The sequence below is a fragment of the Toxorhynchites rutilus genome, chromosome 3 (assembly GCF_029784135.1).
Source record: "Toxorhynchites rutilus septentrionalis strain SRP chromosome 3, ASM2978413v1, whole genome shotgun sequence".
Taxonomy (NCBI): domain Eukaryota; kingdom Metazoa; phylum Arthropoda; class Insecta; order Diptera; family Culicidae; genus Toxorhynchites; species Toxorhynchites rutilus.
This window is the reverse complement of record NC_073746.1, coordinates 294031608-294286562: the sequence shown is the minus strand read 5'-3', so window position 1 is coordinate 294286562 and position 254955 is coordinate 294031608. Positions and strand designations below refer to the sequence as shown.

Here is a 254955-nt window from a genome sequence, read left to right as displayed (position 1 = left end):
TTTTTATTGATTTTCGAAACCTTATGCCGGATGTTTCCAGCATTTTCAATTTGTTATGGTCGAATAACCGGATTTGTTGATATAAAATAACTAACAATCCGAGAGAATATATTCTAACGAAAACCTTAATGAAGAAATTAGCAAAAACACATAATAAAATCACGGCGAAAGGTGGACTACCGTTTGGCCATCCCTGTTCTTGAGAATTTAAACTTAAAATGACGCAACGTGACGTGTGTGGAACCGTTCCCCCAACTTGCATGTATTTGCAATGCCGATTTCCCCAAGCACTTTGGTTTTGAAGTCTGTAGTTTCATAGAATATATTTTTTTTTAATTCATTTTTACTGTAATAAATTTTTGTGGAGTGCCTAAAATGATTGATGTAAAACTCTCGTAAATCTATCAGAAAATTACTGAGCAGTAATTGCCAGTACAAGAAGAAGCTTGTATCTTCGATTTCGACCAATCAGAAAGAGGCATTTCCGTTTGGATAACGGTAGAGATTTTTTCTTTGTTCGATAGTTAGTTTCATGACATATATTATTTTATTCAATGTAAAAAATTGTTTTGAAGTGACAAAATCGAAAAAAATTGGCAGGTTATCTCTATGATATAATCGCAAGGTTGACGTGGGACTACCGTTGGCTTAGTTATTATTTGTTTGTGTTGATTGAATGAAACAATTTTCGAGTTCAATTGAACTCAACATATTTGCTGTGTAAGAAAAGAATTTGTTCAAAGGCCATGTAATGTAAGGCCCCTTGGTTTGGATGGCTGTGTTAGGGAACACATGTCAGAGGAAATACAAGATCCCCCATCTTGCATGTATTTGCAAAGCCAATTTCCCTAGGTACCTTGTTTCTGATGACTGTGTTGGGAAAACCGTAAATCGGATCAATGACAAAGGGGCAGTTAGGGTGTTTAGATAGCACTTGACATTTTACAGTTATTCAATTGCTTATCTCAGGAAAAATAACATTTTATTAATTGTGATAGATGCGTAAAAATATTTCCTGTTATGCAAACATCTTTCCAATCTGTTAAGACATGTTCGAGTTATAAACATTCGAAATCTTTCTTTTTTTTTCCTGTATGTTCTGTGTTTAGGTTTTCATTTTACCGAACATTTTATCGAACTGCGTGTATATGAGTGTCATATCAGCAAAAGGAATGAATATTGCCTGCTCATTAGGTAGATTGAGACTGTGATTTCTAATGTGACTTATGTATTGGCTGCCCGTTATTGACGGTACGGGTAGATAAGCACACAAATAGACAGAACAAATGTATGGGAGAATGGAAATGCTTACAGTATTTAATAATTTGAACCGTTTACGGATTAGGGAATAGTAATGTATAGAGTATCGAACAAATGTTAGAGAATTTCCGATTCGATTGGTATGCAAATAATCAGAATTCGTTTGTAGCGAGAATAGTTATTAACGTTACCTTTATTTCATAAAAACGTGATCTGTTTTCTGATTTAGCACCCATACTGAAACACGTAGTCCTGCGTCAAAATAACGTATCACTATTACATAGAATACATATTTGTCATGCAAAGTTTTATATTCATTCAAAACCTCATTTTAAAATTTATTTTCCTTGAAAAAAAAACATCCACGCTGTATAAACATTCCTCGGGAGTGGACGACCACAACAATAAAGGGTGTGTCACATCAAATTGCATCACGGAAAAAACGCTGCAGAAATTTAATTTTTAGGAATTATATCTTCAGCTTATAATCAGATAATCAGATAAGAGTGTATAGATCACGTTGGCCATGCTTCACTGTCAATTTTTCGTAAATTTGGAAAAATGTCGTCGAACGGAAAAGAGCGTCGTGAATTAATCCTGTGCACTCATTTCGAGAATCCGGAGTTGTCACATCGGGACATCGGTAAGATGCTGGGAATCGTCCAATCCACGGTCAGCAGAGTACTGAAACGATACTTCGAGAACCTAACCATCGACCGGAAGGTGAAGAACGGCAAAAATGGATGCTCCGTCAGTGCAAAAGATCACAAGCGCGTAGTTAAGCAGTTTAGACGTGATCCGAGAAGTTCGGTCCGGGATGTCGCCAATAAGCTGAATTTGTCAAGTTCATTCGTCCAGCGGACCAAGCAGCGGGAGGGCCTGCGTACATACAAGGCTCAGAAGGCTCCTAACCGCGACGAAAGGCAAAACATGGTGGGGAAGACGCGAGCCCGGAAGCTGTACACCGAAATGCTGACGAAGCCGCATTGCCTGGTAATGGACGACGAAACCTACGTCAAAGCGGACTTTCGTCAGCTGCCGGGCCTGTTGTTCTTCTCCGCAGCTCCGTACGAAGCCAACGGGGTCACCTTCGTGCCAAAGGAAAGGAACCCGCCCAACGCGCCGGAGCTTCTCCCAATAGAGAAATATTGGGCGATTATGGAGCAGGCCCTCCGGAAGAACCCAAAAGTTGTCAAATCGGAGGCGGACTTCAAGAGAAAATGGATTTCTGTTCAAAAAAAAAACTACAACCTGACGTTGTACAGAACCTTATGGACGGGGTAAAGAGTAAGGTGCGAGCATACGGGCTTGGACTCGAAGTATGAATAAAAAGAAAATGGAAAGAAAATAGTTTTTATTTTACTGTCTAAAATTTTCAAAAGGATCGGTCTACTGGGCGAATTTCTACAGCGTTTTTTTCGTGATGCAATTTGATGTGACACACCCTTTAAAGAGACAGTTGAAATCGGACGCAAATAAAAAAATGGGCTTTTGATTTTGTATATATAAAGATTACTTTTTCACGATTTTTTTTATTTTAGGGAACAGAATGGTTTTCTTAAAAGAATGGTTGAAAATTGGTTTTCTTAAAAGATTTGCGAACTTACGAAAAAATTCAGGAAACAAAATTTAATATTTGCTCTTTGCTCCATTGTATTTTTACAACACAAGCACAAAACATACTGTCATTAAAAAGCGCGTAACTTTTTAACCTGTCAACCAATTTACATAAAGTTGGCTGCGTTTGAAAGGTGAGACCTTTACCTTTCTAATGTTATCAACGTCCAACAGATGGCGTTACGTGTTCCAGGGTTTAAATAAAAAAATCCCCTTATTTATTGAACATACTGTGTATATTGAGTGTATATGCATTCTGAGACGAAAAATTTTGCACAATATTTATAGTACATTTGCTGTTAACTGACGACATGCATCAACCGCTTACCAATTATGACTGAGATAAGTTTTCAAGCAGGTTCCCATATTCATAGATTTTGTGATTTTAAGAGTTTGATTTCAAAGCAATTTTGGAGCTATTGGAACAAGTTGTTGGGTCAATAAGTAACACTCGTAGACCTTTTATCTTTCAAATGAAATGATTGTCATACCACTTCGTTCAATCGACAGAAGCCATTGATGCTCAAAGCCTTGCACCCCCAACGTAACGCTCTCGTTCTCGAAACATCGAAGTTACACCCCCGTGGACAAATAAGAACCGTAGTTCTACGTCCAAAAATTATCTATCACTATAACAAAGCTCCCTTGCTCATATCAGCAGTGCTGTGAAGTTCGTCTTATAAAAGTAAAAAATGCATCCTATTCACCAGATCTCCTGATTTTCATCTGTTCCAAATATTTAAAAAAAAATCACGTGGAAAGCTTTTTTTATCACATGACGAGTTTAGTGCTGCAGGAAACTCAATTTTCTGATGATATAACATGAACTCACACAATTCCCTTAAATGTTAGAGCCAGTTCCATGTACTGATTTTTTTTTGTGTGCGCTATTGGTTCAATCGACGGATGCAACGTCCACTCCACTTCACTTCCACACAAATTGTCTCCAATCTTTTATTTTGGGCTCAATAAACCTATATCGCTATCCAGACGCCCATATCGACGGGACGGTGAATGCAATGCACCTCGAACACGTATACGTGCGGATAGTTTTTTTTATATTCTTCCTACCCATTGTAGATTACACGAATGGACATGCGTGACCGGTGTAGCCGTAGGTAAACTCACATACAATCACATAAAGGATATATTATATTACCGAGGAGGAGAGTAAGAACAATCTGTGGTTAATAGTACTCGAATACACACGCCGTGTCGCGTGGTTTCGAGTGTTGGATTGTCTCCCCACGAGGTGCTCAATGACCGGGCGATTAAAGGTGTCTGTCGGGGTGAACAATTTGTGGGTGGCAAACATTATACAGTGAATTGTGTCCATTTGGGAAATGCACTATTGGTGAGGGAAGAGGTTCCTGTACTCTCTTTTTCGCTCACTGAACTTGCAACACTAGGAATAGCGCATGTTCCAGGCTCTGGGGTGAATGCATGACGAAGGGCGGCTATGTACGCACTCCGATGTGTTTTTGCGTGATTTGTTGTGTTGAAGCGCGTGTAAGTTGGTAGTATCGGCGAAATATACGAGCAAACAATGCGATTCTGCGCCGGTCATTTCATGTGAGCATAGGATGTGTTCATTTTTTCATTTGCTCTACCAAACACGGCTGGTGTAAAGCTTCGAGATTGACGTCACTTCACAATACCCAGGGGCTAACCCGATTTTCGTTTTCTGTTCCCCCGTCTACATATGTTCAAGCGTGCCACGCTATTGGTTGTTGGTGAGGACTAATTGAGAATGTTGATTTTGGGAAATCCACTTGTCACAAATCTGTATCCGGTTTCCGATATGGGTTTATTTGATTGTTATTGTTTTGGATTTGTGCAGCACCTGTGTGGATAGAAATCCAGACTAGCGTGCACTAATACTGATAATAGGAGTTTCCTTGAAAAATATTGCACCTTCCACATATTTCGTAATATCCTATGTTCTAAAACTATATCCCACATTACCTAGAAGCATTCGTTGGCTTATTTGTTCGCCCAATCCCAGAGAATGCATCTGCTGTGTGGACTCCAAATGTTGTCACATGGAACTTTAGAATCGAACGAATGTAAAAGAGTTATGTACGGTTTACGCTCAAGAATGTACCGTGACGTTATCCATCGAACCTACCGGCATATCCTGACAGATGTCATTTGCTTGATCTTGAAACACTTGTTCGGAGGCGAAAGATTTAACAAGCGCTGTCAGTAGTCAAAGTGTTCTCAATGGTGGCGTCAACTGCTCTCATCTTCTGTCGACTTTGGACTTTAGGGCCTCATGTAGGATACTAAAACAGCGCTGTCTGATGTAGCCGGGTTTCATCGTACTTATCTTGTATGGATACAACCAGCCTGTTTGTGCAATGGACCGCATGGTTTAGTCTGTCGCATCAGTGTTTGAAATGTCCAACGTCATAATTTGTAAAAATAATAAGAAAATATAATAAATATTTCAGATCTTATTAACTCTGACAAATAAATCAACCAATTTTTAATAATAAAAATATCACCAGTCACCATCTGGTTCAAACATGGTTCGAAGTTCTCGCAATGCGCTTTTACATCAAGATTTTTTCTGTAGCCACTCCCATTCAAGTGCTTCCGAATGGCTTTCTGTGCGATGTTTAGCTGTTGGGCAATCGTAGAGTAGTTACGTATAATGGATGCCTCTATTTTATCGACACTTTCAACAATGGGTCGATAAGAGCATGTTGCTTCTTTGAAAACTAAATGCTTGAACGGAATCGACTGGTCTGAGAGCTTTGTTTGGCACGAAATGTCACCTCTTTAAGGTCATCTACCGTAAACCGACCGTACTTGTTCTACTTGAGGGATACAAATCACTAACGTCATCTATTGGGAAATAATAGATTTGTTTATTTAGAAAAAACCATTTCAATTCATTGAAGATGTGCTTTAATATTTTTTTCAATAATATCCCTGAATCCCTCCTATCCGATCTATAAACGTTTACTTAGTCGCGGCAACACATACACACACTCTTTACAGATACACGGGCCGAAGATTGTGCAGTCCACTCGTTTTACATTATTCAATAAGAGTCAAAGGTTGTACCGCTCATAACAACTCTACATGAGCTAATGATTGTGCCGGCTAGTGACCATTCATTCCTGCATAGTTGTGATGATTTCCTGGAACAAGAAAAGTAGAAGGTTCTGAGCCTAGAGGCACGGAAAGAAAATTGACGTAGGACTTTTAGGAGATTTTGTAAATGTTCAGAAATTCGTAAATATAGCTCATTCAATATTCCAAATGGTGGCTCTAGGAAAACCATTTGTTATATTAATTGAACTGAACTTTAAACGGATTGTAAGAGTTGTAGTGGCAGAAAGAATTATAAATTAATCCTGTCTATTTTCAATAGTAAACTGTTGAAAAAAATAGATGGGTTTGGGCCTAGGGGCACGGACGGGAACTTGACGTAGGACTGTCATTGTTTGTAGTAATTGCACTTGAATTGAGTTTTTTAATTGTTCAGAAGTCTGTAATTTTTATTCTTTTGATACAACAGATGGAGGTCCTGGAAAAACAGTGTCTTATAGAGCAATTCCAAATGAAATCGACAAATGATAAAACATGAGTATTTTTGATTCGTATGAAAGTTTGTATTTCGTTTGGGTTGGAGGAAATATGAGTTTTCCACAGCATTTGGGAATTTTTTGACTCAAGTGTAACTTTTGAAAAGAACGTATCGATTTTAGTAAGAGAAATCTTTGATAATTTATATTTCAAAAACTATGAGTCGTACCGAAATAGAAAGAAGTTATAGAGTAATGTTTTGCAAACGTGAAAAAATATACACTGAGAAAAAAGTTAGAACTTTTTCATCTACAAAAAAAACTTTAATTTGCAATATCTAAAATACACACAGGTTTTTTACACGGTTTTTTTACGAGGTTTTTTTACGCGGATTTTCCAATTAACGTGGTTTTTTTTACGCGGATTTTCCAATTAACGCGGTACCCGCGTAAAAAAAGACCAGTGCAATATCACATCTCCCCCTCAGCTCATATTTTTCGCTTATGTACCCTCAGAGCATATTACGGTAATTCGTTCTTGTAACGGAGCTTAGAGCTTATGAAGGAAATTAGTGCCGCACCTTATCACGATTCTTACGTGGATTTTAGGTGTTAGGGTAGTTCACCGGGCTGTACAACGGGGCGGGGTTTTTACGGGCAGTGATTCGTGAATGGATTCTCCTGTCTACTTAGCTCTGGACGGTCCAACAGTGGTACTGCACGTGCATCGGCAGTAGAGTGTACAAATCACAAGGGAATCTTCTAGCAACAGCAGATGTCCTCATTTGTGGGGAAAACCGATCTATAGCTATCAGTAACCAACGAAATCGCAGGAAAAAACTACGGGTTTTCGGAAACGAGTAACACTCAATTTTTCACTTCCGTTCTACGTAGAATAGTCATGTAGAAAATTTAAAAAATGAGCCCAAGATGGTAAAACTGTTTTTGACGAACGTTGTGGAACATCGATTTTTTATGAATTTTCTAAACTTCGAATTTTTATAAGTTAATTTTTAGCCACAAATTATGAATTCTGATGTGATTTAAAACAAAAAAGCTCTTTATCAATCTCCTTCTAAATGCAGCCATTCTCGAGATATTTACAAAAATATTTCTAATTTATTGTCTTTTTTATAGTAAATAGGCTCTTTTAATATGTTTGTCGTATTATAACGTCATGTTCATTAAATTTTATAAATTTGCTTATAGTTTTCAACAACTTTTCTCAATACATCATTATGGTAAAAGTATATTTAAAAAAATTAAAATTAAAAAGACAATAAATTGGGAATGTTTTTTTAAATATCTCGAGAATGGCTGCAGTTTCGAAAATTCATAAAAAATCGATGTTCCACAAAGTTCGTAAAAAATGGTTTTACCATATTGGACTTATTTTTTAAATTTTCTACATGACTTCTATTTTATATGAAAATTAAAAAAAATTATTAAAAAATATGTATTTTAGATTTTGCAAATTGAAGTTTTTTTTGTAAATTAAAAAATAGTACTATTTTTTTCTCAGTGTATATTTTTTAACGTTTCAACATCAATACTCTATAACTCTTTCTAAGATACTATTTCGGTACGACTCATAGTTTTTGAAATATAAATTATCAAAGATTTCTTTTACGAAAATCGATACGCCCTTTTCAAAAGTTAGTCAAAAAATTGACAATTGCTGTGGAAAACTCATATTTCCTCCAACCCAAACTTTCATTCGAATCAAAAATACTCATGTTTTGTCATTTGTCGATTTCATGTGGAATTGCTGAATAGTTACTAAGTGATTGATTTGAGTAATTTTGACGTTTTGGTTATATCACGATACTACGCCGTAAATACCTATTGTAGTATGTTTGTCACCAATTGTTTGTTGCAGGCTGAACGGGAAACCCTACAACATTTGCACCGCGTTTAAGTGTTTAGGTAAATACGAAAAAATCCAAATGCGTCGTGTGCTAACGTTTTATTCCATCGTTCGACTTTTTTCAAGCACAGAACTCCAGATAATTTGAATTATAGACAACCCTTGGTGTAGTCCTACGTCTTTCCGGTTGTGTCCCCAACATTACCCACCAGTCTTTTCTACTATATTGTTTGTTTTATGCAAAAAGGTTGCTGGATAAATTTCCTATCTAATGGTATACAACATAACATATATCACAATAACGATTTTGCGTAATATGCGTTTGAAATCTCTTAATGAATCGTTACATGCTCATTTTCAATTTCGTAGAGTGACGCCCCCTATATAGAAATTCAAGACGTAGTCCTACGCCAAAACATCGACTCACCTTGTTCTTCACGAAAAACATGTGAGAACGAATGGAGTATAGATGGGCATCGCAGTTCGCTTTCATGAGCAGCTCAGTCGCTAACCGTTCACTTAAGTGAACCAGTTCTTTAGAACCGTTTTTGAACATTGATTGTTAGCTGGAACGCATTCACTTCTTCTGTCCGTCCAACGGATTCACTTCTGTCCGTCCATGGTTGTACGAGTCATTGATATCTGTATCTTAAATGTGTTTTAAAGGAGTGTAAATTGTCCAATAAAATAACGATAAAGTATTACTCCGATAGTCAATAGTGTATGGTTTATGGTTACAAATAATTTATAAAAGTGCTACAGTGGAACAAGGAAAATAACATAAAATTGGTTGTTGGCTTGCCATATCACTATCAGTGAACGACGTTGAACGGCGTCGTACACATCTAAGTCGGTGGTTCGGTCTTGGTGTATGGGTGCTGAAGTAGTTCTTTACTAGTAACCCATTGTGTGGTTTCTGTAGACTCCTAGGGCGAATAAAATATATAATTAAACAGTGATTTCAGTTTCGGCAAGTTGGCGGTAGTAAACAACAACACAATATATATATATATGTACACTTTATATTTCTTGTTTTCTTGTTTACGTGATTTGTCGAGCAGTTATTGTATAGGTGTGAGTGTGTATCATTTGTTATTGTTTTTCTCTGTCTGTTATTGATTTACTTCGCTTTTTTTTGTGCTGATAAACATGAGTGATGAATGTGCAATCTGTGTTGAATGTAATAAACCGGAGCAAACCGGAGACCCCAGCAAGCTTTTGACATGTATGTATTGTTTTACTGAGGCACACTGCAAGTGCCGTAACTTTACTGCGAATGCTGCGCGACGCTTCAAGGATAGAATGTATTTTTGCTCTCATAACTGTTCAAGTATTTATCAACGGATCATTGAGATGCAGAATCATTAAGCTTCTATTGTGGAATCGCTTGCAGTTGAACTGAAGGGAGCGGTGGCGAATGCCGTATCCCAGGAAATGGAAAATGTTATGGGTGAAGTGAAACAAATCACAACTGCAATAGAAAAATCGCAAGATTTTCTATCCTCAAAATTCGATGGTATCGTATCAGATTTTCAAGAACTAAAGGAAGAAAACAAAAATTTGAAACATGAGGTTGACAAATTGAAAAATAATCAAAATACATTGTTTGATACGGTCCACAAGCTTGAATATCAAGTGGACAAGAATAATCGCGAGAAAAATTCTAAAAATGCTGTAGTTCTCGGTGTTCCATATTCCCCCGAAGAAAATACTCTCGAAGTTGTCCAAAAGGTTTTTGGTTGTTTTGGTGTAACTGCTAATCCTGATATGGTAAATTCGGCCACTAGGATGAATGCAAAAAATAAACCTAACAATTCATTGGTTCCTATTCGCGTGGTGTTTAGAAATGAAAATATAAAAGAGATGGTTTTTAACAAGAAACGGGAGATTGGGAAATTTTCCTCCACGCAAATCGATCTTAGTTACAATGCGCGATGAAATTACATCATTAGTATCAAACTGATACAAACAAATTTAATCGATTATTCACTCAGTTCATAAATGATTTTGTCTGTGTCGAAGATGTTAATGAATCCATTATAGCCATAACATCTGCTTATAATGACATACAGGGAATCTTCGATATAACGTACCCTCGTTATAACGTTCTCTCGATATAACGTCACTTGATATAACGTACATGTTACCTCGATATAACGTACACATTTTCGAAGTCCAAAGGAATAATTTTTTGAATATTGTTTTTCTGAAAGAACAATAAATTATCTGTATTTTGATACTAAAACTTGATTTGTACTTTTAGTCAATCCCGAAGTACAACTGTTTTGTGATTCCGGATTCTAAATAAATCAAATTTTAATCAACAGTACGAAGGGAAAGATCATGAGAAAGGTTAGCTTCGTGTTCTAGTTGAATTTATTCATTAACCTTACTCAAATAGCAACACGATAAAGTAATATAAGCTACGTTTCTGAGTTCTTTATTATGCTTCGATATAACGTACAATTCGATACAACGTACAATTTTGAAAGTAAACTGTACGTTATATCGAAGTTACCCTGTATTAAAACAATGCATCGCATTCAAAAGTGAACGAGTTAATATTAAGGTCAAACATTGTCCTTGGCTTGATTATTATACTTGGCAATGGATAAAACTCAAGAGCAAATATTTGATAAAAGTGAAGAAAAATCCCAATAACAACCACTTCAAAGAAATGTTGATACACGTCACTAAAAAGGCTGATTTTGCTAAGCGGAAATGTAAAAGTGAATATTTAAAAAATAAAATTGAGGAAGTTTCTAGTGCCAAAATATGGAAAAATCTGAATCAAATAACGGGTAGAAAGAAACAAGATTCCAATATTGAGCTCAAACATAATGATAATAAGACATCAAATAACTTAGAAATTTGTGAGATTTTTAATAAATACTTTTCTAGTATTGGAGAAAATCTAGCTAAAAGTATTCCTAGAAATAATTTCATCTCCGTGACCACTGCACATTATCTAGAACGAACTGTTTTCCTTAACCCTACTGCCGATTTAGAAGTTGCTTCCCTGATAAATAATTTAAATACCAGGAAGTGTAGTGGACCAGATAACCTTTCTGCAATTATTATCAAAAATAACCTAAACGCATTTTCAAAAATATTCACTGAACTTTTCAACCAAATACTGAGGCAAGGTAAATATCCTGACTGTCTGAAAGTAACAAAAGTAATTCCTGTTTTCAAAGCAGGCGATGCGTCTGATCCGTGCAATTATCGACCCATCTCCACACTGTCAATAGTTAATAAAATATTTGAGAAACTATTAGTAAATAGACTGGTCAGTTTTCTGACTAAATTCAATGTTTTGTACAAGTTCCAGTATGGCTTTAGAAAAGGATGTAGTACTTCTACTGCAATAACTGAGCTAGTGGAATTTTTGATAGACAAAATTGATAACAGAAGTATTGTTGGTGGCCTTTTTATTGACTTGAAAAAAGCATTCGATACCCTGAACCACAATATACTATTACACAAATTAGAGAGCTATGGAATACGGGGTTTAGCTAACGATATTATTCGCAGTTACTTGAGCAGAAGGCAACAGTTCGTGATGACCAAAGACGAAAGAAGCACTCTCCGGTCTATAAGTATAGTGCCACAAGGAAGCAATATTGGTCCCCTCTTGTTCCTTCTCTACATAAATGATATAGGGAACTTGCCACTTAAAGGAATACCAAAGTTATTTGCCGACGACACTGCACTTTTCTACCCAAATCATAGTATATCTTCTATCATTTCATGCATCAATGACGATTTGCAGATACTCACGAGATATTTTGACACAAATTTGCTTTCACTAAATCTATCGAAGACCAAATACATGTGTTCCATTCTCCGAGGAAGAAAATTCCTTTGCATGACAGCCCATCACTTGGGTCTGTAGTTATCGAAAAAGTACCCAGCTTGAAATATTTAGGATTGGTGTTGGATCCCACGCTTTCATGGGGAAATCAAATAGATTTTGTACGAAGGAAGGTTGCATCTTTATGTGGTATCATGTATCGTGTTAGTAAATTTGTGTCTCGAAATGCCCTTTTGACTTTCTATCATGGTTGTATTCATTCCCATTTGCAGTATTTAATAATCGTTTGGGGTCATGCTTGTAAATCCAAGCTTAAAAAATTACAAGTATTACAAAACAGATGCTTAAAAATAATTTTTAACTTGCCGCAGTTATATTCCTCCTTTCAACTGTATACAAACGCGTCGCACAGAATTCTCCCTTTACGTGGTCTGTGCAAGTTGCAGTCTTGCTTGTTTGTATACGACGTGATTAAAAATCAGAATATGCTTTGTAACCTCATTCTACCGACCACAACTCATGAGCACAATACTCGGTGTGCTCATAATCTAATGCGTTCGAGAACCTTCACAAATCTAGGGCAAATGCGAATTTCTTTCTACGGTCCATCTGTGTACAATGCCCTACCGGATCGTCTGAAAGGGTTGAATAATCTACTGTTATTTAAAACCAGTTTAAAACAGCATTTAAAATTAGAAGTTGGAAATCTTTTGACATAATGTCGTGCTAATTACCAGTGGTACATTGCATTCAAATCGTGTTTTAATATGTTGAACTGTAGATGCTAGGTTTTTACATTTAAGGGATCCCTTCAAAGGAACATAGTTCCACTGGATACATCCCTACAGAATATCAGTGAACAATGCTTATCACGCACACCTTAACATGAACTGAACTAAAACTGTGTTAATATCTGTGGTTTTGTTTTTTGTTTTGCAGCTACCAATTTGTATTTGCTTGTGTTTCTATTGTCCCAAAAAAACAAAAAAAATATATATATATATATATATATATATATATATATATATATATATATATATATATATATTGGGTGGCCTGAAAAGTAGTTGCCGATTTTCTTCATTGCAAATAAAATCCAATTTTTCGTACATAGAATAAACACGCATAAAGGTGGGATGCACCACAAACCATTGAATTACATTACATTGAAAATTTAAAGCTTTCCCGAGAATCAAATTTCATTGCAATGATGGAGGATGAAGCCAATCATATAATTTAAAATTTAAAATTAAGCATACATTAACAAAATAAGCCACGCATTACATGCATTTTGCTTGTGAATAACAATATCGTTATCTTTTTTAGTTTTCTCCGAGCGTTCTCGTTATATTCATCCTTTCCGTCGAACGCAATCTGCTTTCTAAGTGTATTGAGTTCAGCTGCACGAATGAATCATTCCCAAATAGAGTAATATGCATTTGAAATCTCTTAATTTGTCGTTGCTTTTTTCGTAGACTGAGCCCCCTATATAAAAATCAAAGACGTAATCCTATGTCAAAAAAGGGCGAAGTCCAAGACCCTGCCGCATTATCGACGTAGAACTACGTAATTATTTTATTTAATTCACTTGTTTATCATTTTGTATACAATCTTAGAATGAACCGAAATCTGTGAATCAACTCTTTAGTCGGAATTTTCAAGTTGTAGGTAATAGTGATAGGCCAATGCTTTAGATTAGCGCAAATGTCATACGTGGCGTCAATATTAACGTTAACACTAGTTCATATAAACGAGACATGCATTTCAGATTTAATACCCTTACTAAAGACGTAGACCTATGGCAGAAAAAATAACGACGAACGCATCAACACAACAAAAATAATCAAGGTTACGTCCAAGGACACCCACCTCATACATCGTAGAACTTGCCCGAAGTATCGATCCGAAAGCAGAAGCGAAAAGTGATCACAAGAATGGCAGCAAAAAAACCAAAGAATGCCGTTTGAAATTAGTTCGCCACATGACATGAGTATTCAGAAGACCAAAGTTCTTCGCTAAATAGATGATGATTGCGGCGATTTTTTTATTGACTCCGTTTCACCATCACACCACCTTCCAAGCATATTCGTATGCCTGGTTATGCTGCTGCTGCTGCTGCTACCGATTGTGTCGCTTTTTTTTGTAAACTGACTTTTTTTTCTTCATCGCGGCATCACTTTTGTTTCTTCATTCATTTATCGGCCTCCGATTGGCTGTGTGGCTCTTCTTTTTCCCTTTTTTCCTATTCCCCCTTTAGGTTATTATTATGGCTGGGATATTTATTTATAACCCGCAATCTGTTTTCTTGCGCTGCATTGCGAGAAATCTTTTTTTTTTGCGGATTGTCTGACACTTCATTCTTTTCCTTTTTTCAAGTTTGCGAAACATATTTCCGTGACTCATCACGACAAGTTGTGCGGCGACGGTGTTCTTCTTTTTTTTTGTTTGTACGACTTCCGGACGGCGTAGTTTTAGTCGTTTCCTTTGTTTGGTTACTCGCGGATAGAAAAAAAATACCGTGGAACCTCAACCGTGATAATTTTTACCGGCACTACCAGGGAGGGAACTAACGATTGACGAATGGCATTCCACACAGTTCCATTTTACGATAGAAAAGGTCATGACTGACTCTCAGAGGCACATAAACGACGACGAATAGATCATTCCTCGAAATACGTGATAGTCAGATGAAAACCCCCAAGCCTAATTTCTCACGGTGGTTAAAATCCCTTAGAATCTGATCCGTCACGGTCATTTGTCTTTTGGCGACCTTAGTTTCAAATCCGCAATATAACAAAAAAGCGCGAAACACACTCCGCGTCCTGTGTGTGTGACAAAAATCTCTCAAAGCCGAGCTTGGAATTTGAACTCGCCACGGTCTGTTGTGTTGTGTTTGATATTCTCTCCACATGCGAACATTCTCGGTTGCACCTCCCACTCCATTCCTGACCCTCCTTCGCATGTGGATCAGTTGGATGTAGACGAGAGAGCAAAAATAAAACATGAGAAACGTATACAATTTGCAACATTTGGAACAAGTTTGGTTCATTTTGCTCGGGTAGTTTTCTCCAGATTCTTGACATTGGTAAATGACTGCGACGTTCCGTGCTAACACACATATACACGCATAATTGGCTTCAGTTGCTGGTTGCTGGCTGCTTCATAACTGGAGATGAAGAGAAAAAATCTGCATATTTCCACCCACCAATTGGGGCCGGTAATTTGAAAACAGACGCACTTTTGTGGCGTGGGTTCGATACTTGCTGCATGTGTGTATAGTGCAATTCCAAATGAAATCGAACTAAAAATTTCAGATTTTGAAAACTTGTATTTTTGATTCGAACGAAAGTTTGTATTCCTCCAACCGAAACATGAGTTTTCCACAGCATTTGGAAATTTTCAGACTCAAATGTAACTTTTGAAAAGGACGTATCAAAAACTATGAGTCGTACCGGAATAATGTCTTAAAAAGAGTTATAGAGTATTGATGTTAAAACGTGAGAAAAATATACATTGAGAAAAAAAAATAGTACTCTTTTTTTATTTCCAAAAAAAAAGCTTTAATTTGCCATATCTAAAATACATATTTTTTAATTTTTTCAAATTTTTTTCATAAAAATAGAAGTCATGTAGAAAATTGAAAAAAAAGGCCAAAATGGTAAAACTATCTTTGATGAACTTTGTGGAACATCGAATTCTTATGAATTTTCGATACTTCGAATTTTTATATGTTAACAATCAATTTTAGCCACAAATTATAAACTTTGATGTGATTTAAAACAATAAATTAACATTTTTTTAAATTTTCTACATGACCTCTATTTTATATTTTATATTAAAAAAAAATAAAAAATATGTGTTTTTGAGTACACATATTTTTATATAGAGTACTATTTTTTTTTCTCAGGGTATATTTCTTCACGTTTTAACATCAATACTATATAACTCTTTTTAAGTCACTATTACGGTCCAATTCATAGTTTTTGAGATATAAATTATCAAAGATTTCTTTTACTTAAATCGATACGCCCTTTTCAAAAGTTACACTTTAGTCAAAAAAATCCAGATGCTGTGGAAAACTCATATTTCCTCCAACCCAAACGGAACACAAACTTTCATTTGAATCAAAAATACTCATGTTTTGTCAATTGTCAATTTCATTTGGAATTGCTCTATACGATAACATTTCCATATTTCCTTCTCTCGCTTTGCGTCTTTTTGTTTTTTCCCCATTCACGCGAAAACTGCGAAACGAGAGAAACTCCCGAAGATGTAAAATTTTCGTGTAGAGTCGCAGAAAGCCAATGTCGAACTCGCTCCGGACGCTCCTTGTGCAAGGTAGTTTGTTGAACTACGTACGGCAAGAAAGGGAAGAGAAAAATGCTGAGCTATGGGTAAGTCATGATCGATAGCCGAAGCCGGGAATATGGCAATTGATATGCTGCTGCTCGATCGTGGAATGTGTGACGTTGTGCTGAATGTGTAGCGGTTCAATAGGATTTCGCGCTCATGCTACAGGCTGCTTGCAATTTATTGTCCGCCTGGATTCGTATTCATTAAATTTCAACATGACGACACAGCTTGGTTCGAACTTCGATTTAGAATCTTCTATACCGTTCACAAAATCACCCCATGACTACTATACCGATTGCGAGGGTCTCTGATGGAATGCATTTTTAGAAAGGAATTCGCACGGTGGGATCTGATCGTGGGGTCTCACTTTTCAGCAGTCTACCACTACTACAAGGTTGGTTCAAGGACACTCCTTGGGGTCGTCGAAGAAGCGTGCATTCTTCCCGAGAATTTTATCGTCTCGCGGCTGCGAATTCGTCGATAGCTGCAATTTATCTCAATGAGGAAACGCTGAACCGCCGTTGCCTGACTTCTAGGCGGGAAGTGGTTAACAAAAACAAAAATTCGCAATGCAAATAAGAGCGCGGTGATAGCTGATTGAAGCTACAGTTCTCGTGCGCTTAATTTTTGCGCGTGTTAACCGACGATTTAATGGTTGTAGATATCCTGTTGTCTCCGTTTGTTCAAACATTTTTATCAGATGGCACAGTGGTAATTATCATGTTGGATTGTTTACGATGGCTATAATACGCGAAGAGAATAGAGGGCGATTGTTCGGAAATTGTTGTAGCGTTTTATTGTAGGCATGTCCAAGACCGTTTAGATATCAAGATCGAGAAAAAATCCGCTTATATGATTTCCTATATTAATGCTATTATTTTGTTTCGTTCTACTTACAGGTGAGACAACAACATGGGTCGATTTATGATGAAATAGTCGAATGACACAGAAACCGAAGGATAAAATGAGGGGCTCAGAATGCAAGGGGTGTAAGTGACTTGATCGATTTCTCTTCATCAACTTATTATTTAGTTAATAACTCAACTGCAAAAACGTTCCAATTTAAGTTTGCTATAGAATCCGATAGATGAGGTTCTGACCTATCTTCCACATTATCAAATACAGCTGGGAATGTATTTGCAGCTAAGTTATGACCAAACGAGAGAGTCGATGTAGAGAAATCGATCAAATCACTTACACCCCTTTCATTCTAAGCCCCTCAAATAACGCTTTGTAGACGCGAAGTGACAAGGTAAAACAGTAATCTTTCCGTTTTCCGAAACGTTTTAATTTTCCATTCTTGTACACATACGTGAAATTGCTCATTTTATTTGAAAATATCGTTTATTGAAAAAAAATTTCAAGAGAATCAAAGGACCATAATCAACAGAAAAATGAGAAATGTTCAAATCGATTTTCTCTAGTCGAAAAAAGGAACAAATAATAACTATGGAAGGGTTATACCTATGATATATCCGCAAGGTTGACGTAGGACTGCCGTTGACTTAGCAATCAATTGTATTTCTTCAATTAGCAATAATCCCACCTCGGATGTTTCTCATTGGGTACGATATCGCCGCTGCGCAGAGCTATCTTTTGTGTGTATTGATTACATTATTGATTAAACTAGTGAATGAATGAAATTATTTTAAACTATTTTAATTCAATTGCAACAAATCCCAATTTAAGTCAATTCATGCATTATGTTAGTAGTTATTTTTTTTTTCCCAAAATATATTTTTTATTAAGGCACATGTGGCGTTAGCCTGACGGGGCCGGGAGTCCAATATTTTGACAATTTTTGTCTTACAACTATGTTAGTAATATGTAACCGATTACTCGCGGTTGGCTCGAGGTTAGTATTACAAGTGTTCTCATAATTGGTATGTTGCAGTCTTCGATGCTTTGTACGTGTGCCCGACACGGGCTACTTCCTATTGGGATGCAGCTGACCATTAATCAGCAACGCTCCCTAGTCTGTACCCCATATCTAGCGTGGTGCGTCTTTCTCGACTCGAGGAATCCAGGATAGAATGGTCACTAGCCGGCGCAATCATCAGCTCGTGTAGAGTTGTCATGAGCGGTACAACCTTTGGCTCTTGTTGAATGATCAGTGGACTGCACAACCTTCGGCCCGTGCATCTGTAAAGAGTGTGTGTATGTATTGCCGCGACTAAGTAAAAGTTTATCGATCGAATGTTAGTAGTTATCGCAGCAAATAGTTATCAACATTTTGCCTAATCATCAAACGGTATGCGTAGAAGTTCAGAGAGCTGGCGACAAATATCTTCCAATGCAGTCTTGAATAACCGAGACAAAGCGTTGCATTTGAACCAGATTTTGTAGACCGTGTTATTAAAACGAATTCCGGTGTGTAAAAATGCATGGGGGTATAAAAGTATTGCCGACTTCAATGTATCTGCAATGTTAATTTTCCCAACTTCTTGGTTTCGGAATCTGTATTGGGAAAACATTCCGGTTTGCAAAAACGCAAGCGAGTACAAAAGTGCTCGCAGCTTGAATCTATTTTGTAATGCCGATTTCCCCAGGCTTCATGATTATGAAGTCTGTGTTAGGGAAACATTCCAATTTGCAGAAACGCAAACGAGTTCAAAAGTACTCGCTGCTTGCATCTAATTTGCTATACCAATTTCCCCTGGCTCCATGGTTTTGAAGTCTGTGGTAGGGGAACATCCATCCATGCCAGCGATCGTACCTCAATCGTTGCGCAATCATAACTGAGTGGATTTCCGAACGGCACTCGCTTATATATCGATTGATGTGATTTCAATACTCTGTTTTGAAAGCAATTTTAGGGCTATTGAAACAAGTTTTTGGATCAAAAAGTAACAAGCATATAACGCGTAGACATTTTATCTTTCGAATGAAGTTTTTATCATACCATTTAGTTCAGTTGTTTAGGAGCTATTAACGCTCAAAATTTCGTTCTTCGACGTAACGCTTTCGTTTTCGAAACTTTGAACTTACAACGCAGTATATAAATGAAAGACGTAGTCCTACGTCAAAAAGCAAATAAAGAACACATTACACAAGTATTTTATCTGAGACTTTTTCCAAAACTAGAAGACTCTTATTGGATAGGATTGTTTTAATTTTAATCTCGGAAAATTTCCTTTTTTACTTATATGCATTTCAAGTATTATTAAAATTGTTTTCGGTAGCCTACGATCACTAGTATTGATAGTGTATTTTTGAAGGTGATTATTCGTATTTCCTTATTCCGAGTTTGCAATTGATACTATGATACTATGATTGTAGGTATTCTTTTTTTCTCATTCCCAATCATTCTTGCTGTTTCTGCCGAATCGGTTAAAACAATTGCAAATCGATTCCGGATGAAGCGTCCGAGCTACTTCAAAGGTTTTTGTTCATACTCGGGCTAGTAGCTCCATACATAAAAATCGTGCGTCAAGTTTCGTTGTAATGGGCCTTCAGATTGGTTAAAGACGAACTGAAGACAGTCCCCTGTTGGATTTGAGTGACAGATTATGATTCTGTAAGCTCTGTTTGCGTTTGACATGAATCTTAAATCTTGATCGAGTAATATAATATCAAAGGCATTCGTATTATTCCTAGAAAGTATCTAAATTTGTCTCATTTCCTGAAGGAAGGTAGAAAATCGGAAAACTGGTTCTATTTTCAAGATTTTATTTAGCACGAAAAGAATATTCTGATTTCCTTCGAATGTGGACCATTTTTCTTCCATAATTTTAAATGCCATTTTTAAGGTAAATTCTGCCAAATATATTTCGGGAATTTGTTATTTTAAATTGTTCAAAAGTATTGTGTTAAATTAAGAATTTTGTCGAATCTGCTGTAAGGAAGTTACGAAGTAAACTGAGAAATTGTAATGAGGAAATTCGAAAAAGATGTTGAAGACTTCGCTGTGTTATTTTTAGAAATTAGTGTAGGCACAATTGACATGCTATCTTCATTCCTTTCCGTATTGCTCTTTAAGACCAAGAGATCATTCAGAAATGAGCATGGGTTATGAAATATTCCGAAAACTAAACAGGTGACTACCACATAATTTTTTTTAATGAAAATGTGAAAAGAATAGATAAGAAAAAATGGTATTTATGTATTTGCCGCCGCAGCGGCAAATTGTTGGAAAATTCAGAATATTTGGAATATGTGGAAGGCGATATAATAAATTTGGATGATAAATAAAGCATTATCTTTAACCCTCCTGTACTCGCGTGCAAAATCATAACACGTATACTCGCGCACGGTGTCACAAACCGAAAATTGAACTTCTCTGTAATGTTGCTATTGTGTATTTTTCAGGCTTCGTTGGCATTTATTTGAAGAAGAGGGTATGATTGAATGAAAAACTCCAAAAAATATGCTTTTGTCGTCTTTATTAAGTTTTAATAGTCATCTAAATCAGCCTCCTCAAGACAGAGTAATTTTTGACACTCCAACACAAATAACGAAATTCGAATTTTTCACTCTTATTAATAAAAAGTAAGCAACTGAATATAATTCATGGAAGTATAAGGAGCTATAAAATAACATAAAAGCGTATTAATAGATTGTGTTTTCATTGGAGTAAGAATCAGAACATTGCATAACTGCATGCTCGAAACAAACATATTTTTTACATTTCATGCAGTTGTTGCGTGTTTTTCGGGTCTTTTATCGAAGAGAAGAATGTATAACGACCTTTTAGATAATTATCAGATGATAAAGATTTTGGAATATAAAGTTTGCATATTTCTAATATTCTTATGTGCTGTATTCTTGGTAAATTAAGAATTAATGCTTTTTTTAGATGGGGCATAAAAAGATGATATAAAAGGATTTCTAGCAACTTCCTTTTCTTTTTCTTGTTTTCTTGTCGATATTGTTCAATATAAAAACAAAATCCCCGAAACTGTAACTGTTAAAAACTATTATAAGCCACCGATTAGTTTATAGTTTACTGTTTACAATTCTTCCACAAGTGAAATTCTTTCACAAGTGTGTATATGTATGACCATTATATTTAGCGAATAACTATACGAAAGTCAAACATTTATATTTTGCTTTTGAACATATGACTCTAACGACGAATAGTAAAATCCGTTCAATCCTGTTACAAAAGGGACTAAAGGGACTGAAATCAAATAAGAATAGTCCGATAATGACCTTATGCATTATATTCAATAAATATTCCACGCCACTAACATTAATTTTTACATTTCATTCAACAATATTCTAGAATATGAAAAAAAAGGCACTTGTCCAAAAAAGTTACTCCTATACTCGCGTCGGTGTGTCAGACCGAAAGTGTTAAAAAGTGGCACACGTTCCCTTTGTACCAACACATGCGATACGCTAAACGATGACGAACGACTAATAACAAAGCTAGATAGAATCGCAAAGTCGTAGTGCTGATATTTTCTGAGAAATGAACGAATTATTGATTTCTCGGTCTGTTAGACCAATGCGCGAGTATAGGAACGTTAAATACACAAATGTTCGGTATATATTTGACAAAATGAATGTCCATTATGCCTTTCTTACAGAAACTCCTTTTCTATCCACAAATAGGAACATGTGGTGATGACGTGGAAGTATAAATGGATTGGTATGAACCGAAGTTTCTCATCTAGCTGCTTTTGGGAAATTGTTTTTTTTTCAGGCGGCACAATTGTGTTCAGCACAGATCTGAATTTAGAGTTTGGCCGTAGGTAATAGCCTCTCATAATAGATGGTTCCCTGCCTCCCACCAATCCTGGCTGTCAATTCGGGCTTGATCATCGGGTGATTTTGCTAAACGTTGTCTTCTTCAATCTTTTTTCATCACCAGTGATCATCCACTTAAGGTCGATAATGTTGCGATTCAGCCGCGATTCGCAGATGGAAATTCGAATGACGGTTGTTAATATGTTATCGATCCGTTCGACAGTTGGTCGATCAAAGCCTGGTGCAACTTTGACTCCAAAATTACGGGACCGAAATTGATAAAATTAAATTTGCGAGTTGTTGGCTGTCACAGTATCAGAACCATACACTCTAGTCTCCTTTACAGCCGTCTGGATTGCCTTTCCGGCTCTATCGAAGTAAAACTGTAAATATGGCGTATTTTCATTTTTTGGTGTCCATCTGTGATTGTGTGTCTTGATTAAGGCCGAACGACAATGAAATTGTTAGTCAGCAGCCGTGTCACCAAACATATTAGAAGTGTCACACTGAGTAACACCATGCGTTTCAGAGCACTTCATCAATATTACGAAATGATAACCTCGTAATTCCAGCACTGTTAAATGAATCAAACGGCAAACCTTGACAATTCGCAACCGTAGACCCCGGACCTCACTATTCGATCGACTCACTTTGGTCAACAACCTATGACAAATCGCCAATTCCTATCCTTCGGAACAACCCTACCTTCGGTTTGGACAGCGAGGCGAGCGCGAGCGTCTATAGTTGGGAGAATGAGTGACCACAAAAACTTAAGTTATGTGCGCACGGGCAACGATCGCGTGCTATTGCCGCAGGTCAGAGAGCGTCAACCAGTATCCGAAGATCATCGCCATCATCATCCTCACCTGCTGGTGGAGTGTGTGTGACTGAGAGAGAACGATTGATCTCTCCCAGAGCGGAAGCATCACCGCACCGTCGCCATCATCAACTATCGATGTAACTTTGGCCCACGGGTTTTATTCATCATTTCGACCTATAGCCGGTTAGTGTTCCTCTATCGCGACGTTAGGACTCTGGCAGAGGTTCAAAGCAAAGGGGTATAGAAGAGAAGAAGGAAAATTAAAAAAAAAAAACACAACAAATGAACAGGTACGCTAAGAGTCCACGCAAGTCGCGAGTTTGAGAGAGAGAGCGAGAGTTTGGCATTTTAGTTTGGTTTTGTCGTTTCAAACCACCACGAATCGCTTTGTATGCACACAAAGCACGGTCAGTGTTGTTTTGGTGGTTGCAGAGTTCGAAAGCTCTATCGGGGGAAAAAAAAAGATACTACTAAGTGCGAACGTGCGTGCGTTCAGCAGCATCCGAATTTGTCGAGGGATCCGTGATTATCGCGAGCGATCTTCTTCGGAAGTTTCGCAAATAATAATGAAGAAATACTAGCGCCAAAAAAAAGAATTAGATTGAGTGTATGGTGTACAGATGCTAAGCTTTTTGTGTGCTTCTATTTAGCTGTGAGGCTTTGAGGAGATCTCGATCAGTCGTCTTATTTTGATCTTATTTTGCATAAGAAGAAATACCTCGTGCCGTTGTGTTATCATGAATAATTAAACGAAATTCCCATATCGAGTGTTGGTCGTCATAGTCGTCGCGGAGTCGTGAAACCGGATTTCTGTTGCATTTGTTCGGAGAGGAGTAAAAGTTCAACAACTTTCGAAACTGTGCTGTCAATGTGCAGTGAAAAGGATATTCCGGTTGGCGAAGCTCTGCGTTTATATTACGACACATCGTCGCAGTGGTTTGGTTTTGTTCGAAAATTACACACGATTGTGGAAGCAATATTAGTGAGTGATCGGTCAGTATCGAAGATGGAATAAAAATAGATGTGTTCAAACCAAAAAAATTAAAATCATTCATCGAAAATGTTTTCCGTTGGGATGGTGGTGTAGCCGAGGATGTGTTGTTGATCGGTTCATTTTTCGATTCACAATCCAGCAATATTTCCTTGCGCGAGAAATCATGTATTTTCTTCGATTCTGCCATAGGCATCAGCGGCAACGCGGTGGAAGTGGTGGCGGGAGCGGTGCCTGCTGCAGTGTCTATACGAAGATTTATGAAGGTTAGTTGTGGGTGGTTGTCGATCGCGGCAATCTGCGTCAGAGTCGATGTTGGTGTTGTTGTCGTCGTGTATATGTCTGTATGTCTAATAAAAGGTGAGTTTGACTCATTCCGCAAATAAGGAATCGTCATCTGAAACATGCCGTTGTTGTGATTTGTGGATTTGTGCTGTACGCGTTTAATGTTTGTTGTTTGTCTGCGGGGATTGTTTGTTGTCATTCTTCCCCATTCCCATGCGAATCGTTCTCAGAAGAATTATTATTATCATAGAAAAGAGCGGCAAAATGTTGTTTGCATACTATCTGCTACTCGTTAACATCCGGTTGTAGTGCACTGACTGACTCAGATATATGTAACTACAGATAGCATTTCTGAGCCTTGTTGTTCTAACTTTCATAGCTGACATTTGACGTGAGCTGTCTAGTTCGTTTGCCATAGTTTATCAGTTACATTTTTACATAGTTAACCAGTTGCTTCCAGTAATTAAAATGGAATTTTGTTTAATTGCTGAACACGGTTCAAAAAAACAAAATTCCATATGTTGTCTAACAAATTTGTTTTCGTTTCTGAATATATGCGTAAGATATTTGAAGTTTTGTTCTAGTTTGAAAATGTGCTAAGGGTTTTTCCGATGAAACGGGAATAATCTGAATTTGAGCAATTTGCGTCCTTTAGGTGGTTTATGTAGTTTGTCAAGGGATCATCAATCATCTACGGTTTGCGGGTACAAACCATGGTCTAAACACTGTCGGATATGTTGATAAATGTACATCTTTTGGTTTTATTCTCACTTCACCTTGACAGGCATGTGTGCAATATGTGGTCTGAAGTATACGATGAGTTTTGACATATTTGGATTCTTCTAACATGACAAGAATCGGCTCCAAAAAAGAATATTTATCAGGCTTTTTGTGTTAGCTCTCCGTGGCCAAGATTTAATTGTTCCATATTCCAAACTTATCAACTATGGTAGTAAATTTCCTAAACGGTACAAAATAACCGGACACTCGCGGTTAGTTTTACATGAATTATGATGCGGTTTACTATTCGTCATCCGTAATCTGATTTATAACTCATGCTCATGATAGATTGTAAGCTGCTCTGCGTTAGATTCGTTTGCAACCCTAACAAATATGCATTAATTAATCACCTTCAAATGAAATTACAAAGACTTTTATTCAACGAGTTTTTGAAACTGCGTGCATGAATTATTTAACTTTTCCTCTCCTCAATGTCTGACTTAGAAATCGCAAGCTTTTCAAAGTTATAGAACGAACATGTTCATTGTTCGCTCTGTCGCTGTATGGCAATGCTCTGTTTTAGGGGTACAGGGCGGACTTCATTATATACAGTCTCGGAATCTTTTTCACTGTATATAATCGAATCCTGTATATAATCAAGTCTAAAAAATATTTTTTATTCGTTTTTTATGCATATGTTTTTGTTTTTTTTAAATATATAAGAAGAATTTTTAATTTTTGATTCATCCCCTTAAAGTCAGAAAACATCTTTCTCATATGAAAAAAATATATTTATCCTGATTCTCTCAGGAGGTGATAGACGATCATATCTGATTAATCCTTCTACGCATATGTTCGAATTTAAACAATGACAGAGTTATAGAACTTTTTTTTTGTTTCGGACTCTGTTGCCTCAAACTGGCTCTACATTGAAAAGTACACTACGGAAGACGATTCGGATGCTTCCATTTGAAAGATGAGAAAATTCAATACAGGATATAGTAGTGGAACATCTAAATTAGTGGATTTCAATAAATTTCGAAAGTGAAAAACTTTAAAGTTAGTTATATTTAATGTATTATTAGCAGTTTTATCTCAAAAAATTCATTTTTAACTTGATTGGTAGTTTTGTTCTTTATCGCAAATTATGAGACCCGTTTTTTTAATTTTTTTGTTAGGGTGACCATTTCCATTTTAGGGTGGTACAAAAAACCATTTTTACGCATTTTTGCCAAAAATGGTTTATTTCAAAAATTCATAACTTTTGAACTACTAGACCGATTCAGATGATCGACATATCAAATTAAAGCCTATCACCTGGTCTTTTTTGAAAAAAAAATACTATACCTGCAGAAAATTTGAATTCTGCTCTCGTTATTATTGATTGTATTCGTTTTGTATTGTTTTCATAGTTTCGGGACCAAAGACGCTATAGTTTTTTATATTTTTTCTGGAAACTGAGGATTTTTCACACAACATATCTCGAAACCAGGGAACCGTTTTTTTTTCTTTTTGATTTATGATTTTTCAAAGTTAGCCGATGGTCCAAAAAATCATTTCTTTCCCCATTTTTTTCACTACAAAAAATCATAACTTTTGATCTACTGGACCGATTCAGATGATCGACATATCAAATTAAAGCCAATGAGCTAGTCTTGTTTGAAAAATATTACAATATGAATAAAAATGGATTTTGTTTTCGTAATTATTGATTATTTTTGTTTTTTATAGCTTACATCGTTCGAGGACCAAGAGCGCCATTTTTTTATATTTTTTCCTGAAAGCTGAGCACATAATATTAGGCTGTCAAAAAAGTCCTGCGGTATTTTTTTTGAATTTTTATTTGTTCATAAAATTAGTTACAATCATCTGTTTTAAGTCAAATATGCGCCGTTTTGTTCGATGACTTGTTCCCAACGAGATGCCAACTTCATAATACCCCTGTTATAGAAGCTCGCTTCCTTATTGGCAAAAAACTCGGATAGCCAAGGCCTCTTTTGTGGCAAACTTCTGACTACCTAGCTCGTTTGCCATGGGCAAAAACAGGTGGTAGTCACTTGGTGCAAGGTCCGGGCTATACGGCGGATGCAAAAGAAACTCCCATCCGAGCTCCCGTAGCTTCTGGCGCGTCACCAAAGAAGTGTGTGGCCTGGCGTTGTCCTGATGGCGGCCTCTGTTTATCAAAGATGGCCTCTTCTTCATGAGTGCTACCTTCAAGCGGTCCAGTTGTTGGCAGTACAGGTCCAAATTGAGCGTTTTTCCATAGGGAAGCAGCTCATAATAGATTATTCCTTGACAATCCCACCAAACACACAGCAGAACCTTCCTGGCCGTTAATGAGGGCTTGGCCACCGTCTGAGCCGCTTCAGCGGGCTTCGACCACGACCGTTTGCGCTTCACGTTGTCGTAAGTGACCCACTTTTCATCGCCAGTCACCATCCGCTTCAGAAATGGGTCGATTCTGTTGCGATTCAGCAGCGATTCACATGTGTCGATACGGTCAAAGATGTTTTTTTTGCGTCAACGTGTGTGGCACCCATACATCGAGCTTCTTTGTGAATCCAAGCTTCTTCAAATGGTTAATAAAGGGTGTGTCACATCAAATTGCATCACGGAAAAAAACGCTGTAGAAATTTAATTTTTAGGAATTATATCTTCAGCTTTCGCTTATAATCAGACAAGAGTGTATAGATCACGTTGGCCATGGTTCACTGTCAATTTTTCGTAAATTTGGAAAAATGTCCTCGAACGAAAAAGAGCGTCGTGAATTAATCCTGTGCACTCATTTCGAGAATCCGGAGTTGTCACATCGGGACATCGGTAAGATGCTGGGAATCGTCCAATCCACGGTCAGCAGAGTACTAAAACGATACTTCGAGAACCTAACCATCGACCGGAAGGTGAAGAACGGCAAAAATGGATGCTCCGTCAGTGAAAAAGATCACAAGCGCGTAGTTAAGCAGTTTAGACGTGATTCGAGAAGTTCGGTCCGGGATGTCGCCAATAAGCTGAATTTGTCAAGTTCATTCGTCCAGCGGACCAAGCAGCGGGAGGGCCTGCGTACATACAAGGTTCAGAAGGCTCCTAACCGCGACGAAAGGCAAAACATGGTGGGGAAGACGCGAGCCCGGAAGCTGTACACCGAAGTGCTGACGAAGCCGCATTGCCTGGTAATGGACGACGAAACCTACGTCAAAGCGGACTTTCGTCAGCTGCCGGGCCTGTTGTTCTTCTCCGCAGAGGACAAATTCAGCGTTCCGGAGGAGATTCGCAAGCAGAAACTATCCAAGTTTGCCAAAAAGTATATGGTGTGGCAAGCGATCTGCTCTTGCGGAAAGCGGAGCGCCCCCTTCGTGATGACCGGCACGGTAAACGGGCAGGTTTACCTTAAGGAGTGCCTACAGAAGCGCTTACTACCACTATTGAAGCAGCACGAGGGCCCGACCATCTTCTGGCCGGATCTCGCTTCGTGCCACTATTCAAAGGAAGTGTTGGAGTGGTACGAAGCCAACGGGGTCACCTTCGTGCCAAAGGAAATGTACCCGCCCAACGCGCCGGAGCTTCGCCCAATAGAGAAATATTGGGCGATTATGAAGCAGGCCCTCCGGAAGAACCCAAAAGTTGTCAAATCGGAGGCGGACTTCAAGAGAAAATGGATTTCTGTTCAAAAAAAAAAACTACAACCTGACGTTGTACAGAACCTTATGGGCGGGGTAAAGAGGAAGGTGCGAGCATACGGGCTTGGGCTCGAAGTATGAATAAAAAGAAAATGTCAAAAGTTGTTTAATAGTTTTTATTTTACTGTCTAAAATTTTCAAAAGGATCGGTCTACTGGGCGAATTTCTACAGCGTTTTTTCCGTGATGCAATTTGATGTGACACACCCTTTAACGGTTTGATGACTTATTCCCAGCTCTTGGCCGATGCTACGGCTGCTACTATGCCGGTCTTTCTCGGCTAATTCAGCGATTTTGTCGCAATTTTCGACGACATGCCTTCCGGAGCGTGGCGCATCTTCGACGACCTCTACACCAGAACGAAAACGTTGAAACCATCGTTGTGCGGTGGAAATGGAAACTGTATCGGGTCCATAAACTGCACAAATTTTATTGGCAGCTTGAGATGCATTTTTGCCTTTGTCATAGTAGTACTGTAAAATATGTCGGATTTTCTCTTTATTTTGCTCCATATTTGCGACACTATAACTCACGAACGACTTAACCAAATAAAACACTGTCAAGGACTATATTATAGCGCGCAAAAAATACCTTTCCAACAAGGTCGTACCAAAATACCAACCAACATGACTCGATACAATGAATACAACTAGAACTACGCGCTTACAACGACACCTCGCGGAAATACCGCAGGACTTTGTTGACAGCCTAATATATCCGAATACCAGAGAGGTGTTATTTTTCGTTTTTAAGTTATGATTTTTCATAGTTAACATGTTTTCAGTTTTCGTTCAACATTTCTATGCGACTAGACTGGATGTATGTGATTATTATCCAATAAATTGGCAAATGTGTTATTTTTCCTAAAAAAACTAGCAAGTAGGCTAGCTAGTATGTTAATTTGATATGTCGATCATCTGAATCGGTCCAGTAGTTCAGAAGTAATAAATTTTTGAAGAAAGTCATTTCTGGGAAAAAAGAGGAAAATGATCGGGTAACGTTGAAAAATCATAACTCAAAAACGCAAAAAACGAGGCCTTGATTTCGAGATTTGTTATGTGAAGAATCCTTAGCTTTCCAGAAAAAATATAAAAAAACTATAGCGTCTTTGGTCCCAAGACTATGAAAACAATAAAAAACGAATACAATGAATAATAACGAGAGCAGAATTCAGATTTTGTGCAGGTATAGTATTTTTCCAGGTGATTGGCTTTAATTTTATATGTCGATCATCTGAATCGGTCTAGAAGTTCAAAAGTTATGAAGTCATTTTTGGCAAAAATGTGGAAAAATGGTTTTTTTTTGACCCCCCTAAAATGGAAATGGTCACCCTAACAAAAAAATTAAAAAACACGGGTCTCATAATTTGCGATAAAGAACAAAACTACCATGTTTGACGAAAATCTGAGAACCACTATATCGGTTTGGCATGGAATGGCTGTATGTATAAATTATCGCGATTTTCATGCTCTACTAACTTTTTTTATATTTAGAAACATGTCAAACGCGAGAATTTACACACAAAATTTTACAAGTAGAACATTATTTTTTTCAGAAGTCTCCACGCAAAAATGCCTTATATTTCAGAAACGATAAAAGATAGAAAGTTGACGTCTTCGACAGAAGTTAATATTTTAATAAGTTCTGAAACTATGTCAAATACATTATATCGCTATCTTGACTTTAAACAAAATTAGGATCAGTTGTAGTTTTTCCAAAGAAAACATGAAAAAGTTGTTGTTAGAAAAACTTCTTCCCTTAAAAGTGACCATTTTCCGATGTATGAACGACTTGTTGAAAATTGTAAGGGCTATTCATATAATTTTTCTCAAAATTAAAAAAAATACGTTTTTGAGGAAAATAAATTAAAATTTTAAAAATATTTTTTTTCGGTGATTTTTTTTTATAAATTGTAGTATAATTTTATGAAAATTGAAATCATTTATTTTTTTGAGTTATAATTTTTTGTAAAAAATCAAGATTTTTTTTTTCCATTTTCAAAGAGCATTCTCATTCTTTTTTTTTTTTTTTAATATGTGAAGTATGAAAAATTACTTGAAAGACCAATGTGTTGTCGAGTTGGCCTTAAATTCGTCTATACCTCTGTAAAATCACCCATTATTTGTTTCATCTGCTCACCCGATTTTTTTGAAACTTGGTACTTATGACAGAAACTACCTAAAATCACAATTTTCATTATCATATGATCAGTTTTAATTAGGGTAAATGATCTTGGTTTGTCCAATTTAGGGTGTTTTTACGCAACTAATAAATGCAATTCGATTTATCTTCATGAAATTACATATAATCAATATGAGTTTCTTCTTCTTCTTCTTTTTGGCTTTAAGAGGGTTTAAACTTTTCAGTTCATTCGCCTCTACTCAATATGAGTTTGGGTTTGTTGAAAAGCCCCAAGTCTCTAATTGCTAATACTACTACCATAAAGCGTTGGAATTATTCAAATTTTTATGTTTTTTAACGCTTTTTCTCAAAGAGAAATTATGATCAGGGTTTGACCACATCTGATCATAGTTTGTCCAAAAACTGATCATGGTTTGTCCGGTTTTAGAAATCACTATTTTTGAATGAAAAAATTCGAATTTTCAAGTAGATGGTTGCATTTAGTTTATTGTCATCAAATTGATCCATTCATAATTTAGGCTTTCTTCAGAATATTGCCTTTTATTGGGCATTTTAAAAGTGTTCACCTCAACACATTCAACATAGAGAAACTTTATTTCTGCCAGAGATCGAAATGCTCGCCGATTTGAGACGAAAAACATCCATCCACAGAGAAAAATAGCTGAGAATATAGGAGGCGAGAGAATGTTATACGCTCACTTCGATTCTCGCGAGAAACGCAAAGCCGATTTTTATTTTTCGGTGAGTTATGACTGCCGAAAAATGGTTTCATTTCAATGACTCCTTGATGCCGATAATGATTTTTCACTTCTTCAGTACGGCTGAAAACATGCGGCAATATTGGGTTTCATCGTGAAGTGAACATGAGATGGAGTATTATTTGTACAATTCAAACGCTGTCCAAATGCAGATCGTTTGGACGCTGCTCTAACAAACTAATGTTGGTAAAGTTAGCTTTGATTTTTCGCTCCATATTTTCAGTACCAAATGAGAGACGAAAAAGCATTCTCGTTGAACTTCCGAGATAGAGATTTTCCACATCTCTTTCTCCCTGAAAAAGAATTTTCGGTGAAAAGTAAGAGACGAAAATATCAACAATACACGGTTCATCGAAAACTAGATTGATTGTAGAGATGGGCAAATCAGCTCATCATGGTGAGCGGCTCAGAGCCGTTCAGCTCATACAAGTGAGCTACTCATTTGGAACAGCTCTTCAGCTCAGTTGAATTTTGCAGTTGTCCACACAATTGCATATGAAACGTAATCACCATGGGACATTGCATAGTGTGCATTTTTTAATAGACGGAAAGCAAAAAATAAACGAATTTAATTCGTAATTGTACAAAAACTAAAACTGATATGAATTCTAATAATATAATATACAACAAATACTGTATGCTGAAATCCAACATAGAAGATGCTTAGGATATGCTGAACTTAAACAACAGAAAAACCAGCAGTAGCCAAATAGAATGCCTCCAGGAATATTGGCCGAGACAACGTTTTTTGAAAAAAAAACCATCGAGATTTTGCTTTTGCATCCGAGGATATAAAAATAAATCCACTAATAGGTGCAACGAGAAATAATTATTCGCGATCACAAAGGTAACAAAAGGACCAGTATCAATCATCAACATTTATGCCGGGTGGTTTTCTGAATTGTTTTGATTCAGCACGCGGAAATAAATGTATGTGTTTCCACAGTAATGTTTAAATAACAATGTAATATATTAAATTTATTTACAAGCATATAATAATGTGTATTATTTTGTTTGGCCATATAAGAAAAATTTAATGAAGTAACGAACGATTGAATATCTTCAAAACAAAAACCTTTTTTCCTATCTGGCATCTCTGCTAAAGCTAAAGTACGAAGAGGGATACACGAAAACAAACTGACGTCATGCCATGAAGCGCGGGAGACGAAACATTCTTTCGCGTCTCGCAATTCACACTCTCTGCAGCTTTTTCGCTCCACAGCTATGCAGCTCAACAGCTCAACAGCTCAGCAGCTCAACAGCTCTTCAGCTCAACAGCTCATCAGCTCATCAGCTCAACAGCTCAACAGCTCATCAGCTCAACAGCTCAATGGCTCATCATCTCAACAGCTCAACAGCTCATCAGCTCCAGCTCCGTAATGAGCTGATGAGCTGCGTTTTTTTTATTGCGAGCCGATCCGAATCCGTTCACTATGATGAAGCGATTCGAATGAACAGCTCATGAGCGGATGGCACATCTCTAATTGATTGACTGAATATTTATCGCGCAGCCGAGCGAGAATTTCGATCTTTGATTTCTGCTATGTGCGAAGGACACAATAAACAAACTGCAGCGCGCCAAGCGGTTGCCATAGAAATCATGTGGACAAAACAACATTAATTAATTGGACAACTCATGATCAGAACTGAAGTCATCGAAATGCGTTAATTTAATGGTTCAGCTATGAAAATCTGATACAAATGGTGTGCAAGCATGATGTTCACAATATTTGTGAGTGTTATAATCCAGAAAAAGTCTGATGTGCTAAATTGAAGCATTCAAAACAGTGGACAAACCATGATCGTATTTTCGACTGGACAAACCAAAATCATTTACCTCACGACTGATTTTTTAAAAGGGCGCAATGAAAATCTTCAACCTTTTTTCAAAAAATCGTAGATCAAAATTCAGATGTCTGATTAAAATTTGATATGTGACAAAGAGATATAAAAGTTTTTCATAATAAATTTTATTTTTGAGAAAGATTTTTAAACAGTACATTTAAAGTGTTCTTTTTCCTACATGGTTTATTTATTTTCTCACTACTTTGTTAAACATCATATTTTAACCGGACATCTGGATCTTGAGTTACGATTTTTTTTAATAAAAGTTTAATGTTTCTGAATACGCCCTTATAAAAAATCAGTCGCAATCAAAATTGGTCATATGATGATGAAAATTGTGATTTTTGGTAGCTTCCATCATTTGTACCAAATTTTAATAAAATCGGAGAAGGTTGCGTCAAAATTTACCGATTTTCGGCTGATTTGGGGTGGAATTGCTCTATGTCTTCATGTTAGCGGTGCTTCTGATCAGCCAGACCATGTGCCGTTGAATTTGAGTGTTTCCAAGTATTTTTTCACGGGTTTGACAGCGTGATGCCGATCGTTGTCATACTTTAGAATCACTTTTTCGTGTCTCTGCACGTACTGTGGTCACTTGTCGGCAAGGGCTCGGCTCAATCTCATCAATTGAATTTGACACCGCATTATCGTTCTGGATATGTAGGAATCGACTAGCACTTACTGCTATAACTATTTGTTGACAAACAGCGGAAACTTAGTTGTGGAATATATAGAACGAATCTCGCAAATAATAAAATAAGCACAAAGCACTTCAACATACTATTGGAAAACTTCACACATAATTGTCGAAGATTTGAATTTTAGTAAACTATACAGTACCGGGTTGCAAAGTATTCATTATTAATCCGAAGACATTTTTCATGAAATAAAAATATCGAGCTCTAAAAGCGCTCAAACTTCGCGACATTGTAGGAATGTTGTTCATTAAGCGACGAGAGAAATCTCTTTGCAATCTTCGCCACCATTTTTTTAAAATTTTGGCATTCTGAAGTATTAGGTCATTTTAACAGAGCATCTCACTGATTCTTGAACTTGTAAGATTGTCAAAATTGTACTGCCTCGCACAGATACCACCACGACATGCTAAATCTAATCTTGGAAGAATTTCAAGCTGAATTGGAATACCCGTAATACCCATAGTAGTCTTCGTCGTCGTTTGTTCTAACGTTTGTGCTACATGATATGTCAGTTGCGAATGTCGCTTTGCTGACAGTACAACACCGTTCAGCAAATAGGAGGCAGCCCGTGTAAAATTTCGCTAGTGGAATTTAGGTTTTTCAGTCGGAATATTTTGGATAATTTAATACTCATGCATACATGATGATGTGACCCTCGGGTTTGATTTCCGTTCTGATCGGGAAGCCATTCATCAATGAAATCCTCCTATTTGTACCTTAATGTGCGTATATTTGAGCTTATCACAAAAAACACAATCAAAACCTTTTATTTGGCATAGAAATATCAACCAAAAGCTAGTAAATTGCATCAAACATAGCTCATGACATCGCCCGGCACAGGCTTCTCCACACTGTGCGGCTAAAATCCCACCATAAGTATTCTATCATGTGCTCATTACAAAGGGACAAAGCCAAGAACGGAAATCTCGTGCCACTTCCGGGCTGTGGATGGTGCTGAAAGCGAGCAGCTAAATGCTGCAGCAACAAAAAAGAAAAAAAGAAAAAAATCCAAATTAAAGCGAAAAAATCATTTGTGTGTACGAACAATAACTGGACCTCGTGAATATTTCCCGGACCACGAAACCAAATTTCTTGTCCTCTGCCGGCCCGTTTCGTTTCATTAGGATGGAAGATGTTTTTCCATGCTGTAATTGTTCGAATGGCGAATGAGTGCGAATGAAAATTTCATCAATTCTACAGATGGGCTGCTGGTTGCTTGATGTGCAAGAATGCAAGAAAAAATGAGTAAAAAAGGGCGTTTGTAAAGTATTCCGAAAGGAGCCAGTCAGCTGAGTAAGCGGAACTAAATTGTTGAACACAAAACGAGCATTTTCTTTTGTGGCATCGACCGCGATCCAGATGGTTTTATGAACGAAGCTCCTGTTCTTTGATGAATATTGTTGCTATTTTTCTAGGGAAAAAAACAATTCAGGCAACAATGTAGTTTGACTCAATAATGTCTCCAAAACTGAAGGAGTCCTTAAGGCTGGAGAGAACATTTAAATCTGCGATTAGATTGTTAGTGAAGTGTTTTTCAAATGTTTCCTCTCACAACAATTCCTAAATGCTTTTCGTTGTTCAAAACAACCGAAGAATGTTTGCGACTTCCGTACACATAAACCGAATGTAAACAGGAAGCACTTGTGGAGAATTAGTTTGATTGAACCTTCCACTGAATGAGTAGCCGGTCGGAGCATGGTTATTTTTACACCCTCGCATGCACGATTGGCACGCAATCCAATCGTTCCACCCCGCCGGAAAGCTATTGTGCCATTTAAGTTTGGTGCAAAAATAGCCTGACGCCATAGCAAACTGTCGCGAAAACTTGTTGCTTTGTTTTGTGAATCGTCTGCATTTTGATTCTAAACTTCAACTCAAATCTCGTTTATTTGAACCGACAAAAACCAACAAACTCAAACCGCGTTGATAAGTTACCCCGAATTGTGTTAAACTTGATCACAATCTGCGGCGACGACTGTCGTCTCTTTTTCACACGCCCTATGCTCACAACATCAAGAAATGTATATGCAGCGATATCAGGTTGGAAAAATCTCACCGTTGAAGAAGCAACCGCCTAACAACGGAGGATGAACCAACATGATGACGACAACAACAACGACGTCGATGGAAAGCGAAATCAGGTCAGGCTCCACATATTTATTTATGCTCCGTGTGTAGCAGCACCAGCGGCAGCAGTTTCCCTCCGCTGCATTACTAATTTCAGTCACACAAATCACAGTCTAACCAGTCAGTCAACTCAGCCAACCGCGAGCAGGTCTAAGAGTCAATAGGCCTACCGCAACAGTTTTGCCGTCGTCGCGCCGTCGCTTCCATTGGTTTTGTCATTGGCGGCAGCGGCTAGCGACCGACTCTCTTGGTTCGCCGTTTGATTGTGCCATACCCATCAGCTAACCTCGTTGTCATCACTGGAGCGCGGAAAGAATTGCGCATTGTTTCTTGAATCTGTTCAGCGCGCTGCACTCTGATGGGTTGATCTGTTTTTTTTTCGCTTTCTATCTGTTCGTCTGTCTTACTTGTTCTATTTTTGATTGCATCCAAAGCCCCACTTTGTGTTGGGTGTGCAATGTAATCTAATGTTGTTGAAGCACACCCCAGGCTTTCTTTTCGTTTGAGACATAAAACCTACTGTAACTTTATTCAACAAATGTTCCTTCGGAATCCATACCTTTGATTGATAAAAGTCTGGTTATTTTGAAGCGATACAGTTACTAAGCCAATGTTCGACTTCTTGATGAGATCGAACCCACTCTTCAGGAAGGGCTTGGAATGAATAGTAATATGAGGGAGCAACGTCTGTAGAACGTGTAGAAGGATAAGATAAGAACCTACCAGTTCACTCTTTATAGATAACTCCTGACAAATCCATGAACATGTGTTTTGGCGTTGTCGTACTGTAAAATTATCTTGTTGTGTCTATCCTCCTATTCATCTCGTTTTTACCTCAGACTTTCTTTCGCAATTTCCAGCGAATGGCGTGTTCAAATGAACTGTACTACATGGGCTGGAAAGTCCCGGGATTTTTCAATAGATGGCGACACTAAAAATGAACAAGATACATTTCGAGAGGTTCATCTGTCATTAGTTTATGTGTGAAGTTTCATGACATTTCGTTTATTCGTTCACAAACTACAGTTGTTTAAGTGTCATCACCTGAGCATTCGTATAGAAAATGGAAAAAGAGGAATACCGTGTTTTGATCACACATTGTTTCTTGATGAGAGAAACTCCTGAACAATCAACGCAGTGGTTGACGAAATGTTATTCCAATCCTGCTTCTTCGAGAACAACAGTTTATAGGTAATTTAGTGAATTTAAAATGGGGCGTACAAGTACCGCAGATGCTCCTCGCTTTGGAGCTTGAGCTTGAGCTTGGGTAGACAGTACGCAGATGCACCTCGCTCTGGAAGGCCAAAACAGGCTACGAATCCAGAAATCGTAAAACAAGTATATCGACTCGTTTTGGACGATTGTAAAGTGAAGTTACGCGTGTTAGCTGTGGCCGTTGGCATTTCGAAAGAGCGAGTGGGATACATTTTGCACGACATTCTGGACATGAAAAAGCCATCTGCACGATGGTTGCCGCGTTTGCTGACCGTCGACCAAAAACAGCGACGCATTGATGATTCGACAGTCGGTTTGGCGTTGCTGAGGCGTAATCGAGTGGACTTCTTTCGATTTTTTGTGACAATGAGTGAAACGTGGATCCATTACCACACTCCTGAGTCCGATAGGCAGTCTGCAGAGTGGTACTGAGGCATATTTCGAAGATTTAGACGTTTCGTGCTACAGAAACGGAGTCGAAATGTTGGAAACTCGCTATACCAAGTGTATTGCCCTCGAAGGAAACTATGTTGAATGCGGCTTTGCACAAAAAAACAATTATTATCATTAAAAATTCCGGGACTTTTCAGCCCATGTAGTACTACGTTCTGAAGCTGAAGTACACGTCTTCAAATACAATTTCAACATAATATTGTCAGTAAGACATTCGTCACATATTATAAATCCGTAAAATCGTACTTGTACATTTTGTCAAATATATATCGTAAACAAAGGTGTATGAATGGTAAAAGGAATTCAAAGACGACCGTGAAGAGATGAACGATTTCTACGTTAAGGACGACCATCCACTTCTTCAGCTGATGAAAACATCTACAAAACAGAAAGAATGGTGCTCGGAAACCGCAAGCTTGAGAGAGAAAATTTGAAATAGATCTCTAACGATCCTTTCGTCATATTTTTGGTGATGTTTGGGCATAAGAAAAGTCACAGCACAACTCGTATCAAAAGAGCTCATTTTTGTTCAAAAATTTCATCGCAATCAGGAGACTGAAGACATACTTGAACGATGAAATTCTGATCCCACGTTCATCCAACGCATAATTTCTGGCGACGAAACATGGGTGTGATTTTTTCCAGAACACAAAATGCCAATGCTAGGGTGCCAATGAGTGTATGGGAAAAACCATTTAAAAAAAAAATTCAATAAATTACCCTATACAAAATGTTCCCCATCTCGAAAAAACACCCTATGCAAAATTTCAACTCAATCGGGTTTAAAAAATAGTGGCGCAAAGCGGTCAAAGTTGGAGTTTTTTGAAAATCGAAAAATCACACAAGGAGGAAGTTTATGAAAATGGTGTATTAAATTGGCTGAAACGTCGAGATCTACTTTCATTTCGATTTTTTTTGTCGCAGATCGACACCCCTATTTTCATTGGCATCTGAGCAGCTCGCTTTTTGCTAATAAGGACGAGGGTTTGTAATAGAAAAACCTTCCTGATTGTCGATCTTTGCTTGATTACCGTTTGCACTGACTCGCAGCTGTGTATCCATGACCGTTTTCGCTTGACGTTGTCGTAAGTGACGTACCTTCCATTCGCTTCTGGAAAGGGTCACTTTCGTTGCGATTCAGCTTTTCAGGATGGAAACTCGGTGCATGAGATTTTTTGCGTTAACTTGAAGTGACTCGAAATGTTTTTTTTTGTAAAATGTTCAGGTCGTCGGCAAACAAGGATTATCATTATTTAATTGAAATTTTCGACAACCAACCAAACGAAGCGTGATGTATTTTTCAAAATCAACGAAATTCTCGGAACTGAATATACGAAGTCGAAATTGCGCATGAATGATTGTTACAGTATCTCGACCATAAACACTACACACATTTTCAGCTATCTGGCCTGGGGTTTCGCCTTCATCAAAGTAAAACAAACAGGAAAATATGTCGGATCCTTAACGCGTGTTCGAACAACACTTAGTCTAGTACTCACAAAACTGTCTGAGAGTGGTGTTCTTTACATGTTTTCATCTTAACCCGACGGCGCTTATATACCGCAATGAACAGATTGCTAACGCCATCTATTGAATAGAGGAACTCTTCTTTCTACTGCTTAGATTTGTACGTTAAATGTTTTTTTTTGTGTACCCTATTTATTCTCTAACAACTTCGAAACATTTTTTTCCACACATTTTTTAAAATGTGTAACCTTTGATATGCTCTATTGATTTTAGATCTTTTACAGCAAATGAGAGGTTTTCTAGAAAAAAGGTTAACTACATATATTATATGATTTTATGAAGACTGAGCTTTTTACATAAAATAAGAATATTGGAGAAGATATTTATTTCAGCGTATTTTGATGACCAGCATATTGTCGAGATCAGAAAAAATGCAAAAAGCTGAATATCTCAAAGAGGGTTTTTGTGATCAATATCTCACGTAATATCGATCATACAATTTCAAGTTTAGGCTCATTGTAAAGGTGATATTTCACACTAAAAAAATCTTTTGCTGGTTTTTGTTCGTTCCATTCAGTACATTTTACCCTTTTTCTTTTATAAAGGCGGAAATGCAAGCCAGGCCGCTGAAATTGTGAATGGTGTTTATGGGTCCCACAGAGTGAATATCCTTTCAGCGCTCAATGTGAAAATAGATAAACTGGTAATCCTTCATCTGGAAACTGGATTCTGCATTTGAAATTTGAAATATAGGATTTAGATTCAAGAATTTGAAACCCAGTAATTTGTCACATAGAATTTGAAACTTAACCCTTTGCGGTCGTATTAAATTTGGGTATGAGTGTCGTACTGGTCGGAAGTATTTTTCCTTGAAAAAGCAGTAATACATGCAAGATTATGAAAAATAAACATTTTTTGTGAACTATATATATATGTTTCAACTTAACAATGTTTTTAATGTGATGTTTTTATATAAAAATTATATTTTATAATTCGCCTTTGTGTGAAATCTTTCGAAACAGTCTCCAAGTCTCATATGAAGTATAATCAATTCATAATTTTATTTTTATTATCCGTTGAATATGAGACATTTTTGCGATTGATGCAATGAATGTGTAGTGTCAGCAATATGTGTGTGTCAGCAATATGTATCGGAAAAGATCAACATTTTTCATTTTTAACGAACATGGATTTTTTACATGAGATCATCATTTACATCAGGAGACATAATACACTTATGCAAACTATTACTCTACTCTTTAAAACAATTACTTCAACATAATTTAAACCAGTAGTTACTCGAATAATGATTTCTGTGTATCTGAATTGATCAAAAGTTTTCACTTTAGATGAATAAAGATTTTGTTGCTTGGGACCCTTTTGCGATTATTCAAATAACATGAGACATTTACGCTAACAGTAGTTCTGATACTTATGAACAATCTCTTCCGTCACACCAAAAAGTTACAATGGCTAAATTATGCTGTTTTGATTTTTGTCCCACATTCCTATGCATTCAACGCACTGTGCGTTGTCCTGTGTGGGTGACTACTTTTGTTGATACTGAGTACCGTTATCTATTACTCATAGGAGCACTGTATTCATTCGTGAACAGGTTCACTAGACATCAAGCTTCGTTTAGGAAAAGCATAAACTGATATTTGGTTGAGTAAATGAGATTAGCATGATTTCGTGCTATGGTGGCTGAGAACAGACAAACGACCACAATGAGTTAAATCAGGAATCTGAAGTAGTATTCTGAAATAATACTGAGTTCTGCTATGGCCAATGGCTGATTGACTGATTGATCGATAGATTGATTAATTATTCGATTGACAATGATTATAATAAGATGATATTGAAACCGTGCAATCCAATAATGGCGATTAGATAATTCAGTGAAAGTGAAAACACCGTAAGTCAAATTCCAAAAACCTACGGGTCAAAAAAAAGGAAGAAAAATTGGTTCGGGAACTGATGCCAATAGGTACTGAATCTATCCATAGATATCTGAAATAGAAAGAGAAAAAAAGCAAATATTGTGATACCTTAGAGAATATCAGATAATATTTTTGATAATTATGAATAATATGCGAAAAAATTGTTTTTTTTTTGACCACCCTTAAATGGAAATGGTCACCCTCACAAAAAAATAAAAAAAATACGAGTCTCATAATTTGCGATAAAGAACAAAACTACCACTTTTGACGAAAATCTGAGTAACACTATATCGGTTTGACATGGAATGGCTGTATTTATATCCCACAATAATGTGTCAGAGGTCATACCAGCAGATGACTGAAGCCAATGACACAAACGATTTCCCGGTTTACTGGTGAATCATTTTAGTCGTGAACAAACGTGTCGGTGTATAATTTATGTTCAATCGGACAAAAGCTATCCTTCCACGGATCACATCAACTGATTTCCAGGGTGTGGCTCGAACAGAGATTCGATAAGCAACAATTATGTCATAGGAGTGTTCACTGTTTTGCATCTAAACTAGTCATAGCTGATAATCTATCTGCCGTCAGATTGATTTCCTTTGAAAGCCATAAAACTTCGTGAAATTTAGTCATGGCGTATTTGGTCAACCTCCTAGGTTCAATGTCAACCCGTTGAGTGTTTCCGCGTTAATACCCATCACTGAATCGCTTCAACTGCATTTTGGTTGAATCTTCTATGCTCCTGTATTATTTTGCATCCTCTTGGGGAAGTTAAAAGTTAATGACATCACAAGTTCATTTCGGATGTTCGGAAGAAGTAATTATCACACAAAAAAGTGTTAATATAGTCTATCATCATCATCATCGTGTCTACTTCAAAACAATTAACGTATCGCTAAGTCGTGTACTTCGCTACCGCGATTAATAAATCTTCCACCAACCCAACAATCAATTCGATCCCCATATTTCACTGTACAGTGATGAATGTAGAAAAAGGAGAGAAAAAAATGACACGATCGAGCATTCGTGGTCAGAAGGCAATAGAGATGGGTTACCCCATCGCTAATCGATCGGCTTCATTGGTTTTATTGAATAATTACGCGGTCCCGGCTTGTGCTGGGTTGTTGAGTTGGTTGAGTTCAATACGCGTGCGTCCGATTGCCGGGAGGTCTGTAATTAAGAAATTAGTTTCAATTGGAGGTAAAACTAGCACGAGGGGTTCGATCATATGTTCAACCTGTATGTAGTAATATTTATCTTTAATGTCTGTTGGAATTACACTTCTAAGATACACAAAACATGGGTTGATAGAGCCATCTTTTTATTGTGAGTCATTGTAGTATTAAATCTTAAATCGTTTGGAAAGGGTAATGGCCAAAAGAACTGCACAAAATTGAGAGTCATGCCAATGACTTGCATATTGGTGCCGTTGCATTGTTTCGTTTGAACCGGATTTGAGATCGTCAAATGAGCAAATGTAAACAATATATGTGCATTTGGTGGAAGTGGGCAAATGTATACTCTGTGAATTTTGTGATACGCAGTTCAAACATTCATACATTGTATCTCGTAAACTTCTTTCGTGAAGTGAGAAAAAAAGATAGATCGTATTGTTCAACAACTGTTATATCATGGGTTGTTTCTGGAAAAGTTTCTGATATTTTGTTCAAATCCTAAATTACAAATACATTCCAGATTCAGATTCCTGATTTGAATTCCAGATTGATACTCAGATTGAGATTTCAGATTTGAATTCCAGATTGATACTCAGATTGAGATTGAGATTCAGATTCAGATTTCGATTCTGATTTCAGATTTCAGATTTCAGATTCAAATGAGTCAGATTATAATTCTAAATGGTCGGTGCTAAGTCAGACCGGATAAAACCAAATTGATATACAGATTCAGATTTGAATTCAGATCTAGATTTCGATTCCGATTCAAATCCTGAGTCGGATTATAATTCCAAATGGTCGGTGCTAATAAAATCGGTAATGAAATGATAAAAAAAGAGTTTATAGTAGCAAACAATAAGAATTTCTTCACCTAAATTCTACATTTATCAGATCACATTGATGTTGCAAACAGCTAGGTTTATAGCATAAATTTATTTTGAATGATCAGCAAAAACTGATAATAGTATGTAGTCAGAGTGAATTTTGAGAGTGATTAGAGAAATTAGACAGAATCAGAAAATGTATAGAGTTTCAAATGAAATATTGGATTTCTCCGCGATGATTTAGTGGTTTTCAAATGATGTGGTTTCAAATGAATCTTTTTTTTTATTTTGTAATTAAAATACTGTTTCAAGCCACAAAACCAGTTTGTTTTATTGTGCAGGTTTAAGGTAGTAAATTCTACAATTTAAATTCCATGTTGATTGCGTTCTAAATAAATGATATGCTTTCGTCATTAAATTGTGAAACAAGTCTCTGACAAATATTTTTCGGTTCACATATCCAGTTCTGAAACCCCTTTGATTGACTTGAAAGAGTTTTTTTTTTGTAATAATATGACTACATGACCTTGTTACAGAGTAACTTAGAGCTGTAAAACAACAATTAGGGAGAATGATTGAAGGCTACTGAAACTACACAACTTCAAACTTTGGGTTTGATTTACTCGAAATCATAACTATGTTACTTAGTCCGATCTGACTGAACACCGACCAAATGATAATCTCAGATTCGGATTTCGTTTGCAGGATCACATTCAGATATCAGATTGCGTATCTAACATTCCATATTTTAAATTCAAACTCATGTTTTCAAACAACGAGCATACGCTTCGTACAAATGGCAATCTTCCCCGATTTTGTGTTTTTTGGCTATTGTGAGCAGCAAGTCTTATTTTCAATATAATTTGGACCAAGAATCTTTTTACATATTTTGGAATCTCGATGAAGAAATATTTTGCCAACAAACACAATTTGTGGCTTATATTCAAGTTTTCTTTTGAGCTACAAAGGGGATGAAAACGTTCTACAGTTCTTTTCAATAAGTGCGTTAAGTTAATTACAGAATACGTTTCATACAACAATAGCAGATTTAGAAAATAAAGTTATGTGAACATATCATCTAGCAGTTAACATTACACCGAAAGTCATATTCCTCCGCCACATACTGGAGCATTGATAATGTTTCGTTCTCGATTTGTCTGACATGTATTCGCTTACTAACTGATCTGATATGAACTTCGTTCCGCCCAAAGTTGATTTTTTGATATGAAAACTTTCGATCATTCCTTACTATTCCCGGAACTATTCATTAATTGATTTCTAGTTAACTCTTTTCAAGGTTGGAGATGAATGACCTTTATTGTTAAATAGAAAAATATCAATCAATCAAAAAATTCGTGGTGGCATGAACAGTGTTGACATCTACGGCGGTGTGAAACAAAATTGTTTAAGAATTTAATAACTCTACCAGATTAGCAAGCCCGAAAGCAGTTTACCAAAAATGAAGTGAAGATATTACTTGATGTTATTTGAGTGCTAACCCTTACATAATCATTTTTGACTTGCAAAACCATGTTACTCCGTCACATGGAATACATTTTTTATACCAAGAGGTTAATTTACATTTCTAATTCATATTTTCAAAGTGCGTTATTTCACCCGATAATCCATTACCATTTTCGAAAGAAAGTCAATTCCGTTAGCGTGAATAACGATTGGATTAACAACGCATATTACGATATCATTGTCGAAAATATGGGAACTCAAATTTTCGAAGTTTCCTATTTATCTTCAAAATGTTCCGACTTTTCTCGTTGTACCATGTATCTATAGGCAAAGAGGAACACAACAAAATAAAGACGGAAATATGGTGTCGTTTTCTGGTGCTATGTCAATGCGAACCAAACAACGCGCTGTTATCGAACTTTTAAATGCTGAGAAAGAGAATCCTAGTGGGATTCATCGTCGTTTACAGGTTGTTTATTATGACGATACTGTTGATAGGTCTACTGTGAACCGATGCCAACCTGAAAAGCCTTAATTGTTGACAAACATGCAGTGGATGTCCAATCGTCGCAAACTAGTCGAAGACTTGATCCAGAATGACCGGCGAATCACTATGAAGTATCTCTGACGTCCAGTTTGTCGCGTAAGAGGTAACCTGACGTCAATAATCTTGCAACTAGTGATGCCCGATAATCGTTCGATTCATCGATTAATCGAATACTTCCTACAGAAATCGATTATTAATCGAACGAATACTGCGCAAGCAATAAACGAAGCGAACGAATAATTTACGTCGATTAATCGATACAAACCCAGAGGAAAAAAACGTAAGTCCGCTGCAGTTTTATCCTGAAATTCAATCATTATCTTTGACGCTCCCCTAAACTGGTAAATGAAGCCCAATGCCGTCAAAGCGAATTGAGTTTTGTTTACAAGTTTAGGTGAGCGTAAAAGATAATAATTGATTTTTAGGCGAAATGAACACTTTTTTGATTCCAGAATGCTTTCTAGCAAAAGAGAAATATTAGTCTAACTAATTATTTCTCTCAGTGTGACGATTATTCGTTTATTTTGGGGGATTAATCGTATCGAATAAAAAACTGATGAAAAGTATTCGATTAGCTGACGAACGATTGATTTCAAAAATCGGGGATCACTACTTGCAACACAGCAACGCTCGTCCACACACTTCGTGTGCAACTGAAGAGGCTCTGAAAAACCTGAAGATTGAATAAACACTACACACTCCGTTTTCTCGCGACCTTGAGCTTGCGATTTTTATTTTTTCCTCTACTCAAGAGAGACCTTTAGGGAAATCATTACAGCTCGGAAAATGAGATGAAGGAAGCTATCACTTCCTGGGTTTGGGAAAAGTTGGAAGAATTTTTGACGGTATGAAAAAAAAACTTTCAACACATTGGGAGAAATGTGTAAAATAAATACATTATTTTGAATTTGTACTTCAATCAGTTTTTTACCAATCTTGCTATTTGTTTTTTTAATGGAGTTTCAATCGAGCGATCGTCGAGTGCGGATGTGTCCTTCTGTTGCCCAACGCATAGTTTCTTTTGAGATTGAGATTGGTTTCTGTTTGATATGTTGATACTGTTTAAACAAATATGTTTTCATTACGGTCTTTAAACGTATTACAACGTTAAATGTTTCTTAAAATATAGTCGTGAATAGTGCATGAAACTGTAGAATTATTTTTTTTTTGGTTCCGGTCACGGTGTGGATCAAAAGCTTGAGCAGCGCACTGAACGAGATGTGCGCGTTTGGGCAGTGATAAAAGTATTTTGAGTGTACGAGGGGGTGTGCTCCCTGCTTTAGTGATTCCGAAGCCAGTGAAATTTTGTATAATTTTCATCTAAATCATCAAAATGATAGATTATAAATCTGTTCAGTGATGTATTAAACGAAGCCATTCTTGTGCTTCGTATGTGATGGTGTAAACGCTATCGTTGCGTTGTGTTCTCGGTCGTCGGATGCTCGGCTTATTGTTGTTATGGTCTCTTTCCGACGCGTGTATGCACTATTACGGCGAGCATCTTGCTTATCTTTTTTCTGATAGGGCATGAGAACGCATGAGTGTTTGTTTTTCCTGTACGAGTGGGCAGTTGTAATGTCGTTGTGACTATATCACACCGAAAGAATCGTCGACAGGGATGGACTGAGCGGGTAGCTGCATCGGTTGTGTTTTTTTTGCATCATACGAAGAAGCCGTCTATACGCAGCGAATGTGCGGTATTGTTGTGTGGGTATGCTATGTTTGCATCTACACAGAGAAACACAATCCGCGAGAAACTGTAGACAGAGGAGACAGAAAAGTGAAGAGAATCTAGAAACCAATAAGTGTTACCATGTGGAAAGCGTAAATAACTATTGACGAATTTACGTTGGATTTACAACCAAATGGCGCAGCGAGTAAAATGAGAATGTTTTGTTTTTTTTGGTATGAAATTCGTTCAAATTTTCTAGAAAAATCAGAATTTATCTTCAAATTTCCCGGATTCATGTATTTTTTCCACGCTGAAAAGGTTAGAAAATAATCATTTTACAATGTGCTATGTGTATTACGAGGAATGGCTTGTTATAAGTATTGTAACTTTAATTTTTTTCAACTAAGTAGACGATGAATAGGGTGTTTTGCGCTAAAAATACTGTAAATCCTTCTCGTATCGGCCCCTACACAATCAATGGTATCAGCCAATTTGATATGATATCGATTTCATCGCAACTATCCATAGTATCAATAACCGGTATGCATTATCAAACTTAAAATTTTCGAAGATTATCTATGACTTTGGTTAAATCGCGTGTTGAAGCCATCGTAAATATACAAAACTCCAACTTTCTTACCATATACTGACGACATTCAACGGCAGAAATGAATCTAAATTGAAATAAAATGAAAAATCACCACCGAATCTTGCTTTTCAGTGCATAAAATAAACAAACACCCTCACTTTTGGGGTTCTGAGCTCTAATGTAGATGTCGCATGAGCTGATTCAGCTTTGCGTAAATTCGTCAATAGGGAAAGGAATATTCCTCGAGCATGCAGTGGCGTCAGCTAAGTTTTATTTCTTTCATACACATATATTATATAAATTCCTTTGCTGTATAATTCTCGTGTAACTTTTGAGAAGGACCTGTCTGCATTGGTCGGTTCTCTTCATCGGCATTCTCACTCGTTAATAACTTTGCGATAAAAGCATTTCCCGATGTGTTCCAAGATCAGAAGTGTAGAAGGTATCCTCGCTTATCAAATGATGTAACAAAACTGGCGTCAAATATGTCTGCAAGCCGTGGTTATTGGGATAGAGAGAGTCAGTGAGGAGAATCGATCAGTGTGGATGGGTCCTTTTCGGGGGGTTATGCGAGAATTGTTTAATTTCCTAATTCTTCAATTCTTCTATTGTTTATTTCTTAATTCTATGAATATTTTTTTCTTGGATGCTTTTATTACTTCCTCATTGACCTTTAGCGAACGAATGATTGTGACTAGCGTTAGGCAATACTTTGAATATTAAATTTGTAACCATTTTTGCAAAATAGAAAATTAATTTTTGAAAAAAAGGAACTTACCGGTACTCCTATTAGATCGAGAGTTTTTAAAAGAGTTTTTTATGACCTTCTCAGGTCAGGAAAAATATTTATGTACTACGCACGAGGAATAACGAAATGCATTACCAGTCAGATAAGAATTTAAATTTTTTTCAAATCTCTTTTCGCCGAATAGTTGAGAGTTCGCATTTTTAGAATCATATCACTTACCGCAGTGAATCCTGATTTTTCTTAATCATTTCCATTAACAACTATCCCTTCCGCGACCCTTCTGGCCTTCGGGCGGCGAATATCATACTAACATTCCTTCCCATCCACTGGTGACTGTAAGGACGTGGCCGGCGTCGTTATTGACCTTTTAAAGCTCGAATCACCGAAAATTGCACAACGAGAATGATTTGCTAGTCCCAAGCGTCATTCTGTGTGTTCTTTGTGCAATTTGGTAGGTTCAGGTCAATCACGGAGAGCAACTACGAATTGTACAGTCTACCCAAGCTCAAGCTCAAGCTCAATCTTGCTATTTGTTTTTAAAATTTACTATTTTTTGGAAAATTAAATTTTACAATTTTTCTCACCGTAACATAAATCTGTTGGCAGAGTCGAACATAACAAAAAAAGACAGAACAAATCGAACTTAAAAACACATTTGGTGATTCATTTTTATTTACATAAATATTCTTGTTCATTCTCTACCTAACTTCGGACACCCCCATATTCTCATTTGATTTTTACTTTTTATTGTGCTATCATTATATATCATTTGTCAGATGTTTAGACATTTAGGTATTTTTATTTGGGATTCATTTGCCTTTCACAAACACGTTTGCGTAAATTGTTTATTCTGTGTCTTCTCTCAAAAATGCACATAACTTCCGCTGACAGCCAACATAACAACATTTCTCACTATCATGAATAACCTAATCGCAATTTTCCAACAAAGGAATGAAAAAAAAACTAAAACTCAACCAGCATCAACGCAAATGGTTTCGCTTGCGTAGGTGTAACTGGCGCTATAAGTGTGACGAGAATCAGCACCGCCATTCTCGAAGAAGAGGAGGAGGTGATTTCAAGAACAACGCTACGCCATTCTCCCCATTTCCCATACATTGTGGGAGAGGTGTCGTTACTTGCACATTCAAAAGCACTCGACTCAACTTGAGGCCCAAAATTGCGATCCATGTGTGTGCCTCTCGAATCTCTTACGCTAGAGCTGATCTTGCAGAAGACGACTCGACCCGGGGGCTTGACGACGGCACCCTCCGCCATAACGCGATTGAGAAAGAGCGACCTCAGAGCTGTGCATACGCGTGTGTGCGGGCGTTTGTTTTCGCATTTCCTCAAGCGGAAAATTAATGCCTCAAAGCTTAAAAGATGCAATTCAGCCATCACTCATGCTGGTAACGTTTTTATATCTTGTGTTCGCTTCCACTTTATATGTACGCCTAATATGACTGCGTCGGTTGTTTTTATCAAGCGCAATCGTCGGATGCACAAGGGGGAGATACTTTTTTGGAAGCGTTCCGACGGACCGATCCAGCTGTTGGCGTTTCTAATGGGGTTTCCACTGACACCATCGTGATGAACAAAGCGTCGTGCTTCGTTCTTGTATGAAGATAAGCACACTCATCACCTTGAATTAACCACGTACCCATAATGTGATCGAAACTAATGCACACTGTCTGAGAAGTGTACAGTCTTTGTCCCTCTACCATGACTTCAATCGCTAGTCTCGGCAGATTTTGTGAAGAATAAATTCATTAGGAAAATTAAACTTGGTGTTCCAGAAGCTTGTTGAATTATCATCGTGGTAACCGACCAAATTTCGCAGTTACATCAACCCCTTCACATACTACATCGAGTCTCACTCGTGGTTCATTTTGCATTTGCAGGTAGTCTTGACCATTCAGCTAGCATTCAACAACAAGAACATAAATGAAATTCTATACTAGGTTAAAATACAAGCAATCGAAAAACACAATCCTTGAAAATGCTCTGCAAAAATTCGGAATATTACACCCCAAAACTAGAAGGGGTTGGTTATAAAACTAGATGAATTTTCGCTTTAAATACAATCAATGGCATCTGAATAAGTCTATTTTCCAAAGACCGTTCTAATGAAATGTTGCTCGTTTGAAAAGATAATATTTCGTACTCAAAAAATATTTTGCTGTTCGTTGCTCAATCCATACAGTTGAGAGTTACCCTTTTAGAAGTTGGTGAGTTTCCCTTTAAGAAAACACAAACACAGGCCAGGTGGCTGAAATTGTGAACAGTGTTTATGGTCCCGATAGTGTAACGAACAATCTCGTGTAGATTTGATTTCATAGATTTCGTTCTGATATTTTCGATGTCGAAGTTGGATCACGCACATGTAGATGTGTCGTCGAAAATGTAGATAAAGTCACCGTAATGATCGAATCATGATCGACATGTTAACAGCTTAAGATTGACCATAAAACAGTTTTAATCGATTTACCTAAAGCTGGATTGAAAAAAAAAACTTGTTTGGGTGCCACATCAATTTACACAAAAACATGGCAGATCCAATGTCCAAATGAGATGAGAACGGCTGGGATGAGAAATGGGTCACATACGACAACATTGTGCGAAGATGATCGTGGTGAAAGTGCAGTGAAGCAGCTCTAATGGTGACCAATTTGTTGGGTGATTTCTAGTGTCAACAGCTGAATCGTTTGAAACTAACAATTGATTAGAATCGACCTGAACAGGAGAGGTGTTGTGCTTTATCAGGACAGCACCAGGCTACACAAGTTCACAGTGACTCACCAAAAATTCCGGGAACTTGAGTGGGAAGTTTTACTGTATCCATTACTCGGACCAGGTACCGAACCGAACCGAACCGAGCAGTAAAACATAAAATATAATAATAAGAAGAACCTATTCCTGATACATTTCCAAATGTTAGATTCTGAATACATAACAGTTCGACTGAGAAGTTTATAAGGTTGACGTCTAGATGGCGCCTCTTGCAAAAATCTACTTGACTATCACAAAGCACCATATTTCAATGGACACGTGTCAAAATTTGACAGCAATTGGTCCATTGGTTCGTGAGTTACAGCATTGAGAGTGAACCACTATGAAGAACTTTTGTAATTGTGAAAGGAATGGAAAAATCACAAATCAATGAAAACGATGGCAAAATTGCATGAATTGGGCTTCGAGTTGCTTTTGCATCCACCGTATTCTACAGATCCCCCATGGAACTATTTTCTGTTCGCAGACCTGAAGAGAATGCTCACTGGCAAGAAATTTAAGACCGATGATAAAGTGATTACCGAAACTGAGGCCTATTTTGAGGAAAAACCCGAAAAAGTACTATAAAAATGGTATCGAAAAGTTGCAAGATCGCTATAATCGCTGTATCGCCCTCGAAGGCAATCGAATTTTGCAAAAAAATAGTTTTACCGTGTTGCCTTATAAACTTTCCAGCCGAACTGTTACATATCTGAATCTGAATCAGAATCAGAATCGGAATCGGAATCGGAATCGGAACCGGAATCGGAATCGGATTTGGATTCAGAATCTGTATCGGAATTTGAATGAAATCTGAATTCCAAAATCAGAATTCTGAAATCTGAATTAGGATCTGTATCAGGATCAGAATCGGAATCGGATCTTGAATCGTTAGCTGAGTCTGAATATGAAACCGCAATTTGGAATAAAGAATCTGGAATCTGTCTTCGGAATATCAAGGTGGCAATTGAATTCAAAATATGAGTTAAGAATCTAAATTTTGAATCTGAATTTGAAATCTGAGGTAGGAATATGAATATGAAATCTGAATCTGGAATCGGGATACGAATTTGAATCTGAAGCTGGAGTCTGGAATAGAGGATCTGGAATCTGAAATCTGAATCTGGGTCAAAATCGGAATTTGAATCTGAATCGGAAACGGAATCTGAATCTGAATTTGGAACTGAATATGAATCAATATCAGAATCGGGATCGGAATCCTAATACGTGAACTGAATCTGAATCTGAATTTGAATTTACAATCTGAGTTACGAGTCGGCATAGTCCAGATATAAGGTGGTTGAACAAGAATGAGTATCGGTTGCATTGTAACTGCATTTCTGGTTCGGTTAATCTGTCAAGCCAACTAATCGCACAAAAATGGTAAATGGGAGTGAATTAATTCCTTTTCGTGGATTCCTAATTACTTCTGCAAATTCATAATTTGTGAATTTTTTTCTTATTGAAATTATAGATCTTAGAGTAATTAAAATTTGCAACTTCCAAAAATAATTCCAGCTAAAGCAGTTTTAAAATGCAGCTGATGCTCGATCAGTTGCACAAATACTATGTTTTCATTCGTCAGGAAGTTAAAATTTTTCATGGCGACCGTTCAACCGCTAAAATCCCTTTAAAGATTGAAAAATTAACGTTTTCTGTTATCGAACATTTTTTTACATTCTTGGGTTCAGACTTTCATACAATATCTTTCTTGATTTGACTTTCACATGAAGATCTTCCTTGCTTGTCATTCTTACCTTCTACATTCGTTTGCTACCATTCTTTCTGTCATGCTTCACGCCCAAATCTAACGTAGAAACATGAGAATAAAAACAAATCCATATCACAGCAACAGCCGTTTTGGAATCCACCGATCACAACATAATAACGGCATCAACACCGATTAAGATTCCGAAAAGAGGCCATCATCTAGAATACAGCAGCTCAACTAACTAACATCGCTAATCGCAAAAATTAAGCATCGTGCGTTTAGTGCCGCTCAGTTGGCTCTCTCACCCATAACCGCCGCTGCGGTTTGCGCTAATCAGCTCATTCAATTTAATCATCTACCCAATAACCCTCGGGCCCGGTGTGGTTCAGGCCGTGCAACCCAACCGGCCGAGGTTGCACGCATCCACCGCATGACACAGTCACTGCGCCATCATCACCAGCGGAATGCATTTTCGCGCCCCATTGTGGGATTAATTATTCCTCCATGTTACTAACTTGTTTTGTGCTATTTGCAGATTATTTCACGCGCTGGTAAACTACTAACTGTGAGTGTGGTTTTGTGGTTGTGTCGTTGTCGTTGTTAACGTGTACTGTGTGGAAAATGATCCTTCTCGGCTAGAGGAGATAAATCATGCAAACGTGATCGGGAACCAAGTCACGTGTGCGCAAGTGAAGAAGTAAAAATTTAAATCGTATAAATGATTTGATGATTCATTGTTTCCTCGGATGATGAGACCTGCTCAGTGAACGCGGGGGTCGTACACGTGTATGTTTGATAGTTGCGCAGTAATGGTTACAACAATCAAAATCACAGGCGACGGAGTGTTTATCCAGTCTAATTCGTATCTTAGCAGCGGTCACCATCACCATCATCATAGTCGGTCCCAGTCGTCACCTTCGTCGACGGAACATAACCCGCTCAGGGAGCGGAGCGGATCAGGAAGTGATCAGGCGAGCACCAGTAGCGGAGATCTTGAGGAACATCAGATGAGTAGATTTGGTGGCACCAGAAGAGTCGAACGGGACGACAATAATAACCGAGAGTTGGGTCCGAAACTGTTCTACGGTAGCGATAGTAATAACAATTTCCCAAAAGTTTCCCATCGACGATATCAATCGGAAGAGGTTCTAACTCGTCATCAGAAGACCAGCGGTAGCTCAGATGGTTCGGACGCGGTAGATGTTGTTGGTCCGATATATTACAACAGCGGTACCGAATCGGATGATCAGTTCACGATCTCCTTCTTGAACACCCGCGGGCGCAACGGCAAAAATTACCTCAACCAAAAGTTCATCGTTTACAACAGCAAGAAACCAAAGCCCTCCACCGGCCTTCAACAGAACGGGTACTATCCGAACCAGTACCATCAGTATCTGACCGGTCGATTGAAGCCGGCCTTCTCTACATCCGTTCTCACATCCCCTGCACTAATTAGCAGCACTCCGACCAGCTACGGCAGACCCGCAACTGCAACTCCGCCTCCGGCGTCCCACGGTCTCGCTAAATCAACATCCAGCCTGCAGCAGCAGCAACAGCCGCGGATAGCTTCTCCTGCTCTGTCCTTCTCCGTATCGTCACTTTCACCTCCCAATGGGTTCTCCTGGACACCACCACCACCGCTTGTTCCACTAGTCGCCATTGCTGCCACTTCATCATCTGAACTTGGTTAGTAGATATTTTTATTTTGTTTATTTCCTCTGTTTGTATGGTTGCTTGATTACCGTTTTCCTTTCAATTTTTTGTTTTCGAAATTGTTGTACAAAAACCGTCGATGATAACCACCTACTCTCCGTCATCATTTAAAAGTGACAGTGGGCTTGAAAGGAAAAGTATCTCCGTTCGTTCACTTTTGCTTTCGTCCCTTGCGAAACACGGTAAACAGTATGCCGATGATAGGCGCTTACGCGTGTAATGTGATGCAATAGGAGATGCAAAGAGCGTGAAGAGAAACATATGCATAATGTACTAATAGAGTGTAAATTGGACGAACACACCCTGTACTGTTAAATGATATCGTAGGAAAGACTTGGAGGGGAACGAAGTCATTTTTTTTCATTGTCGTAATTGACGAATGGGAAAACATTCAGCAAATATATCAGCGGAACAAAGTGTAACATTGATTTTATAGTAATTGTATCGTTTGGACATACAGTTACCGAGAGAAATTACAAACGAATTTCCTGACACCTGAAATAAGATTAGATTGGATCTTTCAACATATTTTCTACTCTTCACCCCTTCTGTCACTCGGGTCTTATTTTGAATCATCCATTTGCAGCAACTTCGTTCCGTTCGTAGTTATTTTTAACGTTTCTTTCCGCACGTCATTAGGAAAGAACCCAAAAATTATCTTGCCCCACTGGGGAAAAAAGAAAAAGAAGGAAAACATTGCTTATGTTTTTTCGCTTTGCCCCGGTCGCATGTGTGTGTAGATTAATTATAATGCGTTCTATGTGTGGCGTAGCCTTCCGAGCGATAATTTTTTTCAACAATCTCTCAATCCCTCTAACCCCGTATTGTGTGTTCCATTTTGTCGCTCCTGTAGCGTTTCCGTTTTGTTTTCTTTTTTTTTAAGGTCATATAACCTCACTCGCAGTGTTTGGAAATCTGTCAATATCGAATGAACCGCAATGTGTCATGCTACTAAGCATTCGCGAATATATAACCGAAATTGATTGGATGATCCAGATTTTTTTTTCTTTTATTATGATCCAGATAATTGTACGAATGATAGTATTCACTTTTGTTGCACTAAGTGAGTATACGAAGCGTAATGTAACTATACAAATCAACCACCGAACCATAGTAAACCCCATTGTCCGTATTACCCACAGTTCCCCTACCAGTTTTTTGAAAACCGAAAAAACACCCAAAAAATTCCATAAATGGTGCCAATGAAAATTGTCATATCGAATTTTCATACGGGACTCCCTGCGAAAAGTTGACTTGCACGATAAATTTTTTGTTGAGAAAAATCAATTTCAACTTTATATTCACATTTACTTACTACAAATATTAGATAGCGGAAAAGTAATCCATTATTTTGGATAAAATTCAAAACTATTCTTAATATGCTTCGGATTGTCCGATTTGGGTCAAATATACACAAAAACAAAAACAAAAACAAACAAAAAACAAAAAAACAACAAGAGATTTTTGTTAGTGTGAAGTGCCACCTTTACAACGAGCTTAAAGGATCGGTATTACGCGAGATATTGATCACTGAAGCAAGCCAACGAGAAAATAATAAATAACTTTTTCCTCAACCTAATAACTACATTAAATTTGTAATATCTTAAAGTTTTTAAGTATTAAAAAGTGTAAAATATAAATTTACATTCCCTTCTTTGATCTAAATTTTGTAGGACTTATAGTTTTTGAGTTATTTTTTCAAATTAAAAAAAAGTCTCTTTCAAAAAGTTCTTAAATTTTTTTTCTGGAGATTTCAAGTATGCAAAATTGCCAGGTCAATCACCGGTGACTGACACCGAGTTTTCGCTCAGGCTGCGTCAGTCACCGGTGGCTGACAGTATAATATATGATAATAAAGGTAACTATTATAAGCATATAAGCTTCTAAACATTTCCTTTCGAACAAAAATACCTACCACTACAATAAGATACGATGGCCCTAATACGTTTGAAAATTTCCATCGCTATAAAACCGTGGCATTCCACGTGTTAAATGAGCTATGTCCTTACACCCACAACGTTTCACAGCAATCCGAGATGGTACTGCCAACTCCTAAGAAGAGCCGGTCTGAAATTCGTCACCAGCGAAGTACAATTGAAATATATTGTTGCGAATACAATCGAAAACAACCATCGTGTATGATTTTATTCATGTGAAAACAGAAGAAGACCCCAACCCCAACCGACAAAAAAATTAGAGGAACAAATTGCAATGGTGTTGCAGTGAAATTAAGGAATATATAAGTTGGGTGTCAAAAAATAAATTGTAGAGCCGTTAGAGAGCTTCAATTTGGTTGAGAGAAACATAAAATCATTTCAAACGAAAGCAACTGAATTGTCTCACGTAGCGTACTTTTTAATGTAGAGCCGTGAAAATTTTGAAAATTTTGAAAAAAAATTGAAAATTTCGAGTTATTGATTACATTAGGTTAAGCATATTGTCAGCTATCTCATTTATCAGATTTTTAAAATCACGCGTGCAGCAGGAATAACGTATTGAAATTGTTTTGAATGTTCTACGAAAACCCCTTAAAGCACCAATCTTCAAGTTCATTTTTCTCGAAATCATAAAAATGTCACATGGTCCAGGCTGACTTAACACCGAGCAATTGGTTGTGTGTCCGCTACTAAGCGAACGATCATGAGCCTATCAAACACGCTCTGTTAGTTGTAGCAATAAATATCGGTAATTGGTGCTATGATGACACAACAATGGAAGCCTCATATCAAGAACCCTACTGTGTACGGTTCAATTGTGGAGATTCGAACAATAAGAATACTCTTACGTCGAAAAGGGCGGTTTTCGAAAATCATATGAAAAGCAAAGGTCTGGTCATTTACGATAATTATCCGACAAGTGCGACTCGATGCATCGACTTTACTGAAATGGACTCGACGAAACGTGATTGACTGTTACAGAAACGGGACCATAAACATTATTCACCTCTTTATCCGCCCGACTTGGGTTTTTACCGAAGTAAAAATGTAAAATATGGCGATCAAATACAATGCTGAGTCGAGCAATCACTTAAATGTTCGAGAGCTGTGTTTAGTACGAAATCATATATTTCCAACGCCATCTAGCGTAACATGATCGCGCTCATACAACGCGAGCTACTGATCAGTAACGCCATATATTGAAATATAATGGTTTTCTTCTTACTACATCTCACCTTATACCCTGGCTCTGATCAAAATTGAATGAATTATACTCTTGCACTAGCCACATAAATCCCATCTAATTTGTTACACATAAATCACGGAACTGTATCGTAGCATTGCTTCTCGTGGTGACAAAGTGGGGTCAAAAGTTTAACGAGACGACGCGACCTTCAAATTCCACACCCATAAACAACTGTCGTTGTACAGATTGCACAAAAGGGAAGCCAAACAGCAGGCGGAAGGAGTGAAGGGGAGCACACATGCTGAAACATTTGTGTCGTTTTTATGAATGCCATAAAAGCAGCAGCAGCATTGTTATTGGACGGTAGAGAGAGCCCCACAGAAGTGTCAAGCGCGATCAATTTCCAGTTATACTCGCGACGACGACAACGATTGCAACGAAAGGAAAATCAGCTCGAAACCTACGAAGAGGATGGCGAGAAGGCTACGACGAGTGATAAATTACAATCATTTCATCCGTCTGCGAACGGATGGATGGATGGGGTTCGGTGCATGCCAGACAGATTGGCCGAGATTGCGAAATAGTGGCAATTACGAATTGAAATGGCTCTAATAAAACTGTACACTTTTGTCTGTGATTTGCGAACACCGTTGTTCGTTCTCGATGTATATCATTGGTTATGTTTAGTACTGCCACCCGTACAGTATATCGAATCAATTTTGGACTCGTGATGATCGGTGATAAATCTATTTGCTGCATGTTTCAAGTGTGTTATACTATAATTGAATTCAACGAAAAATGAAGCTTTTAAATTAGCCACATACAAAACAAAACGCGTGCCACGCTCCATGCTATAACATGACTATCGCATGGTACGAAAATTTAACGCCAGCAAACATCCTGCGAATGCTTGTAAAACGGCTCCAACGGTCCACTACTTACGCCACACATTTTGCTCATTACCTGCGGTATAATTTTCCTCTGCATGGTAATAATCCAAATAATCGTATCGTAACCGCTCAATCACACTCCATAATTTCGTTCAGCTTAACATACGAAATTATGCATAGAGAGCAACATATTCGAACGCATAATAAGCCGCACAAGCGGAGCCAATAATCAACAGAACAAAAAAAACCGAAACGATCCTGAAGCCGAAACGTCAATAAACCGTCGGCAATGAACCACACACAAATCGAGAGGGGGGTGGTTGAACGGATGGCTTCATATGGATCTGCAAACAAACTTGGGGTAACATGAGCCAATTCTGGAATGTACAACTTGTATCACATATGTTTGAAAAGCAAGCCGAAAATAATATAACGAACAAGCATTTGAATAGAGAGGGCCGGCCGCAATTCCATTATTAGACAGACATACCCCTTCCTTCTACCCATAAGGATTGGTGGGCTGTCTCGGCGGCGGTGGCGATCTAATTTCAATTGTATCGATGCCGTAAAAGTGCAAGTGCATGGCAGCAAATAATGTGTGATTGACGGACAGGTTTTTCTATGTTCGTGTGAGGGGATGCCAGTTGTGTTGTGTTTCATTGTGTGATTTTGGAGGATTGCTAATTGACATCTGTTGGGTGAAACAATGGAAGTCTGACAAATGATCGAACGCGAGCAAATGGTCGATGTTTCTAGAAAGCCAAACTTCTGTTGACTGAAACGTGGAAATAAAAACGAAACGTGACAGTGAATATCTGATATATTTAAAAATATTTCATCACTGATAATCTTGAGTTCAAGATCAAGGTTATTGAATATTTTAATCTTTGAATATTAGAATCTTTGAAGCTTTGAATCTTTGAATCGTTCAGTCTTCGAATCTCTGCATCTTTCAATCTTTCAATCTTTATATCTTTATATCTTTGAATCTTTCAATCTTTGAATCTTCGAATTTTTGAATCTTTAAACTTTTGAACCTTGGAACCTTTGAATCTTTGAATCTTTAAATCTTTGGTTTTTTGATTCGATTATATACAGTAAAAATAAATTGGAGACTGTATACTAGAGTGCCAATGAATGTATGGGAAAAATCGACCCAAAAATTTCAAAAAGTTACCCTATACAAAATGTTCACCACCGCGAAAAAACACCCTATGCCGAATATCAGCTCAATCGGACTTAAGGGAGAGTGGCGCAAAGCGGTCAAAGTTTGAGTTTTTTGAAAATCGAAAGTATGGTTGTGGGTGCCAATGAAAATAGTTATCTCGATGTTTCCTTAGGAACTTGCTACGGAATGTTGATTTGCACGATAATATATCTTATGCAAAATGTTAGCTCATTCGGACTTCATTTATTGGTGTCACAAACGTTAAAATTTGAGTTTTTTTTAAATGAAACGACGTTTTATGTCGTTTTAAGACATTTGGCATCAAAATTTTTTTTTCCAAAACCCCGATTTCCTTTACTCCCCCCTTTGGATGTTTTTTCGATTCTCAAAAAACTCAAACTTTGACCGCTTTGCGCCTCTCTCTCTTAAATTCGATTGAGCTGATATTTTGCATAGGGTGTTTTTTCGAGGTGTTGAACATTTTTTATGGAGTAGCTTTTCGAAATTCGATATGACCATTTTCATTGGCTTCCCACTGTATACTCCATGATCAGAAAGTACCGGGAATTTTTAAGTAAAACCAAATAGAGTTAAATTTCAACTCAGTCTCTGTGCATCCCTGGTAGGCTGACGAACGGATGATCGATCGGCTGAAATCTTTTTCCACGAAGTTGCATCTTCAACTTGGGGAACATGAAAAAAATGGGATGGGGCCATGTCAGGTGTTCAAATAATTCAGTACAATTCGGGCTCGGTGTGATGGTGCGTTGTCATCATGCAAAATTCAAGAAATGTTGGCCCACATTTCCGGCCGTTTGCGACCTACAGGCAGACACTAATGATCGGATGGAACTAAAACCTGACAGATGTGCGTCTTAAAATTGTACCAACATAATAACGATTTCCGCATGCACGTTACGTTTAAATAAAAAAAATCCCTTTACTTTCTGAACATAGTGTATAATCGAGTGCGCCCTGTATTGAGAGTTCTATGTTGATAGAAATTTTATCAGATTGCTATCCATGTTGATTTTCAATTGTTCGACGCTCAATGCGCATCTTTATCGTGTAGGTCTTGCTAACATTTTATGCAATCGTAATCAAGGATATCCTGATATCGAACTCGTTGTTTTGTCATGTAGAGAATTTCACAATGGAAAAACTAAACTAATTGGCGATTCGGAGGTTTAAGAGGTACATTTATGCATATTAGCTCATGATATCTTAGTCACGATCTTACTCTTATGTTTCCCATATTTTTCCTTAGTTAAAGTTTGGGGAGTTGAAGCGGCTGACCTTCACTTCCTCAAATGCTCTTGTCAATTCTTTTTTGCATGATAGTTCCAGAATCTTTGTACTATTTAATTCACTTCAATAAAGGAACACAAAGCAAAACGCGTCAACGCGAATTTCAATTAGTCCAATAACACAACAAAATAGATAATTAAAATCGAACGGTCCCGTTGTCTAATGATGCTCGAACAAACATTTGTGGTAATTGATGTTAATATTTAAAAATTTAAGTAATTTATTTCGGCTTTGAAGCTATTTCCATCAAAAGTGTTAACAGATAGTGTTACTTTTACACTTATTCTAAACGATTAGTATGAGTGTGAAAGTAGCCATCTACATCGTCGTCATAATTCCAAGCAATAGTCGCTCCCATGGCAACCTAGCGTTTGTGGGCAACGTTTTCAAACTAACTCTCAGCATCAACATGCTCTGTAAGCGACAAGAAACACACGAAACCGGATTGGCACAGGCATTGATTAATCAGAACGGGGGATTTTCATTCAGAAAACACTTGACATTTTTAAATTGTTCGATAGTTGATTTCATCTATCTATATTAGGGTGACAATGGATGTATGGAAAAAAATTCATCATCGAATTTCAAAAACCGAGCATGTACAATTTGTTAATTGGCTCACAAAAAATGACCTATGCAAAGTTTCCGCTCAATCGGACATAATTTAGGGGTGCCTCAAAGTGCTCAAAGTTTTGATTTTTTTATCCTCGAAAATCTTTCAATTTTTTTTTGATGCCAAATGACTGGGGAAATTGCATGAAACGTTGAGATCTGGTGTCATCTCGAAAACAAATTTTTGGCCGAAAATCGACTTTTTGGGACTAAAGGCAATGAAGGTTTGGAAAAAAAAAATTATCCAATGTAAAGAATCGACCATGTACATTTTGTTTATTGGCTCAAAAAAAAAACCTGTGCAAAGTTTCAACTCAATCGGATATGATTTAGGGGTGCCTCAAAGCACTCAAAGTTTTGATTTTCCCAAAAAGTTGATTTTCGGCCAAAAATTGTGCCATGAGGCACCTCTAAAAATTATTTATTTTTAGTATTTTCTTCGTAATGACATGAAATGGAGAAAATATGGGTGTTTCTCAATTTTCTAAAAATAATATAAACTTTTTTTTTCTCTATTATAGTGACTTTTAACACATTTCGGCTGGTTCGTCACTTTTACTTCCATTTTTGGAAGAATGTCGGGAGTGAGAATTGAACTCATGAACTCTGCCTGAGAGGTATGGATGTTACCACTACGCCAGATCGCCTCCATAATAATATAAACTATGAACCACAAGTCAAATTTTTTTTGGAAGTTTTCACTTTAAAGGTGGCATTGGAGGCGCCATAATATATTGTTTTTCGAAAAGTTTATTAAGTTTATTAATATTTTCCATTTGCTCTTAAGATCGGTTGAGCGGTTCTAAAGTTACAGATATTCCCCAATGAGCGTGTTAGTAAAACAGCCGTCTCTAAAATACCTTGACTGATACCAAGGCGCTTATATAAATGTATTACAGGTGAAGCAACTTCTTCACTCCAATAAGAAGGGGTTTACGGTTTGTGGAGCGGGGGTTGTTTGATTTGTTATTGCTAGGATACGCCATTTTTGCATTTTCACATGCCAGAGTAGTGGATGAACTGGATGAGAATGAAATTCATCCCTTCTTTTTCACATAAATTCACGAAAGCCGAACATAGTAGGCATCATTCGATTAAGCGTCGTAGCAGTTTGTAGAGAGCCGCCGGCAGCGTTCTGATGATTTTCCTGTTCTTCCGACCGGGTAGAGATTTTCATCAAAGCTGTTTGTAAGTAATACCGACAACAATTTCAATATGGCTGGAAGTGCATTTAATATGATTGTTTCACCTGGTATATATATATTAGGGTGGCAGCGAAAATGGTCATGTAAAATCTCAAAAACCGATCATGTACATTTTTATGTCTGTGCAAAGTTTCAGCTCTATCGGACACGATTTAGGGGCGCCTCGAAGCGCTCAAAGTTTTGATTTTTTAATCCTCGAAAATCTTCCAAGTGAGGAGTAAAGAAAATTTGGAAAATAGATTTTTTTCGATGCCAAATGACTTAGAAATGCATGATCTGGTGTTATCTCGAAAAAAAAATTTTGGCCGGAAATCGACCTTTTGGGACATAGCCTGAGAGGCAATGAAGGTATGGAAAAAAATAATTATCGAATCTAAAGAACAGACCATGTACATTTTGTTTATTGGTCAAAAAAATGATCTGTGCAAAGTTTCAGCTCAATTTATGGGTGCCTCAAAGCACTCAAAGTTGTGGAAGATTTTCGAGGATCAAAAAATCGAAACTTTGAGCGCTTCGAGGCACCCCTAAATCGTGTCCGATAGAGCTGAAACTTTGCACAGACATAAAAATGTACATGATCGGTTTTTGAGATTTGCACCCCTAAATCATGTCCGATCGAGCTGGAACTTTGCAAAGATAATTTTTTTGGACCAATAAACAAAAAAAATGACACTTGCAAAAAATGGATTTTTATTTTGTTATCATAAATATTGATTGTATTTGTTTTTTTTTTATAGTTTAAATGATTTCGGGACCAATTGCGTCATATTTTTCATATTTTTTCTTGAAAGCTTGAAAGCTTTTTATACAACATATCCAAAAATCAGATAGATGTGTTTATTCGTTTTGGAGATATGATTTTTCAAAGTTTAGATGTTTTGATTGCAATAACTCAATGAACAGAAAATAGGAACATGGGAAATATATATATTTTTTTGCAAGTGTGATATTAAAAAAAAAGCTCATAGGCTTCAATTTGATATGTCGATCATCGGTTCAGTAGTTCAAAAACTATGAATTTTTCAATAAAAACATTTTTGGAAAAAGGGGAAAATTTGATTTTTTGAAAAATAATAACTTTTACCGAAAAAAACACCTCTCTGGTTTTTGGATATGTTATGAAAAAAAATATAAAAAATAGCGTTCTTGTGAAAAACTAATAAAATCAATAATCATGAAGACAAAATCCATTTTTTTGCAAGTGTAATTTTTTTCGAAAAAAGATTGGTTCAATGCATTTAATTTGTTATGTTTATCATCAAAATTGGTGTGGTAGTTCAAAAGTTATGAAAAAGTCATTTTTGGAAAAAAGGTAAAAGGGGGATTTTTGGGGCATCCTCAAATAGAAATGGACACCATAATAAAAAAATTTAAAAAAAAGGGGTCTAATGATTTGCGACAAAGAACAAAATTACTACTTTTCACGAAAATCTTAAAACCACTAATATTAGTAGTTATCAAACCCCTTCCTTCATTTATCTAGTGAGACTAATCAACTGTTTGAAAACAGATGATTTTTCAGACCGCCTTAATTTTGAATTATGGAAAAACGAAATAAAAAAAAATATCTGGAATTTTCCTAAAAGGAGGTTGTTTATGTGAAATCGGTGCATTTTTCATGGAGTTGCTGGACATTGGCCAAAATCTGTATTTTTTCCCTGTGGTTTAATGGAATGGTTTTGTGCACCGTCACAATATGTATTAATTTATCAAAGTATTATTGTAGAAAAGTTTGCATATTTTTGTATTCTATGAGGTTTGGTTTCTTTTAGGTTATGTTATCGAAATTCCTTCCGCACACATTAGTTTTAAACTGAATTTATAGCCCAATAAAGTTATATAAAATTGAATGACTTCGATTGTAAGTAGCCAATAAATTAAGCTATCATTTGGTGCAAAAACATTGTCATATGACTACTCTCCGTGGACATGGAAAAATATCAAAGTTGCTGAATGATTTTTCGAACGGCTGGTCGAGGTAAATTTCAAAATTTGAAGAATTTTTTAGCCTATATTTTGCCAAGGTGACTAACATTTGTTAACAATAGATTGACCTGACCGTATTTCTTTTTTTTCAATTCAGCGGTGTTCAAATCGATTCTCGGTCGTGATAAAAACCAACCTGCTGGCATTGATATTTAATGCTATCGTCACGAATCGATATCGATTGCAGTATGTCGTCGTCGCCGTAGCTGCCATAAGTCCTAAACATGATTACTCAGGCACATGTGCCACCCCTACACGGTTTAACATTGGGGGTGTACGGTTTGCACTTGTTTGGACTTTAGACACGCCTTATAAGAATGCGCTCCGATCATCAGCTTAATCAGTTGAGCGCTTGCGTGGTGAGAACAAAATCGTGAATTGAGCTGGGTTTTTCAATTTTGGCCACATCAATTCGGCTGATATGCACTTGTGTTTGTGTGCCTGTGACTGTGTGCACCAACGGCGATTCCTGCGGTTTACTACGGTTGTTGACTACTGGTGGTGCTACTGTTTGCACCGCAGATGATTACCCATATAACAGCGGAACGCCCAGTGCTGCGGAGTTGTGGTGAACTCATTCGCAAATGAAAAGATGCGGTTTTGCACGAACGTGTTTTATTGTTGACGATGGGTGGCTACCACCGACACGACGTGTGTTGCATGCTTATTGACAGGAAATATAATTCTGACGCCCGATGGGTTGTTTACCAAACCTGGGGTTATTTTGAAGCACGTTCGGTCTTCTCTTTGGATTTTGCACCCGTTAGTTAAATATCAACAAATTTAGATTATATCGTCTAATTGGATCAATCACTTTGATATGGTTACTTTCACGACGTATTACGGCATATGTCGAACATATGAGTGAAATGTTACAATCTCTCATCAAATATGATATTGCACGTAACGTAATGATGACTCCGCTCAAAATGTTGAGTCCATATCATTTGAAAACTGCTACTAATTGAGCAGTTTCTATTAATAGAGCTGAAAAGGAAAGTTTCTTGCCTATATCGCGCACGTGTGAGCTGCACTTTGCTGTGGACCAAAAAGTGCATGAGAAGCGGAACACAGTCACGATGAAAACGAAAGATAACGATGCGCTGTACAATCATATCTATAAAACCAGAGCACACCCCCATCGCTCCAAATGAGGGATTTTATCGCACCCGAAATGGGCCACTAAAAGTGCACCTTGAAACTTTTAATTACCCTCGTCGCTCTAGCGTGACTTGCATACACAATCACTGACACTAACTCGATCAACACCCATCCCATACCCAAAGTTTGTTCCCGGAGATGCATCATTCGTTTACCGAATATTTAGGTCAAGGTCTTTCCGACTCCGACCAACTTCGTCTGAGCGCAACCAGCTTCCAGGGTCGGATCTTCTTTTCACGTTGTTGATATTGCATATATAAAAAGTATGGCGTGTAGGGGGAGTTCGAGTGCTTGCCCTCCCGTCCACTGAACCCCGAGTGTTTGGGATGAAAAAATAAACGAAAAGCGAAACCACCTCGTACTGGGTTTTAACGACATGAACAGCATTTTCCCTTCCGGAAGTGATTGTTATTAGTCGCATTTTCTCCCCATCAGCAGTGTATTTATGCATTTATTTCTAGCGAGTGGCTGCTGCTGCTGCAGCAACTGGGGTTCCTGGATTGTTCTTGTTTGTTCTTGTTGTTCTTGTTCTTGTTCTTGTTCTGGAGTGTCATTCGAGTTTCGGAAGTGACTGAGCAGTTTTCGTTGGTGTTTTTTTTTTAACATGGCTTCACCCGAATGCGCTCCGCTTTGAGAAGTGGGAAAAAGGTATACTGCGAAATAGGAAAAAAAGGGATACTGAACGAATTGAATTGACGACAGACGGTATTGGGTTTTTAGTGTTGTCCCTCGCGAGGAAAAAATTCAATTGATGGGTTTTGTACCAACTCGTCTATGAGTCATTGAAATTAGACATCAAATCAAAAAAAAAACAATGAATTCAAAAACCATAGCATTTCCAATTTTTGTGATAACTGAATTGATTAAAGAACTCTAATAAATACAAAAGGTTAATGATGTAACATAACGAATTTGTACATAAATACATAAGAATTAAGTTTTATTAAATTATATCTCTGTTTTTAAGTTTATTAAATTATATCTCTGATAATCAACTCAGACTCAGTTGGTAATAGTTCCGTGCTGCTTAAATGGTCCGTTATGGCTCAAAATCTCTAATTAATGTGATAAATGTGAATAGAGTGGCAAAATAATGAGAAAATAAAAAGAAAAGAGAAAATAAAAATAAACAATAAAAACCCATGAAATAGAAAACTTGAGGAACAGAGAAATTCTGAAGAGGAGTGCGAATTAATAATAATTCGTTGTTTTATATTTCGAATATGAACAATTGAAAGAGATTCATTGACTTTGTAAAATGAGCATTTCAAAATAAATTATTAATGCCGAATTGGAAACGAAAACAAAGAAAAATAAATTACAGGTATTCCTGTAATTTAACCTGTATATTATAGGAATTCAAATTTATAAAAACGAGAAAAAATAGAAAATAATAACTACTTCCGGGAACAGTCAAGAAACTTGTTAATGGGAAACCGAATCGTTTAATAAAAAAAAAATTGTCACAAAAATTTTGATTTTTTTTCATGTTCATTGGAAGCATTTGAGGTCATAATAGTTTGTTTATGTGAATCATAAAGAGTAAACAACTCATTGTTTTGACATCTTTATAACATTAACACGTTGACTGCCTCGTCAGTCACCGGTGACTGACAGTATAACATATGATAATAAAGGTAACTAATATAAGTATATAAGCTTATAAGCATTCCCTTCCGAACAAAAATACCTTCCACCACGATAAGAAACGTTGGCCCTAATACGTTTAAAAATTTCCATAGAGTCGCTATAAAACCGTGGCACTCAACGTGTTAAATGAGCTTAGAAATAACAAAAAAATATTTAATTGAATGTGTATAATATATATGCCATAGCAATATAAGAGCAATATGAGAGAGCGAAGCGATTCCAAGCTGACGTTTAGTCTGAGAGAAAGAGAGGTCTGCTCCCATAATACAAACATTTTAAAGCTCTTCAAAAATGTGCTTTTATTTGTTCGTTTCACCCTTCAGCACACGAAAGCATTTTTCCTGTCGGAGTCCCTAGTTTGGGTTTAGGTTTTCGTCGGTTTATTTTGTCGATTTAATTAGACTATATACTACATTGGCTGATATCATTACTGCATTGATACATAGATAGCATTGAAGCGGGTAATCTGTGTTTAAAGAACGCAACATTTTCCATTTTTTTAAAATTTATTCTCAAAAGTAATCGCTTTTTAGTACGAATTTTCTAAGGGATTTTTCTTGCACATTGCTGTGAAATGATTCCACGTACCCGTTTTTGAAGTACCAAACAATTATTATTTTATACATTTTTCCCCCTTAAACACGAGCTATTGTTTCGCGTTTATTTTCTTCGTTCTAACAAACGTAAATATCTTAATTCAATAATTACAGAAAATTATACCTTCTTTGCCAAATAACCTTCTCTGTCGGGTGATGTGCAACTGATTTTAATTTGTTATCAGGATCATTAACAAAATTTAATTGTTTTTTAAATATTTCATTCTTTCTCATTCGCGATTATTTACCATTCGGGTAAACGTTTTGTCCAGATAAATGGTATTCGAGTGGCCTTGTTTCTCATAAATGCTCTAGAATTTTGCTGTACTTTTATTTCCTTTCAACGCATTATCCGACTTTTTACCGTTTTTAACAGATTTCAATATCTCATACTATGCATTTAAAGGCGACTTCTTGAAATTGGCAGCTATTTTCTACGTTTATGGATATTGTTTAAAAGTAGTGCATTCTCGTGAACGGCTACTGTCGAAATTTCAGGATTTTAGAAAAATGTGTATGTATTTCCGCGACTAAGAAAAAGTAAGTTCTTGTTCGACTATTTAAAAAAAACATGTATTTTTTCTGATTCAAGAACTCTTACTAAAAGGAGTAGTCCTACGTCAAAAATAAAATATTGAATTTTTCATTCCTTTGATGAACTTTATGTAATAATATTATTTCCATTATTGTCTGTAAGTTATTGAAACTTAATGAACCGTAACTTTTCAAACAATTCGCAGTCAAAACATTTCAGAACTGATCACTGAAAGAACCGCAGAGCCACATATTTCTAAATTCCCATTATTTACCTAGTTATAGGCATTTTGGTGACTTACACCAGTCTCAAAACTTTAAAGCATTTTCCTCGGAACTTGTTTTTTCAAGCCTGTGTACACAATATCTCAACTTCTACTGAACCGATTTATTTCAAACTTCATATGAATACGTATTTATACATCTCTTTATCGCGGCATTTGTACTAATTAAGAATGTATTGTTTTTTTTTGGGTAAACAGAACGGCTGAAATCATGCACGCCATGGCACTGTTTTTTTTGGTCATTCCTATTTACCAGCTTGTAACTTTTTCAATTTTGAATGAATTTTTGATGTAGGACTACGCCTTTCATTTATGTACCGTGGTGTAAGTTCAAAGTTTCGAAAACGAGAGCGTGACGCTTGGAGTGCAAGGTTTTGAACGTTAATACCTTTTTGCCGGTTGAACGAAGTGCACCCAAATTTGTTTATAAGCTGGCACTCGCTCGGAAATGCATTTTATTTTTATTGCGATGTGAGATGAGGAAGGTCACGCTCACACGCCAACGCATTATGCTGTTCTCTCCTAATTCTATTTCGTTTCTGCAGCCGAACTGAAAGGAGCATTTAGCGAAAATCGAGACGTTGATGATAATTCGATACCGATGGGGCCCATGGACTATGGATTTGACAATGAAGAATACGAAATATATGATATGATGTAGTGAATATTTCACCATATCAAAGGAATCATATTGATAAAAGCAGTGTTATAAAATAATTTGTATGCGAATGTCGCAATCGATTCGTCGTTTCCAATTGTTGGGAAAGGCATTATTTTTGCTGAGTAATTCCAAGGAGGAATCCATTCCTTCTTTAAGCGTTAATAATTCTGCTTCGGCATGTCTGTGGCGACAAATTATGTGACTTTGGAGTCTATTGGAAGTGTCATACAGCCACAGATCAATGTACGAATAGGAATATTTAAAAGTTATGTAATTCATAGCATACCTTTTTTTTCGCTGAACATTACTAGTTGTTTATGGAAGATGTTTAATCTACTCACAATCTGAATAATTACCCATACATGAACAACATATATTTTGTGTAGGACCCCGAACCGTTATTCTTCAGATTATTCAGCAATCTAGGTTCATTATACCATTGCATTTGCAGCTCAACATGAGGGCAAAACGCAAAACAACCACTCCTTGTTCACTTCTTGGAGATCCCACAGACCACGTTTCCTGAATGTCATGCCATAACCCCGCATCATCAACACAGAGCCGACGATGATGATGGTACACGAGATCAACACCACGATTTTGCGGTTCGGAGCAAATTAGTCCAAAAAGCGGCCCATACAAAGCCCAGTGGCAATGGCAAAGACAAAGTACCGCGCTGACCACTATCAAACACACACACACACACACACTTAACAACAACACGGTTCTTTGACCGTGACTTTTATGTTTAACTTCCCCACGACGGAAGCAACCACCCGCGCGCACGTCGTATCCGTCCGCCACGTTCGTTCGGGCATCCTCTGATTAGCCACGGCTGAAGTGTGGCAATGACACTTCGTCCCGGAAAAAAGAAGAAAAAGACAGAGAGCGTCGTGATGGCGGCGGGGTGCTGTTGTGTTTGGACAGCAGTGAGACTTAATTCAGGTAGCCTAAGCTTAAGCGATTAGTCTTGTTGCATTTACCACCGCCGTCGTCGCCGCCATTCTTTTCCAACCACTACCCGGAGAAGTGCCAGACAAGCTTCACTTCCGTGACATTTGCAGCCTAAAAGGGAGCACTGATGACATCGTGCAGAGAAAAGTTCATGAGTCATTAGCGCCGCAACAAGAGACCGAAAGAAGAAGAGTTCATGGCAATCGCGTGAGTCGAAGAGATTAAATGTCCTCTCTGGCAAGATGACATCTTGCTTGTTAAAGATCAAGTAAGACAAAGCCGAGGAGTCGCTAACTTTCTCGATCATCGTAAAAATTTATGACCGCGTTCATTGAGGCGCGCGCGGTGGTGATGTCGGCGGCGTAAGTAAGCTGTAAAGGCGGTAAGATATATCTGTATGAGGATGCCTTACAGCAGCTATTCGGGGGCGTTCTCAATAACGGACATGCTTATAAGTAGTGCAATCCTAATGTGGATGAGCCGGGGTCCGACAACGGCAGGATTTGAACCAAATAAAGATAACGACATCTCGAAGTAAAATTGGCGATAATTCACTGGCGTAAATTTGCTCTGATATAAGATTGTATGATGCAATGATTGATTGATAACAATGCGGCTGAGATAATGATCGAACTGGTTCAATGAGACATTCATCATTATTCAATCAAGCCGGAAGAAGCACCTGAAAAACCCATCGCCGCATACTCAACCACCACAATCGACAACAGAGAACATCCATCATTTCCACCCGCCGAGATATGCTAATTTGCCTCAGTCGAAAAATAATGCATTTCAAAATAAGCGCAACACGGTGAATATGTAGGTTGAAAGAGATGTGGTAATCGTCCGATGCCCCAGTCAGTGGAAGACTGGGTGTACATTGAGGTGTATTCTCGCAACACATCCTCAGTTTGCATATTTCTAAACAGTTCGAAAATGAACTTTCACATCGTAAGCGCGCACCACCGAATATCGCATTGAAGCTTGATGAAGTAATCGACCTGTTGGGAACCGCACCAAATGAAATGAGAGGATGCGATGAAGAAATATAAAATATGTAAATTTGTAAATTTGTACAATTCACTGTTCGAAAGTTCGTTGTACGCAAACTAGCCACTGGCCCCCTAATAGCCATGGCGGTGACAAACAATACCGCGTAAAATATGCAGATTCTCACTATTGCATATCATTGTAATTTTTCATTTTATCACTATTGACGAAGTATATATTAAATTTGTTAGGGTAAAATTAACTCATTTACCAAATAATTCAAATGTATATTATACGAATGAAACAAAAATTTGAGAGAGATATTCTTAGGAAATTCAGATTAAAAAGTGGTTGAGGCATATTTCCACTCCTCTCTGTAGATCTCAACCGGTATACCAACATGACACCGAGCATTGTCATGAGAAAATGTTACATAACTTTTTTTCATTATAAACCTGATCTCGGGTTAAATCGTGACGTACGGACACCAAATCATTATTATTTATATAGATAATCGTATCTGGAATCAGTAGTTCTGAATCTGGAATCAGAATATAAAATATGAATGTGTGTCTATAATCCGTAATATGGAATCAAAAAAATCTGATACGAATCTGTAATTTGGAGTATGAGTCTGATTATGCCTGATTTTTATAAAATGATCCTGATTTTTCCTGATTTTTGTACTTTTCGTTTAATCAAAAAAAAATATATCCATAATAAATTCACTAGGATCTCTACCAAAATTCTTCTGGTACAAATCTGTATCTAACTTTATTATCATAAATATTTCCAGTTGTAAATCGACTGAATAAGCATTTCCAGTGTGAAAATTCCGATATCCGGTTTCAGATCTTCACTACGCTACTGGATAATTTCATAAAACCAGAATATTTGACTAATTGAAGGGATTATAACCAGATTAAGTTTTAGGCACAACATTACCTTAGTGAGGATGATATGTATGTAGGAATCACCGCAAAGTTATTGATGAAGGAATTCGTTTCAGAGTGTGATTACCAAAGAGAAAATTTTCGAATTAAAATTCAATTTAAAATGATGTATATAATCGAACCAAATAACATCAAAATTTGAAAACAATCTTATATTCTTCCGCTGCTGATATGATTTCTTCATTCGGTGAGTAAATGTTCAGTCCAAAACATTCATGCAAAAATGCAGAGAAATTCTGAATATAAATTCTTCTGTAATTGACTGTAGTGCTGCAGCTTTTGGGGGAAAAATATTAACGATTAAAAGATCCGGCGACACATTGGCTTTCCCACTTCTGGGAGAGTTTATACCATGCTTATAAATTTTTCTGTATCTGTTAACATCGGTTGAACAACTTTTCTCTCAATTCAATCTTAGTAAAACGAGGATTAGAAGAATAGACTAGGAACGGAAACATTGAAGGAAGTGTCAGCCACTTACAAATATGAAGGCTAAATAAAAAAGACACAGGTTCCGTTGAATTTCGCAACGAATAACATCTACATATATCAAATACATCATTTAGGAATAAGAATGATGAATAAGCTATATTAAGTTGTTCGGAAAGCTCGTGCCGCCCGATGACCAAATCGAAACGTTGATCAAGAATAATCCTCGGGATACGACAAATGGATGAATAGATTCTTTACAGATACCTAAAACCACCATTCATGTGGATCTGGCGAAACTTTATTACGTAAATTGTTACGATGTGTGGGTCCTACACAATTTGACAAAAAAAAAACAAAAATGTAGTTTTCAGATCCCAGCAAAATTCTCTCGGGGGACACTCTCTATGGACAGCATAGTAAATACCGTGAAAAGTTTTCGATGTAAAAGTAAACATATAATGATTGTGGAAGAACATTGTATATTCATCTGTCTATAAAAATGATGCTTTTGTTTTCCCAAAAATCGTCACGAACTTTCCGGACAACTTAATATGACCTATCCTGATTTCTTGCTGATTTTTATTTTCAATTATCCTGATTTTTAGAAATTATAGTTGGCAACCCTGCAGGCAGCACACACAACTGCCATTAGTATTTTGTTCCGAATTCGGAGGATCACTGCCTCGAACTGGGCCAAAGTAGACACCTTTTGTTCGTTATTTCCGATAGCATGTGTAACCATACGGAATAGTCCATAGGGGCTTAGATCTGGTGAACTAGGAGACCATATATCTTTGTGCCCAAAAATCGGTTAAACTTTTCCGACGCCAGTTCTGAACCAGATTCGCAGTATGAGAAGGTGCTCCGTTCTGCCGAAACACGTAATCAAGATTCCCGTACAATCTTCCCATGCTTGGCTTTACGACACCCTGCAAAAAATCCGTTTTATAATATAAAGCGTTAATCCATCACCATCACGGATGCGGCGCTTTGGAACCGTTGAATGTTTCTGTCACTATCTGTGATATTCCTTGAACTGTAGGCCCATAATATTTAATTTTGAAAATTGTAAGACTGTTTGCAAAACAAATAATTTCTAATCCTAAAAAGAATCAAAAGTCCACCGTGCCGTGATAGTAGGATAACTGCCACCTACTTCTTCGAAGCTTTCGAAACTCCATGAACTCAAGGTTTCTGAGAAGTTTGGTATCCCAGGGTATCCCATTTTTTTAACACATTGTGCATTGTCGATTTCTAAACGTTGAGATCAGCGGCGATTTTACGTACGTTGTGATAGCGTAAAATTACACCTATACAAACATAGCGTATGCGCTGCTGCTTCACCACTACTGCAAGTTGAAAAGGCGATATTAGAGGATATTATTGGACAACGTGTATATTTCGGGCCTGACACTGAAACTTTTGTTTGATGTATTGGGTTGGGGAAAAAGAAATGTCGTATATTGTCATTATATGGCAACACTTAAACATATCTTGTGTTGTACTTATCGCATCGGGTCATACTATACGGCTATTTAAAGACGACAATCTGTGCTGAGGTTGCCTTCCAGATGGCAACAAGTTTGCGAACGAAACGGCGCATATTTGACTTAAATTGGATAATTTTAAGTATGTTAAATAAAGCGTCAAATTTCGATCAGAAATACGACATTTCTTTTTCCCCAACCCTATATAACGAAAAATGGAAATGTTATTCATTTATCGTTTTTTTTGTCGGTCTGGGTAAGGTTTAGATGCCAAGCAGTCTTCAGAAAACATACGCTGCGCTGTGCTTGAGTTCAGTTTTCATCAGCGCGCGTTCATAACAAACACGAATTCGCTCTTGGTAAGGAGTGTACCAAATTCATAAACAAGAGAGCGCCGAATGAATTCAGATCTTAAACATCGCTTCTCACTTGTGTGATGCGTGCCTCATTTTATACACACGCACATCAAATTCTAGCGCCCGCTTTGACTTCGTTCGTTCTAAACAAAGCATAAAGACAACGGCGCGTCTCCATACCAACCATATGCGCTTGTGTGAAGAAAAATAACTCAACATAGAAAGCAAACCAGATTCAAGCGCGGTGTAAAACAGGTATAAATAGATATACGGCGCAAAATACGTCGTAAAACATGGCGCAAAAAGGGTGCTGATAATAAAACATTTGCTTTTTGTTTCGGAGCGTGCTTATTCGCTAGAGCGCATGTGTATACAAGGAGTGAGAGCTCAACTGAGTACATAAACTTATTACACAACAGCACCGCGTTGGATTCTGAAGACTGATGCCAAGGCGCAACGTAAACGATCTCTCTCGAGAACGGATCAACAAATTTGAATGATATTGTTTTCGTTTGATGTGCTTTGATCTGTGCCAGGTTTATATGCCAAAAAAGTAATCATTAGAAAAATTAGAAAATCATGAAAAAATAAAGCGTGATATGTTTAGCAAATTCTATTAAAATTGAGTCTTTCGGCCTACTGATTCTCTGTTATTATCAGCTCAATGATCCAAATTGAAAAAAAATGCATTGGATCCACTGCATTCATGAACCTTCTGATTACATTTTATCTTCAAATTACATTTTGTTTCAACGTTTGAAGTTTATGGCCCTATCGATTTTAAGGGGCATGAAATTACAGTTGAATTTCAGATGATTTCCTGTCGGACGTTTATACAGAACAAAACAAAGATTGTAAATATTATTGGAACAAAAACAATCCAATATAAACGCTTCCACATATTTAAAGAGTCTTACTATACAATTCAATGATTAAGTCGCCAAAAACTGAATATTTTAAATAGTCAATGTCTTTTACAATTCTGGGAATTTGTGTAGCATTACGCTCCATGAGAAATCCTGATTTCTTCCTGATTTTATCTATTTTATTTCTGATTCTTGAGAATATATAAAATATACATTTGAATGAAATAGAAAAAAACACGTCGGCTTCAGTTGAAAAGCAAGGCAATGCTCAGGAGAAATGAGAAAATTAGGACTCAACAATCTTATTATTAATTAATATATTTAATACTATAGACAGATTAAAGATTTAATATCAAAGGTCAAACATTAGAAACTAAACATATAAGGTTATACAAATATAAAAAATGAGTGGGTTATATATATATATATATATATATATATATATATATATATAGGCGTTTATTATATATATATATATATATATATATATATATATATATATATATATATATATATATATATATATATATATATATATATATATATATATATATATATATATATATATATATATATATATATATATATATAAATGGAGTGATGTCTGTCTGTCTGTCTGATTCTTATAGATTCGGAAACGGATTCGGAAGCAAACGAAACCAAAGTTGGCATGTGAAAGTTTTAGGGTGCAATAAATGTTTCTATGATGGTTAGACAGTCCTTCCCCCACTCAAAGGGGGGGCTGCCATACAAATGAAACACAAATTTCTGCATTACTCGAGAATTAATCAAGTAAATGGGCGGGACGAAGTTTGCCGGGTTAGCTAGTATATGATATAATCGCAAGGTTGACGTGGGACTACTGTTGGCTCAGTTCAATTGAGTTCAACATATTTGATATGTAATAAAAGAATTTGAACAATCACCATGTAATGTAAGGTTCCTTGGTTTTGATCACTGTGTTAGGGAACACACGTCGGTGGGAGCAACAGTTCACCCAACTTGCATGTATTTGCAAAGCCAATTTCCGTAGGTATCTTGGTTTTGATGGCTGTGTTGGGGAAGCCTTATATCGGGCCAACCAAAACGAAGCAGTTACGGCGTTTAGATAGCACTTAACATTTTACAATTACTCAATTGCTTATCTCAAGAAAAATAACTTTTCATTAATTGTGATAGATGCGTAGAAATATTTCCTATCAATTGATGCAAACCTCTATTAAGAAATGTTCGAGTTATAAGCATTTTAATTTTTTCCTGCATGTTCTGTGTTTAGGTTTTCAGTTTACCCCTCATATATTCCGGTTAGACGTAGTCCCGCGTCAATTAAAGTAATTTTCTGTTTTTAATCCCAAAACCAAGTCCTTAATATCTCACTGATGGTTCAAAGTATAGTGTGTGTAATGTAATGGTGAAAGTGAATGAATGACATATGATTTTTTCATCCATCTCATCATAACAAATCTTATTGTTGGCGGATTTAACAGTTTATTCGTATTTTTTTGAATGAGAAATTTGAAATGAATCATCACCACCATTTACTTGCTTCATCAGATATTATTTGCGGGTCGCGCGCCCAATGAGGTCATTCTTTATTTGCGCTTCCAGTGAGAGGGAGAAGCCGCAAGGGGTGTGGTTGGGGTGTGCGGTGACTTCTGTTCCATCATCCATTATACCAGCCGCGAGCGATGATGATGATGATGGATGGTGGCCTCTGATGCTAGTGTTTATTTTTTCGGTGCCCCAGCGATGGGAAATGGATTTTCGAGAGTTTATTTTTACTTCTTAAATGGATGAACTTTCTTTAGTAAATTTATATTGTATGTCGTTGTATCAGGGGGTGAATTGTTAACCGTTCTGTTGAATATTCACCAACAATAAATTACGGAAGTGCAGTACTTGCCCTGCCACCGACAAAAACCCTTTCTTCCCAGCACGAAACACTGAGGAAAGCGATGCCAATGGTGCGTTTTTCCTTGTGTCGCATTGGCATGACACAAAGGTCACTGTTCGATACCGAAGGAAAACGCCGAAAATCAAACGAAGCGAATGGTGATTGAATAACACTATTATCGCTGACGATAAGAAGAGGGGAGGTTTTGTATTGCGTTTTGCATACGTATTTACGTAGTTGATTGATGGGTACCTTACCGATAGTGAGTGTGTGTAGCTGCCATCGAAATCGAAAGTGAAATCAGCTTTCGGTTGCACTTAATGCAGTTTGCCTCCGCCTCTGTCGCTATTGTTCATGCTGGGACACAGCTACTTTTACTACGAAGCGCAGACACACGAAGCTCACGAGCAGGAAGCGGAAACCGATCGTGATCACACTCTCCCAGGTGTCCGGGTCGCCGCCGTGGTGTATCAATTACGCACCGGCAGAGCCCCCTTCTGTTGTGCATATCTTTTTTTTTCTTTCAGGGTAATGAACCGGTCGTCGTTATGTAGTCGATATTGGATTTCCATAATACGAATGCGCGCGGTAGCCAAGAAGAGGAATTCGTTGAGCTGATATCAACCGTCTTCCATTCGATGGCGCGCGGTGAACCTAGGTCATGATGCGTTACTGTGAACCTATGTTTTTTATCCGATTCATTTTATCGTTTATCTTTCCTGGTTTGAATGATGGTGGTAATTTTCTCCTTTTCCCTTTCTCATTTCAGGTATGTGTATCCAGAAGATGAAAGCGAATTTTATCATCATCGATTGGTCTTTGGGACGTATACGTGCCACAATCAGCTGATGGGCGCTGTCTGGTTAGGATATGTAACTTATCTGCTCTGTAAATCGAATCTAGGCAGGAAAGTCGTATATGTTTGTCCGGTAGAGTACATGTGTACACAGTAGCTAATGCGTATATTTAGATTGGAAACACGTGAAACTGCTGGCGACAACAGTAATGATGATGATGATGATGATGATATGACATGACTTTTTCTCTATTGATGAATTTCGCACATAATTTTTATTTTTCAAGCATACATTTAGCTATTTGTTATGAATTAATCATGTTAGGGGTCTCAGTTCTTTAACACGTAGACTGCCAATTGCGAGATAACTCGTGGGTTGTGTATCGGCCCAGGTAACAAACTCAAGCCTGCTGTCTGTAGTAAAAAATCAATAGAGGTTTTCCATCGTCAGTATTAATTGCAGGTTTGAAGCTGGTCAAATTCAATAATTTGTTGAGATCATTTGCGTGTACATTGGCATTTGATGGTGAATGCTTAAGACGTCGAATATCTATATTGATTGCCCTTGAATAAGCTACAGGTTCGGTAATCCTAGACCTCAGTTTGTGCTTTGCATAGCTTGATCTGTTGGTAGTAAATGTATGAAAAATAAATGTACCTTCTTTGCTAACTAATTATCTTGTTCAAACTTATTGGGCAGTAGCTTCATGCTTTTTCCTACAGTTTTAGTGGAGAGGCTGCTGTAAATAGAGCTCAGTTCTGGAAATTCCGAAAACGCGTGCAGAGCATCCAACATTCTGTATGTTCTGATCATTTTGGTTCTACGTCTTTCAGCTGCGGCATTTTTCAGCGAACCTAATCAATTATTGCCTCCGAGGATCGTCCTTTGGTAAAAAAAGCCAATGAAGCACAATTGGAACGAAAATTAACCATTGAAGAAAAAAATGAACACAGTATTTTTTTCGAAGCAAACATCAGTTGTGTTCATCTTCTAGTATTACTATGTGATTTTTTTTATCATGTTTTTATTGAGATTTTTTCTTTGCCGAATAACACGTTTTGATTGCATTCTGAGTGGCAAGGAAGAACATACTGTTGAATCAATCGACATTATCGCATCAAATGGTTATCAAAAAATGGCATTTTGCCTAATCATCAAGCGTAGAAGTTCAGTGAACTGAAGATATGATGGCATATCTTCCAATGCTGGCTTGAATAATCGAGCCAAAACGCTGTGTTCGTACCTGTTTTTGACGTACGACTACGTCTTTCATAACGTGTAAGTTGAAAGTTTCGAAAACGAGAGGGTTGCACTTGGAGTGTAAGGCTTTAAACGTAAATACCTAAACGAAGTGTAATGATGATCACTTCATTCGAAAGATGTTCAAGAGTTATATGCTCGTTAATTATTAACCCGAAAACTTGTTTCAATAGCTTAAAATTTGTTTTGAAAACATGTTATTGAAATCAGATAAATCTGTATGTAAACAGACACCCGCTCGGAAATTCATTTAGTTGTAATTGCGAAGTGACTGGAGATTGGTCTCGTTCACTCGCCTAAGCACTATGCTCTTCTCTCTTAATCCCATTTCTTATCTGCCGCCGGACTGAACATAGACTTTGGCGAAAAACGAAGTATCGATGATAATCCGATACAGAAGGCATACAAAAAAGTGCCACTGGCTATGGATTCGTTTATTTTCCAGGCTCCTCGGTTTTGTAGTCTGTTATGGGGAAACACATTCCGATTTGCACAAATTCAAGCAAGTACAAAACTATCCGCAGCTTTCATGTATTTGTAATTACCGTTTCCCCAGATTTCTTGGTTTAGAATTCCGTTTTTTGGAAACACATTCCAGTCTGCATATATATGTGGGAAAAAAAGCGAACGGTATTTAGCACCCACTGAAGTCTTGAGAAATGTCCACATACAGCATTCATCCGGTTGTGAAGGCAAAAGCAGAAAAATCAACAATCCAACTCTTACGAGACGCAAAGGGGTAACCCCCTGGGATGGACAACAAAATATACGCATATTGACTGGCATGATAATCACCGAAGAGTGGAGCTTACGACGCAATATTTCGCTTGTATTCAAATTGTATTTCGCCATTACTTTGGTTCCTTCTTAGAGGCAAACATTTCATATTGTTCAATGGTTTATCCCAAGTAAAAGGGTCTTTCAGATTAAACGCTCACTCAACAAATTTTAATAACTTCTACAAAAGTGAACCGATTTTTATTTTAAAAAACGGAAATAAAGCTTATTTTAGGATATTTTTAATGTGACCCCTTTTTTCGATAACGCGTTTTCAACAGTGAACGAAATTCTTCATGCACAACTTTAACATTACGACTTCGATGCTGTTTAAAATCCGAGTTATTTCTTCTTTAAGTTCCTCCAAATTTTGTGGCTTATTAACATAGCAACGGTCCTTCACGTATCCCCAGAGGAAGTAATCGACGACGAGAATGTTGTAATTCTTACGATAATTATTCTTACCATAAGAGCGACAAACAATTTTCATAAGGAGCTTTTCGATTTTTTTTGCGTTTAATCTGAAAGACCCTGTAGAATAAAATTTTATTTATTGTGATACATGCGTAATAATGTTTGATTGCAAACATCTATGCGAGTTATATTGCATTCTTTCCCTCATTTTCAGTGTTTAGATTTAAATTTTACCCCACCATATATTCCTGTTAGACGTAGTCCTATGTCAAAAACTAAAGATGGGTTATATCTGTGATATAACTGCAAGGTAAACGTAGGACTACCGTTGGCTAAGAATTCGTTTGTTTGAAGTTTGAAGTTTGAATTCTTAATGAATGCAGTAATGGATATTTTGAATATTTGCTGAACGTTCTTCTTTAAAGTGTGAGAGCGGATGAGTATATGTATTGAATTATTATTCATACAAGAAAATACATGAAATTCAACTTTTTTGAACCCTAAAAAGGATCGAAGGGTCTGCGTGGCTTTGTGGAAGTAACTAAAGTTGGTTTATATATGATTCATTCTTGTTCTCGTGAGAACACTACACGAGATTTGTGTCCTTATTTCTATCATGCATCTCTACTACTTACTGTTACCACAGACGATTTTATATTTGTTCTACCACCACCGTTATGTATCTTTGACAACGTATCAAATCAACAATACTTACGTGCGATTGAATCGTACACAAACACTCTGCACCTTATGGTATAAAAAAACAACGAGCACAGAACCCATAAGAGCTTCCGAGTCAACCTCTCCAAAGCTCCCTTTAACGTTGGGCTAACTACTTAACATTAACTAAACCCGTACCCCTTGCCGTAGCTAACAATTCCATATGGAATCCTGTCGCTATCCAGCTGTCCAACAGAATTTCCGGTGCAGGAATCGATTCCTCATTGTAAAAATACCCAGCGCAAATTATATTTCCCACCACTAATTCGAATCGATTGCGACATTCGTGAACGTTCAATATTGGCACTGTTGTTTTCCCCAAACCAGACGGTTTCTTATACAGTGATAGACATTCGTTTAGCCGCACTTGAAAAAAACTTGAAACACTTGCAAAACAACTAGAAATGTTCTTTTTATCGGGATATTTATTTGCTATAAAGGTAGTATATTTAAGTCAATTTTATTGAAATGACGTGCGTCACAATCACACACACACAAGGCGGCATCGGTGGATTCAAACATTCAAACGTCGTTTTTTCCCGAGACATACGTTTAGCCGCAGGGCATAAAAGTTTTCGCATAATCACCAAGTCTGTGTTTTTTGAAAAAATACATGGGAATGTTCAATTTACAAGATAAATATTAGATATGCAACGTAAGAAGTTGGTCAGATTTGTGATTTACGTAGAATTTAAAGGAATGGCGAAAGGTATTTTATTGACGGAATAGGGGCTGAAAATAATAAAGATATTCAGTGAACAAAAGTTTTCTAATCGCTCGATCGTAACAAAATTGGTCGATCTGAGAAAGTGGTACCGAATCCCATAAGCAGAACCATCTCATTTTCGCCCGGCAATACATGGAACGGAAACTAGAATGGAGAAATGTTGTATTTTCCGGCGAAAAAAGTTCAATTTGGATGGTCCGGACTGTTACAGTTGCTATTGGTACAATTTAAGTCATCGGCATGCCGTGAGATCGAAGCGAAACTTTGGGGGCGGAAGTTTGACAGTGTGGGCAGCCGTTTCCTACAACAGCAAGCTTCTCATTTGTTTCATTTTCACCCGAATGAACTCCGAAAAGTATCTTCAATTACTGGAGGACGTTTTGATTGGCCCATAGAGAACCTATGGAGAATCTTGGCCGAGATGGTCTATGCAAACGGATGACAATTTGACAACATTTCCAGTCTCATGGCAGTAATTCAGGAGTGTTGGGCTATAATCAATATGGCAACACTTTAAAAGCTGCCTGACTCGATGCCATATCGAGTTTTCAAAGTGATCCGAAATGGAGGTGGGCATACTAAATATTAGCTACCGATTGGACTCGAAATTTGCCGCACAAATTTTCTTTTATTGAAATTTTAGGTTGCGGCTAAACGAATGCCCAACCTGATTCCACATATTTGAATTACTTAGAATACAAAAAGAGAATTTATACTTTTTTTAGAATGAATTCGATGAAAATAAACAATAATAGTCTTTTATGAACAAAACTGTACAAAGAATTGACTTATTTAAAAAAAAATTGAGTAAAAATAGGGTGCGGCTAAACGAATGTCTACCACTGTACACGAGGAAATATTCTCTACCCCAACTCGTGATGGAACATTTCGTATTGTCCGCTTTGTCCATCGCCAATGGCACAATTTGCAGTTTCGATAGGATAGCCGCTTTGTTCAAAATTATTATCGATACCTCTGTTTTTCACTAGAAGTTCCGTTCAGACCACTAGCAAAATAAAAAAGGGAGAGCATATTACTTTGGCTGCCAGCGAGAACATGCTCCAACCACTGCACAATTATAATTTTAATTTATCTATTTTCGAATCAATTTCAAAGCCATTGAAACGAGTTTTTTTGGGTAAATGAGTAACAAGTATCGTTCGTAGACGTTTTATCCTTCGAATGAAATGATTACCGTGCGACTTCTTTGAGCCGGCAAAGATTTATTAACACTAAAAGAAGGAATCGATTCCTCCTCGGAAATATCCAGCGCAAATAATAAACTCCCATCCTCAGCATTGGAATCGTCGATCGATTGGTGAAATATCCCCTACCCACATCAAACATTTCGTATTTTCCGCTATCGGTGATATAGCCAATTGCACCATTCGCACGTAATCGACACGTCGTTTTTCGCTAGAGGCTCCGTTCAGACCGGTAGCAAAATAGAAACGGGATTGGTCACGGAGAGCACAGTGCTTTTGCTGGCAGCGAGAACATGATTCAACCACTGCACAATCATAACTAAGTATATACAGATTTTTATGATCTCAATAGTCTGTTTTCAAAGCAACTTTTAAAGCTAAACAAAGCTTATCGGATCAATATGCAACAAGCATACAATTCTTAGACATTTTACCTTTCGAAAGAAGTGATTATAATACCACTTCGTTTAGCCGGCAAAGAGATATTAACGCTCAAAACCTTACAACGTAACGCTCTCTGCACTTTGAATTTACACCCCAGTACAGAAATGAAAGACGTTGTCTTACGTCAAAAAAATGAAATGAACATAAACAGAAAGAGGAATTCACGTTTGGATAAATATTGCATTCGGATAATTGTAGCGTTCGAATATGTGTTACATTCGGGTAAATTTCTTTCGGATAACTGTCCTTCTGGTGAAAGGAATTTGGGTAAATGTGACACAATTACAAAAAAGTATTATTCACGATATTGATTTAGTGCTGGATAGTTTTCTTTTTTATTGGTCGCGGCCGGGTTCCAAAGCGTTTGACAGCGTATCGCATGAAATTTCATGTCAGAAACTGATATCTAACCTCCGGTTATGGGAGGAATTTTTGAATCTCACAGATTTTGGATGCATAAAAAGTCAATCGCAATTAAATTTAGACATATGATGATGACAATTAAAATTTTGGTTAGTTGTCGCGGTCGGGTGACCTCTCTTTTGACCACTTTTACGAAAAGACAAACAACTTGATTCTCCCCTGGAATCCCCGAAGTGAAGTGAACCTAAAATAGAATTAAATTATGACAGCAACAGAAACAGGAGCGAACAATATCGCTTGCACTCTCTGTCGGTGGATTCGTTTCAACATGACCAGGGATGCGACGCGCTGCGCTGCATAATGTGATGAGATAACCATGTCTTCCAATGCGGCGATGAAATTGAGTGCAAAATGTGAATGAAAAATGTTCGCAGTGGCCGTATGAGAAAGCTCTATTTGCCGGGCTGCAATGATGATGCAGTATTGAAACTTGAGCGCCTTTCAACAGGGAACAAACAGTCACCATGCACAGTACTGTTGTCACTGTTGTTAATTATATACATCGGTGTTGTTTGTGCGCTTGTGTTATGAAAATACCATAACGGTTGAGCATTAACGTGGACAGAATCGTGTACGTTTAAGAATTTTTAAATTTTTAAGAGATCATTCGTCTCAAAAATTAAAATACCGCTTTCACGAATCTTTTCATAAATTATGAGACTAGAGAATCTGTCTAAGACTTTTGTAAACTTTGTTTTGTAAACATATCTGATCGCGATATATTATTTTTATTTGGTTTACTTTGGTTTGATTGATCCCATTTCCAGTTCCACACCTACATTGAATATTATTCGTAATCATTTCACGATGAAATCCTCCTTGAAATGATAGTGTCTGTGAAGGCCGTGCCAGATGATGGTTGGAGGGCGAGCGTTCCGCTTAGGTACTTGTGGAAGGACACTAGCAAACTTTCAGTGCCCTCTGAGAGAACGAAAAGGCGTTCCAATGATGGTCCCTAAAAGAGTTATGTATAAGAATTTCTTCATTCCAATTCTGATGTCCACCGTAAACCGTCATAGCTTGGCCCGGCGGCACATCCAGGGCTCGCCTATGCAAAACTTTTCACATTGCACTTAGCGCGAAACTCAGCCGCGCGTTTTTTTTTTTTCTAGACTCCTGCCTCCACGTTATCAAACCCACCTTACCCACAATGTGATGCAGGACCAGCCCGGAACTGGTTCCCCATCAACAACAAACGCGAAAGAGAGAAACATACCGTCTGGACCGTCCTTCTGCTCACTAAAAGGTGAAATTAGGGTCCGCAGCTGTGCACAACGCCGCACGGGGGTCGACCAAACAAAACCCGTTTTGCAAGATGCTACTTTCTGCACGCGAGCGTTTTCACTTGATTTTGCTCTCTAATAGCACCGGGATACTGCAATCATGATGAGTAATGGCCGAGAAAGAAAATCAGCCGCATCCCATCATGGATATGGATATGTTTGTGCCTACCGACTGGCGACTGCGGCTGAATATGCCGGAGATGGTGTGTATACTGATAGCTAGCCGTCCGTACTGTAAAGATAAAATGATGATTGGAAGATAGGGGGAAACTTTGAAGAAATTTTACTTCTGCACACAGTAGCGCACAGAAAATGTGTTTTGTTTCAGAGGCAGTCTTGATGAACTCATCCTGTACCAGTTTCGTCTACAAGTCGCATATAGCCCTAGAATTCCTTCAAGTTAGTTCGTTTGCAAACGTAGGATCGAACGAGCTTTGTGTGATGTGTAGTGCTTCTGTGATATTAGTTGCCGGAGATAGAATGACCTTCGAGCCTGTGAGATTCACTTGGAGGCCATGTCTGGATTACCTAGGCTTGGGTGAGTGGTTACAGTTCATCTTTTATCTGTTGTTTCAAGGACGTCGCGCAATCTATACAAGCTCACACCCAGAGAGGAACCGGTTGAAAAGACGGAGGGAAGCATTGCTGGTCTACATTCCAAAAAATACCAGTTCTTCGGCCGATACATGTAGTTTGTGCGCTGAAAAGTGAAATCAGTCCTTTCCATTTTTGTGTTCTGCTGTACTGGTTTGACTTACCGATCGATCTGTGCCGCCAACCTATCGGGTATAGGTGACTTGCAAAATATGGTGGGACCGCTTTAGAAACGGTATGATTGATGGTATCTAGAACGGGCTTTGAATCATGGCTGTTGAACGAGAGCACCGGATAGCATTTCGATTATGGTAGAAACTAGATAAATCTCTATCAAACTATGTACGGGAATACCATTGAAAAAGCGGAATTATTCCCTAAAAGCTATGTGCCTAAGTTTTTTTTCATGATAGCCTTTTCCGCTTCAAAGTTTGAAAACTGTTTGAAGTTATCTACGACTTTTATATTTCAGTCAGAATTTCATTTGGATTTCCTGTAAAACTCATTTGGAAGAAAGAATTTTGAACTTCGTTTTTAACTCAGTATCTGGCTCGAATCAAACCTTTATTTTTATTCATATTATTAATTTTCGTTGTCAAAAAATACCTCAAATCATATTTATTGAGCTACTGTTATAAAGTGTTGTCCTTCATCCTAAAATTAGGCCTTAATTTAGAATAATAAAACCCTGATGAATGTCCGAAACCATAGCATTCGTCTGTTCACATCGTTCCGAACACAGACTTTCGTCCATTGACAAAAATGTCCATTAGAATTTCTCCTCCTCGAGACCATGCTTGAAGCAGAGCAGCACCGGTACACTTTCGCCGTCGATATCGCGATACTCAAGCATGGCAATCAGTCCATCGCAGTCCATGGACTCACCGGTGAAGAACTGTAGATCCTTGAACCGGCCGAGCAAATCCTTCATCACATTGTTGATGTTGGTCTTGAACACCTCCACCTCACTGGGGTTTTTCTCCTCCAGCCGAGTGACAAGCTTCTTCATGTAGTCCTTCAGGTAGGTGGTGAACTGTTTCTTGTTGGCGAAACCCGTCTCGACGAGGCGGTGGTTCAGCACTACATCAACGCCGGATTCGGTGGCATTGTCGGTTCCCTCGTCGGTTTCCTCGGCGGATGGATTGGCCCCATCCAGCTGGATGTCACCTAGAGTACGGGACACGTGCTTTCCGTACACTTCGTACATCACGCTGTCGACCAGCTTCATCCTGTAGCTGTCCGAGAACATCTCGTCGCCAGTGAAAATGTCCTTCCAAATTTTCATTGTGAGCAGATAAAGAAATTTATGAAATCAAACCAATCTTGCAGATCTCGGTTGTATTCTTAAATAGGGGCAATATTTGAACGTTAGGTGGAATAAGACGTATTGACACGTTTTCTGAAACTGATCTATGAGACTAGAGATTGCTTATTTATACCATCCACAATAAATACCCTGGATGCAGGTATTTCTACAACCGGGTTGAGAAAAATGAACGATGGACAGTCGTCAAAAATTTTTGACAATTATTTTAATTGAAATCGGTTTACCTGATGTATAGGAAGATGAGAGGAGTTGGTAATTTCCGATCATAATGCATGGTACAAGGCTTGTTTGTGAACAAAATTGTCTAATTTTGTACGATAATTTATAGCATTAAATATAAACAGTCAAGAACAATGTTCTCTCATATTTTAACCCTTTGCGGTCGGAATTAATTTCCTTTGAAAGAGATCCTCTTATCTTTCCACGCTAACAATATTTTATTTATACCGAGTACCGTTACCTCTAATTCATAGGAGCTCAGTATACATTTGTGTAAAAGGTAGCTAGACATCAAAAATTCGTTTAGTGAAAATGTAAACTATTACATCGTTGATGATTATGTTTCCTTGCTTGCAGACAAACGACCGCAAAGGGTTAATTCTTCATAATCAAAATAGTGAAGAGGGCGTTCGAGCTTGAAACTATTTATGTGATGAATATGGGGAAAACAACGACAAAACGTCAGTGCCGAAATATAACGTTGATCTACGTTTTATCTAGTCTAGTTGAAGGTGTAAAATGCAAAACATGGGTATTGCTAAATACACATTATCGGATATCAAATCGCGTGATTGCTGAAAAATTTCATTTATCGAACACGACCGTTCCTAATTTTGGGTGTGGTTGGAGTGTTACCTGAAAATTGTCAATAACAGAATTTTTGTTCACCATTACCTGTTTTTGCATTTACTCATTGTTCCATAAATTCTAATCTAGGGTGAGGACAATTAAGCACGACTGATGGTACCTGTGGGGTTCAGCCCATATTCACGTTAACGATCGCTAGCTTTACTTCATTATCAATCGTTGTCTACCGTCGAATGTTATTATGTATTTATCATCTCGTTGAAATACCTGCATTGTCCTATTTTTTTATCCCATTTATTTATTTATTTAGGCTCATTAACATTTTAACTGTAGCAAACCGGGTTTAATCGTGTACATGTTAAATGTTTATCGTATCTATACACATGGTAAATTACACAGTACCCATTTAGGCGTAAGAATATTTCTTCTGTTCCATTGCACAATGGTCCAGGAGATGCATTTAAGTGGAAATTAGCCTTTAGGGCTTGACAGTTATTCTCTAGACAAAAACTGTCTTAGACAAAGTTGTTACTCATGATAGAACGCTCGTTTTCATGATGTCGAAAATAGGGTGACCAAAATTGTCGATATAGCGCCTTTTTTTCTAAGTTACTTTAGGGTCACCATGAAAAAAAAACTGTTTTTTTTATCTAACTTTTATGTTTCAAATTTTACATGCAAACTATCTTCGAAAGACTTTTAGAGCTTACTAATACCAACATTTTTCGAAGCAGAACTTGTCAATATCTCAACTTTACTCAAAGTTATTGATATTTCTTCCCAAAAAAGCATGCTCTTTTCATTTGTTTGTCATTCTTTCTGGGGCAAACGTATACAAAGTTTATTGGATGCATTTGAAAGAGCATATTTCACTCTACATGATGTGTGATTTTCAAAACTATGTTATTTTTTTGTGTTTGAGTAAACGAAAATTGAAATCATGAGTTTTGGGTAAAAAAACATCAATAACTTTGAGTAGGATTAAGATATAGACATGTTCTGCAAAATGTTGGTATTGATTAGCTCTAAAAGTCGTACGAAGACCATTTTGATGTAGAATTTGAAATATAAAAGTTAAAGCAGAAAAAACACGTTTTTTCATGGTCACCCTAATGCAACTTAGAAAAAAGCGTTAGGTTTGTTTTTGTCTAGAGAATAACTGTCAAGCTCTAAATGCTAATTTCCACTTAAATGCATCTCCTGGACCATTGTGCATTGTTAAGTTAGACCGGACAGCGGATACAGTTGATATGGTCATTGTTGTATTATTATTTGCACAACAGCCCAATGTTTCTTGTTGCAAATAGCAGAGATTGTATGAATGGAGAGAGGTCAGGACTTCGATCGATCTCCATCACTGATGATTGTTGCGTGGACATAGTTATTCTATAAGAACCCAAGGATGGTCAAATGAGAGCACTGAGTAAGTGGTTTTTTACAATAATTTAAACATGTACACCGAACAATGAACCATTTTTAATCTTCGTAATACTTTTTACCGACACTACTAAACTGATGAAACGCATTTAGGATGATGCGTGTTCATCTCGCGACAAATTGTATACGCGCTTCGAAGATGATCGATGAACGTTTGAGATAATCGAAGATAGCAACAAGATTGTGCGGGAGTCCAACCAAGAGCAACCACAATATTGAATGTTTTAATTTAATCTCACCAAACTTGGTTTTCAATAAATCGATTGTTTAATTCGCTGTGTGGCTTATGGCGCCGTCCTGTGGAAACCACATATTGTCCGAATCCAAATCATCCAATTCTGGCCAAAAATATTCGTTATGATTGAGCGGTAGCGATTCCCATTCACAGTAACGTGCCGGTCTCGATCATCACAGAAGAAGTACGGCCCAATGACGTCGCCGGACCATAAACCGCACCAAACTGTAATTTTTTTCGGGATGCAATGGGTGGCTCATGGAGTACGTGTGGATTGCTGCCTGACTAATAACGTATATTTTGCTTATTGACGAAGCCATTCAGCCAGTAATGAGCCTCATCGCTGAAGATGATTTTTCGATGAAAATCTGGATCATTTTCAAGTTGTTGCTCAGCCCAATTCCCAATTCACGACGCTTCTGGTGGTCAAGCGGTAAAGATCTTTTCGCAAACGTCACATAGATGCCCAACGCTTGAGAACGACGTGTGAGAGACTGATTTGGGTCTTCCTCAATTGATGCGCTAGCGGCAACAATATTCTCGACACCACGGGCACTTCTTTGTCTCACTGACACGGGGACATTTTGTACTGTGCCTGTGGTTTCAAATTTTTCCACTATACGCTCAATTGTTGATCTGACAGGATGATTATTGCGACCATAAATTGGACGTAGCGCTCTTAAAGTTGAGATCATTGACTCCGAATTTCGATGGTAAATTTTAATAATCTCGACTTGTTGGCTTGTTGTTGACTTGTTGGATCGTATATCTTTCCATTATAAAATGGCAAACCTTACGGTCTACTTTTGTAGAGTCCCTATTGAAATACCCGTTTTTTTATTTGATGGGCTCTACATTACCTTAGTCTGTAAATGGTTTCTATTGATTGAGATTGGAAGCATTCAAATATCCCCATACCATCAATAAGTAACAACTAATGCATCGGAAATCGGTCGCTCGAAATGCAAATGCAGAAAACAAACACTACATCGGGTGAACGAACTCTGTGGAGACACAAAATATTACAATCTAAACTCCACCCGATGGCAATTTATTCACACAGCCAGAGCTTAAAAACAAATCATTTGCGATTCATGTTGAGCGGTTTTGCTCCTGCCAGAGAGTGATCAATATAATTTCGTGAATGAAAAAGTGGTGCGATTTCCCGATAATCCCGATAAGTGTGTGATTTTGTCTTGCTTATTCAGTTATTTTTGAAGTTACTCCGAAATGGCAACGCAAATCGGTGGTGCAAGAGGAAATGCAAACAAAATATTTACTAAGGGTTAAGGATTGCATAGGCTTGGACACCGAGGATATAACTCAGGTTTTCACTTAAGCAACCAATCGAATCAAAGTGGATTTCCAGTTTTGAGACCGCTCTCTGCAAATCATGTTCTCGGGGAGTCCAAACGATTAACTCTAATCGCTTACTGGTCTCTGCAAAAATGCTCTGCGAATTTTCGCAATTCCTTTGCGCCCTCTTTACGTAATACCGTGGTCTTAACAGCAGTAGCGCTACTACATCAAATGCCAACTATCTCAACAACAGTTGCCAAGGTGAACTATTTAGCAGCAGATACCATAGCGCCTCTCGTCAGAATGCGTCCGATCGAGAGTGATCTCTGACAGTTGGTGGCAGTGCGTGACCATAGTTCGTCAAACCCTGCCGATGGTGCAGTTAATATGCTAATGCTAATGTTGAACAAATTACGTCTGATGTCTGTATACCGACCACCGACCAAGTTTTGTTCAGCAGAACAGTTGGGAGAGAGGAGGAATCCTGGTCCTCGAGACCTCGCGTCGACATGAACAAAAATAATACATGCAAATGGTTTATTTTGGTTCCTTTTTGTCGCACAGCGGTGCTAAATTAAATATTTACTACAAATGGCTCGTATGAATTCATGTTTGTGGAATGTCTGGAAGAACCGACATCCGGGATACTAAATAAAAAATATCCTCTCAATAGAGACTTTGTTGCTATTGCACGCAATATTGGCACACTCTCGACTTTCAGCATATTTTTCTACACTCATCACACGTTCCACACATCAAGCGCAGCGTAATTTGTGAAGCAATAAGAGAAAAGCGACTGGAATTTGTCACCTGGCTGGGCCAAAAAAAAACCGTTAGGGCACGTACCGTCGCTGTGGATTTCAGGCCAAAAATGCCGGTACGCAAACATAAATTCTCACGGTACTGACGACGGCTTGGTTCTTTCTTCTTTGCTTCTTCTGCTGCTCCAGCCTGTTGACGAGCAGGAGTTTGCGGTTCATTTATACCTTCGCACAATGAAACGTCACTTTAGTCGACGTCCCGTACGTAGGGTCGTAGAATTTCATCGTGTGCCATTTGGACGAAAATAAAAGCCTATTTCTGTTACCTCACTCTCTCATTCGCAAGTGATTTGTTCGTAATGGCACGAAACTTTCTGAAATGGGTTCTATTTCATCAACTGGATATTTTTGCAAGCGCTTTGGGGTATTTTAGCCAATGTTTGTCTGTCAGTTTACCTTAGTGTTCTGTATAACTCGAGAAGCACTGAATCGATTATCGTGAAAAAAATTGCATATATGGGTAATCATTAACGACTCAAACTTCAGTAAAATATAATCCTTAGGAAAAATGCTTATTTATCTTAAAAAAACTATCGAAACCAGTGTCTTAGAATATCAACAAATATTCACGAGTAACGAATATGATTTTGTTTCAGTGTAAATGACCTTTTTTCAGCTCGAAACACACTGCCCTCATTATATTGATGACAATAACAAACGAGTTGAGATAGGCTTGAGAATTGAGTATTCCTTCCTTTTCCTGAAAAAAATGTCACCCTTCTAAACTCGAGCAAACCGCGAGTAATCGGTTCTCTACTTCATTAACACTAGAATTAATGAAAAATGTTTATATAAAGGGTGTGTCACATCAAATTGCATCACGGAAAAAACGCTGTAGAAATTTAATTTTTAGGAATTATATCTTCAGCTTTCGCTTATAATCAGATAAGAGTGTATAGATCACGTTGGCCATGCTTCACTGTCAATTTTTCGTAAATTTGGAAAAATGTCGTCGAACGAAAAAGAGCGTCGTGAATTAATCCTGTGCACTCATTTCGAGAATCCGGAGTTGTCACATCGGGACATCGGTAAGATGCTGGGAATCGTCCAATCCACGATCAGCAGAGTACTAAAACAATACTTCGAGAACCTAACCATCGACCGGAAGGTGAAGAATGGCAAAAATGGATGCTCCGTCAGTGAAAAAGATCACAAGCGCATAGTTAAGCAGTTTAGACGTGATCCGAGAAGTTCGGTCCGGGATGTCGCCAATAAGCTGAATTTGTCAAGTTCATTCGTCCAGCGGACCAAGCAGCGGGAGGGCCTGCGTACATACAAGGTTCAGAAGGCTCCTAACCGCGACGAAAGGCAAAACATGGTGGGGAAGACGCGAGCCCGGAAGCTGTACACCGAAATGCTGACGAAGCCGCATTGCCTGGTAATGGACGACGAAACCTACGTCAAAGCGGACTTTCGTCAGCAGCCGGGTCGTCAGCACCCGGGCCGGAAGATTCGCAAGCAGAAACTATCCAAGTTTGCCAAAAAGTACATGGTGTGGCAAGCGATCTGCTCTTGCGGAAAGCGGAGCGCCCCCTTCGTGATGACCGGCACGGTAAACGGGCAGGTTTACCATAAGGAGTGCCTACAGAAGCGCTTACTACCATTATTGAAGCAGCACGAGGGCCCGACCATCTTCTGGCCGGATCTCGCTTCGTGCCACTATTCAAAGGACGTGTTGGAGTGGTACGAAGCCAACGGGGTCACCTTCGTGCCAAAGGAAATGAACCCGCCCAACGCGCCGGAGCTTCGCCCAATAGAGAAATATTGGGCGATTATGAAGCAGGCCCTCCGGAAGAACCCAAAAGTTGTCAAATCGGAGGCGGACTTCAAGAGAAAATGGATTTCTGTTCAAAAAAAACTACAACCTGACGTTGTACAGAACCTTATGGACGGGGTAAAGAGGAAGGTGCGAGCATACGGGCTTGGGCTCGTAGTATGAATAAAAAGAAAATGACAAAAGTTGTTTAATAGTTTTTATTTTACTGTCTAAAATTGTCAAAAGGATCGGTCTACTGGGCGAATTTCTACAGCGTTTTTTCCGTGATGCAATTTGATGTGACACACCCTTTATACTTGTAACAATACAGATAGGAGTTTGGCTCCTTTAAACTTATGTAACTGAGCCTGTAAAATAAACGATTTAATAAAAAAAAAATAACAAACGAGTTCATTTTGTTCATATCGCTGATGCATGAACAAATTTGCTATAATGAATGAATGCGGCATTGAGTAGGGTTCATAACTTCGCTGTTATTTATACTTTGAATATCAAAAGCAACAAATTGATCTTTGACCTTTTTGCACCTTTGGTTATGCAAAAATTAAAGCAATATTTTTAGTGCAGCGAAAAAAATATTTTTTTTTTAGTCTTACAAAGGGAAAATTGAAAATTTGAATTTTTCATCAAATACACAATTTATTCTATTGAAAAAACTTCATGATCTTACACAGTAGATCCTTAATAGAACGTTCCCAGCGACTTGTAGCATTTTCAACGAGTTTAAACTGGATTTTCTGTTGGTTCTCTAAAATCGCGATTTGTTTGCATAAAAATGACACCCAAATTTATATCGTACATTTTTAGCAGCGCAAAAAAATGGAATTGTATTGTATAGGGTAGGCGGAGGGGACGCGTGACCAAGTGAGCTACCTGTTGAATCAATAATGGGGTGTGTGTTCTCTATCGTTTCCATCGGCTTCGTTCAGCAAGAAACTTTGAACTTTGAATATCATTTTTACGCAAGACATTAGTAGTAGTGATCGAAAAGTGTTTGAGTGACGGTGGGTTCAGACGAATGGTTGGAACCCGATAATCACTACTACTTATTTCGTGGTGTTGTGTTGTGTTGCGTTCGGGTTGTGTGGTGTAGTGAAGTGAAATAATAATGAAAAAAAAATTTTTTCTGAGATTGTCAACCTGTCCTATTTGACAATCCTAGTTTGAACGGGCGGACGAGACGCCACTGAGGATAGGGCGAGGCTAGTTGGTCATTTTTGAATAAATTTGGTTATAACTTTGTAGTACGATGTTTTGCGTTAGAATGTTATGTACCACAAAAAAGCTTACCTTTTACCCTTCCAATGAAAAATAACCAGAGACTTTATATTTCAGAATAAATTGACTAACTAACCCCACACACGGGGTAAGTTGGTCAATATATAGGGCATGTTTTTATATAACAGGCATGTTCTTTTGGTCAAATAATAAGCGTTTTTTTTCCATTAGAGGTTTCCTTCATTATTGACTAATTCATTAGATCAAAACAAGAACAGTTAACAAATATCATGTTGTCAACTAAAAACAAAGGGGGGTCTCCGTAGCCACATTGGTTGCGCGTTCGCTTAGTAAGCGATCGATCGTGAGTTCAAAACTCAGGACCCTCATTGACCATCTTTGTGTTGTTACAGAATAGCTAGGTCCACGCAACAATCATCAGCGATGGAGATCGATCCACGGTCGAAATAAGATCGATTCATCTATACAACTGCTCTGCTCTGCAGGACACATCGGGCTGCTGTTCTATAAATAACTCAACAATGATCAATCAACTGTCTCCGCTGTCCGGTGGTCCAACTGGATAATGGAAGAACAGAAAAAATACTCTTACGCCTAAATGGCTACTGTGTGAATGTACCATATGTAATGGTAAAGTAGGAATACTGGCGAACGGCAACTGTGTAATGTACTAATTATAGATATGATAACCATGTGACATGTACACGATTAAAAAATTCGGCTCTGTTACAGCTGAAATGCCAATGAGCCTTAAATAAATAAATGGGTTAAAAAAAAAGTAAAAACAAAAAAAAATGAAAAAAAGATTCTCATCTTTTTTTTATCTGAGAACTACATAAAAGTTTTCAGAAGTCTGGCTCGGCTCAGAATACAGGGAAACTTCGATATAACGTACCCTCGTTATAACGTACCCTCGATATAACGTCACTCGATTCCAAAGTGTAAAGGAAAAAAATTTCAATATTTTTTTTCTGATAGAACAATGAATTATCTGTATTGTGATGCTAAAACAAGTTTTGTACCTTCAATCAATCCCGAAATACAGCTGGTTTTGTAATTCCGGATTCTAAATGAATCAAGCTATTATCAACAGTACGAAGGGAAACATCACGAGAAAGGCTGGTTTCGTCTTCTGATTGAAGTTATTCATTAACTTTACTAAAACAGCAACACAATAAAGTATTATAGACTACGTTTGTGAGTACTTTATTATGCTTCGATATAACGTGCAATTCGGTACAACGTACAATTTTGAAAGTGAAATGTTATATCGAAGTTTACCTGTAGTAGCTTCCGGCTTTTTAGTCGATAGCATGGATTCCGTTGTTGGAAATCAGGCAATCTTTTCCAGCCATGTATCTGGCATCAAAATCCGGAACTTTGCGGCACACAGCTAGAGATGTGTAAATTTTTCCGTTTATTCGATTATTCGATTAATCGAGCGAATATTTATTTCTTGTAAACAAAATGAACAGACATTTATAATAATAGATTATGGACATTTATAATATTATAGATTATGAAGTCATTAAAAGTTACATTAAATATAATTTCAAAACAAACATGGTGCAGAATAATGGTTTTTGAAAGAAATGGTATTTCAGTATATGGATAAATTTACCATCGCATGATTTTTAGCGGACGATTGAAAAAAGAGCACATCATGAAAATGATGTACAATATTTTATGGCACCAACATACAATTTTTTGTTTTCAAAATTACCTGTTCTTACATTCCGACATTACATTCGAATGTTGTTGAAATAGCAGAGTTGTTGGAAATTTCTGCTTGGCCCATATAACTACTAGTTCAAAAGAAGTATATTTATGGAATCATTGACTTCTAGTATGGTATCTTTTACCAGTACGGGACCATCTCCTTCGATTCCGATTTTTTTTAAAGGCGATCTGGCGTAGTGGTGACATCCATACCTCTCACGCAAAGGTCACGAGTTCAATTCTCACTTCCGGCATTCTTCCAAAAATGGAAGTAAAATTGACGAACCAGCTAAAAGTGTTGAAGGTCTCTTCAGAGGGACTTCGATATAACGTACATTTTAGATTGAAAATTGAACGTTGTATCGAATTTTACGTTATATCGAAGCATAATAATAACTTAGAAATGTAGCTTACATTAATTTATTGTGTTGCTGTTTGAGTAAGGTTAATGAATAAATTCAACTAAACGACAAAGCCAACCATTCTCATGATGTTTCCCATCGTACTGTTGATTAAAGTTTGATTCATTTAGAATCCGAAATAACAAAACATTTGTAATTCGGGATTGGTAAAGGTACAAAACAAGCTTTAGTATCAAAATACAGATAAATTATTGTTCTTTCAGAAAGTTCGATGAAAAAAGTACGTTGTATCGAGTGGCGTTACATCGAAGGTACGTTATAACGAGGGTACGTTATATCGAATAGAGAAAAATTCCGCCTTTTACTCCTGCAGACGCTGAATTCTTCCCAGTCTCCTCCACAACCAGGGAATTAGTTTTATGCTTCAACCGTAAATGGTTTAGTATATTTTCATATTTTGATTTTTCATTATTCGATGCAAAATTACTCGATTAAAATTGAAGATATTCGATTATTTGAATTATTCGAACGATTAACTGGCGTCTCTACGCACAGCCGGTTTCTTGCTTGCATTTGTTTTGACATTTGTACCGTACGCCCCAAAATATATTGAAATAACCTTCAGGTATGCTGCATCATTCAATACATTATTGTGAGTTGTTGATATTCAATGTTAGCATTTATGATATTTAATGGAATTTTCACAGCAAAAAATTCAAATATGACAATTATATTGCAAGTGGTTTGTGCGGTAGTTGCCTGAAAATTTTACATGCGTTGCTCTCAAACGGGCAATTTTTAGCAACGGTGCTATTCGTATGCCCAACTAAACCCGTTTTTTTATCCCATTTATTTATTTATTAGGCTCATTAGCATTTTAGCTTTAACAGAGCCGAGTTTTAATCGTGTACATATACATATGTTTATGTTTCTATAAATTGTATATTACACAGTAGCCATTTTTAGGCGTTAGGTTTTTCTGTTCCATTACATTATGGAAAATTACACAGTAGTAGCCATTTAGGCGTAAGGGTATTCTTTCTGTTCTTCCATTGTTCAGCAGACCGGACAGCGGAGACAGTTGATATTGATCATTGTTGGGTTATTTATAGAACAGCAGCCCGATGTTTCTTGCAGAGCAGAGCAGTTGTATGGATGAATCGATCTTATTTCGACCGTGGATCGATCTCCATCGCTGATGATGGTTGCTTGGACGTAGTTATTCTATAACAACACAAAGATGGTCAATTGAGGGTCCTGAGTTTGAACTCACGATCGATCGCTTAGTAAGCGAACGCGTAACCAAGTGGCTACGAAGACCCCCACTACTAACCCCGTTGTTGTGTGACCAAATAGCCCCTCTATATATGAAAAAGAATATTCATGAAAATTCAATAAAAATAATTTTAAAATCGTTTTCCATTAACATTTAAAACTAATACATAAAATAAACCTTTGTTTTACGTTAGAACCGTTTTTTTCATGGTTATTAACCAAATTTTATAATGCACAAACAGTGAATGATTTTTGGTAAAATCGGCACCATGTTCATATTTTTTAACCTACCTAATAAAAAGTTTATCTCATTTGCTTTTTTATTACATTAGCAATTCACTATTTTTCATCCATAGATTGTTAATTTTTTGGACGCTCAGATTTCATGATATCGTCACTGAACAACTTATCCTTATGACCAACTAGCCCCGCCCTACCCTACATCGATAAAAACGTATGTGCTCCCTAGTCGGAACATATCATTAGCATTCGTTAATAAAACAACAGTACTCGTTTGATGGAAACCCTGCCACCAGATGTTATAATTATTATCGAATCAAATGGTGGAAGAAACCTGAAGAGCGTCCCGGTGATCATATTGCGCTCGCAGCACGAACTGCAATGAAAACCACTCAACCGGACACGATTCTTCGAACGAACCGCGTCCCACTGAACCGATTAATTTCTGGGTAAATAAAGTAATTAAGAGCGCTTAGCACCAAACACCATCCACCCCCGTGCGCCTGTGTGCCATCGATTGTGTATTCATTTCTTCGATTTTTTTCTCACTTCTTTGAACTCCAGTTGCTGCAAATAGAAGATATTTATTATGCTGTGTGGCATGTGCAGGCTTTTAATCGTTGGTGGGAAACAATTATGCTTCGCACGGATTGATATTTGAGTGCAGTGTATGATTCATAGAATTTTTCACTTCTATCGCGTGCCGCATGAAGTCACTGTCGGTTCGTGTGTGCCAAATGTATATTTTACTTTGTGTTGCGCGTGGAACTTTTGAGCTGAAGGCTCAATTTATCGTAAATTTTAATAATGAGAAATACACATGTGAACTATCTGTTTAATCGCGAGACACATGATATGGACTCACAGCATAAACATTGTTTCATTTAGCTCTGAATTCAGCCCGTTGATGTCTAGGGTCCCTAAAATACTCATTTTCACATTCACTTTGCCAATCATCCTATCCTTCCGTTAAATTCAGCTTCGTTTCAAATATTGTGTTAAATATTTAGATTATACCACAACAATATAATTTATGTTTCAATTTATTATAAGATTTTAAATTCGAACCATAGGTTTCAATTAAGAATTCAGGAATGATTTTCAGATCCAACTCTCACATCAAGAGTCCCGCCCGTAAGAGAGCAAATGTTTAGATAAAAATCTGCAAGAAGTTTCTCTATTCGATGCACTGCATATAATTGAGTTGATTTTTGGTTTTCTCATCAATTGAAATGACTCTATATTTCGCTGGCGGGGTCAGAAGGACCACCCGAGGTAAGACGGATCAAGAGTAATTTCGAACTGTTTAGCGTAGTTAAAAATAACAGCAACAGTATTTTCTGAAGTAGTTCAGGATAACTCGATTATATATGGTTCGATTATATACAATTTTGGACTCGATTACACTATGATCAAAAAGTACCGGGATTTTTTTTAGAAATGTGGAAAAATGACCCCGTAAAAGCTTGAAAACGGAATGGCGTAAGCGCCATTTCCACTGTGATGTGGCGCAAGCGCCATTTCCCTTGTAATGTGACGTAATTTGAATCTGATGCGATGTGATTTTTAATCCGTTCCGATGGCATAGAATGAACGAGAAGGGACAACAAATTTCAAATAACAACATCAATCAAGGGACAAAGCATCTTGACGATGTTCACTTACCTCACTTGCTCAATGTCTTTTTCGGATGAATTGAAGCTGAGAGTTGATCGAAGGGTAAATGTCGGATTTGCTGAACAGCTGCACTCTTCTACATTCTCCATCGAAACGCATCTTATAACAAAATTCAGAACATCCTCGCGTAAACTGTATATGCTTTACATCGGATAATTTCGGACGGCATTATCTTATTCAACAAGGATGTTTTCAATTGCATTTTGGATTGGAAAAGAAGGTGCTGTCCATAGTTGTTACAATCGGGTTCTCAACTACGTTGGCCCGCTCGGCACACGCTACAAAGACGGAAATGTGCTCCACTCAACGGTGGCATGTTGTAGAAAATATTTGGAAACAGATTCTCCCATACTTTGATGGATGAACGCCAATCGGTTGTGGAAACAGCGATTAAAAGTTGCTGTTTCCACAACAAACTGTCGTTGGTAACATAGCCTAAATAAAACTGCATTTTTTCAAAAATCGAGCCGATGGCAATGTATTTCCATCAATTGTACATAATTTGTACAGATAAGATTTTCGTAATGTACGCGTATGCTGATTATACATGCAATTTTGCAAAAAGTCTCGTACTGAAAATTTCTCCCTCTGGCGCTTGCGTCACTTCGCGAGATTACGGCAGTAAAGACCATTCCTTCGTCGGTCTATCAGGGATGCAGGAGTAAAATTGATTTTCTAGTCAGGTTTTCAACTAAAACCGTAATAAAAAACGAGTTCCTGCAGTAACAGATCGGACTCGATTATGTACAATATTGAACTCTATTATATACAGTTTTAAAAAAAGATTTATAGTTCAAATATGACTTATGTCAAGAAAAACAGGTAATATTTGATCGTTAAGGTGAAAGTTAATTGGATATTATAAGTTCAATAGGGTAAAAATAATGATTTTTGAAGTTTCTAATTGAAGGCTCACCAGGAATTGTTTAAAATGATATTTCAGCGGAATTAGAAAATATAGGAGTTAGATGTCGAAGAACAAATCATAGAGCGTTTAGAAAATTCCGTCATTCCGTCATGTCTGATTAGAACTGCTATACAGCCATTCCATGCCAAACCTATATAGGTTTTCTCAGATTTTCGTGGAAATTGTTAGTTTTGTTCCTTTTTTTTTTTTTATCCAAAATATATATTTTTATTAAGGCTCATATGGCGTCAACCTGACGGGGCCGGGAGTTCAATATTTCGACAATGTTTGCCTTATAACTATGTTAGTAATATGTAACCGATTACTCGCGGTTGGCTCGAGGTTAGTATTACAAGTGTTTTCGTAATTGTGATGTTGCTGTCTTCAATGATATGTACCTGTGCCCGACACGGGATACTTCCTATTGGGATGCAGCTTTATCAGCAACGCCCCCCTAGTCTGTACCCCATATCTAGCGTGGTGCGTCTTCTCGAGGAATCCAGGATAGAATGGTCACTAGCCGGCGCAATCATCAGCTCGTGTAGAGTTGTCCTGAGCGGTACAACCTTTGGCTTTTGTTGAATCATCAGTGGACTGCACAACCTTTGGCCCGTGTATCTGTAAAGAGTGTGTGTATGTATTGCCGCGACTAAGTAAAAGTTTATAGATCGGATAGGAGGGATACGAAACAGGGACACAAAGAAGGAAACATCATTAAACGTTGACATCGGCGTTTCTGAGGAACAGGTATAGATGAAGCAGAAGATCAGGATCACGGCTACCTAAGATATCCCGGACGGGGATATCCGATTGTCTGCCTTTTGCTCTCAGTGCTCTAGAGAGCTGAGAGCGAGCAGCATGGAACCGGATACACGACCAGACAATATGCTCGATGTCGTGGTAGCCATCGCCACAATCACAAAGATTGTTTGCTGCGAGCCCAATTCGATAGAGATGCGCGTTTAGGTTGTAGTGATTGGACATAAGCCGAGATATCACGCGAATGAAATCACGACCGACATTCAATCCCTTAAACCAAGCTTTCGTCGAAACCTTAGGGATAATCGTGTGTAACCAACGACCGAACTCATCTTCACTCCACATGCGCTGCCAACTAACGAGTGTGTCCTGACGAGGAATGTGAAAAAAATCGTTATAAGTAATTTGCCTTTCAAAAAGTGTGCCTTCTGAAGCGCCCACCTTAGCTAGCGAGTCCGCTTTCTCATTCCCCGGAATCGAGCAATGAGAGGGAACCCATGCTAAGGTAATCTTGAATAATTTTTCGACCAAAACACCCAATAGATGTCTTATTCTTGTTAGGAAATAAGATGAGCGTTTATCAACTTTCATTGAGCGGATTGCCTCTATTGAGCTGAGACTGTCTGAAAAAATAAAATAGTGGTCGATGGGCAATGTTTCAATGATCCCTAATGCGTAATATATCGCACCCAGTTCAGCGACATACACGGAACAAGGATCTTTGAGTTTCAAAGAGGCACTGGAATTTTCATTGAAGATGCCGAAGCCAGTGGACCCGTTTATGCATGAACCGTCAGTAAAGAACATTTTATCAGATCTAACTTTCCCATATTCTGCCGAAAATATCTCCGGAATGTAATCGGAGCGTAGATGATCTGGGATTCCATGGATCTTTTGTCGCATGGACAGATCAAAATTGACAGAGGAATTGCAAAAGTATGGGAAGCAAACTTGGTTGGAGATGCCCGGTGAAGGGTGCACTTCATGGGTAAGGTACTCATGGTATAGAGACATAAAACTTGACTGAGGAGTCAGTTGGAGTAGATTTTCGAAGTTATCAATCACCAATGGATTCATGATCTTGCAACGGATGAGAAATCTGTAGGATAATTCTGTGAACCGAAGAGTAAGCGGGGGTGCTCCTGCCAAAACTTCGAGACTCATCGTATGTGTCGAATGCAAACACCCCATGGCTATACGCAAGCAACGATATTGTATTCTCTCCAGCTTGAGAATATGAATCCTGGCAGCTGATCGGAAGCAAAAACTGCCATATTCTAACACTGATAATATCGTTGTTTTGTATAACTGAATGAGGTCTCCTGGATGGGCACCCCACCATGTTCCGGTTATTGTTTGGAGAAAATTGATTCTTTGCTTGCATTTCTGTTTCAAATACGCAATGTGTATTCCCCAGGTACATTTAGAGTCAAAATATACTCCAAGGTATTTGAAAAACATCGAGTGCTTGATCGTTTTGCCGGATAGGTGAAGCTGGAATTGGGCGGGTTCGTGCTTCCTAGAAAAAAGGACCATTTCAGTTTTCTCCGTAGAGAATTCGATACCCAGCTTGAGAGCCCACGTGAACAGGTTGTTCAGGGTATCTTGCAAGGAATTTTGCAGAACGGCGGGATTAGTACCCGTGATGGAAATAACTCCATCGTCTGCAAGTTGTCTCAACGTGCAATCTCTAGTTAGACAATCATCTATATCATTGACGTAAAAACTGTACAAGAGGGGGCTTAGGCAGGAGCCTTGTGGCAGGCCCATAAAACTGTATCGAGAAGATTTCAAGCTGCCATGATTGAAAAACATGTGCTTTTCTGAGAGTAAATTGTACAGGAAATTATTCAGAATTGGTGAAAGTCCACGATTATGAAGTTTCTCTGAGAGAATTTCCATGGAAACTGAATCAAATGCCCCTTTGATATCGAGAAAAACGGAAGCCATTTGTTCTTTGCGAGCAAATGCGATTTGGATTTCAGAAGATAGCAGCGCGAGACAATCGTTCGTCCCTTTACCTCGGCGGAAGCCAAACTGCGTATTTGACAGCAAATTGTTCGTTTCAACCCACTTGTCCAAACGAAGTAGAATCATTTTCTCTAGCAATTTACGAATACAGGATAACATTGCAATCGGCCTATACGAATTGTGATCGCAAGCCGGCTTGTTGGGTTTTCGTATGGCTATCACTCTCACTTGTCTCCAGTCATGCGGGACTATATTCAGCTCCAGAAACTTGTTGAACAAGTTCAGCAAACGATGTTTTGCCAAGTGGGGAAGATTCTTCAATAAGTTGAATTTAATCTTGTCCGACCCCGGAGCTGAATTGTTACATGAGAGAAGTGCAATTGAGAATTCTACCATCGAAAAATTCTCATAATCGCCTTGGAGCGGAATGTCGCGTACGACGTTTTGTGCAGGAACGGAATCGGGACAAACCTTTCTTGCAAATTTGAAAATCCAACGGTCAGAGTATTCCTCACTTTCATTTGTATGGTTCCGGCCACGCATTCTCCTAGCCGTATTCCAAAGAGTGCTCATAGCTGTCTCCCTTGACAAACCATTGACGAACTTCCGCCAATATCCACGCTTTTTTGCTTTAATCAGACCTTTTAGTTTGGCTTCTAGAGCTTGGTACTTTCGAAACCATTCCACTAATCCAGTTTTCCTGAATTTTTTGAAAGCGGATGATTTTTCAAGGTAGACCTTTGAACACTCCTTGTCCCACCAAAGTGATGGAGGACGACGTCGGAAAGTGGTAGCCGGTACACGTTTCTTTTGAGCTTGAAGTGCGCTTTCGTAAATCAAACTCGATATAAAGTTATACTCTTCGAGTGGAGGAAGTTCATGCATTGAAACAAGTGCTTCAGATATTATTTCTGCAAATTTTCTCCAGTCAATATTTTTCGTGAGGTCATACGCAATATCGACTGACTCACGAGAACCTGATTCATTGGCGATCGATAAAATTATTGGCAGGTGATCACTACCGTGGGGATCTTGGATTACCTTCCACGTGCAATCCAGGGATAATGAAGAAGAGCAAAGTGATATGTCTAGCATACTTGCCCGTGCAGGAGGGTTGGCTATCCTAGTTGCTTCCCCTGTATTTAAAACTGTCATGTTGAAGTTGTCGCACAGATCATAAATCAACGTGGCACGGCTGTCATCATAGTGTGACCCCCATGCTGTTCCATGGGAGTTGAGGTCACCTAAGATTGGCCGCGGCTCCGGCAATGCCGCGATGATATCAAAAAACTGATGGCGGCCGACCATGGTTCTTGGAGGAATATATATCGAGGCAATGCAGAAGTCTTTGCCATTGATTTGTGTCTATCAAGCGACAACTTCAATGCCTATCATCGATGGGAGAGTGACTCTATAGAAGGAGTGACATTTTTTGATCCCCAATAGTACGCCACCAAACGAGTCATTTCGATCGAGGCGAATAATGTTGAAATCGTGGAAATTCAGCTCGTCGGCTGAAGAAAGCCATGTTTCACAGAGGGAAAATACATCACAGTTAGAACTATGAACTAAAAATTTAAATTGATCTAGTTTAGGGATGATGCTTCTGCAAATTTTGTTCCTTATCGCAATATATAATTTTGTTCCTTATCGCAATATATTAGAACCGTATTTTTTCATTTTTTCATGAAGGTGTCCATTTTTTTTAGAGTAGTCAGAAAAATAAAAATTTTCCCCTTTTTTCAGAAATTCAAAATATTCAAGTTTTTGGCCACTCAGGCTAAGTCCCAAAAAGTCGATTTTCGGCCAAAAATTTTTTTTTTGTGATAACACCAGATCTCGACGTTTTATGCATTTTTAAGTCATTTGGCATCAAAATAAAAATTTCGATTTTCTAAATTTCCTTTACTCCCCCCTTGGAAGATTTTCGAGGATCAAAAAATCAAAACTTTGAGTGCTTTGAGGCACCCCTAAATCATGTTTGTACCAATAAACAAAATGTACATGGTCGGTTCTTTAAATTCGATAATTATTTTTTTCCACACCTTCATTATTGCCTCTCAGGGTAAGTCCCAAAAGGTCGATTTTAGACCAAAAATTTTTTTTCGAGATGACACCAGATCTCGACGTTTCATGCAGTTTTAAGTCATTTGGCATCGAAAAAAAATCGATTTTCCAAATTTCCTTTACTTTCCTAGATTTTCGAGGATCAAAAAATCAAAACTTTGAGCACTTAGCTAATCTACATACACCCAGATAAAAATATGCTCATAACATATTCCAAAACAAGAAAGTTCAAGCTTCAAAATGATATGCATTCCATCTTCATGTGTTATTGTTCCAGGAATTTACAGAATTTCAAAAATTACTTTGCGCTTTGCACTCTGTCTCTAACTTTTTTTGTCAAATGTACAGGGTTTTCCAACTTTAAATTCCGAATGTAAATTGAAATAAAACACACTTGGAATTCGAATTTCGATGAAACTTTTATTTCAAATTGAAGTTTGGTTTATACCATTATATGTGAAATACAACATCATTCAAATGTCCACATAGGGCTTCCTCGCACACCTTGATCCGGAACAGGTAATTTTCGATGACTTTTCGGCACATATGGGGCGGTATCTCGGTCATAACTTCACGAATGTTGTCTTTCAAATGTTCAAGAGTTTGCGGAGAGTTGGCATAGACACGGTCTTTCGCATAACCCCACAAAAAAAAGTCTAGCGGGTTCAAATCGCATGATCTGGACGGCCAATTGGCATCACCAAAACGAGAAAATTATGCGTCCCTCAAATTTCGTTCGCAATATGGCCATGTTCGGTCGTGTTGTGTGGCACGTGGCGCCGTCCTGCTGAAACCACATGTCATCCGTATCCATTTCGTCAATTTGTGGCAAAAAAAAAATCGGTCAACATGCGGCCATAGCGCTCACCATTCACAGTTACCGTCTCTCCGTCCTCATTTTCAAAGAAATACTGCCCGATGACTCCACCAGACCATAATGCGCACCAAACAGTGCCTTTTGGCGGATGCAATGGCCTCTCAACAATCACGTGTGGATTTTCTGGCCCCATATACGGAAATTTTGAGTTCGAAATGTGCCTCATCGCCGAAGAAAATTTGATGCGAAAATTCAGCATTTTGCTGCTGTTGTTCGTTCACCCAATCGACGTATGCCCGACGCATTTCATGGTCACCACTGTCTAATTTTTGTACTAGTTGGACTTTATATGGATGAAGGTGCAAGTCCAAATGCAAAATTCGCCACAATGATGTGTTTGACAAGCCCAATTGCTGAGCACGCCGTGGAATCGAAACATTCGGGTCATCCTCCACACTGGCAGCAACAGCAGCAATATTTTCGGCCGAACGCACATTACGATGATGCACAGGTTTCACAATATCCGCTACGGATCCAGTTTGTTCGAATTTACGCACTACATTAGCGATTGTGTGCTCTGTAGGCCGTCCATGACGACCAAAATCCGTCCGTAATGCTCGAAAAACATTTGCCGGTTTTTCATCATTTTTATAGTATAATTTAACAAAATTAACACGTTGTGCGATGCTAAAACGATCCACATTGTAAAATGGCAGACATTCAACTAACGATATGACGCTTTGGTTGACAGCTATGTCAAACGGTTGTCAGCGCAGGGCTGTATACTTTCGGAAGCCCGAAATGGAAAACCCTATATATCTAAATAAAAATACAAATTAAAAAACTATATTTTATGCAAATAGATGTACTTATCATGTACTTGCAATATTAGAATAATATATGTTTTCTTCTCGTTAAAAATTGTTTCGAACTTTTATATTTTGGCAACTAAACATCACACCGGTCATAATTACCGGTTTGGTAGAACTAGATATATAATAACTGTCGGTAGTTCTAGTGTTAAGTCCAATTGAGCTGATATTTTGCATAAGGTGTTTTTTCGAGGTGGTGAACTTTTTTTTTTAGGTTTAGGTAGGGGTAGTGGGAGCAAATTGGTCATGGGGCGCAAAGTGGTCACCTACTTGTTTGGCAGTAAAACTATTTACTATAGATGCCGTATTGATAGTCACCTTATGTTTGAAGAATTTAATGACTTTTGAGCCACCCTGTACTTCAGTAGAGCTGTCGCATGTCGAAATATAAATAAAAACAGTAATTGCTCTTTCGATAGTCATTAGACCGTAGTTCTGTGCGCATCGTATCTAAGGAATTTCTCCTGAAATTTAATTTATTCAATCTGATATATTGAACAAATCATCAGTTTGGACGACTGTTCACATATTCTAGGAGAGCTGAATAGATGTTTTGTTTAATCTCAGCGATTAATTAGCTTAGAAATTATTTTGATGTTTGGAGGCAAAATGGCCATAGGTGAATAACAACTTACAATGTTCAATGTTCAATGTTCAATGGTTTAAGCTGATATACCTCATCACATCCTGCTCTTAAAGAGGATCCTTCTGTAGTTTTGGCCCTGGATTAACATGCCACTCCAACTAAACCAAGCCTCATTATGCGGAACGTTATGTGTTTCTTACTACGTTTTTGTATGCATGAGAAAATTTAAATTGAGACTCTAGGTGATTAGGCCATGCTTATTTCATACATGTGCCTACTATATCAAATATGATTCAAACAAATTTGGACGAAAAAAACGCATAAATCTATCCCATTTAGCTTGATATGTGCGAGTGCCCACTTTGCCCCCACTAGGTGACCACTTTACCTCCAAGCGAAAAAAAAGTTCGATTTTTCACCTTTTTTTCTAATGATGAAAAATGTACTATTTTGAATTTTTATAATAAAAGCCGTTTGCTATCTTGGTGGATTGAATCATACTCCCGGTGGTGGGTTTTGTGTTATTTTCGGTTCTGAAATGTATGAAAAATGCGTGGGGAGAAAAATCAAAAAAGTTCACGACACGAAAAATCATGAAATATATATTTTTTTTAATCAAACCATTCTCATTCTCTCATTCCTACTGATCTTTATTCATTTTTTTTAAAACAAATCCTGCACAATTACTAACTTGGCATGCAGTAGGAGGATCTTAAAATTGCCATGCGAATTGTCTCACACTATTATCTTAAGGGGGTATTCTAGTGCAGAGGCACGATTTTTTGAGTTTTCTCTGAACGAATAAAACAAAGAATATTTGTACTATTCATTGTTTTATTACTTATTAACCAAGTAATGAAACAATGAATAGTACAAATATATATCTCTTAAAAATGAAAAAAAATTAAAAGAAAAACAAATTTAAATTGAAAAAGTTGAGTCTAAAAAAGTGTTTTGACGTATGAGATTTCAACTCTTCTGGTTATCTGAAACAAAAAAAAACCAACGGATTCTTAATGAATAAAGATGTCGCTATGGTATGAATCTACGACAAGTAAAAGCAAACTGCTTAGACAAAAAAAAAACATTTTTAGCACGTTTTTATAACAATTCCATTATAATTCAATTATAAAACTATGGTTTTTATTATATTAGATAATTATCATATAATAAATGACGGGATTTTCGAAAAGTCCTTTCAGGCTAAGTCTCGAAAGGTCGATTTTCGGGCAAAATTGTTCTTTCGAGATGACACCAGACCTCGACGTTTCATGCATTTTTAAGTCATTTGGCATCGAAAAAAAATCTATTTTCCAAATTTCCTCTATTCCCCCCTTGGAAGATTTTCAAGGATAAAAAAAATCAAAACTTTGAGCGCTTTGAGGCACCCCTAAATCATGTCCGATTGAGCTGAAACTTTGCACAGATCAATAAACAAAATGTACATGGTCGGTTTTTGAAATTCGATTATGAAATTTTTCCCATACATCCATTTCCACCCTACTGTATATGGATGAATTTCATGCCAACTCGACTGATCGTTGGCAGCACCATCTCAGATAACAGTGAAACGTTTCATGTTTTTCTTTGAAAAACTACTATTAATGTTCAATTTGCTCTGCTAACTTTTTTCTATTAAGAAACATGTCAAACGGGAGAATTTACACATAAACGTGTAACGAGTAAAACATTATTTTTTCAGGGGTCTCCGTACAAAAATGACCTATATTCCAGAAACTATAAAAGATAGAAGGTTGACACCTTCGACGAAAGTTCATATTTTAATAAGATCTAAAACTTTGACGAATACACTATATCGCTATCTTAACTTTAAACAAAATTGAGATTGGCTGTATTTTTTTCCAATAAAAAAACATGGAAAAGTTGTTGTTAAAAAAAAAAATTCCTGTAAAAGTGCCCATCTTCCGATGTATGGACGACTGGTTGGAAATTGTAAGGGCTATTCATATAACTTTTTTGAGAATTTTTAAAAAATACGTTTTTGAGAAAAATGAATTTTAATTTTTAAAATATTTTTAAAAAAATTGAAATTCGATGCTATCAGAGACTTCTAAGACAAGTTGGCATGAAATTCGTCTATAATCGAGTCCGCCCTGTATTACAGGGTCTTTCAGATTAAACGCTCACGCAACAAATTTTAATAACTTCCACAAAAGTGAACCGATTTTTATTTTTAAAAAACGAAAATAAAACTTATTTTAGGACATTTTCGATGTGACCACCCTTTTTTTCAATAACGCGATTTAAACGGTGAACAAAATTAACTCTAACATAACGACTTCTCTCTCTAAATCTAACATTACGACTTCGATTCTGTTGAAAATCCGAGTTATTTCTTCTTTATGTTCCTCCAGATTTTGTGACTCATTAACATAGCAACGGTCCTTCGACGACGAGATATGTTGAAATTCTTGCCATAAGAGGACAAAGTTGAGGCTTCGGTTGTTCGAGTTATACGATTTCACTAAAAATACACGTTATTGTTAATTGTACATCTTGACACTAAAAACCATAAAAACGAGTAGCCGAATATTATCGTCCCGAAGTGGGCAATGCAGTGTTACCATTGACGGAGCGAAAAAAAATATTATAAGGAGCTATTAGATTTTTTGCGTGAGGGTTAAATCCTTAAGACCCTGTATAATGCTGAATATTTTTTTTACCGTTTCGTTCTTGTTGTTTTGTTAAAAAGATGAAGATACAAGTTATGGAATAATGGAAAAATATTCTTTGTTTTTTTTTGTTCAGAGCTCGAAAAAACTCTCGAAATTCGTGGCTCTACAGTAGAATACCCCGGACGAGAGGACGCCGAAAATTTCTAAAATAAAAAAATTGAAAAGCGGGAATGTGTGGCACTGTGAAATTTGGCTTGGGAATGATTTGAGGCTATTGTTATCCGTGTCGTTTGTGTTTTTCAGTCACTATTTCTTCGTTCGGTTTATTCTAACTTCTTTTGGACGCGTTGATAGACAATCAGAGCGAGGTGAATCTTCTACCACATATCACTCTGTTTTAAGTGCTCTATATGCACCCTTGCACACTTAATAAACTCATAGAGTAATTCCATGTCAAATCAGCCAGTCGATGCCCACGATTTTTTGAAACTTTTTACGTATGGTGTCAGCTATCAAAAATCACAACTGTTTTTTTTTTACAAGGGGTTATCCAGAATTATTGAACTTTTTCTGCAATAAATTATGAATCTAATTCCGGATGTCTGATTAAACCACCCGGCTTTTCTCATGTAATGGTATATCCTGTATTAAAGGCAACAGGCAGATTCAGTTTATATAACTTGTTTTGATGAGCAGATCATTAGCGATCAGAGGTGTTTGAATTTGATTTTTTTCGCAATCTAAAAGAACTCTTACCTTGAATTGTAATTGTAGGATATTTTTTGCTATTAGCCGTGTCCTTCGATAACGTTATTTTTCCTCAAATCTCTTGAAAGCCTTGCTCGAATCCAAATAATAATCAACGGAATTCAGGTAGAATGATTGTTCCTCGCACCTTTTATTTTATATTATTTTATTTTTTTTTATATTATTTAAGATATATGCAATCCATCCATCCCCAAACAAGCAGCAGGATTAGCTTTGCCATCTAAAAAAACAGGTTACAGGAATTCATTCATCCGCCGGGCTTATGGATGCAATCCTGTAACGATTGTTTTCGCTCCCTTTTCCCAGCAACCCATGAACTCAACTCTAATTAAATTCAGACCTTGTTCAGCACAGCAAAAAAACAACAGCACGCAATCACTCTCAAACCACACCGGTACTTTAGATTCGACCCGGTGGTGGGTGCATGTTTTTTTCTGTCTTCTCTTGTTCAGTTCACCTAGTTTTTATGCATGTGCCCATTTTGGTTGAAGCTTTTTGTTTTGATTTTGTGAAACAATATCTGACGCGTGTATGCTGAACACCACGGGGTGCCATGCCGGTCAGTTCGTTGTGCCCAAGCCGAGCGTCCCATTGTAAGCGCGCGAGACAGAAGAGGAAAAATGCTCGTAAAACAAGTGAGCATTGATCGCGTTTTGCAATTATCGTCGCCACCACCGCCACCCCTATTTGTTTACTACTACTACAAATGCAACAGCTGTTTAGCATTTCGATCTATTATTTAACGACGACGATATGTTGGCGTGTTTGCATATATGTATTGCTTTTCGCGCATGATGGTTACGTTTTGAACAGGTTTTCCATCATTTGGAGGCTGTTAATTCTTCCCATGCGAGAAATGTCACCTGCGGAGGTGTATCGTTTGTTTTCGTCTGACATTGCTTACGTCCAATTGAATCTGATTGGACGGACCCATGCTCAGTGTTTTGTGACACAGAGGGCGATTTCTGTCTCATGGTGTATATGTCATAAGCTGTCAGGATTTAATACGTCAACTAATTGCGTACTTTTTCTTTGTCTTTACAGGTATGTTACAATTTGGATTTATATTTGTTGATGGATTACATAACAACATGAAAGCAGGGTGAAGTATCAACAGATGTTGTATAATATTTGTAAAGCCATCATTTCTGTGAGATGTTATTTGTGTAAATATTACATTCAGAAGATTAGAGACACACCCCGGGTTACGCAATGAATTGAGTCATATGCATCACACTTTTCATTTCACGCTGCCAGTGAGCGACATAAATTACGTTTGTATGATAACATATAAAAACATGACACCACCCTTCAGTTTCGCCGAGTGGATCACTTTCACTTGGTGAGTGTGCATTTCATTAACGTTTTAACGCACTGAACGTCACTTGTGCGCCGCCAACCCACATGCAATCTCCCGCGTGCACATACTTTTACTTTGTTTTCATTCTTTTTTAATTTTCCACGCAGCATATTGTTTGTTGGTCACTGTAAGTGAGCGGTCATGAATTCGTGTTTTGTGGATAACATGATTGACTCCCAATTATTGCCTTGATTTCTCTCGAATTGATTGTTGTTTCATTTTGATTGCAAACATTTTGAGCTAGTTAGTGAATTGCAGTTCTCTTAATGATTGCACACAGCGCCATGAAATTACTGATTGTGAAAATAAAAAGTACATTTTATCGTCCACCATATTTTGTGCTTCTGAATTAAGTCGATCGAAAGTGGTTTACTGAAATAGAATTTGCAGCGGCGAAAAAGTAACGGGTCGAGACATGAGACACGTAGGCGCTCGATCAAATTAAATAATCGAAGGCTGAATGCTTGAAAATTCATCGTCCTTCGAGTTTATACATGTGTATTGAATGAAGGAAAAGGTGGATTTTCGAGTCCCATTAAAACTTTATAACACTAATCGTAAATGTTTTGATTCACGTTAAAAAATGTGCATATTTTTCGCGTATTGCCGGTAGCGTTTCTAATCCGTTCACAAAGTTCCTCTTCGATTCACTGTACACATGTTTCGATGATTGCTTTGAACTGTACCATATTCTTCTTCTGAAATGACACTAATATCCCTAGAAGATCTTCGTCTTCTCAACGTAGTGTAACTTGCGTCATTTTGATTTTGATTGACATGTAAACAAAAAAATACGATTTGAGTCTTCCCCTCCATAGACAAGCGTAGACTTTCCTCTCCCTACTGTCCAAGTGGATAAAATGGGATAAAATTAATGATTACACATTCAAAATAACTATTCTTTAAGTTTTTCACTTCCAAAATGTTATTTCAATCCACCAATTTATATGGTTTACAACTTTATCCTGTACTAAATTTTCTCATATTCAAACGGAAGCAAAAAAATCGTAGCGTACTTTCTGAAATAGAGCCAGTTTAAGGCAAAAAAAGCCCGGAACAAAAAAAAGAAGATTAATAACTCTGTCGTTGTTAAAATTCGAACACATGCGTGAAATGATTTTTTTTTTCATCAAGTTTGATCCTCTATTCCACCACTTCGAAGATTTCGAATATAAAAGATTGGACTCGATTATATACAGATTGGAATATATCAGTTTGGTGGAAAAGTAATCCAGTATTTTTGGGTGAAATTCAAAACTATTTTTAATATGCTTCCGATTGTCCGATTTGGGTCAAATATGCACCGTTTTGTTGTAAAATTTGCCATCCTAAAGAGATTCATAATGTCTCTATCCTTAATGGTCCTTATTGGTCCTTATTGAAAAAAAATTTAAAAATTAAAAATTTTAAAAGATAAATTAAATTGCACGTATTTCACTGTTGCAGTATCGGCATCATAAACACCATTCACAATTCCAGCAACCTGGCATACATTTTTGCATTTGTAAAAGAAAAATTGTAAAATTGTACCAAATATTCTCTTTGTTGGTCTTCATTGTTAACACCCTGTAACTGACAACTGAATGGAAAAAACAAAAAATAGCAAAAGAATTTTGTTTTAGTGTGAAACCTTTACAACGAGCCTAAACTTGAAATTGTATGATCGATATTGAGATATTTATCACTAATGTCACCTACCGAGAAAATAATGGATAACTTTTCCCCCAACCTAATATATGATTCGATTATATACAATCTTGGACTCGATTATATACAGTTCGTTTTTTTTATAATTCAAATATGTCTTGTTTCAAGAAAAAATGTAACCTTTCAACGTTAAAGTGGAATTTAAGTGGCTATTATAAATACATTGGGGTAAAACTCGCGGTTTCCGAAGATCTTGCTTGAATTTTCACGCAATTTTTTTTATATCGATATTGCAGCGAAATTAAGAAAGATTGACAAATTGTAGAGTGGTTAGAGAGCTTTAATTAGATTGATAGAAACAATCAAGTTTAGAATGAATTTTTGGGATAACATTAATAATTGCACACTAAAAATTACTAACTTTTAAATTTTTCTCTACCAAAATTTTATCTAAATTCACTAATTTAGATGCTCCACTACTATTTCCTGTACCAAATTTTCTCATATTTCAAATGAAAGCAACATAATCGGTTTACATAGCAAACTTTTAACCCTTTCACTACGATATTTTAGATGCTCCACTACTATTTCCTGTACTAAATTTTCTCATATTTCAAATGAAAGCAACATAATCGGTTTACATAGCAAACTTTTAACCCTTTCGCTACGAGTCAAAATTCGCAAGAAAATTCCACATTCTCTGGGATTTTCATGTCATAGAGACGCTGAATTCTACGGATCATGCGTATCTGCGTATTCGGTATTTAGCCCTGACCGAGGATTGAATCTAAGCGAACATAATTCTATCTACTAGCAATCATGTACATAAAGAATCGCGATGTGGTACAAAATTCTACTAACGATTAATCCTCTGCAATTGAAAACAAAATTGGTTTCACTTGGTAACTCTGAGTTGACCAATGCATCCTTCGACTAATGCTTAAACGGATATCTGAGTTACTATTTTCACTCGTTTTGTACAGCACAATATGCTCCACGAGGGTAAGTATCTCTATGATATACTCTATGGAACCACTCTCAGTATCTCCTGTAACCTTTGTATTTACAATCAGCTTGTCAAATTTGCGACGAAAATTATGTTTCCCTACGAAGGTAGTGACTCCAATTCGTTGCGATAAACAAAATAAGACAGCCAAAACACGATCCCGGAAGCCATAACATGAAAACTATAGAAGAGCGCTAAGAAATATCTGTTTTGGCAAGGTATATGTAGCTGTGGCTTAAAATGCAACATTTCCATTGCAACCGGGACCGTCAACCGAAAATTTACGAGAACAAGTGGGTGGAAAAACATCTTCTGCCTTTTGAGATTTTGGGCCATCGCCATACGGAGCCTGAAGAGGATCCAAAAAACTATTGGAAGCGAGAAGTAGTTTAAGGCAAACTGACATTCTGAAGGGGAATGAAGTAGATGAGTTATATGAAGGGCCCGGTAATTCGGATTCGGTCTATCGGATGCATAGCTGAACGTTTTTCTGTATCTTATATTAATTAAACTTCAAAAAGAAAAATAATTTGATTCAAAAAAAATAATCAATTTACACACATTTTTGTTTAACCAAAATTTGATCGTAACACCCTTCATCCACCGAGCGCTCAGCTCAGCTCAGGATATACGTCTGGAAGAAAGGTCGTACTGTGATACCGGATGATTCCTTGGTATTCTGGTTGTCCATCTTTTGCGAATGAGACTTGTTTCACTGCAGCGATCAACGGAATATCCTTGCTTTATTTCGTACTCGCGGTACGGGCTCGCGGAACAAAAATAAAGAAAGACCAATTCCGTTGAACTTTTAAAGGGATGTTGTTCTTGATAGGTGAACTCACTCATGGCTGTCGTGTTTGGGTGTTTTCCCGAGATGAACCATTTTACAAACAGGAACTGATGTGGGGATAAGGTGTCTCGGATCTTGTCTTGTGTGCAGGGTTGCCAACTATTATTTTCAAAAATCAGGGAGAATGAAAATAAAAATCAGGAGAAATCAGGATGCTTATATTGCGTTGTCCGGAAATTTTGAACCGATTTCTGGAAACACAAACGCATGATTTTCATAGGCAGACATACATTTATTAAAATTTATGTGCACAGTTTTGTTCTACGATCTTTCACCATATTTCACACTGCTAAAACAATGTATCCTCTCGGAATATGTTTACTTTCTCGCCGAAAACTCTTTTATATACAAAAGAAAGATATTTTCATTATAGACAGTAAATGTCGAAGTTCGTATACTTGTGAGAATTTCGCAGGGACCTTTACCTTTGACAATCTTAAGGTGCAATATCCGGTTAGTTTAGCTGGTGGGATAGCACGTTCCAACCAGACTCCAACATAAATTGTCTTGTTGACAAAAAGACATGAAGTTTGACGTTGTTCTAAATGTTTGATTAGTAGCAGCTCATACTTCGGAGCTTCGGAAATAATGAATAAGTTCAGTTTCGAGATCAGTTTCGTAAGATTATGCTAATGATGATGAGTTTTTGTGGAAATATTAAGAAATGTATTGACACAGTTGTAAAGTAAGAACTAGAACTAGGTGTTTTAATTATTCAAAAGCAACAAGTAATTACTTTCATTCAAAATATAACTAATCTGATAGAGTTTTTTTTTCAAGCCATCTTCAAGCTTCGATAAAGCAAAGCGCTTCGGAATATGTAGATAAAAAACAAAAAGAGATTAAACATTATGCAAGTGCGGACTGGAAAGCTTTTTTCATGTAGGCTATTATGACAATTCTCTTTTCCAACTAGAAAAACTTCGTATTATTATTACAGATAATTTTCATTCTAATAAAGTAAAAAGTACAAAATCAACAAAAATCTGGAAAAATCAGGATCATTTTAGAAAAATCAGGGCAAATTAATTGTTTGTCAGGATATCAGGGAACGTGTCAAAAAGTCTGGGAAATCCTGAAAAATCAGGAAGGTTGGCATATCTGCTTGTGTGTAAGATAATCTTGGGTTTTGTCTATAACCGCGAATTGCTTATCAAAACAGAAATTTTGGCAATCGAATCGAAAACAAAAATGAATTGAAACATTTCGTATGAACATTTTTCCGTCGTTCATGGGAATGAGTACTGGGTACTCCGTTGGAACAATGGAAACTGTAATTTGACTTCTATGTTCTGCTCCAACGTTTCGTTTGATATCCGTCACCAAAGCAGTGCAACAACTACTCTGCTGTTCTTCAAATATTCAAAACCAAAGTCCCATGTGATTTAGAGTACCATCAGTTGTATTTCAGTGATTGTCAAATGAGAGAACATTTCACTGTCGACGCAAAATTACAAGCGGTGCACTCGCGTGATGGAATCCAAGTCGACAACACCGCCGAACGCAGAACCACAAAGTGCCAACATGTAGGCTAATTCATACAGTGCGAATCGGGCAAACCGGAGGCGTATGACATCATTGCTGTACATTATACTGATATCAGCTGTCACAACTTTACGAAAATTGGCTTCAAATGAGTTTCCATTGAAAGAGAATACAGAGTGTAGTCACCTATCCCGGTTTGTTATGCAATTTCCTCTCGCCATTCGGAAAATAAACACGATGATGGGATGCATATGTTTACAAAAATGGCTACTTTAAACAAATGACAACAATAACAGCACAAGTATCATCACTGACGGACGATGCAGTCTGCACTAGAATCGATATCAAGTGGCGCACAATGATCTCGTCAACATTCTTGCTCCGATGCCCCACTCCTCCGTTTTTCAATGAATTGAAACTAGAAAATTAATTTTCCACAACTGCTACGGGCTGGAGCTAGAATGAGCGAGTAAAACTCGCCGGCTGTAGCATCCACTCAAAACTAATTCCGGTTAACATATGGTGGGTGGTTTGAATACTGAATGTTGAATGGCAGACAATCGGGATTCTGCTCTGCTCATCGGTATCTGTTTTGAATAAATTTGATTAGGCTAATTTTGATACCCACTGGCCGGCTTGTGCTGACGGAAGAACATTGTTACGTGGGATTGGCACGGTCTTAGCATAGTTTGTGCTTGCTTTGAGTGAATTCGGAGTGGGTCAGACCGTCATCTCAGAAGACGGCAGTGATTTATCTTATTTATTAATAATTTGCATGAATCACAGAAGAAGAGACGAGGGTATTTGTTTTGGTTTGACAGAGGATTCTAATGAAGAACATATTTCTCTCGTTTATAGATGTCGATGTGAGAGGGGAATCACGTGTGGAACGCAGCAGAGGCATCAAGAATCAGCAGCAGCAAAGCGAACTGCAAGAGGAGCAACACCACAGCAACTTATCGCGTCGTAACTCGACCGGAAGCAGTGTGCTGAACAACGGAATGAACAGTCATACGGCGGCCATCAATCTGCAGTCGTCGGGTCAAACAGCAGTAGTCGGTCACCATCGGGGGTTCTCGTCAACAGTAGTAGCAGCAGCCAATTCGGCCGCCTCGGGCGATTGTCCATGGTTCATGCCGCATCAAATGCCCCCGACGGCACCGGCGCGGCAGCACAAACGACCAGCGCCACAACCGGGTGGAGGCGTCCCGGGAGGGATATCCGGTGGCATTGGCGGTGTCGGATTAATGCAACCGCCACAGTTCATTAATCCACCGCCAGCTCCCCAGCAGCAGTCACAACATTCGCCACAGCAGCACCAACAGATGGCACCACCGCAATTACCTCCACATACTGTTACTGTAAGAAACTTCCTGTAACTTGCTGCTTTTTTTGCATTCTAACCATTCGTCATCATTTCCAGAGTAATCAAAATCTAAATTCCATCCATCTGGCCGCGCAGCAACAGCAGGCACAACACCACCAGCAGCCTCCACCATTACACTCCGGGATAGTTCCAGCAGCACATCACATACCAAAATCTCCCAACCAGCATAGCGTGCTTGCTGCCTCAAGTTTACAGCAAGCCCAACAGCTGCATCAGCAGCAGCAGCCAACACAGCACAATGCCATCAGTAGCCATCAACCGAATCTCATGTCCGCCTCGATGAACAGCGTTCAGCTGCAGAACCACATCCACGTTAATCAGCCATCGGCAGCAGTAATGGCAACTATTACACCTCAGCATCAACAGCAGCAGCAACAACAACAACAACAACAGCAGCTACCCCCGGCGCACGGAATGTCCAACTCGATGCACAGCCAAATCGGACTCCCTCAACCACAGGCCGGTGTATCTGGAGGGTTCGATAGTAATGGGGTTCCCAATAGTTGGACAGGTGCGACCGGAGCTGCATCGCTTTCTCCGTCTACCGCCTCGGCCCAGCGGAGAGCCGAAGTCAACGCCAAGCTTAATGCAATGCCGTAAGTGGTTCGCGTATTTCATAATCATCATCAGTGATTTCAAGATTGTTCATTTTTTTAAATGAAAAAAAATTGATACACAAAATAATAGATCGCAGTTTTGAATTTGAATGTAGTCTCTAAAACTATGATCTGAAATGTTAAATTGAAAAAAGGAAACTGAATCCGCCAAGTCTAAGTCATGATTTTTAATATAGAATTTGAAATTCTAACTGGATTTCGAATCTGGATCTTATGCTTTAACACGTTGATCCCCGCGTCGGTTCATGTGGACTGGACACTAAAATTTCTGTCTGATCCGCACCGGTCTCAATCGAATTGGCAGTGGACTTTTCGTTTGGAGAGCGTCGGCACTGGGAACAACAATAACTAGAATAGCTAAAAACTTTTGAAAATCCACTAATGATCCGCAGGGACCAGAGAGTCTGGACCTGATATTTTGATTTGAAATCTTCCTCAATATCTAGATCTAAACGGTGAAGTTAATCATGGAATATTAGTAGAAACTTGGAAGAAAAGCCCAAAATCTTAGCTTGTCTCTTGAATCTGGAATCTGTATATAATCTAGAATTCGAATTAGAATCTGGAATTTCATTCAAGAATTTAAATATGGAGTACGAATCTAGTAATTTCGAATTTTGCTTCGCAGTCTGAATCTGAATTCCAAAATGGAAAAATGAATTCTTAATCTGAAAATGGCATTCAAATCCAGATTACGAATCTAAAATCCGAAATCGATCATTATGATAATGATAAGGCTAATTGGATTTGCCACTGAATTAGTTGGCAAAAAATTGTGTTAGTCCACAAAATCTTTGGAAAACAAAGAGAAATCGATTTTTTTATTTATTCCCGATATTTCTGTCCACTACATCTACACACACCAAAATAAAAATTTGTTCGCAGGATATTCCAACTTGAGAACTTCAGCTATAAAATGTTGTACATCCCACCTTTATGCGCTCAAAAATCGGCACTTACTTTTCGGGCGACCTAATAGAATTTGAATCTAGAATCTCATTCTGAAATTTGTGATCTCAATTTGAAACTGGAACTCGAAAGCGTTTACTTGATTTAGGAGCTGATTCTGGAATCTTGAAAATTGAATTATGAATTTGGATTTTGAGTCTGGATGTTCAATCTGTAATCTGGAATCCGTAATGTGGAATTTCGATTTTTGACTTGGATTCTTGATCTGGAACTTGAATTTTTAACTTGGATTCTTGATCTGGGATTTGAATTTGTTTGCTAGATCAGGTTGTGGAATCTTACTTTGAAATCCTGATTCTGAATCTGTGATCTGTAATATTGGATCTGAAATGGGATGAAAAAAACATTAAAGGGAATAAGTATTTTTTACTAGTGAGGTGCAAAGTGTTCTTTGAAGTCTTGTTGATTCAGGTGAAATACAGGAGGCTAAATTCATTCAAACTGTGGAAAATTTTCACGATACTGTGTTGAAGTACATTATCAAATGGAAGACTAGTTTAAGAAAAAACACAACAGTCAGAGTTCATTCATTGGTCTCTATAATCTCTATATGTGATCGTCCGGGAAGAAAGGGGGCTTAGGGTAAAGAATAAGTTTCCGAGATAAACGCTTTTAAAGTTTACGCTACGAAAACATCTGTTTTCAAGGATTCGTGTTGGATGAAATCTCTTCTGTGGTATGTTTTCACACCAACGAACTAGTTTGAGCACAAAATACGTTTCAATCTTGCTTGTTTTTGTTACTTTGGGTGAATGTGGCGACATTCCTTGTGTAAAAAACCATCTCACGGGCTGAATTTTCAACTTAGGGACCTCGGATGGGTCTCAATCGATTCTTATAGGTTTTCTGGTCCCGAATCGCGAAAAAAACTCAAAATCGAAAAATTTATCCTTAGCCTCATTTTTTCCCTGAATGTCACATATGATAAAATTACTTATATTATTTAATATTTGATTTTTTTTGTTCTGGGGTTGGACTACGTCTAACCTTTCAATATAGGGACCCATTTCAATGTTTCGGATGGAAAAAAAGTATAGATTTTGAGCGTTGGTTCCAAATACACCAATGAGAAATATCCCCAGTATTTTTTTTTTTTTTTGCTTAAGACATATATAGTGGAAATAGTAACGTAAAATAAAGTAACGAATAAAATAAGTAGGCTTTCTTTCCTGGCGAGTAATCACTTATATTCCCACAATGTAACAAGTATCATTTTTGCATGCAATCAATGTTGAGACTTAATTTGGAAATATAGCTGCTGTGCCGATTACTCATTGTCGCTTCATGGAAGCATTCTGAGCGATGAAATATGTGTTTATTGATTAGAATAAGGTACTGGGCTAGTAAATCTATTTACTGTTTCTCTCTGCTGATTTAAGTGTCGATTTCTCAAATGTCACGTCGCGTCGAGACAGAAGTATAAATTGTTGTGCTTTTTGGTTTCAATTTCTTCAAGGTTTCAAGGCTGCGAATTTAGGTTAAATTTTTTAAATTGGCCTTTTTCAAGGCTAGAGGTTAATGAACTGAAAAAGTTTGAAATCTCTATAATTTAACACACTCGCTCTCTCTCTCTCTAACGCCCTCTGTCTCTCTTTCTTTCTTCAATTTTAGTTTCACTCTAGACAACGATCAGCCAAAATGTGTTGAAACTGAGAATTAATTTGGAATTTACTATTTATTGCCTTTGATATTTTTTGCTGGGATAGAGCTTATGTAAATTTTGCGCTTATTGAAGATTTTTCGATCGATCATTATTGGACAGAAGTTCGAGAAACAAGTGTCTATCGAACATAAATTTTCTGAAGATTTCTGAAATGATCTAGCACAATTGAATGTTGTTTTGAATGAAGCTAATAAAGATACTATTAAGAAAAATGTGCCAAAAACATTCAAATGGAGAAACAACCAATGGATTTCGGCATACTTCTCTACTGAACTTTGACAGCGAGATACAAGTTCGGATAATGAAGCGAAAATTAAAACAAATAAAACAATATTTTGGATGCCTAAAATGCTCCAATTTGAAACAAAAATATTTTCGATGCGGTTAATTCCATAAAACGTGGAATTGTCAAGTTAAATTTCAAATATAGGAAGACTTATCGCTTGTGATTTCCACTATGCCATTGATCTAATTGATTGCAGTTTCCTCTTGGCTGTGGTGCAAAATATGTAATCTAATCCCGGATTCAAAGCCTCTTGAAAAATAAAAACACGAATGTTGTAATAACATGTACTAATTAACGGAAAACTCACTTGTAACATCCCAATCTTTCGTTCGGTAGGAAAAAGTAATCCGCAAAAAAACCGCTCTCCGGTGCTGAGCATGCCTAACTCAGCTGTATTAAAGATATCGTCTCAAAATTCTGGAAATATTCGGGAACGAGGGAACTTAGAAAAGGTGGACTGAATCTGGTTCTTCTATTATACAAGTGCAGGTATAGAGATTTGGATAGCACTCGTTTCCCTAAATCCTTCCCAAATTATTTAGATGATCCTTCAAATATTCCGGTCATTTCATCATGTTATCAACACCCTACATGTACTCTGCAGATAAAAATGTATCAGCAGTTCGCCATGTCAAATTTACTCTCTGTAGACTTGAACCTAGAACACAAAGTTCAGTTTATGCTCAAATGACGTAGCTTAGAAGTTGAAAACAATGATTCTCTACTTTCAATGGAAACTTGATCGCTCACCGTTTATGTGAGTTTCATTTAGAATACATATTTGAGCGGAGAAGTTCGCTGATATAGAAAAATATTCGTAATAACCATTTTATGGAGAAATATGGAGTACTCAAAATGGGCGAAATTTTAAACATTCTTGAAACTGCACAACAGATTTCATTTATTTTTGAGAACAGATATGAATGTGCTTTTAAAAAACTTTTGTTTAACGTGCCCACATGGAGTGGACATTATCTGAACTCCCACCCCCCTCACCGTGGACAAACGTGGACATTTTTGTACCCCATACCCCCCCTAAAGTTGTCCACGTGGTATGTGGACAGCCCCCAATGTGTTGGCAACAATTTCGTGCAGTGGAACATGTGCACAAGATAAGAGAACGGTTGAGGGTTCAATCAGAACTCCTTATCAATAGTCTCTCTCGATTCTCTCGCAACCCGAACTTAGACGACTAAACACGCTCCAGATCCGCAATCGGCGCGCTTTACGTAAGGAACTTTTATATAGCGGCTCTCTGAAAGCTCGCTTGGTGGCGCAGATGATTTGTTACGTCATTGACATCAGTCTGTGCACTTTTCCTATGCACAGACTGTATATTAAAGTTTAGATAGAGTGGTGCGCACACGCTCTAGTAAATTGTCAATGGATTAGTGGCTGTTTCGTGCATATCTTTGCTTGCACGTGTAGGAGATTCTTGCTTCAGTTTCGCAATCGACGAATTTACGTTAGATTTACAACCAGATGGCGCAGCGAGTAAAAATATGATGTTTGTTTTTTATGGTTTAAAATTTGTTTGAATTTTTTAGAAAAATCCGAATTTTTCTCCAAATTTCGCGGTTTCAAACATTCTGGGCCTGATTCTCGAATACACTTCACGGTGGAAACGAAATAAACGGCACGCCATTGAACTACGTTTTACGAGTTAGTGAAGTGTCGAAGATAATAATGAGTTTTCAGGCAGAATGAGCACATTTCAAATAAAAAAATCATTAATGAAAATTAACTTCTTCGTATCAAACTGGTATTCAATGTGAGTGGAAAACTTTGTTTTCTTAATGTGATACAATAATCTTGTACAAAAATTTCATCTGAAAATAATTTGATATTATAATGATAAGTTTTAGTGGGAAACTAATTTCGTATCCAGATGTCGACACCGTACCGTTGTCATCGCGGATACATTTCATTCCGTTTCCACCGTGAAGTGTATTCGAGAATCAGGCCCTCTTCCTAGTCTGAAAAGGTTAGAAAATTGCCATTCTACATTGTTTCATTCATGACATATGACGAATGGCTTGGTATAAGTGTTGTATTTCAATATCTTTCAGCCTTTTTCAGGGTTTGAGGTTTGAGGGTTTTTTCGTGATATATCGTCATAGTTTAGAATAAAATATGGATATTGTTGGACAGTATATTGTTGGTGAACTTTTGGAAAGACCGTTTGCAAATAGGATTATGGAAGAGAAATAGGTTTTTGCGAAAATGGATATTCCACGACAAATGAACAAGATAAAAATGACCTGTGTTAGAAACGGTAAAATAGTTACACGGAACTATAATGGATATGTTAATTTGAATACATCTATCTTCCGCTATAAAAGCTCTTTAAGCTACCAAAGACCACATCAACAACAGCATGAAATATCGTACGTTTGGGAAAACTCGTATTGAAGATGCGTTAGATCATGCTAATGAAGCTGCTCGAACGACGGGAGTTGTAATGATAAAAAATAAGTTCAAAAACGCATAACCCTTCGACATTCGTCATGAATTGAACTTTTTTTTAAATTTTATACAAGTATTGCCGTCGAAAGATTTATGTCATTGTGAGATGAAGTCCGGCACAGCTTTAGCTAATCATGTCGTTTAGTGACATTTTGTATCATACACTAAAACAACGAGAAGTGGCCTACGTGGAATGTGATAAGAGTATCAGGAACACATGTGCGAGTATAAAAGCGTTGGAAGACGAACGAAAATTCAATGCGGTTTGCTTATTCCAATAAGTGAAGCATTTTATTTGAAATTTGAACTCTCCAACACGGAGTTTCCCAAACAGATCATACATGATCTTTTTTGTCGATTCTCTAATTTTCACAAAGTAAAATTAAAAAGTGTTTTATACGAAATCAGAATTTGTCGAGAAGAAAATATTGGAGATTATATAAACACTGACCGGTAGTAATCTTGACGATATTTTAAAAAAAATTATTTCACTCTTTTTTTTGGTCAGACCAACGGTTCCATCAACCACAGCATCGGTCGAACTTAGTATTTCTGTTATTCGTAGATTGAAGACATACTTAAGATCAACGATGGGAGAGGAGCGACTCTAAAAGCTTATACTATTGAAAATAAAATGCTCCTGAAGCTCCAACTTTAGAGTAATTTTTTGGAAAACATAATTGATCGATTTGCCCATCGCACAGAACAGAAGAAATTTAATTAAAACAATAATTTGTTCCCGAAAACAAGACTGTAATATTATATTTGAGAAATGTCATATCATACTCCATTGCGCATCGAGACAGTGTTATATTGAATTTATATACAACATATATCAACTACGCACGACTATGAAAAATAGCTCAAAATTAGAATAAGACTCAGAAATGCTTGAAATACGATGAAACACGAGATAATTTAGCCAATCCATTGAAATTCTTGAATAAAGAAAACAATATTCGAGCACTAATTACCCTCAATTTTGAAATTTTGTGTAAACATTTTGGGTCACCATATAGGTGCACAACTAGTCAATTTACTCACGACACGCCACTGTTGGAGATGTAATTTTGCTAAGTAATATTAAGATGCCAAGTAACTACTTGGATGTTCAATAATTTATTTCAATTGGCAGTTCGTGGTGTAGTGCTTCGTCTTTACGGTTATGTCATCACAATTATTTACCCGTCTTTCTATTCCCAGTTTTATCACTCAATCATATTCGTCATTAAAATATTTTGTTTTTTTTTTTTGCTTGCGTGTCCCGTTTTCATTCCTTAACTATTTGGTCAGACCAAGCTTCACGCAGATTAAAATGACTACTCCAGCATTCAGTTTCAATTGATTTTCAATTTCATTCATTCCATATTAATTTTTTTTAACTTTAGTTCTAGATTAATTTTCAGCCATTCGTTTTGCTTGTTGAAATTTTCGTATATGCTAAATGTTGAGAAACCTCCAGTGCAATTTCCTGAATTCTTAAAATTGTAGAATAATCGATTATTTAATACTTTATTATTCCTATCCAATATTTCATTTCCAAACATTTTTACGTGGCAGATAAAAAAACAATTATTACCTTGTGTATACACGTTATGTAACTTCCACCATCTCCATCTGCTCAAATTTACCAGCAAGACAATACACAAAACAGCGAATTAGCTGACGTCTTCTCTGTCCGCTCTCGCTGATAAGAGACCCACCATATGACGACGATACACACTTTCAGTCAGTCTATCATTCAAATGCGATCAGTTTGATACGACTGCAAATTGGATGGAAAGTGTAGAGCCACATCCGTACAGAATTATATCTTTCCTTTTGGCAATAAAAACATAGTTATTCGAAATGACAATTATCTCGAACTGCTGTTCGCTGGAAAAGTAACGTCCACGTTGAGCGAACTGAATAAATTGACCCCATCCGCCACTTCCGTTTCAGATGGTTCCACGGCCGGATAAAGCGTGAGGAGGCAGAGAATCTGCTGAAGCCCCGCGAGGATGGTCTGTTTCTGGTGCGAGAGTCGACAAATTTCCCGGGTGATTACACGTTGTGCGTGTGCTTCAACGAGAAGGTCGAACACTACCGAATTAAGTACGCCGAGAACAAGCTGACAATCGACGATGACGAGTACTTCGACAATCTTGGCCAGCTGGTGGAGGTAAGTAGCAGGATGAAGCGGAGTGCGAAATTATTACCAATTTAAAATGCATGCTATTATGTTTCATTGTTGGCAATTGTTTTCTTAACGATAACGTTTGTTTGTTTCCATTTTCTTTTGGATAGCACTACACTCTGGATTCCGATGGATTGTGCACGAAACTGATTAAAGCGTTACCCAAGGAGGAGTTCTGTGTAAAGGATTTCCAGGATAATGGCTGGGAGATCAAGATGGAGGACCTGCAGATGAAGGAAAACATCGGCAAGGGTGAGTTTGGCGACGTGATGCTAGGAATACTCAAGGGCGAAAAGGTGGCAGTGAAAGTACTGAAAGATGCTGGCCGAGCGTCCAACAAGTTCCTCGCAGAGGCAGGCGTTATGACGTGAGTTGTAGCAAATATTACTGCCAATAGCATTTATTTATGTCCGCTCTTGTTTGGCTTTACAGAACTCTCGAACACGAGAATCTAGTGAAATTCATTGGACTGGTATTCCATGATAAATACATTTATCTGGTGACAGAGTACATGAGCAAGGGATCGCTGGTGGACTACCTTCGGTCCAGAGGGAGACAGCACATTACGCGGAGGGATCAAATCAATTTTGCGTTGTAAGTAGTAACATTCTTATTTTTTCCCCATCGGCAGGAAAACACTTACGGAGTGGTTAAATTTTTTCAGCGACACATGCTCGGGAATGGAATATCTGGAAACGAAAAAAGTGATCCACAGGGATCTAGCCGCTCGAAACGTGCTTATATCGGAGGAGTGCGTCGCCAAAGTTTCCGATTTTGGGTTGGCACGAGACGAAAGGTACACGGCTGACATCAGCAAATTGCCCATTAAGTGGACCGCACCAGAAGCGTTGAAGGAGGGGGTGAGTACGACACTAAATTGAAGCTCAAAGCCCATCATATGGACAGAGAAATTTACGTTATAAACTTTTTGTAAGTCAAAAAATCTAGGGGTTGCATCCGAGACACGATCGCTTAGGACGTAGGATTACGCAATCTTTTTTATTATTTGCGAATTTGTCGAAAGTTCATACATATGTAACTTTTTAGTAGAAAGTTCCGGAGACCCCAAAAAGGTTTAATGGCTTGCGTGGTTTTATAGAATCATTTCGAGAAGCAATGATTCTTTTTTGCCTTTGCGAGAATTGGTCGTATGTCGCAATTTGTTTCTTTATATCAATGCACGCATTGCACTTTATTTAACGAGAGGCATCTTCCGTGCATCGCCATTCAACAAGCATCAAACACGCATCTAACAGATTCACACAGTTGCAGCGATAAATTTCAAGTGAAATATCCGCTAGCGTTCACAGCTCGAGGGGAAACATAGGGCCCTATTCCAGAAAACGAGACGAGCAATTCGTCTCGTCTCGTTTCGGCTTCAGTCACTGTCGAGACGAGCAAAATATCCCATTCCAGTACACGAGTTTCATTGAAATGTTTTATTAGGTAGACTGGAGAGACTTCAGTCAGTTTTTCTCGGTATGATCAGTGATGTCAGATGAGAAGACATGTTTTTGTTTTGAGAAAAACAACAAACAGTTTTAAAATTGATCAATCGATACTCTTTTCTCAGTGCCAAAATATTTTTAAAAAAACATAACAAAAAGGAATAAGTTTCATATATGTTTTGGTTTCATTGATATTTTTCCTCGATTTTTCCTTTCCATGAAACAAACTAGACGATTCGACTGATTCATCGACGAGCGCGGCCAAACGGTCGTCGAGCCAGACGAGCTACTCGTCTGTTTGTAGTCGAGCTCGGTTTCTGAAATATGAAAACAAACAAGAGGAGCGCTCGTCTGCTCGTCTCGTTTTCTGGAATAGGGCCCATAAAATACAAAACGAACAGAATAAGCGACCTATGTTGTTTCGGGCACAGAAAGATTCTGAAAATTTTCCTCAGAGGAGATGCAATATTTATACGCTAGCGACAGCTTACTTCGCAAGGAGTTCGGGTTGAACGACGGTGCGAACAAGACGTGCTTGTTTGTGCTCTGTCTTCGTCTTCAAGTTTTGTCGGTGTATTTGGTGTTTCGATTGGAAACTATGCTTTCAAGCTCCGAAAAGATGAATACAGTTGATTTTCCTTGAATAAGTTACGCACAATTGTGGTTTAAAAGAGTGTTTGGCTGAGAAAATTTGTTTTAAAATATAAAAGTGTGGCCGCGTCGATTGTGTTGCGATAAGCTTTTTTTCATCTGGTGTTTCTAGTGCAAGTGTGTATGATAATAACGTCTTGTGTTATATTACCCAGTGTTCTGACCGAACTACATTCCACTGAAATATGGATAAATTGTGAAATTGGAAATAAATCCATAAATCGAGCGAAGCCATTTTTTCTTCGCGTGTATAAACGAAATTTTCATTCAATCGATGTTTCGTGAATGGGTGTGAGTGTGTGTTTTTTTCTTCATATCGAGTTCGAAGTTTCTATGTCGTAGTGTGTGTATCACCATAGTAGGACCGTCGGCATGGCTGAGTGAAAAGCAGTGCAAGCTAAGTTCTCTCTTTCTTCTTTCTCATATATTATCTCTCTGGGGAGCAACTGAAGTTGTTTGAAATTGAAGACAGGTGTGCTAAATTTTTTTATAACGTATACAAAATCATTCACTCAATGGTTTCCATTCCGCGCGTTTCATGTTTGCTCCTGTTTCGGGACACTCGTAGATACATCAGTGTGTATGTGCTTGTTGCTGCACAGTTCTCTGAGTGAGTGACGGGCGTTATAAAGAAGAAAGAGAGCATGTCGTTTACGTTCCATCTTCGCGCCGCGTTATCTTGTTCACACTGCAACAAAACAAGACAATGTTCACTCGATTATGATCAGGTATTTTGTGTGTAGATATGTGACGTCATTGTAATGTACGTCGTGTTTCTTTAATTATTTAAATTTTTAATGCTTCCTTCTTTAATCCTTTGATAAATTAGTTCTTTAATTCTTGAATGCATTAATAACTTTAACTAATCCAATTGTGACAACGGGTGGTTGTCTTTGGGGGGCCTGGGGGGCCGCCGAGGGAACTCGTCTTCTATAGGTAGAGGCGATGGTTTTCTGTTGCTTAGTGCGTGCTCTTTGAATGTGTCTGGTCGAGGGAGAGGAGGACTGTCTTTGGGTGTTTTGGGAGGGACCGATGATATGTGGTGTTTAGGGGTTGAGTGGTTGAAGAGTTAATGGGTTGAAGAGTGGGGAGGGGTTGAGTGGGAGTTGGGGAGTTGGAGAGCCGACACTGCTCAGGTCTAGTTGAGGGCTTGATCTAGTACTAGTGTATACCCGCGCGGTTATTTTCTCAAGTGCAGCGGATGGTTGGGATGGTCATGGAGGTGGAGCGGTGTTTTTCGGGGCACGATTGTGAGGGATGTCGCTGTATGGCCGGAGGGATTGGTGGTTTTTCGGTCTTTTGGGGGTGCATACAGATGTACAGTGGGCCAACGGATGGTTTTTGGATTGCACTCGGTTTTCGTGTTGCGCGGATTGTGGAAATAAAGAACTTAACTGTTAAGTGTGTGCGGTGCGGGGGTTGGGTGTGGCCTGGAGACTGCCCGTTGGTTTGTTGTGTGTCTTTGTGCATTTCCGGGAGATCGGGGGGCTTTTGGTCCCTTTGGTTGTCTAGTGATGTCTTTCACTGTCGTGTTTTGGGGGGTGCGGTTCTGTTTCCGTGTTTGTCTTGGTTGTCTGTTGTATTTGGGAGGGTAGTTGAATTTGAGTGGCTTTGGTTCCTTGGTTCCTTAGTTCTTCAATTTTTGATTCTTCTGTTGTTGGGTCCTTTCATTCTTCAATTTGTCGATGCTTTGGATATTCAACTTTTAAATTTTGTGTGTCTGTCCTTCTTTGATTACCCAGGTCAAAGTCCATCTTCCCCACGATTGGATGTGTGCGGGGAGTGCGCGTTGAATGGCAGATGGGTCGCCGCTCCTGTTTTTTTGGGACGGGTTCTCTCGGTGACTTTTTCAGATTTCTCGGAGATGACTGTCTGTCGTCACAATTGTATTCATATAAGGAGTACGCGCGTTGAAATCCGACCAATTTTAGAAGAGTTCTCCCTGTGACCTTCTCAGGTTGGCTAAAGATAGACCTCTTTCGCCGTGATTGGAGTTATATAAGGGGTACACGCGTTGAATAAGATATCGTTGCTCCGATTAATTTTAGACAAGCCCTCTCGGACCTTCTCAGATTGCTCAAGGATAGCTCTCCTTTGTCGCGATTGGATTTATATAGTGAATGCACGCGTTGGATAACTCAAAACTAATGGATGATTTTCGGAATTCCAATTCGTCGAGTGATCAAGAGTTTGCGCTTAGATAATCACATCACTTACCGCAGTGAATCCTGATTTTTTTTAACCATTCCCACTAACAACTATCCCTTCCATGATAAGCGCTAGGGAACCACGCTATAGAGGCGACCCTTCTGGCCTCCGGGCGGCGAATATCATACTAACATTCCTTCCCTTCCCCTGGTGACTGTAAGGACGTGGCCGGCGTCGTTATTAACAATTTAAAGCTCGAATCACCGAAAATTGCACAACGAGAATGATTTGCTAGTCCCAAGCGTCATTCTGTGTGTTCTTTGTGCAATTTGGTTGGTTCAGGTCAATCACGGAGAGCAACTACGAATTGTACAGTCTACCCAAGCTCAAGCTCAAGCTCAAGCTAGCGACAGCTTACTTCGCAAATATTCTCTTTCAGCTATCCCCCTTCGTTGTTTCTATTATTCTTCTTCTTCTTTTCCTTTATTTACTGAGACTTTAAATCCAACTTATATGTTGTGATAAATAAAATTGAGGTTTTCGCATTTTATACGTTTTTAGATGGAGATTAGAGATACTTTGACCAACATTATATTAGGCTGTCAAAAAAGTTCTGCGGATTTCCGCGAGGTGTCGTAAGCGCGTAGTTCTAGTTGTATTCATTGTATCGAGTCATACTATAGCTTGTTGGAAAGGTATTTTTGCGCGCTATAATATAGTCCTTGAAAGTGTTTTGTTTTGGTTAAGTCGTTCGTGAGATATAGTGTCGCAAATATGGAGCAAAATAAAGAGAAAATTCGACATATTTTACAGTACTACTATGACAAAGGCAAAAATGCATCTCAAGCTGCCAATAAAATTTGTGCAGTTTGTGGACCCGATACAGTTTCCATTTCCACCGCACAACGATGGTTTCAACGTTTTCGTTCTGGTGTAGAGGTCGTCGAAGATGCGCCACGCTCCGGAAGGCCTGTCGTCGAAAATTGCGACAAAATCGCTGAATTAGCCGAGAAAGACCGGCATAGTAGCAGCCGTAGCATCGGCCAAGAGCTGGGGATAAGTCATCAAACCGTTATTAACCATTTGAAGAAGCTTGGATTCACAAAGAAGCTCGATGTATGGGTGCCACACACGTTGACGCAAAAAAACATCTTTGACCGTATCGACGCATGTGAATCGCTGCTGAATCGCAACAAAATCGACCCGTTTCTGAAGCGGATGGTGACTGGCGATGAAAAGTGGGTCACTTACGACAACGTGAAGCGCAAACGGTCGTGGTCGAAGCCCGCTGAAGTGGCTCAGACGGTGGCCAAGCCCTCATTAACGGCCAGGAAGGTTCTGCTGTGTGTTTGGTGGGATTGTCAAGGAATAATCTATTATGAGCTGCTTCCCTATGGCCAAACGCTCAATTAGGACCTGTACTGCCAACAACTGGACCGCTTAAAGGTAGCACTCATGAAGAAGAGGCCATCTTTGATAAACAGAGGCCGCATTGTCTTCCATCAGGACAACGCCAGGCCACAAACTTCTTTGGTGACGCGCCAGAAGCTCCGGGAGCTCGGATGCGAGGTTCTTTTGCATCCGCCGTATAGTCCGGACCTTGCACCAAGTTACTACCACCTGTTTTTGTTCATGGCAAACGAGCTAGGTAGTCAGAAGTTAGCCACAAAAGAGGCCTGTGAAAATTGGCTATCCGAGTTTTTTGCCAATAAGAAAGCGAGCTTCTATAACAGGGGTATTATGAAGTTGGCATCTCGTTGGGAACAAGTCATCGAACAGAACGGCGCATATTTGACTTAAAACAGATGATTGTAACTAATTTTATGAACAAATGAAAATTCAAAAAAAATACCGCAGGACTTTTTTGACAGCCTAATATATGATTTTGATTCGATCCCATTTTATATGCTACTTAGAATATGCCAAGTTATGTTCCCGCACAAACACCGATTACGATTGTTCAGATTTTGATTTTTTCTTCCAGAAATTCTCCAACAAAACAGACATGTGGAGCTTCGGAATACTGCTGTGGGAAATCTACTCGTTCGGACGTGTGCCATATCCCAGAATTGTAAGCGAAGTCGATCGCCCACCGTTGGGAAACTCCCAACGACATTGTCAAAAATATTTCTTTCAATTTCCACCTTTCCTTCCAGCCCTTGGCCGACGTGGTCAAGCACGTTGGTAGCGGCTACAAAATGGAGGCCCCCGAGGGCTGTCCGCCGGAGATCTACGAAATGATGCGCCAGGCCTGGGATCTCGTCCCCGAGAAGCGACCGACGTTCGCCGAGTTGAAGCGGCGGCTCGCCATCTGCAAGCGGGAAACGGCCAACACTTACGTGACGTAGAGCGACTGTGTGGCTCTGAACGGTGGGACGCCGAAGGATTGTGATTCGCTCGAGTGCGACCAGGCGACAGCCCAGCATGAAACGTAAAGCAAAACAAACAAAATCGCCATTACTACTTTTCGGAGCGCTTTCAACCAAAATCGAGCATACGACAAAAATGAAGGAAGAAAGGAAGGAGCTTCGATCGGGAATCAAAAAGGTAGCGTTACTTTTTAGTTTGATTTCTTATTGATGTTTGTTTGTTTTATCGTTGGTCTCTTTGACGAGAAAGTTTCTAGCGGGAAATAGTTTTAGATAACTTCATTTCGTCTTTTGTTCGGCCGCACTGCAATTTATGGTACGTCCAATGAGTTTCTTTTGTTAATTTTGATACTATGGTGTATATCTGTTATTCCCCTTTATCGATTAGATAACCTAGATAAGGAATACAAAGAGAGAAATTGTACATAGCTCGAATGGGAAATCCTATCTAATTAATTCGAATTAAGTTGAATGGGGAGAAAGTTTGTATTTAAAAATAATGAATTATACGATCTGTAAAACGTTACTCAAGTATAGAGGTAATTGATTGTTTAGTTACGAGGCGTAAACCTACGAAGCGAAACTATGCAACAGTAAAGAGAATAAAGATTCTTTCATGTACAGTGTCGATTGGAGTATTGAGAAAATCAGAAATGTAAAGTGTGTCATCAGAGTAAAGTCACACTCACGAAATAATGTGAGACTAAAACCTGTAAGGTTCTATGCTTGTTTTCTTTGAAGTATTATTATTTAATTGAGTTTATATTTATTTCACACAACTATTACACACTGGAAAGCACAACACGGATACAACATAATGTGTAGCACAAATAGTGTGGTTCTCAAAACGACTGGAAGACGGATCGAAGGTCAATAGTATGACAGTATCGGACAATCAAATTGCCATAATGTTTGATTGAGAATGTAACATCTGTTACAGTTTAGTGGAGTCGCTAGGCTTGGAGAGTCGGAGATCGAGCAACACTTTTCGCCATTAAACTCGTAATTTTCTGCGAACAAATGTAGAGGGAAATTTTTCTTCAAACCCGACAATATGGGACCACTTGTCAATCGTGCCCGATAATCACGGATGGTGGTCAAGTTTAAGCAAAAAATTTTGGCCGAATCTCGAGCATACCCTGTGATTTGGTTTAGTTGTTTCATTTGTTTTCCCAATCTCTGACTTACCGCGCGGCACAACAAAAAGCGTTAAGTTAAAAGTTGTGATCAATTGTCCATTTTAGGTCAGAGACTTGCGCTTATTGTTTCGATGCTTCATCGATTTATCGACATGTTCATGGCATTTATTTCAATTTTGAGTTTCGACACGATCGGCAACGAATTCCAGCACTAGCGATCGTCACTCACATGTTTGCATTTTTGTATGTTTATCCTTTCATGCGTTCCATTCTACAGTTCAATCAAGCTTGAATGTCGTTACTTTTTTATATTACGCTGAGTAAAACAAACCGTTAGGACAAACAGGAAATCGGCAAAGTAATCTAATTATGCGTGGAAATGGAAACTAACCGAAAAAGAATAAGAATGTAAACATGCATAATTAATTAACGATATGATATTCATATTTGTAATTTATTACTATTATTGAAACGAAAGGGAAACTGCTGCGACAACAACTGTAAAATATAAACCACGCGACCGGAAATGAAACAGAACCAGCAAAAAAATATGTTGTAGTGTTAGGGAAAGCGTTCACACACAACACAGCTACAATCGCAGCTATGGAGCTAGAAACAGTTGGAAATTAAACAGTAAGTTTAGGATTTATTTAAGCTCTTCGATCAGTCATTTTTATAAATATATATAAAACATATTATTAGGAACAGAATAACCACTGTATGCAATTGGTATCTTCGTGAATTGAATCAACTAGGACAACAAACAATATATATTCGATTGATCGACGCTAGGTGTGTTTGGGTGAAATATTTGAGTGTGTAAATTCGCGTGAGAGTATATGTGAAATGTTTGTTTGAGTGCACAGTTTTATAGAGGAATTTTTATTTGTTTTTAATTAGGGAAAACAGATGAAAGTTATTTGTTTTATAATGAGTAATTTTTTTGCTATCAATAATATTCTCCAACATTACCAGAAAGTAGCAATGAAGATAAAGTTTGCTCTTCAGAACGAAAGGTAAGCCTCTGATAAACTGCTTCTTTCGGTTAGACGTTCGATACCCTCCATACTTGTTGTTTTATATTATTTTGTTTAGAGATTATTATTGTTTTTTAATATATTTAATTCGACCAACAGGAAGGAAGGGCAAAAGAAAAGTGTCGCAAATTTGTACATAACTCTAATCGAAATCCTATCCCGGAAACAAATGAAACTAATAATGGAACGCTAACATTTTACTCGAATACACATATGAAACAAAAATCGCATAGAATTATAACAAAAAGTACTTAACTTTGGCTTAAAGAAGGAAAAATATACTGCAAAACAGCTGGAAAAAAAGCAAGTTTGATAAATGACCACAGCCTCTCGTTACCATTCCTCATATATTTCGACTACAGTTCGCTTCACCTTAGGATTGCGCAGTGCTTGAACAATTTGCGTTCCCATTCGATTTCTTTACATTCAGTGATGCCAAAACTATAGGAGAACAACCAACTAAAATATAGGAAAAAAATAACTATAGCCATGTTTTAGACGCAATTGGCCACTCTCATCAAAGATAGACAGAAGAAAAACCAATATCATTAGGAAATGAATCAGAGAAATATAGAATTGTTTGTTGACCTCAGAGTAATTGTCGGAAGTAATGTGATTCCCGTTTTAGCAGCAATTTACTTCGCATCAGAAATCAGAGAAAAACAACAACAAGGGCTAGCTGAGACCCACAACCTTACCGGCAAAAATATCAATGACGCATACGACAGTTCAAAACAAGAATCTTATATTAGACAGTCGATTATAGAGCAATGAATTAATATATAAAGTTATCTTAAATTACCATTCAAACATGGTGAAGATAAAAAACAAAATAATTTTGAGCTCAACAATATGAAACACAAAACTCATACACTAATAGATGAGAACGAAAGAGAAAAAAAAGCGAGCGAGCGAGCGAGCGAGAGAAGGGTTGCGCATAACATTTTTTTTATTTCAACCAATGCTACTCGAACACTTCTTACACACAAAAAGCACGTGGAAGAAAACACTTTTACGTTGAACAGTGAAGATGAAATAATAGGAGAAATAATTATCCAATGTTGAAGGGACAAAATGAAAGTTAAAAAAATATCTTAACGAAAGCTAGGCGAAAAGGAGTTAAAGAAAAAGAAAGTAGAATACAGCAAAAAAACATCTACTATTGAACTCATGATAAAAGTATCAAAAACAACAAAAGCAGCTGTAGTGTTTTTAAATATAATCACTGGTTTGATTTAGCGAGAAAAGAAAATACCCTATTGGGGGGGGGTATCCATTTTTTTTAACTATTCGTTCAATTCGTTCGAGCGTGATCGTGAAGGAAAATAACCTTTTGTCGTTCAATTTGTCGTTGTTTTTGAAATTGGCGTTTTCAGACATCTGCAGTAATAGTTTCATACCGTGTTTAAGTTTAGTTAAGTTTTCTGAATTGACCTCCTTCAAGGCTAGAAGTGAACGATCAACCAACAACGATCGTTAAAGCTGAGAGTTAATTTGGAATTTATTATTTATATTGATTTTCATTAAAAAAATGTCAAGAGAGAATCTTTATAAATCTAGGAATTAGGGGCTTATTGATGACTTTTTGCTATTATTCCATTTTCGCGAATTCGAGAATTGTTCAAGAATTCAAAGTGGCGTCAAAGCGCAGCACGTTAGTCGAATGTGGAGAAGGTATTTTACTACGGTGAGAGCTGTGTGCTTCGGTTGAAAACTGAAAACTTTTTTTTCGCATCAGTTGCTCTCGCTGCCGGTGTTTCTGTTCTGTGAAAGGTGCTACCCAGAATAATTTGGGGATTATTTCTTTGGGAATAATGTTTTTGGAAGCGTTGGAGATGTAATTTTGCTTAGATATACTGAAAAACTAGTTGGATATTCCATAAGTCATTTCAATTGACATCCCTTGGTGTGGTCCTACGTTTTTCGAGTTATGTCCCCAACATTACCCACTCGCCTTTTTTGCAGAAATTCTTATTCTATTCGATTCAATTTATAGAAATCAAATATTCGTGGGTTGCAACGCTCCTTGTTCGCTATTAAAAAAAAACTATACTTTTAAAGTTCTCTCAAGCGATATACCAGGAGATTAGGGTTTTTAAAGAAAATGCTTTATTTATCATCTAAATTTATATTATCGCCTTCGAAATTAGCCTCTATTAAAGCAATACACTTTTTTCAATGAAAATCTAGCCATCGAAACACTTTTTATAGTCTTCAGTTCACGCAACGAATTTGTTTTTATGTCTGTCGGCCGTATTTGAATGCCTTATACCATTCCTATAATCGGGTTTTCAACATAGTTCAGTCATCAAATGTTTTCTGCAACATTTTTCGGCACAACAAAATTTCACACAATATCATTGACCAATAGAATTATCCATATCAAAAATCGCCGAGCAAAAACAAAGTCATAGGAGGGTTGTGTCCGAGACATGACCGCATACTTGATGTAGGTTTCTGGATGGCTATCTGTTGCGAGCTCATTTTGGATTTGTTTGAAAAATTGCAGCTGGAAACTTCATGTGTGCACTCCAATGCAACGACATGTTTACATGCTAAAATACACAAAATATTTTTTTTTTCAATATCAAATATCAAAATATCAAAGAATCAAAAACATTGAAAAAATTGGTGGCAATATATTTGCCACTGCCCGGTTAACGTAAAATGTTGGTGGTAATATAATTGCCAAACTCCAATACTACGAAATGTTTACATGTTAAAATAAAAAAAAAATATTCCGCAAAACAAAAAAAAAGCGTAAAATGTTGTTGACAATATAGCTGTCACCTGCCCGTAAAAGGGCTAGTGTTAGCTGTTGGTGGCAATATAGTTGCCACCTGCTCGGATAGCGCAAAATGTTAGTGGCGATATGAATGCCAAGCTCCAATACAACGATATGTTTACATGTTAAAATACACAAAACAATTTTTTTCAATACGCAAAACAATCAAAAACATTGCAAAAGACGGGTGGGTAAAGTCGGGGACATAACTGGAGAGACGTAGGACTACCCCAAGGGGTGTCCATTATTCGAATACCATGGAGCACAGATCCCAGAATGACCAACTATTCATGTACAAAATTACAGAAAAAAATCAAAGGATAAAATAAAACCTCAGCACCCAAACGTTTAGATTCAAATACGAAAAAATCAAAATTTGTCGTGCAAATGTCGTGTGGTGCAAATGTTGTAAAAAAAAGACACTCAACAACGAATTTACTGTTTTTCAATGAATTTTCAGGGAATTTGCTCTTGCTGCTCTATACTGGGAGTTATTAACACGAAAATGGCTCCAAAATGAATAGCTTTTTTATTTTTTTCGCGCCCAAAAAAATTAGGCATGTTGTTAGATATTAGAACTAGTTATCACATAAGGCCAGAAGTGACACTTTCTTGTAAAACATTTGGCCGATTTCCCGAAAAACGGCATATCGAATAGTAAGAAACTGCATTCAAGTTTTGGGAAACATTGAGAAACGCGGTTTTCAGAGGAACAATTGAAGTTCTTCTTAACATGTCCGTGTTACCCAAACTTCCCCCAATTATATTTGAATTTAATTTCAATTGGACGCGTCGCGACGTTCGCACATATTTGGTTTATTATAAAACTCACTGTTTTCTTGCACTGCTTTACCGTTTCATGAAAAGGATCAGTTAATTTTTATTGAGCGTAAATATACGGGCGGAATGGTCATACCTGCTTGGGGTTGTATGACCATGTATTTTTTCAACATAACCTGTAAATACAGCTGTCAATATTTGTAAACATAGTTGGAAATAGCTAGATGTGGAATCATGCTGCGGAATTATACCAGAACATCCGATCGTAAAAAGTGGTCAAAGAACGGCTTGAACGCGGCAATCGAAGCGGTGAAAAGTGTTACGTCAGTGCGACATGCAGTCTTAGTGCATTGTGTCCCGCGAGAAACACTTGAACGTTATTTACATTGTGCAGATCCTTTGCAGCTCCAGCTGTTCGAATCGTTTGGTGATGTTTTACGACGGAGCAATATTATCGCTATGGAATAGCGGTTCTACGGTGTTACGACAAGAGAAATTCGGAAGCTGGCGTATGATTTGGCCGAAAGAAATGATATTCCTCGCCCTCCCAATAGCCAAATTAGCCGGAATAGATTGGTGGGCTGGTTTTCGAAAGCACCACCCACAACTCTCTCTTCGAACAAAAGAAGCAACCTCCGCCGCCAGGGCACAAAGATTCAATCGCATTGCATTCGGGAAATTCAACGATTTACTGGAGGACGTACAACAGAAATACAACATTCCACCAGTAATGCAATTCAACGTCGATGAGAATTCAGTGATTCCAGTCAATAGGAGAAGCAAGTAAACTAAAAATTATTATTTTCATTCAACAGGTGCAGACCAGAAATGCCAAAATTCAATGCGGGGAAAAAGGCAGAAGAGCGCTATAACTTCAGCTGAGCGCTAAGTGCTGAACACGGAATAACCATCATAGAATCTTCCACAGGACTCCCTATGTTGCTACTGCCGGTACAATTCAGTTCCTCTACGGGCGGCGATGGATGGGTACATAACGGCACAGATATTCTCTGTTCCTGCTTCGAGTAACGAAAAATTGCAGTCCAATCATTTTGATCACATTGTTATATTTTGTACATGCTAACTGAATAAAACCCAATGAAACATACGTGATAGTTGCAAAATAGTATAAACTTTCCTTTTATGAACTTGTTATGTTTTTTCCTAGCGAAAACATGCTCAAATGATTGAATCAACTAACATGATCATATTGCCCCGCATGGTGGCCCATTTTGCCCCGTAGTGCTTTCGATTGACGGAAATGGAACACATTTTTGAAAGTGTAAATTTTCCACATAATTTTTTTCTAAAGCATATTCATACAATTTACTTCGATCAATAAGGTTTCAAATCGTGATGTTTTAACATGTAGCATAATTTATAAATGTTTCTACGTGGTTTAGGACGTTTCGTTCTTAGGGGGACCATATTGCCCCTATCTACCATATCTCATATTCTGTCTCCCACTTTAATGATGTTTTTGTTCGTTCAGTTTCATTCACAACGACCAACGCTTTCCCTCAATGTGTGCGGGAGTGCCTCTTGAGTCCGCTACTATCGGCAAACTTAGCCGGACAAGTACCACATTTGTACGGTTTCTCTCCACTGTGTACCCTCCGATGGATGATTAGCTTTCCCGACGAATAGAATCCTTTCCCACAGTCCGAACACTGGAAGGGACGATCGTTTTTGTGCGAGCGCAAGTGAACCGTTCGCGAGTAATGTGTACGAAAACGCTTTGGGCACTCGGAGCAAGCATACGGCCGTTCGCCTGTGTGCAGACGAATATGGTTCTTCAGATTACCGCTCTCAGCAAAACCTGCAATTTGGAAATCATGATTTGCCTGCGAACTCTTTTGCTTTGACCGTCCAGCAAAGTTTACCTTTTCCGCAGTGTGGACAAAGAAATGGCTTTACGCCGGCGTGAGTTCTTTCGTGTGCCTTCAAGTTCCCTCTCTGATGGAACCGCATCTCACAATACTGACACTTGTACCTCTTGACCGAGGAATGAATTCGTACGTGGCTGCGAAGGCCGACTTTATCCTTAAACGTACCCTGACAGTAGGGACACTTGTATGGTTTCGATTCAGACATGTGCAACACTTCGTGCTCAAACTTCTCACTCATGATCGAAAATTCTTGGAAGCAATATTCGCACATTAAGGTGTGAATGGCTGGCAGAGTCGCCAGTGCCCCTGGGACAAGGGTCTCATTTTCATCCGACTGTTCCGTTTGATGAAAAGCTGTCATGTGTTTCTGCAACAAAGAACTTCTGCTGAAAGCTTCGTTACATTTTTTACAGCTTATCAACTCCACCTCCTTCACTATCCCAATATGGTCAGCATCGATAGTTTCAGTATTCTGCTGGTTCAATTCTAGATCGTCGTCTTCTGCAGGCATGGGCGGATCCTTTCCCGTGGAATGTAATCGTGAAACTTCCAATTTAATCTCCTCGATATCTTTATGATCTTGCAAATCATCATTTTCGGATAGCTCCGATCTATCTTCCAAAAGCTCGCCGAGGATGTCTGAGGTGGTGGTGATCTCCTCTTCCGGAATATGTTCCTCCTCGATTGATTGTTTCAAAGACTCAGATGCTGCACAGCCGTCTGAACATTTTGCGGCAGTTTTTGATCGACTTATTCGAAGAATGTTGTTTTGAATGCACTTTTGTTTGAAAATATGAGCCGCCTTCAAATCATCGTAACATGGAATACACAGATTATCCTCGTCCTCCACCTGTCGGAAGATGGAATGGAACGTTTTTCCTACATAGCTATCCTCATAGCAGCCTTTAGTCGACTCACCTCAATACCAGTAACGGAAGTAAACATCTGGTCTAGCCCATTTGGATGCTGGTAAATGGTAACCATGCCAGATGTGCATATCCGACATGCCAGGCAGGATGTATTCATCATTGGAAATACTTTTACATAGTTCACTAGAATTAAGGATGCGAACCACTCAACATATATCTATAATTAATCATTGTTTACAAACAACAGTATGACAATGATACACACATAAATCAAATGGTTGATATTCATCATAACACAATGACGGCGTTCCTGTTGTTTGGTTTCATAATAAAAAGTACATACATCTCAACTCTTCATAAATATAGTTTAACCAGAAATGAATTAACGATAGTTATTCGATACACCCACACCCCACACCTCGCTATACGGTCGCTCTTTTTACGGCATATCGCTATAACGGCCTTCTTCAATTCAGGCACGTTTTCGATTTACGGCCCAAAATGTTTCGTTATTAAAGTAAAAATATTTGAGGATTGGTTCAAAAATCTCTTCTGTACATAAGTGAAAAAATATTTACGAGACAATAACTTACGCAACAAAAAAATACATACGCATATTCCATGTAACATGAAGCATATTCCATGTAATACAATTTTTGTTTATAGATTATTGTTGGTTTTTATGTATGTATGTTGTACGTATTTTATGTTTTTTGTTTATGTTATGTATGTATTTTTGATTTAAATGAAATAAATTTAATTTTTGATTCGAATGAAATAAAAAGATAAAATGCATTTTGAGTGATAAACCATGTTATATATTTAACAAATTTGGAGCCGATCTGATTGAATTTGTATGAGTTTGTATTAGAATAATTGATTCTTTATACGGCTTTTCGCTTTGCGGCCTAATTTCGTGGAACGTATCTAGGCCGTAAAGCGAAGTATGGACGGTAGCGTAGTGTGCGGGCGGCAAACCCCGCATTTGCCGGGGGCGCTGACCCTTTTGGGGCGCCAAAATCCAAGAATTCTCATTTACAATTTTTTCCCTGTATTATATTCCATGTTTCAATTGAGTAAAAAAAATACATCATGGCTAGTTGTTTTTGTCCGTACATTATTATTGTTATTATTGATTTATTAATCCATCTGACTCATAGTCTTAATGAATTTAGCTTAACCTAATGATGTGGAGGATGTCTAGAGCGAAGGATTTTCTGTCTAAACACTGTCGAAGACATATCGAAATCAAGCAAATGTAACATGTGTGTTGAATGCTCTCGTTATAGTGGACATCGGCTCAAAGTAACCGAAATGCGAGCGGTGGAATGGAACAGCCATTCCCATGCCATTCCATTCAAAATCTTCGCTTCAAAGACTGCTTGTTGAACAGAGCGTCGTTGTTCAAGGGTGTCCATTCCCAGCAGGCGGCACCGATCGATATAAGGAAGGAGATTAATATGATCCCTCCAAGGAAGCAAGCGCAGGGCGAAACGAACAAATCGTCGTTGTATGCGTTCAATCCTGTTGATCCAAATAGCTTGATAGGGACTCCAAATCACTGACGAGGATTCAAGGAACCAATGAAACCAATAACCTCTCTTTGATTTTCGCAAAATTGAAACAACATCACATCAATTTACACCAATATGCTTTTAATTTTTCGCTACGCATGCCTGGGCGCCCCTCTATGCTATGCGTTGTTTAACAGTTATTGCTCAAGGGCGAGCCTCTGTATGGAAGGTCGAAAAATAAGGAATTTTCGCGATTTTTTTCGGATTTTTTCGGAACGAATTCAAATAAATATTTTGACACTTTAGGATAATACCTAAAGCGTCACAAAGGGAAAATTCGGAAAAATGCCAAAATGGTGGCCATCTTTGATGAAAATGAGATATTTTTCATGAAAAATTGGTGTTTGAATGCTCATAAAAAATCTAAAAAATAAGATATCAAAAAACGGCTATGTAACACTTTAGATAATGCAACATGGTTTCCAGAAAAACGCGTTTAAAAATTCGTACAACAATACTATATCCCATGAAGTGACCTCATACTTTTGACTGTAACTTTCCAACGAAATCAAATATCGCAAAATCCTATTAGTACAACATGTCTGAGGGGATAAGCTTCCCAAAAATGCAAACAAAAACGTTTTTTTCGACCTTCCAAACCGGGTTCCTCCCTTAAGCCAGATTTAGAGTTCCCGTGAACATGAACGTGAACAAACACTTTTTTTGTAAATAATTCATCAGTCCATATAAGAAACGAGAGGAAAACAACTTGAAACAACGATTCTAAATATCCACCGTGGAATCGAGATGATGGCGAACTCACCATAGTTCACCGACTTCGGTGAACGTGAACGTGAAAACAGTAGTGAATATGGACGTCAAAATATTTCCCCGTTCATGTTCACGTTCGAATGTCGCGAGGCATTCTGAAAATTATTCCACCGTGAACTGTAAAGGGATATGTTTAGCAATTCTCGAGTTTTCAATGAAAATTGCAATATGGATGCAATTTCATTCAATCGGATGTCTGTACGGGTTGAAACACTTCATTGCTTCGGGTTGCTTCGTGAACAACTGTATATTTTATACGAATTACTTTATTGAAGCTCGATGTTTATTTACTTCACGTTTACTGGCGAACTTTTATTATGAACTTGAACGTGAACAAAAACATTCTATTCACCAAGATTGTCTGATTCGTTTGTTCGCAATGTAGTCCACCATGAAATGGTCGTACTATTCCACCACCTGTTCATTTTCAAAAAATGGATGCTCCGTCAGTGAAAAAGATCACAAGCGCGTAGTTAAGCAGTTTAGACGTGATCCGAGAAGTTCGGTCCGGGATGTCGCCAATAAGCTGAATTTGTCAAGTTCATTCATCCAGCGGACCAAGCAGCGGGAGGGCCTGCGTACATACAAGGTTCAGAAGGCTCCTAACCGCGACGAAAGGCAAAACATGGTGGGGAAGACGCGAGCCCGGAAGCTGTACACCGAAATGCTGACGAAGCCGCATTGCCTGGTAATGGACGACGAAACCTACGTCAAAGCGGACTTTCGTCAGCTGCCGGGCCTGTTGTTCTTCTCCGCAGAGGACAAATTCAGCGTTCCGGAGGAGATTCGCAAGCAGAAACTATCCAAGTTTGCCAAAAAGTACATGGTGTGGCAAGCAATCTGCTCTTGCGGAAAGCGGAGCGCCCTCTTCGTGATGACCGGCACGGTAAACGGGCAGGTTTACCTTAAGGAGTGCCTACAGAAGCGCTTACTACCACTATTGAAGCAGCATGAGGGCCCGACCATCTTCTGGCCGGATCTCGCTTCGTGCCACTATTCAAAGGACGTGTTGGAGTGGTACGAAGCCAACGGGGTCACCTTCGTGCCAAAGGAAATGAACCCGCCCAACGCGCCGGAGCTTCGCCCAATAGAGAAATATTGGGCGATTATGAAGCAGGCCCTCCAGAAGAACCCAAAAGTTGTCAAATCGGAGGCGGACTTCAAGAGAAAATGGATTTCTGTTCAAAAAAACTACAACCTGACGTTGTACAGAACCTTATGGACGGGGTAAAGAGGAAGGTGCGAGCATACGGGCTTGGGCTCGAAGTATGAATAAAAAGAAAATGCCAAAAGTTGTTTAATAGTTTTTATTTTACTGTCTAAAATTTTCAAAAGGATCGGTCTACTGGGCGAATTTCTACAGCGTTTTTTCCGTGATGCAATTTGATGTGACACACCCTTTATTTACACGTTACTAAAATCCGTCATGTACAAAAGGAGTCGTTCAAAAAAAAAAAATAAATAAAAAGAACTATCGTTTTTTTTTATCCCTTTTTGTTTATTTTAGGCTCATTAGTATTTTAGCTGTAACAGAGCCGAATTTTAATCGTGTACATGTCACATGTTTATCATATCTATAATTAGCACATTACACAGTTGCCATTTTTCGGCGTTAGACTATTCCCTACTACACCATTGCATATGGTACACATTCACACAGTAGCCATTTAGGCGTAAGAGTTTTCTATCTGTTCTTCCATTATCCAGTTAGACCGGACAGCGGAGACAGTTGTTGATCATTGTTGAGTTATTTATAGAACAGCAGCCCGATGTATCTTGCAGAGCAGAGTAGTTGTATGGACGAATCGATCTTTATTCGACCGTGGATCGATCGCCATCGCTGATGATTGTTGCGTGGACCTAGCTATTCTGTAACAACACAAAGATGGTCAATGAGGGCCCTGAGTTTTGAACTCACGATCGATCGCTTACTAAGCGAACGCGCAACCAATGTGGCTACGGAGACCCCCAAAGAACTATCGTTGGCTCCAAATGAATGTTTTTCAGAGTTTTTTTTTCTCGAGATCGAATCTGAAATCGAAAAAAGCCACAATTGCATCATTTGAAGTAAATTAAATTTTATTAAATCATAAGAAGCCTTTTGGAGACGGTTGAAAGGAGATTTATTACATCAGAAGAATTATTGTTTGAAAATTTTAACAATGAATCTGAAATAATTGCTTTGATTAAAAAAAAGTTGCTGTCAAGAAACACTTTCATACGTATAACAGAAGCTAAAAGTAAAAATTTGGATGAGATGCTGATATTGATGAATTTCGGTTGCTATTCTTACAACTCGACGAATCAACTGATACCGCATAGTTATGTGTATCCATAAGGTTGTGTTTGCAGGATATGCCTAATAAAGAATTATTTTTAACAATTTTTTATCAATGAAGGAACACACTCGTTCTCGTTCAAGTCCTTCATCCCTAAAACATGATTTCCAATACAAAAATTGGTATCGACTACGACTGATAGAGCTTCTTGCACGATTGGATTTCATAATGGATTTATGAATCATTTCAAAATTGATGATAATATTCCAAATTTTATCAACTACCATTGTATCCATCAGCAAATACTGTGCGCAAAAATATTGAAATCCGATGATGTGAGGAATTTGTCACCCAAAATAGTCAATATAGTTAGTTGAAATAGTTAACTACGTATAGAAAGCAGTTTGCAGAAACCCAAATTCCGGGCAAGAGAATTATGAATCAAATATCGAATTATGAATCAAATAAAGAATTATTATTACACTCCGATGTGCCAGGTTTTGTTAACTTCCAAGAAATCATATTCTCAATAAATAATTATAACTCGTTTTTCATCGTGTCATCATAGCGAAGCAAAATTAATTAAATTTGAAACATCAAGGAAAAAACTGAAAACACTCTTAGAAGCACAATTTAGGAGAGGAGATTTAAAGCAATTCGAAAATATCGCGATTGAATCAGCAGATTAGAACACATGAATACGATCGTTATGCAGATTAAATTTGTCTGTTGAGATATTTAAAAAATAATATAATTCACAATATAATTTATGTCATTTCCATTCAATGGTGGTCAACATAGATGAAATATCAATGAAATTAAAAAGCATTAATTGAAAATGAAATCTTCAATTTTAATAGTGATATATATTTAAAATGACGAGAGACGGAGCTCTTGATTTCAAAAGTATTTCGATTTCAAAAATATATTTACTATACTTATTGGAATTGAAATAAATAAAAATATATTTATACCCGAAAACAATATTTTCTACTATAAATCGAAACAAAACATCGTTTTCCCTTGACAGATTACCATTTGGCAGCTTGTTTGCAAAAAAATTATTTACATTTGCATTTGAACAAAAATATGAAAAACATGTCGAAAATATACAACCTTATGTTTCCAGCGTTTCCAAACATTCAGGATAAAAAGTGTGTAAAATGAAATTGTTCGAAGTAAAAATAAAACTTAAAAAAGTCACAGGAGGGTTGTGTCCGAGACACGACCGCATAGTTGACGTAGGATTCCGTTAGACTATCTGTTGATTTTGGATATGTTTGAAGAATTACATCGTTAAACTCTTTGATAATGATATGGTGGCCCTGAAAAGGGCCGTTTTGTTTGGTTGTTGGGTATTGTATGTTAACTCCACCAGTGTTTATCGAGTGATGATGGCAGAAGGATGGTAAACAGTCGTTGGATGGTGCGTATCAGATAAAAGATACCGAAGTGGAACGATATATGACAAAAACCGACCTCTGTGATCCTAGACGAGATGCCTCCTGTGATATGTATGTATGAAATAAAGAAAAAAAAACTCACCAATGTAACATAAGACAGTTACCAATACCGAACACAATTATTATTTTTTCCTCATCAGTAAAAACATGTTGCTTTAATATAGAGAAAACATATTTGAAATGGAAAAGGTATTCTTTTTTTATAATTTTTACTTTCTGAGCGTTTATTCAACCCAATTCAATTTTAATTGGACTAACAACACCCAATACTATATATAGAGGATAAGGGAAATCACTTTTTCGAATATTTCTTCACTTTTCCAATTTTTCTTGCCGTATAAACTTCCCTCGGGTGAAAATGAACACAAAAAACAGTTCTCGAGCGGGAACACACCTTGGTTTTAAATTTTAGGAAATTAAAATAAATCGTTTCATATATCAAGTCATTCTTAGCACAACTGCTACCATATACAATTTTACACTTACACTTGTGCTAAATTTTTCACAATAAACGATCGGTCATTGATATGATATGATATATGATATGAAATTTCATGGAGCAACCCCCGACTTGCATATATTTGCAATGCAAATATTTGCAATGCCGTAATCCAACGTCAAAAAATAAATACATTTAAATTTTATCAATTCAAATCTGCCTTCGGGCCTGCTAGTTCGATGGGAGATTAATCTGCCTCCCTAAATGAATATTGCTCATGGCGTCGCTTGGTGCCGCCGAAAGCAGACTCGTTTGCTGAGGAGTGCTGAGCGACAATGAAAATGTGTTTCTAAAGGTAGGTCGAGAAAGAGTATGAACTAGTTTTCTTCGCAAGGGCCGAACGAACGTAAAGTTTAAAGTCTCTATAATTCAAAAGAAGAAAAATATTGTTACCAGATGTCACGAACTTCGACTTTTTTTTGCTACTATGGTGCTACTCGCCCGTGTAGCATTATTTTATAGAATTCCTTCATGCATTTGTCTGATACGGGCTGTGAATCGTTCGTTCTTGTTTTTGAAGGGACTTTAACCCAAAGCTCATTCCTCCCTAACGGGCTGTGTATGACTGGAGCGTTCCGTTATATACATGCATGCATATGTTCTTCGCTTCTTTTGCCAAATCCAGTAAAAGGTGGTTGATGAAACGTATGTTTTTGACGTGATACGTTCCATGTTAGTTGTTAGTAGAAAATGTAAAAATAAACAGTATTTTTGATCATAGTTTTACATAGTTTTTGTGGTAAGTGGAAAACAGTAAAATAAACTCTTTTGTTTCAAAACAAATTGATAGTCCTGAGAAGGACTGGAATGGTTTAATGGGTTGTACGGAATCTGCTGCGTTTCAGTCGGATGTAGCAGTTTAGTTTTGGGAGCGGTAGCTTTTACGGATTCGCTGATGCTTTCCTTAACTTTGGCGCCATCGGCTTCTGTGCGTCGATTTGCGAGGGTTTGATTGGCACCACCACGACGAGCTAAACGACGGATAGCGGGTGTGATACGATGCAATGCACTTCGCTCCTCTGCCTCCTTTGCCGCATTCAATTGTTGATGTGAAGAGGAGCGCACCAGCAATGCACACTAGATTTAATTCGATGCTCTCCGCTGCTTCCTCTACTTTGCTCCCTTTGTCGCACCGCATCCATCGTTGGTTGCCGATGGCTTCCTCTCCTTTGCCGCACCGTATGGTCTTGGTTGATTTGTAGAGCATTGCACACTAGAAGCCCAGATGTTTGCCGATCTGAGCGTTGAACGAGAATGAGAAATCCAAAAATGCTACCGTCCTTTTATATCAGTTGGTATGTGAGAAATAGGCGCCCCCCACTCGCTCGACATGCAAATATTTGACTTATCGGGGAACGAAAGAAGCGAAGCAGGCGAAAAAGAAATGACGTCAGCTTCGACCAATCAGTACCGTTTGGATAGGGTTTGAGATTTTTCAATTGTTCGATAGTTAATTACATGATATATATTATTTTATTCAAGGTGAAAAATTGTTATAGAGTGCCGCAATGTTTTGATGTAAAAATCTCATCAATCCGTCATGAAATGACTGAGCAATACGCGTTCGAAATTGGACATTTTTCACGATGCAATCGATATTCGTTTTTCAATTTGTACCCCAATATGTTCCCGTAAGACGTAATCCTACGTCAAAAAGTTGATCGGTCTGGGCCTAGAGGCACGGACCTCTTGTTGCGGTTTGCGTCCCTGATATTTTCCTTTGGGAAACGTTTCATTAACGCTTAAATATATGCAATTTGCAACACATGAAATTCAAGCTTGGTAAAAGATAATCTAAATTTACAAAATACGAAATTTTGCTTGGTGAGATAGTCACCCCTATTCTGTATTTCGAACGATCCGAAATATTTCGAACGACTTCATAAAATTGCATTCTGTATTCCGTTCGAGTTGTTCGTTGCATTTCGTTCGATCTGTTTCTCTTCGAACATTAAATGGGTAAAACGTTCGAAATAGGGAAAGCGAAATTATAACTCGAACGAAATAACGGTTTCGAACGAAATTGCAATCCGTCGGAAAACAGAATAGGGCTGAGTGATAGCGATTGTATTTACGTTTCGATTCGATTTATATAATAGGGACCTTTGTTGTACGATAATTCGCCCCACATAGAGCAGGAATTAAGTTTTAGGATGTTAGAACATCCTCCGGGCACGCCCAAGCGTAGCCAAACAGATGGCTGAAATACTCGGTTGAACTAGGTCTCGGCAGAGTGCTGTATGTTGTCCGCATGCGTGTGTGGTGTGTAGTCATGAAGTTGCTCCTTGTGAGCATACACAATGGATGTTAGGTATACCCGCGCATGTTGTGCATCCCTTTTGTGAGGAAAGCGTGAATGTGCTGATGAATGTTATATTCAACATGATAAGAAATACACTGGATTCTTTTTTTTTCGCGATTTTTTTTTTATTTGAAAGGCGATTTGACACTGCAGTATCGTCGCCTCGTTCGTTATACGAGTGCGGCTGTGACGAGAAAATCATTTTTCACATCATTTACTCGAAATTACCACGATTTTTGTACGAGACTTTTTTTGCGCGTATAGAATTCAGTGTATTTAGGGTGCAATTGGCCTCCCTTCGTTTTCCTGCTCTAATAGCGAATTCGTTTTTGTTCAGTTTCAACCCCAGTACCGCACTAACTGCTGTCAAAATGTTTTTTTATTCACTCAGTTTCAACCTAGTGTCGCACTAGGTTCGCCCGAAAGCTGTTAGTTTCGCACTGATATGTTTCACGGGTTGGCACTCAGGTTCACCAATACAACTATACTAAACTGTCAAGTTCCGAGTATTGTTTTGGAAAATCTAAAAATAAAGACTATGAAAATGGGAAATCTGCTGCTTTTGCTTTTGTATTATTGGAATCGTAATCCAATTCGGATTCTGATTTTGAAGAGTATATTCGCGTAGACGGCATTAAGCTACGTGTGCTTTCATTGGGAGCCGAAAATAATGAGGTGGAATAAACATGCATTCAAAATCAAAATTATGAATGAAAATTTACTTTAACGCATGAAGTATTTATTTTATGTGATGAAATAAGAGGTTTTTTTTCGATATCGCAGGAATATATTGAACAAAAACTGTGTCCAATGATGATTTTATATTATAATAGTAATTATTTGTGTTAGGTAACCTAACAATATGAAGTAAAAATTTTCATTCAAACTTTTATATTCTTACACTGCACTTGGCCCTTCTGATCTGATGGAGAATCTCAATCCCTATCCACTTCTAATTGGTCGAAATTGGCGATACATGCGGCGGTTCCCTAACAGAGACATCAAAACCAAGCTGCCTGGGAGCTATCGGCATTGCAAATACATCAAAGAAGGGGGAACTTTTGTTCCTACCGAAATGTGTTCCCTAACAGAGACATCAAAACCGAGGTGCCCGAGGGAAATCGGTATTGCAAATATATGCAAGTCGGGGCATTTTTATATATATATATATATATATGTTAATATATGAAACGATTTATTAAAATTTTCATAAATAAAAACCAAGGTGTGTTCCCACTCGAGAATACGGAATCCTACGCCAACTATGCGGTCGTGTCTCGGACACAAACCCTCCTGCGACTTTTTATTACAGAGTCAGTTTGGCACTGACTCAGTTTTAAAAACGAATTCGCTATAAGTTGCTGTACATTGCTGTACATATTGCGTACATACTGTCAGTTGTGAACGAACTAAAACTTACGCTTTGAAATAAACGTTATCGTCATGGTCCAGGATCGCGAGAGCGTGGAACGTAGATGTCAAATATTATAGGATTTAAACATTAAAATACACGTTCTATTTATTTTTTAATTATTTGTTTAATTTTAATAAGCGGCCTGCTCACTTGCGCAGAAAATAAAACCAACTCTTACTCCCCTTGATAACTTTCTTCTTACATGTTAAAAAACAACAACAAAACATGAGACTGGTAATTGACTGACACAAAACCTATGTAGTGCGATGAAATACATATCAAAGATAAGGTGGCCGTACACTGTTTGCCCGGAGGTCAAATATTTGATATTTTTTGACAGATAAGGTTTGATTTGATATTTGTACAAACACTATTTTGTTTGCCACTCTTCAATTTTCAACAGTAGTAAACAATATCAAACACCGAACATGGAAAAAATCAACTGAAATATTCAAGGTAACCTAACCATGTACCGACAGGTTCGAAGAACAGACTGAAAAAATATTTTAGGCATCCAATAATTGAATATTTGCTTGTCGTGTTTTGTGTAGAATATATTTGATCAGTACATGTTGACAAAATTTTATCTGTCAAAAAGAGTCAAATATTTGGCTTCGGTCAAACAGTGTATGAGCACCCATAGAAAGCAAAACTAAAGAGGTGATAACTTCAAAACTCATTCATATACGCACAAAAACGTCTCATAAAAAAATCACACAAAAACAGGTTTGCCTGTACACAAAAATTACACTGATTGTCACAGTTTTGCTTCGTTGAAATATTTTTGATCACCTCTAGTAATAACGATAATTTGGGCTTCAAATGTAAACACTGTGCTGAATTTTCAGGATCGAAACATCTTACTGTGGAATCAGAGAAGAGAAGTGGAACATGAGAGAAAAAAGTGGCAACGATTTGTGGCAAGAAAATGTAAACAGTGAAAAAATTGACAGATGGTTTACACTCTAAAAATTGAACATAATGTTAAGATGTTTCTAAAACGGTGGGAGACGTCATATATAAGGTGGGAGGTTCGTATATAATGTTATTAATGTTAGCATCATCATGATAAACACGGCGAATGGGATAGAAATTACGAACTGAAAATTGAATAAAATATATATATATAGACGCTGAAAGTCCTGTGGACAAATATTATAATGCATTTTTATCGGTTTATGTATAATGTCGTTAATATTTGCATTATCAAAATAAACCCATATGTATTGTAATCATAACTTGCTGTGCTATTCATAACAACCTTTATGGTCGTATTTCACCAATAATGACAAGCTTCGCCATAGAAACTGGACATTGAATAAAAAAAAATTAAAATGTGGCAAGAGCATCAGTTGAAATATTTTAAAATATTCTCATCGAAATAAATTGAATGATACAATAATTATACGACTAGGTGACGTATGTACGCTTAAAAAACAACATAAAAATATGATTTCTGAAAAAAAATATTTTTTTCCAATACCCTCTGTTGGTATTGTATCTAAAATTTACAAGGTAATAAAAAGTTAACATCAATTAATTTCTAATAATCAGCTTTTTAGTTGCCGGGGAAATTAACACCAAACTGTATTTTTTTAGTGTTATATATATTCCATTCTCAGATTTTCGTGTAAATTAGTAGTTTTGTTCCTTATCGCAAAATGTTAGATCCCATTCCATTCTAGGGTGGTTCGAAAAATCTAGTTTTTCCCCTTTTTTTTTCAAAAATAACTTTTTTCAAAAACTCATATCTTTTGAACTACTAAACCGATTCAGATGAACGACATATCAAATTGGCCAGTTAGCTATTCTTTAAAAAAAATACTATACTTGCAAGAAAAGATAATTTTGTTTCCTTAATTATTGGTCGTATTTGTTTTTTATGTAATTGTTTTTTCATTGTCCAAGGGCGCAATATTTTTTTATATTTTTTCTCTAAAGCTGAGGATTTTTTAACATCCAAAATGTGTTCAAATCATTTTTCTCCTTTTTTCCAAAAATTACGTTTTTCAAAAATTCATGACTTCTGATCTACTGAACTGATTCAGATAATCGACATAGTTAAATGAAGTCAATAATTTCACACTTGCAAAAAGGGGAATTCTATACGCATATAAATAGTCTTATCGCATAGGATGATCGAACGAATCTTAAAAACATGTTAACTTTGAAAAATCATAACTCAAAAACGAAAAAGAACATCCCTCTGATTTTTTACTGTGTTAAGTGAAGGTTTCACGAAAAAAATATAAAAAATATAGCACCCTTGGTCTCTAAACCACGTAAACTATAAAAAAAACGATACAATTATTAATCACAAAAACATAATTGATTTTTTTCGCAAGTGCATCATTTTTCCTAAAAATTCTAGCTCATTGGCTTTGATTTGATAAATCGATCATCTCGGTTAAAATTATAACTCAAAAAAGAAAAAAAGAACACATCTGATTCTGAGTAAAAAATGTAAATGTGTAAAAAATCCTCAGTTTAAAAAAAAAAAAATAGAAAATTATAGCGCCGTTGGTGCCGAAACCATGTGAACTATAAAAAATGGATACAATTAATAATTACGAAAACAAAATTCAAATTTCTTGTAAGTTTGATAAAAGACTAGCTAATTAACTTCAATTTGATGTGTCGATCATCTGAATCGGCTTAGTGGTTCGAATGTTATGACTTTTTGATATAAGTCATTTTTGGGGAAAGTGAAAAAAATCGAATCACAAAAAAAAATACAGGTTCAATGTTTTATCATAACGAAAACAAGCTACCAATTTTCACGAAAATACGAAAACCACTATATCAGTTTGGCATGGAATGGCTGAAGTAATACTGCAATAGTTCACAAATTTCAAAGTTTGCGTTTTTCTTGTTGTTTTTCTTGTTGTCTTTTAGTGCGGCCATAATAATAATTAGGATTACTGCATTTGGATTGATGCTAGAAAATAAAAGTATCATCAACTTTCTTGAATAGTGGATGTGATATAATTCACTTTATATTTGTATATTTATTTCTATATATTTTTAAACTAAAATATTTGTCAAACAAACTGCAAAACTAAAAACTTTTATACAGTGCCTTAATTTTTTGAGTTTAACACTCAAAGACTAGCAAAGAACCGCCAATTAAAAAGCGCCAATAAGTGAATGTGTACTGTAAAACTGTAAAAAATATATAAAAAATATACAATCGAAGACTCTTTTTGTCGTTTATGAGTTTGGTTTTTTTAAGTAACTACTAGGCATGTTTGCGGATTAATAGAAAGATATGATATGTTGATCCTTAAAAAAAGTTAGAAAGTTCCCAATTGGGAAAAAATATAAATTTCATGTGAATGGAGACGACTTTTGTGTACAGCACGTGCCACTGGAGTCTATTGATGATTAAGTAAGTAAGATTTCTTTCAAAACGTCATAACTTTTCAACCATTGAAACGATTTCAAAAATCGACATATCAAATGAAATCTTATTCTTCTATGGATCAACTTCAGTCGGTCATTCAAACAAACTCAGAGATTAAATACTAATTCAATAAATAATTTTAATAACCATCTCAGAAAAATATTGAAAAAAACATTCCTTTTTTAATTTCTCTATCAAATTTCGATAATATTGCACTGAATAATTAAAGAAGGGCAATTTTAATATTTGAATAAACTTATTTAATAATAAACATGTTTATATTAACCTTCCCATCTTATCATTCATCATTAAAGACCTTGCGTCAAGACAGCTACCCTTAAGGCCCATTTATACGTTGCTAGTAGCTGACTTGACAATGAGCAGCTACTGACCCGGTGGACTCGCTTGACAATTGGTTGACTCGCCTTGTCCGTTCACATAGTGTGAGCTGCTGGCGAGAAACTAGATACTACGGCACGGGTTTACCTGGGATGCCAGGCGATTTTTCAAATGTCCATCAAATAGTCAGAAACAGCAATCAGGTCCGAATTTGTCAAATGATTGGTCCGAAATCGACTTCTTTATTGGTAGTTTTCATCTTAGGTTTTCAGTTGAATGTATCATTACACAATTTTATAGAGATTACAGAGCAGTGTTGAGAATAACACCTGAACAAGTGGAAAAACTGTTGAATTTAATTGCTCCACAAATACAACGCCAAGATACACTCATGAAGGATGCTGTACCTGCAAGAGTGATAATATAAATGACATTGATATGCCTTTCTTCTGGAATATTGTTCAGATTGTTGTCGATATTTTTTAGAATCTCGAAAGCATCCATAGCTAAGATAATTCCGGAAGTATGTGATGCTTTAAATGATAGTCTAGAAGACTTTTTAAAATTTTATTCACACGCGTCAAAAATTAAAATAATGAATGAAAATGTACTTTTTTAAATCGAATATGTATTCTGTTTCTTAGAACCTTACTTTTTTTCGCAAGTTGTGAGTGAATTTTGAATGAAAATTGTGCCTGATAATGATTCTATATTAGACATTCTCCAGAAAACTATCTCAAAAAGAAAGCGTGCCCCGCCAGCGTGCAAAACAGAATAACAATGATTTCGTTAAGAAACTATGAGGGTTTTATTTGTTTTTCCAATAATTTTCAAGTCTATAAATATCTTCGCATATTTTCAAATATCTTAAAAATAGAGACATTTCTTTACATTTGGCATCCCTGATTCGAACGCTAAATTCTGTTTTTGACGTTTTGAAGCATGCGAGTGCGAGTAAATTCAAAAAACTTTGAAGTAGCTCGCACGCCGGATCACACATGACAATAACTGGCATGATGTGTTCACACGGTGTGAGTAGCTGCACTGCAGTAACTGACTAGACCGACTCGTATGCTTGCTCGCACCGTCTGAACCCGGCTTTAAGGCCCATTTATACGTTGCTAGTAGCTGACTTGAGAATTAGTAGCTACTGACCCGGTGAACTCGCTTGACAATTGGTTGACTCGCCTTGTCCGTTCACACAGTGTGAGATGCTGACGCGAAACTAGATACTGCAGCATTGGCTTACCAGGGATGCCAGATGATTTTTGAAATGTCCATCAAATAGTCAGAAACAGCAATCAGGTCCGAATTTGACAGATGATTGATCTGAATTCGACTTCTCTATAGGCAGTATTCGTCTCAGGTTTTCAGATGAATATATTTTATTTAGTTGCACAATTTTATAATAAAAATACTTTGTGCTGAATTTCTTCGAACTGAAGGTACTATCCGAAAAAGCAGAAAGGCGAAATGATTTGGGCCAGGAATTGAATGCAAGGAAAAGGAGCAATAAAAAAAATATGGAAGGAACTCTTTGATGATGATCCTCTGGAGTACAGAGCAGTGTTGAGAAAAACACCTGAATTAGAGGAAACACTGTTGGATTCCATTGGTCCAAAAATACAACGCCAAGATACACTCATGAGGGATGCTATACCTGCAAGAGTGAAATTAAAAAACGACATTGATGTGCCTTGCTTCTGGAATATCGTTCAGATTGTTGTCGATATTTTTTAGAATCTCGAAAGCATTCATAGCTAAGATAATTCCGGAAGTATGTGATGCTATAAATGACAACCTAAAAGATTTTTTTTAAATTTTATTTAGTTTGCCTTGCCAGCAGCTTCGTGTACCAATTTTTGAAATAAAAATGATGGTAGATTTGCAGGTGGAATAAATACGCGTCAAAATTGAAATAATGAATGAAAATGTACTTTTTAAAATCGGATGTGTATTATGTTTTTAGAACAATACTTTCTTTGCAAGTTGTGAGTAAATTTTGAATTAAAATTATGCCTGATAATGATTCTATATTAGAGATTCTCAAGAAAGCTATCTCAAAAAGAAAGCGTGCCCAGCCAGCGTGCATATCAAAATAACAACGATTTCGTTTAGAAACTATGAGGGTTTTATTTGTTTTTCCAATAATTTTCAAGTCTATAAATATCTTCGCATATTTTCAAATACCTTAAAAATAGAGACATGTCTTTACATTTGGCATCCCTGATTCGGAGGCTAAATTCTGTTTTTGACGTTTTGAGAGTTGCGAGTGCGAGTGAATTCAAAAAACTTTGAAGTAGCTCGCACGCCGGATTACACATGACACTAACTGGCATGATGTGTTCACACGGTGTGAGTAGCTGCACTGCAGTAACTGACTAGACCTACTCGTATGCTTACTCGCACCGTCTGAACCCGGCTTTAGAAAAATCCTCGGTCGAAAACTACTAAATACATTTGGTAATGCAAAATTAGTAGAATGTACAAATTTTTTGTACATATTGTCAACAAACCCGCATCCCTACCAGAGATTAGTATATTTTACTCGATAACATTAGTAAGCTTGGATATTGTCATATCTGAAAATTGGTGAGAAAAGCGCGTATTAACCATTTTCATTGTTCCTATAAGGCAATACGGAGGTATAATAAGGATATAATTCTGATACGTGCATTTTCGGCAAAAAAATGTAGCCGATATTGGGCTTCCGAATCATTGTTCTGCTTGACATATGTGTTTATTAGTACGGTCGAAAATGACTATAGATTGGTAGTATTTACCAAAAAATTCGTTATATTTACTAATTATTTCTCTCAGTGTAGAAATCCATACACACTCAAATCAAGTGTGCCTGAAAAAATTATATTCTTCACGTAAACAAGCGATAAAAATGTGGACACTTTTTAGTTAGTGAATTGTATGGAGTTCCACTGCTGTGGTGGAATATTCTACAACTAAGCAAAATGCAATCCGTTAAAAGAACCCGTGATGTTGAAGAACGCGATGCCGAGACCGAGGAATGCGATGAAATGTCAACGTGAGTACGAATGACAAAAACTCCAAAACGTTTATAGTATAAAATTCATTTGCAGTCCGCACACCGACCCATCGGTTTACTGCCGGCTATGTTTCTCAATAACGCATTTGGAGCCTGTTTTTCGGAGTTCCCTTGATAAAAACGTACGTTTGACGAGACTCGTCAAATCGACGACGGGAGTAAAACTTGACTCGAAATCAGACGCTGCTTGTTCCATCTGTCGCAAGTGTCTGGATAAAATTAACGACTTTCGACGATTCCGGAAGCTATGCCAGCTGCTGAATAATGTTGTACTGCGAGAGAGAACGGATGCACAACCAAGTTTGGAGGATAACATCGATCTTACAATATCGGATCACGAAGAGAATCAATTAAGGCAAGAGGATATTGATGTAGACCAAAATAGTGAAGAAGATGACAATGAGGATAGCGATGTTGAATGCACAGGAGTGATACAATTGCCGCAGGCCGATGAAGCAGGGGAAGAGACTAACGGGCTTCCGTTTGTTCAAATCGGAGACGAACTGTTCCGCTGCAACCAATGTTCCACCACGACGATTAGCTCTGAGCGAATGATAACGCATATTTACGCAGCTCATCCGGAGTCTACTGTTTGCGATCCAACACCCATACGAATAGGTCAAAAGGTTTTCTACAAATGCGGTTCATGTGACGCTCTGTTTACCCAGAAGAGGAATATAAGGAAGCATAGCTTGAAATATCACAATAAAAACAACGGTCCCACCGTTAAATTATTATGTTCGATTCCGGGGTGCCAAAGCACCTTCATAGAGCCACACGGTTTACATCGACACTTGAAAATGAATCATTATCAGAGTAAGTAGAAGGAACGGTCGACCGTCAGTTCACAAATATTGAAATATGGAATACTATATAATACAGATATTTGAAGCAAATGAAGTTATTTATTTCAAGGAAAGAACATTCTTCGGTGTTAATCCGTATATGTCATAGCATTTTCTACGAAACGTAGTCTCACTTCAGCTAGGCGTAGACTCCTCCATCTTTGCTCTATAACCTTAGCAAATAATGAAGCTGTCAAGCTGCTAAAATATTCCCTATGAAGCATGAAGCGGAACAAATGATAGTCTGTTACCAGCAGTTTCTTACGTTCGCTTCTCTCCAGTGTAACATTAGACAGTTCCAAACGCTACCCATCTACCCATCCTACCCATTCTGTTAACCCATCGTGCTAGATGTGAACCAAGGGAAGGGAGAGTTCTCGTTAGATTGGAAACTGAACTTGAATACTTTCTAGATATCTTGGCAATTTCATGGTTTTCTAAGATTTCTAAAAAACGCTGGTCACTTGAAATCCAAAAATTCCCATCTGTATACCCCTTCAACTCTTAGAAAACTGGTGGGAGAGTTGCATTGATTGTAGCAAGTTGAATGTAATTGCTGGTTATTTCAACATTGATTGGCTCAATGTTCCGGAATTCACTAAAATAACAAGAAACAGTAGAACTTTGATAGATCATTACAGTTTATTCTCTGGTAGAGTCCAAATTTGAAATAACGGACTATGAGACAATTTTTGTTTATATTGAGAAGATACTGAGAGAGCATGAAGAAAATAAAGGGGGCAGTTCCTCAGAAAAGTCAAGGGCACGATTGTCAGGTTTGACGATGTTAAAGGAATGAATCCTGTTCAGACTGAGGACCGGTCACTGCTCGGTCACACACGGATTCAATAGAGGACCCTTCCATCTACTCTGCGACCTTTGCCAAATCCACAACTCCGTCGACCACTTCTTCCACGATGAAGGGGAATAAGAACACTTCGGCATCTTCAACGACACGGCTTCCTCTCCACTGTCCTGGAACCATGGGTCGAGGACATCCTTGCCATCTGGTCCAACAAGCAAACAGCAAGTTCTTTGTTAAGTTATGTTTCGCAAAAGGATTTATATGTTGTTAAGGAATGAAATAGTTAAGTCAAGTTGGTCACCCTAACGTCCACTGACCAGACGTCCCGCATTTCGACAAAATGTCCTGCGTGGGGTTACGTCCCGCGAAACGTCCCGCATTTGACAAAAGGAACGAAAATGTCCCGCGATATCAATATATTTCAGTATTACAATTTGATCATGTTGATTTTCTTCAATGGATGAACCTTAAAATAAAACTTTTATTTGTCCGACTGTTCAAGAGCGCTTCCAATGCATTCAACGATTAATACATTGAGCTGGTTTCATCGCACCGACAGTGGACTTTTTGTTTAGAGAGTGTCAACAGGAAACGACAGCAGCAAAATCGGAAAATTGATTTTGATAAAGATTTGATTTTTATAAAGATTTATTTTTATGATTATTATAAAGATTTATAATGATTTTTAAAAAAGTCCCCTATTGATCCGCAGGGACCAACGTGAGTCGAACGAAAAGTTCATTTTTTGTCCTCTAGCTCGGTCAGGGCTTAACGTGTTAAATAAGCCGGAACTAGTGTATGCTGGACAGGAAGAGGCAAGGTTGTTTGATGAAGTATCGCAAATGAAGCAAATGTTGGCCGGAACCTCAATCATGGCTGATGAAAAGATGTATGTCGACATGTTCTTTTACCTTTCCGTGGCTTTGGTAGTTCACTATCTCTCCATTTTGGCCATTCGCTTAAAAGTTAAAAGTATAGGCCGCAGCTGGGGTATGTTGGGAAGGTTGGCGGTCTACGCGACAATGTTTATCTCCAGCCGATCCATTATTCATTCTCCAGTGATCTTTTGGCATAATGGGCTGATCCCCGTTTCGGCATAAAGACCACATCACCTTCGCAAGTTTCGGCGAGCACTTCGTACTCGTTTCCCGTTCACCATATGACTCGAAAGGAAAGCGGCTCGGACATTCCCTTCTCGTCTGTCAGAGAAGGACCTTCTTCGAGAACTTGATGTGGTTGATATATATTCAACGTCATCGCTTACTTGGGGAACGTAAAGTACCCGGTCCCCGGTCATTCGTTGAATTCTAGCATCAAGCACGTCTTCCATTATGAGCACGAGAAGAAGTTTTTTACCAGCACCTGAAGCTACTCCTTCTGAGTGATTGCCTGCTGCTCAGATACTGCCGGTCTCGTCTGACGCTTCCGCATAAAAATGTCTATTTTGGCCAGATTCTCCTTCACCGTTTGGCCGGTTGATTCGATCTCCCGGCTTAAGGAGCGACAGGGAGAGAATGTTGTAAATCTCAGATCGGCTATTTCTGGCGGACACAAAGTGTCTCAGGATGTCAAGCTGTGGGGTGAAGCTGATAGTATGAAAAAATCATGAAATTGCTTGACAGTGCTGCTGCTTATCAACAGCCTTGAATAATTTTTGTTGTAGGCCTAATAAACGTAATATTTAAGGAAAATTTGTTCCATTAAATTGTTTTTTGTAGTTTTTTTTTCATCGCCATCCGAAAATAGTCCATTTTTTTAATGCATACGTTAACACTAAATTCGATGAAAAATGGATTGGAATTTTCGAGCATTCCATTCGGTAATTTGAAAAAAATTGTTGAATTTGAATCGTGCTTGCCAGGCTTTACTGCTCTAACTGAGCGAGTGATTTTCATGCGTAAACAAAATCTAAACCATCGAAAAATCATAACTGAATGACGATACTTAGAAAGAAATAATACAGATCAGGTTTAATTGCAAGGACACATGTTAAGTGTTTCACGAATGAATGAGATTCGCTAAACTATGATTTATTTTCACATAACGTATATACATAACATTTTGCTTTTTGTGTCCCGCGTTAGACCTTTGACCATATCTGGCCACTTTACCCTAACGTGATCTGTTGTACTAAAGGCAACACAGACTTTCTCTATCGCAACAATGCTCGCTCGCTCTTCAATAGCCAATAGGAAACTTTTCTACATTCACCACTGGACATTGGTTGACTGCAGTGGCAGTCAACAAAGCGGCAATGCCGTCGATAAAGAGGCGAACCAGCCCGGGAGGCTGAAAATGTCTCAAATAAAGAATTGAAAAAAATAAGAAAATAACATTAAAATTAAGTGCTAAGACAAATATTCGAAAGAAGCAATATCTCATCTAGTCGCGAGAAACCTGGATTTTACTGCGATAAATGATAATTTAGATTTGAAAGCAACAGCTCTCACTGATGTATTGAACGTGTGTACGAATAGCTTGGTTTTTGAAAACCAAATCAATTTGAAGAATTCGCACTCTATCACTTTTGCGTCCCAAGCGTAAACGAGATAAACAGAACGTAAAGTTTCGGAGAAGTAATTTATAGAACGACATGAATAGGTACGCTGTTTTGCGGAACATGTATTCACAAGCCAAAAGACAAGATGTGAATATATTCAGAGGAAAGTTGATTAACATCAGAATAACAGTAAGGAGCTATGGAAAATATTGAAAAGCTTACTTAACACTAAGAGTAATTTATCGCAGTCCATAATTTTCAATGGTTCCGAAGAACATTCAGAACAAATAATAGCGGAAAAATTCAACGGTTATTTTGTGAACAGTGTTGAACTGATTAATCAAAGTATTGAATTGGTTAGGCCTTACGAAATAATACAGCCGATGAATAACAATTGTAGATTACAATGTTTTCTACCCATCATATTTGCAGATTTGAAAAATATTTGTTTTTCCTTGCAGAAATCGGTTGGCATCGACAATGTAAACGCAAAAGTGATACAAGATTGCTTCCATGTTATTGGACACGAATTGCGGAGAGTGATAAATGAATCATTGCAAACTGGGGCCCTAGAGGCGAATGAACTGAAAAGTTTAAACCCTCTTAAAGCCAAAAAGAAGAAGAAGAAGATTGCAAACTGGACACGTGCCTGAAGTTTGGAAGGAATCTTTTGTGATTTCTATCCCCAAAGTTAATGGGACGGATAAAGCCGAAGAGTCCCGTCCTATTAACAGGTTGCACACAACAGAAATTTTTTCGGAATTTGTAGTAAAAGGCCAGTTGATGAAATTTATTAACAACAATAACTAAGAAACTATTTTTGCGGTGTTCTTGCATTTGCCTTTGACACAATTTCTAGGTCCTTTTTGTTACAAACATTGAAATTGTAGGTACATCATACAAATGGTTTGAAAGCTGTTTATGTGATCGAACTCAAAGGACTCGTTTCAACGATTTATTTCTGCTCCTATCGGTAACACACTTGGTGTACCACAGGGGAGTATATTAGGGCACATTTTATTCATTTTATATATCAATGATATGCGGCGAGTTTGACGTTTTTGTGATGTTAATTTGTTCGCGGATGTAACTGTTCTGTTCATCGCATTCAAGAAGTTAGATGAAACCGCGGAACATTTAAACGAAGATCTTCATTCTCTCGCTCGGTGGTTGAAATTTAAACAATGTAAATTGAATGTTAGTAAGACTAAATACATGCTCATTTCTTCAGCAAACTCCAGACTCGAAAGTCATTTTGAAATTGATGGTGAGACAATTGAACGCGTTACAGAAATCAAATATCTTGGAGTATTTATTGATGACAAATTAGCCTCCATGTCTCGCATTGATAATGTCGGCTGGTATCGATCAAAAAGAGAGAGAGAGTGATCAAATAGAGTGATAAAAAGTATGGCATCATATGCCGATTGAAAAATGAGTTAACTACAACTAGTAAAATCAGGTTGTATAAATCACTCGTTTTACCTCAAATAGACTTCTGTTCATCCATTTTGTTCCTTGCAAATAGCACACAAGTATTGAGTACAGGCAAACCTGTTTTGTGCGGTCCCTTTCCGCGTGATTCCTCGTTTGTGCGACTCTTTTTGTGCAACTTTATTATGATATCAGGTCTTGAATCACACCAATTAATCGCACAAATAATAATATCGCACCTAAACAGTCACAAAAATTTCCTGTATTGGTTTCTTTAATTCAATGCCCAGAAAGATTAAGCAAGGGAAAGCAATGGCTGGGTTCAAAATGTGGTATATCGTACATGTGAAATCTGTGTTATGAATTATTTGCGTGTACATTAGCTACTATGTTCGTACTGATGATGATTTTTTCATTATTTTTGCTTTTGAATTAGACTTAAAAAGTCACAGGAGGGTTGTGTCCGAGACACGATCGCATAGTTGACGTAGGATTCCGTTAGGCTATCTGTTGATTTTGGATATGTTTCAAGAATTACATCGTTGAACTCTTTGATAATGATTTGGTGGCCCTGAGAAGGGCCGTTTTGTTTGGTTGTTGGGTATTGTTTGTTCACTCCACGAGATATGATGAAAACCACCCTCTGTGATCCTAGACGAGATGCCTCCTGTAATATGTATGGATGAAATAAAGAAAAAAAACTCACCAATGTAATATAAGATAATTACCAATACTGAACACAATTATATTTTTTTCTCATCAGCAAAAACATGTTACTTTAATATATAGAGAACATATTTGAAATGGTAAGGTAACTTTATTTTATAATTTTTACTTTCTGAGTGTTTATTCCACCCAATGCGAATTTTAATTGGACTAACAGCACCTAATACTATATGTAGAGCATATGGGAAATTACTTTTTTTTAAATATTTTTTCACTTTTCCAATTTTTCTCGCCATATAAACTTTGCTTGGGTGAAAATGAACACAACAAAACAGACAGCTTAAAACAAACAACCCAAACTCCCGAGCGGGAACACACCTTAATTTTTGTTTATGAAAATTGAAATAAATCGGTTCATATATCAAGTCATATAAACACAACTGCTACCATATACTATTTTACAATTATACTTGTGCTAAATTTTTCACAATACACGATCACACACGATGATATTTCACGAAGCAACCAACATTAAAGTTCCAAATTTAAATTTTATTTGCTAGAATTAATCGTATCACTCACCGTACTTGCATTACAAAAATGCCCTCAACATGTATATATTTGCAATGCCGATTTCCCCCAGGCAGCTTGGTTTCGATGTCTTTGTTAGGGAACACATTTCGGTGGGAGCAATAGCTCCCCTCCACTTTCATGTATTTGCAATGTCGATTTCCCCCAGGCATCTTGGTTTTGATGTCTCTGTTAGGGAACACATTCCGGTGGGAGCAAAAGCTCCCCCTACTTTTATGCATTTACAATGCCGGTTTCCGCCAGGTAGCTTGGTTTTGATGTCTCTGTTAGGGATCCGCCGCACGTGTCGTCAATTTCGACCAATCAAAAGTGGGTATTTCCGTTAGGATAGGGGTTGAGAATTGTCAAATGTTCGATAGTTAGTTTCATGACAAATATTATTTTCTTCAATATAAATAATTGTTATGAAGTGCCGAAATCGATTGACGCAAAAATTTCATCAATCCATCATGAAATAACTGAGCAATAAGCGTTTGAAATTGGACAATTTTCACGATGTACTCGATTTTTGATTTTCAATTTGTACCCCAATATGTTCCCGAAAGACGTAATCATACGTTAAAAAGACACAGAGTCTTTCAGATTGAACGCTTACGTAACCAATTTCAATAACTTATACAAAAGTAATCCGATTTTTATTTAAAAAAACAAAAAAAAATCTTATTTCAGGATATTTTTGATGTGACCATCCCTTTTTTCGATAACGCTTTTTGAACGGTGAACAAAATTCTTCATGCACAACTCCAATATTACGACTTCGATGCTGTTGAAAATCCGAGTTATTTCTCCTTTAAGCTCCTAAATTTTGTAATAAACTGCAGGAATATGAAGGAGACAAAAATTGTTTTTTTTTTAAATTTCTAGACTAGACTACTGCCTTAAGAGGAACATGGACTGATATAAATTGATGTTGATTAACACTACTCCTTAGTTCAATGCAACAGTTCCTGTTGTTACTTTTCACTACTTGCAAAAAGCCCTGGGATGTCCATACGTGACGAACAAACCACTCGGATTAATATAGTACTAATTTCGCTTCATCGATTTGAGGGAATATCCGTCGATCGCTAGATTATTCCACACTCCAGCTAACGATTCCCCTGCATACTTAAAATGATTCGTTTCCAGTTGAGATCCCTCGTGATCATGAGGAAGTATTGAACCTACTAACTTATTTATGATTACTGGCTTGATTACTCCTTGAAGCTGAATAGTCTCGAGTTCAAGCAGCTCGCTCACCCTTTCAATATCGAGCCCATGAGAAAATGCGTTCAAAGATCAGTTCCTTCCAGAACGAACTGCAACGTAGTAAAAATACATTGATTTATTGAGGTGCAATGGAAATTTATTCAGTTACCAGCGGTTGCCTGTTCACATTGGGCAACGTAAATACCTTCATTATAATATATTTCAGGTACACACAAAAATGTAATGGTAGTAATGAATTAAAAGGTAGCATAATAAGGCTATACTGGAGAATTGTCAATGCTTGAGAAGGGCACATTGAGTAACTACATAGCTAATGCTTAGGATATGGAAAAGACAGGGATTTTTCATTCTAAACAAATTAATCGGGTATGTTTTTATTTAAATTTCTATTTTTTATTCAAACTTTGGTCGACCGACCATTCGATGGTTCTGCAGATGGTCCTAAACGCTATTGTTTTGTTTTAGCCCAGTTCAGTAGCTTCTATTTCAACACCTACGTAAATATCTTCAAATAATTTTCTAAATTTCCAAAGTCTGGTTCTGGAACATCAGATTTGATGTATTATTCTTGGCATATATTACTGGTGTTCGAAGCAATCTGGATGTTGTTTCTGTTTGTTTTGTTCAATTCAACAATCAAAAGCAAAACGTAGTTCAAAAAACAGTAAATACGGATTTCGGTCGTAATTGAATCTCTCTAGGTTATGTTTAACGACGGATTCCATTTTTTCAGTAGGAAAAAAATAAACGATGTTAGGGCGTTAAGCCCCTCTTTGCGTCATGTAATTTGTGCACGACGCCTAACGAGATTTTTTCTGTGCTACGGCAGATCTCAGTATATCAGAAAACCGAAAAGTAGAACATTTTTTCGATGATTATCCGCATGGACATATAGTGGGAGGGGAATATGTATAGGTTTGTAATGCTTACGTATGTATATCTTCGAAATTTCATGAAAGTAAGGGAACAGGGTTGAGAACTTATGAAAACTAACGAAAACTTATGAAATTTCTCGATAATGTCAAGAACGGGCGGCGACAAGCCAAGTAATCCGAATTAGCGCTACCGGCGCCAAGCGAATTATTTTTATGAAACGTGCGGACGTCAGAATTTTGAAACCAGTAACTTCGGCATAATCTGTTGGGCTGAGGTCGGGCGAGTACGGAAGATTCTTTAACTACCTGGACGGATGTCAGACTTTTGACGTTGGTATTTTCATTACTTAAAGGAAGCTAAAGTATTATGAAAATTTTTCAAATGGATTGACTTTGTGTACAAATCATTTGAGCGTTACGTAACTTAAGGGGGAGTGGGTTTGTCTTGTGTTACTTGATGTTGTTGGTCCCAAAACCGCAATTTCAGCGTTACGTAATTTGTGTTCCACGGCTTCCAGAGCCCTTCATACGTTTTTTTTTCAATGATCACACTGGAATGTTTTACGTTGCTTAGATGCTTTCGGACAATGTGGCAAATATAGGTTTCGTGTTCCCTCTTTGCCATCCTGCCAAACGTTCGACCGAACCGACAACTTGCGACCGTTCTTCAATACTTTACTCGAGAGAATGCAGTTCCGTCGAACTAGTGCTATCCGAGTCTCTTTCAGACCAATGGTGCCAATGCTCCTAATTTTTCTAGTTTTTACTTTCTTTGCATCCTGATTATTGTAAAAGTCATTTGGCAACGCTGGTACGAACAGAGACAAATTGGAGAGTTTTTTCGTTTCGCTCTTATATTATTTCCCTCTCCGTGTTTATGAAGTATTGTTCCCACGTCTTGCTTGCGTATATGGGGAGTCCAAAAATTTACTTGCGCAAATGTCCAATGTGTACCATAGACCACAGATACATGGGGCAGATGAAACATAAGAGTTTTATAGTCGATTCTTTATTTTATTTTTTAAACAGATTATATTGTTTGCATATTTATTTCTTTTTTTATCATTCAATCATTTCCTGAATTGTCTTCGTCTCATCTCCCACAATAGGGACGTTCATCTGCATAGCAATGGCCATGCTGAATGATTTATTGTAGTAGTGATACAATTCTAGCAACCCGTATGCGTTACAATGTGGTGCCTGAGCGATTCAGATCTCTTAAACGCTTTCGGACAATGTGGACACGGATAAGGACGTTCGCCTGCAAAGGAATGACTTTGTTGAAAAGTTCATCGTGGCATAACATGTCCTACCCGTATGAGTTCGAATGTGGTTTTGAAGAATTGAAATACTTCCAAAAGCGCGCGGACAGCGTGAACACGAATAGGGACGTTCACCTGTAAAGAAATTGTCCTGTTGAATGGTTTATTGAAATCAATATATTTTTACAGACCCGTATGACTTCGAATGTGCTGTTTGAGCGTTGTATTTGCCCTGAATGCTCTCTGACAATGTGGACACAAAAAGGGACGTTCACCTGCAAAGAAGCGACTCTGGTGAATGCTTTATTGAATTGAATATTTATTTACATACCCGTATGAGTTCGAATGTGCACTTTTAGTCTGTGGTTTGTGGAAAATGTTTTTTCACACATTTCACATTTAAACGGTTTTTCTACTAAAATAGATTATCAGTCAAGGTTTACAGAAAATAACAGCACATATTCACCCGCTTGTAACTGTATGTGATCTTCCTCTTGCGGAGCATCCAAATCAGTTTCACTCCGTTTATACGTTTCCAACAAATCCGAATGGGTTCCAATGTGCTCTCGAAGCGTTCTACGATTCTTGAATACTTCAGGACAATGTGGACAAGAATAGGAACGATTATCTGCAAAGGAATGACCCTGCTGAATGACTCATTGTAGTTAAACATTTTTACCAACTCGCATGAGTTCGAACGTGGTGTCGGAGAGATAAAAATTGCTTAAGGGGCCCCCCGGTCTGGAAGATCGAAAAAATCGAATTTTTTATTTTTGTGTTTTCAAAAACGTCTATGTAACGCTTTAGGTATTGTCCCTAAAGTGCAAAGTATTCAATGGAATTCGTTCTGCGACACCCCGTTGCTTCAGAACCGATACTACCAGCTAGGTACCGATTTTCAGACAGTATCTACGCATCCAGCTGTCAACGGTGTAATAATACTCATTCGTGCACTAAAAAAATGGAAAATACATTTTCACATATACATTAAACAACAACTAAAAAAACCCGAACACTTCACTTTAGTCCTAACATCCGAAAAAAATCACGTAAATTCATTATTTTTCCACCTTCCAGACAGGGGTCCCTCTTGAACGTTTTCGGACAATGGGGACAAGCAAAATAATAATAATAATAATGATAGGAATGAATCTGCTGAATTCTTCATTTTAGTAAAATATATCCTACCGACCCGTATGAGTTTGATTGTGCTTTTGGAGCGTTGAAGCATCTCTAAATACATCTGCAAAGAAATGACTCTGCTGAATGGTTCATTGGATTGAATTTTTGAACAAACCCGAATGAATTCGAATGTGCATTTTTAGTGTTCTATTTAAGGTAAACGTTTTTTCACACACTTCGCATTTGAACGGTTTTTCTCCTAAAATAGATTATCAGTCAATGTTTACAGAAAATATCACCACATATTCCCAACAAACCCGAATGAGTTCCAATGTGCTCTTTGAGCGTTATATGTTTCTTAAACACTTTCGGACAATGTGGACAGTGAAGCGAACATGTATCTGCAAAGGAATAGCCTTACTGAATTGTTTATTGTGATGTTAATTTTTACCAACCTGTATTTGTATGAGATCGAATGTGATATCGAAGCCCTGAAGATTGCATGAATGCTTTCGGACAATGTGGACAAGCAAAAGGACGTTCGCCTGCAAAGAAAGGCTGTTGAATAGTTCATTGTAAGAAAACATATCTCACCAACCCGTATGAATTCGAATATGTTTTCGGAGCGTTGTTAAAATCCCAAATGCTTTCGGACAATGTGAACACGAATAGGGACGTTCACCTGCAAATAAAATACTCTGCTGACTGGTCAATTGAATTGAATATTATTTACCATACCCGTATGACTTCTAATGTGCACTCGGAGAGCTGTAGAATCCCTAAATGCCTTCTGACAATGTGGACACGGATACGGACGTTCACCTGCAAATGAATTACTCTTTTGAACGGTTTATTGAATTAAATATTTTTTTTTTCACAAACCTGTATGAGTTCGAATGTGCACCTTTAGCCTCACTTTTGAGTTAAATGTCATCCCACACTTTTCGCATCGAAACGGTTTCTCTCCTGAAATAGATTCATAGCTTTCAGATCAATACATACTGATCCGTGTGGAACAGTATGTGGTCATTTCCAATTCACCTATTCTTCGTGTATTTGTTCCAGCCGCTGGAATCAATAACATGTTGTCATCTTCATCCACTTTTGAGTTTCTCTCAAAAATCTGACCATTATCCGAGGGCTCATCTTGGTCATCAAACATTAACTCTGGTTCCATCTTAATGTCAATCGGTTTGGCATTAGGAAAAGTTTGGAAGCAGCTCTCGGGAATGTTGTGAACGGTGATGAACTCTTGGTGGCATTTGCCGCATGTAGGATAACTGGTCAACTGGGAAGTGGAACTGTTCAACTCCTGCAGGATAGTTTCTAGCTTCCGGTCTGGGTGAGAGGGGACCAACACGCGATGGAATTCTTCATTGCATATATTGGTGCAAAAGCTACATTGGTCACTGTTGAAATAAAAATGTGGTCGAACATTTATGTATATAAGTGTATGCATAGTGTATAAGGGTATATAAGAATTCCAACAGGCAAATTGCAAATATTTGATCAATTAATAAGAAATCTTTAGTTAAAATTTATCAAAGCATGCCTTGTTATTAAAGCAATCATAATTCTTCAACGTTGACTCAATGAGGTATAGTATTTTAATTTATAGTAAAAGGAATAGAATAAAAGTAAGCTACATCGCCGTAGCCATAGAAGGGAGCGAGTTTCGGCTTGCGGTGGTGTGGCATTCCAAACATTTTTCCAATATACTTACAAGTTGTTGCTAACAAACGCCATCTCACTTCATTAGTCTCCAGCGTCTCCAGCACTGAACTGTCCGGTAACAACACCGAAATACACCCAGCTGACCTGGGTTCAATCCTGGCTGGCGTCGTTGAGAAAACAACCTTGTTGCTACGGTTCAGTTTGATGAGTTTGATAGGTGAAGCAGGTGAAGTCGCCTCCCTGATTTTGGATTGATAGGCACTACTAAAAGTGGCCGTAATAGGCTGACGGAAATATAAGCGAAGGTCTCAGAAATGCTAGAACCGTTTGTATTTCTAGAGCAAACAAAACAAGCTTATTTGTTCAATCTGCGATGACAGATCATTACTAGAGTAATGGCGGGTTTACATTAGGGAGATCTATAGCTATAGATGGATTTATTCACGTGAAAATAGGTGTAAACGGGTGAGAATAAATATGATACACTTATTCGAGGTATATATAACTTGAATAAATTTAGCATATGTAAACGCTTGTGAATTTCTCACTGGTGAGAAATCACTAAAGTTGGATGCAGTTCTACTTTAGGTGAATAAATTCACCGAAAATATAAATATATTCATTATAGAAGTTCACGCTAGTGTAAACGGTTGATGCGATTTCTATAAATCTCATCATATTTCTTCACATGAATATATCACTGGTCTAAACCCACCCTAACAACTCAAAATGACCTATCTCGAAAATTTATCAATACACCCAGAAAAAAGCTTACTGAAAGAAGATACCAAATCTTGCAATGCAAACATTAGTAGAATATACATATTTTCTGCATATATTATCGACACACTCCTACTACGATTAATACAGTGTACTACACGGTATTGTCAACTTTGACGATTGTCATTAGTAATTAGGCGACTCTCATAAGAAATGGGCAAATCAGCATATCATGGTGAGCTGCTCAGAGCGGTTAGGTCTGGGTCATGCAGATAGATTAAAATTGGTTGACAAAAAGAATCCAATAGAAATGTCGAAAGAGATCCAATAATCAGGAGGGATAAAAGCGTTATTTTTCTTAACATAATCCACTACATAGAGAAAGTATTGTTATGAAAGGCAGAAATAATCGAATTAAATAAAATCAGAGATCGAAATTCTCAATCGGCTGCGCGATAAATATTCAGTCAATCAATCTAGTTTTCGATGAACCGTGTATTGTTGATATGTGCTCCCTTGGCCGAGTGGTTAGCGTCATAACTAACATGCCGGGTGTTCGGGTTCGATTCCCGTTCTGGTCGGGGTCGGGGGAATTTTTCGTCAAAGAAATTTCCTCCGACTTGCACTGTGATCACGCGTATTCTAGAGACTGCCACTCAGAATGCATTCAAGGCGTGTTATTTGGCATAGAAATCTCAACTAAGTACTAATAAAAATGACGCAAGTAATACTACGTTGAGACGGCGAAGTTCCTCTAGGAACGTTAGTGCCATTGAAGAAGAAGAAGTATTGTTGATATTTTCGTCTCTTCCTTTTCACCGAAAATTCTTTTTCAGAGAGAAAGAGATGTGGAAAATCTCTATCTCGGAAGTTCAACGAGAATCCTTTTTCGTCTCTCATTTGGTACTGAAAATATGGAGCGAAAAATCAAAGCTAACTTTACCAACATTAGTCTGTAAGAGCAGCGTCCAAACGATCTGCATTTGGGCAGCGTCTGAATTGTACAAATATTACTCCATCTCATGTTCACTTCACGATGAAACCCAATATTGCCGCATGTTTTCAGCTGTACTGAAGAAGTGAAAAACCATTATCGGCATCAAGGAGTCACTGAAAACGAAACCATTTTTCGGCAATCATAACTCACCGAAAAATAAAAATCGGCTTTGCGTTTCTCGCGAGAATCGAAGTGAGTGTATAACATTCTCTCGCCTCCTATATTCTCAGCTATTTTTCCCTCTGGGTGAAAATTGATGTTTTTCGTCTCAAATCGGCGAGCATTTTGATCTCTGAATAAAATGAATGAACTACATTTTTCATCAATTGATGCACAAAGCACAACTGATAATTTGGTAGATTCTGAAATTACAGTATTATTGATTTCTAAATTTCTTTAAACTTAATTGTAATTTAATTTTACTTCTCGCCAAAAGTTAGGTTTTTATTGTTCTGAACACTAGAATTATATCAATTGATCTTTTGACGTAGGATTACGTCTTTCGGGAACATATTGGGGATACAAATTGAAGAACGAAAATCGATCGCATCGTGTAAAATGTCCACTTTTAAATGATTATTGCTCAGTCATTTCATGATGGATTCATGAGATTTCGGCACTCCAAAAAATTTTTTGAATTGAATAAAATAATATATTTTGGAAAATTAACTATTGAACAATTGAAAAATCTCGACCCCTATCCTAACGGAAATACCCAGTTCTGATTGGTCGAAATCTACGGCACAAGCGGTCACAATTATTGCTCAGTTATTTCCTGATGGATTTACGAGATTTTTGCATCAATTGATCTGAGCACTCCATAACAATTCACCACAATGAATGAGATAATATTTTATATGAAACTAACTATCAAAAAATCTAAAAATCTCCGAACGAAAATACCTCGTTCTGATTGGTCGAAATTGAAGATACAAGCTTTCTCTTGTACTCACAATTATTGCTCAGTCATTTTCTGATAGATTTAAGAAAGTTCTGCATCATTCACTTTGGGCACTCCATAATAATTCATTACAGTGAAAATGAACAAAATTATTTATTTTATGAAACTACAGGCTGCCTGGTGCCTGAAAAAGTTGGCATTGCAAGAATATGAAAGTAGGGGCAGCTTTTGTTCCAGCTAGAGATGTGCCATCCGCTCATGAGCTGTTCATTCGAATCGCTTCATTATAGTGAGCGGATTCGGATCGGTTCGCAATCAAAACAACGCAGCTCATCAGCTCATTACGGAGCTGTTGAGCTGATGAGCTGCTGAGCTGTTGAGCTGATGAGCTGTTGAGCTGATGAGCTGTTGAGCTGATGAGCTGATGAGCTGCTGAGCTGTTGAGCTGATGAGCTGCTGAGCTGATGAGCAGCTGAGCGGATGAGCTGCTGAGCGGATGAGCTGCTGAGCTGTTGAGCTGCTGAGCTGCATAGCTGTGGAGCGCAAAAGCTGCAGAGAGTGTGAATTTTGAGACGCGAAAGAATTTTTCGTCTCCCGCGTTTTATGATATGACGTCAGTTTGTTTTCGTGTGTCCCTCTTCGTTCTTTAGCTTTAGCAGAGATGCCAGATAGGAAAAAAGGTTTTTGTTTTGAAGATATTAAATCGTTCGTTACCAAACAAAATAATAAACATTATTATATGCTTGTAAATGAAATTACTATTTTATATTGTTATATAAACATGACTGTTGAAACACATAAATTTATTTCCGCGTGCTGAATCAAAACAATTCAGAAACAACCCGGCATAAATGCTAATGATTGAAAATGGTCTTTTTGTTACCTTTGTCTTCGCGAATAATTATTTCTCGTTACGCCTATTAGTGAATTTATTTTTATATACTTGGATGCAAAAAATATCTCGGTAGTTTTATCAAAAGACGTTGTGTCGGCCAATATTTCTGGAGGCAATTTATTTGGCTACTGCTGGTTTTTCTGTTGTTTAAGTTCAGCATATCCTAAGCATCTTCTATGTTGGATTTCAGCATTCAATTTTTGTTTTATATCATATTATAAGAATTCATATTAGTTTTAGTTTGTGTACAATTATATATTTAATTCGTTTATTTTTTTGCTTTCCGTCCATTATGAAAATGCACACTATAAAAGGTCCCATGGTAGTTATGCAATTTTGTGGACAACCGCAAAATTCAACTGAGCTGAAGAGCTGTTCCAAATGAGCAGCTCTCTTGTATGAGCTGAACGGCTCTGAGCCGCTCACCATGATGAGCTGATTTGCCCATCTCTAGTTCCAGCCGATATGTGTTCCCTAACAGAGATTTCAAAACTAAGGTGGCTGGGGGGGAGGCGATCTGGCGTAGTGGTAACATCCATGCCTCTCACGCTAAAGGTCACGAGTTCAATTCTCACTCCCGACATTCTTCCAAAAATGGAAGTAAAAAGTGACGAACCAGCCAAATGAGTTGAAAATCACTATAATACAGATAAAAAAAAATCGGCACTGTAAATACATGAAAGAAGTGGGAGCTTTTGTTTCCTCCGATATATGTTCCCTAACAATGAAATGAATAGAATTTAAGTTTGATAGAATATAAAAAAAATATAAATTTGGAGCTTTAATGTTGGTTGTTTCGTGAAATTTCTTATCAAACCGATCATGCATTGTAAAACTTTTTGCAAAAGTGTAAGTGTAAAATTGCATATGGTAGCAGTTGTGTTGAAATGACTTGAAATATGAAATGATTTTTTTGGTTGAATAAATACTCAGAAAGTAAAAATTATAAGAGAAAATTACCTTTCCATTTCAAATATGTTTTCTGTATAATAAAGTAACAGGCTTTTCTGATGAGAAAAAATGATAATTGTGTTCGATATTGATGCATTTCTTATATTAGTTTGGTGAGTGAGTTTTTTTTTATTTTATCCATACAGAACGGAGGAGGCATCTCGTGGTTTTCATCATATCTCATTCCACTTCGGCATATTCTATCGTGATATTACCATCCAAAGACTAATTACCATCCTTCCGTCATCACCACTCGATTGTAAACACTGGTGGAGTGAACAAACAACACCCAACAACCAAACAAAACGGCCCTTTTCAGTACCACCAAATCATTATCAAAGAGTTTAACGATGTAATTCTTCAAACATATCCAAAATCAGTATGCAACAGATAGCCTAATGGAATCCTACGTCAACTATGTGGTCGTGTCTCGGACACAACCTTCCTGTGACTTTTTATTTAATTAAAACAACTAAAAAATACGAACTACCCAAATTACAACACCTGAGCCTTCACTACTGTCTCTCGCGTTTTATGCCAGGACGCATTATCGTGCAACAAAGGTGTTGGTTTCCTGACATCTGAGATATTGGATCTGACTGTCTGCTTGGCCACTATGCTTAGCTGATGCTGATACCGGTGGCGAACGACTGTCTCGTCTGTATTCAGTAACTTCAAGTAGATTACGCAATATCGCAATATTTTGAATAGCACATTCAAGATATATTGGTTCTCGCTTAAGGAGTGCGTATTACATATTTCTCCTGTATGCGAATGATAATTCATGTAATTCATAGGCAATGTCGTAACCGCTCGTTGCGACGCACCTTCTTCCAAACACCTTGGGGAAAAAAAATAACACGTTCCCACTTTCGGCACGCTACTGTGTTTCGAAGAGGATCAATAGGACAACACAACAATGAAAAAACCAAAACAAACAGTTCAGAAGTAAGAAGGTGCTTTTTGAAGAGCTCTGTTTTAGAAGTTTTATTGTCCTGATTATCCTTAATTGTTCATTTTAAATCAAGATTATCAATTGTAAGTAAGATAGTAACTCGATTGGTGCTATGCTTAATGCTAAACCTAAACTTACAGCTACAAATTCAACAGCAAACGAAGACTCTAAATAATATTCCCACCACCCAACGAACTAGACAAAAGACACTAAACGTAAGTTATTCTAAATCTAAATCTAGATGCAATACAGGAATCTTAATAGTAATGAAAGAGCTTGAGCTTGAGCTTGGGTAGACTGTACAATTCGTAGTTGTTCTCCGTGATTGACCTGAACCAACCAAATTGCACAAAGAACACACAGAATGACGCTTGGGACTAGCAAATCATTCTCGTTGTGCAATTTTCAGTGATTCGAGCTTAAAATGGTCAATAACGACGCCGGCCACGTCCTTACAGTCACCAGGGGAACGGAAGGAACGTTAGTATGATATTCGCCGCCCGAAGGCCAGAAGGGTCGCCTCTATAGCGTGGTTCCCTAGCGTTTATCATGGAAGGGATAATTGTTAGTGGGAATGGTTAAGAAGAATCAGGATTCACTGCGGTAAGTGATGTGATTCTAAAAACTACATCTAATACAAAAATACAAACTAATACAACTATACACAAAAAAATTGGAAAATACAACAGCAGTAAGTGATGTGATTCCATAATCGCAAACTCTCAATTACTCGACAGAACGATATTCCTAGAGCTTGAGCTTGGGTAGACTGCACAATTCGCAGCTACTCTCCGTGACTGACCCGAACCAGCGAAACCGCACAAAGAAAACACTGTAAAATCTGTAAAATTGATCAGACCGGCTATATATTCTACAATTCTAATATTTTTGTCGAAATCCAATCGCGAAAGCAGAGGGTTGGAAAACCTTAGAAGGGAATCGAGAGAACTTTTCTAAAATCAATCAACCGTGATATATTCCGTTGTTCATTGCACTTACGCTTTATAGAACTCCAATAACGGCGGTGAAGAGTTATCTTGAGCAAACCTGAGAAGGTAACCGAGAGAACTCCTCTGGAATCAATCGGCGATATGTTCCTTTATTCATTGTGCGTATTTATTAAAGAACTCAAATTGTGACGGCGAAGATTTATCTCTGGGAAACCTAAGAAGGTAACCGAGAGAACTTTTCCAATCGACCCGGTAAATGTGCCGTTATTCATCAAGCTTTTAAGAATTCTAATCTCGATGGCGGAAATTTATCTTGACGAAACCTGAGAAGGTGACCAAGATAACTTCCTAAAAATTCGTCAGACCGACGTTATATTCCGCTATTCGACTTGCTTGCGCTTCATCGAACTAAAATCGTTACGACGAAGGGTTATCTTGGGACGACCTGAGAAAACTTCTCTAAAATCAATCGGCATATTACTTATCTATTGTTTTTCGATCGCGGTTGAAGTTATAGTATATGTTTGAAATACCTATGATATTATACCAATACAGCATTTACACGAAACAACAGCAATATTTACAGAGACATACATGTAAACAAATTCTGTTGAAATTCAAGTGTGGAATATGAAGTCTGAAACATGAAAGCTGTAAAATGTAGTTTGAAATTAATCTACAATTTTAAGCATGAATGGGGAACAAAATATTGAATCGACTAATTAAACTTGAAATTAAAATAAAAGCAAAACGAAAAAATGCGTAGTGAATGCGTATAAAACTAAAGAAAAAGAACTGAGTAATATTTACTTGTATATGAGATGGGATGCGGTAAATTAATAGATTTTTGCGATCTGCATAACAAAACATAGTTGAACGTAGTAACGCATAGAAGCTGCTATAGCTATTATAACATTATAACATATAAACACAGAAAGCTATCTAAACCAAAATCACCATAGCAATTTAGTATATAATAAATTCAATCTACATGAAAATCTCATCTGAAAACATCTGAAAATATTCAAATCTGTTTAAAAAGAAAACAAACTATCTGGACAGCACAATAATAACTTCCGAACTGAGCATCTCTATTAATCTTTGCTTTGCCATGAGACCCATTCTAGAGAGAGCGGCGCTCTGCACATCCACAACACACCCATAAGGCCCATTTATACGTTGCTAGTAGCTGACTTGACAATGAGCAGCTACTGACCCGGTGGACTCGCTTGACAATTGGTTGACTCGCCTTGTCCGTTCACATAGTGTGAGCTGCTGGCGAGAAACTAGATACTACGGCACGGGTTTACCTGGGATGCCAGGCGATTTTTCAAATGTCCATCAAATAGTCAGAAACAGCAATCAGGTCCGAATTTGTCAAATGATTGGTCCGAAATCGACTTCTTTATTGGTAGTTTTTATCTTAGGTTTTCAGTTGAATGTATCATTACACAATTTTATAGAGATTACAGAGCAGTGTTGAGAATAACACCTGAACAAGTGGAAAAACTGTTGAATTTAATTGCTCCACAAATACAACGCCAAGATACACTCATGAAGGATGCTGTACCTGCAAGAGTGATAATATAAATGACATTGATATGCCTTTCTTCTGGAATATTGTTCAGATTGTTGTCGATATTTTTTAGAATCTCGAAAGCATCCATAGCTAAGATAATTCCGGAAGTATGTGATGCTTTAAATGATAGTCTAGAAGACTTTTTAAAATTTTATTCACACGCGTCAAAAATTAAAATAATGAATGAAAATGTACTTTTTTAAATCGAATATGTATTCTGTTTCTTAGAACCTTACTTTTTTTCGCAAGTTGTGAGTGAATTTTGAATGAAAATTGTGCCTGATAATGATTCTATATTAGACATTCTCCAGAAAACTATCTCAAAAAGAAAGCGTGCCCCGCCAGCGTGCAAAACAGAATAACAATGATTTCGTTAAGAAACTATGAGGGTTTTATTTGTTTTTCCAATAATTTTCAAGTCTATAAATATCTTCGCATATTTTCAAATATCTTAAAAATAGAGACATTTCTTTACATTTGGCATCCCTGATTCGAACGCTAAATTCTGTTTTTGACGTTTTGAAGCATGCGAGTGCGAGTAAATTCAAAAAACTTTGAAGTAGCTCGCACGCCGGATCACACATGACAATAACTGGCATGATGTGTTCACACGGTGTGAGTAGCTGCACTGCAGTAACTGACTAGACCGACTCGTATGCTTGCTCGCACCGTCTGAACCCGGCTATAGATAAAACCTATCACACAACTACCGCAGGAGACGTTTCATTCGCTCCACCGCGTCCATCTAAAACCATTCGCTCACTCCCACCAAAATGGCCATTGAAATATTTTCCAAATCATAGATGTAGCCCTCTCACTATCACACATAATGAACTTTCGAGTACAAATAGTACCTTATGAAATTATTATGAACCCAACATTTTAGAACACATCACCTAAAAAAGGTTGAAGTGATTGCGCTGTAAATAATGCCGTAATTATCAAATCATATATTATAAGGATTTATGTGATACATGTTACAGCGTAGCCTCGGCATTGACGACTAGTGATCCCCGATAATCGTTCGATTAATCGATTAATCGAATACTTCCTACAGAAATCGATTATTAATCGAACGAATACTGCATAACCAATAATCGAAGCGAACGAATAATTTACGTCGATTAATCGATCCAAACGCAGAGAGGAAAAAACGTACGGCTGCTGCAGTTTTGTCCTGAAAATCAATCATTATCTTTGACGCTCCCTTAAGTTCATAAACGTAGCTCAATGCCGTCAACGCGAATTGAGCTTCGTTTACGATTTTAGGGGAGCGTAAAGATAATAATTGATTTTCAGGCGGAATGAACATATTTTTGATTCCACATGGCTTTCTAGCAAATGAGGTTTAGGTATTAGTCTAACTAATTATTTCTCTCAGTGTTGCGATTAATCGATTAATCGATTATTTGGGCCGATTAATCGTATCGAATAACAAACTGCTGAAAACTATTCGATTAGCTGATGAACGATTAATTTCAAAAATCGGGGATCACTATTGACGACTGCTTATATTGATCGACACTTTCTCTTCCTCTCACAACATCAACGAACACGAACACACTGCAAGAGAAGTGCAGTTCGGACAGCTTTCGGATCGGTTATCGAAACACGCATAACATAGAACAGAGAAGCACACGACAATTAAAAATAACTTAGCTGAGGTATGATGTTTCATGCCACCGTCCTTGTGTGATTTCCTCCTCGGTGTTAATACCACCCAAGGCGCTTATATCAATGTATAACAGGTGAAGCAACATCATCACTTTAATAAGAAGGTGATTACGGTTTGTGGAGCGGGGGTTGTTTGTTTTGTTATTGCTAGGATACGCCATTTTGGCATTTTCACATGCGAGAGTAGTGGAAATGAAAAATGAAATTCTACAAAACATCCCTTCTTTTTCACATAAATTCGCGAAAGCCGAACATAGTAGGCATCGTTCGAATAAGCGTCGCAGCAGTTTGTAGAGAGCCGCCTGCAGCGTTCTGATGCTGTTTGTAAATAATACCGACAGCAATTCCAATATGGCTGAAAGTGCATTTCATATGATTGTTTCACCTGGTGTAAAACGTTTACTACCACACGCGCACAGAACCGAAGTACACAAGAGGGAAAAAAGAGCGTTGCGAGAGACAATATTTGCAACCATTAACATTTCCATTATACGGAAAACATTATATTTGCAATTGTTGCATAATCAAAAACATAAAACCAGTATTCCCGAACTTCACTCTTAATTTTCTTAATTTCGCGCAAACCGACGGCTTTCACCAATAAACTGTTTCCAAGAGCACAAACACGTCAAATCACGTCACACGACGAAAAAGCAAACGCGGAACGTCGGAAAAATACATCCGTACTCGACGACGGTCCGGTCGAGACTCCGAATCTTAATAGTAATGAAAGAGTCCTTAAAGTTTTTCTGTATAATTACAAAAATGTTTTGTTCAATTGCGTTTATATTTATGTCATCGGTAGGGATTTTTTAACGTCGTCGTCATAGCCAACATTATTGTGAGCATTAAATAAACGTTCAAAAAATTGGAAAACTGTTTCTTTTTCGTTGCGGTTGCAACAGGCAAGATATACAACCCAGCAAACATTAAATCGTATAACTTTGCATATGATAAGTTACATATAAATTCGTATCAAATCACAATCGCATAAAATATCAATCAAAATATCGATCATGTATATCTAAACTCGCATAAAATGCAAAAACACGATTTTCCATGTCATCGATGGATTGAGTGGTAACATTGTCGGATCAAATCGCATATCAGTCCAAAAAGCATCGCATATCGTTATATACGGCTTTATATGCGTACACAATATGGCATATACGTATATAGCCTCCACTTTTGCGTGTATATACTAGTTATATGCATCATATATCATACAAATGTGTCTTGGTTGTATGTATATCGCCTTCAATTATAGCTATTCATACGACTTAATGTTTGCTGGGAAGATAACGTAGAATCCCGATTATCCGCGGAATAGTCGGGCTAGCTCACCGCGGATAACGAAAATCTGTGAATGACTAAAAATGAGTTCCAAACACGAAAAAAAGGTATTTCGGCATGAAAACCAGGTCGAGTACACCAGTGATCAGATAATGTGAATGCCATGACCAAAACAAAAGTGTATGAGTCTATCATTCACCGACAAATTCGGGGAAGGCCTGTAGATTTACTATGGAGCTTGCTTTCGCGGATAATCGTGGTTCCACTGTATACACACAATCGAAAACATTCAGCCACGGTCACACATGATAAACCAATTTCTAGAAACGTCAATATATCTTGCTTTGGGCTCCCGGTCTCATGTTTGCTTCGGCTGCTAGCACTGCTTCTTGCGCTCACATTAATCAAACAGTTTTCCGATACAGCGAAAAGCGGTCGTTCGTTCCTGTGTGCTCTCCGGTCGGTGATTGTGCAAGATACACATTTTCCTCGTGTGTAGAATATTCCAGCATCGATTTAAAGATTGGATAATTCTAGCTGAGCTTCAAGCAGTAGATCTTGTTACGTAAATATGGTGAGTATTGCTTTATGCTGAATTAAAAAAATAAAATAAAGAGGGTGACGAAATAGATGTATGTATATATATACGCTTTTTTTGTCATTTTTATCTAGAATGATACACTTTAAACTTTGATAAAAAATAAGATTTGTTTAGTTTTGAAATATCTTAGAATATTCTAGTTGAGCAGAAAATCAACATGATTACGTAATAGTGCCGGTCCATGTTTCTCGCTTTTCTGGAAGGGCATTTGTGAGGTTATGTTTTCACTATAACTTTTTTTTTCTCTTAATGAAATTGCAGGCCACCAAACGTTTGATCCCATTGTTGGACCGTGTTCTCGTCCAGCGTGCAGAAGCGCTAACGAAGACGAAGGGAGGAATTGTGCTTCCGGAGAAGGCTCAATCGAAGGTTCTGGAAGGAACGATCGTTGCCGTCGGCCCGGGCGCTCGCAATGCACAAACCGGCCAGCATGTTCCACTGGGCGTGAAAAGTGGCGAGAAGGTTCTGCTGCCGGAGTACGGGGGCACTAAGGTAGACCTTGGCGATAGTAAAGAGTACCATCTGTTCCGTGAGTCAGATATTCTTGCCAAAATTGAATAGGACCGACTCGCTGGCGTTAGGTCAAAGTTCATCAGCGTCAGACATCCGACAAGAAGGGGAGAATTGGTAACAATACAACTATAACTAATATAATGAGACTTCAGGAAATGCCAGAGAGAAGAACATCATTCATTAGGGGATAAGGTTGGAGGTAATTTTGTTTCTTTCAGAGGTGTGAAAAGTATGCAAGCGATATTCGTTCCGTGTGAATGAGAAATTGGAAAATGTGAAATCCGAAAAACGTTGGATACGAATTGAAATCACTTTCGCAACGACGTGTTTTCGGATGTCATTTACATGTAGAGATCCAATCATGTGGACCACCAAATTTTGCACTGATACAGATAGATTTAGTTAAATTTTGCTGCTCCTGTCATGATTGGAGGCTTCCTGAGGAGATTTCGTTCTGTAGAAGTATTGAAAATAACTTGCTAGGTTACTGATACCGAGGCGGATCTAACGAGAGGAAGTATAGTTGTTGAGTGATAGAGATTCGAGAAGTATGAGTGCAGCTTTAGTGATAAGGAGTACGATTCTAAGTTTATTTTATGTTGAATAAAAGAATAACTAGGATTCCTCGTAGACTGTGTCATCCGAACTACCAGAAATATTTTCAATAACGGCAAGAATTGGGAGGCGATCTGGCGTAGTGGTAACATCCATACCTCTCACGCAGAGATCACGAGTTCAATTCTCACTCCCGACATTCTTCCAAAAATGGAAGTAAAAGTGACGAACCAGCCGAAATGTGCTGAAAATCACTATAATAGAGAAAAAAAAAAAAAAAAAAACGGCAAGAATTGATTTTCATTCAAGGTTTCACGTTGAATATTTGCAGGTCGAGATTTATTACGTAACGTAAATGCAAAATAAACTAAATAGCTCGTGTCCGTAACAGTTGATAGAGTGGCGTGGGCGGAAACTAATATAGTCGAACTTTAACATCCATATGTAGTGTTCACTTTATGTTGCACTCTTTAAGTGAACTGGTTATCTTATCGCCATTCATTGTTAGAAGGGAGAAATCCTTCCACAACGCATCTCCGTCCGAGTTGGTTTTTAGTTCTGCTTGGATTTTTTCCCAGACCTTGAAAAGATTTATATTAAGACAATCATTTTTAGAGAAAGTTATCAAAACAAACCTTCTTTTTTGGATTCAATTGAGCAACCTCGGCTTTAGCATTATTAAATCCTTCCGCGATAATCCGTTCACCAATCTTTGCACTCTCCGGAACGATCAGTGGTTCGTACTTGTCCTGGTTGAAGGCGCACAGCACAAGACCTTCACTTTCCACGCCCCTTATTTTGGATGATTTCATGTTGGTGAGTGTCACCACGGTGCGACCCCTCAGATCCTCCAACCCGTAGTAAGCCATTAAATTGCTAACGATCGATTTCTTCGTGTCGCTGCCTATATCCACACTCAAGATGCAAAGCGTATCGGCGTCGGGATGTTTATTCGCCTCCATGATTTTACCAACCTTAAGTTCCATCTTGTCCGGCGTATTATCACCGGTAGCTTGTGCAGCTGCCTTCTTATTTCCACCACCTCCGGTGGGGTAAGCTCGTTCGGTGAGCTTCCTATGAAAATCATCATCGAATGCCTTACGAATGGGTTCCAATAATCGATTGATGTAGATTTCAACAGCCGCTTTCAAATCACCCGGATGCAGCTCCTGGGATGCGAAGTAAGCCTCCAAATCTTCGTACTTCTCGAAACATTTGTCACCACCAAACTCGGCCTTTCGTTTGATTTCGAATCCTTCACCCTCTTTGAACATCGGATAAACGACATGCTTCAGAAACTTCAACAAACCGTTATCTTCAATATTTCCCGGTTCACAGAATGCTTTCTTGATCTTAGATTTCACCTTGGCGGCGCTGTCCAACAGGTCGATTTTAGAATCCTCTTCACTGGAGGACATTTTGCCTCCGGCCAAACCGGGGATCATCGGATTCATCAGGTGGATACGTTTAGCGTACCCAAGCTGTGGCAAATATTTCTCGGCGAAGGTGAAAATTTTTCGCTGATCGACACCTCCAAATTGTGCATCGACCTTCAAATATTCCTCATCCAGAGCTTGCAGACCGGGGTAAAGAATTCCCGACATGAGCGGATGTTCGACCTGTTTCACAACTTCCGCTCCGGCCTTCTTGGCATCGTGCTGTGTCACAACCGAAGACAGTTTGTAAACATCCAAAGTGTATTCCTTCGAGAGCTGATAGTCCGTTCCTCGCACGAACCGAAGCTTGTCCAGCGGCACTCCCAGCGAGGTGAGCATAGCTTTTATGACCGCCTCGTAGTATTTGGTGCGCTCCTGCAACAACGACCAGGGTGCCTTCATATTGTCCAGATAGGCGTGCAGATCGGCAAACAAAATCGTAACCTCACACCCCGCCTTCAGGAAGTCAGCAATCTTGGACATGGGTACGAAGTAAGCGATGTGCGGCTTACCAGTCGTGGCAGTACCCCAGTATATGTTCAGATCCCGTTCCTGCAGGATGGTTCGCATGGTTTCCTGACCGAGCACTTCCTGCAGATTGCGAGTGATAAGCTGTTCCTTTGCCTCCCAGCTTGGTGTCGTCATTTTGAGATAGATTTCGGAGATAAACAGGAGCTAATGAACTGATGAAATTTATCCACTTTGGTTGAAATCAAAGTGAACGGGATACGGTGCCAGCTCCTGCTGATGTTTGTGGGAGAGAGCTGGAGGGCCACGCAATTTGACAGGTAGAATTTTAAAGAGCACATGCGGGACGAAACATAACTTTGAACCAAGATGTTTATATTATATGAGGTGTAGCCGTTAGGTGGTTTTAGTGTGTGAACCGAGATGAAAAATGTAAGGTGCGAAGAATTTTAAATCTGTGGCGTTACAGATTTTTTTATAATAGTCAACTACATAGGAAAAGTATTTGTTAGCAGCCCTTGACTTCAATCGTAGTCTTGCTCAAGGCGCGTAGAAGTATATCCTAAGGTGGGTCAACTTGCTAAAACCACTCTTCAGCCATCTTGGAAGTCTACTGTGTTTTGTTTGTAAACAAAACACAATACGCTTGCGCCCAAGCTCACTCGTGATCAGTCTGTCTCTTTCACGCTTCAAGGAAATAATTCCCCTTCTGCTTTCTTCCGTACTGTTTTCATATACCGCTCCCCTAACCAACTTAGTGACGAAACGGCCTCACCTAGTACCATAGACCCGTCTTGGTCTTGCTAAGAGCCCCCGCAGACCAAAGTACGTAGAATAGAAGGTAGTCTCCTCCCTGCTTTGTTAAAGTAGTGGTAGGCAAAGAAAAAAAGCAAAAAATTGTAATAAACCATCGATTGAATTCATATAAATTCGAACATTTTTGAATTTTTTAAAATTGTAACAAAAGAACTGTCTCAAAATATGTTTCCAGGAGATGAAACAATAGTTTACTTACTGTAAAAAACATTAAAAACAGTGAAATTATCGCACCTGTATTATAGAAATAACGCAAAAAACGATGAACAAATGTGTGGAGAGGTTATATCGAAGTAGTGCCGTTCCCGCAATTTGATAATATGATGAAAGATGAACACTGCTGATTTTTTTGTCTTTCATTGAAGCATCCATCATGAATCATCGCGACGCTTTCATTGGTCTCAGTTTTAAGTGTTCAGCCGTAGTGGGGTCAATAAGGGACCAAATTGGCGTTTCTGGAAAACGAGAAAAACATTTCCTCCATCCCGGGTCATCTTCCGAAGTGATTGCAAATAAATATTTTGCACTTTCGCAAGATTTTTTTTTTTTTCCCCGAATTATATTTTTTATTAAGGCACATGTGGCGTTAGCCTGACGGGGCCGGGAGTCCAACATTTTGACAAATTTTGTCTTACAACTATGTTAGTAATATGTAACCGATTACTCGCGGTTGGCTCGAGGTTAGTATTACAAGTGTTCTCATAATTGGTATGTTGCAGTCTTCGATGCTCTATACGTGTGCACTTTCGCAAGATGTGAATGTATAAATTTGGAATTTCGTGTGAAACCATTGGAACGGAAAGTTTTGGAAGATCCAAGAAGCGAATGCATGGAACAGCTGAAAACATCTCCGATTAGTTTATCTCATCACAATTTATATAAAACACACTTACCTCCAGTACGAAGGCGTCTTCTTTGCTGATTATTGTGCGATTCACATAGCACGTTACGGAGAAGAACGTCTACGTTCCGTCAACGTCTCCACCAATTCACACATGCAGTCAATGCTTCCACCAGCACCGTCCCGTCAAATGCCAAACGAATGATTTATTTAATTTTATTCATGGTGTCGCCACCTACAACAATTTTAAATTGCAATGTCCTCTTTCAAATCAGCATGCCTAGAATCAGTTCTAAATTTTGAAAAATTCAATGAGAATCATTGAATTCAATTATTTAAATGCTTAAACCCCGTAGTCCGACCCTCATGCAACAATAATAATAAATAGAATAATTCTTTCAACTAGTCGCGAATGATTTTCACTCCGAAATTTGGAGCTAAGAGATATGTTGGCATGAAAAGTACAGTAAGTTGCATATAAAGCGATATGCTGAGGCACCACTCAGTGTCGCATTGGAGTCGGTTTTGACCAGTAATTGGACATTTGCGACTGGTGGCGACTTTCAATGTGGGGCCATAATTTGGGTCTCGAACAATGTTTACAAAAATGTCCAACTAGAGGTAAAAATGTCTTATTAAACGTGTTGCATCACAGATCTGTTCAATTAGCCTAATGTCGATGTAGATGTAAATTACTGTACAACCAAATCAAAACAAAAGCCGAGACACAAAGCCCAGACAAAAACCAAACGAGCCGTCCGTCTCCGTCAATTATTCTTTTCTACAAACCCTGCCGGTCGTTTTCGTTGAACGCTAGGTAGTGCGAGTTAGCAACGGAGGTACCCGGGCGGCGACAGCAACAATTTGCTGACAACAACATTGGCGGTCGTTGGCAATCGAGCCAGCAGAACGGGGTCATCGAAGTATGCTGACGACAACTTTGGATCAATAAACTTTGGCAGTTTTCGGCGTGGATAAGCAGAGGCACGAAACTGCAACTTTGCATTATGAACTGTAGAAAAATTTAAATAATCAAATAAAAGTTAGTTAGTGCTAGGCTATCGACAAGTGTGGTCGCGTTTTTTAAAAAGATTATCACGTCCGTGAAATCTTAACTGGAGGCTCCGGCGAGATCCTCTAAAGCGGGAATTGTATAAAGTGTTTAGTGTAGTGCAAAACTCTTAAGAAAAAATTAGTGCAACCAAAATCTTGATTAAAGTGTTTTTATTGGTTCAAAGAGCCAGGTTGTGTTCGAATATTACTGGTTCAAAGAGCCAGGTACTACACATCGCAAAAGCGAACTACAAGACACCGAGGACCTGATCCCGATCGGCACCGCTGGCCCGGAGTAGCGGAAGTAAAACGGATACCCAAACGTGCCTGCTTGTAGATCCCCCGTTTACAGAGGACAGCCACCGAAAAGTCCAACGTGTGATGTTGGCCATATCCAGGACTAGGTCCTTTATGTAAGTTATTCTTCTATTTTCTATTTTTAGAAACCTAAGTGTAGTGATTTTTCAAGAAAAAGTGAAATTTGTAATTCATTTCTCAACCAAAAATAGTGAACAGAGTGATTTAGTTCTTCAAGAGTGAAAACAAAAGAGCTAATTGCGTTTCCAAAAAATAGTCATTAAATCGTTTTGTAAAAATTAGTCGAAAAAAGAGTAGATTCAATTTTTATTTCGACAGAATAATGTCAAATCCAGGAGGTGTACCAATCCCTGCACCAGCTGCTGCACCTTTAACGATGCAACAGTTTATAGATTTAGGTAGGTTGCCAGATTTTATCCGTGATCTGCAACCATTCGACGGAAAGGCAACCGAGCTTTTAGCTTGGTTGATGGATGTCGAAGGCGTTTTTGGTATGTACCGAGACGCCGGGGCAACCGCAGGCCAAATAAATTTAATTGAACGTTCCGTGCGTAGAAAAATAAGAGGCGAAGCCGCCGATATTTTAAACGCAAATAATATTAAACACGATTGGGCTGACACTAAAAAGACCCTTCTGCTATATTATAGAGATAAACGTGATCTCAAAACGTTAGATTACGAACTGACCTCCATTAAGAAGTCAGGCAATGAAAGTTTGGGAAGTTATTATTCAAGAGTTAATGAACTCTTATCTTCGATTATAGCTCAAATTCAAACAGAAGAGAAATATTTTCTACACATTGATTCGCATATAGATTTTTTCAGAGAAAAATCTGTAGATGCATTTATTAGAGGGTTGGAGAAACCATTGTGCCAACTCCTCAAAACATTTAATCCACAAACCATGAACCAAGCATATCAATTCTGCTTGGATTATTATAATATGGATTCCCGATCAGCTCCATTTCGCAATGAACATCCCATACATATCCCCAAGCCGAGAGACTTTGATGTTTCAAAAATCCCTCCTAGACCACCTCTCAGGAAGTTTGCTCCAATTCCGACTCCCAGAAATTTTCAACCGTTCCAACACTTCCCATTTGACAGGCAAAATTTCCAAGGATTTAGACCTCAATTCCCAACTTCTCCTCAAAATTTTCAACCACCTCCTAGGCCCTGGTTTCCAAAACCACTACCTAGACCCGAACCAATGGAGGTTGATCACAGCATCCGATCTCGCAACATAAACTACGGTAACAGACCTCCTATAGACAACAAAAGACCGCACCCACATTCAAATCAGATACACAATTTCAAGCGTGTTGCACATCCGCTTGAATACACGGACGATCAACACTATTATGATTATGAACCTGAATATGACCATTATTACAATCATTATAAAATGGAAGAGGAACAAATTCTAACTGATGCTCATTGTTCTGGTGAGCCAAGTTCAGAGGAAACCGCAGCTGAGCAGGAAAGTGAACCTCAACCCTCTTCATCACAGACTAATTTTTTAGAATGGAAGCCGAGTTGGTAAAGCCAACTCTTCCGTATATTAATTTGAAAACTAACATTGGAGAATTCCCATTCTTGATAGATACTGGAGCGAACATTAATATAATTGAACCAAAATTAGCCTATTCGTATAAAATTTCTAAGCCATACAATTTTGAAGCAGATAACATTTCCAGTGCAAATGGTACGTTCAGAGCAACATCCGCAATTGATATAATATTCTTTTACCCGAAAATAAACCATTCCGCTCAATTTTTACTTCATAAATTTCACCCATTTTTTAAAGGTATTATTGGAACAGGTATTTTGAAATCTTTGAATGCAAAAATTGATCTTGGAAATAGTGTCATACATTTGAAAAAAGGTAACGAGACATTGGAAGCCCCACTTTTGCAGTACAGCTCAATAAATTCAACATCAAATCATTTATTCAGAACTGACCACTTGTCAGCAAATGAAAGCAGTAGACTTCTGAAAGTACTTGATGCACATAACGAAGTTTTTCATCAACCAAATTCCAAACTTACATGTGGAACAACCGTTGAATGTTTGATCAATACCACTGATAACATACCTGTTCATCAGAAGGTATACCCTTATCCTGCAGCCTATGCAGAAGAGGTTAAAAAACAAGTGGATAAATTATTAGCTGACGGTATAATTAGACCCTCCCGGTCAGCCTGGACATCTCCAGTATGGATCGTGCCGAAAAAGGCAGATGCTTCCGGTGAAAAAAAATTTAGAATGGTGATTGACTATCGGAAACTTAATGAAAAAACCGTTTCCGATCGTTATCCAATGCCTGAAATTGGTTATGTGATTGACCAATTGAAAGGACATAAATATTTCTCAACATTAGACTTGGCATCGGGTTTTCATCAAATAAGAATGAAAGAATCCGACATTGAAAAAACGGCATTTTCAATCAATAATGGCAAGTATGAATTTACTAGAATGCCATTTGGTTTAAAGAATGCGCCCGCAACCTTTCAAAGGGCAATCGATGATGTTTTAAGAGAACATATAGGAAAGATATGTTACGTCTACATCGATGATGTAATAGTTTTCGGTAGAGACTTAGAAGATCATCTTAAAAATCTTGATATTGTTTGCAAAACTCTGAATGAAGCAGGATTTAAAATCCAATTAGATAAATCTGAATTCCTCCATCAAGAGGTTGAATTTCTTGGCTACATAATAAGTTCTGAAGGAATTAAGCCGAATCAGAAAAAAATTGAAACTATCAATCTTTATCCAGAACCCAAAAACCTAAAAGAACTTCGTGGATTTTTAGGAATGATGGGTTATTACCGTAGATTTGTCAAAGATTTTGCAAAAATTGCAAAACCCTTGACAAACCTTCTAAGGGGGGAGAGTGTACCCTCATCTAACAAGAAAATTTCATTGAATGACAAGGAAAAGCAATGCTTTCACAAAATGAAAAGCTTACTTTCCTCTTCTGATATTCTCATTTACCCGGATTTCAATAAACCATTCATTCTCACGACTGACGCTTCTGATTTTGCAATCGGCGCAGTCTTGTCTCAAGGAGAGATGGGAAAGGATAAACCCATACATTTTGCTTCCAGGACCTTATCTAAAACAGAAGAGAATTGCTCAGTTCCAGAAAAAGAAATGTTAGCGATTTTCTGGGCACTTCAAACTTTTAGAAACTATCTTTACGGTGCAAAATTCAAGATTCTAACGGACCATCAGCCTCTCACTTTTGCTTTATCGCCTAAAAATACAAACGCAAAGCTTAAGAGATGGAAGGCTTATTTAGAAGAGCACGACTTCGAAATCATTTATAAACCGGGAAAAACAAACGTAGTCGCTGATGCTCTAAGCAGAATGGTATGTTCTATGACAGGAACTCAGCACTCTGCCGAGAATAGCGATGATTTTTACATTATTTCGACTGAAGCTCCGCTCAACTCCTTCAAGCATCAAGTAATACTGAAGAAAGGTCCAGATAAAACAACTGTCACGCATCCATTTCCAAACTATACTAGGGTAGATATATCATTATCCAATATTAATGAAGCTTCTATTTTACAGGTACTCAAAAATCACTTTAATATCTCCAAAGTAAACGGATTGTCAGCCGATGAACCCTTTATGGGACAAATACAGGAAGTTTACAAAAAACACTTTGGTAATAAGAGATCGTTAAAAATTCGTTTTTGTCAAAAAATACTTCAAGATGTTCAACAAGAAGACGACCAATGGGACGTTATCCGAAGCGAGCATTATCGTGCACATCGTGGTGCTGAAGAAAATAAGTTACAACTTTTGAGGAAGTTTTATTTTCCAAAAATTTTTCAAAAGTTAAAAGATTTTGTTACCAATTGTCAGATTTGTAACGAAAACAAATATGACCGAAAACCAATCAAATATCCACTTCAAGAAACCCCAATTCCAAATGCTCCTTTTAAAATCGCCCACATAGATATCCTATTCCTTGAAAACGGCCACTTCCTAACCTATGTCGACAAATTCTCTAAATTCGCCCAAATCAAACCCATAGATTCAAGAGCCGCAGTTGACATAGTTCCTGCAGTTAAAGAAATCCTTTTAAAATACAATCCTCCGGAAATATTAGTCATGGACGGTGAAAAATCCTTCATGACTGGAGATCTGGTAAACTTCTATAATACCCATCATATCGAACCGTATGTCACAGCTACAGGACGGAGCGAAATGAACGGAATTGTCGAACGTTTCCACTCCACTCTTTTAGAAATTTACAGAATAACCAAGCACGAGAATCCAGAAAAATCCGTTACTGACCTACTTTTCCTATCACTGAATAAATACAATTCCACCATCCATAGTTCCACTGAACATACCCCCTACGAAGTTATACTTCCTTCCTCAAGAACTCCAGAAATTATAGAAAAAGTTTACAAGAACATTTCAGAAAAACAAAAGAAAGATTTAAAATACCATAATAAGTTCAAGAAAGCCGTGGTGATAGAACCTAATCAAGAGATCTATGAAAATGCCAGACAGAGAATGAAACATAAAAAACGTTACAAGAAAAATAAAGTTAAACAAGTTAACAAAAGCACCGTAACTATGGACGATGGAAGAAGGATACATAAAGATGATGTTAAGATTAGGAAAATATAATCTTGTTTTATTATTTTTTCTCGTTACAGAATTCTAATGTTCTTAAAAATAGTAATAACTGAAAAGATAGACGTTAAGAGGATAGACCATCTTCCCATTATTGCTTTCAATTTAGGTACCGCTAGAATTCAACAAACATCTCACTATTATATGCACCATTTCAATGTCACCTCTCTGAAAACACATGTAGAAATTCTTAAGATACAATTCGAGCAATTGAAACCCAATCAGTTTACAAGCCTTACAAAACAAACATTCGAACAGATTCATCAAACTCTAGAAAATCTAGCCCCTTCTCGGCGGCAAAAACGTTGGAATAGTCTAGGAACAGCCTGGAAATTTATAGCCGGAAGTCCGGACGCAAACGACTTGAAAATTTTAAACTCCTCAATTAATGATCTTATCTCCAATAATAATCAACAAGTTAGAATAAATAGAGCACTTAATTTACAATTGAAAGAACTGGTATTCAAAACTAAAGACGCAATAGAACTGTCGAATTCAAAATCATTAGAAATATATTCAATGAACATTTTACTCAATTTGAAATATTTAGCAGAAAAACTAGAACAGATAGTTGATAGCATATCGTTAGCAAAAGCAGGAATCCTTAATGAGAAAATACTTAGTCAAGATGAAATTGAAATTTTATATCACGATGTATTCAAACAAAATATTACGGTTCATAATGCAGTGGAAGCCCTCAACTTTGCAGACACAACGATCGCAACGAACGGCAAGGAATTGACTCTCCTGATAAAAACCCCCATCTTAGATAAAAGGATATTCAATAAGATTCATGTTTTCCCTGTTACTAACAATCACAAGCAAATTCATCTGACAAACAGAAATTATTTAACTCACGAAACCGGCAACTATATGGTCAATACACTACAACCAACAATATACAAAACCTACGAAGTAGTATTCGACAACTCAAGATGCATACCAAATCTACTTTTTGGGAACCAAGCAACCTGTAACTACACCATGAATCCGCCAGAGGATCAAATCACCATAATCAATGACGAAAATATCATCTTAAACTCGGATAAAAACATTTCCTTCACTTCAACCTGCGGACTCAAAAATCGTACATTTACCGGAACATTTTTAATTACGTTCCACGATTGCGAAATCAACATCAACAACATATCCTATTCTAACGAAATACAGAACATGGTTGGAAGCCCAATCCAACTACCATTGGATGGAATTACAATACAAAAGCAACTTACAATAGCAAACCTAAGCTTGGAACATTTACACCACCTACACCTGGAGATGAGAAAGGAGATGGAATATATTCGATTGAACAACACAAGTATAGAATGGCCAGCTTGGTCCATTATGGGTGGAATCATTTCATTCCCCTGCATGATAATAGGTATCGTGATTCTTTTGAAAATCTTTTCCCACAGATCAGCTACAGTCAAAATAAAACAAATACCCAGTACTACACCAACACAGGAACCATTGAAGGACATTCAACCAAATCTCAGACCCATGACGATTAGAGATGTGATTCGGACGGAACCTCATCTCTAAAGGAGGGACGAGTTAGCAACGGAGGTACCCGGGCGGCGACAGCAACAATTTGCTGACAACAACATTGGCGGTCGTTGGCAATCGAGCCAGCAGAACGGGGTCATCGAAGTATGCTGACGACAACTTTGGATCAATAAACTTTGGCAGTTTTCGGCGTGGATAAGCAGAGGCACGAAACTGCAACTTTGCATTATGAACTGTAGAAAAATTTAAATAATCAAATAAAAGTTAGTTAGTGCTAGGCTATCGACAAGTGTGGTCGCGTTTTTTAAAAAGATTATCACGTCCGTGAAATCTTAACTTGCGGACTGAATCAAAACGGCTGTCAAAAAAGATCCAATTGAAATGTCAAAAGAGATCCAACGATCAGGAGTGTTATTTTTCTTATGATAATCAACACTATAAAAGAGGTATTGTTGTCAAGGGCAAAAATAAGTAAAATTATAAAATGAACGAACTACATTTTTCCGTCAATTGTTTAATTAACCATTGCATCTCTAAAAGACCATCTCAGCCTTTCACTGAGCAACGCATTTTTAATGTCCCCTCTCTTTGTCATAACGTTTTTCCGAACGTAATAAAAACAAACAAAGTCAGAGTCACGTAAATGTTTACTCCTGCGATTTGGAAATATTCGATAAAAAGTGGAAGGAAGAGCTGCCAGATGATTTTTAAAAAAAGTCTGTAAAAACATGTGAATGTCTGTTAAAAATGTGGAAAAGTCTGTAAAAGTGTGCAGATCTATAGAAATGTCTTTTAACGTTAATTTTCACTTATTCATTAATACTTTGTACATCACGATGCACGTAAGATTGTATTCTGTATATATATATATATATACATCCATTCCATGCCAAACTAATATAGTGGTTCTCAGCTCTTCGTCAAAAGTGGTAATTTTGTTCTTTATCGCAAAACATTAAACTCGTATTTTTTAAATTTGTCATTAGGGTGCCCATTTCCATTTTAGGGTGATCCCAAAAATCATTTTTTCCACTTTTTCCCAAAATGACTTTTTTCAAAAATTTATAACTTTCGAACCACTCAACCGATTTAGATGATCGACATATCAAATTTAAGCCAATGAGCTTTAATTGAGAAATATTTAACTTGCATATAATATGGATCCTATTTTTAATATGGATTGAAAGCTGAGAACTTTTGCATAAAATATCTCGATATCAGAGATGCTATTTTTTTCGTTTTTGAAATATGATTTTGCAAAACTAATCGATGGTTCGAAAAACAATTTTTCCCCATTTTTCCCACTACAAAAAGTCATAACTTTCGAACTATTGGACCGATTCATATCATCGACATATCAAATTGAAGCTTACGAGATATATTTTTTTTAAAAATATAACTTTTGCGAAAAAATTGAATTTTGTTTTTGTAATTATGGAATGAGTTAGTTTTTCATAGTTTTCTCGGTTAAAGATAGGAGCACTATATTTTTTTATATTTTTTATGGAAAGCTGAGGAGTATTTACTTAACATATCTCGATATCAGAGATGCTATAATTATCGTTTTTAAGTTAGAATTTTGTAAATTTAACATGTTTTAAGTCTTCGATCAATATTCATATGTGACTAAACTAGACCTATGCTACTAGAATCCAATCTTCCCGCAAGTGTGAGTTTTGCTTATTGGCTTCAATTTAATATATCGATCATCTAAATCGGTTCAGTAGTTCAAATGTTATGATTTTTTGCAGAAAGTTATTTTTGGACAAATGGGGAAAAATGATTTTTTTTAAATCATATCTAAAAAACGAAAAAATAGCAACCCTGATATCGAGATATGTTGTGTAAAAAATCCTCAGCTTTCAAGAAAAAATATAAAAATATATAGCGCCCTCTAGTCCAAAGTCATAAAAAAAATAAAAAAACGACTACAATCAATAATTACTAAAATATAATTATGTTTTTCGCAAGTTAAATATTTTTTTATAAAAGGCTAGGTCAATTTTATATGTCGATCATCTAAATCGATTCAGTGATTCAAAAGTTATTAATTTTCATTTGTCATTTTTGGGAAAAAGTGGAAAAAAATGATTTTTCGGACAACTTAATAACTTATGTGCTGTAAGTGTGTTTAAATGTTTCAACAATCTACATATACATACATACACATACATACACAAACATACGCGTTGTTAATTTTTATAAAAATCGGTATTTCTCCGTTTATATATTGGACATCCACCAAGGCTTGCGGTCTTGTCGTTTTTATTTATAAAAAAATGCAGTGTATATTTTCCATCCGCCATGCAAGGCTATACAAGTTTTAGACCACCACACGGCCATGAACCATGTCTGTCGTAAGAATATCGAACAGTAACCCATATTTCGTCATAAGCAGACCCGAAAGCAAATGTAAGTTGTTGAAAATAGAATGAAAATTTTTATTCGATGTTGTTTAAATACATAGGTTGCATAGTCCTGACCCTAACTTAACTATTTTTCAATAAATCTCCTTGCATTTCAGTAAAACAATCTTATCCAGAACAGAAAATAATTATCAGAGACGATTTTCGTTCAACATTTTTCCCTACCTGCAGAGAATGCAATTTTTCATTAATTGTGAATAACCGTATCCTCTCTTTCGTCTGCAATGATGTCAAGGCAAAAGTACTTATGTGTATGAGTTCCAAACATCATACACACCAGATGGGCCAACAAGAAGGACTGCCGGGCCGCAGGTTGAGTATCGCTGGTCTAACGTCATGTGTATTGATATATACTAAATATAATACCTTTTCTGTATTAAAACTATGGGAAAATGTCATATGGTGAGTCAAATATTTTTGATGTGATGAATAGATGTGATGAATGTTTTACAGATATGTCTGTAAATTTACAAACATATTTGTAAATCTGGCATCTCTGGTGGTCTGAGAATTTATTGCAAGAAATCGCTTGAAAACATGCATGAATTTGCTTGAGAATGAAGTGGATTGAGTCCGCACCACTTAGGTTGAACGTATGCTGACGGGTCGTTACGTTGCTGGTGTATGTGAATGTTTTCATGAGAATTGCATGGTAGAATCATTGACGTATCGTGACGTGACGGGACGTGAACGTGACGTGTATGTTGTATGTGAATCGCACTTATAGGTTAAAACAGTATCCCCAAAAGAATCCGGCGAAAAATGAAGCGAACAAACAAATATGTTTCGCGTATCGAACGAGCTTTTGTATTCGAAAAAGTTTAACCATTTCCGTCTCAACAATTTGAAAAAAAAAAGTTGAAGGCTGAAAAAAAGTCTGTATGTGCTGTGTCATTAATGCACATCATAACATTAACAGTCAAAGTACCGTCGAACTAAAAATCAGGGGTTAGACATCAATTGAATATGGGCTACCAAAAATCAAAATCAATATGGCGTCATTTGTTTACCAACATATCATTTGCGAGGATTGAAATCGTTGAAATCACGGGGATAGTATGCTTTATTTCTAACTGCATGAGCGATTTTCATATTTCGGTTTCACATGGAGGTGTTCACATTTAACATGGAGTTTAAGTTAGCCACTATTCGACTAAATAACCGGACCGAGTTGTAAACAACAGTAATTGACAGAACCAAAATGTCAGTGAACCGCAGCAATATTGGGTACACTGGCAATATGAGGGATTTGACGTTTTAGTCATACCCCTGCTAAAAATCAGGGGTACGACTAAAACGTCAAATCCGAATAGTGGCTATCTTTAAACTCCATGTTAAATGTGAACACCTCCATGTGAAACCGAAATATGAATATCGCTCATGCAGTTAGAATAAAGCAGCGCATTTTTCGATTTCAATCCTCGTAAATGATATGTTGATAAACAAATGACGCCATATTGATTTTAATTTTGGGTAGCCTATATTCAATTGATGTCTAACCCCTGCTAAAAAAAAAATAGGTGGGTTATATCTATGATATAACCGCAAGGTTGACGTGGGACTACCTTAGCTTAGTAATCAAATCATTTGTTTGTATTGATTAAATTTTTGATTGAATGAAACAATTTCCGAATTCAATATATTTGCGTTGTGAGACCGTGTTAGAGAAACGCACTCTAGTCTGCACAAAGGCAATCGAGTACAAAAGTACTCGCAGGTTGCATGTATTTGCGATGCCGATTTCCCCAGACACCTTGGTCTTTATAGGTAAACAGATTTCAATCGGAACAAAAATACTCCCGACCTGCATGAATTTGCAATCCCAATTTACCTAGACACCTTGGTTCTGAAGCCAGTGTTGAGGAAACATATTTTAGTCGGAACAAAAATGCCCCCGACTTGCATGAATTTGCAATGCGAATTTTCCCGAGCTCCTTGGATTTGAAGTCTGTGTTAAGGAAACAGATTTCAGTTGGAACGAAAATACCCCGACTCGCATGTATTTGCAATGCCAATTTCCCCACGCTTCTTGGATTTGAAGTCTGTGTTAGGAAAAAACATTTCGGTTAGAACAAAAGCTCTCTCTACTTTCATGTATTTGCAATTCCGTTTTCCCCAAGGCTGCTTGGTTTTGAAGTCTGTGTTGGGGAAACCGTAAAGCGGGCCAATCAAAACGAGGCAGTTTGGGCGTTTAGATAACCCTTAAGATTTTATAGTTATTCAATTATTTATCTAATGAAAAATAACATTTTATTAATCGCGATAGATGCGTAGAAATATTCCCTATCAATTGATGCAAACATCTTTCCGATCCAGTAGAAAATGTTTGAGTTATACGCATTTGAAATCTTGCATTTTTTCCTGCATGTTCAGTGTTTATGTTTTCATTTTACTCCCCCCATATATTCCGGTTAGACGTAGTCCCACGTCAAAATGTCATATGACATTTCGTTTTTTTCCGTCTTAAGTGCGATTCACATACAACATCCACGTCACGTTCACGTCCCGTTACGTCACGTTACATCAGTTATTCTACCATGCAATTCTTATGAAAACATTCACATACACCGGCAACGTAACGACCCGTCAGCTTACGTTCAACGAAAATGACCGGCAGGATTTGTAGAAAAGAATAATTGACGGAGAGGGACGGTTCGTTGGGTTTTTGTCTGGACTTTGTGTCTCGGCTTTTGTTTTGATTTCGGTTGTATTTTTTATGCCAACATATCTCTTGATTCCAAACTTCGGAGCCAAATCATTCGCGACTAGCCGAGAAAAATAGTCTATATAATATTATTGTTGAATAAGGGTCGGGACTACGGGGTTTAAGCATTCAAATAACATAATTCAATGATTTTCATTGATGTTCTCCATATTTAGAACTGATTCTAGGTATGCTGATTCGAAAGAGGTCATTGCAAGTTAAAACTGTTGTAGGTGGCGAAACCATGAATAACATTTAATAAATCATTCATTTGACATTTGACGTGACGGTGCTGGTGTGAGCATTGACTGCATGTGTGAATTGGTGAAGACGTTGACGGAACGTGGACGTTCTTTTCCGTTACGTTCTATGTGAATCGCACATTATTCATTAGCTATTTATCGTCCCGTAATTAAACAACAGTGTTCACGGGGAACGCTCACCGCTTAAAACGTTCATTCAATACATTCACACTCGATAGGGGAGACTTTATCGGTTGTTTTGATGTCTTAGGTTTTGATCTAAGCATAGCATATTTTCACCGCTCTTATTCGTACGTTCGACAGAAAGAGAGAGTATATAAACGTTCAATTGATGGTCGTGTTTGCGGCTGTGCGTTTATTTCTGAGGTGACAGTTGGAGCCGAGCAATGCCAATGCCGTCTTGGTCACATTCGCAATACATATTGAGCCGTGACTCTCGCGCAAGAACAGTCCCCTTTATTCCACGCGGCGAATGAAGTGAGATGGCTCAAGTCACTGCATTCCCGTAGGCGAATGGCGTGACTACAGTTTGTCACTAGGTGAGATTTGAGGTCGTGTCCTCATATGTTATCGACTCGGGTTTAAAAAAGAAGTTAAAGAGTAAGGTAGCTTCCACAATGAAGCGAGAAACTTTGCTATCTCACGTCACTCGCCGCGTGGAGTATGTGACAGTTGAGAGAAATGTCGACCGTTTACAACACTGTGCAAGCGCGCTTACGCCACATAGCAAGCCTAGGGTACGCATAGACAACAAAGAATTAGATAGAAAATGTTTTCGAAGTAACATATAAATAACTGAGAAATACATATTGTAAAACTATTTCGTTCTGAATAGATATCAGAATTGTTAGGAAAAAGGATTTGTAGTTAGCAATGACCAAGGAATAGCATATATTGCGTTCTTCGGCTACACATATGACACAGAAGGAATTGAAGGCAAACGAAAGGGACTAAACGTAAGTTCACATTGAAACTCTCTTAATTTAATTTTATACCCATACAAAAAATAGGAAAATTATTCTAAGTAGCGTATTTACTAATTTAGAGTCAGTTTAAGCCATAAAATTAGGCTTAAGAAAAATCCAATAACTCTGTCCTAGATGAGAATTCACCATATGCGTAGAAGAATGTTTTCATCAAATACAAGGTTTTCCAACTTTAAATTCCGAAAGTAAATTGAAATAAAACACACTTAGAATTCGAATTTCGATGAAACTTTTATTTCAAAGTTTGGTTTATGCCATTATGTGTGAAATACAACATCATTCAACTGTCCACCTAGGGCTTCCTCGCACACCTTGATCTGGAACAGGTAATTTTCGATGACTTTTCGGCACATATGGGGCGGTATCTCGGTCATAACTTCACGAATGTTGTCTTTCAAATCAAGAGTTTGCGGAGAGTTGGCATAGACACGGTCTTTCGCATAACCCCACAAAAAAAAGTCTAGCGGGTTCAAACCGCATGATCTGGAGGGCCAATTGGCATCACCAAAACGCGAAATTATGCGTCCCTCAAATTTCGTTCGCAATATGGCCATGTTCGGTCGTGTTGTGTGGCACGTGGCGCCGTCCTGCTGAAACCACATGTCATCCGTATCCATATCTTCAATTTGTGGCAAAAAAAATCGGTTAACATGCGGCCATAGCGCTCACCATTCACAGTTACCGTCTCGTCGTCCTCATTTTCAAAAAAAAGGCGGCCCGATGACTCCACCAGACCATAATGCGCACCAAACAGTGACTTGGCGGATGCAATGGTCTCTCAACAATCACGTGTGGATTTTCTGAGCCCCATATACGGAAATTTTGGGTGTTCAAATAGCCACCGAGCTCGAAATGTGCCTCATCGCTGAAGAAAATTTTATGCGAAAATTCAGCATTTTGCTGCTGTTGTTCGTTCACCCAATCGACGTATGCCCGACGCATTCCATGGTCACCACGCTCTAATTTTTGTACCAGTTGGACTTTATATGGATGTAGGTGCAAGTCCAAATGCAAAATTCGCCACAATGATGTGTTTGACGAGCCCAATTGCTAAGCACGCCGTGGAATCGAAACATTCGGGTCATCCTCCACACTGGCAGCAACAGCAGCAACATTTTCGGCCGAACGCACATTACGATGATGCACAGGTTTCACAATATCCGCTACGGATCCAGTTTATTCGAATTTACGCACTACATTAGCGATTGTGTGCTCTGTAGGCCGTCCATGACGACCAAAATCCGTCCGTAATGCTCGAAAAACATTTGCCGGTTTTTCATCATTTTTATAGTATAATTTAACAAAATTAACACGTTGTGCGATGCTAAAACGATCCATATTGTAAAATGGCAGACATTCAACTAACGATATGACGCTTTGGTTGACAGCTATGTCAAATGGTTGTCAGCGCAGGGCTGTATACTTTCGGAAGCCCGAAATGGAAAACCCTGTATTATCCTCTATCACCTCCTGAAATATTCCGAATCAGCTACCTAATTCCACGTATATTTTTATTACAATACTGACTCAATTGTTTTAAGTTTGACGACTAGAGGTGCATGAACAATCGCATGCAAATGTAAATACTCATTACCAGAAATTGTTGAAATTTAAATACTTTGGAAAAATGATTTCACAAGCAATTCTCTATGAAAAACTATACAGAGGTCAGGGGTTTTCAAATGGTGCTCCATGGGAAATTTGTACTCCGCGAATTTATAGCAAATGGTTCCCCTTGAAAACCCACCCTGAAAAACATTGTTGTACAGGAAAACCTGTTTTTGTGTGGTTTTTTGTGCGGTATATGAAAAGAAGCAGATTTGACGAAGTTGTCGGCCCCTATCTACCGCACAAAATTTGTTTTTCAAATTGTGTACCGAACACGATTTTTCAAAGATACTGGTGAAGTTTTTTATGCGATTTTTTTGTGCGTTCTCTATCTCCCGCACAAAAAAAAGGTTGCCTGTATTTAATTCCACTGGGCATATAGTGATTTATTTTGTTTACTGCGGATCAGATGTCGGGTAACGGCGCAACCGAGACAGCTGTTCCCAGTTGGGTAGTGTTAACGCAAATAGGATTTGTTTTTGGATTAAAAAATTATAGGAGGTTGTGTCTAAGATACGACCGCATTGTTGACGTTGAACTACGCTGTAATTTTATATAAGTCGCTTGTTTATACCTTCGGATATTATTCTATAATGCTGTGAAATTTTCGAAACAACTGCTTAGTAGAATAATCTTTGAAATGGTTTTTCATTGTAGAATCAGTTGACGATAATTGATTGAAGCTTCATTCTTGCCCTCGCAAAACAATACACTAGCTGATCGTATGTCGCAATTTATTTCATGTCAATGCATTGAAAATTTACCTCGAACGCTATTCCGGTGGCCTTTTTCGCAATTGACATAGACTCGGCTACAGTCGATTATATACATGTTACACCAGCACCATTATTCCACATCTCATAACTACATCAATATATCTTTGGCACCAAATGGAAACAACAACAATGACAACACTTGCAAGTATCAAATATCATACTACATGTTATTTAGTATTGCCTCAAAGCAATCGCACCTCTAGGCATCGTTCGTTCAACGTAAACCAAGCGCCAAACAAGCGTTCGCCATAGCATGCATACAGAATCATACATTGGTGGCTTGAAGCTACTAGGAATACAAATACTTCTCCTCATTTTGTGCTATTCTCAAAAGAAACGCTTTTGTTAATATTACTGGCCTCGAAAAAAGTTGCATTACTTTCTCATGCTCGAGAGAAGCGCAGCTGTCACTCTTAGTGGAGGAATTTTTGCTACTGATAAGCGAAACCTAATCACATACAAAACTCCAGAACGACATTTACTTTCTTGGTGACTAAATAAGCGAAATAAACACTTTTTGTTAATATCAACAACCTCGAAAACAGTAGCAATGCTTCAATATGATCAATATTAGCGCAAATGCAATCCTAGTTGAAGGCAGTTTTACGACTGGCACGCGAACCTAAATAACTTATAACATTCCAGTAAGACATTCAAGATACTTGTTATTCCCCAAATTTTTTTTTGGCGCATAACCTTAACGCCTGCTTCGCCATAACGTCAGTTTAATGCATTGATGCATTCTCAAAGGCACCAAAGAAGCCGTTTACATTTTCGACCGACGCGTCGAAATCGCCTATTTTGCTGTTGTTGTGCGGTGTCACACTCGCGAAGGCTCGGGTTCAGTGCGAGCGCTTTTCACTACATCAACATTGCGTGCCCCCCTCTTCTTCTTGCTCATCACACACTACGCGAAACGTCCAATTTACGACGCGGGAAGAAAAACACACGATACGAATAACGAATAACGAACAGAAAAAGCAAACGACGATATCCAAGTTGGATTACCACTGGTGGGGTCCAATCTTAGAACGAAGCGCAGCGAAAGCAAAGTGAACCGGATTGCTCAACAGTCCGATGCCGAATGAAAGTTTGCCTCAGCGAGATCCACTGTTTATACTCAAGGCAAATATTCCCCTTCATTCTTCTACTTTTCCTTTGTTCACGGCGATTTAAAATCCTACGATTTCCCCTTCGTTGGTCGTCGATAAGTTGCTCGTTATTGACAGCTCTGTTCGGGAAAGCACACAAATGGACAGAACAAATGTATGGAAAAATGGAAAGTTTGAATGAATTTTCACCATTTACAAACCAGGGGATTCTAATGTATAGCATATTAAACAAATCTTAGGGAATTTACGATTCGTTTAGTATGTAAATCGCTAAAATCCGTTCGCGGCAAAAATAGTTATTAACGTTAACTTTATTTCATAAAAACGTGACCTGTTTTCTGATTTGGCACCCTTAATGAAAGACGTAGTTCTACGTCAAAATGCAGGTGCTCCGTCAAATGTTTTTTTCTCTGCCATAAAAAAAAACCTAAAACCCCTGGTATAGGTGATTGTATCTGAAAAAAAAAGACGGGTGGGTAATGTCGGGGACATAACCGGAGTGACGTAGGACTATACAAAGTTATAAAAAAATCAATTTGTGTTTTATTATTATTTTGGATATTATTTTAGAATGCATTGAACTGTATTTCGTAAACTCTTTTTTGAAAGGTTTAATGGCCCTGATAAGCGCCGTGTTTTATGGAATGGTTTCAATTTAGAAAACTTAGTACTCGTGGTTTTGAAAAAAACCATTTCGAACGCCCTCGATGCCGCCTTGTTCTGGTTTTGCCAGTTTTGCCATTGTATAAAGAACAAACTTTTTTCTTCTGCTACCTGATGCCGTTTTGCGATTGCGTTTGCCACTCGCCACTCGCTGCAACTGCCTGTTGTCTTGATGTCCACCGAACCGAATGTGGTCTGTTCTGAATGCGGGTTTTCTTATCGTCGCGAGCAGCTTTTCCACTTCGGCGGCCGAAACTATATAACGCCGGCTAGGTGGACTGATTCACTGGTACTAACGCGCTCGGCCTAGCTACCCTTGCGTGGAACTCCAGACTAACACGGTTCGGTCGGGATTTTGCCTTTCCCTTCACTTTTCCTCCTTTGCCATATCCAACCATGGCTGCTTGTGTTGGTTTGTTGATGTGATGTCATGCGAAACGATGTGGTGTACGGTTCGGATCAAGACGGGTCTATGGTACTAGGTGAGGCCGTTTCGTCACTAAGTTGGTTAGGGGAGCGGTATATGAAAACAGTACGGAAGAAAGCAGAAAGGGAATTATTTTCTTGAAGCGTGAAAGAGACAGACTGATCAGGAGCGATCTTCGGCACTAGCGTATTGTATTTTGTTTACAAACAAAACACAGTAGACTTTCAAGATGACTGAAGAGTGGTTTTAGCAAGTTGGCCCACCTTAGGATATACTTCTACGCGCCTTGGTTCGGATGAGAATGATCGTTACGGTGGTGGTGGTTTTGTATTATAGAGACTTTAAACTTTTTAGTTCATTCGTCTCTAGCCTTGAGAAAGGCCCTTAAAACTCTACTTTAACTCCTTCATTACACCTCCGCCCCCATTGCCTTGAGAAAGGCACTCGATCCCTCGCCATCCAGCTCGTCCAGCAACGATGTTGTCCAGTCGGTGTCCACACAAAGAATGAGCGTTACGGCAGCGGAGCGGGGATTTTTAAGCTGACTGGCTGGCTCGAGAATTACGCATGTGTGAGACTGCGACCAATGTTTCGTTCATATTTTTTCTTTTTCCTTTCCAATCGTGCTTCATTGTATTTCGCTGCTGCTCTGGTTGACCGTTTTGGTCGGTACGATTTGAAGAGCACAAAATGGACCAATCAAAAATGGGCACATAGTGCATTTGGACAATGCTTGATATTTCACAATTATTCAATTATTTATCTCAAGAAAAATGAAATGTTATTCGTTATGATAGATGCGTAGATATATTTCCTATCAATTGATGCAAAAACCTTTGCGATCTATTGAGAAATGCTCGAGTTATAAGCGTTCCAAATCTTGCATTTTTTCCTACTTGTTCAGTGCCTAGATTTTCATTTCACCCCCTATATCTTCCGGTTAGACGTAGTCCTACGTCAAAAAAAATCTTCCTGTCCACATGGACTCGAGGACATTTTCTTACCCCCAACCCCCCCTAAAGTTGTCTACGTGGTATGGGGACAGCCCCTTAGTGTTATCTCTATTAGATTAGAAGACACGGAGCCAGTTTTAAAATGTTAAAATTAAAATGTTTAAAATGTCTAAAGAATAAAAATCCAGGGAACGAAGCAGAACTTGAAACGACGATTAATGAGATCTGGGAGAGCATTCCGTTCACAGTGACCAAAAATCTCGCCTCGGTGCTTGCAGACTGTGCTGGACGCCAAAGGGGGCCATACCAAATACTAGGAGATTGATTTTTGTTATCTGTTAACATTTCTGAACCGATTTCCATTTTCTTTTTAAGAAAAACTTGAACTGTACACTGTACTTGAAAACTCAAAAATAACAAACCAACACTGGGTGTATACTTCATTTTGCGATTGACTGTATATCACGACTAAATCACAAATCGAAATTGACTCGCTGATGATTTTATATTTGTTCCCAGTATCACCGAATAATTGGTTGCTCCACGTTTCAGTAAAACTTCAGCTTTTCTGGCTAACTAAAGAGTCTTTTAAATGCTATGCAACAGTCCTTGATATTGTAGACTATATTAAGGTGAAGGTGGAAGCTAGCCATTGTAGTAGTATAGGTAAACCCTCGTGTAAAAATGGGGTAATAGTGTTTGTGAGAGAAGAGCAAAGCACACGTAAATAGATCAATTCACTTATCAGACTGTGTGGCGCTTCATTGACACGAGTCTTTGAATACATTTGAAAAAAAAAACAAATAACAATTCAATACCTAAGTGGTGCGGACTCAATCCACTTCATTTTCAAGCAAATTCATGCATGTTTTCAAGCGATTTCTTGCAATAAATTCTCAGACCACCAGGGATGCCAGATTTACAAATATGTTTGTAAATTTACAGACATCTGTAAAACACTTTTCATTTTTGTTGTAGACTTTTTGGATACAAAAATATTTCACAGGTTTTTGAAAAATAAGAGGCTTTATTCATCACATCAAAGATATTCGACTCACCATATGACATTTTTCCATAGTTTTAATACAGAAAAGTTATTATATTTAGTTTATATCAATACACATGACGTTAGACCAGCACAATACTCAACCTGCGGCCCGGCAGTCTTTCTGGTTGGCCAATCTGGTGTGTATAAAGTTAGAAACTCGTACTTTTGCCATGACATCATTGCAGACGAAAGAGAGAATACGGTTATTCACAATTAATGAAAAATTGCATTCTCTGCAGGAAAGGAAAAATCTTGAATGAAAATTGTCTCTGATAATTATTTTCTGTTCTAGATAAGATTGTTTTGCTGAAATGCAAGGAGATTTATTGAAGAATAGTTAAGTTAGGGTCAGGACTATGTCTTCTAAGTATTTAAACAACATCGAATAAAAATTTTCATTCTATTTTCAACAACTTACATTCGCTTTCGGGTCTGCTTATGACGAAATATGGGTTACTGTTCGATATTGTTACCACAGACATGGTTCATGGCCGTGTGGTGATCTAAAACTTGTATAGCCTTGCATGGCGGATGGAAAATATTCACTGCATTTTCTTATAAATTTCATCAACGACAAGACCGCAAGCTTTGGTGGATGTCCAATATATCAACGAAGAAATACTGATTTTTATAAAAATTAACAACGCGTATATATGTGTATGTATGTATGTGTAGATTGTTGAAACATTTAAACACACTTACAACACATAAGTTATTAAGTGGCCCGAAAAATCAATTTTTTCCACTTATTCCCAAAAATGACAAATGAAAATTAATAACTTTTGAATCACTGATTTAGAAGATCGACATATAAAATTGAACTAATGACCTAGCCTTTTAGTGAAAAATATTTAACTTGCGAAAAAAATGATTATGTTTTAGTAATTATTGATTGTAATCGTATTTTTATTTTTTTATGACTTTGGACTAGAGGGCGCCATATTTTTTTATATTTTTTCTTGAAAGCTGAGAATTTTTTACATAACATATATCGATATCAGAGATGCTATTTTTTTCGTTTTTTAGATATGATTTTACAAAGTTAACCGGTGGTTCGAAAAATCATTTTTCCCCCTTTGTCCAAAAATAATATTCTGCAAAAAATCATAACATTTTAACTTCTGAACCGATTTAGATGATCGATATATTAAATGGAAGCCAATAAGCAAAATTTGAAAAAATATCACACTTGCGGGAAGTTTGGATTCTAGAAGCGGGAATATTGATCGAAGACTTAAAACATGTTAAATTTACAAAGGTTATAACTTAAAAATGAGAATTATAGCATCTCTGATATCGAGATATGTTAGGTAAATAATCCTCAGCTTTCCATGAAAAATATAAAAAATTATAGCGCTCCTATCTTTAACCGAGAAAACTATGAAAAACTAACTGAATCAATAATTACAAATATGAAAAATTCAATTTTTTCGCAAAAGTAAAATTTTTCCATAGAAAAATAACTCGTAAGCTTCAATTTGATATGTCGATGATAGGAATCGGTCCAATAGTTCAAAAGTTATGACTTTTTGTAGTGGGAAAAATGGGGAAAAATTGTTTTCGAACCATCGATTAGTTCTGAAAAATCATATTTCAAAAACGAAAAAAAAGCATCTTTGATATCGAGATATTTTATGTAAAAATTCTCAGCTTTCAATTAAAAATATAGAAAAAAAAGCGCCCCCTAGTCCAAAGCCATGAATACATTGAAAAACGACTACAATCAATAATTGCGAAAATAGGATCCATATTACCTGCAATTTCAATATTTCTCAATTAAAGCTCATTGGCTTGAATTTGATATGTCGATCATCTAAATCGGTTAAGTGGTTCGAAAGTTATAAATTTTTGAAAAAAGTCATTTTTGAAAAAGTGGAAAAAAATAATTTTTTGGATCACCCTAAAATGGAAATGGGCACCCTAATGAAAAAATAAAAAAATACGAGTTTAATGTTTTGCGATAAAGAACAAAATTACCACTTTTGACGAAGATCTGAGAATCACTATATTGGTTTGGCATGGAATGGCTGTATATATATACAAAATACAATCTTACGTGCATCGCGATGTACAAAGTATTAATGAATATGTGAAAATTAACGTTAAAAAACATTTCTATAGATCTGTACACTTTTACAGACTTTTCCACATTTTTAACAGACATTCACATGTTTTTACAGACTTTTTTCAAAAATCATCTGGCATCTCTTCCTTCCACTTTTTATCGAATATTTTCAAATCGCAGGAGTAAACATTTACGTGACTCTGACTTCGTTTGTTTTTATTTCGTTCGGAAAAAACGTTATGTCAAAGGGAGGGGAGATTAAAAATGCGTTGCTCAGTGAAAGGTTGAGATGCTCTTTCAGAGATGCAATGGTTAATTAAACAATTGACGGAAAAATGTAGCTCGTTCATTTTATAATTCTAATTATTTTTGCCCTTGACAACAATACCTCTTTTATAGTGTTGATTATCATAAGAAAAATAACACTCCTGATCGTTGGATCTCTTTTGACATTTCAATTGGATCTTTTTTGACAGCCGTTTTGATTCAGTCCGCACTACCTAGTTCAATACTAAAGTAAAATGTATGAACGATATGTTCCGATGAACAATTGCAAATATAAATATATATAAAAGGTGCATTTGCATATGATTCTGATTATACGCGAGCGTAACATGAGCAAATTTATAACACATGCGAATTGGGGCACTTTTGGTATTAACAAGTTCTTCCGCATAGTAACTCGATGTTGATAATTCCTTAATATTTTCCTTCGTTGATCGTATTGTTTTCACATATTCACGTTGGAAAGCCTAAACCCTTCTCTTCGTTGGCCGAGGCATTTAGATTGAATTTAATACTTTTCCGTTTACTGTTTTTGAAAGCATAGGCAGCCGTGGCAGTGTTCCGAGCTCTGCAATACAATTTTCTTACCCAATGTTAAAGTTGCTAAAACTTACATTATAGACCCATTAAACGTAAAAATAATAATTGTATTGATATCAACACAATTTTATTCTATTGATTTTCATGACATGGGACGCTATGACTCCGGAATAACATTTTAATGCGTGGTTTTTATAGCTGTTTCGATGATGTTGTTTGGCATCAGTGTCGAAAAAATAACGATGCTTCCAACAATACAAACAAAACCATTGCAGAAGATTGAAAAACGAAAATTTAACTTTCAGAGCACTTGCTCGAGTTTTCCGACGTTCTTCACTATACGGTGCGAAAGCAGATGAAAATTTAATATCTTGTGAGTAATCGATTAGAGTTTGGTTGATATTACTTGATGGGAAGTGTGCGAAAACGATCATTTTCTTCACACTGTTTCGCAAAATTATTGATTTTCGGGCGAGAGGTGAGGGAGGGAGATGAAAGAAATGAGCGCCATTGTGGCAGCCATTTGTGGCTAGCTTCCACCTTCACCTTAATCTCATTCAACGAGCTAACAAATATTTGCTAGTAATCAGATTATGTTTTAACTCTTTGTGGTCGTTTGTCTGCTCTCAGCCACAACAGCAAGAAACCGTGCTAATCTTAAATTTTACTCAACCAAGTATCAGTTTGTGCTATTCGTAAACGATGCTTTATGTCTAGTGAACCTGTTCACGAATCAATACGGCGGTCCTATGAGTAACAGATAACGGTACTCAATACCAAACAAAGTAGTCACCCACACAAGACAACGCACAGTGCGTAGAGTGCATAGGAATGTGGGACAAAAATCATAACAGTTGAATTTAGCCATTGTAACACTTTGGTGTGATGGAAACGATTGTCCATAAGTATCAGAACAACTGTTTGTATAAATGTCTCATGTTATTTGGATAATCGCATAAGTGCCTCAAGCGACAAAATCTTTGTTCGCCTAAAGTGAGAAGTTCAGATCATTTCGGATACGTAGAAATCATTATTTGAGTAACTGGTTCAAATTATGTTGAAGTTGTCTTTAAGAGCAGAATAATTGTTTGCATAAGTGTCTTACGTCATTTGAATAATTTCAAGTTTAAAAAGTCTTTGTTTTTTAAAAGTAAAAAGTTCTGATTTTTTAGGATACACATTGCTGACATTAATTACACATTAATTGCATCGCTGGCAAAAAAGTATCATATCCAACAGATAATAAAAATAAAATTATGTATTGATTATACTTCATATGATTTACTCTTGGAGACCGTTTCCAAAGATTTCACATGAAGGCGAATTAGGAAATATAAATTTTATATAAAAACTTCACATTAAAATACATTGTTAAATTATTATATTGTTTATATATAGTTCACAAAAAAATAAAAAATGTTTATATTTACATTATCTTGCGTGTATAACTGCATTTTCAAGAAAAAATAATTCCGACCAGTACGACACCCGTGCCCAAATTTGATACGAACGCAAAGGGTCAATGCAACGAAGTAAGTAAAAAGTAAATACACAAATGCATTCGTTTCGACACATTCAATCTTTGAATGATTACATTTTTAAGTATGCATGTGTCTGATGTAAGACGAAGCTATATAATGAGCTGCAGTCGAGTTGGCAGCTTCTCACTCACTCCGCCTCCCAACAGTTACAATGCCGGTAAAGGTAGAACAATTACCCAGTCCCATTTGTCAGTTGGGCGAAGGGCCTATCTGGGACGAGGAGTCTCAAAGTCTGTACTACGTGGATATTTTGGGAGCCTCAATTCATCGGTACGATTACGCTGCTAAGAGAACCTTTAGCGCCACCGTCGGTAGAGATTATACACGTGCACGAACGCACAAGTGGTCATTGCTTCGCTAACGTTTTGATTTCAGATGGCTTGTCACCAATTTCATTCATTTTTCTGGTAGAGGGACGCCCCGGCGAGTTCCTGCTGAGCACTGGCACAAAGTTATCGCTAATCAGTTGGGATGGAAAATCTACGCAGGGGAAATTTCTGAAGACCGTGGCTAGGCTGGAGACGGAAAATGAGGCATTGCAGTTCAACGATGGCAAGGTGGACAAGCAGGGTCGGCTGTACACTGGAACAATGCTGGCGATGGGTCAAGGCGATGTGTTCGACGCAAAGGTTGGTACACTGTATCGTTACGATGGGATTGTCGGAGGACGATTTCATGAGCAGAAAGATGGAATTGGTATCTCCAACGGAATCACTTGGGACGAAGAAACAAACAAGATGTTCTACATCGACTCGAGTACTTTTGATATAAAACAGTTCGATGTCGATGGGAAGGGAGATCTGCTGAACGAGAAGGTTCTGCTACGTTTCAGCGTGCATGGCCGAAATCCGGGTTTTGTTGGAGACGGAATGACGAACGATACGGAGGGAAATTTGTACGTTGCGACTTGGGGCGGAGCGATGATCTGCAAGATCAATGTGAAGACCAAAAAGATCGAACAGGAGATAAAGCTACCGGTCTCACAGGTGACCTCGGTGGCATTCGGGGGACCACAGCTGGATGAATTATATGTCACAACCGCTGGCACCGCCTTGTTTGACAACCCTCAACGCAAATGGCTTGAAAATGAGCGCCCTCCAAACTCGGGATCCCTCTTCAGAATCACAGGATTAGGGGCAAAGGGTAAAGGAATGTACAAGATAGTGTTGAAAGAAAAAGGCAAATAAATTTTACAATTGTTTCGGTGTGAATTCACAACTGTTTAGTTTTCTCACAGAGCGATGAAACGAAAACCATTCACTCAGTAATGATACAATCTCTAACGGCAAGGCCAAATCGACACCTGGTTGTGATCGCGTATTTAAAACATACAATCGTAAACATATTGATCTTAAAATTCAGTTTTGCTCGAGCTAGCAGGTCGACCGCATGTTGGATTGATTGAACAAGCGCGGTTAATTTGTCGCATCGATTATCTTTTCTACGCGGTTGGGTGTTGTGCAACGATAACGGATTGATACAACGAAGAGATGCTGCACCAAAGTGACAAAATGATGAAGCTCATATCAGTTGTGGTTTGGCTTTTAATGACGTTGGAAGGTGTAAGTGCTAGAATAGGTTTTATCGCTTGTTTTTATATTGAAGTCTGACTGTGCACTTATCTCTCCGACTGGTGGTAGAGGCCATATAATTAAATGATATGTCGCGATATGTTTTGTTCATTAAAAGTGCATCTGTGTTGTTTTTTTTGTGTTGTGTTGTTTCTGTCAGGGAGGTCACGATCGTTCGAAGTTCGATGCATTGCGCAATGTAAATCACTGATGTTAGGTTGTGTGTATGTATGATGCACACAAGATAAACGATCTTCTGTCAGAAGTCGTTTGATATTAGTGTGAGTATTTAAATTGTTCTCATCTTTTGGGAATGAATGAGTTTCCGGTTCGAATATGTTAGGTGCATAATGACTGAACAGGGGATCTGGAAACATTCGAAAATTTTATTTTCCATATCATTCCGTTTGTGGGAGGTCATTTATGACGACAAAGCTTTATCGTATGAGTATTGGCGATGGAATGGTGCAAACTGAATGTAAAATTAATCAGTTGATAGAAGCCTTAGATAACACTTATTGATAAAAAGTGTACAAAGCTATCGATTCGAGTAGATTGCATCTTATGCCACAAATTTCATGTTCATCGGCTGCATTTCTCAATTGTTCAAAGGATCAACTGTAAACTCATCTCGGACGCATAAATCACCTACGTTTCTAATCGCTTCATCGCATCAAAACAAATCCCCGGCTTGAACGGGAACTGTAACCGACGCCGCAGTGTGTGTATGATCAGCTTTTTCGCCGCTTACCACTTAGTCAGGGTATCCACAAAACACTCCCATTTTTTCCATCAATTCGCATGAGTGATTTCCAACTCCGTTGAATGTTCGTTGAATTACATCGTAGACCCAAAGTTAATTGCTAGCACATTTTCTGGCATCCCGATTTATTACATTTAATGAGCTGAAAGAAAACAGGAAGTGGGTTATATCTATGGTATAACCGCAAGGGTGACGTAGGACTATCGTTGATTTAGAGATCATTTGTATGAAGTTGAATCTGAATTCATTCTGAATGAATGAATATTTGGAGAACTTCGAAAACGAGAGCGTTACGTTGGAGGCACAAGGTTTTATGCATCCAATATTGGATACGGAAATATCCTACTGATGGGGAAGAATAATCTTCAGAAGCTATCCTGTTGATTGCGATTGATTGAAAAACCACAAAACCAAATGTATTTGGTCACAGTGTTACATGGATAGAAAACATTCAATTAAACTCTTTCACATGAATATATTTTGAAAATTCCCAGAGGAACTGGCAGATTATTTTCAGTAACGATTAGTTATTTCCACATTTTCCTCGATACTGGAAGCCCACCAGTGGTTAATACCAACTCGATAACCACCTGTTAATAGCACTTGATTGAAACATATTTGGTCACAGTATTACATGGATAGAAAACATTCAATTAAACTCTTTCACATGAATATATTTTGAAAATTCCCAAAGGAACTGGCAGATTATTTTCCAGCAATGATTAGATCTTTCCGGAACTTTCTCGATGCTGAATGGCATCCTAACGGAAAGAGTTCTGCGCGTGTATGTGTCGATCCTTCGCCGTCCACCTCCTCCAGCACGTTAGGCAACGATGTTGTCTTGTCGATGTCCTCACGAAAAATGAATGTGTCTCACCACCAGAATATCGCTTAAGTATGCTTTTTGTGTGTGATTGAATCGAGAGAAGGTGTGGTTTACAATGGCAATTTGGAAGGCAAACTAGAGGGGAATGAACTCTCTGAGCTCGGAGCTTTCGGCGAATGAGCAATAATCGATTGCGGGCGCATACAATATTGGATACGGAAATATCCTACTGATGGGGAAGAATAATCTTTTGAAGCTATCCTGTTAATTGCGATTGATTGAAAAACCACAAAACCAAATGTATTTGGTCACAGTGTTACATGGATAGAAAACATTCAATTAAACTCTTTCACATGAATATATTTTGAAAATTCCCAGAGGAACTGGCAGATTATTTTCAGTAACGATTAGATATTTCCACATTTTCCTCGATACTGGAAGCCCACCAGTGGTTAATGCCAACTCGATAACCACCTGTTAATAGCAGTTGATTGAAACATATTTGGTCACAGTGTTACATGGATAGAAAACATTCAATTAAGTTCTTTCACATGAATATATTTTGAAAATTCCCAAAGGAACTGGCAGATTATTTTCAGTAACGATTAGATATTTCCACATTTTCCTCGATACTGGAAGCCCACCAGTGGTTAATGCCAACTCGATAACCACCTGTTAATAGCCGCGCGTGTATGTGTGTGTAGCGATGTCTTCCCAGGGAACCGTTTGTGGCATCACTCTCCTCCTGATAGATTCCCTTCTGGCCTAGGGTGCACAAACAGCTCTTGGTGACACCGTTCATCCGCGCTTTCATGATAAATAAAGAGCTTCACCGCAACAGCGACAACATGCTCCAATCGCTGTTCAATTAGAACTGAGTGGATTTCCGAGCGCCGCTCGCTTATATACCGATTGGTGATTTCAATAGCCTGTTTTGAAAGCAATTTTAAGACTATTGAAACAAGTTTTTGGATCAAAAAGTAACAAGTATATGACGCGTAGACATTTTATCTTTCGAATGAAGTGTTTATCATACCATTTCGTTCAGTTGTTTAGGAGCTATTAACGCTCAAAATCTCGGTCTCCGGCGTAAAGCTTTCGTTTTCGAAACTTTGTTTTTACACCCCGGTATAGAAATGAAAGACGTAGTCCTACGTCAAAACATAAAATGTTCTACTCCTCAATACATGTATATCATTTGTATGATATATATCAGGGATGGCCAAACGGTAGTCCGCGGTCTACCGGTCGCCCGCCCGTGTCTCCTCCAAACGCCATGGATTAAATATCTCTCCACCTTTCGCCGTGATCATTTTATAACGTGTTGATGCTAACCTCAATAAAACTTATTTGTTGTTAGAGTAGATATGTCTGCATTAAAGTTTCCGTTTTAATATTTTCAGATTGTTAGTTAATCTAGATTAACCCATCCATTTGTTCGACCATAACTTGTAATAAAGCAAGAAATTGTCACTAGGAACAATGGGACTGATTCTCGAATACACTTCACAGTGGAAACGAAATAAACGGCACGCCATTGAACTACGTCTTACGAGTTAGTGAAGTGTCGAAGATAATAATGAGTTTTCAGGCAGAATGAGCACTTTTCAAATAAAAAAAAATCATTAATAAAAATTAACTTTTTCGTATCAAACTGGTATTCAATGTGAGTGGAAAACTTTGTTTTCTTCATGTGATATAATAATCTTATATAAAAATTTCATCTGAAGATAGTTTGATATTATAATGATAAGTTTAGTGGGAAACTAATCTTGTATCCAGATGTCGACACCGTACCGTTGTCATCACGAATACGTTTCATTCCGATTCCACCGTGAAGTGTATTCGAAGAGTATTCGAGAATCAGGCCCAATTCTAATAATGTTTTCTGCAGGCATATCATTTTTAAATGATTAACATCCGAAATACAGTTTAAAAAATCAATAAAAACTAAATTATTTGAAAAGTTTTCGCCTTTCAAGATTATGAGTGCGAGTTTTAATGAAGTATTGTTTTCTAAAACTATGATGAGTAATGTGAATTAATTGTGCTGATTTCATTCAAGAATTATAGTCAAGAGTAGATCAATAGTGATGACCGAGAAATTAGAAATTTAAAAATTAAAATATTGAATTAAAATAAAGAAAAAAATAAATACTGGGTCCTATTAGGTAATTCTAATTGAACAGAATATTGCTCGTTAGCTCTTTTTTACAGATACTGTCGGTGAAAGCTGTCAGCATAATTTTTCGAGCTGTTTGGTTTGCTTGTTGGATTCCTGATATTTTGCTTTGGTAAACATTTCAGCAACCTTTCAAAATGTGCAATTCGTGTTCGAAAAAGAACTCGATTCGATAAGATTCTATCGATTTACAAACCACTAAAATTTGTTCGGTGTGATAGTAGGCGTAGAATCGAATTGACCGTTTGATTCAATTTACATAATAAGGGCTATTGTGCTCCCGTTGCCGAATGGTTAGCGTCACACCTAACATGTCGGGGGTTGGGGTTCGATTCCCGTCTTGGTCGGGGGAATTTTCTGTCAAGGAAAAAATAAATAAATACCAATAATGCCCTAAAAATGCACAATAGCAAAATTACAGAGACGCACAATCTGTGAAACCGTGCGCGAGTATACGAGTTATGATTCTGCGCGCGAGTACAAGAGAGTTAACTTTTGTTTTAAGCGTCTAGTACTACATTCATTTTATAATGACTTTTGGATACAGTCAATCTTGGTAGACCGCATCCTAACATTTGAACAATAAGTCGCCCGCAATGCTCAAAAGTTTGGCCACCCCTGATATACATGCTAGAGCCAATATGAGGGAGCGAAACAGGAGACACATTTAAATGAAAGCTTTTCGTATATTTTGCCAAATACACGGCCCAGACAGAGAAAGATATATTCTCGTTTATGTTCTTCTTTATCGGCTTATCGGCTTATGAGGTGTAATATTATCACGCTCCTTTATAATAGCGCTGGCAGCTATATGGATAGCGTGGTCGTGTAAAGTAACTTCGCATCCCAGCCGGCCTTGGTTCGATCCCCATTGATGTCGTATGGACTTTTTTTTTGCGCAATCCCAAATGAAACGTGAAAAGAAAGCAGAGAGAGATGTCTGCACGCATACATACAAACCATTTTTAAGCTTCAAAATAGCTCATTTTTTTGCGCATTTGACTCTCATGACCATGAAATGGCATCTTTTCTGCCAAAGATGGCATGTTTTCTGCCAACGCTAGTTTGGGTGTAGGCGTGTTCCGGTCTCCGATTTGCTGTTCAGATAAAACGAGAGATATTCAAGAGAATAGTTTATCCTTCGTGTCAAATTTGCTGATTCATTATCATGTCAAAATTTTTAATTGCGACTAATAATAATATCCATATTAATTGGTCTTCAATAATCATAGTTCGAAAAACAGCTAATTAACTACAACATAATATTCGATAAAGTTGATGGAGTGTTATGGAACTTTTTATGACAAATTAAAAAAAAAAACCCAACAACATAAAAATACTCAAAATTTGATTTTAATGACGAAAACAATTCTATCTCAAAACACGAAACTCTATATCAGGGTTTCTCAAAGTGGTCAATATCGACCTCTTGGGGTCAATATTGGTTTCTCAACGGTCGACATGAATGAAAATTGAATAATTAACACAAGTTCTTGTTTGAAACGTTCAAGATACAGTATAAGTTGTGTTACGTAATCCAACTTGATTTCTAATAGAAAGAATTATTATAGTATTTTTCAAAAGCTGAACAAATAGATGAGCGCGGATAAGTTCGTTTGAGATGAGAAATTCGGCAAGCGCATTCCGCATTTGCGCTCTGAAATTTGTTGGAACTTGAATACACTCATTTACTAATTTAATTCAAGAGATTACATTAGTAGAAATAGAAAGCAAGTAACCAGGTTCATCTCAAACACTGATTTCTCAAATTTTATCGTATTTTATCGTTATCAACCTTTATCGTGCGATTTTTATATTCTTTTTTTCAAAAATCAATTTCCTACTCCAGTATTTGTGAGTAATTTGTATTAACATATTTACAACTAAATTAATATTTAAATAACTTTACAACTACTTATTTCGTTGAATTTTGGTGAGAAAATGATGTCGAGTTTACCCGCTCAACCCGCGGTTGCCAGATTTCCAGATTTGTCTGGAATCTTGCAGACTTTGGTAAAGCATCCAGATGTTCAGACCGTACTTTGTCTAGTCCACACTTTCCGCACTTTGTCCAATTTTTCCAAACTCAAAAAAAAATTGCAATCACATTTGACTATATTGAGTTGGTTTCGAAGTTAGTTTGCGCCTAAGTGGTGCGGACTCAATCCACTTCATTTTCAAGCAAATGTATGCATGTTTTCAAGCGATTTCTTGCAATAAATTCTCAGACCACCAGAGATGCCAGATTTACAAATATGTTTATAAATTTACAGACATATCTGTAAAACTTTTTATTTTTGTTGCAGGCTATTTGGATATAACAATATTTCACAGGTTTTTGAAAAATAAGAGGCTCTTTTCATCACATCAAAGGTATTTGACTCATTGCAGACGAAAGAGAGGATACGATTATTCACAATTAATGAAAAATTGCATTCTCTGCAGATAGGGAAAAAATCTTGAACGAAAATTGTCTCTGATAATTATTTTCTGTTCTGGATAAGATTATTTGCTGGAATAAAAGGAGATTTATAGAAAAATAGTTAAGTTAGGGTCAGGACTATGTCTTCTAAGTATTTAAACAACATCGAATAAAAATTTCCATTCTATTTTCAGCAACTTAAATTTGTTTTCGGGTCTGCTTATGACGAAATATGGGTTACTGTTTGATATTGTTACCACAGACATGGTTCATGGCCGATCACCACACGGCCACTTGTATAGCCTTGCATGGCGGATGGAAAATATACACTGCATTTTTTATAAATTTCACCAACGACAAGATCGCAAGCCTTGGTGGATGTTCAATATATCAACGAAGAAATACTGATTTCAATAAAAAATAACAACGCCTATGTATGTGTATGTATGTATGTGAAGATCGTTGAAACATTCAAACACACTTACAACACATAAGCTATTTTTTATTTTACAACTAACATATTCACTAGAAATATTTTTTATGGCAGAACAACGTTTCCCGGGTATATATACAGCTATTCCATGCAAAACCTATATAGTGGTTCTCAGATTTTCGTCAAAAGTGGTAATTTTGTTCTTTATCGCAAAACATTGGACCCGTATTTTTTTTATATTTTCATTAGGGTGCCCATTTCCATTTTAGGGTGGTCCGAAAAATCATTTTTTTCCACTTTTTCCCAAAAATGACAAATGAAAATAAATAACTTTTGAATCACTGAATCGACATATAAAATTGAAACTAATGACCTAGCCTTTTATTAAAAAATATTTAACTTGCGAAAAAAATAATTTTATTTTAGTAATTATTGATTGTAGTCGTTTTTTTTATTTTTTTATGACTTTGGACAAGAAGGCGCTATATTTTTTTATATTTTTTCTTGAAAGCTGAGGATTTTTTACATAACATATCTTGATATCAGAGATGCTATTTTTTTTTGTTTTTTAGATTTGATTTTTCAAAGTTAACCGGTGGTTCGAAAAATCATTTTTCCAAAAATTACTTTTCGCAAAAAAACCATAACATTTGAACTACTGAACCAATTTAGATGATCGATATAGCAAAAGCCAATAAGCAAAATTTGAAAAAAAAATATTCGCAAAAGTAATAATTTTTCAAAAAATTACTCGTAAGCTTCAATTTGATATGTCGATGATATGAATCGGTCCAATAGTTCAGAAGTTATGACTTTTTGTAGTGGGAAAAATTGTTTTTCGAACCATCGATTAGTTTTGAAAAATCATATCTCAAAAACGAAACAAATAGCATCTCTGATATCGAGATCTTTTATGTAAAAAATTATCAGCTTCCAAGAAAAAATATAAAAAAATATGGCGCCCCCTAGTCCAAAGCCATGAAAACGTTTAAAAAAGACTACAATCAATGGTTACGAAAATAGGATCCATATTCTCTGCAAGTTCAATATTTTTCAATTAAAGTTCATTGGCTTCAATTTGATATGTCGATCATCTAAATCGGTTATGTGGTTCGAAAGTTATGAATTTTTGAAAAAAAATCATTTTTGGGAAAAAGTGGAAAAAAATGATTTTTTGGACCACCCTAAAATGGAAATGGGCACCCTAATGAAAAAATTAAAAATACGGGTCTAATGTTTTGCGATATAGAACAAAATTACCACTTTTGACGAAAATCTGAGAACCACTATATCGGTTTGGCATGGAATGGTTGTATATATAAATACAAAATACAATCTCACGTGCATCGCGATGCACAAAGTATTGATGAATATGTGAAAATTAACGTTAAAAGACATTTCTATAGATCTGCACACATTTACAGACTTTTACACATTTTTAACAGACATTCACATGTTTTTACAGACTTTGTTTTTAAATCATCTGGCATCTCTTCGTTCCACTTTTGATCGAATATATTCAAATCGGTGGTGTAAACATTTACGTGACTCTGACTTCGTTTGTTTTTATTTCGTTCGGAAAAACGTTATGTCAAAGAAAGGGGGCATTCAAAATGCGTTGCTCAGTGAAAGGCTGAGATGCTCTTTCAGGGGACAACTATGCGTAGAACGGCAGCTTAGTAGCCAGAACTAGCTATTGGAAGGATGGTATACTGTTCGTAAATTAGGAATGGAACGGTAAATTACGAACCGAAACGGATTCTAGAACGTTGTACGACGAGATGGTTTCGTTGTTCAAGAGGGACAAAATCGCATACCAAATTTATTTGATTGGCTATGGGGCTGATGGAGCAAGGACCATGACTTCACCATGCAACTCACTTGACGCTCTGCTTCGTATGCGTGTAAGTTGAAATTGTTGAAAGTTGAAATTGAGTAAATCAATAGCTGTCTCAGCTGCAGTCCCTTGTGGACTAGTAAGTGTGATGAGACTCAGGAAATTCTTGAATTAAAACCCTTGAAATTTCTGCATCTATGCGCGACTAGATGGCTTTCACTAGAAGCAGTGGTGCGAAGAGTATTTGACAGATATAAGCCACTCCGAATCTATTCTGGAAGTGGTGGCCTAATATTTATTTAACATTTTTGTCATACATACTCAAAGTGATCAACTACATGGACAAGCTATTTCAAAGTGAGAGTCCTGCCGATTCTTCATTCGAGCATTTCACGACTTTCTACGGTATTAGATATTTTTCCACAAATGAGTTCATTCAAACGCTAAAAGATCTGAATAAAGTTGCGTTTGATCAACAAAATTACGAGAGCTTGGAAAATGTGTAGATTGGGACAACGGCTGAACTACTCATTAGGGAGTACGTGAACGATGGAAAAATATCCGTTGATCGGCTCAACGAATTTAATGCTATTGTAATGCATCAATGTCAACTTCAACGACTCGGTTATGATAAATCTGACTACTGGACCCGTCCAATGTCTTCAGAAGCAAAAAATCTAACCATTCTATCGTTCACTGATTTTCTTCTAATCTGGTTCCCAGAGAAATGTTTGAGAAATGATATATAGACTTACAAGGAAAAAAAAAATTTGATTTTTTCATCAGATACACCTTTTTATTGAAGAAATTGCATGAACTTACACAGCAGATCCTGAATAGAACGCCTACAGTGAAAAACTTATCAACTTGTTACATGTTCAACGAATTTAAACAGAATTTTCTACCGGCGCTCTGGAATTGCCATTTTTACATAAAAATGACTCCCAAATAATAAAAAATTTAATAGCCCTAAAAAAATGAAGTATTGTCATATACTTTTAGAAGTCTTTGATTAAGCAAAATATTGAAATAATATTCTAAGCGCGACGAAAAAAAATTTTTTTGTGGGTGACAATATAGTTGTCACGGCCTTATAACAGGTTAACCAACCGCAAAGTCGTTAAATTAGTAAGAATTTTGCAGGAATAAGACAAAAACCAGAAATTGATTTTTTTTAATTTGGCTATAGGAGTCTGAGGTATCACTTAATTCTGGAAAAGGGGTCTATTGCCCACAATAGTTTGAGAAGCCCTGCTCTATATTTTGGTTGTAGGATGATTTAAAAAGTATGGACGGTTATTTGTTAGTAGATGGTTTAAGTGCGTTATCCCTTCACCGTTCCGTCAACTATTCTCTTGGACTTATTTTTCCGACGTTGCCATTGATGGTGTGTGTGAATACAGGTAATATTATACTATCAGGCATGTAGCGTAACCGGCACAGCACGTTTCATGCAAGGCAAATATCGACAAATTATTGCGTGTGTTTCAAAATCCTCGGTCGAAAACTACTAAATACATTTGGTAATGCAAAATTAGTAGAATGTACAAATTTTTTGTACATATTGTCAACAAACCCGCATCCCTACCAGAGATTAGTATATTTTACTCGATAACATTAGTAAGCTTGGATATTGTCATATCTGAAAATTGGTGAGAAAAGCGCGTATTAACCATTATCATTGTTCCCATAAGGCAATACGGAGGTATAATAAGGATATAATTCTGATACGTGCATTTTCGGCGAGAAAATGTAGCCGATATTGGGCTTCCGAATCATGGTTCTGCTTGACATATGTGTTTATTAGTACGGTCGAAAATGACTATAGATTGGTAGTATTTACCAAAAAATTCGTTATATTTACTAATTATTTCTTTCAGTGAATAAAAAAGGCCATCTCGAATTTTCAAAGCGAACTTGATCAAAAATGGTAGTGGTAGGTAGGTAGTGGTCTGAATCGATATTAGTGCCACGATAGGTTCTGACGTCGATGATATCGGAGAAGTGCCGACCGTCGATAAAAACGTGGTCAATTTGTGTTTCCGTTTGCTGATGTGTTCTCTGATGAGGGGATTGGGCAGAACCAACAACCGAGTAACGCAACGGATACAGTCCCGACGAACAACAGAAGAATTAACTGTGGACTTTCGGATCGCGTGTACGCGGTAGTGAACAAGCTTAATACTTCTCACGTCTTGTATTTGCGAGCGATAAATATGTACTGAAACAAAGGATATTATACAAGATGTATTGAATAAAAAGGTATGCACATTTTTTCTTTCACTTCTCGCTTGCCGTACCACAGATATGTGGAAAGATGTCGTATTTTCTACAATCTCTAGGTGTAATGGTTTTGCAGGCTGTTCTTGAAGAAGTTGCTACATATTGTCATGTTCCTGGAGGCAGCGGAGTCGATATGCCTTAGGCCGTTTTCGTGGTTAGGCGCTGAAACTATCAATTACCGGCCTGAACTTCTCTTGGTCGACCTGAACGTTTAAACGACTGTTGACGATTTTCATGTCGTGTTTTCGTGTGAGAATGCTTCTCTATCGTCATCGGTGCTATCTAAATGGGGGCTGTGATAATGCTGATGTTGAAGAAGTAACCTCGTATCCTCAGTCTGTGCTGCGAATATACGAATATCGGGTGGATTATCATATTTATTGGGGTCCTGCAGGGGGTTTGTCAAGATGATGGACTCTTTTGCCTACTATTCAACATTGCGTTAAAGGGTATTATGAGTCGAGCGGCTATTCAGTCAATTCATCCGTTTCGCTGATGACGTGTACGTTGTCGGAAGAATATTTGAGACGATTGCTGAACATTACACCAGACCTAAGTACGAAGCAGAGAGAGTTGGACTGAAAATTAATGCGTCTAAAACCAACTATATGCTGACTTCAGGATCCGAGGACGACAGGGCCTGATTAGGCAGTGGTGTAGAGATTGTTGGCGACGAGTTCGAGGTATTGGACCAATTTGTCTACCTTGGCTCAATGGTAATATCCGACGGAGATATAAGGATACGGAGACGCATTGGGCCTGATCACGAACATCACTTCCACGTCCGCTTTCACTACACTTACACTTCACTTAATCTTTGTGCGATGTGCATCTTAATGATGATATTGTCACGGACAGTTGCATGTAGAAATAAACTCCGTGAAGTGATAATGCTCATTCCCGTTTAGAAGAGAAATGTCGGTTGTATAATTTCGGGCGTTTGAACGTTATGTAGGTGAAATTATTACAATGTAAGAAATAGTATTCAATTTGATTAAGCATATGTTTTAAAATGACAGATTTGCGCTCATATCTCAATGATCCGGTATTTCGATGCCAACCATCTGGGATCATGCCAGGACTCATTTGTTTGGTACGTTAGTTTGTTGAATCAAACGGTTCAAAGATGATTAGAAATACTTGGTTGTTCGACAATGAGGTACATATAGAGGTGGAGAAGTAGGCGAAGTATATCTGTATTCTTAAGCAAAATATCGTGTCGTAATTATTTGCATTCAGTATGGAATGTATATGAAAGAAACAAAACAATGTTGAAAGTACTCACGGTTGCATGATAATTTGGGCCAAATTCTCATGAAATCATTCAACTGGTTGTTTTTTAACAGATGACAATTATATCGTGGCTTATTTCGATTATTAATGTGGTAAAAAGGTCCAGGGAGCAGTCGTATACTTAGTTCTCGAAAACAGTGACATTTTCGGTTAAATTTTGATTAATTGGCGATTATTATCTCACAACATACACATCGACACTGAGAGCCTTCGAAAAATCAACTTCACAACGGTGAAATAATGAAACTTCGTTTGTTTCTATGAACGTGGGGGAGTGAAAATGCCGCATGAAAATATTACTTTTTTCCGTCTTTTTCGACGTGATTTCACTAATATTCACTCCACGCTATCACATAAGCCTCATTGATAAATTACTTCCAGAAAATATCATTTTCACATGGATGCGGTGGGCAATCAAAGATTAACACAACGACTGACGTTACTATTTGCGAAATAGTTATGGCAGCGCATGCTATGTCGCTCGAAACTCGACCATCTTCATTACCTTTTTTCCAGGACATTGGTTGTTCGAGAATAATGTATTATTGTACATATGGAAATGTAATTATTTTTTTTATAAATTACTTTAGAGATAGTCAAACAAGATTATGAATAAAAATCGACATCTGGCATGCTCTTGTTCTCAGCTCTGTTCTATTCATTTGAATAGTATATGTCAATGTTTAAATCATTTAGTAAGAATCCTTTCTACGATTCTGTTGAATCCTAATACCTTCTACAACTCATAACAAAACCGAATTCATCCACCTCAAGATCTGTATAATCTTTTACTTTTAATTTTTTTTAAATTTTTGATTCAAACAAATGTCTAATTACCACCATATAATGGGATTCAGAATTTTGTTCATTTTATTCTCCCAATATTCGTATTTTAATTATAATTATTTAGCAGCGTCAGCCAGAAAAATGTTGATCGTTCTTTGTTATGAGAGAAGTCAGATAATTGTTTCTCCCACACCATTGAAGCGTATTTGGGCCAAGGCCGCATTTTTTTTTTCATGGTGTTGCAACTATTTGTTAGTTTAAACCTAAAATAGATATCAGAGTGCCAATCGATGTATGGGAAAAAAGTGAATTTCGAATTTTTCAAACGGGACTTGCCTAACCTTGGTTTCCTTTACCCATCAATCCCCCCTTCCCCTCTTGGATGATTTTTCGGTTTTCGAAAAACTAAAATTTTGACATCTGCGACATCAGTAAATGAAGTCCGAATGAGCTAATATTTTGCATAGGGTATTTTATCGTGCAAATCAACATTTCGCAGAAAGTCCCATATGAAAAATCACTCGGTTGTTCTCTGCGAGCACCAAACGTGGACAATACTCGAAGAGTACCTGCGAGCACTCGGAGTATTTCAACATCGTTGGTTAAGAACTATCTTCGGCGGTGTGCAGGTGAACGGCTTATGGAAACGAAGGATTCCATCTCTGCAAAACTCTGTTAAAGGTCGACATAAGAGCAGGTATAGGCAAAATCGCATCGAAATTCGTCCAACAACACTCATCCACAGATAAAACTCACCCTTCTATTCTCCGTTTATGCCTCACTTTATTTGAGACAGAAAACATTCATCTATAATCTTCGCAAAGTTCATTCTCGATTTGAACGGAAAAATACTGTCTCGATTACGCTCATCTATTCTCAGAGAATTTTGCATTCCCTCATTTGCCTCTTGGAATGACGTTAGATGGTGATAGGATCAAATTGGAAACTTTTGCTTGAGCCAGCGAGTGTCTCTGTAAAATCGTTCGTTTTTCACTTAAGTAGCAATCATTGAGCCTCGATCGCGGCAGTAAAATATAGGTTGATAGTTGAAATCGAGTTGTTTCCTGTGCGCTATTGTAATGACATTTTTTTTGTTTCTAGTATGAAACGATCTAAGCCAACGCAAAAGGCCATATTAACGCAAGTTCTTGGTGAGCGGGAAGGTGGATTCATGTGCACTTGAATGCTGTTAACGAAAAGAGTACAAGGGAAAAAAAATACACGCAGATTCAGTCTATTTTGACTCACTCGTTCTTTTGTTTCGTGCGATCTTTCCAAATGAGTATTCATTAATTGAATTAATTTTATTATGTTCACTATCAGTCCCGAATGAAGATGGTCGGGGAGTGTAAAATGATTCATCGTGCAAACTCACGATTGTTTGCTGCATTCTTTTCGCGATTGACCGAATTTTAATAAGGGTATAGAACTTCGTTCGAAAAGTGCACAATATTTATTTATACGTTGATAGCCGATGTGTACAAAGGCTGTTTCTCCCACTGGAAGAAAAATCATAAATTTCCTTTTATTTATAGCTTAATTCACAGATGGCTGCCAAATATAAGGTCGAGCAGCTTCCGGGTCCACTGTGTCAGCTCGGAGAGGGTCCGGTATGGGATGCAGCCACGCGGAGTGTTTTCTACGTAGATATCAATGGAGCGGCCATTCTTCGCTATGATTATGCTGACAATAAAACCTACAGTGCCACGATTGGTAAATGATATCCTACATTTTCTTTGTCGCTCAAAAAAAATCTGATTCTCCTACTACAGATGGCATCTCGCCCATTTCCCCGATCATCCTCATCCAGGGCAAGTCGGACCAATACATCATTGGATCAGGCAATAAACTGATTCTGGTTAGCTGGGATGGGAAGGCCAACAAAGCTACGTTCGTCAAGACCGTAGGTGATTTGGGAGATTCGGAGAAGCATGTACGCTTCAACGATGGTAAAGTGGATCCCCGGGGACGTCTCTACGCGGGTACAATGCGACTCGAAACTCTGGGTGATATCTTCGACCAGAATGAGGGTAAACTCTACCGCTTCGAGGGCAAGGTGGGAGGAAAGTTTTACGAGCAGAAACGAGGCATCAATATCTCTAATGGGCTCACGTGGGATGAGCGGACGGGTAAGTTTTACTACATCGACTCGGGAGCACTGGACGTGAAGGAGTTTGACGTGCTGGAGAACGGCGATTTGCGCAATGAAACCATTTTGGTAGATTTGAGGGTTGACGGAAAGAGTCCCGGTTTCGTCGCGGATGGAATGACCAGCGATGTAGACGGGAATCTATTTGTAGCCACATGGGGAGGATCGAAACTTCTGAAGTTGAATGCAAAGTAAGTCACACATATTTCTGCGATCAATACAAATAAATATATGCATATATCATTTTCCGCCCTAGGACAAAGAACATCGAACAGGAAATTGTTATTCCCGCTAAACAAGTAACATCCGCGTCCTTTGGGGGGCCGAATCTGGATGAACTGTTTGTGACTACGGCACACACCAACAATCAGGAGCCGCCCGCTGGTGCGCTCTTCAAGGTCACCGGACTGGGGGTGACAGGAAAGGAGATGTACAAAATGGTACTGCAGGAGTGAATATTTCTTGCTCATGAAAATCCATCTGTATGCCATCTAGAAAAAGAGGAAACTAAAACGCTTAATTCACTTTGCAAATAGTCATTCTGATCACTTGAAAAATTTTGATATCTAATCGTTTGTGTAATAAAATTTTTATCGTCTTTGCGGGACTATAGTTCAACATTTTATTTTCCTATTACCGAAACTCAAATTACCTTTTCGTGGGCCCCGTTTTGACAGCAAAATATCCGTCCTTCACAATTATAAATCATTTATCAAGGCTGGATTTAATTAGAAGCTCGATGTTTGGGCTACATACCATTTAACACCAGAAACATGATGGAACGAATTTCCATCTGCGAAGCCTTGGCCAAACGGAATGAAATCGACCCATTTCTTAAACGGATGGTGACTGGGGATGAGAAGTTAGTCACATACGACAATATTGTGATAAGAAGGATCGTGATCAAAGCGCGGTGATCAGCTCTAACGGTGTTCAAGCCAGGACTAGCGGCCAGAAAGGATCTACTGTGTATTTGGTGGGATTTTAAAGGCTTCCGTTTTCGTATCGCCAAACACTAAATTCAGAAAACTCCGGGGGCATGGTTGGGAACTTTCAATGCCATATAGTACGGACCTGACACCAAGCGACTACCACCTCTTTCTCGCATTGAAAAACTCCGTGAATGATAAGAAATTGGAATTGTGAAAATCGATCGAGATTGTCAAGTTGACCAATTCAAACTACCAAGCATAGTTGCATGGTCACGGCAGCACTTGATGACGTGCGACGGTCGCAGAGAGCAAACATTGGAGTTCCACCGGAGCGGTTCGCCACATGCACGATTAGTCTGGCAGTGAACACGAACGCAGAGCCAAAAACGTACAACGAAGCGATTGTGAGTCCGAACAGCGAAAAGTGGAATGCGGCCATGGACGAGGAAATGGCCTCCCACCGGGACAACAAAACGTGAATCCTCACCAAGCTACCCCAACGGCGCAACGTGGTAGGCTGTTAGTGGGTGTTCAAGTGCAAGGAGAACAAGTCCGGGGAGAACGTGCGATACAAGGCCAGGTTGGTCGCATAGGGTTTCTCCCAAAAGTACGGAACTAATTAGGATCAGGTTTTCGCACCAGTGGTGAAGCAGATCACGTTCCGTACTGTGCTGACAGTAGCGAGCAAACGGCGACTGTTGGTCAAACAAATCGATATAAAGACAGCATACCTGTATGGCGCCCTGCGGGAGGAGATATTCATGAAGCAGCCTCCGGGGTACTCGAACAGTGATCCTGATACGATGTGCTCTTTGAAGCGAAGTCTCTACGGACTGAAGCAAGCGGCGCGGGTGTGGAACCAGCGAATCGATGCGGTACAGAAGGAAATTGGGTTCTACCCATCAGCAGCTGATCCGTGTCTCTACCTGCGGAATTCGACGGTGTGTTTACGTTTATCCTGATTTATGTGGACGATATCGTGGTTGTGTGCAAGACGGAGCAGGACTCTCGATTACTGGTCGGAGCGCTGAAGAGAAGTTTCAAGATAACGGAGCTGGGTGACCTCATGTTCTTTCTTGGAATCCACGTACGACAGCAAGCGGGTCGGTATGTCTTGAACCAGATGTTATACATGGCGAAGATTCTGAACATGGGGAACTGCAAAATCTCCCGGGTTCCGACGGTGACAGGATTCGTGCAACAAAGGGAGGGGGACAGTGACTCGTTGGTAGATGAACAACAGTACCATAGTCTAATTGGTGCTTTGTTGTACTTCTCTGTCAGTACGCGCCCGGACATAGCGATCTCCACATCCATTTCCGGGCGGCGGGTCACCGAACCAAACATGGCGGATTGAAACGAGGTCGAAACGAGGTTACCTCAAAGGTACGGCGGATCACGAGCTGCATCCACGAGCGGTAGCAACCTTCAATTGGAGTGCTTCGTAGACGCGGACTGGGCCGGTGAAGTCGACAACAGGAAGTCGAAAACTGGCCACATCTTCAAGTTCGGTGGCGGACTAGTTGGCTGAGGAAACAGGAAGCAGACGTGTGTGTCCCTATCCAGCACTGAAGCGAAGTACATCGCGCTAGGCGAATGTTTGCAAGAGCTGCAGTGGCTGCGTCGATTGGTTGACGACTTGGGTGAACATCTGGAGAGCTGTATCGCACTGGTGGTGGCGGACAGGGCATCGCGGAAATCTAAACACATCGACACCAAGTACAGTTTCATCAAAGATCTGGCAGCAAGTGGTATCGTGTCCATTCGGTACTGTCCCACCGAGCAGATGCAAGTGGATCTTTTTACACAAGCTGGGTACAGCTCTCATCGTGATGGGAGAGATGCAGAAACGGGTCATACGCTGGTGGCCAGTCAACGAAAGAATTTGCAGATTGGGGATGCGTGCCCACTTCTTCAACATCAGCATTATGAATGTCCACAACTCCCATCTAGCTAGTAGCGATGACGATAAAGAAGAAATCTACGCGCAGCCAGAGCGTGAATCCAATCGCTGCCCAAAACACGACAGCAAAATCGTCATCGGTGATTTGAACATTCAGGTCGGTCAAAAGGAGGAGTAATTGGGAGGTTCGGCACCCATCCGCGAACCAACGAAACGGCCTAAGACTTATCGACTTCGGTGCCTCCAAGAACATGGCAATACATAGCACCTTCTTCCAACACAGCCTCCAATACCGTTATACCTGGAGATCACCTCAGTAAATATGAACACAAATTGTCCACGTTTTGATCGGCGGTCGATACTTTTCGGATATCATTGAAGTCACTCTAAACTGTCAGTTGTCAATAACATAAGACATCAGCGCTCACCACGGTACCACCGACTACGACTGCAGGAGCCGAACGTTGCTGCAAGCAACCGCAGCGTCTTGAAGTTGTGTTACCGGGGGTAGAAAAACTGGCTGCTGCCCCCTCAATGAATGCTGGAACACCTTGAAAGCAGCAATTAGCAGCACAGTAGGGACCGTCATCGGGTATGAAAAACGTGGACAACGGAACGAATTGTTTGACGACGAGTGCCGAGCGCTCTTGAACGAGAGGGATGCAGCACGCGTAGCCATGTTGACAAAACTTGACAAAAGCGACTTGACAAAACGTGGACAATACAGACTGAAGCGAAGGCAACAAACACATCTCTTCCGGGAAAAAAGCGCCACCTGGAAGAGAAAAAGTGTGCTTTATCGTTCCCGAGGCAGCACTACGATGAACACCTTAACAGCGCGCAGACAGGAGACCAAGACGGCGTTGATGAGGACTACACCGATGTAGTTGCAGCTGGTAAGAATGGCCTTGTAGCGGAGCTCTTCAAGGGAGGTCCGGGAAAACTTGTAGAGTGTATGCACCGGTTGATAGTCAGGATCTGTGAAACAGAACAGTTCTCGGAGGAGTGAAGGACGGCATAATCCTCCCCATCTATAAAGAGGTAACAAGCTGGGAACTACCGTGCAATCACGATCCTGAATAGTGCTAAGGTTCACCATAATATAATACTTTTGGTCTGGATCACCCCTCGCGATGTTAACAGAGAGAATGGAAGAGGAATAATAAAAATAAGATGTGCGGACACAAGAATCAGACAGAAAACAGGATGAAAAACGACTGGACGAGATTGATCGGGTGGTAATCCACTACAGTGCCTATAAAATTCTGTCTTAGGTCCTCTTTCACCATCTATCGCCAATAGTAAGTAGATCTGTGAAAGTTATCAGGCCGGATTCATGCCCGGTTGCTCGACGACGGACCAGATTTTTACACTGCGGTAGATCCTTCAAATGTGCCGCGACTATCAGGTCCCAACGCACCACTTTTCGTCGATTTCGATGCCGCATATGATACAATCGGCCGACGACAGCGAACACGGCTTTCCCCGAAATCTGACAAGACTGATTCAGGCAATGACGAACGGTGTGCGGATCTCAGGCGATCTGTCGGAATCGTTTGAGACTTGCAAGGGACTTTGACAAGGCGATGGACTCTCCTGTCTTCAACGTCGTGCTGGAAGGTATTATGCGGGCTTTAATATGCGAGGCACGATTTTCAACATGTCTAGTCAGTTTATCTGCTTCGCCGACGACGTGGATATAATCGGAAGAACGATTTTATTTTAGTCCCATCACTGCCCTAAATAATGAAGGAAGGGATGTGATAACTACTAACTGCTACTTACCTAATTATTTTCTAGCTTTTAGTACATCAAACCGTTTAACTTAAAAGTTTTTTTTTCCTTTTTTTATTTTTATTTACAATGATGCTACATTCCATAAATAGATTGAATAAAATTGTTAATTTAATCACCTAAACATTTGCTAGTCACCACAATTATCCTTCGAATAAAACCTAATATTTACAACAACAAAAAATACTTTGAGGCAATTTACTTATTCTTGGAAAGCGTCCGCTGTTTCTCCGCGTGTTCGACTGTTTTCTTCTCCACAGCCAACCCCTTCCGTTCCCGTATCGAATCCATGTAGACTTTAGCGAGGTTCGTAAAATCTGCCTTTTCACCATACTGTTCGTATTCCTCCTCCGTCGTCGGAACCCAGTGGGGATCGATGTTGACAATCTGAGGGAAAGAATTTCTTAAAATTTCTGAAGATGTATATCAGTAAACAGTTAATTACCTCCCAATGGCTGAACACTAGCTGTGGCATTGCCAGCCCAGAAGTCTGCTTCCGAAGCTCCGTCGCAAAATTGAACGACTCGATAACCGGAATGACCGCACTTACGTCGAACTGGCCGCTTCCCTCGATCAGATCGGCGGACAGTATCCGACCATGGCGACGTCCAATGACAGCATACAACTTTCCCAACACATCGGAGCTCACCGTTATGTTGCAGCTATACATCGGATGTACCAAACGCTGGGGTTGATTTTGGAAGGCCTTCTTGCAGCCTTCCTTCACGATGGACATAATTTGACCCGAAAGTGGACCATGTGAAACAACCGCACTCAGTTCGCCTTCTTCCAACAGCTGGAAAACGTCCCACTGCAGGATAATGAAACAGACACCTTGCATCGGTTCGTCGCAGAGTGGACCCGCCAAGGTGGCCAGCTGGAAACCATTAACGAAGGATGATTCGAAATTGTGGCGAATGTCTTTGGTTGTCTCTTCCGGTCGTCGGGAACACCACACCGAATGGTGTTTGAACGAAGTGTAGTTTAGCAGTATATTAGTACCACACTTTTTCGGCCCAAAGCTCCATATTTTGTCAACTGAGGAAGAGTCGAGCTCTTCGCTTTCACTCTCCGAAAACATTCGGCTCAAATTACTTCGCAGTTCATCGAGCGATTCCTGTAGATTGTGAGATATTTCTTTCGCTTCCTGGGCCTTTGAAAGAGCCTTGAGAATCTGGTGGTTGCATTCCAACAGTTCAACAACCTCCGATGGTAATGGAAGAGCCAACAGTTTGATGCAACTCTGTCTGTTTGGTGTGTGAATCGTTACGGTTTTCTCGCGCTCCTTCTCTTTAGCGATTTCTTCCTCCGGATTCTCCTCAGATGTTGGAACAAATTTCACAATCGTTTCCTTGAACGGAACAATTGGTTTCGATACATTCAGCTCTATTTTAGCGTAGCTATCCTGAAGATCTTTTATGCATCGCTCCAGATGAACCTCCCCCAGGGTGAGCAGCACATGTTCTCCACTTTCCTGTATGCAAACTTGCACACATGCATCTGCCTGGTTGAGGAGCTTCAAGCCGCGGAGCAGTTCGGGCATCTTTTGGATGTCTTTTGGTTCCACGGCAACCCTCAAGATAGGTGTGGCAATCATCGGAAGGTCTACGAAAGGAGGACAGTACGGAGTACTGCTTAATGTCGCCGTTTTAAGCACATGATTCTGGAGGCCCGCTATGCCAACAATATTGCCCGCTGGAACGGATTCAACCGCCTGCAATTCACGGCCCATTAGCATAAACAGTGGTCCCAATTGAACACGGGAAATGTGTGGGGATGTTTCGAGGCTAAATCCTTCCGTAGTCAAATTTCTAGGATCGTGTTTCGGACCAATAACGTACACATAGTCTCCCTGTTTCAAGGTTCCGCTGTAGACTCTTGCGAATGCAAGGAAAGGTTCTTCATCCACTCGATCAGCATCGACTGGTATCATGGAAGGTGGCAAAAATTTTCGCTCAACGGGAAACATTTTCGAAATGAACACAATCAAATTTTCACTTGCGAGGTCGCATTTAAGTATATCCTGTTTGAGATTTTGTGTAATCTCGGGAAAGGATTTAAAATCTTCCATTCTCGAGCAAAGCAATCTTTCGGCTTTTGAATTAGGGATTATCTTCGGATTGGGAACAGTGTTAGTCACCAAATCCAACAGATATCGCTCCATTGGAAGCCACTGCGATAGAAGATTCTTGATTGGTACGCGCATATCGGCGTGCTTAAGATCTCGGGGGACTTGCGTGACTCCTAGTTTCTCAGACACACTTTTCAGCTTTTCCACGTCACGATTTTCAACCAAATCGTATATACTCCACAAATTATCCAGAACCAGCTGAACAAAGAGTGGTTTTCGTCCTTTATCTAATGCTCCTCGCTCGATACTTTTTTTCTTTGGACTGAAGAAAAAATCACCCCACATCGCGCCCTCAAGCTGTTCCAGAGGAACACCCAGTTTCTCATGATATAATTTAGCGAATGCTTTCACCGTGAAACCCCATCCGTCTATCGCCGAACCGAATAATACATTGCCATTCGATGGAGCGTAATAAATACGCGAATCATCCGTATCTTCCAACGCAGATATCTGGTCCTTCGAACTTAAATCCTCACGCGCAAGTACGTCGGAAGCGAAAATATTCCCCACCACGGCGTTTACTTGCTCCAGCACCTGTACGAGATGCTTGTACGCTTCCACGGTATCCATCTTCTTCTCCAGTACTAACCGATCCATTTTGTTCAGCAGCAGGACTGTTTCCAGATTCTCATTGTACGCCTGCTGAAGACAAATTCTTGTCTGGGGACAGACGCCTTCCACGACGTCCACCACCACGATGGCTCCGTCGCACAGCCGCATCGCCGTTGAGACCTCACTCGAAAAGTCCACATGTCCGGGTGAATCAATCAGGTTTATGAGGTGTCCCTCGTGGTGCAACGCAATACTGCTGCTCTTCATCGTAATCTGTCGCTCCTGTTCGTCCGGTCGACTGTCCAGATAGCGCAGTTTTCCGGCCAGTCGTTGCGAAATGATGCCGTTGCTTGCGATCAGTGAATCCGCCAGTGTCGTCTTACCATGGTCCACATGTGCTATGATGCAAATGTTCCGAATGCGCTCGGGAAGCGCTTGAAGCTGCACTAGCAGGGATAGGTCCACGCGGACCATTTTTATCGAGCCTGCTGCGTACGATAACTCTCGCAGCTGTGAAAACGGGTGGAATGCGCACACGTGTGATTTGTTTATGTTTTCATTTTTTCTGTTGAAGGAACGGTTGGAAATAAACTGAACAGAAGCATGGCAAGAAGCAATAGCACATATCGAGGTAGAGAAGTATGCAAAGCATATGTGTATTGGTCAACCTAAATAGAGCGTCGTAGTTTCGAGATGGAAAATGTAAGGTGGGAAGATTTTTAAATCTGTGACGTCACAGATTTTGTTTACTTCTTCAATAGTCCACTACATATGAAAGGTATTGCTATTTAAAGTCAGATCAGCTGAAATGAACGAACTAGTTTTTTTTTCTTTATCAATGCTAGCGTCCAAAATAATAAGGGCCCATCTGACATTTTGGCAGAAACTGAAATTTCAATATTATTGAGGTGTTCTAAAATTAATTTCAGTTCAATTTTACTTTTCGTTACGTCGACCAAAAACGTAAATGAACAAAGTCAGAGTCACAAAATCGTTTGTTCCTTTGACGGAGAAACATTTGACAGTGCATGAGAAAAGAGTTTGCAATTTTTTTCCATGTAAAATGCACTTGAAACATAAATTTGATTGACTAAAAAAGTTTTCCGCTTGCGTTCTAGTTTTAGACAAATGAAGTGTTCAGCACCCTAATTATGAAAAAAAAAAGTAATTACAATTGCTGATAATAGATAATTTTCCATAAAGTTGCTCCAAAATCCAAACATAGTAGGCATTAGAGTACTAATTCTGATATAAGAAAAAAATTGAACATTTTAGTTCGTGACATGTTCTGTTTTTTCAAATGATGAATCGAATTTTTTTTTGGAATCAAATTTTTTTTTGGAAGTATTTAATTAATGTATATTCTCTTTCAACGTTATTCGTTGACACATTCAGTTTTGAACAATTTGAGTAACTGCCTGTTATGTGAATTTCCTATCTTCCTGGCTAAAAATACAATCAAAGTTCAACACAACCAAAACCCGTGAATCTTTCCACCTTCTATTCTTCATCTCGTCTGGATTTGATTTTGATAATAAATTGTATTTTTCTCAAAAAAGCTTCAATGTCGTTTGAGAAAATAGCGTTTACTATGTCAGGTCCGGACTGTTTGCATTTGATTTCAGCATTTGTGAACGAATGAGCTTTCCCGCAAACGAGCCCTCGCCCGCGCCCGCATCGCGTTCACTATGTCCTCGACCTATCTGTCCCTCCATACATTTTTTGTAAATCCGTAACAAATGAACGGTTTGAGAACAAGAATTTTATGCCACGCTTTCAGCAGGGCTAATGCACTCATTTCTAGTTTGAAAGAGCGATCTAATTCTAAAACAAATAGAAAACGTGTATACTAGGGTGCCAATGAGAATGGCCATCTCTAATTTCAAAAATTTACCTCATAAAGAATATTCACCACCTCGAAAAAATACCCTATGCCAAATATCAGCTCAATCGGACCTAAGGGAAACTGGCGCAAAGCGGTCAAAGTTTGAGTTTTTTGAAAATCGAAAAATCGCCCAAGGAGAAAGATAATCGGGGTTTTCGAAAAACCAAAATAATTTTTTTTTAGATAATTGTAAATCTCGGCGTGTCATGCAATTCTAAGACATTTGGCAATAAATTTTTGTTTTGAAAACTCCGATTTCCGGTGATCTTTTTTTTAAACTAATAAATGAAGTACGAATGAGCAAATATTTTGCATAGGGTATATTACCGTGCAAATCAACATTTCGCAACAAGTTCCGGATGAAAAATAATAATTTCCAGAGTGTCGATTTATGACAAGAAATTTTTTTATTCGAGATGACACTAGATCTCGACGTTTCAGGCAACTCTAAGACATTTGGCATCAATTTTTTTTCTAAAACACCGGGTGATTTTTCGATTTTCAAAAAAACCTTAACTTTGACCGCTTTGCGCCACTCTCTTTTAAGTCCGATTAAGCTGAAATTTCGCAAAGGGTGTTTTGCAAGGTGGTAAACACTTTGTATAGAGTAACTTTTTGAAATTTTAGGGTCGATTTTTTCCTACACATTCATTAGCATTCTAACAGTTCGGCTGAAAAGTTCTAAGGTTGACGTCTAGATGGCGCCTCTTGCAAAAATCTACTTGACTATCACAAAACACCATCATTCAATGGATACGTGTAAAAATTTGACAGCAATCGGTCGATTGGTTCGTGAGTTACACCATCGAGAGTGAAGCAACTTTTGTCATTGTGAAAAAAATGAATAAAAAATCACAAATCAATGAAAACGATGGCAAGATTGCATGAATTGGGCTTCGAATTGCTTCCGCATCCAAGGTATTCTCCAGATCTGGCCCCCAGCGACTATTTTCTGTTCGCAGACCTGAAGAGAATGCTCGCTGGCAAGAAATTCAAGACCGATGATGAAGTGATTACCAAAATTGAGGCCTATTTTGGAAAAACCTAAAGAGTACTATAAAAATGGCTGTATCGCCCTCAGAGGCAATTGTGTTGAATAATAAAAAAAAAGTATATTTTTACTGTGTTACCTTATAAACTTTTCAGCCAAACTGTTAGAGCACAGTCCATTTTGCAATGCTTGGAATACAGATTGTTTTCGACTTTTAGGATCAAATAACTAGTAAAAAACTTTTCGCGAAATTTTCTTGTGCGCATAGTTAGTTAAACGTGTGTGTTATAAATATACATCAAAAGAAGAAATGTATTCAAAATATTTTGCACCAAATAAATTGAGAATATAGTCAAATAGCATGTGTACACGCGATATTGCGATTGACTGTAATTTGTGGATTATTTCTTTGGTAATGCTATTTTTTGGAGAGTTGGAGATGTAATGGAGATGTAAGAGGTACTGAAAAACTACTTGGATATCCGATAAGTTATTTGAATTGATAACCCTCGGAGTAGTCCATCATGTCTCAGGTTATCTATTCCTTAATATCAGCCAGTGATTCATATTTGTGGAACCAACAAAGTGCGGTGAGATCTCATCAAGAGACCATTTTGAGCGCTAATATATATTTTCCGGTTGAGGGAAGTGGTATAATGAACATTTCAATCGAAAGATGAAAGGCCTATGAGTGATGTTTGTTACATCCAAAACTTTCTTCCAATAGCTCAAATATTTAGAACCTAATAAAAATTGTACCCAAAAATTAGTTTCAATAGCTGTTGCTTTGAAAACAAACTATTGAAATCACAGAAATCTATAGGGTAAATAGGGACAATATGACCAGGCGGGGCGAAATGGACCACCCTTCGTTTGGGTTTGTTATTGAACCAATAACATTTATTTTCCAACAATTGCGTTAGAAATACTCTTATTAAGTATCTCCGTGAAAACCGTATTCAAATTCAATTGTTTTATAAAGATATTGAAAGAAATCTTACACTGATTGATTATCACGAAAAACATATAAAAAAGCAGTCAACAAAATAAGCTCTGTGCGTTTCATACTGAAATTAATGCCTCTGCTCTTTATATCAATTCGTACTGGTATTATTTCTGAACATGTTCACTGATTTATTGCGCTGCTTTGCCGTTTCATGTAAAAGATCAGTATTTTTATTGAGCGTAAATGTATGAGTCGGAATGGGCATAATTGATTGGGGCAGTATGACCAGGTATTTTTCCAACATAACCTGTAAATACCGCTGTCAAAGATGATGAGCAGATGAGCATTATAACTTCAGTTGAGCACTGGGTGCTGAGTACGGAATAACGATTATAGAATCTTCCACAGGACATCCCATGTTGCTACTGTGGGACACCAATGCTATCGATGCCACTCGTGGGTACATATCGGCACAGATATGCACTGTTCTGCTTTGAGTAACGTAAAATTGCATTTCAATAACTTTGATCATTGTTACTTTTTGTACATGTAAACTGAAAGAAATACAAAGAAATACACGTGATAGTTGCAAAATAGAGGGCCTGATTCTCGAATACACTTCACAATGTAAACGAAATGAACGGCACGCCATTGAACTACCTTTTTCCGAGTTAGTGAAGCGTAAAGGATAAGAATGGGTTCTCAAGCAGAATGAGCACTTTTCACATAAAAATTATCAATGAAAATGAACTTCTCCGTATCAAATTAGTGTTCAAAGCGAATGGAAAACTTTGTTTTCTTCACTTGGTAAAATAATCTTATACCAAAATTTTATCTGAAGTTAATTTTATATTATAATGATAGTTTTAAGGGGAAACTAATTTCGTATCCAGATGTCGACACCGTACCGTTGTCATCGCGAATACACTTCATTTCATTTCCCCCGTGGAGTGTATTCGAGAATCAGGCCCAGAATAAACTTTCGTTTCATGAACTCGTTACGTTATTTCCTAACGAAATATTCCCAAATGATTGAGTCAACTAACATGGTCATATTGCTCCGCATGAAGGCTCATTTTGCTCCGTAGTGCTTTCGATCGACAGAAATGGAACACATTTTAAAAGGTGTAATTTTTCCACATAAATCTTTTTTAAAGCATATTGATACAACGTACATCGATCAATAAGGTTTCAAATCGTGAGGTTTTAACATGAAGCATAATTTATAAATGTTCCCACATGACTCAGAACGTTTCGTTCTTAGGGAGACCATATTGCCCCTATCTACCCATTATGATCGCTCTGGTCAATCCCGCTTCCATTTTGCTACCGTGCAAAATTTTTCACCTTGGAATGCATCCGCAGAACATGCACGAAAGAAGCTCTATGCTTGCACATACTTTAACTTCAGAAATGTTTCAATATATTCATTTATTGAGAATTGATTCAGATGAAACTTAAAGCAAATAATTATTAAATCAGCGGTAGTCTTACGTCAATCTTGCGGTTGTATCACAGATATAACCCACTCCTATGTTTTTGTAACAAAATTTATTATAGGTCAATGTAATGGGAGTGAAGCTCCTACCCAGCGTAGAAAAGGAACCGAGGCGCCAAGGTGACGCAATCCGAGTCGGCCGCCGACCTGCTATCGGAAACGGTGGCCTCTCACAAGCAAGTCTGTATTCCAACGATTGCCCGGTTAGTTTGAAACACATGAGAAGATCTTTTAGTTAGGTCCAAGCATCGGACGGCATACGTTTACCTGATGCATTACGTTTGCCCGGTTAGTTTTTATGAATTATTTGATCCCTTATCCTCGTTAGATGGAGCCTCCATTACTTTGATCTAAGAAAAAAAATATTCGTAAGAAAAATTACGTTCCAGTGGCCTCAACACGTAAGTACCGATATTTTTTTTTTAGTTTCGCTATCATAGGTAAATGTAGTGTCTTTGTACAATGGCTGACTATGGATATGTTTCTGTCATATACATGACGAATCTTTGAAATTAATAATTAGATTTATTTCAATACAATAATTTGTAATCCATTAAGAATACAAGCAAGAATACCTGATTCCTCGGGATAACGGGAAAAAACGATGGATAGTTTATCTGGCTATTTCACTTCCGCTTCGGCTTTCCGCCTTTGGGTTTAGGTTTGCCACCCCTTTTAACGGTTCGTTTGGTCTTCGCAACTTCCGCTCGCCTGTCCTTCTTCATACGCGGATCAACCACCTTGAAGCGGCCCTCAACGCCCTTCGGACGACGAACCTTCTTACCACTGACTCCCGACTTCTTGGCAACAACATACGCTATGTCCTTTTTCTTGGGGTCCGCTTTTTTGTAAATCCTAGAGGAAGAAAAAACAATGTAATAACGTTCTGTAATGTATAAAATATTGAAACAAAATACTTTTTGAGCAGTCGAATCTTCTCCTGGTTCGTGTTGTCGACATTTTCCATAATTGTTTCTGCCTTCTTTTTGATTTTCTCCAGACGTTTAGTGGCGTGCTTCTTCTTGCGAGCCTTCGCCTCCATTACTTTCTTAATGGACCGGACGTTGACCTCCTCTAGATTTTTCTTGTAGGCGCTAACCGTTTCGTGGGGAACCGGTGCTTCTCGTTTCATAGTTTTCTCCTCGTCTTTGACGAACCATTCGGGAAGGTTGGAATCGTTGAACATGTACCGATTGTAGGCCGCATCGACTAAATCACGCCTCGTTTTCTTGCCACTAATCAGAAGCTGGCCGAGTGCAAGTTCTTCCTCATTCAGTTTCACCTGCTTGGGACGTTTTTCCGAAGATACCACTTCAAAGCCATCCTTTCCTCCTATCTTTTCTACCGTTTTGTGTGCAAAAGTTTGATCGTCCACTTCAGCCTCGGAGTCAGAGTCGTCTGATGAGGAATCTCCCTTCGAAATGTCGTGCTTCGCACGCCGGCTAGCTTTTCTTCCCAGTGGCCTATCTTCGTTTTTGTCTTCGCCAATGATTTTCGTCCCTGCTTTTTTGTACATTTCTGTAAGACGATCCAAGTCATAATCCAGCGCTTGGTCCTCTTCGCCAAGTACATTTTTGAAGGCATCTTTTTCGAACCAAAGCTGCGCCTTTTGACGCCGTTTTTCGTCTTTATCCCGATAGTCCAGGTCAGTGATCAGTGGATTAGTTCCCTCTGGATCATCGCTATCCGCTTCCTCTAAATCTGCCACTCCATCATCAACACGCATGGTTTCTGGCTCGTGCAAACCCAACCCGGTACGATCGAGATCAGCGTCGCTATCTTCATCATCAGATTTTTGCGCTAAAATTTTTTCATCCTCATACAGATCTCCCTTGGTTTCTCTGTCATACTTAACATATTTTTGTTTCTTCTTGGGCCTTTCATCGCCATCATCACCGAAGCCGGGTTCTGCCAATACATCTGGTGGAGCGTCCAATAATGTGTTAATCTCTTTCTTGTTTTTGACTACATTTAAACTGAACAACATTGCATCCATATCTTCAGTTGGACCCTCGTCGCCTTTTATAACCATTTTCAAACTCAATTTCTCATTCAACTTTGTCCTTTCCTTGTTAGCCTTCTTGCGTTTCCTCCTAGCGTCCTGTCCCTCTTCTTTCTGTAGCTCGGCAATCTGCTTCTCCAAATTTTTCAATTCGACCGTTTCTTCGTCAGCCTCGTCCATCTCTTCCTGTTCGACCTGCCCACTTGACTTTTGTCCTTTTCTATCGTTACTCCCCTCAACATCTTTTTCTTCCGGCGCTTGAGGGAACAATTCACCACTTAAAAGTTTGTGCCATTTGAGCAAATCTTTCAGGTCTTTTCTACCCAACACCTTTATATCTTTGCAGCATTCCCGGATTTCAGGCGTTGTACGAGGATGATGTTTGATTTTATCGTCATCAAATTGAATCTCGGTGATTCTCCCTAGCAGAAGCAACGGTTTGTCATCCTGTAAAAACTCTGTAGCACCGATAATTTTCCGAACGTCGATACCATCGTATCCTTCCACTTTAGCTTTCTTAGCCTTATCAACTTCCTTCAGTAGGTTCACCTTGACCTGTGGCTCAACATCCAGCTCCTCGAACACATACTTTGCATCGAGGAATCGCGGATCGATCTTGTCCGGCGCTCTGTAGTACTGACAAACGACGAAAATTTCCGCCGACTCATTTCTCGAAGCGGACGGTTTTGTAGCGTGAACTTTCTTAAACAGCTGTTTCAACACCCAAATGAGTGCATTGTAATCCTTCGATCGGAATACCTTCGTGACAAACCATCCGCCCGGCTTCAGGAACTGTGTCGCCAGTTTGACGGCACTCAGCGTCAGACACACCTGCTGATAGGCGTCGAACAACCAATTGCGACCCACATTCGGGGCGCCATCGTTAAGCACGACATCGGCCTTCCATGTTTTCAGCTCCTTCGCCAAATCTGATTTCGTCTTGTCGCTGGTGATATCCCCCACCAAGCTAAGACAGCCGGGTACGCTTTTGATCGGGTACAAATCCACTCCGATCACAATGCTCGAGACGGGCATGTTTTGCTTCGCCACCTGCATCCATCCTCCCGGAGCGGCACAGAGATCGATACAAACCTGGGATTTCTGGAGAAAACCGAAACGACGGTTCAACTGGATCAACTTGAAGGCGGCACGAGAACGATAGCCTACGAGAATGTGGCAAATGTTGGAGAATCGGAAAAACCAAACAGCATGTTTACTTACCGGTTTCTTTGGCTAACTTGTAAAACTTATCCCGCCGATCCTTTCCTACTTTTGTTTTTTTACCCATGATGTGTCACGAGTCAGAATACACACGGGAAACTCAAAATAATTTTCAAAGGGGAGACTTTAGAACGAGTTCAAATAAACGAATTTGTTATCCACGGTGCACCAAAAACATGTGCTCTTCGATTGTAATAAAAATGAAAACAAACAAGCGTGTGTAGAACTGTCAAACGGATACTGACCATTAGGGTGCGTTTCCATTTGGGAGAAATCACATGAATTCAAGATGAATACAGTTTGCTTAAGGTGGCACTGTTTGTCCGGAGGTCAAACACTTGATACGTTTTGATAGATAAAGTATGGTTTGATATTTGTACACATGCATGTTTAGGCATCCAATAATTGAATATTAGCTTGTCGTGTTTTGTGTCGAATATGTTTGATACGTATACGTTGATAAAATTTTATCTGTCAAAAAGAGTCAAGGGGGTCTCCGTAGCCACATTGGTTGCGCGTTCGCTTAGTAAGCGATCGATCGTGAGTTCAAAACTCAGGGCACTCATTGACCATCTTTGTGTTGTTACATAATAACTACGTCCACGCAACAATCATCAGCAATGGAGATCGATCCACGGTCGAAATAAGATCGATCCATCCATACAACTGCTCTGCTCTGCAAGACACATCGGGCTGCTGTTCTATTAATAACTCAACAATGATCATATCAACCGTCTCCGCTGTCCGGTGGTTTAACTGGATAATGGAAGAACAGAAAGAATACTCTTACGCCTACATGGCTACTGTGTAATGGTATAGATTGAGAGTCGCCATCAGACGTCGACATTGTACTACTATCATCGCGAATGTCCAATTACATCGTCTCTAATGCGACAATGAGTGGTGCTCGGTATGTCGAATTAGAGGTAATTTACCACGAGTCGGGTGCTATTCTACGTTGTGAATAATTTCAAAAATGGGGAGCAAATGAAACGAAATAAAATTGGATTATTCATATTTTTTCGGGGCACTTCTTTCTTAATCATGTTTTCCGTACAAATGAAATGCTAAATCCACCAAAAAGTTTAAATTACAAAAATGAAGCTTCGTGTCAAACTTGAGCCGAGAGCATACACTCTCAGAAAAAATGGTTTATATGACGAATTGTCCGGCACCTTTGCCGCTTTCACAACCTTTTAAGCATTTCCAGAAAGCAATTCTATTGTCTTTCCCAATATTATCCAAGATGTCGAATGAGTTTTCGATGGTTCTTCTAGCACGAGAAAGTCGATAATTGAAGTTTTAATAAATAGTTGAAAAACGGTCGAGCCCACCAATCACGGTAGCCGGTGCCTCGGGCTAAACCAGGTACCATAAATAGCTGCTACAGTAACAGCTTCTAAACTTAGAACTATCTGAACTCATTGAATTCAACTTGAATTTATTAAATACAAAGTAATAGCGAACGGAATGAAACTTGATGCGCAAATGAAATAAGAAATTGTAGATTTACTTGTTGGGTGACGTTCTGCTTTGTTTTTTTTATATGAAGAGCGGCGACGCTAACGCTAAATTGTGATTACAAATCTGTATATTGCATCAGGTGAAAAAAAAACTCATCAATCTATATGTGGTTCGGTTTGTTTGCTAGTGTAATATAGGGTTGGGGAAAAAGAAATGTCGTATTTCTGATCGAAATTTGACGCTTTATTTAACATACTTAAAATTATCCAATTTAAGTCAAATATGCGTCGTTTTGTTCACAAACTTGTTGCCATTTAGAAGGCAACTTCATTATCCCCCTTATAAAACCCCCCCTCCTTATTTGAAAAAACTCAGACAGTCAGTTTTCGCAAGCCTCTTTTGAAGCCAACTTAGTATCACCAAGAGCGTTTTGCATGGACCGGAAGAGATGATAATCACTTGGAGCCAGGTCCGGACTATACGTTTGGTGCAATAGGACATCCCATCCGAGCTCCCGTAGCTTCTGGCGGGTCATCAAAGATGTGTGAGGCCGAGCGTTGTCCTGGTGGAAAACAACACCATTCCTATTGATCATTTCTGGCCGCTTCTGGTCAATCGCCTGCTTCAAACGGTCAAGCTGCTCACAGTAGAGAACCGAGTTGAGGGTCTGGCCATAGTTGAGCAGCTCATAGTGGATGATTACCTTCCAATCCCACCAAACACGCAGCAAAACCTTCCTGGCCGTCAATCCGGGCTTGGCGATGGTTTGGGCCTGCTCACCGCGCTTCGACCACGACTTTTTTCGCTTTAGGTTGTCTTACGTGATCCACTTTTCATCACCAGTTACCATCTTCTTCAAAAATGGATCGAGTACGTTCCGTTTCAGCAGTGCATCGCAGGCGTTGATGCGGTCTAAAAATTTTTTTTGCGTCAACTCGTGTGGCACCCATACATCCAGCTTTTTTTGGAATTCAATCATCTGCAAATGGTTCCATACGATTTTATGGTCTATACCCCGTTCCTGGCCAATCGAGTGAGTGCTCACATGCCGGTCTACTTGGATCATTTCAACTATTTTATCGGTTTCCACGACGATTGGCCCACCAGTACGGGGTGTATCTTCGACAGTCACTACACCAGAACGAAATCGATCAAACCAACGCTGTGCTGTGCGAATCGTTACAGTATCGGGTCCATAAACTACACGATTTTTTTCGGCCGCCTTCGTTGCAGTTTTACCTCGCAGGTAGTGAAAACGTAAAATATGGCGAATTTCTTGCTTGGTGGACTCCATCTTTGACGCGCTATAACTTGAGACTGTAAAGGACAATCACAACACTGTCAAAATGGCACATGTAGCACAGATTGTCGTCTTTAAATAGCCGTATAGTATGACCCGATGCGATAAGTACAACACAAGATATGTTTAAGTGTTGCCATATATTGACAATTCCTCCGACTTGCACTGTGATCACGCGTATTCTAGAGCTTGCCACTCAGAATGCATTCAAGGCGTGTTATTTGGCATAGAAATCTCTGTAATACTACGTTGAGACGGCGAAGTTCCTCTAGGAACGTTAGTGCCATTGAAGAAGAACAAGAAGAAGAAGATATATTGACAATATACGACATTTCTTTTTCCCCAACCCAATATAAGATAATAATCATTGTGGAACACATTTACCTTTTCTTCTCACCAGAAGAAACATGTTACTTTATTATAGAGAAAACATATTTAACCCTTTGCGGTCGTATTGAATTTGGGCATGGGTGTCGTACTGGTCGGAATTATTTTTCCTTGATAAAGCTGTAATACATGCAAGATTATGAAAAATTAACTTTTTTAATTTTTTTTGTTGACTATATACAGTAATCGTTCGCTAACTAGTCCTGGTTTGACTGGTCTGGTTTTCAACTGGGCGAACGTGAACTGGTTCTTGGACCAGTCAAAAAGCAGAATTTCGTAAACACCGACACCATATTCAAATGGAAGATTTACTGTGAGGGGCATCCGAATGTAATTTGAAATGTTATGAAAATAAAAAAAATATTTTAATAAATGCAAACTGCGAGTACTTTTGTACTCGCTTGTCTTTGTGCAGGCTAGAATATGTTTCATGAACACGGTATAAGTTGAAGTTGTTGATTCATGCAAGCCGAGGGTACTTCTACACCCGCATGTTTTTTTTTGCACTCCGAAAAGTGTTTGATAATTCTTCCGTTCACATATTTTGTTCTAGGCATCGTACCAAACGAAAAAGGACTCTCAATAAATTTACTTGCAACGAAGAACATAATCTATCACAATGCATGAATTGACCTTACATGGCATTTATTCAATCTGTTTACTCACTAAGCAAATATATTGAATTCGATTGAATTCGGAAATTGTTTTATTCAATCAAAAATTTGATCAATACAAACAAATGATTGCTAAGCTAACCAAGTCCCATGTCAACTTTGCGGTTATGTCATAGATATAACCCACCCATTTTTTTATTCAAATAAAAAAAATGTTATGGAGTACAGAAATCGATTGACGCAAAAATTTCATCAATCCATCATGAGATTGCTAAGCAATAAGGGTTTGAAACTCGACATTTTTCAGACTTTTCGTTTTTCAATTTGTACCCCCAATATGTTCCCGAAATGCGTAATCCTACGTCAAAAATGTGTTCTTCCATATATCAAAACTCACAATGAACTTATAAAGTTTTGGACTGATTTGGCAAGCGGAGAAGTACCATAGCACTTTTAGACAACAGAGTGGATTTCTTCGAAAAAGACATCAGTTCACTCAACTGCTCTCAAATCTGCCCAATTGAGAGATATTATGCCGGCGCAACACGATTCGTCCAACGTTTGACTCGAATGTTGGACTCAATTGAGAGATATTATGCCGGCGCAACACGATTCGTCCAACGTTTGACTCGAATGTTGGACTCAAACATTTGACTCAATGAATCGACGAATGTTGTGACGAATGTCCTGCTACACGGTTAAGTGAATGTTCGATCCAATGCATTCGGTTCAAACAATCGACGAGTATTTGGATTGAATGTTTATTATTTTTGCTTCCCACCAAAAACGTTTGGAAATTGGATGACGATGCGAGTATTGAAATTGCTGCCGTAGCGATTATACTGATATCGGGCTGTAAACCAAAAATGCTTGAAATCAACATCATTAACCCATTAACGACCAAGCTGTAAAAATTATTTTTTCAACAAAAGCCATTGGTGTAATTTTGATTATTGTCGTTACAGAAGCCTCAATCTTCAATAATTATTTTTTCCGTTCCTTCTCTTTCCGTAAAATGACAAAAAATCAAAAAAGCTCCAAACAAAACCATTGGCCAAAACCAAGATTTTTGTTCCTGTAGGAGGTTCAATCTGATGGTTTTCTTCCTACATCACAATGTGTGATCTTTTATTAAGGTAATACTGAAGAAAAGTTTACATATTTTTGAATTTTGAAAGGTTTTGTTTTTTGTTAGGTTATGTACTTTCCGCACGTAGTTACTTTAAACCGATTTTTATGTCTAATAAAGTGATACAAATAGATAAGAAATAGACTAAGCTATCATTTGATACTAAAACTTTATCATATGGTTGCTTTCCAAAGCCATAAAAAATTATCAAAGTTGCTGTTCGATTTTTCGAACGCTTGGCATAAAACGGGTTAAACTGCAATATTTAGCCGCATATTTTGAATTTTACGAAACAATTTGATAGTTCGTTCATCTACAACTTGTAAACAAACCAATCTGTCGAAGAAAGGTTCGGACGAATTATGTAGCGATGTATCGAATGCCATCGCGTGGCAAATCGAGCGAATGAAAAAAATCCTTAGAACCGTGCCACTCGACGCTCGACATTGGAGGTTCGAACCATCGAATCATCGAGCGTCCGATATTCGAGGGTGTTCGTAGCATCGTGTGACGCCGGCTTTAGGTAATTGTCAAACAGGCTGCTCAGGTTAGCCAACATAGTGTCCAAAATATGATGGTCCAAAATATGATCGGTCCGTAGCCGACATCGAGCTTTTTGTTATGAGAGCGTTGATCACTGGGATTGACAGTCACAGAATAAGAATATAAAAAAACAAAAATGGTTCGTTTCGGATGAGTTACAAAATGTAACTATTTTCTAGTCGAATTTCTGATTATTTTCTTTTTATACAAGAAATATCTTCAGGAATTGGAACCGACACTGATTGGCCCTCACCTTTCATTGAATACGATTCGACGCAATTGAGGAGCCCAATTAAATGAGCGATTCAATCGAAAGTTTCCTCGTATTAGTAAATTTAGAAATAGTTTTTACATATTTCATTTGTATCACTGGAAACACCATTCACCATTTCCCATTCAACAAACCAACGAGGGAATCTCGGACAACAATAGTGTTCATAAATCAAATTTGAAACGCGTCATCCTATTTTCTAGCTATTACCGACAATTAATAGAACCAGTTAATTAAATTTCCTCCTGCTTGCTGTTACAAGGAATTTATATTTTGTGACGAACGCCGGAAAAAGCAAACGGAGGCCCACAAATAATATGATTAGGAGCGTACCTACTATTTCATCCTCATTGCCACTCATCAATTTAAAGTTATCAGGTTTGACATATGCGTGGATTGGAATGAATGCAAAAATACGAACAGTGCCGTACTCTCGCGAACAACTCCGTTGGAATACAGAAGTGCAATTCTAACTCATGGAGTACCTATTGGAATGAAATGTACGAGAAATGTAATACAGAGTGGATCATAGTAACGTGCTTTTTCTAATCATTTTTGAAATACAATTAAGTGTCGCAGTGAGGGTGTCAAATCATCAAATATCTGACGTTTTTACGAAATAGTTCTAACGATTATAATTATTTTTTCAGCGAACGGATTTACTACCAATCGAATCGGAATCTTCAAGATTTATATGATATGCTTGAGCTTGAGCTTGAGCTTTAGCTTGAGCTTGGGTAGACTGTACAATTCGTAGTTGCTCTCCGTGATTGACCCCAACCAACCAAATTGCACAAAGAACACACAGAATTACGCTTGGGACTAGCAAATCATTCTCGTTGTGCAATTTTCGATTATTCGAGCTTTAAATGGTCAATAACGACGCCGGCCACGTCCTTAGAGTCACCAGGGGAAGGGAAGGAATGTTAGTAGTGATTATATAAACGCGAATTAACGACCACTCTACGAAACGAAAATCTGAAAATATGATATGTCACTACACGCTCTTCAAGATTTGTATGATATACTATACATTATCTTGTATTACTTTACATAAACATAAGTATGTTTTTTATCGATGAAACACACACTGGACCAAATCACCCCGCATCAAATTTTAATATCCAGAAATGATCTCTCTTATTTTATGATATACTAGCTGACCCGGCAAACTTCGACCCGCCCAAAATTTATTTTTCGTTATCACATCAACGTTTTTTACTAAGCGCACGTTCATGGGTCCAATCGCAGAACTGTTCATTGATTGATCTTCTAATCTACCCTTTAAATTTATTTTTTACTATAAAATTTCAGTACTTCTACCAAAACTCGATATCAGATTATTTTCAGACACAATTCTCGTGCAAGGTTTTTCATTCACTTGCAAATAACATGTTTCTCCGTTACATGGAATAAATGTTTGATACAGAAAATATGATAGAATGAAGACAGCCCTAAATCGGACAATTCCTTTCTCGAGTTTTGCTCTTATCAACACATTCGGCGATTCATTTTTATTTATATAGATAGAAGACGATATAGGAGTGCGTTTTATCACATTAAAATCCATTTCAACTTTCGAACCAAGATCAATTTCGTTAGCGCAAACATCAAATGGACTAACAACGCTTGTCAATATGTAATTGTAGAACAAATGCGAATCGGATTTTTCGAATTTTCCCATTTTCTTTCAGGGTTTTCCGAAAATTTTCAATTATCGTGTTTGGTTAGAATATGTTTGGTTGAAATATGTGTATTATTTTTATGGGACTCCCTCTCCATTCCAGAGGAGGGAGGGGTGTCGTACCATCATAGAAACATTTCTCGTACCCAAAACCCTCACATCCCAAAATTGGCTTCGTTTACCTGATTGATTTTCGAGTAATGCAGTCCCCATCTTGGGAGGGGGACTAGTGTCAAAAAATGTTGAAACATTTATTGTCTACCGAAACCTCCATATACCAAATTTGGTGCCTTTAGCTTGAATATTTCTTGAGTAATGCAGAAATTTGTGTTTCATTTGTATGGCAGCCTCCCCTTAGAGAGGGGGGAAGAATGTCTAACCACCATAGAAACATTGATTGCACCCTAAAACCGACACATGCCAATTTTGGTTTCGTTTGCTTGATTGATTCCCGAGTAATGCACAAATTTGTGTTTCATTTGTATGGCAGCCCCCCTTAGAGAGGAGGAGGAGTGTCTAACCACCATAGAAACATTTATTGCGTCCTAAAACCTCCACATGTCAACTGTGGTTTCGTTTGCTTGATTAATTCCCGAGTAATGCAGAAATTTGTGTTTCATTCGTATGGCAGCCTCCCCTTAGAGAGGGGGGAGGAGTGCCTAGCCACCATAGAAACATTATTACGTCCTAAAACTTCCACATGTCAACTGTGGTTTCGTTTGCTTGATTAATTCCCGAGTAATGCAGAAATTTGTGTTTCATTTGTAAGGCAGCCCCCCCTTAGAGAGGGGGGAGGAGTGTCTAACCACCATACAAACATTTATTGCACCCTAAAACCTCTACATGTCAAATTTGGTTTCGCTTGCTTGATTAATTCTCGAGTAATGCAGAAATTTGTGTTTCATTTGTATGGCAGCCCCCCATTAGAGAGGGGGGAGGAGTGTCTAACCACCATAGACATATTTATTGCACCCTAAAACATCCGCATACCAAATTTCGTTTTATTCGCTTTCTTAGTTCTCGAGTAACCATAAAAACATTTATTGCGTCCTAAAACTTCCACATGTCAACTGTGGTTTCGTTTGCTTGATTAACTCCAGAGTAATGCAGAAATTTGTGTTTCATTTG

General features: G+C 38.0%; 11 protein-coding genes and 1 long non-coding RNA gene across 18 annotated transcripts; 6 read left to right on the top strand and 6 right to left on the bottom strand.

Moving 5' to 3' along the window:
• The first annotated feature begins 23107 nt into the window (after positions 1-23107).
• On the top strand, positions 23108-137768 carry LOC129775388 (tyrosine-protein kinase CSK). Of its 5 annotated transcripts, none has more exons than XM_055780085.1 (10): positions 23108-23951; positions 24142-24215; positions 119049-119551; positions 119614-120173; positions 127520-127739; positions 127865-128121; positions 128187-128348; positions 128419-128614; positions 133986-134072; positions 134158-137768. In XM_055780085.1, exons 1-10 carry the CDS (start codon positions 23827-23829, stop codon positions 134347-134349), a joined length of 2376 nt encoding a protein of 791 aa, XP_055636060.1. In that variant the 5' UTR covers positions 23108-23826; the 3' UTR covers positions 134350-137768. The 5 variants fall into 5 exon arrangements, with proteins under 5 accessions (XP_055636060.1, XP_055636062.1, XP_055636058.1 ...); XM_055780087.1 differs by having other exon boundaries at positions 23226-23248; XM_055780083.1 differs by lacking the exon at positions 24142-24215 and adding an exon at positions 53313-54463 and having other exon boundaries at positions 23818-23951.
• Positions 86789-87645, bottom strand: LOC129775390 (translationally-controlled tumor protein homolog). Its single transcript, XM_055780089.1, has one exon. It carries the CDS (start codon positions 87527-87529, stop codon positions 87014-87016), a length of 516 nt encoding a protein of 171 aa, XP_055636064.1. The 5' UTR covers positions 87530-87645; the 3' UTR covers positions 86789-87013.
• A 2540-nt stretch (positions 137769-140308) lies between the features above and the next one.
• LOC129774312 (zinc finger protein 721-like) lies at positions 140309-173359 on the bottom strand. Its single transcript, XM_055778029.1, has 17 exons — positions 173007-173359; positions 172325-172692; positions 172166-172249; positions 172022-172105; positions 171882-171965; positions 171739-171828; positions 171601-171684; positions 171459-171542; positions 171354-171404; positions 170628-170789; positions 170493-170576; positions 170353-170436; positions 170213-170296; positions 170090-170160; positions 142919-143086; positions 141995-142850; positions 140309-141930 (listed from the first exon to the last, which is right to left on the bottom strand). The coding sequence occupies exons 1-17, from the start codon at positions 173027-173029 to the stop codon at positions 141632-141634; spliced, it is 2760 nt and encodes a 919-aa protein (XP_055634004.1). The 5' UTR covers positions 173030-173359; the 3' UTR covers positions 140309-141631.
• Positions 146677-147818, bottom strand: LOC129776746 (uncharacterized). The gene is made up of 2 exons (XR_008743158.1): positions 147147-147818; positions 146677-147083 (listed from the first exon to the last, which is right to left on the bottom strand). It is a non-coding gene; the product is annotated as an uncharacterized LOC129776746 (long non-coding RNA).
• Positions 159758-160870, top strand: LOC129776745 (uncharacterized). The gene is made up of 2 exons (XM_055782570.1): positions 159758-159953; positions 160009-160870. Exons 1-2 carry the CDS (start codon positions 159880-159882, stop codon positions 160796-160798), a joined length of 864 nt encoding a protein of 287 aa, XP_055638545.1. The 5' UTR covers positions 159758-159879; the 3' UTR covers positions 160799-160870.
• A 10901-nt stretch (positions 173360-184260) lies between the features above and the next one.
• On the top strand, positions 184261-185607 carry LOC129776855 (10 kDa heat shock protein, mitochondrial). The gene is made up of 2 exons (XM_055782744.1): positions 184261-184446; positions 184735-185607. The coding sequence occupies exons 1-2, from the start codon at positions 184444-184446 to the stop codon at positions 185032-185034; spliced, it is 303 nt and encodes a 100-aa protein (XP_055638719.1). The 5' UTR covers positions 184261-184443; the 3' UTR covers positions 185035-185607.
• A 227-nt stretch (positions 185608-185834) lies between these two features.
• LOC129776413 (tyrosine--tRNA ligase, cytoplasmic) lies at positions 185835-187797 on the bottom strand. Its single transcript, XM_055782039.1, has 2 exons — positions 186177-187797; positions 185835-186121 (listed from the first exon to the last, which is right to left on the bottom strand). The coding sequence occupies exons 1-2, from the start codon at positions 187620-187622 to the stop codon at positions 185993-185995; spliced, it is 1575 nt and encodes a 524-aa protein (XP_055638014.1). The 5' UTR covers positions 187623-187797; the 3' UTR covers positions 185835-185992.
• A 2135-nt stretch (positions 187798-189932) lies between these two features.
• On the top strand, positions 189933-196931 carry LOC129778823 (uncharacterized). Its single transcript, XM_055785943.1, has 2 exons — positions 189933-190568; positions 194053-196931. The coding sequence occupies exon 2, from the start codon at positions 195163-195165 to the stop codon at positions 196672-196674; it is 1512 nt and encodes a 503-aa protein (XP_055641918.1). The 5' UTR covers positions 189933-190568; positions 194053-195162; the 3' UTR covers positions 196675-196931.
• A 17225-nt stretch (positions 196932-214156) lies between these two features.
• LOC129778584 (regucalcin-like) lies at positions 214157-215253 on the top strand. Its single transcript, XM_055785560.1, has 2 exons — positions 214157-214346; positions 214411-215253. The coding sequence occupies exons 1-2, from the start codon at positions 214187-214189 to the stop codon at positions 215220-215222; spliced, it is 972 nt and encodes a 323-aa protein (XP_055641535.1). The 5' UTR covers positions 214157-214186; the 3' UTR covers positions 215223-215253.
• A 132-nt stretch (positions 215254-215385) lies between these two features.
• LOC129778583 (regucalcin-like) lies at positions 215386-231183 on the top strand. Of its 3 annotated transcripts, none has more exons than XM_055785556.1 (4): positions 215386-215597; positions 229967-230144; positions 230204-230771; positions 230837-231183. In XM_055785556.1, exons 1-4 carry the CDS (start codon positions 215526-215528, stop codon positions 231033-231035), a joined length of 1017 nt encoding a protein of 338 aa, XP_055641531.1. In that variant the 5' UTR covers positions 215386-215525; the 3' UTR covers positions 231036-231183. The 3 variants fall into 3 exon arrangements, with proteins under 3 accessions (XP_055641531.1, XP_055641532.1, XP_055641534.1); XM_055785557.1 differs by lacking the exon at positions 215386-215597 and adding an exon at positions 215740-215887; XM_055785559.1 differs by lacking the exon at positions 215386-215597 and adding an exon at positions 229696-229852.
• A 4082-nt stretch (positions 231184-235265) lies between these two features.
• LOC129776174 (elongation factor-like GTPase 1) lies at positions 235266-238460 on the bottom strand. Its single transcript, XM_055781644.1, has 2 exons — positions 235655-238460; positions 235266-235596 (listed from the first exon to the last, which is right to left on the bottom strand). Exons 1-2 carry the CDS (start codon positions 238364-238366, stop codon positions 235408-235410), a joined length of 2901 nt encoding a protein of 966 aa, XP_055637619.1. The 5' UTR covers positions 238367-238460; the 3' UTR covers positions 235266-235407.
• A 5257-nt stretch (positions 238461-243717) lies between these two features.
• On the bottom strand, positions 243718-246652 carry LOC129775833 (pre-rRNA 2'-O-ribose RNA methyltransferase FTSJ3). Its single transcript, XM_055780971.1, has 3 exons — positions 246436-246652; positions 244130-246377; positions 243718-244067 (listed from the first exon to the last, which is right to left on the bottom strand). The coding sequence occupies exons 1-3, from the start codon at positions 246500-246502 to the stop codon at positions 243839-243841; spliced, it is 2544 nt and encodes an 847-aa protein (XP_055636946.1). The 5' UTR covers positions 246503-246652; the 3' UTR covers positions 243718-243838.
• Between the last annotated feature and the right edge of the window lie 8303 nt (positions 246653-254955).

Bases quoted from the DNA above. Each gene is read 5' to 3' on its own strand.
- LOC129774312 (XM_055778029.1), bottom strand. From the start codon at position 173,029: ATGGCGTTTGTTAGCAACAACTT. The intron at 172,693-173,006 runs GTAAGTATATTG...TTATTTCAACAG, and splicing joins GCGTTTGTTAGCAACAACTT to TGACCAATGTAGCTTTTGCA. The intron at 170,790-171,353 runs GTCGGTAGGATA...ATTCCTTTGCAG, and splicing joins GCACAATCAAACTCATACGG to ATAATCGTTCCTATTCTTGT.
- LOC129776174 (XM_055781644.1), bottom strand. From the start codon at position 238,366: ATGGTCCGCGTGGACCTATCCCTGCTAGTGCAGCTTCAAGCGCTTCCC. The intron at 235,597-235,654 runs GTAATTAACTGT...TCTTTCCCTCAG, and splicing joins TAGTGTTCAGCCATTGGGAG to ATTGTCAACATCGATCCCCA.
- LOC129778584 (XM_055785560.1), top strand. From the start codon at position 214,187: ATGCCGGTAAAGGTAGAACAATTACCCAGTCCCATTTGTCAGTTGGGC. The intron at 214,347-214,410 runs GTAGAGATTATA...TTTTGATTTCAG, and splicing joins AACCTTTAGCGCCACCGTCG to ATGGCTTGTCACCAATTTCA.
- LOC129778823 (XM_055785943.1), top strand. From the start codon at position 195,163: ATGTTCTTAAAAATAGTAATAACTGAAAAGATAGACGTTAAGAGGATA.
- LOC129775390 (XM_055780089.1), bottom strand. From the start codon at position 87,529: ATGAAAATTTGGAAGGACATTTTCACTGGCGACGAGATGTTCTCGGAC.
- LOC129776413 (XM_055782039.1), bottom strand. From the start codon at position 187,622: ATGACGACACCAAGCTGGGAGGCAAAGGAACAGCTTATCACTCGCAAT. The intron at 186,122-186,176 runs GTTTGTTTTGAT...AATCTTTTCAAG, and splicing joins AATTGAATCCAAAAAAGAAG to GTCTGGGAAAAAATCCAAGC.
- LOC129775388 (XM_055780083.1), top strand. From the start codon at position 53,566: ATGTTTGATAGTTGCGCAGTAATGGTTACAACAATCAAAATCACAGGC. The intron at 128,615-133,985 runs GTGAGTACGACA...TTTTTCTTCCAG, and splicing joins CAGAAGCGTTGAAGGAGGGG to AAATTCTCCAACAAAACAGA. The intron at 134,073-134,157 runs GTAAGCGAAGTC...CTTTCCTTCCAG, and splicing joins GTGTGCCATATCCCAGAATT to CCCTTGGCCGACGTGGTCAA.
- LOC129775833 (XM_055780971.1), bottom strand. From the start codon at position 246,502: ATGGGTAAAAAAACAAAAGTAGGAAAGGATCGGCGGGATAAGTTTTAC. The intron at 246,378-246,435 runs GTAAGTAAACAT...ACATTCTCGTAG, and splicing joins CAAGTTAGCCAAAGAAACCG to GCTATCGTTCTCGTGCCGCC. The intron at 244,068-244,129 runs GTATTTTGTTTC...TTCTTCCTCTAG, and splicing joins AAGATTCGACTGCTCAAAAA to GATTTACAAAAAAGCGGACC.
- LOC129776745 (XM_055782570.1), top strand. From the start codon at position 159,880: ATGCAATCCGTTAAAAGAACCCGTGATGTTGAAGAACGCGATGCCGAG. The intron at 159,954-160,008 runs GTGAGTACGAAT...ATTCATTTGCAG, and splicing joins GAATGCGATGAAATGTCAAC to TCCGCACACCGACCCATCGG.
- LOC129778583 (XM_055785556.1), top strand. From the start codon at position 215,526: ATGCTGCACCAAAGTGACAAAATGATGAAGCTCATATCAGTTGTGGTT. The intron at 230,145-230,203 runs GTAAATGATATC...CTCCTACTACAG, and splicing joins AACCTACAGTGCCACGATTG to ATGGCATCTCGCCCATTTCC. The intron at 230,772-230,836 runs GTAAGTCACACA...TTTCCGCCCTAG, and splicing joins CTTCTGAAGTTGAATGCAAA to GACAAAGAACATCGAACAGG.